Source organism: Sturnus vulgaris, chromosome 6 (genome assembly GCF_052056855.1).
Source record: "Sturnus vulgaris isolate bStuVul1 chromosome 6, bStuVul1.hap1, whole genome shotgun sequence".
NCBI classification, from domain to species: Eukaryota; Metazoa; Chordata; class Aves; order Passeriformes; family Sturnidae; genus Sturnus; species Sturnus vulgaris.
In genome coordinates this window covers 41596668-41885025 of record NC_142248.1, presented here as the reverse complement: position 1 = coordinate 41885025, position 288358 = coordinate 41596668, and the positions used below count along the sequence as shown (strand labels likewise).

General features: G+C 41.7%; 4 protein-coding genes and 2 long non-coding RNA genes across 10 annotated transcripts in view; 2 read left to right on the top strand and 4 right to left on the bottom strand.

The window, feature by feature from the left end:
- Window positions 1-7989, bottom strand: part of WDR89 (WD repeat domain 89) — a 16570-nt gene extending 8581 nt beyond the window's left edge. Inside the window, exons 1-2 of one of the 2 annotated variants that reach the window (XM_088166325.1) lie at window positions 7918-7989; window positions 6020-6264 (exon numbers count right to left, since the gene is read on the bottom strand). In XM_088166325.1, the coding sequence (XP_088022451.1) occupies window positions 6020-6142 (123 nt within the window). In that variant the 5' untranslated portion in view covers window positions 6143-6264; window positions 7918-7989. Of the gene's footprint in view, window positions 1-6019; window positions 6910-7917 lie in introns of those variants that run through there. The other variant, XM_088166324.1, reaches the window with a different exon arrangement.
- Window positions 7990-12775: 4786 nt separating this feature from the next.
- SGPP1 (sphingosine-1-phosphate phosphatase 1) lies at window positions 12776-32270 on the bottom strand. Its single transcript, XM_014871476.2, has 3 exons — window positions 31495-32270; window positions 21168-21257; window positions 12776-18930 (listed from the first exon to the last, which is right to left on the bottom strand). Exons 1-3 carry the CDS (start codon window positions 32086-32088, stop codon window positions 18379-18381), a joined length of 1236 nt encoding a protein of 411 aa, XP_014726962.2. The 5' UTR covers window positions 32089-32270; the 3' UTR covers window positions 12776-18378.
- A 261-nt stretch (window positions 32271-32531) lies between these two features.
- LOC148223451 (uncharacterized) lies at window positions 32532-37047 on the top strand. Its single transcript, XR_015804347.1, has 2 exons — window positions 32532-35408; window positions 35638-37047. It is a non-coding gene; the product is annotated as an uncharacterized LOC148223451 (long non-coding RNA).
- A 27036-nt stretch (window positions 37048-64083) lies between these two features.
- On the bottom strand, window positions 64084-65920 carry LOC148223450 (uncharacterized). The gene is made up of 2 exons (XR_015804346.1): window positions 65842-65920; window positions 64084-64577 (listed from the first exon to the last, which is right to left on the bottom strand). It is a non-coding gene; the product is annotated as an uncharacterized LOC148223450 (long non-coding RNA).
- Window positions 65921-83659: 17739 nt separating this feature from the next.
- SYNE2 (spectrin repeat containing nuclear envelope protein 2) lies at window positions 83660-236318 on the top strand. The gene is made up of 116 exons (XM_088166323.1): window positions 83660-83772; window positions 93252-93313; window positions 94267-94362; window positions 94652-94729; window positions 94823-94915; window positions 96040-96221; window positions 97830-98026; window positions 98472-98572; window positions 99304-99405; window positions 100147-100284; window positions 101106-101270; window positions 103181-103293; window positions 103983-104139; window positions 105769-105859; window positions 106018-106205; window positions 106379-106543; window positions 107796-107969; window positions 109704-109862; window positions 110115-110288; window positions 111206-111331; window positions 111487-111642; window positions 112292-112503; window positions 112758-112833; window positions 113436-113554; window positions 114149-114272; window positions 115109-115269; window positions 115715-115865; window positions 117018-117619; window positions 118244-118423; window positions 119359-119509; window positions 121357-121515; window positions 122196-122357; window positions 124673-124774; window positions 125998-126198; window positions 127137-127302; window positions 128052-128164; window positions 128945-129147; window positions 129508-129627; window positions 129739-130027; window positions 130381-130550; window positions 131887-132196; window positions 133878-134231; window positions 134717-134851; window positions 135782-135943; window positions 136976-137128; window positions 139886-140041; window positions 140410-140675; window positions 141748-143848; window positions 144504-144817; window positions 145474-145618; window positions 146016-146231; window positions 146598-146863; window positions 147581-147737; window positions 150401-150556; window positions 153194-153334; window positions 153667-153849; window positions 154383-154520; window positions 155570-155755; window positions 156703-156825; window positions 157030-157212; window positions 160936-161061; window positions 163431-163625; window positions 164169-164243; window positions 165243-165362; window positions 166107-166214; window positions 167795-167989; window positions 169452-169619; window positions 170573-170692; window positions 171637-171749; window positions 172381-172522; window positions 173430-173561; window positions 174125-174277; window positions 174523-174732; window positions 175818-175919; window positions 176959-177078; window positions 177184-177384; window positions 177738-177911; window positions 178501-178632; window positions 178984-179180; window positions 179389-179521; window positions 180140-180322; window positions 180757-180903; window positions 182428-182604; window positions 183869-184024; window positions 185353-185502; window positions 187792-187968; window positions 189150-189283; window positions 189739-189943; window positions 191836-192015; window positions 193406-193531; window positions 194035-194189; window positions 194533-194680; window positions 195409-195503; window positions 196733-196967; window positions 198317-198511; window positions 199234-199359; window positions 201252-201407; window positions 204745-204903; window positions 205855-206021; window positions 217782-217944; window positions 221371-221558; window positions 221706-221856; window positions 222294-222476; window positions 223755-223892; window positions 224784-224978; window positions 225826-226108; window positions 226452-226520; window positions 227327-227463; window positions 228251-228377; window positions 229978-230189; window positions 232313-232513; window positions 232858-232986; window positions 233471-233659; window positions 234297-234386; window positions 234600-234646; window positions 235223-236318. Exons 1-116 carry the CDS (start codon window positions 83694-83696, stop codon window positions 235446-235448), a joined length of 20817 nt encoding a protein of 6938 aa, XP_088022449.1. The 5' UTR covers window positions 83660-83693; the 3' UTR covers window positions 235449-236318.
- A 4336-nt stretch (window positions 236319-240654) lies between these two features.
- ESR2 (estrogen receptor 2) lies at window positions 240655-281953 on the bottom strand. 4 transcript variants are annotated; one of them, XM_088166154.1, is made up of 11 exons: window positions 281674-281953; window positions 274708-274835; window positions 272238-272350; window positions 271193-271665; window positions 266909-267084; window positions 263946-264062; window positions 255151-255450; window positions 250187-250325; window positions 247458-247591; window positions 245047-245221; window positions 240655-243080 (listed from the first exon to the last, which is right to left on the bottom strand). In XM_088166154.1, exons 4-11 carry the CDS (start codon window positions 271624-271626, stop codon window positions 242891-242893), a joined length of 1665 nt encoding a protein of 554 aa, XP_088022280.1. In that variant the 5' UTR covers window positions 271627-271665; window positions 272238-272350; window positions 274708-274835; window positions 281674-281953; the 3' UTR covers window positions 240655-242890.
- Window positions 281954-288358: the final 6405 nt, after the last annotated feature.

The window sequence follows — 288358 nt, the reverse complement described above, 5'->3', positions numbered from 1 at the left end:
CCCAGCGAGCGCATCATACCGAGATGACTTCTTGTAACCACAAACATAGGAAAGAAGATACAGAACTGATCAGCCTCTCAAATAACAGACAGCCAACAGCTGCTGGAAATCAAACACCGAGGGTACAATGGTCACCTGCATGTACCATTAAGTTTTGATCCATTCACGTTTCCACACAGCAGCCACGAGCAGCTCAGAGGAGGTTCATGCTCACTAACAGCATTCTCTTTTGTGAAGAGTCCAACAGCTTTGCTGTCTGACTTGGCACCAGAGCTAGGCACTGACATGGTCATCTCAAATAAGACAGAAATAAAGTATTTATCTAAGTGGATTTGAACAAGAGCCTGGCCTACTAACACTTCCCAGTCCTGACTGTGGCAGAACAGCTTGCTGAGCAATTCCCAGGAAGAGCCAACATTCACTCCTCACTTCCCCAGTCAGTGAAACGAGGACAGTATTTGCCCAACTCACAATCCTTGTGCACACATACATTAAGTACAGTCAGCAGCACACTTTCACACAAAAAGCTTTGTTCTGAATGTCTACACTGCAAGATACAATGCAAAAGTCACTGTGACACCGTGGTCCACCTGCAAATTCCACAATCAGAATGCGCTCTGATGCCCTTTCAAGTTTGGGATTACGAGGACGGACTCCAAGAGCAACGATTTTCAGGGCCATTTTACACTGAACAAAACACCACATGAACAGGCAACACCAATGATCCACCCTACAGAGAAAGGTGAAAGGAAAAAATTACTTACACAGCTGCATGAATAATTTAGTGACTCTGAAACAACGTCATTTATTTCCTTCCATTTAGACACTGCCACTTACTACCAGCATCCTCATATAGAAGAAACCTGGAAATAAGTAATAAGTCTTCCCAAAGATTAATAAAATTTTCTGAAATTCTTCCAAAGAATTTATTTCTATACCACAGGAAGCTTGGGAAATTTCAGCCTGAATTTAGCAGCAACTATAATAAAAATATATAAAGAAACTTTGCTGTAATTGGAAAAAGAGCTTATATTACCACATACTGGTGCCAAAATACCTACAATGATAGAAAGTCGATGTTTTATTTACTGGAATATTTCAGAAATTCTTTCACAACAGTAATTTACCTTAAGTACACTTCATTATCAGAGCTCATTTTTCAAAACACAAAACTATTATGTTTTCAAGACTCTTTTCTTAACAACCCAAGCATAAATCAGTTGCTGGTGAACAGGTAAGAAGATAATTCCCTGCATGTGCAGATGTAGGGGAATACCAGATAAACAACATTTGTGTGGTTGGTAATTCTTAGCCCTGCTCTAACATCACTGCCCAAGCAATTCTCTGCAGTTCCAGATGCATTGCACAGGCACAAACATCTGCCAATCCCAAGCAGGGAAAACAACTTCTCATTTTCCTCATCTGCTTCCCCAGAATTTGCAGATCACTAAGGTGTCTCCGCCAGTCAGAATCCCACAATATCCTTTTTTTTTTTAATATATTTAGCTACTCCAGAACATCCCCACGTCAAGGTAAATTGTCAGACTCTCTCCAGTTTCAAAGCAACAAGAGAAAGTTGAGATCCCTGTGTGCCCGTGACAGTTCACAGACTATCAGTTTCCAAAACATGCTCTTTGTGCACAGTCTGACAGCTGGAAGCTCTGCTGAATCTTTATCATGCCCTAACCTCAATTTTCAATGCTCTGTAGCAGACAAAAGGAAAATATGTCATCTAAGTGACAACAGGAGGATGGAAAAGCTGAAATAAAGTGTCTCAAAGCTATGTTGCCTTTATCCTGATCAGGAGAATTTACTTTTGAGTCTCCATAAAAGATGCTAAGGCATCAAGGATGTGGACGTTGAACCCATGCAAGGCACCCCGTTCAGCTCTTTGTTTTCAGGAGCCTTTAGACAGTGCTTACTCTTCAACCATACATGGAACTTTGGCAGCAGCTTCACCAATGCCATAAAAGATTTTTTTAAAAAAATCAGCTTTTACTTTTCATGACACTCAAATGCCCAGTGATTTTCCATACTCCACTCGAACTTCACATTCAACCGTTTTTTCACTCTTTAAATGATTTAGGACTCAGTCACAAGAAAATAAAATCATGAAAGGGAAGGACAAAGGAAAAAGTGTGCAGGTATTGATACTCCAGCCATTCTGATCAAGAGATCTGCTGTGTGCAGCAACACAGACAATTCCTGCTGGCAAAAACAGAACTCCATGTTCTTGTTAGGATCCACAAACCCCGAGGACCTAGGTGGGGAACTTACGTTTCTGAGACCCACAAACACCTTTCCAACACTTCAGCAGCCTGTTGCCCCAAAATAAGACAGGGATAAAAAGCAAAGTCAAGAGTGTTTTGCATTTTAATAACCCTGCTCTCAAGCTATGTTTGTTCTCAATGCTTAAGTAAACTCATATTTCACAGGGTCACAGCAGGCTCCCAGCTGAGCCCTTTGCTGGGACAAATGTCTTGATAACTAAGCCATTATCAAGTGCAGAGAAGGAAGGGTTAGATGATGCAGGTAATGAACTGTTTATTTCACAAGAAGTAGCTGGATGTTTTGCCTTGTGTAGCTTGGCAAAGACAGAGACTGAGCAGGGATATGATCACTATCTACAAATACATCAAAGGAATAAATGCTGGGGTGGGAGGGGAGCTACCCAACAACAATACTGGCACAAGAGTTTAAGAGTATAAACTGACCACAAATAAAATATGAAGCAGAAATCATAAAGTTTATCTTACAAAATACTTCCCAGTTGTAACAGCGGGGGTAAAAACTTTAACTGTCTTTATCTGCTTTTATAACCCCGCCAGCCTGGCACCCACCACTGTCCTTGCACAGCAAAGAACCCAAATAGGAAGGCAGACCGAGAAACAGCAACTCTGAGATAAGCTGGCTCATGATTCCTTTCTGGAAGATACCATGCTGCCAGACAGACAAGAGCAAGACACAACATTAGCTCAGCCCGTATTTTCAAAAGCAGCATTAAGACCTTAGTAAGAGGACATGTATGTGCACAGAGAGCACGCAGCTTTCAGCTTAAGGTGGTCTCCTCTCCATGCTCTTGGAACTGTCGGGACAGCAGCCTGAGGAGTCGAGCGTGCCCCTCCACAAAGCCACGTCTAATAAAGGATTTTTGGGGGAAAAGCCCAAGTTTGGGACTCAGGCGGCCAGGGGCTGTCATTCCACTCTCGGCCACTGGGTGTCGCCAGTGACCAACCCAGAGCAGCTCAGAGAGGGCGTCGCGATTTACCCGACCCAATAATAATTAACCCGAGAGTTAATTAATGTTTTCTTCTTCCTTTTAAAAGCCCCCGTTCCTCAAATCAGACCGTTAATCAAAAATCACAGCCTGCGCTTAGAACTGCCTATCAAGAAAAAGGGATAAAAATAAATCCCAACCAAATTCAACTACACCACAACTTTTCTTTCTGAACCAGCAGAGGTTAAAAATAGACACGTTCTTTATTAAAGTCTCATTTGGTGACTTTAATCCACAGAGTCTGATCATTCAGACTTAATAATAACGCGAGATGCAGCTCATATGTCCATGCAAGGCACACATAAACACACAGGGAATGACCAACTTGTGTGCATTTGTATTTGCTCTTTTAGCATCCTCAGCAAGTGCTGAGTCCAGAAACACCCATCATTCAAATTTCCTAGGGAAGAGGGATGAACAAACCAAACCTAACAACTACAAAACCCTTCCTCTCTCAGCCTCTTACACTCATATCTATCTCCCACAAACATTCCTAAAGCAGGAGTGTTCAATGCACATGCAAGGTAATAGTTGCCCAAGACATTAAACCACTAGAATTAACTTCTCTTTAAATCTTTTTCTCTCTTTCAAAACTGAGTCATGTATTTCCTTAGATATCCTGACAGATATTGAATAAACTAAAATAAAATCCTCTTACCTCAAAAAGCTCCTTCATAAATTGCATAAAATCTCAAGTAAGTTAGAATTGCTATTAAGAGCTGGATGTTTCTAAACAATAAATTTTTCTTTCACAGCTGCTTGTCCCTTCTGATTGCACAAAGGTGTAATAACACTTAATTCCAGCTCTCCCACTCATTCCCATAGCAACAAAGATACACAAATTATTATTATTATTATGAAAAGAGCCTCAAATTATTGAAAAGTGAACAATATCTGAAGCTTCCTATTCCAGATACTGCCAGCATACAACTCCAGTTTGCCAATTTTATTTAAATGCTGGGCTGTCTTTTCACCAATTTAACTGCTCACCAATTGCACAGCACTTTTGTATCTTATTGTTAAGATTGGCTCTGCCTTGAAAGAACAGGCAGGAGAAAAAAGATCTCAGTAGTTACAGTGAGATGCAGAGAGAGGTGCAAGTGAAAAGTTGTTAAACAGTTAAAAATACAAAAATAATTAAGTTTCTGCTGAAGAAAAAGCGATTGCAAGAAAGGTTATAAACAATACAGCAAAACAATAATTTTAATTTTGGATTTGCATAATTTATTTTAAGTCAGCGTAAGAACCAGGAGAGTTTGTTTTAATGCACCCACATTTCACAGGTAAGAGTCAGCTGCCATATCAAACAAAGGAACACATTTCATTTATTTTGATTTTTTTATTAGGTTTTCATTTATCTGGAAAACTACAGAATTAAAAAAAAAATAGCAAGTGTCCTTTCAAGGCCACAGTGCATTTTTATATAAAACAAACCTCAAAAAGGAAAACAATAGGAACTAATAAGTTTTGAAATACTTGCATTCCTCTATCTGCTGCAAATTTAGTCTCAAAGTAAACATTAAGGTCACCTCAAAACATTTTCAGCAATACAAACAGTGCAATAAAAAATAATACAAAACCTTGATAATATTAACAATCTGGAAGAAGTGCTTTCAGATTAATGTGAAAAAGGGGTGATAAATTAATGTCAAGTCTCTAAAGGTATAAACAACAATATAGATGGTTTATGTTCCAAAGAAGATCAGATTGGATAATGTAATAGTCCTTCTGGACTTTAATACCTGACATAGACAGAATCAAAATGTATCAGATTGAAGAGTTTAAGAGCATAATATAGCATAGTAATATATATTATAATATAATATTTGTTAAAATGGACAGCTGCAAATATTTGCTTCCTGCCAATACTTCTAAATTACTTTGACAGTTGCAAAGACTCATCCTGTAAGACCTAGAAACAGGACAGAAAACACATTCTCTGCTGTGACCTTCAGAACAGCCTCATGGAATTACCCAGTGTTTGTGCTGCAATTTGAGTGGGATTTTTACAGTCCTGTACACTGGCTTAGCTTCTTCTTTCCCACTCCTACTTCCTGCTTTGTTCTCACTGAAATATTTTCTTAAAACTTGCATCGAAGTATCAACTAAGGCAAAAAATACATTGCAGAAACAATTCAACCAAGGCAATATTTTGGTATCAGACATCCTTCACTCCCAGTCTAAAGCTTTATTTACCAAAGCACCCATCTCTATCCCATTTCCCAATACCTCCACCTTCCATTCACTGAAGAAGCTAAAAAAGCACTGTCTCAGTCATGTGCAGAAGTTACCTCCACATATATTTAACTCACCAATCCCAAATTAAATGCAGGAGGAAATAAGAGAGGAAAATGCACATGCAAGAATTTATGTAACTCTTTTGTGTTTAACTCCTCTATTAAAGGAAAGGGGACAGTTGTAGGGACATGAGAAGGGGAAGATCTAAGGGAGGAGTGGGTGATGGGTCAGGCTGGAGGTCCCTGAGGAGGGCAAAGGTGTGTTTCAGGTTGAATTTCCTAGCCCCACATGGGACTGGGCAATATGCTCGTTTTCTGCCTTTCTCCTCCATTGCCCATCTTGCACCTGAACTGCTCTCAAGTGCAAAAGCACACTCCAAAACCTTGCCAAGTCCCTGATTCACAATTCTCAACACTTCTTTTTAATGTCTGGTGTGAAAGCCACTAATGGGCTTGTCCTCACGCAGAAAAAGCTGAGCCCCATAAAAACCATCTTTTCACTCACCAAATAAACTGTCTGCAGAGGCAGCTTGGTATCAACACATCTGAGCAGCATGGTAGTGCTGATTTCCTTCTGGTTTGCCCATTTTTCTTTTTTTTTTTCCCCAGAAAAGCCTGGAAGTACCATGATTTGTATACTTCCAGTAAAAAGCACAACAAAGCTGGAAAATGCTGCCAGCAGGTAACAACCATCTGGTCTCTCAGGAGACCACCCACGCAGCCAGGTACAGACCAGACCCCAGGGCTGCCCTGCAAAAATGATGCAGTGAAAGAAAAAAACACATTTTTAAAAAATCATCTTGAGAGGTTGAGAGAATTGAGATTGTTCAGCCTGGAAAAGAGAAGGCTTTGAGGTGACACAATTACAGCTTCCAGTTCCTGAAGGGAGCCTGCAAGAAAGATGGAGAGAGACTATTTACCGGAGCCTGGAGTGACAGGACAAGGGAAAGTGGATGCAAACTGACAGAGGGCAGCAAGGAATTCTTTGCTGTGAGGGTGGTGAGGCCCTGGCACAGCTTGTTCAGAGAAGCTGTGGCTGCTCCATCCCTGGGAATGTTCAAGGCCTGGTAGAAGGTGCCCCTGCCCATGGCTGGGGGTTGGAATGAGATTTTAAGGTCCCTTTCAACCCAAACCATTCTATGCTCTTTTTCAAAAAACATTTTAAAAGCTACCTGAACATCATCAATCATCCCATGCACATAAGAACTCTCGTGGAAAAAAATTAATATATTTATTTCCAGAAGGTCTGCAGAAGAAACAGGCAGGCCCCAGGTCACATCTGCAGAAGCTGCCCAGGAATTCCGGGCCCACCTTTCCCTACAAGGCTGTTCCCTGACCCCATAAAAAGATATCTGGAGGAAAACACAAGCAGCTACACCAGTCTCTAACTCTAAATAAACAGAAACCAAAATGCAAACTTTAAACATGTAAAATTAGCCCCCAGAAACCATGGGATTCACATGAGCACAAACCTGTTCAGTTACTCTGCTGACAGGGACAATTATCTTCAAGGAGCTGCTCTGCACACACACTTCACTAAATCTGATTATTCTCTCAAACAAGAAACACACTGAAAATATTAGGAAATAGAAGGCATTAACGTGACTTAGTTCTGAGAACAAAGTTTTTACAGACCTAAAAATCAGCATACTAAGAAAAGAGCTTGTGTTTCTGAAGTCTTTGAAATACGTAGCATGTGTCTAGGAAAAGTTAATTTAGAATTATAGGATTGTAACCAATACGAGCCAGCAACATCACAGAGAATCGACAATACCACTCCATGAACCTTGTAGGAAAAGTTAATTCTGCAACGCAGCATACTTTGAGATATCTGATGAGTAAATAAAATATAATTTAAGGATATGCATATCACAGCTTTGGCAGTAGTTTCTGTAACTACTTTTTTATTCAAAGCCATAGAAAAGTTTATTTTCCTTTTTTCCCCAAGGGAGTAAAACTACCAAACAAAAAACCCCAAAACGCAACTTTTATTTCTTCTTCTGACCTCTTCCAGATTTGTTTGGGTGTGGGGCTTTTTTTGTTCTTGTCGTTTTAGACTGTTATTAATAAAGATTCCCATCTGCACCAAACGTGGGTGAGGTCAGCTGGTGCTTCCCAGCATGACTCCCTAGTACATATCTTTTATTGAATCACAGAACCATTGAGGCTGAAAAAGACATTTATGATCGAGTCCAAACATTAACCCAGCACTGCCAAGGCCACCACTAAACCGTGTCCCTAAGCACCACATCCACAGGATTTTGAAAACTTCCGCAACAGTGATTTCATCACTGCCCTGGACAGCCTGTTCCCTGCTGGTGTTCTTTACCCGGATCCTTATCCCGTTCCCTGCCGGTGTTCTTTACCCGGATCCTTATCCCGTTCCCTGCCGGTGTTCCTCACCCGATCCTTATCCCGGCCGTGTCACCGCTCCCGCTCCCTCAGAGCCGCCCCGGCCGCCGCCGCGTGCGCCCCGCGCGGCCCCCGCCAGCCTCGCCCCCACCTCCCCATTGGCTGCAGCGGCCGCCATCTTCCGGCCATGGAGGCGGGGAAGGAAGCGACGCACGGGAAGAGGATTGGTCAATGGCGGAGGGGCGGGGCCCGCCGGCAGTCGGCGCGCTGTGATTGGCTGGCGCAGGGAAGCTCCGCCCCGGGCCCGTGGGCGCGGCTGCGCTCGGTCATGGCGCGGGGTCGAGGCCGGGGCGTGAACGGCGCCGAGGGAACGGGGAACGGGGAACGGGGAACGGGAACCGGGAACGGGAACCGGGAACGGGAACAGGGCACGGGGAACGGAAACCGGGAACGGGAACCCGGAGCGGGGCACAGGGAAACGGGAGCGTGTCCGGGCTGCGGGGTACACACTGCGCTGGGCAGGGCTGGCACACGGAGATACATCCTCCAGGAGAGCCCGGGAACACAGAGGATTATTCCCTAGGAAATAATCTTGCTGTCAGATCTTCCCAGATCCCTTTTTTTTTCTTCCCAAGTTAACTTCCGAATAGTATTTTTCTCCTTTTTTTATTTACCAGTTACTAGGCTGACACATCCATATGAAAAAGAAGATGGCATAACCAACATTCCCTTCGTTTAATGTTTTATTTAATACTGCCCGAAGTTTTGTAACTCAAAATTCCTTGTTCTACTCTGAATTTACTGTCCAGCACTGATAAGTAGCATTAATCCATAACCTTGGATGGATGTTATTCAGTTGAGGAAAATAATTTGTAGCTTTCTTTTCATAGCAGATAAAAATCACATATATGGTCTTTTCTGATAAATGATGTGAATAATATTACCAATAGAATGGACAAATAAATAATTTCAAGACTTTTTTTTAAGCACAGAAATATTTTCATTAGCTTAGTTTGCATTTCCATTTTTTAAAATTGAAATCTAAGCATTTGAGCTGACTATGTACTGTTCTAGCAAGATAAAAAAAGTTTTAGCTAAATCAAATGACATGTTCAAGTTACACGGACAATGACCAGAGAGCAGTATAAAAAACACACCTTGTAGTTCAGTTTTATGTCACCTTAAAGCAGAAAGTCAGTCAAGAGACTTGAAAATGCTGACAATTTCATTTGTTTGTCACTAGCCATGTGCAAAATTTTAATTCTACATGCTCCAGTACAACTGTTATTTTTACTATTTCTGCTTAGGTAGGTGCATAAATAATGCATGTATTTATATTCTACCAGTGCAATTATCTTTCTGTGAGCAGAGATTTCCCTTTTCTGGTGATCACTGCAACATTTTGAGTAGTTTATTAGAACCAGGTACTTGTCCTCCTGAGGAGTCACAGATGCACAGCTCACCAAACTCCCAACTGCCATGAAAAAGTGCCCCTTTTTTGTTTATTTTTTGCTCCTTAACAGTTATTTGGTTGACATTTTTACAGTGCACTGAACATAGAAAAATATCTAAATACATCAAAGCACAAAGACCAGAATTACACATTCATGTTTTCACAGTAAATACCTTTCCCTCATTGTGAAGCCTCGTCCTGCCAGAGCTGTCACCCAGAACTAAAGTCTGCTCACACTGGTGAGATCAGTTCTGAAGATTTCCAAACAGGAGGCAGATGATTTCACTGAAGACAATATGCATTATAAGACTGTATTGCAAATGTCAGTATTACAATAATATTTTCAGCTGGTAGTTTTTCATCTGAGTTTCCCAGGGCAGTTGCCACAAATTCATCAAATACCTTCTGTTCATTGTTTATGTGGTAGAAATAGCTGCAAGATCAACGGGAATGCCACGGTTTACAGCCACGGATTTGGTGACCAATACTCCCAGACAAGTGCAGATGAATTAACAGAAAATACCATTTTTTGGATAGCACACCAATGCTGCTGGGGCACAGTGTACCACGGGTAGAAATGCAGCTGTGAAGTTTACCTCGGGAATTGCAGGGCAGATGCTCCAGAGATCACTTGTAACTCTTGACAGTTACTTTAGAGACATAAAAGATACTTTGAGAAAGAAGTCTTTAAGATCCCCACCTTAAAAAAAAACGAAGTCTAAACAAATCTGAGTTTCAGTGTCATGTGTTCTAGGCCAGAGGGTCAAGAACTCAAACAGAAAATTGTCTAGAATGAGAATTTATTTTCTTGCTGTGTGTTTGCATCTACCTAAAATGCCAAGGTTATTTTTTGTGGCAGTGTAGTTTGGCTACCTTTACCACTTTTTCAGTATAACGATTTGTAATTTGTAATATGTGCATAGAGACAAAGTGTTACATACCAGGGGTCAATGAACATAACACCATCAGCAGATTCCTGCAGCTGAAGTAATAGAAGTTAATGTGGTTTGCTGGAGAAAGGGGTTTATTTTTAAAATCTTTAAAAGGTACAGCTCATTGGTTTTACTTTTCAGTTCTCTGTTTGTCGGGGATAAGGGGGAGCAGGGAGCTCTCAAACCTTCCTCCAGCATTTTTTGGCAGTTCTATCTGCAGAACTTGACAAAATGTACAAGTGAGGCAAATTTATTATGACTGATGATAATCAAGTTTTGGGATTTACTGAAGGCACTTCAATGCTTAATTGCCACTTAGTGCTGAATAAGCATTTAATAAATCAAAATCAAAGGCTGATTAAATTATATGCTCTAATTACAAGTACAATAAAAAGAAGTTTTGATTGCAAAGTCAAGTTGTTGGGTTAGGACACCATTTTTAGAGGTCAGCTCAGAGCTAGCAGTGCCTGACTTCACATAACCCAAGCTAACTTCCTTCATCCTGCAGTAACAGAGCTGTGTCTTTCATCTCTGCTACAGCAATTTTTAATTTTAATAACGCTGCTGTTGGTAACAGTGCTCACAATTTCTTCTACCTGCCCAGGGTGCCAGGTTAAGATTTTATATTGAATCCTGTTGAAAGCAAAAACCTGGGCCTTGCACTGCGGGCTCCTCCTCTGCCTCCCCAGGTGTTTTCTGTCACTGTCCTTCAGAGGCTGAGTGGATGTTCCAGGCACATTCAGGTAGGAAAACAGACTGCAGACACATATTTCTGTTTTCCTGGTCATCCTCACTACCTGAGCAGCCCTGCTAGGGGCATACATATTGAAATTCGATTTTTTGATTGGCAATTTTGTTAGTGGCAAGAATTCCAGATTCCTCCCTGCAGCAGAAAGATCCAGCTGGGCACTAAAGCAGGAGCCTTCCTTCCGGCTGAGGGGTAGCAGAGGGCACCTGAAGTGCACAGTTCACCTAATGCATCCTCAGGTTTTTCTGTGCTTGTACAGAGGCAAAACAGTGGAACCAAGCTTGAGCCATTCCCCTCGTTGCTGGCTTTTCCCAAGAACCTCAGTCAAGCCACCCACGTGTGAGATTCCTGAATGCAAAAGGCATGCATTATAAAGCAGCTCAGATCTGCTGCTTACTGCCTTTGGGAGGGGCAATTTCTTGAGAAGGAAGATTGTCATAGTCCACAGGCTGTACAGGTTTGTGTTGGGAGGGTACCGTCTTTATTTTTGCTTCAGCATCTGATCTCTTTACCCTAACAGAGACAGCTGACACTGAGATCACTTACACAGGAGTGGTCCCCAAAAGCCCAAATTCAGCACTAGGCCACTGCATCAGACACTTAGTTCAGAATTCTTGATCCTAGAACACAGTGCTTGCATAACTACTGAAGTGTCTTGTATAAAAATTCTGAAATTGTCATTTATTTGCATTGACAAGAAAGAAAACTCGGGAACTAGAGGTTTAAAAAAGGTGCCCAAACAGGCCATGAAGTGTAAAGAGCCAACCTGACCCGAAGCATTTGTTATTTTTCTCTTAACTATACATTAGTGAGGTTAGTCAGCCTGAAGTCTAGACAGAATACCAGCACTGACACATGGCCAGTGCATCAGGATAAAACTGAACTGCTGCTGCAAGGCAAGCACAGTGCAGTGCTAATTACCATCGCTATGAAATCACTCTGGATGCCAGACCTGTTGACTCTGTGCTTCTACCACTGTCTTAAAGAGACCAGCAACTTTTACACTTTCAAACCTTATTAAAAAATTATCAGAGAAAGCATTATGTCCCAAAAACATCACCTCAGAGAAAATATTCTCACTCTTAAAGCTGAAAGTGTCAATTTGAGTAAAAGCTTTATTTAATTTAGAGTTTCAGCATCTGCAGCTGATGTACTGCAGTCCACAGCAATGACCATTAAGCAAGCAGGAGTCATTACAGCATGAATAATTCTGCAAGCAGTAAATCACCAAAACCAAATTATTAAAGTAGCTGCTGCATACAATGAAGCATGGGAAACAGCATCCCTAAATTTCCAGTTCAAAAATCTTTGCAAGTTAGTAGAAATCTGGGTCATAATGTTCTGAAATGTAATCATTCTATACGAGGCAAACATGATTACATCCCTTTGCCTAACAGCATGAGGTAAGCAATTGCAAAGGAATTCTTCATTACAGGCATTATTTTGGCAATCTTCCCAAGGCAGCACTGGATGTGATTAGCCACCAGGACTGAACTCTACAGCAGGAATTGCCACCCACGTATGGCTACTGGCATACCAGGAGAGATGAAAAAACATGCTGGGTTAAATAATTCAAGGTAGTTTTTCAACGGATATGGAAGCAGAATATACTTTCTGCTTATGCTTGCTAAGCTACTGCATCAAATCAGCTTTACACATTTAAGGGGAAAAGAATTTTCAGAAAACAAACTTGGAGGTTTGTTGTGGGGTTTGAATCCATCCACAAACTCAAATCTTGTCCCTGAGCACAGGAAGGAATAAAGACAATAACACAACTGAATCCAACAGGAGTTTATTACCCACACATTGCAGATGAAGTTAGACACTTCAGTTACCAGTCAATATAAGCTTAAGTATTAATTGACAACTCAGAAAGTGTACAATGAGTACAAAATCATTAACAAGAATATACAAAGTTCTGATGTACTAATTTTTAAAACATCAGTTGTACACTATTATACAGCAACCATTATGTGATCCTCAACTAATTCGGGTCTTGCATCTCAATTGTTTTGGTTTTTTTTAAATCAAGTTCTCCAAGAGGTTGAGAGAATGGGTTACAACTGCATTATTTCCCAAAAGGCTTCTAACATACAGCCTTACCTTATACAGGCAAAGCTGGTTTGGATTTTATCACCACTTCCTTTTATCAGGGATTTCAGTCACCAGAAAAAATATCTATACATAAAAAATTAAACTCCAATACACAATATTATATGTGTATATATGTATCTATATTGTACTATAGATTTCATATAAATCGAGTATAGGCCAAATTTTGGCATAATTTTTAAGTGCATTAAGTTTAATACAAAATCCCCCTCAGACTCTTATTCTTACTGTTCCCATTACTTGCTCCTGAACTGATCTTTTTCAGTTCTGATACTTCAGACATCTAGAATTCTCTTAAGAGCTAATTTCCATTTCAGTAATATCACTCTTTCATTACACTTTGTAACAAAAATAAACTTGTGGGAAAACTTAGTGACTAATTTAGTCAAAGTTCAGTGACTAATAAAATTCTCCAACTTGATGGGAATCATTTACATTTACTAGTCAGTATCTTTAAGGTACTATTATCCCACATACCCTCTCTTCTCCTTTGATCCTACAGGAACAGTTACTGATCATACACTGCAAGCACTCCCTGCTTTCCTTCCTGTTCTTACAAGGCCTCTCACCAACCTGCAAATAATTTCTGGTGCAGAATGGAGTGCAAAGAAATTTTCCTAATGCATGGCTAAATTTGCTTCAAAAGCAGCATGTGTAGATACTTGCTTTTTAGAGAACACCTAAAGTGCTATAATATCCTCTCTGCCACACAATAGCACGTTTTGTTTCCAAATTCTACTTTCATTGCCTTTTTTCTGTATTGCAAGAAGAACAACGATGTTAGTGACCCAATTAATCTACCAATTTGACAAATATATCATTTGCAGTAAATTTTAAAACAGGCTTACATTTTTTTCTGAAACAAAAAGGCCACTTAAGCTTTCCTGTAGAATAAAGTCTGGCAAGAAGTCATTCAACTTTCTCCCACAGAAAAGTTGTTTGTAAAATACAGAAATAAATTATATAACCAACAAACATTCTACATTAGACCAAAGAGCCACTCAAGAATCAATTACAGTAAGTTGAGTCACAATACCCCAAGAAATCAATTCTCTCATTTTGTCTACTGACTTTACTCTGCGGTCTCTTCATTCACACAATTATGGTACAGAGGGGGAGTGTTAGAAATGTGCAGCCAGTTCCACCTACAGAGAACGAGCTTCCAAGTTAAGCCCTTTAGCAATCTTGTAAAACAGGGCTAAGTGATTTTAACAAGGAGAATCACCCAAAAGCAAGGCTATCACATCTAGAAGCTAATGTCACTTCACACACACTGAGCCTGCTCACAGGTCAGCACAGGCCGGCCCTTCAGGCTTCATTTTCAGGGTCGTGTGGATGGAGCCAAGTGCAAAACTCCCAGTAAAGTTAGCAAGAGTTTGACAGCAATGCCCTTCATACCATCGAATTATTAAATATCTTCTGTGTTGTGTGTGAAAACTGGAATTTTTTATTGAGAAAGCAAATACTGAAACAGAAACAACTTTTAGCACAACAGATGTATTTACTTACAGCATGCAAGGATTTGTTTTCATATATTTTTGCAGCCAACAACCCTTAATTATTTACAAGTTCAAAATTACAATCTTCACATATGTAGCAATTGCTTACAGAAGTTCTGGACACTCTCAGAAATAAGCAAAAAATGGAGTAAAAAATACTGAGAGCAGTAAAGGAAAGCATATTAGCTTCTAATATCCAGACAATTTAACACTGTTCTGGTAAGAAAAAAAGTAACACAAAAGCCACATCACATTTGGAGATGCCATTTTAAAAGAAATGCATCTTTCTGTTTGGTTTTTCTTTCCAGGAGAAATGCTGTACATAACGTTAAAAAAAAAACTCCAAATCAATAAACAAAACCCAACTCCCTTTGGTTTGCCAATTTACCTTCAAGTCACTCCTCCACCTCCTGATCAGAGACCCAAGAGCTTCACAGGTGATCACACAGGAGAAAGTAAAAGCAATGCTTTTTTATAAACATGAAACTTTCCCAAAATAACAGATTCTAAACTCACCCAAGATGCAATGCACATGTCTGTTCTCAGAGTCACATCAGAAAAAATCCTGCTCCTATGCTTAAGGCCGTTTTAGACTAATTCACTTCTCTTCAAACTCCTGGAAAACAGAATTTTGTGTCAAACTGCTCTCTACCTGCCTGTTGGTATTAAGGTTTATTTCATACAATAATTTAAAAAGGCAAATTTAGCCTGCAGCTGTTTGTAATAAATGTGCATTGATACCTGGTTCTATAAAGTAGTATTTCTCTCTGGGACTGAGGGAGTTCACTAGCAGGATGTTTGTGCACCACATCATAAAGGGTTTCAAGCATAGTGTCCTTCTGGGAAGACATTTGGCTACCTCTTAAAGCTATGTTCACTTTATTTATAAAAAATTTGGTACCAGCTGGTGCTCACGCTAGAAACATTTTTCATGTTCAACTCTAAGAATAGATAAGGGCAAAGAAACTCCTCCAGTTTTACCTGCTGCTTTGTTATGCCAAATTCCAAGAAATCTTAGCTTATTAGTAAACAAAATTATACTACAGTACAAATATTTTACTTGGATTTTTAAGCATTTGTATGTCTGTGAATCTCTATTCTCTAAAGGTATTCATATTGCATGACATTTTGTGCTAACTGCCCTCTCGAGCCTAACCCCTTATAAAACATGAAAAGAGAACAGTAGAACTTTTTCTCATGTAAACTTCAGTGAAGTAATTGCTGAAGGTGCTATATAAACATTCTGGTGGACATTTCCTGGGTAGTGGTACATGGAACATGACACTTTGAACTTACTCAATGTAATGTATAAAAATATAAAAAATACATTTATGACAGTAGAATAAGCTACAGTGCAATTTTCCTTAGCCTGTTGAAAGCTCTGTGTGATCTTTTTCACCCCTTCCAGATCCTCCACAGTGTAACTCATGTTCCATTAATACTACAAGAGAGCAAGCACAGCTAGAAAATGCAGCTTTAATTATGCTTTTTAGCATGTAAACTTGAAGTCTCTAGAAGTCCATTATGTACCTTAAAAAATTAGTTTTGCTCACTCACCTTTTCTGTGCTAGAATTTAAACATTTTTGCTATAAACTATAAAGTTAGGATATTTAAGGAGAATATGCCCTAAATTTCAGAGAAAGTTATCCTATTATTTTAAACTACTTTAACGATTATTAGTCCTCAGACTAATTGAATATAATGGAAACTACACCACTTGCTTAGGGCAAGTGCATAAGCATAAGGCATTTTGTGTACATTCCCCCAGCTATTCATTTAATAGCTATCTTGGTGTGCAAAGCCAAATCAGTGGAAATCCCACTCTCAAAAGCCCAGAAACCAATTTACCCTTTACTGCACATTCAGCATTGAACTGCAAAAGAGGAACAAACACAAAAATCAAATCCAGAAATACACACTGAAACAAGCTTACCATTTTCTACTTGGTAAGGTCTTTTCAGCTCTGGAAGTTGTTAAACACACTCTCTCTGAGTTCTGAATACCTCAGTTTGAATACATTCATAGCAGTGCATTCAGGATGCACTGGAGAAATGCACCAGAAAAGTTCAGTTTTTCACACCATCCAGTGCCAGCGTACCATAAACCTCATCTGCTTCAAAGAAAGTGAAGTTAATTGTGTCAATCTACATATTAACAGGTTGGAGATATCATCTCCAACATAAAAAAAAAACAAACAAAAACTTCTAAAACCAAATATTGTTTACAAAAAAAAAATTTGTAGGCTTCGTATTCTATCTAATCACCATATTTCCCAGCCAAATGATGCTTTTCCTGAAAAACATGTACAATACAAAATGAAGTAACTGGTGTCTGGTCAGACACTAAGACAGCACTTCCTGCAGTAACCATTCCTGACACAGAAAGAACAGATCAGGCAACACATGAACAAGACAAAACAGAAAAAAAGGCACATGAAATTACACTTGAAGGGAAAAGGATCATGAAAAGCCTAAAAAGCACATAATAAAATCCTGCCAAATTTAGATATCACAAACTGTTCATGCATTGACCTTACTGTCCTGACCGCTCACAATCTGTCAATCAGAATCATTACAAGGTTACTTTAATTGTTACATTGTCTTATAACTATCTAAGTCGGGTAAAAGTTATTATCACCTTTAAATATAGTATGTTTATGCATAAAAATACAGATTTTTCTAGAATAAGTATTATATTTTCTAACCAAATACCGAAAGGCAGCGGTCCTTCTAGATTAATTTGGAATAATAAGTGAAGCCCATTTCTTTGCAGAATGGGGTGGTTTTATTGTTTGTATGTTTAAATAATTAATTTTGAATATCCATCCACTGTATAAACAATCTCCAGAAAAATATATCCTCTTGCAGTAACTTACAATACACATTAAAAATACTTACAAAAAGGGACTACTGTTCATTTACAATATCTTGAGCTCAAGGACACAATTCCTGGGTCATTTCGTTTATGCAATTTTGATCAGGAAAAACTGAACATTCTGGTTAACTTGGACCATGTCAGCAACATGGACAATCTAAAATTTTTAAATATCTGCCCAATTACATGGAATTTTCAATAAAATTAGGCATTTTTGCATCATAGTATATATGGCATTTCTTAATTTAGCAACAGAAAGGCACAGATATTAAACCATAAAATACAGTACCTGAATTATGTATACTCTAGTGATATCTACCAATGCTAATCCAGAAATTTTTCTCTGCAAAGGGGGCTAAAGTAAAAGGCTTGTTTATTTAGAAAAAATCAACCTCGTTACAAGTTTGGTCCATTAGAAATACCTATTAGCTGAAATATTTTGAAGCAAGACTTCAGGAAAGAATAGAAGAAAGCAAATTTAACAGTCTATGGTCCAACAACTTGAATTATTACTGTGAAATGGCAAACAAATCATGAATGGAGCCTTCTGATTAGCTGTCAGACATACCTGCTAAAGGGTCAGTGTACACAGGTACAGCCTGGCAGCCATCCCAGATACAGTCACTGCATCACACACACAGACTTGGTTACAGCAATGAGTCCAAAAACAGCATTTACAGAGGTCAGCACTTCTCCTGGACTGACGCTTGACTGCTGGCCCTAAACCATCCTCAGAGATGTGCAAAGCCCTTTAAATGCTTTGCCTGCTTTGTATTGCTGTTAATAGGAAGACCCTGCTAAAGCCAAGCTGGCCGGCCTTCCCTTTGCAAACTAGTGCACCTCTTCAAAAAGCAACTAGCTCAGTTGTCCCTACTCCAAGTGATCCAGCTGCATCAGGAAAGACCAATGAAATGGAAGAGGCAAGGAACAATAGACATGAGGGAGAACCCAACCATGCCATAGGTAATGTAGCGATAGGGCAGCTCGACCTCCATGCGCTGCCGGGCTCTGCGCACGTCGTCGTGCGGGATGCGGAATATTTGACACGCCAGAGGAATCGTGGCTTTCTTCATGGCCACTTTCGTTAACAGCAGAATGATGACTCCAATCAACAAGCGCAGGATGGCTTTTCCAAACACAGTCACGGTGAGGGAGGACAGAGACAAGGGCAAGCTGTGGGGAGGAGGATCCAGCTGCAGACCCAGGATGTAGTTGACGTGAGAGCCACAGGCCACGCCGGCACCGCAGCCCAGGATCTGAGCTGTGTCTCCTCTCGATGTGCTCCACGTGTCCAGGGTGAAAGAGAAGATGCCCAGGGCCAAATGGAGACTGATGATAATTAAGGGTGCATATTTGTAAGTTAAGTTGAAGTTGTCAATCAGGTCCACAACTGGATGGAAGACAACCAGGATAAGAATAGCATACAGAAATCCAGCAATAACATCCTGTTGAAGAGAAAGATATGGTTTCATAATAACTATTTTTAAAAAACCCTGAAGTTACATTAGCAAGAATACAAGCCTAGCTGCTGTAGCGTCAAAAGCAACTTGTGGATTCTCATCTTTACCCTTTTACAGCATTAAATCTTTCTCATATTAAACAAAAGGTAAGGAATTGCATCAACAAATCACCTGTATCCTGACCAGATCATGAATGAAGTCATGATCAAAGGATCCTTCATGAAAGTTGCAGGTCTAGACTTTTTAGTAAGGCCTGTTGAGACAGGGCAATGGGTGATGTTTTAAACTAAAAAAGAGGAGATTCAGACTGGATATAAGGAAGAGAGTTTTTTCCAATAAGCGTGATGAGGCACTGCTACAGGGTGTCCAGAGAGGTGGTGGGTGCCCTGTCTCTGGAAACATTCAAGGTCAGGTCAGATGAGGCTCTGAGCAACCTGTTCTGGTTGAAGATGTCCCTGCTTGTTGCAGTGGGCTAGGACTAGATGATCTTTAAAGGTCTCTTCTAACCCAAAACTATTCTGTGATTCTTCTATGATTTTTTTCTGCTGGCAACATTGGTCCCTATCCAGGGCCAGGGCATTCCGATCTACAGTCAGCACAAATCCAGCCCAGCTAAATAAGTTCTGCCAACTTAAGTTTGCTGAAACAGCTCAACAGTGGCTCTGAGAGCCTGGGTGCCAACACACCCAACACTGGCAGCAGCAGCAGCAGCTGGTGCAGCAGCCAAGGACCACTGCAGCCAGGCACTAGAGCAGCTTCAACTTTCCACTCCAGCTTCAGAATTAACAATGCTGGAAGAATGAGAACTGCTTCCAAATATTAAAGGAGAGGAAGAGATAACCTCTGTGGCTTCCTAACTGATTTTCAGTTTTACTGTTGTTTTTAAATGTCTTTTCTTAATGAAAAGGTTGCTCAATTATTTTTTACTTCAGCATTAAATTTCAGTTGACTGTTGACTGATCACTCAGTAGCATGGAATTCTCTGCTACTTTAGTCACCTTTGATTGTTAAAGAATTTGTGCAATCCAAGCACTACAAAGTGGCCCACCTTCATTTTCATGCTTATCAGCTCTTCCACATAAGCCAGGAGGTGGGACTTCAATCAGCAGAGTTTGCATTGCTCCAGCTTCAATGAATCATTTTTATTTGCTTCCACTAATTGAAAGCTTGATAAAAGCTCTAGTAAAACTGACTGATATAAACATCAGACTTGTTCACCTCAGAAGCAACAAAAACTTTCTGCTCTATTTGCCACCTTCTTCCCTCAAACTCAGGCACTGTGGTTGATGTGTATTGCAGGGACCACCTGGTGAACTGCATTCCCTCAAACTCTGCAGAGGATTTAGATGTGAAAACTGCAGAATAGCCCTGTCTGCTTGTTCACTATTTGGGCACGACTTTGTTGTATGACATTTTGTGTCAGCTGAACTATCACTCCATCACATCATCCTTGACAGAGTGGTTTTAGATTGGGAAGCCTCCTAACTACTGATTTATTTTTTCTGAGATGCTTTATTTTCCCATGCTCCTTTTACACTGTGCTCATCTACCATCTTTTCTACTCCCTACCAGGCTTACCCTTTTCTGTCTGTTAGCTTTTCTTCTCAAAAACATCTTTAGCCACCCTCACTAGCAGTCTTGCATTGTGATTACCACTTTGTAGTGTTCTTATTTTCTCATTTTCACATTGCATTCACTTGTGTTTCAGTTTGGGGAGTTTTAATCGTGTTTAATAAATAAGTTTGTTTTTCAAAGATGACAACTTTGTTACCTGGTTTTAGAAACTCTGGCAAATGAAACTCTAGCATGTAGAGTGGCACTCTGAAATACACATGCTTTGAGCAGCTGATAGGGAGTGAACTTTAACCATTACTTTCTCATTCTGCAAAATTATTATTTCTACTCTGTAGAGGAAAATTTAGTCTACAGTATAGAGCAGTCATCAATTTCTGCAATAAAAAATGACATTAAACACCTGTTAAGTTTCAACCGTGGACTGAGTTTACAAAAGACAAATATAAGTTTAGTGTGAGAGCCACTTTCAGCTATTTTATCAATTTCTATGCTGAAGAAATATATGTCTTCTGTTTCTGTATTGTACGACATTCCAAAAAATACATTTGTATATAATTGTTGCATTGTAAAACCGTCAATGTGATGGAAGCTTATAAAAGCAGAACAGGATTAAAACAGAACTTCAGTAGATTAGATTATTTTCTTACCAAAATTGAATGCATTCCCATATAAATTCGACTACAGCAAACCAAAGAACACCAGCAGAATGCCAGGATCAGTCCAAACATAAGGGGATACTGGAAGGGAAGAAAAATGCAGAAACCATATTAGAATTCGGAAAAAATAAATTTAAAAAATAATCACTCTATGAACATTCTATAATTAATTCCAATTAATGCCACTGATGCTTACCCTTTTCCTTGCCCTAGCCTCCACAGGCCTGGCAGAGCACCTTTCAATAAAGTCATTGTTAAGTCAAACTTTCAACCTTTCCCTGTCCTCTTTGCATTCAGGATATATGAATTTCAGTGCTTTGATCAGACATTTTCAAAGCAGTAAGGAATGTATCAATCTCTGCAGCAGCTGTCTTGCCATGCCCTGATATCCCAAATTGACCACATGGGCAGAGACAAATGTGTTAAACTGTGCAACAGTGTTACACTGGGTGAAGCAGCTCCATCACATGCAGGTATTGTTAGCAATTACCCAGGCAGAACTAAGTGGCTTCACTCTTTCCCTGAAAAGGAGGAACTCATAACAAAATTGCAAAGAAATTCAATTCCTTCCTCAATTCTTTGTTTTAAAGCTTCTGCAATCATTGACTGAAACTCTGAGCATCAGCATGAAACTCCTAAAACAGTAATCTTTCTTATTCTTTCCAAACCCACATAAATTTCCTCCAACAAGCCACAATCGTTAAACAAAAATCATTAAATAATTCCTTTCAATTATTTTATCTTCTCACTTTTTTTTTTAATTAATAAAGACTGTTTACCAGGAAGAAATAAAAACTTTGCTTTAATAAGCACATATCATGTAAAGAAACAGTTTGTTAACTTTCTCAGGTTTTGGATAAAACGATGCTAATTTACATATTACAGCACAGTAAGAAATACTTTCCCCAATATTGCAAAATGTTGTACAGGACAGGATACAGCTTCCTTTTTTGTCACTATTCTATAAAAGACGCAGTCACAAGATAAAATGGCAAGTTCCCAAAGTTGCTTTGCTTCCTACAATAAACATTTTCAATATAAACAGGCAGTCTCCATGTACTCAAACCTAGAAACAAAATCTACGAATTACAGGCAGGTTTCTTGCCCTTTCCCTGGTTCCTTTTATAGGTAACCTGAAGAGTAGAATATCCAGCAAATTAGAGAAAATATCTTTAAAGTTACTGGAGGAAGTTCTGTGTCCTCTGTGAAGGCCACTTAACAGATTGTAAAGTTCCAAAATCAGTCTTTCTGTAGAAGGTTTGAGATACGATTATCACTCCTCTGCATTCTTCCTACCTTCCCTGGATTCTCAACTGCATGACCATGTTTGTATGACAAACCTAAAATAACTGTTCTCAAACTAAGGGAAAAATTAGGAAGCTTATGTTTTATATAAGAAGCAGATTTCACATTAAAATAAATTCTAAACACCCAGCTCATAGCTGTGTTCCATCTAGACTAAACTCTACTTCCTGTAGCAACATTTGTCTTTGCTTCCATCACATTCATCTACAAACTTGATCTAAACAGAACTGTGTACTTGTGACTCATTTGTAACTGGAACAAACTGAGCTTCCTGCCTTTCAGAACCCTGCTAATCCCAGGCCATGCACCAGTAACTGTGTCACACTCACACAGGATTGCAGAGTTATCAGATACCAACATTGCAACAGCAGCCACAAAAGCAGCCTCGGTAACTTGCAAGTGCAGCCACATCCCTGTACCCAGTTGCGCTTCTCCCTTTGGTCTCGGGATAGCAGGAGCGCTGCCTGCTCCAGCCACACACCCTCCCTGCACGCTGCTGCTCCACTCCCCTCCCGCAGGACTCCCAAGCAGAAGGGCTGTGTGTGCAGGGACAGCCGTACCCCGCGGCCTCTGAAGCAAAGAGCAGCTTCGAGTTTCAAACTGCTCGGCCATCACTTGATCCCCTATGTCCATCCTTGTCTCCTGACACACAGCTTTTGTGCCTTCACAGCCCAAGTGGGGTAAGGCTTTTCTTTAATAAATAAAGACTTGTCCTGTTTCTGCAGTGCCTGGAGCTTTAGCAGGAAGATGAATGAAGTGCCAGGCTCAGCATCCATTCATGATACCATGGGTAAGAGGCTGGGACTGGGGGACGAAAGAGGTTAGAGGAGCTAAACAGCAAAATCCTAAGAACAAGGAGTGTGAAGGAAATAGTTAGGTGAGAAGTATTGTTGTAAGAGTCCTGAGCAGGTGACTGTAAACAGGAGGGAGACTAAAATAATTCTGAAAATGAAAAGAAATGCTTGCTGTCAGGGAACTCACAGGGGACGGGTGTTTGAGGAAGAAAGAAACAGAAACTCCAGCTCTGAAGAACGTTTTGGAAAGATTATTTGGCTCTGTCATATCTCACTCCAATTCTGAATAAATACCCCTTAAACCATCTGAGAACATGGGCTAGTTTAATTTCTCCATAGCAAACCACAGTAAGAATAGTTTGGGTTGAAAGATAGTTCAAGGTAATCTAGTCCAAGTTCCCTGCTAGAAGCAGGGACATCTTCAACTAAAGCAGGTTGCTCAGAGTCTCATCCAACCAACCCCTGAGTGCTTCCAGATATGGGGGCATCCACCTCCTCTCTGGGCAACCTGTGCCAGTTTCACCACCAGAAGTAAAAAAATTCTTCCCTGCATCTGATCTAAATTAACCCTTGTTCAATTCAGAACCTTCACCCCTTCTCTTACCACAAAAGGCCCAAAGGAGTTGGCTCCCATCTTTCTTACAGGCACCTTTTAAGAAATGGTCACAAATTAAGCACAACACCCTGCATCCTCCTCAGCCTGTTTTCACTCCTACCTTTTAAAGCAGCCACTGGGTTCAAGAATTCCCAGAACACCAAACTGGTAGCACCTGCTTAAAATCTGCCCTGAGGTGGTAAGACAAGGGTGTATTTGGTCCTCACACGAAGGGATAAGTGCACAAGGTGATTCAAGGAGAATATCAGCACTCCCACACACCTCTGAGCTCAGCAGCATGCCAAGTCATACCACCAACAGGGGACATCACCTGCATCCTTGTAAAAAAACCTGATGCCAGAAACTTACTTCCAAATTGTTTCCTGCAAGGCTGAGGTACCAGCAAGCCTTATAATAATACTGTTTTATAATAATGGATTTCAAAAATCTCCTCTCCCAATCATTAATGAATATTCAAAGACAGGAAAAAGAACAGCTTTTACTAGGTTTTCTACTTAAAACTGGCACATTTTATGGAAGAGTAATGTGAAAATCTGAATACGAACTTATATCAAGTGTTCAGGGAAGAAATCATATGCACTTTTTATTATGTTGACTTGGGTCTCTATTTAAATGTGAGATATTAAAGCAAGACAGCTGAATTCCAGCAGTTTAGTGCCATGGTTCCTGACATGCCAGATCTGACCTAAAGAGGCACAAAGGACAAGAGATGACCAGTTTTCTTCTACCTTCTTCCCCAGTTCACTGTTGGTTTTACTCCTTTAGGCATCAGAAGGCAGACTGGCATCACATGTGCTTCCAGCTGAGGCTGTGGAAGGTTGGCAGAGATCACAGCTGGGAGAGGCAGACACAGAAACCAGGTTTCATTCTCTCTGCTTGTTCTTTTTGATAAAAGAATTGATGTATTATCATTCTTGACCACACTTGGTGTCACTTTCAGTCAGATATTCAGGAGCACCCCATTTTGGACACAAATACCTTAAACCTTGTCTCCATGCCCTCAATCTTATGTAAATCCTCAAAATCCCCTTATGCCTCCATAGCAAACATGCCACCTCAACAATTATGAGTGTGGGGTTTTCTTTTAACTGCATACTGCTTTCTTTTTTATAAATTAAAAAAAACTCAAACCAACAAACATGTTATTTAAAAAATAATTTTTAAAAAGTTAATTGATTTCTTAACTTTACATATTAGGAGAAAGCTAGGGATAAAGCTGGCTGAATAAACTGCTCATCATGTTTCAGACCTCAATTTTTTCCCCATATTCAGAATCTTGTTCTAATCGAAGAAATTTGATTCAATTCATGTTTGTAAAACAGCAGTGAAACTACTCTCAGTAAATCTGAGACCCTTATGCCCTATGTTTTTAAAAGAAAACTCCCATCCTACAGAAAATTCCACTGCATCCTCCAAAACAGGCTTGCAGACTTCTGACTGGACTACACACAAAACCCTTCCCCATCCTCCTCCCTCTCCTTGATCTTTTTGCCAAGAGTCTTAATAACATAACCATTGTTTAAAAATGCTCATAAGGAAACAATCTGTCCTAAAAGCTTTGACCTAGGTCAGAAAATTTCTTCTTTCATAAGGGAACATTATTAAAAGACACTAAATGCTCACTTCTTTACCTTTTAAAACCATATTCTGCACCGGAGAAGTTTCCAGCACCCACAAAGGATTCCAAAGTAACTTTCCAATATTTTCAGTGTTCTGCAGTATTCAATGATCTTTTTTTAATCATATCATAACTCAGAAGTTCAACTTAAGTTTGAGACAATTATTTTGGGATAAAGTTCACTGAAAGAATCCAAGCAGCACTTGCAGCACCGGGCTTTTAATAAGGTATTTGGGCCATGTATTGGCAATAGTCATAGGAAAAATTATAATCAATATTTATGGGAATGACTCCAGCACCCTGGATGGACAAATGCGTTCAAAAAGCACAGCATAAAAATGATACTGTGAAGGAAGCAGAAGAAAAGGGAGAAGATAATTGTTAGAAAACAGATCACCAATCAATCATTTTAGGAAAAATAAACTTTTTCTATAAAAATGGGCCAGGTGGTAAATACCACTGGTTAAGCTACATTTATCAATTATTTTCTCCTTTCTTGCACTGAACATTAATATCAAGAGACATAAAAACCTCAGTGTTACATGTCACTACAAGAACCTCTTTCTAAAATTCCAAGATAAACTTTTCAATGCCAGTCCTGAAGGAAGTTAAAATATTTAATTTACTGCTACACCTAATCTGAAAAGAAATTAAGGAGTAACAATACGAATTAGGTTGTTTTTTCATTGCAGTCATTAAAAAAAATAATCCTTCTCTGAACACAGCTAGCAAGAATCACTTATGGCTTGCTCTGTTTATGCCCCAATACCTGAAACTACATTTTTTCTGAAAAATAGTGTTGTCTCAGTTTAATCACCTATTTGAAAGAACAAGGAGTGCTTTACATGTGTACAATGCACCAAGAAAAAAGAAACTGCTTGAGAAGTATTTCCTTTGAATACCTTTTCATCAAAAACTCTGTATCCAACCTTAGAGCATTTGTTTTTACATGTTTTCCACCAAGACCCTTTACATTAATTAAAGATTTGCTTAGGCAAAACTGAAAAATATATTTAATGAAAATCAACACAGTCTAATAATACAGGCTGTTGTATTCCTCTGGCAGAGATTCCCTAGTAACATTTGTCACAACTGGCTGTGCTCTTTTCAAACCTTTAAGAACACCTGCATCAAACAAGTTTTTTCAACTTCCTTTACAAAGTACAGGCATTAATATGGCACACAGAAGACCTTAGATCTCAAACACACAAGACAAGGCCAGGGCTGACCCTCCAAATTCCCATCTCTCTCTCTCTCTCTATCAAATCATCATGTGGGTAATTCTGTGTTTTCAGATCATCCCTTCAGCTGTGCTTCCCATGTCAGGAGTTTTTGTTTGACTGTTTAAGAAACAGGTACAAGAAGACCAATTAGACAAGCATGCACACATCTCTTTGCCAACAGTTCTTCTCAACATTTTAGTATTTTAGCCAAAGGCCCATTTGGGCTTCTCTGAGAGGTGATGTGTCCTGAAGGGACTGCACTTGCTCCTGCACACAGATCCTGCATGTAAGAGATGGTTTTCTATGCGTAGCTTCCAGTTTATCACTACACCAATCTTACTGAAAATGCAAGCCTTTCACCAAGGACAGACATTTAGAACTAGGATGTGCCCCTTTCTGCAAAATTCTCACTACAGCACTGTTGTGATTAGGCTGTTTATTCACCCCCAACAACCAATTATTCCCTGTTTCCAGTGCCAATCAGAGTTTGGCCTTTTGAAATGAAAGAGCAGGCAGACAGTTCTAGAGGTAATCTTCAGTAGTGGTCAGTCAGAACCACAGAGTGGTGCAGATCTCCCTGAAATCCCAATACAAAACTGTCAAACCCATCTCATTTAATTACATTCACCAGCCTTGGCTGATAAAAGTCAGAGTGTGCAGATGAAAGATTTCTGGAAGGGAGTTTCACGTGGTACCACATAAGAGTCTTACACAACCGGTACCACAGAGAGTCAAAAGAGCACTGAGTAAGTGAAAACTGTAAATGAAAAATACATCAGAGAGGCCACTGGAGAATAGATGCACCTACTGTGGGTTTAGCAGAGGTGTTATCCAGGTCACCATTAGCAGCAGAGGGGTGGAAAGGCAGTCACTGATGACAGGCTTTGCATATCAAACATTGCCAGACAGTACCCAGGGAGACAATGCTGTCATATTCAGCACCACAAGCTGCTTCAGAAGGGAAATCAGTGCTGGTTAATACAGTTAAAGGCCTGCTACTCATCAACCCAGGCTCTGGGCTCCTGCTGAATGTCAACCAAAGTTTGCTCAGTGGCTACAGTGAGAGTCAGAAGCTCCTCACAGAGCTCATTAATGCAGAGCTCAGGAAGGAGTGCAAACCCATCATTTCCTAAATGCAGACAGCTACTGCTAGAGCCAGGCTGCATCCTGGAGGAACTGGGAGAGAAGAGAATTCTCTGTATCCCCTGGCTGATATTTTTTTCCTCATCAAAATAAGCCAGCAGAGTTATGACACATTCAGGTACCATCTCAACTCAAGGAAAACTTCTAATAAAATACATCTTGATATCTATTTGAAATCAGCAGTTCAACACAATCAAACAAAATATTAAAAACACTTTTTCCAGTAGTCTCAGCCTGAGCCTTTGGAGATTTTGTGGGTAATTAGCAGTTCACACGATCTCTTCCTCCCCTCATCTGGGACATAATATAAGCCAGCCTGGCTCAAACTGTCACTATTTCAAAGAAAGCAAGTTTTCCCCAATTTTATAAAGGTTACTTTTTCCTACATCATATCAAGATCGATAACCTCACTGTCTTTTAAGTGTTTGCCCTCCTCTTTCAGCGTACCAGCACTTCAAAAACAGAGGGGGGAAAAAACCATTTGTAACATTCCCAAATTCTCTTGAGTCTTTGACATGAGCTTTATATTTCAAGGTTACTGAGGCGTCTTTGAAATAAATGGGCCTCCCTGCAGAAATTTAACATATTAAATAAATAAATATGGATTATGCAAGTAGAATCAAGAGTTTCAGGCAAGCTCTCATAATACAAGAAGAAACCTGGAAAAATACGGGCACAATGGACAGAACAGTTAGCTATTATGAAAGTTATCTTAATATGTAACTTGCTTATGTCTGAAAGACAGTTTAATTGAATATTCCCTATGCCTGAAGTCTCTAAATGTGATAATTTGCCAAAATCATCTTTAAAATACATTATCTCTGAAAATATTTTACTTGAACAATTGCACTTATGGAGAGAATTTTAGTTTTATAGTCAAAAATCCTTTTGAATACTATGTGAAAATAAAACACAAGAGAATTGCTTAGAGGCATTGAAAAATTGAAAAGCATAAACTCAACAGGTTAAAAAAAAACCCTACTGCAATCCAAACATATTTTTAAATACATAATCTGGGCCACAGCTAGAAAAACAGGAGCATATTTTCTCTGTTCTCAATGTTCTTCAATAAAAAGACACTGACTGTCCGATAGAAAAGAGCTATCACACAATAGCAGGAAGTCATAGATCACTGGAAGCAAACTGCAAATAAGCTACACAAGAGATTCCCTCCTCACTGGTGTAAGACAGTTTAGAGGAGGAGCAGCTTTCTTTGGTTTAGTATAAACTTCAAAGTGACAAACTCAAAGTTGCCTGTATTCCAGAGTAAAAGTCCCTGCAGGGAGTTACATCTGTATCTGCTTAAATTCATCCTCAGCCTCGTTCCACTATGATTTGCTGAACCAACAGTCCCAAGATATTGTCTCATCACAATCGGGCTCTGTGTAAGGCTTCTTTAAAATAAATATATACAGAAACAGTTTGCCAACAGGTTTATATCTAGCCATCTGCACCTACTGGTAAATTTGTAGAATTTAGTACAAATCATATTAAAAACTCGTTTATGTTTAATAGCTCTCCTAGAACTTCTGAAGTAAGTCAGTCTTTTTTAACACCGATTCCAGAAAAATACCATTTTCCATGACAAAAAGATGTCACATAGGTTCTACTCCCTTTCATCAGAAGTAAAACAGAGAGAATAGAAGAAGTGTCAGATGAAAGGTTAACTCTAGAGATTAATCAAAAGACTCTTGACATGCAATTGGTTAATTAGTGATTAGTTTTTGGAAATAATTTAAAAATCGAGGAATTTTTTTTTTGTCTACCTGAGTATTTGGAAATGGCAGAAGTTGGTTTCAGAGAGATCTTTTATTCATACTTGTTTTCTAAGAAAAAGGAATTAAAATCAAGACTCATACGCCGCTTCTTCATTTCTTAAGCACAGTCCGACAGGAATAACAAGGCCGAACATTTATGATTTCTTACCATGTATTCATGATAAATATGTTTAGTCAATTAGCAGAGTGTTTCACAGACTGCAGTGCCAGCAGGGCTGGCAAACCACAGATCGAACGTGGTTCATTGGCAAAAACACCATTTCACACCCTGTTTGCTGGGTCTGTAAAGGCAATCGAGACAGGTTCCCTCTGCACACATGACATCAGTCTGCGCAAAGCTGATCGACTGGTACTGCTAAATGAGCTTTCCCACACGCAAAGAAACACAAATCCAGTTTGTTCTTCCAACTGACACCAGCCCTACACATCTAACAAGCAATAATCAAATATACAGATTTTGGTCATTTAATAAAAGCAACTTTGAGATTAAGCATCTCAGTGGCAAAACTTCAAATACTTATTTCAAACACTCAGAAAATATGACATTATTTTGTATATATATGTAATTATTATGTCTGTGTAACTCCAGCAGATAATACTTCAGCTTTTCCTAGCAAATATGAATGCCTAAGAGCTTCCTTTTAGGCACATGCATACATCTTGCAGAAACAGATACATAATATTTGATTAGAGAGGCCAAATAAAATCTCTAACCCTTAATCATCTCATTTCTTTCAGTCACCCATTCTAGATGCTGAGATAGAGCCACAAAGTGTCAGGCAGCGACAGCTGACAACTGGTGATTGTTACTGGTTTTGGGAAAAACAAGAGTTAAGCCTCTGCACGAAGCCTAGAATCAGAGTTAGTTCTCTGCACCGACATAATTTATATCCAACTTAAACCAGGTTTTACAGTAATGGTAAGTAAACATTAACAACTTAAGAGTCAGATTACTGCCTAACTTCTTAAACATTACACAGCAAAACGCTGCACTGATTTATCGGGGAAAGCCTTCTCCCTCAGTTACTGCTGAAAGTGGTGCAGTGATTTAGAGCTGGATGTGCTTTCTCTGGAGTTGCTGCTGTTGCCATACTTCCAGCAGCCAGCGCCAAAGCACATGCCACTGCTTGCGTAAACCAGACGATCAACAGTGTTATTTTAACTTATCTATTGACCCCAAGTGCAATAGCCAGATTTCAGAGATTCTGCTGAATGAAGGTGTTGAAAATAACACAGACTATCAGTTCCTGCTAATTATGAACACACTGATAGATTACAGAACCTCCTGAAAGTACAAATACCAGAATCATTTCCAGCTTGTGGTTAATGAAAATAAAATCGTTAAAGAAAAGGCTAAAGCTACAACTCAGTGACGCTACAAAATGACTCGAAGCAAAGAAGGATCAACAAGAAACCCTTTAGTTACTGGCTCTCCACCAAATTCTCACTCTGTAAAACCAAATGCCTGTAAAAACACTGGATGCTCATCCAAACTTTGTGCAAATAGACAAGCTGAAAAAAAAACCCTCACAGGAACAAAATGCAGTTTGTTACCACGAACTTTTCATGCATGCTGAGCTAATCCTCAAAGCTAGCACAACTTCCATTCACAAGACAGAATTACTCGAACACCTCTCGTAACCTGAGCACTCGCTTAAGGCTCAGAAAAAAAAAAAAAAAAAAAAAAAAAAAAGAGTGAGGCAAGGGAAAAAGCTACGAATCTCACATTTTCCCAACCAAACTCAGCCACCTCCTCTCCTGAAGAGAAATCAGCTGTGCCACATCCTTACAGCCCGCGGCCGGAGAGCTCATGGACGAGGACGCGGAGGTGTGAGCATTACCTGCCAGCGGCCGTAGCTGAGCAGCAGGAGCGCCAGGGGGATGGCGGTGCCCGACATGGCGTGGGTGGAGGGCATGCTGTACTCGGAGTTGTAGAAGACCTCCAGCTTCACCACGGGCGGCGAGGCAGGACGCGGCCAGCGGATCACATCCTTGGTGCACTGCCCCAGGTACATCACCCACACCCAGATGATGATGAGCCTCCGGCCCAGCCAGGCGTCCACATTCCAGATGCAGAAGGGGAAAAAGAGGATGTAGAAGAGCTCGTTGCCCAGCTCCGTGCCCAGGCTGAACAGATAGTAGAGGAAGCGGCTGCGAGTGGCGAACTCCTGGCTGCCGTCCTCCTCCTCCGTCAGCGAGTTTCGGCGCGGCCTCCTTCTCCAGCGCCGCGGGGTTCCCGCCGCGCCGGGCACGGCCCCGTTCCCAGTGGGATGCGCCTGCCCGCCCGCGGGGCCACCGTTCGCCACCGGCCCCCGTTGCTCCGCGCCAGCCCAGCCCGAGGGCCCCTCCACCCCGCAGAGTCGCTGGAACGCGGCCACTTTCCGCGGGTCCTGCAGGTGGGCGGCCAGCCGGGCCAGGCGCTGGCCGAGGGACATAGCGGCGGGACCGGGGGCGAGCTGAGGGCGGCGGGGGACTTCGTTTGAGGGGCGGAGATGGGAACGGGGGCTCTGCGGAAAGGAAAGCCGCTCCCTGAAGAGAAACCCGCGGGAAGGCGAGACGCCGCGGATACCGCGGGACTACCCTCGCCTCAGCCGGTCCCTCACGCCCGCCCCGTTCGCTCCCTCCCTCACGCCCGCGCCGGCCCGGCCCAGCCCCGCCCCGCCCCGCCGCGCCTGCGCGCAGCCCCCACCCCGCGGGAAACGCTCATCGCCGAGCGGATTGGCCGCGACTCTCTCTTGGTCCCGCCCCCACGGGCGGTGCAGCCAATGGGAGCTCGGCATTGCGCCAGTGGGTGCGCGGCCTGAGGCGGCGTCGAGCGTGAGGGGCAGAGGCGGTGAAGGGTGGCCTGTGGGGTGGGCTGGGGTAGCGTGGCGTTTTGGAGCCTGAGCCTCCTCCTCCTCCGTCTTCTTCTTCTTCTTCGTTATAGAAACACAGAATCAGCTGCGGTGAAAGAGACCTCTGAGATCATCGAGTCAAGCCTGTGACTGATCACCACCTTGTCCACCAGACCATAGCACTAATTGATCCACTCTTTCCTTAAATACCTCAAGGGACGGTGACTCCACCAACTCCCTGAGCAGCCCATTCCGATAGCTAATCACCCTTTCAGTGAGGAAATTCTTCCTAATGTCCAACCTAAACCTTCCGTGGTGGTGTTTAAGATTTCTCGGAGCCTAAATCTGGTGGTGTGAACATGAGACGAAAAGCGGAGGCTGCGAGTGGTCACAGCCCCGGCGGTCAGGCCGGTTCAGCCATGGAGGCAGGCCGTGACCACAGGGCTGCCGAGCCGCTCAGGGAGGTTCTGCAGTGCCTGGGGCAAGGAGTCGTGTCTTATCCCGTCTCCATAGTCGGGAGGAGACTCCACATCTCCTTGAGTGTGTGTGCGCAGGGCTGGGAGCCCAGCAGGACAGGGATATTTGTGAGCAGGTACTTCGCGAGTCCGCAGTTCCTGCGGTTTCAATCCTGGAAATGCTGTGAGAAATGCGATCTCTGGTCACCTCTGCTCTCTGTTGCTTCTGTCTGTACTACAGATGCTGCTCCTGGGTATTTGTATCTTGCCTTAAAATCGGGAGGTTAAACAAGTGATAAACTGTTGCCTTTTGCCATCTTTAAAAGGGCGAGCAATATGACCCAAGTGACTGGTTAGCTTCATAGTTATCCTAACCAAATTAGAAAATCTGGAATTCAAACAATAAAAAGTTGAAACAAAGGAATATGATGCAGATCTACAGTGTTTTAGTTAAAATAGCTATCAATACTGTTTTGAGGAGGTGATTTGGTGCTCTGTGATATTCTCATTATACAGTGCTAACAAACCATACAAATGGAATTTGCTGCCATATCTCAAGAAAAAATCTGTATGCCAACTTAGTTGAAAGAGATGGTGTCTAAAAAGGTCCTAGTAGCAGGTTCCATGCTACATGGAACTGTCCTACTACGTTTTTAGCAATGATCTGGAAGCAGATCCAAACCTGCTGCTGAAAAAAATCAGCTCCAGGATTAATGGAATTGTAAATAACTATGAGGATGGGGCACTTATCAATACAGTTTGTACAAACAGCTTGTTCAAACCTAGTGAATTTTCATTCATCAAACCAAATAGCTGTCTATCTTAAAACACAACTGTGGAGACCATAACTGGAAAACAGAAGATTCTGAAGGTAATGACTTTGAGAAGGATTTAAAGGTCAGATAAGTAAGCAATCAGATAAGGGCTGTCCTGTATGCTGCTGTGGCAGAAAAGGATTAATCAATGTATAAACAAAGGAATTAAAAAGTGTTTATTTTACCTCTCATGTTTGACCTCAATAATATCATTACAGGGTAGTGCATACAGTGCTGGTTTTCAGATTTTAAGAAGCACATCGGAAAATAACAGAGAGCAGAAGAATGAAGCAAAATGTTCTGGTGGCTGGAGAAAATGCCTTACACTGGGATATTTTAAGAGCTCAGGCTGTTAAAGTTATCTGGAAGAGAATTGGGAGGTGACTTGATTGTAGTGTATAGGAACATTCCTGAGGGGAAATACAGGATATTAAAGGGTTCTTTAATCTATTGAAGAAAGGCAGAATAAGAAGTAATGGCCAGAGGCAAAAGCCAGACACATTCAAATAGGAAATAAGACACACATTTTTCCATGGTTAACCACCAGAACACATTCCCAAGAGAAGCTGAGGATTTGCCATCATTTCATGTCTTCTGTTGAAGATTAGATGTATTTCTGGAAATTAGTTTTTTGCCGAGCAGAAGTTATGTTTTATTTTATTGGATGAATGCAGGTTGAAATCTGATGGCCCGTGATGAGCACAGCATCAAGTTGATCTACTGGGACCATTGTGTTTCGAATTCTAAGTGCCAGAAGCAGACATTTAGTTTATTACCATGAGCATTAGAATCAATTCTTTTTTGCCTTGAAATATCTGCACACCATAAAAAAGAAGATCTGAATTAAGCTTTTGGCTGCAGAACAAATTTACTGAAAAAATAGCTAAAGGTTTTGGCCTTTTCCTTCCTAGATTTACACTCTTGGGATTACTTGGGAAAATTTCTTTGCATTTTAATTTAAATCTCTGAAGGAGCAGATCCTTACAAGAAAATTCATTTGGTGCATTCTGGTTCCCCTGGTCTTGAGGCAATTTTACATATTTGATGTTCACATTGTGAAATACTTTTTGTGAGATTATTATGCAGAGTGCTCAGGTAACTGCACCAAATGAATCCAGATAGATTTCCTATATTGTACATTATGTATATTTGTATGTAACATGTTTTCATCACACAGCCTTAACCTCACTTGAGGCATCATAATATAAACAATCATATTACCAACAGAGGAGCTGCTGTTACTGAAAGAAGGATAAATGAAATAAAAATAAGATTTCAGATCAATAGCTTGGCGGAGAAACATGAAAAAATCCACCCCCGAAAATGGTACACGATCAATTTTTCTGTCTTGACACTGGAAGGTGTGCTGTTATTTCTCTGCCTTCTGAGAAATGCTAATCCTGCAAGATGCATGTGCTTCCTAATTTACATGCTTCCCTGGCTCTTGGGCAGAAAATGCAAAGACAGGAGCTGAAAAACAAGCTGCTGCCTCGTTTGTGCATTTTCCCAGAGTCAAGCCACAAACAATCTCCCCTTAAACACAGAACAAACTGAAATCTGTTAATTAACCAGATGACGAATTCTGGAATGAGATCTGAATAACTGTACAGGGGAAAAAATCAGCGATTACAAAGCAAGACTTGTCTTTATGGTATGTGCTTGGTAACTTAAAAAAGCAGAAAGTGTTTGTGTGTGTGGCTGAAACTTGTTTACTTTAACTTTGAACTGTTAGTGTGAAAATGGCATGATATTAACACAGAGGGAGCTTTTTAATTGTCTCTGTGCATTTTAAGGCAAGTAAGGATTGCAGTGGGCACTGCAAGAGGGGGATGGGGTGCGCCCTAACACTGAACTTGGGCAGAAATTGTGTTTCTTTGTAGTATCTGCAGAAGATGGCCCCAAGGCTCTTCTGGATTCGTTTCAGCTCAGCACACAAGGGCTGCCTGAGCTGACACCCGTAACAGGCATTTGCAGGGATGCCTGGCAAAGCAGTGCACTCGCAGCCGTGTTCTGCAGACCGGCAGGATTTGACAAGACAGCTGTGGGAATCGATGGCAAATGAGGTGCAGAACACATCACGCTTACAGCTGCTGCTGTCACAGCCCTGCCCCGGTGACAGCAACAGCACTACGAGCTCCTTCTTGAAGCAGAACATCTTGCTTGGCACCCACTCAGATGAGCGCTGGTATTTAACACACCAGTTCTGCCTTGTAAAGCTTTTAACAATTGCAGGCCAGTTTATCCCAGGCAGCAGAAGCCAGTTGTTTTCCTGTTCTAATAAAACTGAAGGAGTGGGTGTCAGCATGTTCTCCAGGAATGGGAGATTGTTTTCTGTCATCACCTGAAATAGCTTGAATCCAGTAATTTTTTTTGTGCCAAAGGTATGTAGGTTAACATTTTGTCAAGAGAATTAGGATAATTTCCTAGCATGAGGAAGGATGGAAGGGAGTACCCATAGTGGTCTGAAGGACTGCTTTCCCGTTGAAATAATTACTCTAATGCTGCTAGGGTTATGTTATATTATTAATGATGTTAAAGTGCCTAGAGTCAGAGGAAAGCTTCGTCTTATATGATTTTTGAATGTCAATGAATAAAATGTGCTAACCATATCAGGTTCATTATTAATTTTTAAAGAAATTGGTGAGTTGAGTGCCCAGATTGGAGAAGGCAAGAATGTATTTATTATAAGGTTTATTATAAGCCTTGAAAAATACATGAGAGAATAAGGGAAATATGGGAAAATTGATTTTTTTTTTCTAATAAATGCTTATTACTATAAGAAAAAAAAAAAAAAAGGCCTAGGAGTGTTTTCATTTGTTCTTGAGTATGAGCTATTGCAAGTATGAGCTGGACAAGTGCTGATGTACCATTACAGCAGTGGGAGAAAGAGCAGACTGAAGGGTTTTCAGCTCACTTAGGCTGTACTTGGTAGTTGCTGAGTCCTGTGCAGTACTTTCCTTAGTAAGCAATTTAAGGTATTAAAGTAATGGTTGTCTCTATAAAAGTTACTGCTCATGAATCTCAGTGATGGCTTTTTCAATGGAATTTTTAGGAATTTAGCTATCTTTAGTAAAAATGTATTTAATCAGCCAATGTAGCACTTCTCTTAGATAAGGTGTAACAACTATGTCATTCTGCATGGGCAAAAAAACCCAAAAATCCTCAGTAGTTTTGAAAAAGGTTTGGGTCTTGTGGGTTTTGGGGGTTTTTGGGTTTGTTTTGTTTTGTTTTTTTGGTGGTTCTAATTGCTATGCTAAAAATTTAACATTGCAATAAAAAAATTAATTTAATTACTTGTTACAATCTCCTGATTTCAATTTAGCCTGGTTATACATTTATTTCTTCAGGATAATGCTCTAAGTTCTGTATGCAAGAAAACCTTTTTTGTTGGTGATGGTGTTTTATAACACTTTGCCTGTATTATTTACTTTGTTAATCTGTTAAATTGTGCACATGCAGTGCTTTGGCATTTGGGTACGATAGGGAAAGGTCACTGGGTACCTCAGAAAACTGATCCCTTGGCAGACTGCATAAACTGAAAGATGAAGGCCCAAATAACATTACCTTAGCAATAGGACCATGAGCAGCAAAAGCTGAAAGCACGGGCTTTGTTTGAATGGTGGGTGTTTTGCTCCAGAGTTACAAACTTGGATTTTGCAGGGACTGGAATCAGCTGGCTTTGATGTGTTGCTATTTTAGCCCAGGATGGCACAGCAGCACATGTCCTCATGTCACAAGATGTATTTCTCATTATACTGCTGCCTCATTTAGATGAGAGCCAAGTGTGCCCATCACTCCAGAGTCTGCCCAGCTGCTTGGGTTGGCTTTTTTTTCCTCTGCATGTCTGTATTGGCACATAATCTGGGAAAGGCACAGAATTTCAGTGATAGCATGGTTATATGCAGATGCCAGGTATGCAATGCTGTGATTCGTTACAGCAAAGAATAAAAAAGTTTAAGCTAAGTAATAAAAGGGACTGCAGTGGTGGAGTCTCCTCTCTAAAGTTGTTCTAGGAATGCAGTTGTTACAGTCCTTTCATTCTTCTGTGAACTTAAATCCATGTATTTAACCCTGTCACATGCCATCTCAAACACAATTCAGATAAGGTGTCATTATTTAAGGAGTGTTTCTGTTGTGTTAAAAACGAGATTATTCCTTTTTCAACATTATCTTAAAATGCACTTATCTCAGTGTCTTACAGTTCTTAATTGGCAACACATTGGAACAACTCTGTGAGGGAGTGGAACTTGTGATTACCACCCCCTTAATTTTACTACTGGGAAAAAGATACTGATTTGGTAACAGTTTCATTATACTCCCATTTCTTCAATTTTCCCATGTTCCTGTAGTTTTAAATCTTTAATTCAGTGATGTGCTGACAATGTGGAGAGAAAATGGAGATTGTTTTTTTTTCTCTTGTGGTTTCTCAAAGTGACTAACAAATCCTAAAGCAACAATAAACCCTTGGTCTTTTTGCCTCCTCATCCCAAGATTTGGAATTGAAAACAATTAAATTTGGGGAGGTGAGGGAGACATTGTTTTCTTTTTAGGTTGGCAGAGTATGTTTGCTCAGTATGTTTGCTCTTTTTCAGAAACACACAAAAAAAAAATATTAGAAAAAGAGGAGGAGGTTAAGATTCCTGCTTTTTCTAAAGTTTGAGCTAATAATGCCTAATCGTGGGTGTGAAACTCTCATTTCTGGAAGTTGTTTCTTCATTCTGGCTACCAGGGGTGGAATTGCAGAATTGCTTGTTTTCACTCAGAATATCTGACTGTGCTTTCATTCCTAGGCTTTCCTTTATTATCCACAACATTTTTCTATGGAAGGGGCATATTGCTAACTTGTGCCTGCACATATTTGGGTGCCATCACTATGTTATTTTATAGCTGTGTTTTATTCCTGGCAAGACAGCAGAGAAGGGGTGGAATTAAAAAAAAAACCCAAACAACCAAAACTTGTGCACAGCCCTTCACCAATCTGGAGCCCACAATTAGAGGGTTCCCTCTTCCACACATCATTTGGACTCTGGTGGTTATACCATACTTTCAGCCTTTTTATCCCTGGAATTTCTGCAGATCCCTAAAAGACACTTGTCCTTTAAGAAAGGAGTACGTTCTTTCATGCTGACTTGCATCAGCTGCAATTTCTGCACATTGGGCCGAATTTTGTGTGCAGGAGTGGCAGTTATATCCGTGTCTGAAAGCCAACTGTGCTGCAGGGGCAAACAGCTGCTGGGAACTCCTGGGAGCAGGAAGATTCTTGTTGGAGCATGCTGAGAGCAGCAGGGATCCCTCTCCTGATTACCCAGGAGCAGAACCTCACTGATGGGACAGTTTAAAGGCCTTGTCCCCAGGCTAAGGGTGAAAACAATCCTCTTCTTAGGCCATCACAGAGTTGGTAGGGCACCTAGGTAGGTGATCACATCCTAGGGATTACAGCTTTGTAGAAAAAAACAGAAAAAAACCTCCTTTTCAAGAAACTAGAGCCATTCTAATTCCTCTGACTCATCAAAGGGATGCACACCACACCACAAGAATGGGAAGGAATTCATGGGAATCAGCCTGAAGAGCAGGAGCAGAAAGTTCACCACGTGGCATCCTATGACATGAAAGGGAGGAGCATGTTCAAATCTTCCCATCAGGCTCAAAAGTTCATGTGTAGGTAACTAGACAAGGCTTAGATGTGCCAAATAAATTCCTAGGGAAGAGGGATTTGATATGCTGAGAGAATCAGGATGCAAAGTATAAGATGTACAGCTGAGGGGAATTTGCCTTTGCATTCACAGATGTGTGTTTTAGTCAGTTCTGGTCTTTTTTTCTTGGAAGATCACAAATTGCCAAGATTATGAAATGGAGCAGATTCATGTTCAAGGGTGTGTCAAGTTACTCATCCCTCGAGTAGGAGGAGTGAAAGCTTCCCAAGTGTTCTTTCTGACAACATGTATTCATTTTCTATTCAGAGGGGGAAAAGAAGCCACAGTTTGGGAAATGTGTTTATCATTCATGGAATCATTCACTAGAAAAGACAGAAACCTTGGCAGACAGACAGATCAGGAGATCTATGGGCAGACGAGAGAGTTGTTTGGAATTGGCTGGTAACAAACCAAGTGTGGGGATGGCTCTGAAACTCCATCCCACACCTCAGGCAGGACTAAAAGGGAGATACCTTGAATTCAATGCAGTACAGGATCTACTGATGGTAGTCAGTTATGATTACTTTTATAAATAATTGGGTAGATGCCCCTTTTTTACAGGGTAGGATGCCCACTTTTGATATAAATGCCAAGTGGTCAGAGCTCTTGCCAGGGAAGGATATTTCTAAGCCCTTTTAACAATGTGATAGCCAATATTAATTCATTCTCATTGTGGTCCTGTTTGTTGCAAGTGAATTGAGAACATCCATGACATTGCCAAGAGCCATTTTTTTTCAATCTGCTGAAAATGCCAGCAATCCACCTCCATCAATCTCCCATCTTTGGAGTGTTATGTACTCCCAGTCTTGGGGAGGTTCTCAGGAAAAGGCCAGGTGTGATCAGCACACATAGTGATACTCAGAACAACTTACCTGCCTTACTGCTGCACCCTTTTTCAGGTAATGCAACCTGTGCATCCCAGGGCGATTCAGAACCTGTAGGACAAGTATTTGGGATGGAGCTGGTGGTTCTGCCGGCTCTCACTCTCAGGGTAACACTTGCTGCTCTTTTTAATTACACAGAAAGTGCTCAGAATTATGTGTGTGTCTGTGATATTTCACAGAATCACAGAATATCCTGAGTTGGAAGTGAACCCTTAAGGATCATCAGGGTTCAGCTCCTGGCCCTGCACAGGACACTCCACACTGTGTGCCCAAGGGTGTTGTCCAAACACTTCTTGAGCTCCAGCAAGTTTGGTGCTGTGACCATTTCCCTGGGGACCCTGAGCCATTTCCTCAAATGTAAATTAATCCTTAAAATATCATTACAAAGTAAGTAATTAGATGTTTGGGGTGGTGAGTTAAAATACAATAGGGTTATATGACTTGCTCTCAAACATCCAAGTCATTAAATAAATGCACTGTCATAATGGACAGGTTCTACAATGTTTACTTTGGGTACCAGAAATGAGACTCAGGTGGATTTATCTGGCCAAGTTCAAGAAAACTACCTATCTTCTAGATACCTATCAGGGAAAGTCTTTTCTGCTGTGGCAGCTCTTTGAGCCTAGAGGTATGTAAAAATTCCACTGTAATCCCTGGAGAAGCCCACTCTGCTGTGCACACTCGGAGCCTTGTAGCACTGAGCCAGTGCCATTCACAGAAGAAATACAGGCTTCTGTGAAAAGGACGAGGAGAGAGAAGCAGCAGAACTTCCTTCCCATCATTTCTTAATAAATGTAGTCAGCTAGGCAGTGGGAAATCTCAATTCAATTTCATCCTGGCCTGATGGGATGCAACCCACTCGTGACTCAGAAGGCTGCTGTAGCCACTAGGTTATGACATAATCCAGGACATTGTGTCTCCCACCCCTCCTCCTGATTTTAAACCTCTGTCAGAGGAATGGAAAGAGATCTGGCATTGCAAGTAGTTCTGTGACTGGGATGTTGGAGATCCACATTTGATGGAGCTTCACTGCTTCGGCTGAGGAGGGAGCAGAGGCTCTTGATCAGGTGTTACCTCCCACAGGTACTGGGAGTTGCATTTGGAGGCCCCCAAAGTCCTGCCCTTGGAGTTGAGGGAAATTAGTCATGCAAACAAGTCATGCAGCTGTAGGTTTGGAGTCAGGATATGTAAATGGTAGAAATTGGCCACGAACACAAGACTGCTGATTCACAGAGCTGTGGAGCAACCATGCTTGAAGCATAACTTGAGGATGTAGCAGCTCTGTGTTTGTTTGCCTGTTTGTCTTCTGATACCACCCTCGTGATCTGCTGTGGCTCCTGAAAAGAAACCAATAAAAGATGATGAATAGTAGGAGAAGCATTTTTAAAATAAGTTAATTTTGGAGGCAGTAGGAAATTGTGTAACTCCTTGATCACTGTATTTTAGGGAGAAAAAAATGTTTATAGCATGACTGGAGGAACTTGCAATGTAGGTTCATCAGTTAAGGACCTAAGCATTCTAAGGATTGTGTAGTTATGTACCTTTATTGTGTTAGAAATGACATACTGCTAATGAAGGGGCTTTTCAAACCAGCCTAGCTAGACAACAAAGGAAGACAAAACATTGTTCCTGAAGAGGCTGGAGTAGTCACACTCACTTTGTCTTAAAATTTGCAAGTTCTCTAGCTAGTCAAATGGCTTGATCCTGTTTCTTCTAGGCTGGAAGTGCTCATTTTCTGGAATCTGATTTTGCCTTATGACTTTGGTGCTGTCCCCCTCTGTATGATGTATATGTGTGCCCATACACCTTTTTTATTGTGCCTTGTTCTCATTAGCTCTGTCTGCCTTCTCCCTTGCATTTGTTTGGTTGATACTTCACCCACCTGTGCAGTCATGAGAGCTCTTAAAAGTCCCTTTGGTTTTGTGTACATAGGGTGTCTGGCAGAGTTTCTGCAGCCACAAGCTGTACAACCACTTCTGTCCTACTCTTTAATCCTACCAGCACCAGTGGAGTGCTCACACTTCTGCTCATATGATATTACCAGGGTCATGTTACTACATTTCATATTTTTTTCACCCTTTACGTGCCAGCTGCACAAAAGCATTGGCAGAGTCCTCCTGACAAGGACAATAACAAGAGCAAAACTGGATTTGTTATGAAAAAAATAAACACTAGACAGAATTGCTCCCTTAGTAGAGTAATTTTTTTCTTGGATATGGCTTGTAAGTCTGCATAGGACAGGACTCTTCCTCATTTTTCCTTATGAACTTGGACATCATTAAGAAACTGGAGACACAGGGTGACACAGTTGCTGGAGAACATATCATATGTCCTTGGCTGAGTAGACAATAATTATCCAATATCATTTACAAAACCAAATCATACACAAAGCATAAGCAAAGTTAAAGCTTCCTAGATACAATCACAGGCTTCTGCATATTATCCAGAGTGTAAATAGAGATTACCCTTCTGTCCTAGAGAAATTTCCAGCCTCTGAATCTGCAAGATTTGGCATTCATGCCAATAGCAACATATCTAAAGAATAATGTGGAGAACAAGGCAAACATGATACAGCAATGACTAACACACATATTTCAAGTGTAATAAGAACACCTCCTTTGCCTAACAAAATCACCACCCTCCTAGAAAACCCTCACTAAAATGGGACCAGGACTTCCCTGTCCTGAAGTAAATCACATCTAAATAGTGCAAGAAATTGGTCATCATCATCATGGTGCTGACACACATACCATGTCCAGTGAAATCCTGGCAAACAGGACTTCACTCAAGTCTCAGACCTTATTGTTTAACTATCAGACAACTTGCCTGCAAGACTTTTAATGAAGACATGGTAAGATTTTTTTTCTGTAATTTAACAAGCTGGTTTCATTTTTGAAACAAGTGCTTGGAAAAGCCACATGTTAGACTCTTATTATGAGCTCAGTGTGTGTTGGGGCAAAGTCTTGCAGCTCCCCAGCAAGGTGAGCAGAGCAGCCCTGGTGACACCACCTGGAATCAGCTGCAGCCCAAGGGTGGTTGTGCAAAGCCACAGCAGGGAGGAAGGGCAATGCTCAAGCCAGGAAGGCAAGTCAAGGAGGTCAGGGCAGGATCAGGCACAAGGCCAGGCAAATCCCAGCCTGTAGGAGACTTCTCACAGCTCTTTTCCCTTCAGTCTTGGCCCAGGTTACAGAGCTTGCCCTGAACATGGGCACCAAACCCCTTGGAGCAGGATTGAAGGGTGTGTTGGTGCTCAAACACCCCTGACACTGTAAAAACTAAAATGCAGTTGTATTTGTTAGGGCATGCAAAATACTTGCAAGAAAACCTCAAACCAGCATAAATTACAAATCTGAAATTCGGATCAGATTCTCTGTAAGCCTAAATTTTATGATCTGTCTCACTGAACCTGAGCCATGCCTTCAGCAAGTCTGGCTTGAGTTATATATTTTGGCTTAAATGGTTTAAAACCTGAAGTTTAAAAGGTTTGTGTAAATAGTCATTTATAGCCTTCTGGTTTCAGCAGCATTTTTGGCCACGTACAGTTACTAATATAACTGATCTTTTCACACAGAGGTGGGGGAGCCCTGCATGCAAGAACCTGGGTGGTACTTGAACAAAGCCCTTATAAAATGCCACCTTTTACTTTAAGAGGTATTTCTTACAAGGCAGTCTGTGTAGGTTTGCAGCTTGAAGTGATCTCCAAATTAAAGACAGTCACACTATTCTCCCAAGTGTGTAATTACAAAATAATACCTCTTTGTAATACCCCACCATGAAATGTTTAATTTCCAGTAAAGATACTGGCCAGTGCTGTGATTCTGCAAGGGATTATCTTTGTGCATCATGCTCACACATTCCTTTGAAGTCACAGGGAAGGCACTCAGTGCTGGAAGTTGAACATGTTTGAATCTTGACAACATATGATGTTTGGAATTAGTTTTGAGAAGCCTGTGGGCCTACTGCTAATAGAATTAAGGTGCAGCTTTCTTTCTTTCTTAGTGTTGAAATACTCTCTGTAAAGACAATAAGTAGATTGAAATATAAAGAAATTATTTAGGTGAAAGTTGTTTGTTTTTAATAGGCCCCCAAATCTCTCTTAATTCAAAATAAAGTAATAAGAGGACCCAGAAGTCTTCAACCCCTCTGCAAGCAATCGTGTTGTTAAGAAGAATAAACCTTATCAAGTCCTTTTTCTTCCCTGTGCTTCTGTACCAGTAACAGTGAAATAAGGACACTGATTTCCTTTGTAAATCAACTGGTGAAAAGTGCCAAAAATGTTGTTATCAATGCAATGAAAACCTGCTTTTGTGAATAATTTCCATGTACCATTTCAGATGCAGGATCTTTGGCACTCATGTAAAAAATATTATTACATTGAATCCACTGATGTTTCCTTGCCACAAGCAACTAAAAATGTAAGCTATAAACTGTCCATACTGTCCTTGAAAAAATAAAATGATCCTTTGAAGAAGCTGTTTTCACATTCTTTCCTGTGTGGTCTAACTACAGTCAAAATAATTGAGAATATTGGATTATAACAATATTTCTTTGTTGTGCTGGAAAATGGATGTCAAAGTATAGCAAAACAGTAAAAGCATCACAGCACAGCATGCATGTGTCCCGTGATGAGCACAGAACTAAGAAAGGCTTAAAAACGAAGAAGATGATGATCCTGATGATGACAAGAGAAAATCTTTGAGGAGGAAGACCCGACAGAAATACCAGCCCTGTGGAAAGCAGATCACATCCTCCCATGACCTCTGACTTCTGCAGTGGGTATTTCCAAGCAGGGGAAGAAGGGCAGGGCCCTTGTGGGCAGGAGGTGGCCCTGGATGCTGAGCACAGCTGGGAGAAGGCTCCAGCTGCCCGAGAGCAGCCCTGGGCTGTCACTTTGACATCCCCATCCTCTGCCAGGCTTGTGCTCACTGAGAGCCATCCTGCTGGAACCCCTGTGTGCATCCAGACCTGCAGCACATCAGGAAACACCTCTGGCATGGAGACTTCACCTCTCACTGCTCCTGCACCACAGGTGTCTGCTCCAGCTCGTGGGCACAGTGGGATAAGAGGTGGCAGACATTCATGGAGGGGAGAGTTTGACAACAACGCAGAGCTGGGATCAGAGCTTGGACTCTTCAAGCACAGGAATAATCTCCATGAGGTGAAGAGGAGGAAAGAGACCGTTTCACCTGAAAAACGTTCTGTATAAAGAGCAGAGTTGACAGAGGAGTAAAGATTTGATTAGAAAAAATAAAGTCACAGGACAAAATTTATGGACTGTTGGCACAAGGAGGGGAGGCTGCATAATGCTGAGCTGGAAGAAGCTGAGGAAAAGACATGGAACTGGTTTTTAATTACTCTGTCTGGGAGAAGATTATATAGCAATTAGGAGAAGTGCATGTTTGCAGAGATAATACAACTTGAGGGACAGCCAAGAGATCAGAGGTTGTTCAGAGGTTTACCACTTGCCCAGTGCCTTTCAGCAAGTGAAGCCACAAATTGAGGCATTCACTGTCCAGGAAGCACTGCCAGCACTCACAGGTTCAAACTGTGCCAGGCCAAAGCAAAAGCACAGATTATGATGCATCTGTCAGAGCGTGAAAAATCAAAACTTAATTTTGATTAGGATAATTGTAACCTAAAGATCAGCTTAGACATGCACCTACACTGAGATAACACAGACAGCTCTTGCCCATGCTCTGTGCCCACCAAAAGCTGTGTTCCTGCATCCATGTGGTGCCAAGCTCCAGCAAAAAAGGCCCTGGGAGCAGAGTATATTGACTTTGAATCAGCACCAGGCTACTGTGATAACACAGCTTTTAGCTGGATTACACCATGGACACTTATGCTGTATAAAAGTGGCTTGAAAAGAGTCTGTATAATGAAAAAAAATTCACATATTCCTAATTGCCTTATTTATTCAGTTATATTACTGCAGAATCACAGATTCATTTAGGGTATAAAAGATCTCTAAGATCATTGAGCCCAATCTTTGGCCAAACACCACATTATCAACTAAACCATGGCTCCAAGTGCCACGTCCAGCAATTTCTTGAACAGCTCCAGGGAAGGTAATTCCACCATTTCCTTGGGCCGTCTATTCCAATGCTTAACAACCCTTTCTGTGAAGAAATTCCTCCTGATTCCAACTCAAACCTCCCTTGGTGCAGCTTTTACCGAGCATCAGTTTTCTCCAATAAATTTAACCACAATCTTCCTCTTCCCTCAGAAATCCAGGGCCTCTGGGAAAGCTGTGTATTGAAAACCAGCTGGTGTAAAAAGCTGGTGCTACAATCAGTGCAGAGACCTGGATCCAAGCAGCACAAATCAGGACATGGCAACCAGGAGCACGCAGTGCTGCACTACTGCAGATCTGCTCCAGGTTTTTCTCAACCTCTTTCCCAGCTGTGTCCATCTTTGCTGAACATCTGGAGATAGGAATCAGCTTTACACAGATATTCCAAATGAGATTCTCTGCTGTTTTCTAAAGCAGGAGCCTTCTCCAGCTTTTTCATCAACAGTTGAATTTCCTCTTTCAGATCTTACCTCCTGTGTGTTAAATTAGTTGCAGGATTAGCTCCTGCCCTGAAATGTACATGTAAACTCCATGTGTTCTACCTGAAAGAGCTGTTGATGCAACTTCTCACAGCACTGAAGGGCACCCAGGAGACAGCTCCATGGTCTCTCTCCAGCAAATATATGACCACTTTTGTAACAGAAAACAGGAGTTATATATGTGAAAGGAAGGGAAGTCTGAAATTAATAAAAAAAGTGCAAATCTTGAGTTTATCTATGAAATTTCTAACATCTCTTAATTCTGTGCCCAACTCAGCTCTTTTATGCTTCAAATAAAATGCATTCTATCCCACATGACCAAACTTAAAAAAAACTCAGGGGAGAGGGATGTGTATTTATATTTTTTTAAACACTGCTGTGGATTTGTGACCCTCATTCTTCCTCCTGTACTGTTCTCTACACAGTCAATGAGCCCCTCAGGGCTTTTCGTTTGGGAGAAAACTTCAGACAGTGAGTGCTACTTGAAAAAGATACTATCCATAGCCGGATATTTGCAGTGTTTAGGTGTGAGCAAAGATTTGTAATTAAAATGTTTAAGTTAAAAAAAGGAGTAAGACATCTGAGAAGACAAAGCTGGATTTACTCTTCCTGAGAACATGGTGGGGCATCGCTTTACATTAACAATTACACATCCCGATTCTGTGTTACTAATTGGTTTATGCTAATGAATGACAGAAATTACTATTATAAAATTTGACACATGCACTATTTTGCAAAGTTCCATAGCTACACAGAAATGTATCTGAGCAGATATGATACCCAAAATCTGGGAATAAGCCAACTGTAATGAAGTCAAAACAAAGCATCAGAAGGATACATAAGGGATTGGTAAAGATTTCACTGTAAAACTATGGGAATTTAAGAGTTCATCTGCTGAAGGATGCCTTACCTTTGTTCTCTCTTTTCCACCAGTTTGATGGTTGCCCTTAGGAGCAGATTTCCCACACGTGTAGTGACTTTGGAGAGAGAGGTTCAAACTATGGGGTGGAAAAGCCACCTAGTGGTACAGGGACATGGTGCCAGGCAGGAGCAGGTACCTCTGAATTCCAAGAAAGGTTTGTTCTCATGCTGGGACAATGTGCCCTGGCATGTTATAAAGGGTATTTGTTATTATTCATGGAATTCTGGAATGTGTATTGTGGGTAAATGAAAACCCACATGCAAATTAAATAAATTTTCCAAAGGGCAGCGCCATGAAACTTTGTGTTGGATCATTGCCTGTTTTATATGTGCTGTGTGGACAATAACATCTCATTAACAGCTATTTCAGGGAATTAAAAGAGGATGAATGAGTTTGCCTTATTTTTCTTTCAACCCGTCCAAATAAATGTAGGAGTTATTATAAGCCCAGCTGCCCAGAGCCCAGAAAGAGAAGAAAGGCTATAAAGACAACACCCATCTGTACTTTTTATTTTAATTTTCATTGTGTCCTAGCTTTGAGGCATGACAAGTCCATGCATTTGCAGAGCTAAGGTTATCCATATCTCTGCTCTGGATCCACTGGTGATTTTCTGAGAATGATTTCTACATATGCTGAAAAGAGTTGGGAAAGCCATCCAATGTGGGGAAACGAAAATTCACCTTCTAGCAGAAGGCTGCTGGGTAGGGCTGGTCAGGGCACTGCATGACCAACATGTGAAAGCCTGTCTCCTCTGAAAGGCTGAGAGTGCTGGGGGATGATTACAACAGCTCCATTCCTTCAGGACCCTTCAGCTCAGCACACACAGCACAGAGTTATTGCAAGAATGAAGGCCGATCTCCCTTTGGCACAGCAGTGATTAAACCTGAGCCCGTGTAAAGAGTAATAGAACAGGCAGCATGCTCTCATCTGAACAGTCAAAATGCGAAGTCACAGCTTGTATGCTGAGGTTTGGGGCTTATAACACCAAGATCTTTGCAGCTTTGTGCTCAGAGTGTTCTCTCATTTGCAGACTCATCTGTGAACACAGAGCAGGGAGTTCTGCAGACACAAGGGCTCAGCTCCTGCATGGATGCAGACACACACATTGCACAGGAGCCAGCCTCACAGGGCTCTCCACCTGTGCTGCTCCTTGAGTGGAGAGAGAGGGGCATGACCATGCCAGGCTGGGTTAGATAACTGCTGGAAATTGTGAGACTGTGCAAGCAAACACACCAGACCACTCCTGACTGACACGTGCATCCAGCTGTGAGGATCAAGCAGCCCTCAGTCACTGCCCACCCCTAATGTAAGGGAAAGGGGATATGGCAAAGCCCTCAGCTGTATAAGGGACAGATAGGAATGAAGGGGACTGTGAAAATGAAGGCTTTTTAGGTAAATTAATTTCATCTTCAAAATGGGAGCCTTAACAAGTCAAGCTAGGTAATTAGAGTAATTACCCCTAAATGTTTAATTACATAAATGCATCTGCAAATACACGCCAGGCCTGAGGTTTCCTGCCTGTAGTAAATGCATGAATGAGCCGATCTGTGCATCAAATAAATCACAGCACTTATGAATGTGAACCGACAGAACTGCATCTGCTGAGCTAGAGGAGGGGTGAAGACATGTAGGAAAATACCTGCAAGCACCAGCATTGCCCCAGTGGACACAGAGCTTGGCAGCCAGGGAGGTCAGGATGTGGGAGTGGGGAGCAAGGACAGCCAACCCAACAACTGCCATGTGAGATCTGCTCCAAGCTCTGGGGTATTCTTCTGGCAACTCCAAATTCTTCTTTTTGCAGCACTTGGCCACCATAAGCCTTTTAGGATCCCTTGAGGCAGGCACAGTGTGGGTGAAGAGAAACCTACACTAGTGGGTTAGAAATCTGGGCAAAAGGTAAAAGGGATCTGGGAAGGAAATTTTGGAAATGTGCCCCATGTGTAGGGTTGTGAGGAGCAGCATTCCCAGACTGTGTGCACAAACATTACACATAGCTTGGGGTAAATTAGTCAGCTTTCCTGATGAAGGTAAAGAGAAACCCATATATGAGAAAGCACACTCATACTGGGCTCTCCATGCTCATTAAAGCTAACTTTAAGGAGGCTAATTTGGGTGATTGGGTGTGGGGGTTGTGCCAGAATGCACTGAAAGCACTGGAATTTATAGATGGATTTGAGCTGCCACATGTGCACTGCTCTTCTCTAGTTAAATTCTCTCCGTTTGGCAAAGATTTCCAGAGTGCAGCAGCCGAAATCTCGATGATCTCTCTCCATGAGCACTTCTCACAGGTCAGGACATCCTGCACAACTGTGGAACCTGCATGCTGTGCTGCACACAGGTGCAGCAGGTCCTCTGCTCTCCAGAAAGCCTCAGCCACCGGGGGCACATTCAGTCCAACTCATCGATACCTTTCCCAAAACTGTGGGGTTCGTGTTTCGCCCACACAGACACCACAGTCACACAGGGAGCCTCACCAGATGCTGAAAGCCTCAAGTAGGACTATTTCCAGGCAGGGCAGCCTCACCTGTCCCCCATTTCTAAGGTTTAATAAAGACTTTCGAAAGACTTTGGGAAATATCCCTGGTTTGCACTGCATTCACTTTGGTGACAGTAAAGAGAAATGTGGAAATCTCATGAGCAGATGCTCTCTGATGAAATTCCTGCAGTAGCTTTTCCTGGTATGCCCAGATTCCTGAATCTCCCCTAGCGTAGATCATTCCTTTAAATGCATTTTCTTCATGTATCACCAAAAAAATGCAATCAGTAGAAATCTAACAGCTTTCTACATAATTCAAGATGTGAGAGAAATGACCCAAAACTTCTTAGGCCAAGCTGTTACAATCCCACTGTCTAGTTTTTCTGGGAAGTTTCTTTGCTGCCCTTCCACAGTCCAAGTGTTCTGTTATTTAATGAATCAGGTAATTTCAATTTTTTTTCAAGTGTAAGTTCTGCCTATCTGCAAATTTCACCTGGTACTTCTGCATTGCATCCCTCAACTTTTAAAAGGTAATGTAGGAGCCTGTTCAAATTAATGGTATAATCAGTTGTAGAGTCACCATCCCTAGAAGTGTTCAAAAAGTGTGTGGATATGGCACTTGGTGTGTGCTGGGCTTATTGTTGGACTTGATAATCTTGGAGGTCTTTTTCAGTCTTAGATTCTGTGATTCTCATAGAAATCTGCCTAGCAAGGATAGCAAGAACACAGGCATAACCTGTATTTCCCTACTTGGACAGAGGCTGGACCAGCTGACCCAATATGGTCCCTTCCAGCCTTAACCATTCTGTGATTCTGTGAACCTGTAAGCTACAAATCCGTAATAAACTACTGCAAGCCTTGAGAAAGGACAGATTAAAGGGGTGTGTACCTCGGGAGCTGCACATCAGCTCTTCTCTGTACAGCCCTGACTGCACAGCTGGGAAATGAACCCTTCTGCTTCTGTGGCCTTCTGCTTCTTCTGCATTGACTTGTGTTTTATGGGCACATAGTGGGTATGAAAATAAGCCACCATTGATAAATAAGTAAATAAGGAGCACTGCTGCTTCATCACCTTGACTGGAGACTGGAGGAGGTTTCCTGAGTGTCAGCAGTGGAGCTCAGACATCTCTGTGGGTGTTAACAGGAAAGAGTTGTGGAACAGGGAGGTGCTGGATCAGTAACATTCAAGGTTTTTGGGAAGCTGTGAGATGAGCTGGCACATGTAAAGTGGCATCAGCTTTGCCACCTCTGTACTCACATTAGCCAGAACACAGTGTTGTTGTCCACAAGCCCTGGGCTGGTGCTGGGTGTCTTGTCTGGGTGTTTCAAAAGAAAAAGTAAATACATGAGCATGTGTGGTGGGTCTGTAATACTGATACTGCCTGGCCAAAGAGGCACTGCTGGGAATTGATTTTCAGTCGCCAGATCTGGCACTGGAGACTGGAAGAGAATCCTGCCAGGCAGCCAAGTGCAGACGTGATTGCCTGTTCAATACACATCGCTGTTTCCATGCAGTCCACTCCACTGAGCAAACACAGCTCGGTGCTGGCAGGGATTACTGTTTGCTCTCTCCAGCTGCAGCTTTGCTTTGTCTGGGAGTAGCTTTGCCGAGTTTCAATTTAGGGTCCAAATAAAGCTTTAACAAAGCTCCAAACTGCAAAGGCAAACAAAAGAGAGAGAAAAAAGGTAATGAAATGTAATGAGTAAAAATACTGTTGTATGACCACAATAACTTGGGATACTGGGAACTGCTCGAGAAGCCAGTTCTTCTCTCTTTGCTTTAACAGAAGCTGCCACAGTGGAAATCACTTCAGAAAAGCACTCCTGCTTTCTAGTGTTTCATCTGTGGTGTGTGGATGAGAGATTCAGCATCCCTCTGCATCCAAGTCCTGCTATTCCAGCCAAGTCAGGCAGGAAGCCTTGCAGGGTCTGCGAGATTTCTGTAGCAGCTGAAAGGGATACTGTGTGACACAAGACCCTTTATTTGGGGAGCAGCTCTATTGCCTATTTAATAAAAGCATGAGCCAAGTATTTACCCTGAGATTTAGGCTGAGCACTACAGTGATCCTGAACAATAGAGAGGTGTTCCCTATTAGTGTTAGGTTTTAATGAACAAGCCTAAACTGAGGAATGCTTTAGCTCTCTGTGTAACCAGCCTCAAGGTTTAAGGTCCTGATTACATTTTTGGCTTCATCAAAAACAGGTCATGTTTTGTAAATTTTCTTTGCAGCCATAAGAATCCCTTCTTTTTAAGGAACTTGATCGAGTCAATGAAGATTAGACATTCTCTTCTACATATTGCCTGAGAATATGCCCTGTTTGATTACAGGTCTTATAATTCAAAACTGGAAAAGCAAAGTTTTCACATGTTTCTCATTCATGCTCAAAACTGTGGTTTGTGGGTCTGTGCAACCCTGCCAATACTGCCTTGCTGCCCCTTTCCTGGGGAAGCCCCTGGAAGCTGCTTCTGTCTCCATGTTTCCTGTAGGAAAGTTAGTTCTTGGAGGAATTTAACCTTTATAGTCTAAAGGATTTGTCCTGACATGCAATAGCATTTTCCAAAGAGAATGTGTATGGGTAGACCTCATCCACTTTGAGTCTAAAAAGCAAAATAAACCTTAAAACACAGCTCTCCTGGTTGTTCAGCCTCTCCTTGCTGGCTCTTGCAGTAGCAGGTTTTTCTGGTAGCCCATCATTGTCTCTCCCACCTTAATCTCACAGTTGTTTCTAAGCCGTGGGAGGCTTATCATTCCCTTCAGTATCTTTGTTCTTATCAATCAGGGCTATGAAACTGGCTATTGCCTTTTCAGGTTTCTAGGGAAACACCTCCTCCTTTAACTTCTCTTCTAATCCAACTTGTTGGCAAATTGGCCTTTAGAAGCAGAGGGAGAGGCATGGACTACAGACATAAAAATTCTGATTTCTCTTGTTTTCACAGGTATTGTCAGATATGATTGTGGAGCAGCAATATCCAGTACACATGCTCAGTGTTTGTGTAAGCAGGTATATTGATCTCTATGCTGCAAAACAGGTTGTGATACAAAGCAGAGTTAAGCTCGACAGCAAGATCCCTTCTTTCTGCTCAATTTTAGAAATCAGTTTTAAGGCTGGTTTGAGAAGATTTGACTCCGTGATGGTTTAAAACAGACTGAAAAACAAAGGGGCAGGTCTCAGTGCCGAATATCAGCTCTGCCCCAGAAACTCGGGGGGGCACATAAGTCATTGATATTGACTTTCAAACTGTTCATTGTTGGTGCCATTCCAACCACGCTGGTGATCCCTGCTCCCAAAAAATCCCTCCCCAAACCCTCTGCCGGCTGCCCGAGTAGCGCGGACTCCCCGCTAGATGTCAGCGTCCCTCCTGCAAATCACCGGGGGTTAATTAAAGCCTCTAATGAGGCTCGCTCATTTAGCCAGGCTTCCAGCGGGCTGCCCCTGCCAGCCGGCCCCTGGACCACTCGCTGTCCGGAGGAGATTTGCACCAAAACGCTTTTGGCATCATCAGGAGGATGTGTGGTGATGATGGGAGCACATCTCAACACCTGACACTGCCCTCCAAACAGGCACTCCGCTCACTGGAGTTGTTTAATTGTATTTATTCTGCCGGAAATAGGGCTGTTTATAATTAAATGTGACCCACCGGTGCTCTGCCAGGGAGAGTTCTGGATTAGGCAAGTGCCTGATCTGCTGGGGAAGAAAAAGTTCTTCCATTTCCAATTTATTTGGTTACTTGGCTAAGGACAGCTCGAGAAACTCACTGACTACTGAAAAAAAGAAGAAAACTTGTTTTCTTCCTCTTGCCTAGAAAAGGAAGATAGCTGAGGATGAGCGCTAGAACTTCTTGATATCCAGAAAAAAACCTCCAAATCTAATTACAGGAAAAGCTTCTTTATTTAATGAATTAGTTAGCTTTATTTTTTTAAGTACATGTAAGTTATGTCTCATTTCCTGTATGCAGTTATTTTGCAGAGCAAAATCAAATTTTAAAGCATTTGTACATTCATTTTTAAATGCAACTCAACCTGACCTTAGAGATAAATAATCATGTTTTAAAAAGAAGCATTATTCACCATTTCTAATAGTTTTATTAAAATATAATTAGGAATCTGAATAAATTAAATGCATATAAGATACAGACTCACTTGAATAAGTAAAAGTCACAGGTGCCCTCCTGGTTAGTCACATCTAATTAATTCCAACAGCCTCTAAACTTAATCTTCCTTTAAAAATTGAAATGACTGCGGAGAACCATTGCAACAAGAAATTTTAAATAGCAGATAGATGTTTTAAATTAAGATTTCCTGACTGTTGAACTTTGTCAAATTCATCACTTCAATCCATCCCTGAAATGTACAGTTAGTCACCTCCTCTAAGCACAAAGCACAGGAGGTGATTACTCTTCTGCAGCTACATCTCTGGATTCAGCTTTTTCATTACATTGTAATTACAATGGATCTTCAGAGTTGTCATGAAAATAAAGGATTAGTAGAACCAAAAATGAAAGTTTAATGGCACAAACGAAATATCAGCTATGAGCAACTTCAGCTCTGGCCACTTACCCTGATTCCATTTCACTTTTGGATTTGTCTGAAGTGAATAAAGAGCACGGAGCAAAATTATGCAGTGAACTTTGTTATTGAAACAGCATGGAGTAATACTTTGAACTTGAGAGGGATTTACATTTTGGTTTAGCCCATGGTAGTATTGGAATAACAGCATTTTTGTCTCACATAGGGCTTTCTTGGGGGCCCATCAGGCACTTGGAGAGGAGTTGTTTCATTGCTCCAGCAAGCACACGCTCTCCCACACCCAGCTTTCCCCACCTTGCACTAGCAAGAGCTGAGTTCCATCCTAAAAGTCATGTTCTTTTCTAGAAATGCAGTCTACTCGTGCACATCTGCCTGCAGCTTGGTTTGTATCACCAGATACAAAGGACAGGTCAAGGACAGACCTTGAGCTGGCTTTTTGTTGGGGCTGGTGAAACATCTGATCTTGCTGCCAAGGCTGTACTGGGGCAGTTCCCTGCACATCTGCAGCTCTGCCTCCCGCTGGCCCCGCAGCTCCTGCTGCAAGGTCACACTGTGGGGGTGGCTTTGGGGAACAGCTCTGTGCCCCAAATGCCAGCACATCCAGTTCCCTGATCCCTCGCTTCGGTGCTCCCGGCACAGGCTGCCAGGGCACTCAACCAGCCCAGCCTGAAGCTATTTTTATGTCTTGAAATGAGCTGTTGGTTGGTTCAGGTCCCTGAAGGACAAAGTGGCTGCATGGTCAGTGGGTACCAGTGCCAGCACCACAGCCCTGCCCAGCCAGAGTGTGATGGGGAGGGGACCAGGGACAGAGCACACACCTCAGGGGCTGGGGACAGGTGAATGGGCTCAGCCACATCACAAAATCACACACTTAAAATTACTCCCTTTGCATTGGTGACATGTCCACGCGATGAATTTGTTCAGTAAGCTGATCTGATTGATCAGAAGCATCTCAGAACGTGCCTCCATGGAAGAGGAGAATGGAACACAATGTCTCAGTTGGGAGAGACCTACAATGAACATCTCATCCGACTGCCTGACCAAAAGTTACAGCAGGTTATGAAAGGCATTGTCCAAGTGCCTCTTAGACATTGACAGCCTCTCTAGGAAGCCTGTTCCACTGTTTGACCACCCTCACTATAAAGAAAGGATTCCTAGCAGCTTTCTGTTGGATCTGCTGGCTGAGCTGACTCCCTGCTGACCTCTCATCACTAAACCTGGAAGGAGAGGGCACAGCTGAGTCAGCTCAGGATGGGATCACCCTACTGTGACTGCTCCACTTAGACCAGCTCAAACAAAGTGCTGGCTCACACTCACCCATGTGGGCAGAGCTGCCAGAAGCTGCAGCTTGTGCTCTGCCTGCTCTCCCCTTCCCTGATCCATCAACGGTGGCTCCTTGTGCTGGCTCCAGCCAGCTCACTGAAAACCAGCTACACACCTTTTTCCAGACTGCTCTGCAGCTCCATCAGCAAATTTAAGCTGGGATTTATGCTTCCCACAAGTGCCAGTCTGATGCAGAGGAGATGTGAAGGCCACGTGGCTAGAAGTGGTGGGGAAAAGACAGAAATGCATCTTGGAGCAGCAGCGTGGCTCTGCATCAGCCACCCTCCACCTGAGCCCTGGCCCTGCCAGGACTTCTTTGCTCTTCACACCCACATTTCCCCCCTCTTTGCCCTTGTCCTCATCTGCATGAGCATCAGCTCTGTCAGGGACTCCTCAGCTCCAGTCTCCCCCCAGATGCTCACCCAGACCATTTTGCTCCCTGCCCACCAGACCCCGAGGAGGCTCAAGCATCAGTTTGACCAGCTTAGGTCTGAACAGGTCCAACCTCTGCCTGCCTCTGCCAGGAATGAGGTCCTGCACAACGACTCCATTACCTCACACACCTCCTTCTCACCCCTTTTCTCCCTTAGCCACAGGAGACTCCTAGATTTTAGACACTACAAACCCTAAAAATAACAACTCCTGGAAGAATTGCCATCATCACAAAATTTCTGCCGTGTCTTGCTGTTCTCCTTTGACCTTGCTTTTTCAAATGCAAGCAGTACATAATACATGATAATGTGTTACATTAGGCTGTGTATCAGTAGATATTCTCCAGAAATTTAAGTTTGGAAAAAGCTTTCAGTTTATTTCTGCAGAATACAGGCCAGGGATTCACTGTGTGGCAATGGGGAGATGTCCAGCAGCTTCCTCTGGTGCCCAAAGCTGGCAGGGGCAGCTCAGCTTCCTGCTGCACCCAAAGACCCTGTCTCTAGTGCACATCTCAGTGAGATCTGGGACTTGCACAGAACAAGCCCACATCAGGAGCAATTTAGGAGTGATAATGAAAGGAGAAGCCCTAATTGGCAGAGGGAACAAGGGGCTATTTCTGCCTTCTGAGGCTGAGCCCAAATCCAGCTGTAGAAAGTGTGACCAGCTGTCTGTGAGCCAGGCTCGTCTCCAGCCCTAATGCTGGGTGAGTTCACCCTAACATGGGGCACAACATCTCCAGGATGGGGACGGAGGATTGCAAGGCTGTGGGGAGGTGTGGGGAGACCAGGAGGTTGTGGGGTCCCACCTGGGGGCCCTGCAGAGTCTGGGGGGTGAAGTAAGAGCAATGCTGCACCAATCCTGGTGATTTAACCCCAGCTTTGTGCTGTCAGGGACTCTTCCTGTGGTCATTTCCTTCCCTTTCTTTCAGATGGAAGGGTGACTGCTGATATTTGGGCTATACACAAATTAGCATGAGGGTTTTTTTTCTCCTGCAAATTCAAGCAAGGTGTTGCTCTGTGGTCAGAGGATGAACAAGCAAACCTGTGACTGGGACTAATACTTGGCTGGTGGCTGCCTGCATGGAATGGGATTGTTGGAACCTGTGTTCCTGTGGAGCAGAAGATTCCCCCAGCGCCTGACACCAGGGCCTTCGTGGCCAAAAATAGCTGGGTCTGTCACAGGGAGGATAATACCCCTGGGAGGCTGAGGCCACACTTCAAGGGACAGTGTGTCACACAGTCAGAAACTCAAGTGGCTCATTTAGCATGCATTTCCCTGGGTTTCAGGAAAACTGCTTGTAAATAAATGTCAAATTGTTTGCTTAGGAGAAAAGGACTTGGCTAAAAATCTGCCATGTTGCTGCATGAGCATTTGGGAATTCAGGGTCCTCACGGTGGGATAAGGGAGAGGATGTATCCACTAACACTCTTTTAAAATAGATCAGTGTGTCAATGACAGAGCAATTTACGGACTCCAGGCAATGCAGGACAGCGAACGTCTCTCAAAATATGAGATCTGTCCCCACACGAATTATAGCAGATGACAGTTTACTAAATATATCTGCAATGCCAAAACAAACAGCACTACATTCCAAAGCACGAGGTCACTGCAGGCTGTCTTCACACGCCACTTTTCCTTCTGATCTGCAAGAGACTTCAACCAGGAGAACAGAAAGATGAAGCAGAAAGTTTGAGTGTGTGTATGTGAGGGTTTGCCAGGGAGATGGATTCCCATTTTGGCAAATGCCATCAGTTGTGCCTTCAAGGGTCAGTGCAGTATCTCATTATAGTCCCTACCTATCCCCTGTGACCAAAACAGTCACAGTCACCCACAAAATCACAACAGCAACTTGACACAGATAAGGACTGAATGAATGAGACTCTCCAGCTAGAGATAAATTGGATAAATGTTGAAGGTAATGAAAAATTAATTGTATCTCCTGCCCTGAAGAACAGTTTAAATATCATCTGCTTTTCAGGCTTGTGCATAAGTAGCTTAATTCTGCATCTTCAATTGAAATATGTATTCATCTCGGCTGTTTTTCTGCTAACAGCTCAATGGAGTTACTCTGTTAGTGATCATTACAATTATTTAGTGGTACTGAGATCTTGCTAAGAGGTCTGAGCCATCCTCTGAGACTTGAGAAACCTGAAACCAAAATATATGCCCAGCCCAAGAGCTGAAATTCAATAATAAATTTTATAGTAAAGAAAACCCTTTTGTATTAAAATACCAGCCTAAGGGAGTGAGGAACCCACAACAAACGGGATTTTTTTAGAAACCATAAATATTATTCTCTCAGTCCTCCTTGCAAATCTCAGCCAACTAAGTAATAGATGAAGAAATAATAATTTCAGTGGGATTCCTTCATGGTCCCCTATATAGGTCTCATCCCAGGTGGGAGCAGTACACGGAGCAGGGCAGTGTTCAGGCAGGCTGATGTTTGCCTGAGCTTTAATCCCCTTGCAAACAAAATCCTGAACTTGAATGCATGGAAAATTGCTGTTGATAATCTTATTTTGAGGAAAAAAATTAGCATCTGGCAAGGTACAGGCCTTTAGCTTCTGACTTAGAAATCTCTTATCTACATTTGCACTTTGCTGGCTGGTAAAGTTTCTGGAATTACATTTTTTCCTTTAAAATTCTGGAGACACAATAGCAGCCTGAACTCCCCTTTCCTGTGTTATGTATCACTGCACAGTGGCAGCAGGGCAGGAGACATTTCATAGGCCATAAAACCAGAATGGGCTTAATCCTCTTCTCACAGTAGATTTACATTTGTGTGACTGTTAGTAAAGTTGGCAGTAAAGATGTTGACAGAGCTGAGGGCTGGCTGGGGCCCAAGGGCACTGATTTTTAAAGGTGGTAACTGGGATTACTAAATCCTGCTTCCAAAGAAGCCTTAGCCCCACTTCCTACCCTTGAGAGCTTTTTTGTTCTGCACTGAATCATGGCTGAAAATGGGCTGTAGCCACCCAAGATATGTCAGGGTTGCAGGGGAAGCAGAGGCAAAGCAAACTGCTGCTGCCTGAGCTGCTCAAGGGAGCTTTGCCCTGACCATGGAGGGGTGAGAAGGGTGCCCTGTCCAGTATTTCCATGTCCTGATGTGGTTTGTGCAGTCCTCAGGTGTGTCCTAGAACTATCAATACCTGCAACTATAGAGGAAGTTTTTTTTCTTTGTTTCCTTTCCATTCTTGGAGGTGGCAAGGAAAGGAAAGGCTGTCAAGGGATTAACACACTGCTCAAAGTGAAACTACTGCAGGTCTCGTGTGAGCCCCAGTGAAAGTGCTTCGGGGTGAGAGGAGGCCAGCAAGAGGAAAATGCCCAAGCCCTTGCTTGCCTTCTGCTACTCAGTTTTGTTTTACAAGCACCTGAGCTTGCAGCTGCTGTTGGAGCTATTTTACAAAGAAGCTGCTTGTCCAGCTGCTGTTATTTCCTCATCCATCCAGAGAGTTCCTGAATCCAGAGCTGGCACTTGACCACTACACTGTGTTTCTCAAGCTTCTGCTGTGGTCAGCTGAGTAGTGTTTCTTGGCAGGTTTCTCCCACGTAACTTCTGAGAAATACAGCCAAAGCTGAGACGCCAAGCTGCTGGTAAGATACAGAGTGTGTGGGAGGCACCAGCCAGCCTTGGAGCACGAGGGCAAAGCTGACAAGACTGGCATGTTCTTGATTGCAGGCTCATTACAGTGCTCTTATAAACACAAGGGCTGCAGCTGTGAGACTCCAAGGATAGAAGGGGTATTATTTTTTGTTAGACTGACTAATGTAAATGAAAAAAAGTGGATAAACGTTTGGGTTTAAGATAAGGGGATTCTGAATCCAAAATCTTGCCAGAATTTACTGGTAAGGTTGGGTCAAGGTCTTATGGGCTCCTAAAGATCTGTAAGACCTTGACCTGATCTTATCAGGAGTCCAACAGGCTCCTAAAACACAGTCTGCTAAGCCCACTAAGCCAATCAGGAATGCAAGGTTTCAAGTGGGATCCACAAAGGCACTTCAGTACCTGAAGCAGGACTTAGGTCAGAGGTAAATACCCTCAGTAAATACCTGTGATCCAAAAAACCCCACTGAAATGGAATTGAGGTTTAGGGATGACCACCCTTGAATTTTAATTTTCAGAGTGAAACCTGAAGTTAGTTTCTTTGTGGAACAAACCTTCCTCACCTGTAACTGAGAAGCTGGTGCACTTTGGGAGGTGGGAAAGAGAGAGGAAACTTTTTTTCACACACGATGTCTGCGTTATGAATGGAGCAAAATGAGCCCTGCACAGTTCAGATGGCAGGTGCCTGTCCTCAGAAGACCAACCTGGGATGTGCCTCTGTATCAGCAGAATCCAGTGCCTTAGCTCTGAAAAATTTGGGAGTTGACACCAGCACTGTTTGCTTTAGGACAATAAACACCTCCCTAATGCAATCCTGTGTAGAAAGATGTGAGTGCATGGTTCTGGCTCCTGGATGCTGCTACAAGGTTCAGGTACTAATCCCTAAGTGTAGAAGTCTTCAGTTCATCCTGTTTTAGCCACAGGAACCACAATTCACAGGCAAAATCAAGGGGAAAAGGGAACTGAAGAAAAGATGAGGATTTCTTCTTTGAGAAGTGTAGATTTGCTAATTATGGACCTATTCCAGATTTCCTACAGATTTGCTGCGACTTTAGTGTTATTAACCTATTTTTATCTTTTGGAACCGTGCTCCTCTGTCCTAAAATTAGCTGGTGACCTAACAGAGCATTTAGGCATGGGCACCTTTAACCATCGAAGTGTTTCCACTGACTTCAGCACAAACAGCCGGGTGTTGGAGGCAGCCCCGGCGCCCTGGAGATCTGCTGGAGCCGCCTTACATGCCAGGGACAGTGTCAGACACAGAGCTTAGATTAAAGGGGAGGGGAACAGGGAGCATTTCTAACATGATTACTGTCAGATTTCCTTTTATGCTTTCCAGAGGAAAATAGTATGCAAATGTTGCACGTGCTTGCATGGATTCAACCTTCCTTTCCTCTTTTTGATCTCTCTAATTCTGACAAACAAGCTGGCCATGACTGCTGAAGGGAAACTCTCCCCAAGGTGTTGGGCCATGGGCGTTTTTTGAGGAGCACAATGGGTTTAGGCAGACCCCTGTTCACCTGCTTCTGGCTACACTTTTCCACTCCAGCACCCTTCCTCTAGTTGCACCTCAGTGGAGACAAGGTGAATTGTGTCTGGGAACAGAGCCAGGGTAAAAATAACTGAGGAGGGGAGGGTGCTGCTTTTTTAAAGCAGTTTCCTGGTCTGTTTGACAACACAACAGCACAAAGAGCTGCACCAGCGCAACAGAGGGAGCATAATCTGACTAGTCCATCAAATATTGCCACCAAAAATGATGCTTGCAAAACTGCTTCCATATTTCCTTGGTGTTGCTACACCAGCAGGGTGGAAGTTCCTTTGGAAGGTCCAAAGGTGAGTTTCTACTCTCACCTCTTCTTTCCCTTTCTCAATTCTCTCTCCTACAAGGGATGGGGTGAGCAGAAAGTAGCTGGGCACAGAGACTGATGTTTCTGGCACAGTGCTGATCCCTTGTTTTCTTTCTTAGTGTCCTGTTCCCAGCCTCAGCTTCTGCCGAGCATTCCTGTCCCTGTGCTAGATTCTGCTGCCCCCTCCGTTGTGCTGACATACCTCTTTGTGTGTCCACACCACAATCAAACCCTGGGAGCAATCCAGATCAAAACAAAGTATTCTTCTTCAGGGCTAACTTTCATCTGGTTCCCAGCTCCAGCAGGCACACTGTGCCAGCACAGCACAGGGGGTTCCACACTGGGGAAAGCTGAGGGTCACTAAGCCAAAGGTTTGTCCTGGCAGACTGCAGAGCAAACATAACTTAGAGTATCCAAACAAAATTAGTTTACACAGCCATGACAATCATTCAGAGTTAACACTTTATCCAGATTGGGGCTGGGACTTGGGGACATTTGATCTCCCTCCAGTGCTGGAATCCAGACATGCAAATTCTGTGTTATGGAAGCAATGTCCTACTGTGAAGCTCATGCTGTTGATCCCTGTGAGATCTATGGACCAATCTTCCAATTACGATTGGAAAAGGCTTCTGAGATCGTTGAGTCCGATTGTTAACACAGCACCAGGACATTCACCTCTAAACCATGTCTCCAGGTGCCACATCCACATGCCTTTTGAACACTTCCAGGGATGGAGATTCCACCGCTTCCCTGGGCATCCTGTTCCAATGCCTCACAACCCTTTCAGTACAGAATTTTTTCCTAATACCCAATGTAAACTTCCCGTGGTGCAACTCAAAGCTGTTTCCTCTCATCCTGTCACTCATTCCCTGGGAGCAGAGCCTGATCCCCACCTGGGTACACTCTCCAGTCAGGGAGTTGTAGAGACTGATAAGGTCTCCTGACTCTCCTTTTCTCCAGGCTGAACACTCCAGATCCCTCAGCTGCTCCTCATCAGACTTGTGCTCCAGACCCTTCCCCAGCTGTTGCCCTCCTCTGGACACACTCCAGCCCCTCGATGTCTTTCATGTAGTGAGGGGCCAAAACTGAACTCAGGATCTGAAGTGTGGCCTCACCAGCGCCCAGCACAGGGGGACAATCACTACCTGGATGCCTTGTACAAGAAACATTCAGCTCTGTGACTCTGCCATTCCTGGTGGTGTGGGAAGGTGGTGAGGCAAGAATCACTGCTGAACTGATCAGACCCTCTTTCAGGAGGGAATTTCATGGGAATTGTGAGGGCTCTTCATCCCCACTGCAGTTATATCCATCACTGCCTGACAGTGCTGCTCTGTAGGGCTTTTTCCCAGTGCTCTGTGCATCCATCCAGGCAGCTCATTTTGAACAGCCACAGACAGCAGGCAAGAGCCCTGCTCACACAGCTTCCAGATCTTCACCCTCCACAAAGCCTGATCTGTGTCAGCCACTTGCTATCCTTGCTGGCAGCACCCCTAGACCTGCCAAAGCAGTGATAGTCTGAGCACAGGGCCTTAGCAGTTCCTAGCTGGAAGGCTGCGTGGAAAAAGAGATGAAAGCTTATTTTCAGAGTGTCAGTTTAAGTAATCAACAGCCTGAAGATCTGGATACAAAGTAGGCACATATGACTTAATTCTACCTTTGTGTCTTGCACCTTTTTTATGGAATTACTATTTAATTGCTCATGTTAAGCCTGTCCAACAATACCATTTAGTGTTAGCATCACTTAGTGTCATATCTTCAAAGTGCTTTACAAGCGAGTTGTGAAATGTGTAATTTGAGTGAAAACAAGCACCTTGGGCTGGGACCTGTGCTGTGTTTGACATAGCCCAGCATTCCTGCAGTGCTGTGTATGCTGGGATGAGGAGCCCTGTGATTCATGGCAGGGCAAACTCAGTGAAAGGAATATGGAGAGATAATGTGGGATGGTGTTCTCCAAGGCATAAAAGATCAAGGTTCCATGAGACTACTTCTGGTAAATTTCACAGCATGTGCAAGAGCCTCAAGTGATCAACAGGGGACTTGAAATAACTCTTAAAGTAAGGGAGCTTGGTTTTGATATTGCATTTTCTCTCCTTTCTCTAGCACAAGACTGAAAACTGGCAGTCAAGTCATAAATCAGTCAGAGATGTTTGTTTCACTTCGAGGATATGCATTACAGTAGCTATAACACAGGAATTAGGAAACCACAGCATGGCCTGAAGGCCTTTGCCTTCAGCTGTGTCCATAGAGCACCAGACAGCTGTGTCACTATACAAACACTAATTAATCCTCAATAAAACAAGTAAAAAAGTACACAAAGAACCATCATGGGGTGGTTTGTTGCCAGGATGGCAACAAAGCATGAATTGAACCAGGTGTTTGCCAAGGCAGGGCAGTCAAGTTGTAGCCAGCTTTGATTGTTGCTTCTGCAAGTCACTGCGTTTTCAGACTCCAGCTGAAATTACACTGAAAAAGGCGCAGGATCCACTTTTGCCTGGAAAAGAAAAATTTCCTTGCAGAAGATCAAGGCTCCAAATCTTGCAGAATTTCTTTAGGCAGATCTGTGGGTATAAAGAGAAGTTTGAGTAAGCAGGTACATTTGGTTTTGTAGCCTTCAAATACACTCGGTTCTCTCTTTTAAGGTGGTTGATGTTTTACCAGCACAGATTGAGGAGAAGCCCAATGTATTGACACTGGCGGGAAGTGGCTTTTGGAAAGTTACATTTCCTTTGAATAGCTGGCTGACCTATGGGTGTGTAAAGCAAAGCTCAATCTCAATATTTGTATCTTCTCACTTTGTGAAGTCTACAGCCAAAAGACATCCAGTATCAAATGGGACAAATCTAAGGAATTCCTCCTTTGCCTCCATTAAAATCCCTCCTCTGAGTTCTAAGAAAAGACCCCCAACTTATGTTTACATAACTGACCCGCATCTGCCTTCCAGAGCTCTGGCTGGCACGGCCAGATGATGCTGACCCTAAACTTGAGAAAGTCTGAATCTGGAAGAGAGAGGAAGATGGGTCATACACATCTGGGGTCTGTGCCTGAGGTGAGGGGAGCTCAGCTTGGGGAGGCTGTGCAGAAAACTAGAGAGGTCCCCAATGATCTTCTAAATTTGATTTGGGGGTGCTGCACATCCGTGACTAAGTATTTCATTTTTGTCTATCTTGTAACCCCAAACGTTCGCAGACCAGAAAACGGTTCCTACAACACTCAGGTTTTCTTTACTTCCAGCACAAGTCCTTACTCCGAAGCACATGGACACAGAGCGCCTGTGGCCCTGCCCGGCTGTTCGCGAGGGGCGGGATGAACAGCGCCGGGAGGGAAAACACCGGGAAACCTCGCACGCCGAAGCCAAGGCTGGTGAGGACGGGCGGGAGGGAGCCGGGGCCGTCCCCTCCTGTGGCAGTGTCCCTCCGGGGTGTCCTGCGGGAGGGAGCGGCCCGGGAGAGGAGGGGAAGCCGGGCCGGGCCGTGGGGGCCGCGGCCGCGCCGCCCTCCGGCCCGCGGGCGGGGAGCGCGCTCGTTCGCTGGCAGCGGCCGGGGCGGGGAGCGGCCGGTCCGTCCTTCCTCCCTCCTCCTCCTCCTCCTCCTCCCTCCCGCCTTCGCCACCGCCACCCGCGCCCGCCGCCGATGCCGGGACTGCGCCCGCGGTGAGTCTGCCCCGCCGGGACCCGCCCGCGGGAAGTTGCGGCGCGGCCCGGCTGCGCCTTTGTGCGGGAGCGGCGGCGCTGCCCGCCCGGTCCGGCCCCAGCCCCGGCCCCTGCCCCGGCTCGCCGGTGCCACCGCCCCGCTCCGCTGCCCGCGCCCTCCGCCGCGCCGGTACCTGCCGCTCTTTGTTCCCCGCCGCCGCCGCCTTTGTTCCCTCGGTGCCGGCTGCACCTTCGGCACCGCCCGCGCCCCCCGCGGGACATCGCTGCACGGGGGGGCGCGGATGGAGAGACCGCGCTCCCGGAGCGCGTCCCCCCCTCTCCCAGCGCTGCGAAAGCCGGGGAAAGGGGGAAAGCACCGCGGCGGGGCAGCGGCGGGAGTTCGCCGGGCTGCGCGGGGGGAGCGCGGCGGGCTCGGCCGGCAGCGGGAGCGGGCTCGGAGCGAGCTTGGAACGAGCTTGGAGCGAGCTTGGAGCGAGCTCCCGCCCCCGCCGTCCTGCCCTGCCCGCTCCGAGCGGGGGCCGCAGCAGCTCCGGCCGGAGCCGGCTTGTCCCGGTGCCGGGGAGCGCAGGGGGTGCGGGCAGGTGACCGGCGCTTCCCCGGGGAGCCGTGGGTACCGCTGGGAACGTCGGTGTTTCTTGGGCTGTGTGTTTGGGAACTGATGGTGCAAACTTACTCAGGCAAAGTTCTCGGGGAAAAAAAAAGCGACTGCTTTTCTGGGAGGGCCGCAGGAGGCAGCGGCATCTTCTCTGCGCTGTTTTATTGCCGCTGCTGCTGCCCTGGGTGCAGCCCTGCCCGCTCAGGATTCGTGCGCTCTGTGCTTCCCGCTGCACATGGGCTCCTTTCTCTTTCCCGCCTCTCTGCCAGCCTTCCTCCTGCCTTCCCTCCCTCCCTCCCACCGTTCCAGGGCTCCTGGCAGCCGCCTGCTTCCTCTCCTAGCAGTTGTTAGGGATCTGTGTTATTCCAGCCCATGGGATGCTGCGTGTGGGGCTCCCTGTCTGTAACTTGGTGCTGACTTTGTGGTGGGTGCTCTATGTGTGTGTGTGTATTTAAGGGAAGGTTCCTTGTCCTCCTTTCACTTCCAGAACTAAACCTGGGCTCAAAAACTAAATCATTCTTCTTTCTTTCTCCTGAGAGCTGCTGGAGGCATCAGGAAGCAGAGCAGGTGCACCCTCCTCAAGTTACTCAGAATCTACAGAGAGAAAACTTTGAGCAAGTTTGAGTTTCTCGCAGTCTTTGTCATTTCTGTGACTGTGTGCTCTTCATGCCTCTGCTTTCCTCTTTCCCTATGTCCCGCCTGTCCTCTACCCCTCTTTTTGTGATTCCTGAGTTTTCCATCCTCTCAGCTCGCTGGGTGATCTGTCCTTGCAGGACAGACGGACAAAGACGTAAGTGCCACGTGCAGGTCCTGGCTCGTTATTGTCGCTGTTGGCCAAGTGAGCAGAGCCGTAGCTTGGCGGGCACGTCTGTTTACATCTCTGTGTGAAATGCAATTCCTGCAGAAGGATCATGCGTGGCTGCTGCTGCCTGGCTAGCTGTGTCATGGTCTTCAGCCACTTCTGGGGTGGCTTTATAGCTCTGAGAAGGAGCACGGTGGCAGCTGTTAACTCTGCTCACAGTAACAGCATCCACACACACAGCCACCTCACACTGAAATCAGGGCAGCCTAAATAATTGATTTCTGAGGCAGAAGGCAGCATGTCATACAGAGGGGATGAGGTGGTGTGGAGTAAGCAGGAGGTGGCAGTGAGGATGAGTTGAAGAGAGAGGGATGGGTGGTGACACTGGAATTTGGAGGTGAAACACCAGCAGTGACCACAATAACGTGTCACCCTGTACTGATGTGTGCAGTGGCAATGTTTGGGCCCCCCTCATGTGAAATGCTGTACAAATACCTATTCAGAAGTGTATAAATGAATGTTCTTTCTTTCCTTCTTCCTAATGAATGGTGATGAATGATATTTACCTTTTTACCTGAGTTTTCTGTAGAAACATGTGTTAAAGTTCCTTTATTTAAATGATTCCTTACAAATACCCTCAGGAAGCTATTTTAAGTGCTGCTGATGTCATACAGTGCTAAGATTTGAGCATGGTGGTTTAAGAGGGGCAAAGGAACTGTATTTTGATGCTCCTTGAGGGTTCCTTCCAGCTCAGGATGTTACATGATTCTGGACATTCTAAGAAAGGAGCTAATCTTTCTCCCATTACATCTAACTGAAAGTTCAGTAAAGTAACTGAAAATTGTGTTGATGTCAGTAGCATTTGACCAGTCCTGTAGTGTTCCAGCTATTTTTTATTTATTTGTCAGGCAAAGATTTTAAGCACAGACACAAGGAAGTAATTCAAGGAGCGGCATGCATTGCTGGCTAATGATCTAATAGTTTGAAAATGCTTTATCTCCCTAGCTGCTAATTTTAAGTTTTATTGTGAAAGAGAAACTAAGAAAAAACCCCCAACCAGTTACTGTTTGTTCCTTTGCAGTTTTTATCTGTGTATTTTATGTTACTCCTTGTGTTATGTTTTTGGGAAATGTTGCTGCATGCTTTGGGAGAAAATTGCATTTTTTCAGGGAAAAATGGGCCACAGTTTAGCCCATTTATTGAGTTCATTATGCACGCTGTAAAACCCCTTTACTGGTAATTATTCCATAAACAGTGAGTTCAGCTCTGCTCCGTTTCCTCAGCATCTGACTGTAGAAAGGAACTAAAGAAAAAGTCCCAAAGCGGGTATGAAGAAGCCCAGCTTGGGAGATCAGGTATAAAGAGCCTCATTCATTTTGGTTTATCTGTAGTACAGGGATATGCCCTTACCCCATGAATCATCTCCTGACATCTGTTTGCAGCGCTGTTTTCTTAGCAACTGCAGCTCTGTTTTAGATCTGGGCTCTCAATGGCCGGGTTTGTGCCGAAAGATGCGAAGAGACAATCCAGGCTCTTCCTAGTGAAGCTGTGCCTTTCAGCCCATTTAGCCAATTTATTTTCTTCCCTGAGGCACAATAAATACCGGTTTTAAAAGTCTACCAGCTGAGAGGCTTTTTCTGTGTCAGTGCAGAGATGCTTATCTATTGCTTACCACAACTGAAGTGTTTCCCCAACAGGATCTGGCGGCGTGGGAGAGGATGGCCATGGGCTGTGTGTGCACCACGCTCGCTCTACCTTTCCTGCAGGTTTTTTTTGAGCTGTTGTGGTACTTGTAGATGTGGGAGAGGACGTGGTCTTGAAGGAATGCTCCCAGTGATGGCAAGGACCCACTCCTAGCAACGTGCCTGTTTGGACAAGTAGTTGGATTAGGCAGTGGGATTATACGCAATGTGGAGTGTGGAGCACTGTATGAGTAACGCTTTGGGATGGATCCATAAGCTGTGATTAAAGAGAAGGTGACATTTCATACACCTCTCACCTAATCTTTCCTTGCTGGAATTTCATGCCTGGATCATTTGGGTGGGGGACTCCTGTAACTGAGGCAGAGAGCAGATTGTGATTTTGCTGTTTTTGCTGTCTAGAGGAGGGATCAAAACCTCACTTGGGTCAGAGGGAGTTTTTTACTTCAGCTGGTGTGGGTGAATTGGTCAGGAATGTAAATGTTTGGGAGTACAAGTGGTATATCCGTCTTAAGGGACAGACAGTGTTCAGTCTTTGTGCTGACATGCAGTTCCTGCAGGAGGAGCAGGAGTTTATACCTGCAGTAGAACCTATAGCTGCTGGACTGTGAATCATAAAATACAGTGCATGTTGTCCCATAGGACATGAATTTAATTGCCTTACCCTTCCTGGACTGACTTGCATCCGCAGAGCATGAAGGGTGCCAGTAGCAAGTAGTCCTGTGAAAGATGAATATAATTTGGCCTGGGATAATGCTGAGAGGGGAGAGACCCCTCATGCTTGGAGCACTTTCCTTGCAAAAGGATTGCAGAGTGGAGATGGAAAGACTAAATACTGTTGCTGAATACTGGCCAGCTTCCTGCCACCTTCATGGGTCACACACAGCTCCTGGTGTTGGTGAGGGTACAAACAAGACCACCTCTGTAGATCACCTAAACTACAGTACTCAGAGCAGGAGATGGAACAGTCTGCTTCTGTGGAGATGCAGAGGGACCAGGACAGGGACAGAAGAGAGATGAGGCTGGCTAAAACTTCTGTTTAGCCCAGCTTGTGTGCACAGCAGAAAGCTGTGTGAGGGAAAGGGCTGGTGTAGAACGGGCTGTTATCTCCCCACAGGCAGGGAAACTGGATGGAGCTTTGACTCCAGGCATAACTTTGGTAGGGAGGCATGTTTGCTTTCTAACCTTCCTGCAGCGTGCTGATAACTCCCTGTACAATGCAGCTGCACAGATTGGCTCAAGAGCTTTTCAAGGAACTGCTGACCCTGGTACAAGCAATACTGTTTGTGACCAGGGATGAGGAAGAAGAGAAAAGAAAGGCTTTAGTTATCTGAGCATTAAGAACTTAGGCTGCAAGTTCTATCAAAGGAAATGACAAGTAAGAGGGAAAACAAAGCCCTTGTAATAACTTTCGTGGAAGTGTAGGGAGGAGGCAGAAATGTGGGGTTTATAGGAAAAAGTTCTGCTTTTCGAATCTTCAGACCTGTTGGCTGCCAGGAGAAAAACCAGGAGTTGATGAATGGTGGAGCAAAAGGGTTAAGGAGAGAGAGGAAGGAATACACTGGACACCCTTTGGTCTGTGACACACGGCTTGTGTATATCCATCCATGAAGTGGTTGTAGAGACACTAGAGAAATGGATTCTCTTCAATTTCCATTAGAGACCTCTGTGTTATGTGGGTTTTGTTGTTAATAACCACTTACCTAAGTGATGCAGGGAAAGGAGTGAAAGCTGACTTACAAGAAGCATGTCCAGTTTCTTGGAGGCTCTTGAATTGTGAGCAATGTGCAGCTCCACTTGCAGGAATATTTGATGAAATATTCAAGTTCAATAACTGAATGAAATTCTCCTAACAAAGCCAAGCCCAAGGGTGAAAGTGATTGTTTATCATCTAGTTACAAGGTGTTTCTGGGGAAGGAAAGCACAGAACACTTGGAGGGTGTTCTCACTTCAGTGTAACCTGAGGGGTGCTGCTTTGTTTCCTTCCTTTCCCCCATCTTAAATATTTGGCAGTTCATCTTGCCAAACTGTATAACATAACTATCTGCACCAGAGGCAGTTCTCCAGACTCCTTTCATAGTCACTGGAGAGGAGCACATGCTTTTGAGCCATGATTCATCCACGCTTGAGTTGGACATCTAAAAATACATTGGACAAACTGCCCTAAAAGTGCCTGTTCCTCTCCATTGTTTCTGCTGAGCTCAAACAATGAGCACTTACAGAGGTAGGGCTGCTGTGGCTGTTCAGTGTCAGGAGAGCTGAATCTCGGCCAAAGTGCCTCCTGTCCCAGCAGAGCGTCTAGGAGGGCTCCGAGTGTCCTCATTTCCACCAGACTCAGCGCTGGTTGTGCAGTGTAAGGCATTTGGCTGTACCTGAGCCTGGCGAGCAGACAGCGACATCCAGTTTAAATCCACCCTTCGCCCCTGGTCAGTCGCTGGACTCAGACAAGCTTGGGGCTGGACCCGACAATCTGCTGTAAATAAGAGGCCGAAGGGGATTTGCAGAGTGGCGTTTTCAAGGTCGCACGTCAGGTTAGTGGCAGAGGTGGAAGCAATGAGGATGCTGTGGGCTCCCAGGGCTGTGCTCCTTCCCCTGCCTTGCAATCTGCTGCACTCCTGGGGCGAGGCTGGCACTGGCTCTCACTGGTGGACAGCACCCGGTAGGTACTTGCTTCATTTGGCTGGAAACCTTTTCCAAAATTACATAGGATCACCCTCCTTTCCCTGTCCTTTCTCTTGCAAAAATCCATAGTTCAGGCACGATGCTGAAGTGTTCTCTGTGCTGAAGTGTTGCTGCTGTGGGTGACTGTATGTGTGCTCTCAGTCAAAAGCACCTAAACCTTGGGTGTAAATGTGCAACAGTTCAGTCTTATTGTGGCCCAGGACAGCAGGTGTGGATGTTCCCTGGTGGTTGGGTGATGTGTAGAAACTCTTTAAACAGACACATCCACAGTGTGCAATAGATATATCTAAATGCAAACCTCAGGGAGCCATGCCCTGGTCACCTCTGAGGTGTTGCTGTCACCATTGTTATTTAGCAGTCTGGAAAATAAATCACCAGCTCTTGTAGCAAAAGCATATCTGTGCTGGTAAGCCAGGTAGGCTAAGGATAAAATTCCTCCTGTGTGGAGAACTAGTTCACAGTAGAAAGACTTCTTTTCTAAATGAGCTAAATGTCGAGGGAGAGACTTTGCTGAAGAAATTTGCTTGTGTGGCAGAGATATGAAGCACAGGCAGGTACTTAATGTTAAATAGATCCTGTGCATGTCTGATTCTAGACAAATACCAGACTATTCTGTCTTTCTTGATACATGAGAAAGAATATGATAGCCATGAAATAGAAAGAACTAGTTGTCTGAGCCAGAATTTGATTCCTGAAGTTCTTCTTAGGGGGTCTGTGGGTGAACTCCAGGAGGTGAAACAGATTGCAATTTGACCCCGGAGAGAACAACTGGGGAGAGGAGGGAAAGCAAATTATTAAATAAGAGCTGGGAGAAAAGCCAGCCACCAAAAATAAACTTTGAAGATCAATTCCAGGTATTTCCTGGCATTGTCATCCTGCTTCTTCAGCAGCTCAGACTGTAACAACCGGTTTCACAGTTAGCAGGGTGACAGGTTTAGGATTGTTTGGTGGGTTTTTTGTTGTTTTTTTTTTTTTAAAGGAAAAGACTGTGTGGTAAACTGTTTGCAGTGTTGTTTCTTATGCAAAACTGGGTGGAATGTTGGTGACGAAATACCCCTGGGATGGAGAAAGCAGAGCTTGTTATTGTAAGAGGGAAACAAGAGCAGGACCGGCTTCGTTTTGAAGAAGTGAAAAGTCTGGATTTTCTTCCTACATGTTCAGGTCTCAGGAGTTCCTGAGGGGGTGGAAGTGGATATCTGTGCAATTTGGTGTGAGCAAACAGTGTTCCTGCAGAGCAATTGTGCTTTCCTGGTGCTGTAGGTAGCCTTGGAATGGCTTTACGGATAATGCTGGTGAGTGAAGGCATCACCTTTGCAAAGCTCAGAGGTGACTCTGAACGTGTTTCTTCTTGCAAAAATTCTGCCAGAAGCCGGTCCAGGAGTTCACTATACTGAAAGCCAGTGTATAGATTGTGAGGAAATTGAAGCATATCCTGTTGCAAGGGCTTGTGCTGGTGATCACACGCCATCTCCCTGCTGGGGTTTTGTTCTGGGTGAGAGGTGTGTCCCTAAAAACTGTACAGAGACACAGCCTCGGTGGGCTGGAGTTGGCTCGGGCTGGGGTTGGCTCATGTCTTACCTCACCTGCTTGGCCCCAGCCGTGCTGCCTGGCCCGGGACAGGAGGGTGCAGCAGCTCTGCTTACGCAACACAGCCTCTGGTGCTTGACTGGACTTGTCTGTAATAACTTTTGTGTCAGTAATGCTGGTGCCTTTCAGCGAGGGAGATGCACGGGGCTCACGGGCATCTCTCCTGGTTTGTCTGCATTGTCAGAAATCCTGATTCTCAAAGAAAGCGGCCTGGACACCTCCTGATTCGGACTTGGATGGGAAAACTGTTGTCACCCTGAGTGTGCAGAAGTGGAATGCATGATATAAGTAAGGCATTCTTTAATCTGGGCTTTTGCTAATTTGGAAATTCTAATTGGCTTTGCAATTGCACCCGTATTTTATTTTTTAATTTTCTATAGCCAGAACACTTTATTCTAGCAGTTTACTGTGCAACACCAAGTTCTTTCTCTTGGGTTGTTCTATGAGCCCTTTGGCTGTTTGGTCTTCTCTGGCATCAGCACTGGCAGGTGTAACATTGTTTGGCCAGGTTTTCACCACACACAAAAAGTTACTCTACAAGCTTGAAGCAAAATGCTATAAATCAGAGATTTAAGCTTGTGGAGTTTTTTCTCTCACCTAAAGCAACTAATTCTTTAAAAGCAAAGACAAAGATACTTGATTTGTCTTAAGTAGCAAAGGAAAGTGCTTTTCTTAGTGGAGAAGGTCCTGCACTGTCAGTGTCGAGGGGCCCCTTTCGTATGTGCAGAACCAGCACAGGCATGTGAGCGTGCAGGCTGTGCTTGTAGAAAGGCTGCTCTGCCCACAGACCTTGAAGTACGTGGGACAGAAGGCATAGAACAAACAAACAAGACCCTGAACTGGCGCTTTGAAGGGAATTTTCAGCTGGAAGAATTATAGGGAAATGAAAAACTCATTGTTTGGAGAGGCAGACCCTCCAAGTCAGAGGAGAGGTGTGCTGGGGAAGCATAGTAGCCTTGATTGGACATGCTTGAGAAAGAAGCTGATGAATTCACAGCTGCCAGGCTAGGACCTATCATTTAAATTGTAATTTGCCCTTCAAATTTGGCAAGCTTCGTTTTCCATTTGCTTGACAAATCTCTCTTTTGTGTTTTCCGTCTGCCCGCGTAGAGCAGTGAGCACTGCTGGGGAGAGCTACTTGCAGTAGATTCCTTTTCTCTGCTATATTTAGTGGTCACAACAAGTTTGTGATCCTTGCAGGAATAGTGCCAAAGCAGATGGGTTTAGCTTGAGACATGCCCTTTCTCTTTTGGCTCCCAAATCCACGGTGCAGTTCACTTTCCTCCCCTTTCCCAGCACCGTCAATGGCTCTGTCTGCCAGGTCTGTTGTGCAAACAGTGCTCTGCTGCTTCCAGGGATTCTGCTCAGTCAGAACAAGTCTCTGCTTTAGTGGAAACTCCTGTGTTCGGCTTGCCACTATCTCTAGTGGCTTTCTCTTTTCCTAACTTCCTGTAAGAGCAGATTACTGTTCTTCACGAAGGTCATTCTGAACAGTGTTATGATTTAATTTAGAAACTCCAGGCCTTTTATTGCTTGGGAGAGCTTTGTTCAACAGAATAATGTGTTTCCTTTATTTGGGGAAAAAGGGAATTGAGAAGGCAATGGGAAGGAAACATTTGTATTCCTTCAAAGGCCGACTATTACTAGGAGTCTGTTTCTCATTAATACCATGCCATTGATGGCAAGCAGGTGTAGTTGTTATATATTGCTGTTTTAAATACCTTTACCATGTAAAGTGGTTCCAGTGTGCTTGCGAGTCTGTATTAAAACACTGACTTTCAGTGGCAATCCAAGGGAGGGAAAGAAACGCTTGTACAAGAACAGCTTGTTGCAGTGCTCTCGCTTGGTTGGCGTAGGCAGTATGGTCCAGTTTGTTCCGATCAGGGAGCTGGAACTCTCTCTGCTTGCCGGCCGTTCGTGTCCCTTGGCTGCTGTACAGTGTGGCAGTGTGACCTGGGGCCAGGCAGCCGAGGAGGGGCTGTGTGCAGTTCAGCACAGCCGAAGGTCAGAGGTCTGTCTGTGCCCTGCGGCGCCGGCACTGCTGGCCATGCTGTGCCCTTTCCCCTTCCACAGTGTTCCGGGCACAGCGTGGCTGCTCCGTGCTGTGCCTGGCTACAGCCTGAGCCTGAGCCCAGCTAGCCGGGGCAGGTGGCCAGGTAGGGCTGTGTGTCGTGGGAAAAGGGAGGAAGGCTCGTAGGAGTGAAATGACAGCGATTGTCTTGCTGCCTGCTTTCCTAGTTAACCCGGCGCGTAGGAGGAGGTCGTGTTTTTGTGCTGGATGCAATTCCCAGGTACAGCGTGGATCCGGAGCCAGCCCATGTTTCTCTTGTTGTTTTTGTGATAACCCTTCCCTGCTGCCCCGTTATCTGTGGGAAGCGGCCTTGGGGCTGCTCTGGCTGGCGGGGGAGTGCGAGAACAACCCCTGCTCTGGAAAGGCTTTTCCATTCTGGCCTCACAGCAGCAGATGACATGGCTTTTGGGACATCACTGGAGGCTTCTGGGCATTGCACAGGTGGTTTTGGGCAAGGATGTGCTCATGGGAATTTGTGCTTTGGCGATTGAATTGTCTCCCAAGCCCTTGATGTTGGTGGAGGCAAGAAGTCACCATGGTGTTTTTGGCATCCTGCACAGCAGTGAAGCCTGGGGTGATCGAGGTGCATGGCATCAGGCTCCCGAGCCTCCAGGCATTCAACACTCCTCTTTTTTACTGTGATTTTAAATCCTGAGCAGTTCTTGTGTTTATTAACAATATGGAAAATCTTGGAAACCAGTTGAAAGCTGATTTATTTCTGCAGTTTTAGTCAGTGTGCTTTGGCACTGCCTTCCCGCTTGGGAACAGATAAATGTGAGATAGGCTCTTATTCTGAGGGCAAGTAATTGTATCGTGCACCTCTATGGTCAACCTTTGTAAGTGTGTGAACAAGGCTTAGCTCTGTTAATAAAAGCGTTTCTCTGTGTGTGTGTTAACATCAGCATGGAGTTAGTGCAGTTTTCAAACTGTGTAATTGTACCAGGATGACTGATATATTACTACCCCCAAAAAGAGAAAAGGTCAAGAAAGACACTTAGCTAACAGTGTTTTAAAATTGATTAACACAATGAGAAGATCCATTGTACTTCTGTAACAGGAAGTTTTACTGATGTGTAAATCAAAGACAAACCAGCAACATTTGCTGGCCTTAAAAATGGTGTGGCTTTTGTATACTCATGTGCTTCTCCTGGCTGGTTTTCAAAAACTATAAATAGATCACTGGGAAGTCCCTGGATAACAAAAATGTACTGCTGCTGCTTGTCATAAATAAACTTTTAAAGTTGCCTTGGTCTTGCAGCTCTTCTTTGGAGGAGTCCTTACTTGTCATTCCAGAGCATCAGGTGACATGAGACAGGATCATTTCTGTGGCAGTGGGGTGCAGCTTCATGTCCAGCTCTGAATCTCCTGAAGATCTTATGTTCTCTGGGCTTGATGTCTTGCAGATCTCTCTAATGCTCTCTTGGCTTGGTTCTACCTGACCAGAGTTGTTCAGTCTTTTCCAAGCCTTTCTCTTTTCAATTCCTTCATCTCCAGCTGCTGATAGCATAGGAGTACCCAAATCCAGGCTTATTTAAACTTCATCTCAGGCAGTGCAGAGTCTCTCTGATGCCACATGCACTGATGCCACTTATTAAAAGACTGGCTCATACCCATCTGACTGCTGTTGGGTATTATGTAGGATCAGGAGGCTATAGCCTCTTTTCTGTATCACCTTCAAAGGAATGGAAACCTAATGGAAGTACTTTTCTTCCTCCAGGGAAGCATACTGGATGATGACAAATAATTTTTTTTCCTGCCAAACACAGAGAAGTTCTCAGTTCCTCAAGAGGGGAAGTCAAGGTAGATCTGTCAATGATGCTGTCTTGATTTTTGCCTCCTGAGGATCTGGCTTTGAAGGGAGGGGGATCAGCATGTTTTCTGTGTGATCACATTCCAGCTGGGAGCATGATGCAATCTGAGATGGCCCAGAGGAATGATGTTGGCAAGTGCTTTAAAGGTGGAAGGGATGAAATTCAGTTTGGAATAGGATCTTAAAAAATAAAAAAAAAGTGGTTAAATGCAAAGATGATAGAAAATGCATCCTTTAAACAGACCTTTCTCCCCACCACTGAGTGAAAACATGGTGAAACCATTGTAAGTGAAGCCTTGTGGAGAAAGTAGAACCATCAGACTGAAGTGCTGTGTGAACTTCTCAGGCTTAACAGAGGTGTGACTACATCAGAAGTAATGGGAAAAGAAAATACTAGGAAAGAATGAAAACCAAACCAACTTGGTGTGGGGTTTCCTGTGATAATTATTTAGGTCATGAGGTCATGATTTGGATGCCAACAATTTGCCTTTAGGGAGGCTCTGTCAAAATTACAGAAAGACAGCTTACCAAAAAAAAAGGTGGCTCAGTAGCACTTTGCAAGGCTCAGGACTCACACCTCCGAATGTTGCTTCTTTCTGAATCTAAAATAAACAGAGATCTTTGTTAATAGCCAAAAAGGAAAGGCTCTTCAGCTGGTCAGCATTGTGGAGCTCTACTTCCTTTGGATTGGTTCACCAAAGATAAAAATCTGCCGTTTCTGTTCATGATGTTGGCTTGGCTCAGTGCATGAGTAATAATAATCTGTTGCTAGGAACAGACTTCAGTTTACATGGAGAGGCCTCTATGGAGGGCAGGTCTTTGAGTCCCTGAGTGGGTCATAAATAATCAGTGGCACTTCAAAGGAGGAAAAGTAAAAACAAGCGGTTGGAGATGCCATGAAAAGATGTCTGCAGTTCCTATTGCAACACCAGTGGAAAGCATGTAGCCAACGTAATTGGGAAACTATGGGGCATGGATCTCCGAAGGCAAAACCAATGAAGCAGGGATTTACTAACAGGGGTTTATAATATTCAGCTACCTCTAGCTCGGCCTGTTTACAAAGTATCTGCTGCTTTCAGCTTTTAGGAGTGCAAAACTGAGTTAATTTCACGGCATGTGGTTTCTCAAGATTGGCTCCTGGGGAGGGTGGTGAGGGTACATCTGTGCAGGGACCTGCACAAGTTAGCTGTGAACTCGAGGGCTAAAAATGTTCTTAGCTGGGACAGTGTGGAAATCACAGCAACTAATTTGCCTTGCTTCCTAGACCCTCTGCACAGCTGCTTTGTAGAGGTGGCTTTAAATTAATTGATGGAATCCTGTTTTAGCTGTAGTTACAGGCATTGTTTTTTGAAGATGACAGTGGTTTAACTGTGCTGTGTAGCTGCTGGGTTTCCCATGTGATGGAATCTTACCATCTGCAGTACTTGGAACAGCTGAAAGCCAAGGTTTGCAAACCACCCTGATCTGAACTAATGTTAAGGCTGTGAAATCCTTTCTAATGAATCCTCTAAATCCATCTGAAACTTTTTTCACCCTTTCTTCTGAGCAAGAATGTCCTTATAAAGACCCTGCTTAAGAAGAGCATCTCTTAGTTCTCATTAGGACTTAAGCCTCACTGGAGACAAGGTATTTAAATCAGTGTTGTCTATTCTTATAATGGAATGCAAAGCCTGGGTATGATTATTTTCAGGTTAGTTCCTTGAAATTTGCAATCTGCTACTTGCTCTTAGGTTTCTCTCTTCTCAGTGTGCCTGTGTGTGTATATTAATGCATAGGATTTTCTGCAATCTGCTGGCTAATATCAACTGAATTTGGTAGAGGAAGGGAAATTACAGTAGAATTGATGTGATGCAGCTGTGCTGATACGATTTCCACCAACATTTTTAGGTCCCCTTTGTGGAAATAGCTGGAGAGGTATGGGAAGAAGGGTTTGAGTCTTAGGAGTGCCCTCATCACAGGGAAGGCTTTTGTTGGTGGTTTAACCATTTGAGGTGCAGCTTGAGCCCAGGTGGCCAAGAATCAGCCCCTTTGGAGAACACCATGGAAAGCTTGCTTCTCCAGGAGGACATTGCTAATGGCACTTTTCTTGTTTCACTTATCCTGTGTTGTAGAGAAGATGAGCTTGCACAACAGCTCTGGTGTAATTCATGTAAATTAATCCAAGGGGAATGAATCCATTGGTAGTAAGAACCCAGTTCCAGGTTCCCAAGAACTGGCAGTTCCCTGGAACTGTGATACTTCACAGGCTATCCCAAGGTGTAAGAAGTTAATGCTTTTCTACATTAATGCTACACTCTCCAGAGAGAGGGAAAGACAAGGTCATTCCCCTCACCTTTGTTTTTATCTCCACAGACAAAGTGTGGTTTGAAAGCATTTGATTTATTTTTCAGCACTGTGGGTATATATTTCCTAGTTGTCCAGCATTTCGTGGAGGGGAAGGGATTGGTTTAGCTCTGCAGTTCATTGAATTGTTATGAAACAAAATAACTGACTTAAATATGAGCTGGAAAAGATGATCCTTCCTACTGCCAATGAAAACCATTGGTGGATTTAGACTCTTCAGAGCCTGATTGTTTTATACTCCAGAGGCTGTAATGATATAGTTACAGTTGATAATGCTGTATTTGAATGAAATTTGGGGCAGGGAGGAGGACAAAGCGGGCATATTGTCCCTGTATAATCCCTTCTTAGACAATCTGTACCTTGTACCTTTTAAAGAAGACTAATCCTTGCAGGTGTGTCCTCCAAGACTGTGTTTGTGTCTCCCCTTCAAAGCAGCTGTGGAGTCTTCTGTTGGGGCAGGGCAAAATGCATCTCCTATGTTGGATGGTGAACTGAGGGTTTGAGGAACTTGAAAGCTTTAGCATAAATTTACCTGGTATTAGCTGTGTGTCTTCATAACCTGCACTGTGGATTCATTGAGTGGATGTCTGTGTTTAAAGAAAAAAGTTTAAAATTTCCCATCCTTTTGGGAAGGAAGGCATAAATTGACTTTAAAAGAATAAAACACCATATGCTTTTCTTTACTTATACATGTTCTATGATCATGTGCTGTAATTTAAGTTAATTAATAAATTAAGTAACAATTAAAGTTTATTCCTGCTTTAGATCTTAATATACTTTCTGCTTTGAAATCCTGGAAGTTTTCTTAGCTTTAACTACTTTACTGCTTAGAGATCTGAACTGAGATTGGGATCCCATCACATGAAGTGCAGTGCAAGCACATAAAAGGAGACACTGTGCTGTGTTGTTGCTGTAGCTGGCATGGGTTGGGGACAGAGGAGGAACAGTCACAGAAAGGTTAAAAATATATTCTGTGTTGTTTATGAAATGTCCATCACAGTTGTTCATGGCTCTTGCATACTTTCCTGTTATTATAATGGAATTTTATTGCCAAATCCTGCTCCCTTTCTCTGGACTGTGGTCCCAGTGACTCTGGCATCATAAAAGTTAGTTGAACATATATTGGCTTTGCCCATGTCATCATCTCAAATGTGGATGCTTTGAAGTTGAACAGATCTGTAAGTTTCCACTGTCTGGGAGTTTGCTTACATACATCCCACATGGGCCATCTGTCATCATCTTCAAGGTGGTGATCAAAAAACCAAATTCCAGACTTAGTCATACACAAGAAATATTAAGGCTACCTGACATTTTGCGTTTTCAGACTTTATGTTTGTATTGCTTAATCTTGAGAGAAAAAAGAAGGGAGTTTCCCAGGAAAGACTCCCTTGCCTTTGGCATAGGCAGCATTGCTGTGAGCACTGGATTCTTGCTCAGCCATTGCCCATCCTCAGCTCCTGTAAGAGCCCCGTATTTATTAAAGAATTCCAGGTTGGAAGGGACCTCAAGGACCATCTTGTCCAATATTTTTTGCTAAAAGCATGGTCTAAACAAGATGGCCCAGCCTCCTGCCCTGTCAAATCATAACAGTGCCAATGTTGTGGAATCCACCACTTCCCCGGGGAGATTAATTCAATGAGTGATTGTTCTCTGAAAAGTTTTCCTCTTGTTTTAATCAAAATCTCCCTAGCAGTAACTTGTACCCACTACCCCTTGTGTTTTCCACGTTACTCCCTGTAAAAAGGGAGTTTCCACCCTCTCTGTGGGCACCCTTCAAATACTGGAACATGGTAATAAAGTCTCCCCTTAGCCTTCTTTCCTCAAAGCTCAGCAAACTCAGATTTCTCAGCCATTTCCCCACACATGCCTCCCAGTCATCTTTGTGCTCTTTCCTCTCCAGCCTGTCCACATAATATTTTGTACAGCGTGGTCCCAAACTGCCCCCAGTGTTCCAGGTGTCGTGACAAGTGCTGAGCGCAGTGGGATAGTGACTCCTCCATCTCTGCTGTGATGCCCTTGTTTGTGCTGCCCAGTATTTTGTTGGCTTTCTTGGCTAATTTAGATACCTTATGATTTCCATCCTCACCTCAAGGCTTGGCTTGTTTATATCACCATGTTCGTGTGCCAGCCAAAGATCAAATTAATCCTTTTCCTCCTATTTTTGCTTGCTAAGCAAGCCAAACTCTTGTAAAAAATGTTTTTTTTTTATTATCCAGATGGGTCTGACCTTTACCTGCCCCAGCTGGAACTCTGCTTGCTCAGATCTGGTGCCTTGAGCTGCAGCTCTGAGTTGTTGGTGACTTGCAGAAGTGCTGCATGGTCACTGCAAGAGGTGGAATCAGTGCTTCAGCCTTATGAGCTAATAACTATTTCTCTGGAAATCCAGAGGCTTTTTTTCTTGCCTCGTTTCTCTCTGTCTGGCCTTTGCTTGCTGTAATAATGGTGGGAGTTTGTATTATTTAATTAATGGTTTGTTTTAGAATTTTTTTGGTTTGTTTTTATTTAGAGTTAGGATTAATAAATATATGAAGGAAATGGATTTTTTGTATTTAGATTTGGTTGTTTATTAAATTTCATTAAAAAGTGTAGAGCATTTAGCAGTATTTTTAGCTACTTGCTAAAAGCGAGGAAAAAGGAAGATTTAACTGTTATAAGGTTTTTTAAAGCTAAATAGTTTAGTAGAGAATTAAAACTTATTTTTAAAATTTAATAACTTACTTTTCATGATGGTGTGACACTGACTAATTAGAAACTATTACTTGAAATTTATGAAAAAGAAGAAAGAAGATGAACACTGAAAGAGACTACTTAAATTTTTAAATTTTGTTTTATACTTATAAAACTTCAAATTTAAAACCTCTTATCATGTGAAAGCACACACTTCTATTTAACAACACATCTGTGATTTTAATTTCATTACTCAAATTTAGAAGCCTTCTTTAAGGCTTCAGGTTAAAAGCAGTGTTCTTTAGGATGTCAGTGCTAGAAAGCAGAGAAAGCTCAAAAACCCCAGGTTTCTGGGATCCAACAGCTCTCCAGCAAGTGATGTCCCATGGCAGGGGGTTGGACTGATGGTCCCTTCCAGCCCAAAGCATGCTGTGATTGATTCTAAATGTGGGCAATAAGCCCTGGTCTCATTTAGGTGCTGTAAATGTGAGTTTATGGATGTTTGTGAAGTGTTCACATGCCAGGCTGGCGAGTGCCATAGGAAATCTTGTGAGGGACTCAATAATCCTGTCATCAGAGCAGCTCTTGGATAAAGCACAAGGACACACGTTGTTCAGGGTGAAGAAAATAAAATAATGAGGAGCTCCTTGTGGGATGCATGTTCTCCTTTCTGCTCAGTGAAGGAGACAGAGAGTGAGGAAAAGTAGTATAGAGTGGAGTAAACAAAGGCTGCCTCATGATTCATGGGCACAAGGGAATGGATGTAAGAATTTCTCTGGCATTCCTTAATGTTGTATTTCCTGACTCATCTATTCACGCCCTTTATTTTGACATATACTTGGTGGATGAGTTATTAATATATGGTGTGGAAATCCTTGTGCTTCTGGTGAAAAGGTTACAGTTGTGCAGGTAACAAAGCTTGTTTAAGAGTGAGTCCTTATTTAATTTTCAGCTTAATTTTTTTTGTGAATTTGTTTAACTTCTGGGTTCTTGATAAAAATAAGTCTCTATCTTAAGCATCTAGTTCTTCCTAAGGTGGCAAATTGAACAATAGTGCAGAATGAGGAACACTTACAGTTTTTTAAGGAAAATAGAGCATATATTTTTCTGAAGTTGCATTAGAGATAGGGGAGATATCCAGGGAGAGGAAAGTGGAGAAGTTGGAAAAACAAACTCCTTCATGGAGGTTGAGGAGTAACAAAAGTACCAGACAGAGACAACGGTTGTGTTGATTCTCACATTACTGCTGCTTTTTCATTTCATCTTAATCTTTGCAGATGCTGCCTGAATTGTTTCCATTCTGTAACAATTAGCCAGGCAGGAAGGGAGAACTGAAAGGTACAAGAATTAAAAAAATGAGGTTTGGCAGCTACCAGTCTGCAGAAGGCGCTGTGAGCTTTCCTCACCTTGGCTTTCTCAAAGAAAGCAACGGTGTTTGAATTTTCCTAATCCTGGAAAGGATTTTGTTTTCATGGCAAGACCCACTGGGATCCTGGTTTGTATTGTGGAGTGCTGCTGGCCACTGTTAGAAAAGAGTCAAAGGACCAAATCTTGGGTTCCTGCAATAGGAACAGTCGCTTTATTCTGTATAAACTGAGGGAACAGCTGACCAAGAGGAAAAAACCCAAAACAAAATGTGTATCTAGGTGCCACATCATCATTGAACATTATCAATTTTTATGTAAAACTGTACTGATTTCCCTTTTTTTTTTTTTTTTAATAGAATTTCAGTTTGGAAATTGATTAAAGAATCTCCATAGAATTCAATATGGCATCACAGCAGTCATCTGCATCAACAGAGGAGCAGGCTTCCTCTGAAATAGATGATCTCCATCTAACGCTGCAAGGTAAGTCACTGAAGTTTTCTGTGTCTTTTTAATTTAGATTTTTGTCAAAAAGCTGTGGCTGTGTGTACAAGTTGAAGGGAATTCTGAGAAACCTCTTTAAACTAGGGTTGTGGTGAGTGTCTGTGCTTTGCAGATGTTTCTGTTTCACGAGAGAGGCTTCAGCAGGGAAATGACAGATAAGCTCTTGTAGCACTTTCTCGTGATATTTTCAGATCAGTTGCCTTTTTTGGTACTGATGTGCTCACTGGTTCTTTTGCTTTGTTACTCAGAATACATGTTGCTGTAAACTGTTTGGGAAGGAACCACCAGCATGAAAACAAGCCAGTTCTTTAGTTTCCTTGTTTTCAGTTTGCTGACAATTAGGTGGTTGCATTGAGCTGTCTTAAGCTATTGACTACAGTGCTATTTTTATTTTATTTTATTTGTTTTTCTCTTTTTAACTACTATATCCTCTGCAAGTGGGGATAATTTTTGTGGCATCTAAACAAATGTTTTATGGGTCAAGTCCTTGGTTCTTACTTACGTGGTACAACTTGTTAAGAAAGTACTCAGTGGTGATTTTTAATTATTTCAGTTTAATGGCATCTACCTGGACAGTTAAACGATAATGAGTGCATCCAACCTCTCAGAATTTCTGGGTTTTCCTTACTTACATGTTGAATTTCTATTTCTATAAGAATTTTCTGTGAAGGTTGTCTTTGCTTTGAACATGTTCATGGAGGCTATCAAGGAGGCTAGTCCTGGCAGCAGGACTAGCCCTGCTGAAAAGCTTGGTTTTGGTGTGTTTAGAGCCTGGTTATCCTAGAGTGGATGGGCTAACTCCTGTTTCCACAGAGCTATTTCCTTTTAACTCCCTTACAATGAAATTTCTGTGGTGGGTGGTTGAGAGCAAATATGTTAAAAACAGATGGTTCAAAAGAATATTCTGCCAAGTCACTTCTGTGATCCATATTTGCACTAATACTGTCGTTGAAGCCATGTGTTTTGACGAGTGAGTGTTAATAGTGGTCTAAAGCCAAGTGCCTTTAATGGTGAATTTTCTTCCGTTTTGCTTCAGTATTGCATTTTCAGGAGAACAAGCAAAAACTTGTAGCAGACAGGAGCTAGTCTGACTTTTGCACCAAGCACAGCTTGTCAGACACACATTTGTTGTGCCAGTCAAACTCAGCCTTGGGTAGAAAGGCTGAGATGGCCGTTGTTGTGAAACAGATTTGGAAAACACTCTCCAGCTTGAAGGCAGATTTGAAGTTATACACCATTTTTAGGACAGGGTTATACTTTCAAATTCTTTCTTTTTTTCTGAAAAGTCAGGTTGGTGTTTGTGTTGATTAAGTTTTTTGTCAATATCTCATTGAAGGAGCCCGGCTTAATAAAATTGAAAAGACTGTATTTCTTTGCTGTAATAAATGGAACTCTTATATTATGCTGAAGTGAACACATTGCAAATCTTGTGCCTAAGCTATCTGTGCCTAGCTGTTGTAAAAGATGCAGAGACATCCCTTAGAAGTGACATGAGCCATTTTTTGTCATGATTGAAGACACAACAAATGGTACTGACACATTTTGTGTATGGAGATGTGGCACTGCAGCCTCTGCTCAGGGTCAAACAAGCAAATGGCAATACAGCTGTGAGGAAGCACCAAAGACACGCTCCCTGACATGACATATAGGGACCATTAGCAGCTCTGCTCACAGATCTGTGGTAGCAAAGGTCAAATAAGAAGAATAGGGTCACTCAGTGAAACAGGTTTTTCCATTAATAGGAATCTTGAGATGTGTGAAGCAGCCAGCAACATTGATTGCTTTAAATCTTCAGGTCCACCTGGAGAAGTGTTAGAGAAATTTCAGATTCAAAGAGCAGCTGCTTATAACTATCAGAAAAGCAGCTTACATTTTGTGTGACTGCAGATGGATGTAAAACTTGTTATGAGCTCCTTTTTAAAATTGTTGGGATATAGCTTCAAAGAATATGTCCAGCCTTGTATAATGCACAGCATAACAGGAGACGTGCATGAAGGAAAAAAGCAGCAGTGAGATCTAGTCTGGATGTAGTCTAGATATATTTTAATCTACTTTTAAGTTCTTTATGATCCAACCTTCCATTATTCCTGAAAGGCATCCCATGGGGATAGAGTACTTGTCTAGTCTGGTTAATTAGGGCAAGATCAACTTAATGTGTCAGTTGGTTTGGTCATATAACTTTGTGAAGTTTATGCCTAAAAAATGTAAGAAAATCATTAGCTTCATTTTTTCCCCCTTCCCTACCATGTGTAGGCATGTTATTTTAGGTATGTTTGACTTTTATTTAAGTTACTGTCTTCTGCAAGGACAGCACTTTCGGGAAGAAGGAAAAGAGAGTGAAAGAACAATCTCCTTTTAGTAATTAGTGGAGAGTTTACTACTTATTAGTCCTACTTATTATAGAATTACTTTTAATTTATAGCTAGTTGGTTAATAGTGTAAAAGCTTGTTAGTGGGTTTTTAGGTAGGAGAGTGTTCAAGGGTGAACTTTCCCTTTCCTTAATAGTGTTTGACCTAGAAGACGCCATAAAGAAATTCACTGGAAAATAGGTAATAATGTAACTTTGTTCTCAGTGCATCTTTCTTGTCAGCTGATTACTTTTAAGGAGATTGAAGCTTGAAAAACATGAAGAAAATTGGTGAAGAAATGATAGCCGAATGTTTTCTAATGCCCCCATCTCCTTGCATTTTCAAATGGTAAAGCTAGTCACAAAATCATGAGGCTGAAGTAAAGAGCTGCAAGAATATAAACCCTTATATATGGATCTTTTTAGATTTATGTATTGCTCTTTAACCTTTACCAGTTTTCAAGCTGATACCCAGATGAGAGTAATAGTTACCTCTTCCCTCCCTGCCAAGAAAATGGAAATTGCTATGAAAACGCATTATGTCAGGAGCTGGCAGGCTTCTTTTATTTTCTTTTTTCCCTTCCCTCTGTCCCAGATGTTATAATAAAATTTAATCAGATTAAGGTCAACATTATCTCGGCCCTTTCCTTCAGCATCTCTCTGCTTCTTTGCAGTTTTCTGATGCAGCATAACTTAGAGCAGCTGCAGGATTGCTTTGTTGCAGTCCTTGCTGCACAGCCATGTAAAAGTGCAGGTGCAAAGCCTGGAGCTGGACCTAGAGTGGCCATATCCAGTGGGGGAATACTTAAGGGAAGGGCTTCTCCTGCCAGGCAATCTGCAAACATTTTGGTGATGCTTGATAGGGAGATGCTTCATTGCACTGTGGGCCATGTTTGAAACCTGAAGTCACTTTTGTTGTAGGATAGGGCAGGCAGGAGCTCAGGGCTTGGCTGGCAATGAGCATGGGAGGAATAAAGCAGGATTCCTGTCCTGTGTCTCCTCCTCCTGTGCTTCCCTCCCATCACTGCATCGTGGGCTGGCCCCAGAGAGGGGTCCAGCCTGCTGCTCATCCTGCTGCGAATTGAACAGGCACGGTCAACATCCAAAACTGCCTTTGGCTACTTGAGATGAGGAGGCATGTCAGCTGCTTGGTAAGGGAAGGGCTTCCTGGCAGTGCTTTGGGAGCTGCTGGAGATGGAGCCACGCTCGGCTGCTGAGCAGGAGTGCGGGATGGCAGCGCGGGGAACGCGCGGCTGCCCGTGGATGGACGGGTGCAGGAGCAGCTCTGCAGGGTTCGTGGCACTCTGGAAAGGATTGTTTTTCGCTTGTGGAATGTAAATCTCTACCTTTGAATACTTTGAATCTCTACCTTTGATCCTGGGAGGATTCAACCTCTATTTTCTGTCCCATGCACACATCCTCCCTGTCTTCCCTAGGACAGCAAACAGACCCGTGTGTGGCACTTCCCACCAAGCCTGTACAGAACTCTGTTTTCCCTTTTCTTTTCATGCTTGCTGAGCTAATTAAAACACACGAGAGTGTGTTTTAGCTCTTGGAGTTTGGGGCATGTACTTACTCTTTCACTGTTTAATTAACGGCAGGGGTCCTGATTTTTGGCTCCACTTATTAATCTGTGTACGTGTTACTGTTCATTACTGTAACCCAAAGCATGAAAATATAGGAATGTGGTTGCTAAAGCTGATGAGAGTTTTTGAAGAGAACTGATTTTGAAGAGAGTTTAGTGGTAAAAAATGCATGATACTATTTTCATGAAGTTATGTCTAATCCTTTATGAATGATTTCAAGTGAAATTGAAAATATGGAGATATGGATATGGTATATGGATAGGTTTTGTTGTGCAGCTTGTAGTAGATTGTACTCATCTCTGAGTAAAGGGGTTTATTTTTGGGACCCTCTTAATTCATCCAGAGGTCAGGTAAATTAATAACTCTTACCCAGCTTTTTTTTGTTTCAACTGTTTATCTCATCTGATGGGGCCACTTGCTTATTGCAGCTACACTTTTTTTTCCTTTTCTATAATGATTTTTAAAAGTCCATTAAATGTTTGCTACAATTTTACCAGGGTGACTTTTACAAAAAGCTCCCATAGGAGCTGCAGAGAAGTTTATTCCTAGTTTATGCTGCCTGAATGAGGAGCTGCTCTGCAGTTCCCATAACTGCAAGGCTTCATTGGCATGGGACAGGGCTGATGGCACTGGAGAGGCAATTGAAACATGGCACTGCCTTGAAAAAAATTCAGTCGTGGGTATTTCTGTCTGCTTCACACTCCTAACATAAAAAATAGTTGCATAAAAGTGTTCCCTGCTAGGTAAATTTCAGTTTGTTAAAGGCATTATCTGGTGCGTAACTGGTTAAAAACAGGCATTAAAATAACAAATTCGTTTTCTTGAAAATGTTAGAAAAGCTACTTGAACATTTGTCTTTAAAAGTATGTTGGTATCTAAATCATGTGACTTGATACCTTTTAAGAATTTAACCTCAACCTGCCTATGTCCCTGAGTGCTAAACAGCACTTTGTGGTGGCAGTAAAGACAGTGAGGGCAGGGCTGCTCCAGCATCCTGACAAGAACAGCAAAATGGGTTTAAGAAAGCCAGGAGGGCAAAGCTTGGTGTGAACACACTTCCTGAGTTAGCAGCACTTTTGGTAAACTGGACAACTGGCTTTCAGAAGGAAAAGGAGGTTGAAAGGAGCAGTGCAGAAAGTTTCCACTTGTTTCACTGATGTGGTAGTAGTGACTTAGTTAATATTTATGTAATATTTAGATTTGAAAAGACCCATCCCTGCCTGTAGAGGTATTTTCCTTATCTTCACTGGCTTTTGGGTGAACTTCTCAATCTTGACAAAAAATTCTATGTTTGTTTTTGATTGCTTAACACCATGTTGCTGAACATAAATGCTGGAAATAACTCTTTTCCCTGCTTTCCTGTCTGCAGAACATGAAACTGTTGCTGGTTGGAAGGGAAGGGACTATACAAAGGGCTTGGGGGTTAATTGCTCACTCTCTCCCTGGATTAGCAAGTACTTAATTGTTCTTCTGCTGGTTCCAATCATTTAAAGAATGTACTTGCTTGGTTTATTAGTTCATACCAGCAGTGCTGCCTTGAAGGAGCTGTCCTGGTTATCCCTGCTTCCCATCCTTTGGTTCATCTTGCTGGGCTGTTGGGGAGGGTGGGAATGGTTATTTTGAATGAAACTGAAATAAGGAAGGTGCTGTGGCTGTCTGTGGGCATTGGGGCTGGAGTGAGCCCAGCACAACCTTTGTCCCTGCACACATGGTGGATGCACTGTGCTGTGAGCAGCAGCTCTCTTGATCTGTTCCTGATGAGCTCCCTGCACGCTGCTGTACACGTAGCCTCAGCTGACCTCAGTGGTGAAAGGAAGATATAAAAATATCATGCAAAATATCATACACAAGAGGTAATTCCTCCTGGTGAAACAGATGAGAAAATGACAGGCTTGTTCTCGTTAAAGTGATTGCTTAAATTTAATTTTTTTTTTAAAGAAGCCATATAGTTGTAAATTGTTCACTGGCAGTGATACACAAGTCGTGATAGAAGAAATCCTCTTTGCTGTTTGGTGACAGTGTTTGATGAGTGTGGATGGACAGGCTACATCTGTTCTGCCATGATTTGCTTCCCCCAGCTCCCTGCTGAAGGAGATGGTGCTTTTCTTAGAGCTGTCATTCCCCGCCTCAGGAAGGGAGGCATGAAAGGCAGAAGGGGAGAGTAGACTAATTTCCAGTCTTGTTTTTTTTTTTTCTGCATCACGGTTTAAGGAAGGCTGAGAGTAAAACCGGCTGGCAGTGCTGCTGCTCTCCTCTCCCTCCTGGGAGAGTTCAGCACTCACGTGTTCCCTGCCGTGTCCCTGTGCTCCTAATGATCAGCCTGGTTTGTAGCACTTGTTGGTAGCTCATTACTGAATAAAACAGTCATTGTCCAGCAGTGGGTATTGATTTTTCGCTGTCCTACGTGACACATTGCTTGTATGTGTTATTCCTCCCTAAAGAGATGTTAAGACAGGGTGAAATGTGATAGATTTTGGGTATTTTCAGATTACCAGGTTCTTATCTGTTCTCTCAGATCCAGTTTTTAGCTTAGTGAGTTTTGACCCAAAGTAAAGGGGGAATGATCAGGGTTTGGGTTTTTTTTTATAGCTTTTTTAATTCTAGGTCGGTGACATTTTGAAAACTAGGGCAAGAGAAAACCAAGGTCATTTAGAGTCCTACAAAATGCCTAACAAAGAATCCATTCACCCTCATAAAAATAAAAATCTGTATTAATTAACCACATGGTAGAGACAAGAATTGGAGAGCTTGATTAAATCATTAGTGCCTCTGAGCAGCAGCATTGGAAGGGGAGCTGAGAGGGAAAACACTCGGCCTGAAAATTGCAATACAGCTGCCATGGTGCCAGGAGCACATCTGTACTGAGTGTGTGTGGTGTGGAAACCCTGACTGCTGCACTGCAAGCTGGGGGAATACTGGCAAGCATGGAGTTCTGTTATCAATTCAGGAGGAGATTCTATTATTATTATTTGTTTGGGTAGGAAAAAAGGGCACATTGCAGCAGAGGCAGAGCAGCTGCTTGGAAGGGAGCCCAGTGGGTTGTGTTAGGTAGCTTGTGGAAGGTTTAAGGTGCTCTTATATGTATACACTGGAATAATCACTTTGTACTTTCACCAGGTGAGACATTTGCCTGAGAGCTGCCCATGTGAATCAACACTTGCAGTATCTGGCCCCTATTGCATAATGAAGCATTTTAATATGGATGTCAACCAAAACAAGGCCAAGTGTCTCATCCTAACCATCTGTAGCCAGCCCCAAGTGCGAGTTCTTCAAATCAGCAGCAGCAGTGTGTGTTTGGCAAGAGCTGCAGCTGCAGGAGTCCCTGGCGTCAGGCAGAGCAGTCAATATTTACTCTCTATCCCTTTTCAAATGCTAGCAATGCCAGCCTTGCCTGCCTGATAAAATAGAGCACAGCGACTCAATAATTGCTCGTTGGGTAATTGGAATGGCTCCCGCGTGGTGTTCAGCTCAAGGGTGTGGTTGGCTCCTGTGCTAACATGAAGCCACTATCTCCATGCTATTTTTGTCCTCCCTGTGAGCATTGCAGTGTTGTTTGGTCTGTGTGCCGTGTGTGCACTTAATTTTCTGTTTCCCGAACAAAACCCAATTTTGCCGTGTCATTTTTGTCCGTTGAGATTGCCCTTGTGTTACCCTTTGATGGCAATCTTTGTGATGCTTAGAAAGAATCCTAAAACAATCCTGAAAGCAGGGCAAACCTCCTGCTTCATGCCCCCGGGATGGTGGTGGTGCAGGTTAGTGGGGGGCTGTGGAAAGACACCTTCACTACAGGATGCAGAGCAGTGCTCCATGCAGGTAACACGAATGTTTTTGTTGCTGATCACCTGCCCAGTGAGGCAGAAGGCAGCCTGTGGGCTGAGGAGCAGGAGCCTGGCTTGTCCTCAAGTCTGTGTTTCATGAACTGATGAAGCTCTGCAGAAACTCCTTTGGTCTGTCTTGGATCATGAAAAGACCCCATGACTGGGGTTTGTGGCTGCCAATTCCCAGAGTGTAGTAAAATGTGGGACATTTTCCTCTGAGTGGTATTTTGACTTTCATGGGCAAACAGTCAACATTTTTTTTCCTTTCCCTGAGGACTTGATATTTTTGGTATCCTTCATCCTGCCCAGCCTACCAAAACATACATATCTGTTGCTGAGAAGTCTTGCACTTGCCTTACAATGTCAAGCTTGCCTTGAATTAATCTTTTGAGCAAGAGCATGCTTTCAGAGGTGGCAGAGATGGTCTGTTCTTACCCTGTCTTCCAGGTCTGTTTCTCCATGCAAGCCTTTAATGGGAAGCCAGCCCCAATGCTTGCAGTCAAGGCTGCTGTGGAAAAGGAGATGAAAAGGAGTTTGTGTTCAGGCTGTCTCTCATGAGCCTTTGGGATTACTGCAGGTGGCAGATGTCAGTCCATCATCTCAGGGGCCAGCACCTCTGTTTGTCACCTGTGTTCAGACTTCCAGCCCCTAGGGATGTGTGGGTTTTGTGGTATGTCTTGGAAATGAGGTGATTTTTTGGGAGGGAGCATGGGCTGGGAAGTCATGAACTCCAGTGCCCCTGACAGGGCTGGGTCTGGGGAGCCAGTCTGGTCTGACTGCTGCTCACCCTCTGCTTCACCTTCTGTGGGAACTGGATTTTTTCCCTTCTCTGTGCCCGGAGATGGACATTCATCTCTTTCTCACACAGGCAGGTGTGAGAAACCCTTCAAATGCTGTGTTTTCTGAAAGATGGTCTTAGCCATCTCCCTGTGTCCCTGCCCAGCTGCTCACTGTGTGGCCCCGTGAGTGCCCTGGGTGCAGAGCAGCATCCCTGTGTCACTGCTCATGCTCTGAGTCCCATGTCACTGCTCTCTGCTGCTGCACTAGTCCAAGCACTTCCTTCTTGCTCTGGCCTCTATTAACACCCTGTGTGCTCCTTTTTGGCTGGATTAATAATCTGTACACCCCAGGGAGGGCCCAGCAGTGGAATGGAAAGGATGCTATTAGAGGCTGTATTTCCCCATGACAGCCTCATAACTCTCTCCAGCCCTTCAGTTAGCAAAGATTTCTCATTGGCTTCACCTACAGAAGTGCATTTATCACCTAACTCCAGCCTGCATCCAACTCAATGCATGGCTTTTCCCAAATTCCAAGATCTTACATCTTGTCCTGATGATGGCTCTGAGTCCTTGAAGAAACATTTAGGAATGGACAGAACTATTGCAGACATATTTCTCTGTAGAGTTATGTGTTCACACTGCTCTTTGTATTTGCTGATCTTCTGAGAAAACCTTCATTAGTTATTCTCTGCATCCTGTAGGTTGTGCTTGATGGTTGTAGAGGTCTTTGCAGTACCAACTCAGCAAGCAAGAAAATACCAGCTATAAAACAAGAGTTGAGAAAAATTTATACTTAATACTAATTTAATATCTGGAAGAACAGACCTTAGGTTTGAGGTGAATACTATGTGTCTTTTTGAGAAAGAGGAATAAAACCTGATCATTTTTTCCATTAACTTTGTTTTCTTTTTTGTTTTTATTTCCCAGTCCAGCGAGAGTTTACACAGAAGAAAACCTTCACTAGTTGGATAAATTCAATATTGGCCAAGGTAAATGGGGGTTCTTTAGCAAAGACATGCCTTTTGCCTTTTTGATTCAGATGTGCTGGTCAAAGATGAAATCTTTTTAGGAACAAACAAAATTAGTGCAATTTTTTTTAGGCACTGGATGGGAAAAGTAGCCCCGAGAAGCATTTGTTTAGTTAGTGCAGCAGCACTGTATTGGGGCACGTCCAAGGACATTTGTATGAGGTGGTTTGTGTGTGGATGTCACTCTCCCTGACTCATGTGGTAAAACTTGTGGTGGATTGAGGCACATGTCTCAGGGTTTTACGAGTTTCTGAGTTTACAGCTGGTTTTACTGGGATTAGGTAAGTGTTATTCTATTATGCAATCCAAGAACATGAGTTTAATGAGACGACCTGAGTGACTGGTAAGTATTAAGACAAACCACATAGCAGTGGAGGTGCTCTTTAAGCTCGCAGAAAACAGCTCCTGCAGCATGTGCTGCTGGGGCTCTGACTTGCTCAGGTAAAAATGTTATAATCCTGTTTTGCTCCCTCCTTGAGCAGAAGCTGCTGAGCTCATGATAAGTTTGTGTTGAGTAGGTGAAAAGAGGTTTAGTTACACAGCTCTGTACTCAAATTTGTACTTAGGGTATATTGATTAAGATCTCAACATTTGAATTAACCGCCTTGTTTTGCTTTCCCTTTCTTAATTAGTTTTTTCCTTTTGCCAGAGACCTCCTTGAAAAATGTGAGTGCTTGAAAGTGAGGCCTAAAATTACCCTTAGAAGACACAGAGGCAGGACAAGGGGGAGGGAGTAAGACACACACATAATGATGGGTTAGGAGAAGCAAGATGTGGCTGTTTAGAGGCAGAATTTTTGTTGTAGCTTAATAAAAAAATAAAGGATGCTAAATAATATTTAACAGCAGACTCATGTGAGATGTTTTGTAGTGTGTTGAATTCAAAATGACAAAAGCTTGACATTTATCTTGCAGCATACCCCTCCTTATGTTGTCTCAGACCTGTATACAGACATACAGCAAGGACATTTGCTTCTGGATCTGTTGGAAGTGCTTTCAGGTCAACATCTGGTAAGACAGAGTAATAAAAATATTACCTCAATCCTTTGTCAAGTCCAGCAAAGATTTCTGGATATGCTTAAGTGCAACCATATGAATCATCCCTCTAGAGACATAGAGTTAGTTTCAAGTAACTTATTTTTATACCATTGACTCTGAAACACACTGAAGTAAGTCGATCCAAGGTAATTTATAAATATTTGCAGGACTTCCCTTATCAAAATATAGAATACAATTAATTTTTACAGTTGAAGATATAACCTGTTTTTTCGTTTTTTTTTTTTTTCTTTTTGCTTTGCAGCCACGGGAAAAAGGATTTAATACCTTCCAATGCAGAAGTAATATAGAAAATGCTTTGACATTTTTAAAGAGCAGATCAGTGAGTATTAACTTCAAAATGCACAACTAAAGCCAGTTTAGCTGGTGGAACATTTTCTTTGTTAACAATGATCCCTTTTTTTTCCCTCTTTAGCTGAAGCTCATAAATATTCATGTAGCTGACATTATTGAAGGAAAACCTTCCATTGTGCTTGGGCTAATCTGGACCATTATATTTCATTTTCATGTGAGTATTTCAGCAATGTAAGAGAGTTTTAGTAGAGGGGAAAAGCACAAAAATGTGTTGATTTACATGATTGCTAAATAAGATGAATTAGTACTAAACAAAAGATGATTTTCTGACTTGTGGAAGTGACAGCTCAAAGAGGAGATGCACCAGTGCAGGGGTGGCAGTGGTGAACAGTAACTAGCTGCAAATGGTAGGAAGGAAACATACTGAGATTTTTTTGGAAGTAACCGGTTAAAAAATAGGCTAAACTTTGCTTGTCTAAGCTCTGTAATGGTTAAGCTCCAAAAAGAGCAGTAGTGTGAAGTGGCTCATCCATCTCTCTCAGAGGCAGCCCCACTCCTCAGTGCTGACTGCTTACAATGTACAATTCTTGTATTATTCTTTTTCAGTACCATGAAGGCTGTCATAGTCATGTTTCTTACACAATAAGTGTGTGCATCTTGCATGGCATGAGGTTATGAGGAGGTGTGAAAGCACAGGGCCTTGATTTAATCATCCTGTAGGGCTGCAGAGGATGCTGGAGCTGAGCTGGCTCAGTGAAATGATGTGGTTGCACTAACTGGTGTCTGGGGCTCAGCACAGTGTTTTCTAGAAGCAATGTTTTCTATTTAGCCCATTTTCTCAGTATTTAGCTCATATGTTTCATAATAGAGGTACTTTGATGACAAGAGTCTTATGCTGCTCATGTACAATTACCTTTTTACCTAGAACTAAAGCTTCTCTAACCAAGTAGAGGTCTCTGAGGTCTATCAAGTAGGTTTTCCTGCATTCTGAGTTACCAGGCAAACTCTGACTATGCCTAGTAGATGTCACTCTTGACAGCAGAAAATACAATGTCATGGGCTGCTGTCACTGGTTAGAGTAGAAATTGAGTGAGATGTCATTGCTGATACCCCCAGCATAACACAGAAGTCTTGGGGTGAATATATCCTGCCAAAAAATTGCCTGAAAATGGGAGTTCAGCACGAAATAGTTCAGATAGTGCAGATTAAAAAGCCTGGTTTGGTTTCTGGGGGAAGGGAAGCTGCTGTTACAGCTGTGATTGAGTCCTGTCTAATTCTCTGTGGTGTTTCTGGGTAACTCTCTCTGCTGCCTCATTAATCTCCCCTCTTCTCTGACAGATTGAAGAGCTGGCCAGGACACTTGCCTGTACCTACAATCAGCCTTCACCTGATTGTTCAAGTATTGTTGACTCCTCTCCAAAGGCAAGCAGATCAGCTAAAAAAAGTGCTAAAATTAAGGAACGGTGGAAGATGTCTGCTACAAAGGCTCTTTTGTTGTGGGCAAAAGAGCAGTGTTCGCTGTAAGTTCCATCCAAGACTTAAAATTAGCATGCTCCACTTTGTATTAGTGCTTTCCTCTAAATGTGCTGATATTTCCCCCTGTTTTTTAAGGTTACTTACTGACAGCTTAGCAGAAAATCCTTTAACTTTCACTTGTGGTTACCAGTACTTTTAGCATCAATCAGGCCCCAAATGTTTTGACATAAGCCCTTTAAATATAATAAAGCAAAGCTCATTTCACTAATTAAACACAACAGTATAATCTGAGTTGTTTAGCTTTTCTTTTTTAGGGGCTTCTGTGTGATAAGTTTAGTGGAATGTTTACATGATTTACTTGTTTTAATCCTCATGGTTGGCACTGATTCACAAAGATTCAAGGGTTTTTTAATATTTTTAAATGGAAAATGTAGGATTTCTATGATTGCCGCAACTCATGCTTTTCTGTCAAAACGCTGCATGATCCCAAAGAAGGATGCTAATCCTGCTGGTCCTAGTCCCTAATTCTATCAAGATGTTTCCTTATGCCTGATGTGCAGAAAGCACTGCTGCTTTCAAGGGGGGTTGTGCTCACAGCACACAATCTAGAGCAGATACAGATATTTACATTTTCTTCAAGGGCTGCTGCTTCACTCCAGGATCTGTGTGTTACAGTAATGTCAGCTCTTTCTTCACAGCTCTTTGGGTTGTTTTATGTTCTAATAAAATCCTACTAATATTCCATGTTATTAGTGGGAGATAAAGGCCTCCATCAGCACATCAGACACTTTGTGCCAGTAGAATGGCACTGAGGTTTGCCTTCTAGCTGTCTTTTATCAGAAGATTAATTGGCACATCAAAACCAGCTCTTTGTCCATGTAATCTTCCTCTTTCTTTTGCCTGTTTTTCAGCAATATTGCTGTCTGGTTTGCAGTATCATTTCTGAAGTGTCATTATGTTGAAATATTTTGTTACCAGTGAATCCTGTAGTTTCTGGTAAAGAAACAAATCTTGTAAGACTTAGCCCTTTGTATTGTGACTAAATTTGATTGCCTGAAACCCCACATCTTTTCCATGCTGTAGCATGCTCATAACATACAGGCTGTTTTTGGAAAGTTGTCCCAGAATTCACTGTGGCAGGCATGGCTGGGCGCCTCACAGCACTGTTTAAGCTGTGAACATTAATAAAAGATGATTTAAAGACACTAAGCAAATTAAGAGAAAAATAAATACTTTTTCCTGCACTAATACATCGCTTTTAAGATTTGGATTTTTAAAATGCCAGGTCTTGGTGTCCTTACAGACAAATACGTGTTCTGCAGTGCTTTTCTTCTTGCTTTTCCACCCCATAGAATGCATAGTTGTTGAACACAAAGGTGATATTTAGAAAGGATTTGGATTGGCAAGGCTTTATCTTTTATGCAGTAGTAGACAAAAAGAAATGGTCATCTTGTAAAAATAAGTAATTGTTGTCATGGGTAGTGCTGGCTGTGTTCAGACAAGTCTGACTTGTTCAGAAGTTCAATGGCAAGGTGCTTTTGGATTTGGTTCGTATTCCATTTTACTGAATTTATATTCTATTTCTAAATTTGTATTTAAATCCTGTTTCTTCAAGTGTCCTCACATTTTGTTTCCACTTATTTCTGGGATAGGCATGGCTCTGTCAGTGTCACTGATTTCAAGTCCAGCTGGCGAAGTGGACTGGCTTTTTTAGCCATCATCCAAACCTTGAGGCCAGGTCTGGTTGATCTGGAGAAGGCAAAAGCCAGAAGCAACAAAGAAAACCTGAAAGAGGCTTTCAGAATTGCAGAACTGGAGCTGAACATCCCACGGCTTCTGGAGCCTGAAGGTAAATTATCAGCTTTTTAAAAATCTTTGTAATGAGGAGTGAGATTAATGGGTTCTATAAGACTGTGCTTAAGTTTGACATGGAACATTGGTATTTGCTGTAATGCTCAAACCTGAGCATTTATTTTATAATATCAGCTGTACTTAGGGACTGTAGGATTTTTGACTTGGCAACGATTGCAGGAGCAATGAGCAGAAGAAAGGGTATGAAACTTTCCTGTTCATGGGAGAAACTTTTTCATTACTTAATCATGTTCTATTAAAATATTCCCAAGGAAAAGGAATGTTCATTACATATTAATTTCTGTCAATGGCATGTTAAGTGAGCTGTTGCAAAATAAACATATTTATGGTAATGTGTTTTAATAACTGCAGCTCAGTGTGTAATTATGTGATCAGGCCTAGAAGGATGCATAATTATGTAAATGGTGTATTGGCTCTCGTAGATGTTGACATTGTGAATCCGGATGAAAAATCAATCATGACTTACGTGGCTCAGTTTTTGCAATACTCCAAGAATTTGCCTCAGTCTGAAGAAGACATGCAGGTATGTTGTGTGGGCTATCACTGAGGCATTTTCAAATGAATGTGCTGTCTTTGCCCAGTTTATATCTGAGTCAGTAACACATCGTGGATCCTCTGATTCTGCTACTGGCAGGACTGAATTGGCTTGAACCTTCTGATGCTCCTGTGTGGTAGAAGAAAACTCCATGTGACAGATTTTTGTTTGATCGTACAGGTGGAATTGCTGTGCAGGCGGTTTTGTTTTCATTTAACTATTACAGAGGACATTTTCAAGCTGGTTGTTTTCATGTGTGCTCTGAACTCTGTGTAAACATTGGAGGAGAGGGAGACAGATTTGCAGATGCACAAAACACCCAGCTTTAAATTTAGTATCTGACTTGTAAAGTGGACAGATTTTCCCTCTGACAGACAACACTGACCAGAAACCCACATTTTCTCTTCTCTGTATTCTCTTATGAGAGTTTAAAGTGTTATTCACATATCTCCATGTGGATAATCTCCTTCCAGTAGAACTGCACTCAGGTCTTTTTTTGATGTCTTCATATATCCAGGTGCCAAGTTTAAAACTTTGTCCCTGCAGTGTAATAGTGCCTGACTCAAAATTCATCAGGGTCCACGGGAATTATTACTTGTTTTTCAATAGCTTTGAATGGACTTTATCATAGGCTCAATGAGTGTTGTTTTATGGCACAATGTAAATTACAAACAATGCTTGCAAAATGGAAAAAGGAAATTTTCTGCTCTAATTACCAGGAGAAAATAAGAGAGGCCATGGGCTGGTTGTCTGCACAGGAGAAGAAGTTAGCAAAGCTTCTGGTAGAAACAGAGAATGAAACGTATTACCAGAAGTACAAAGTAAGTTGCATTTCATGTTTAGAAGCTTCTGTGAAAAGAATCTGTTTCTGTGAGTGTTTTTAATATTTTTCATCTTCATTGCCTAAACTGAAGTGTTAAATAAGCTTTTAAAGAAAACTTGAAAATCTGATGATGAAATTGTTAAATGCCCTCATACGATTGAGGGAAAGGTGGGCTAAAATTCTCTCTGTTATGAAAAAGAGAGATGCTATTTCATTTTTGAGCTGAGTTTTTGGAAAGAGTAGTGTCTTAATTAATTGATGTAGGTGGAGACTTGGATAGGGTTCAGACACGTAGGCCCTTCACAGAGTGACTTTTGCTATTTCTGTGCTAATTACAGCAGTAGCTTTTACCCAGCTCATGTTGTAGAGGAGTAGTTGAATTGCTGGCTGTAGGTTATGCTGAAGTAAAATTTCCTTTGGCTTTATATTGTAGCCAGAGTTTGTAATAAAGTGGCCCGTGGGGAACTGTGAGAGGAGGAATTTTCCCTTTCTCTTGCTGGGAGGGGAGAATTGTGTTCTGACTGCACCGACATTATGTTAAATACAGACTTAGGGAATGGCACCTATAATTTCAGACCCAAATACTGCCTGGAGACAAGAATGCCTCTTGCTATCTTGCCTTTGCATGCATCACACCCTTTGAAGTTAATGGAACTCATACCAGTGTGTTCAAAGGCAGGACTTGGCTCTGTGAGCTTCCATCTGACATCTGTGAATTGCTCTTCTATTTTATCCCTAGGAAATGATGTCATTTATGGAAACATTTAACCAAGAGAAAATCCCCTTTCTGCCTGTGTTGTCATCAAAAAGAGGTGAAGCTGAGCTGAGTGAAGGCCAGCAGCAGATGAGGGAAGAGTGGGATAAAGTGATCTCTCAGGTCAGAGGCATTTCTCACTCACCCCATTACCAGCATGAGCATGTGGGATGGATGAAGAAGCCTGTCTACCCCAGGAACTCACACTGTGAGGGAAAAGTGGGGAAATGATGCTTTGTTTGGAATGGTCAAAGAGGTTTGACCCTGAACCTGAAGTCCAGACAGTCTGAGTGGCATTCAGTGCCCAGGAGGAGGCAGAAGGTGACTGTGTGTTACCCTTCTGCCTCTTGAGCCTCAGGACTGAAACATCCCTGGAAAATGCTCTCCATCTGGTTACCTTGGAGCACTCTTCTGATCAAAAGTTTTTTGGGCTATTTATGCTTAAAATGTTATTTTGGGACATAGTTATGGCTCAGAGCACAGATACTGGTGTAGTGGGGTCTGTTTGGTCAGAGCTTTGCAGTGAGGTTGACTGTGTTGGCTCCAATTGGGATGTGTAGGGCTATGCTGGGAATTGCTGGTTTTGGAAGAGATGTTCCCCTGTCGGCCCCGTGACAGAAAGCTGTTCATCTCTGTTCCTCCCCCTGTTTTGTAACTATTTCACTAATTTTTCCTGTTACTGTGCCTTGGGGTGATCACCAGGAAAGGACAGGAATGCCAAATTCTCTGTGGTGTTGCAGAGGTTATGGGCTGGGAGCAAACCTGGATTTGAGGTGAACAAGGGTGATTTTACCTGACATCACTTTTTTTTGAGCAGTGGCAGGCATGAGGGAGTGGGTTCCTGGGATGTCTCGAGCACCAGCTTATGCAGCTTATATCAACATCTTAGAGATGGGGAAGAAAATAATAGTGAGAGATTTAATCCACTTGTTTTCCTTTTAAAGATTAACGAGTGGAAAGCCAAGCTGGACCAGATGTTGCCCTCCCCTCTGGATAGCATTGAGGCTTGGCTCCAGGAGGTGGAACGGCTGCAGGCAGAAGATTTGCCTGATTTGCAGGATCCGTTCAAAGCAATGTCTGTCTTCAGAGAAATAATTGTAATATTTAAGGTATGCTGATCACAAAGGAAGTTCTGCTTCAGTTTGACCCAGCAAAGCACTTGTTATGGAATTGCTGTTTGACATTTTGGGAAGTGGTGTGCATATGTTTGTCTTCTGAAGATGAAAAGCACTTCTGAACATACCTTTGAAGAATTATGAGCTTAATTAAATAACTGCATGGGTCTATGAGGCAGGTTTCAGACCACTGGGGTGAGATTAAATTTGAGTACTGCCTGAATGAGTAAATTATGCTATTTTTTTTATGTGGTTCCTGCAACTTGTTTGTTTGTTAAGTAATAGCACAGGATAATTGCATCTTTATCTTTAAATCTATGCTTAATGCATACCTGTTCAGAAAAGCACTTGAGCTTAAGGTTACATTCCAGGGAGTTCAAGAAGTTTGTGTGTTTAAAGTTAAATAGTTCATGAAGTTTGTGTGTTTAAAGTTAAATATTTGCTGAATCACTTTGTAGTTCCATTCAAGGCAAGGATATTTTGATACCTTCATACCATGCAAGTTATTTATTCTGATCTTCAAATATTTGCACAGATAATAGTTTAAACATCCTTTTTGAGTTTGAAATTTCTGAAAGAGTATATGTGTTGATGCCTGGCTGGTGATCATTATGCCATGCTTGGGTTTTTTATAAACAAGTTTGTTGGTTTTGTGACATTGACCTTGAGGAGAATTTGAAAGAATGGGCAGTGGAGGTTCTTGCAAGGGGCTTAATAACACCACTTTTTTGTTGTGTTTCTGGTCAGTTCCTGATATGAGAGATGACTTTTTACCTGGTCACAGCTTTGTCAGTCTTTAGCCATTTGATCTAAGATTTCTGTAGTGCAACCTAAGTACTTAAAGCATTTTTAAGAATAAGATAGAGAGACTGATGCCACTTCTTAAGGCATTTATTTTTTCCCATTAAACACATAGAATAAATCATTGCATTCCTTCAGAAGAAGAAACACAATAATACTTAATTTCTTCCAGATTAACTTTTCTTGCTGGGAAGACATCCTGCTGAGAATTTTTTCCTCTTTTAGCATGTAGTGTGTAGGGATCATATGTGGGCAAGGTGATACCTTATAATGCAAATTTTACTTAAGATCTGGGAAATTATCTACCAATGCACATAACTGTCTGGCTGAAACAGTGTTAAGATCACAAAATCCAGTGTTAGAAATCTGTGCACTATTTTTGTGGTTGAGGACTGTCCCAGGATTTAGTCATTTCCATTAATGTGCTTTGTGGCAGAGTTTACAATATAGAAGTGAACTTGTAGTGTTTTTTTTATATGTCACTAAGAAATAGGCTTGCCTTCTGTGCAGTACATTTTATGTTTTATTTTCAGGTAGGGAATTTTAAGTTTTATTTTCAGGAAGGTGCTGACCAGTTTTACATGCCTGTAAAATACTCCCCAATCATGGGACACAGGCTATTGAATGATTAATTTGATACCCTGTCAGCCTGGTGTTAGACACAAATTTATTGAGCAGCCAAATGAGCTATGGAGTAGGTGACATAAATAGATTTATTCAGCAGGTTTTGCTGTCAATCTTTGCTAAGGGATAGCAAAGAACAACTCAATACCCTGAAGCTGTTACAGTGATGCTTTTTTCTCCTAAAATGATAGTAAAGGTGCAGAAAAAGCTGATAGCAGGAGTAGTGTAAGGTCTGTGGTCCTTATCTTTAAGCAGATGCACAGTGAGAAGAGAAATCAGGTAGTATTGGACTAAATAAGCACTTTAGAAGGTGATTAGGTAAATAATTTTATTGCACTTTATTGAGTGAAGACACTGGGAGATTGTCTTGTGCTGACTAGTTCTTAATAGCTCTTTCCCTCATGGCAGGTGAGTTGGAGATTCCCAGATGAAATACTCTAAATCAAATTGGATGTCTTACTATGTCTTGTTCTCCCCAGGGCTTGATGGATTGTTTTGATTCTCACTTGGACACCCTTCAGTCGTTTAAGAATGAAGATGAGAAGAATATGCCACTAGTCTTGCCTGAAAAATTAGAGGAAATGAAAAGAAGGTTGTGATGCTCAAATTCCCTCTATTTAATGTTGTGTTCTAGCTCTGCTATTGACTTGCTCTGCTATTGTGAGCAAAGCTCACAATTTAACCATGCCTTGCAAATAAAAGAGCATTTTCGACCTGAACACAGGCTGACTGTCAAGTGGAGCAGGCAGGGATCTCTCATTGGTCCAATGAATGTTTCATTATGTGTGGAGCTCATTAACAGGACCTTTTCAGATGCCCATTGCTAGTGGGGATAGGAAGCACCCACTAGGGAAAGGAAACTTGAATATTTTCAATGTAGAGATTTCCCTGGTGGTGGGGATTCTCTAAACTTTTATTTCCACCATTAAAAATCACTGTGATCTATAGCTTCTATGACCCCAAATATCTGTTGGAGGATATTTTACAAAATGACCAGTGAATCTGTATCCATAACCTGAGGTGCTTTGACATACAAGTGGCAGATGCCCCTTTTTGGAGCATTTAAGGTTTTTCATACATTGAGCAGACAACATTGGCTGCTCAATTATTGCTGCTTAAAAAAATGCACTGTTGCTATATTAGCACTTAATTCCTATCATAACAAAAAAAAAGGTTTACATATGTGTAATTTTGATTTTTAAGAATAAAATCCTGATACATTAATGCCTTGTATAGCCAATGGTTTTGAATAAATTTCTGTTAATTCATTTGTGTTTGCAGATTTAGCAATATTCGTTCCACAAACCCCAGCACTTTTCTTGAATACCACTATGGACTGTGCTCAGCCATTGCCAATGAGGTGAAGTTAAAGTTAAATATCTGGGACATGAAATATGGGGCAAAAGAGTCTGTGGAATCACTGCTGGAAAATTGGAATGTAAGTTTCAGATATATGTATCACACCCTGATGGTAATTCTTTCCCAGCTCTCTTGGGTTCAGTCTTATGTCTTTGTCATCTGAAGATATTATAGCTTGTAGAAGCATGATGGACTGGTGAAATCTCAGATTTATTCAAAGAAGGGCAGGTAGACTTCTCTAGAAGCTTTTCTTGCCCCCAACATCTTCCATTTTGCTATGAATGAGAGTTCTTTCTTCAGTTTGGAGAAGTAACGCAAGCCATGACTGTGATTTTCTCTCTGCTCGTTTTTATTATTTGTTGTGAAGATTTCTTTCTTTCTAGACTATTTATAGAGCCAGCTCTTCCCTGGCTCCAATCCACAGAACCCTCTCTGGGGTAGTTCAATTGTTGCTTTCTTCAAAACCAACCATTATTCGCTGCTGCCTCTTCCTTCTCCCAGCTTCTTTAGCTCCTTATGCTTCATGGTGAATAGGAATTGTCTTGTTCTATTACATCTTATGCCTAGCTCAGTTTCTGGACTCAAGTTATGAAACTGATGCCACATGTAGGCTTTTAGGAGGGGATGGATTGCCCATCCCCAAACACTGACAAAGAATACTGCATCAGGCCTAGAGGCAGAGGTGAAAATGCTGATGCCTCCTGTTTTTTCCCCATCTCAAGTTAATGGGATTCCTTGTGAATTCCATCTTAGTGGACTTTCTCAGAGGATTCTCAGACTGGCAAATCCATAGTTAAATTAGTGGGAATTTCATCAGCCTCACAGTAGGGTGGAAGGAGGCAGCAATAGGTTGGATAAAATAGCAGTTTCCCTGAGCAGTGTCAACCTCACCCTGTAGTGAGATGGTCATGCAGAGTTAATCTGTGCTGAGTTTGTTGCCTCAGTTGGTTTAATAAATACTTATTATCATATTATTTCTGCAGTTGTGGTTCATGGCCTTGCTCAAGCTGATAGAATGCAGAGCTTTCCCAGGGAGTTTAGGGCTTTTTGCTGGCTTAATTTCTGGTCCTATGATGTGAAGTCCTGGCTGAGTGGTGATGTGGTGGCCCAGGTTTGTCACAGTCACAGGGAAGGTTTTGTAGCCTGCTGGGTAGGGCATTAGTAGGAGTAGGGAGTGCTGGAGTGAGATCAGCTCAGACAGAGGGGCTGAGGATCGACCCTCATTCCCTGTGCACACACAAGTCTCTTCCTCTTTCACCCTCTCCAGCCCCAGTTTGTCTTGATCTGTGTCAGAAATGAGGCACATCAATATTTCTGTGCATGCAGGGAAACCCACCTTCTGCTTTCATCACTTTTTGACTTGTGACTAAAATCTGCCTGACTTGTTCTAGATGCTGTTTCTCAGAATTGCCCTGGGGATGTAACTTTTTGAAACAAGCAGTCCTGACTCATGCAGGGCTGTGGCTCAGGCAGTGGCATTCAGGTACTCATGTTTCTATTTGCTTTACTCTCTGCACAAGCAGACTGAAAGAGCAGGTTTGTTTCAAACTAAAGGCTGCAGCTGAGTTGCTGGGTGGGCTTTGCTCAGTTTACATTTAATCTGTAGGCTCGTATTTAGAAAGAAAAAAAAAGTGTCCCAAGCTGTATTTCTTACCCAGTTTTATGTTGTTCAGTGTTACCCATATCAATTACTTTTCACTTTGGGCAGAATTTCATTGAAGAAAAGAAACTTGAAACACAACTAGACACTGCTACTCACATCTGTGAAGACTTGAAAAACATAAGTTGTCCTGACTTGGGTAAGCTCATGCACATAAGTTGATATGACGATCTCTATTTTGAACTGATGTGCTGCCACTAATTTTAATTCCCTCTACCGTTCCATGTAAACAGTGCTTCTTTTAATTAACCTCTCTGTTTCCAAATGTATAACAATAATCCCTATTCCATGTCCTAGCTGGAGAGCCCCAAGAAATCAGCAAACTTTTGAAGACAGTGGAGGCAAAGATTGCTATGTGCAAAGAGTATATTTCCAATGTAAACACCACCCTACAGAAAGTTCTGTCCTCCTGGAGTAATTACACAGAAAACATCCACTTACTAAAGACGTGGCTGGAAGAAAACAGAAATGAGGATCCAAAAGAGGTACTTGGCTGGATTTCTCTTTGTTTTACAGAGATACTTCAAAAACTCCTGAAAGAAAAACATTAAATCTCAGAGTGGCTGCTGCTGTTGCTTTTCTGCTTTTCATTTTGGAAATAAATGTTTGACAGGGTCATGTTGAATCATGTTTAAATGATTTCAATGCCTCTGTCTAGATCCCTGCTGAGATCCTGGCAAAGAGGAATTCGATTCATGGTTCCTTAAATGAAGCTGGAAACCATCTCATTGAAATCAGCAAAGAGCAAGTTGGATCAAATATTGCCAAAGAGCTGAAGAAACTGAACAGGAGATGGGCAAAGTTCATCAAGAAGACACACTTTGTGAGTCACAAGTTATTATTACTCTTTACCATGCAGCCTTCAAAGTCATCTTTTCTAGACTATCAGCTTGCTAATCAGAGATTGATCAATCTTTCAGTCAACTCAAGGTTGCAAATTTTAAAGCTTGAGGAACAGAGAGTACACAGCAGCATCCCATTCTTTAGTCCTTGTGACTCAGTTAAATTCTCATTATAACAGGATGGAAAATGTTCAATTTTTAAATTGAAATCTCAAAACCACTTATAAAAGGAAATCTTATTGCAGAAGGAAATCTTATTTCTCTTAATTCAGTGCTAGGAGTGGAAGTAATCAATTTAGCCTGTGCTAAATTTTACAATCTCTGTCTTAGCTAGTAGAAAGTCATTATTGCTGCACAGATATTCCTAAGGTTGTGCAACTTTTCACCTGCTCACTTGACAGGTTTTTATTATTCTGTAAATCCCTATACAACCTACCTAATGTTATACATCTTACATTTCCTAGAATGCTTTCACAAGAATGACATTTTCACTCTGCCTGGGAATATTAGAACTCTTAATTTTCTGAGTTGAGCCTTTCATTGACATTTATTAAAGGTACTGCTGTGACAGTAAATGGTGGCAAAAGATTACTACAACATTTTTGTAAGAGATGAGCTTAGTGAGAATGCAATAAAATCAAAGGAGGCAATTAAAGGGTGAGGGAAATCCAGAGTTTGCTAGAAAAACCCTTAATAAGAGATGCTTCAGAGAAATATATTGAGGACTCAGAGAAGGTGCAAGCAGCCTGTCTGAGGTCTTAAGGACTTCCTGAGTTATTTTTGTGGCATTGCTTTGGACATTATGACTATCACATATATTATATATTTTTTTAATATAAAATACAAGACCAAATGCTTGAGCTCTGGCCCGTGACTCCCAGTACCATTAAACTGTCAGTACATTTCCTGATGTTGATTTAACCAACACCAGCTGCTGTTCTCTTGGACAGTTCCCTGGTGCAGGCCAGGAGTTTTTCTCTGTACTAATGTGGCTGCTTATAGGGGAGGGGACAAGGGACAGGCCATATGGGCACAGGTTGTGCTGTCCCACCTGTCCTCAGGGCTGGGGAGCTGAGCCTCACATGTTTTATTTACCAATATGTTTGGCATTTATTTCTACTTTGATCCCTGTTGGGTGCTAAGGCTGGGAAGTGACCCAGGTGGTGACAGTGTTGGAGGAGGGCAGTGAGGAGATGATGGGAATGAACATCTTACCCTGCTCTTTGTTGATAGCTTGGAGAAGAGAGCACAAATGCTGCTGAAAAGCCCATGGAGCTTCCAGGGAGCCTGGAGAAAATTGAAGAGCTGCTTGGAGGGGTGGACAGCTGGGCAGCAGAGATGGGACATCTGCTTAGCAAGATCAGTCACGAGGAGCCTGTGCAACCTGAGATGGAGGAACATTTGCAGGTGAAAATGCTGCTTAAAATACTCAGATTCTCATCTTGCAGCATGGATTTGTAGCTGGGATAAGATGAGGCATTGTCAGTGAAGCAGAACTTAATGTGGATTTTGTGCTGTAATACTTGTAAAAAGTCAAGACAGTCCTTGTGCCTTCTTGTTATTTCTCAGGATCACTCCCAGATGCTCTGGGAGTGAATCTTCCACCATCAGTGTGTCCAGATGACAAAGAGGTGCCAATGAAATGCTGTTGGTGCCACTGATCAGCAGCTTCTTCTTGAGTGATATTAATTACTCCTGTCCAGCACAGCACTTGGAGCAGACTAGAACTCTGCAAGTTGTCAATTTGAGTAGTTCCCCTGGTCATACAGCACTTTTTGGGGGCACCTTGGCTGTATTCAAGGCTTACCCATCAAAAACTGGGAGACTCAAAGTATTTTCAGCAGCGTGTGGGGTAATTTGGGAATCTCATCTTATAGGCAGTTGTTCTAAGTATCCACATAGAGCACAAATTAATCTCTAACAAAAAATTCCATTAGTCACTACTGTTTCCCATGTCTCTCTGCCTGGGATTACCCCCAGCTCCCAGCAGATGGCAGGTGAAAATCTGTGTGTATAACTCAGCAGCTTCAATACTAAATCTGATTTGTTTTCTTCACCTGCCAGTGAAGGTGAGACAGAACAAAGATGCCAAGCTTTGCACTGAAAAAGTTGAAGCACTGTCTTATGTTACCTTTACCACTTCTGCAACAAGGCCAGTGTAACCTAATGTGTGTGAAGGAGACCACCAGAAGGAGGTTTCGTTGGAACTTCTTTGTGTAACTGCTGTAAATAAATAGAAATACTCTTTATTTCATTTAATCTACGTACAATAACTGTGCTCCAGAATCACTGTTCATTTCCTGTTGCTTTGTGCCTTCTTGCACAGTGTTAAGCTGACAGATTTGGGAGCATGAGAGACGAAAAGGATCTGTTCATCTTTTTGTAATCACAGGCATATGTTTATAAAACAAGCCTCATTTTGCAGTGTCACTCTAGTTTGTTAAAAAAACATGAATTAACAAAGGGCACCCTGACATACAGCCTCCAAACATGTGGCTGGCATGGTATCTCCATGTCTGGGGGCAGGAGAGATCAGGTCTCTCCTTACCTGCAGTACAATAGGTCAAGATCCACAATGAAACTGATTATCATTAGGAGAATGCTAATTGACAACTTCAAACGGGAGAAATGCGTTGAATATTCATAATCGAAAGAGCTCTGATAACAACTTTTCGTGATAAATATTCAAACATGGCACACTACTCCTGCATGCAAAACACCCAGCTGCTTCCTGCCTTGCAGCACTGAATACCACAAGAAAATCTGAGCCTTGGTGTGTGCTGGCTTTTGGATGACTTCATGATCAGGTGATGCACATCCAAATGTGTGGTTTCGTTTGGGAAGCTGTGTGGATGGCAGAGCACGTTTTAAAAACACATCTAATTGGCTCTGAGGCAAAGACATGGGAGGTGTTGCACTGACAGAAAGAAATGGCTTCAGCAAACAGAATCCCCTGTGGATGGCAGCAAATTTCTTTTTCTCCACACAGAGATTTTACAGTGCAGTACACTGACCATAACTGGAATATAAGGCTTTACCAAGTATCAACCATCCATGATCAAGGCTGGTTTTTTCACTCGGTTTGTTTAAACAAAAAGACAAACACTTTAAAAGGCTTCTCATGCTTTTTTGTTCAACCAGAGTTTGGCTGCAAGAGGATCCTCGTGCCAAGACCAAGTTGTGGCAGCAGAAGAGATATTGCAATCCCTGATGCAGAATATTTCAAGTCAGGGCTTTCAACAGCATTCTCACACCACTGGGCTGGAGGCACGAGTGAAAGAAGCCAGAGGCAAAGTAGAGGTACTCATTTATAAACACACAGATATCTCTGATTTCAGCATTATGGAATAAGGAAGACTTTTTGTCAATCATGTGAAATAGAAAAGATTCTGTACTATTGGAATCAGTCTCCCAGACTCTTGTCAGGGCAAAATGTAGAACATTTCCAAGATCAGTATTTCAACTTGGAAAAACTTGAGTGATGTTATGAAGCAATAACTTTATCTAATTACTGACACTCGGATGTGTTCTGAAAAGTCTCTTTCTTCCAAGGCTGTCATGGGTGACCTGAACAACATCTTGTCTAAATCTGAGAAAAGACCCTCAGAGAAGGAGGCTTTGCTCAATTTTGAAGAATCCCAGAAAGAACTTGAGGCCTCCATTTCGAAGGCTGTGCAACTTGTCAGTCAAAAATTAAGTCCTGAGGAATGTATTTCAAGATATGAGGTGGGTTTGTGTTCTGAACCAGCTGAATTTGAGTATTTCTGAGGGCAATGTGGTCTTTGAAAATCTGAAGTAAGAAAAATAGTGACTTTTTTTTAGGTAGCTATTAATGCTGTGCTCAGTTTTCTGATTTAGCAGTTTATTAACTTGGCAGACAACTTGAAATGAAGAAACATAAATCTACGTGGCAGTTTATTCAGTGCCCTGTCCTAAACTACTCCATCACTCCATCAGAACTCATAATTTTCAGAACTACAGCTTTTTTTTTTTTTTCTCCTTTTTTTTGGCCTGATCAATAATTAAACTTCCCATCAAGAATGACATGCCTGAATTCTTGGGCAGGTTATTACAAATACTGAATCTCCTCTTTTTCCCAGAGGGTAGTTGGTAAATTAAATGTCCTCTCTCAAAATGTGGATCTCTTAAAGGGATGTTGGAAATGGAAGTGCCCAAAATCCGTGCTGCCTGGTCTGGCAGAGAGAGGAGCTGGGTGGCCAAGTGCCAGGAGGAGCACAGAGCTCATTCCAGGCATCCTGGAGGATCCCATGGTGCTGCTGGAGACTTTTCACCCACCTGCTGACAGCCATGGGACATGGCCTCGTGTATCCCCTAGGGAAGGGGAAGAGTTCAGCAACCTTTATCTTTTGTCTTTGGAACCAAATTTCCCCCTAAAAGTTGCTACAAGAACAGCACCTGCTTTTCTCCATAAACCATTCACTGATACTGCAACCTTTTGCAGATAAACAGGGATGGAGAATGCTCTTGTACCCATCCACACCAGAACCACACACCCCATATGTGTAATGTATACATTGATTTATTCACTGGTTTTACATGCTACTGGTATCATTTTGTTAGTTAAATAAGTTACATTCAGTTCTGGTTTCTTTCTTTTTTTTTTCTTTTTTTTTTTTTTTTAGGAAGCTTTTAATGCTCTGGACAATAAAGTTCTTGACAAATTTTTGAAAGCAGCTGAGCAGCTGAAAAATATTTCATCTGATCATGAGAAGCTGGTGGTGGAAGATGATGTTCGTAGGAGATGGGAGGTGAGAATGCAGGAGTGAGAATCCACTGTCTGCTCTCATTAGGCCTGGCATCTTTGAAACCACTTTTTTCTTATCACAGTGTGTTCTGATGTTTTTACTTGCTGTGTAACAGTGTCTCACCATCTCATGGGAACAACACGTTTTGTATTTTGCAGGCAGTTCGTCAGGAAATTGTATCCTGTGTCCAGCTCATAGTAGAAAGGGAGAAAAAGAAATTTAATGCAACTTTAAAAAAAATCAATAAGCAGTTAGGCAAAGAGAAGAAACTCCTAAGTATGGATAAAACCAAAGGGCTCATCAAGGAACATGAGGTACCTGGCACATTCCTTTTCTGCCTCTCTGTGAATGCTTTGCTGTCTTTATTCCTCTTTCTTAGGTTCATTATTTGTGGAGCAGGGCCCTTGTGCTCTGTGTTATGTAAGCACAGAGCAAAGAGGCCACCAAAATTATTTCTTTACATTTTTTGACTGCAGATATTAGTGTTCTTGCAGACTTTTAGAATTAACCCCTTGTTAAGTAGGTGGTATCCTTTTTCCATTTTTTCCCCAGATTTTTAGTATATCTTGAATTCACCCTGGGAAGTATAATAATTGACAAGGAATATTTTTAAAATATTCTACTTTTTCTGTAGTCAGTAGGACATGTCTGTCTGATGTCAGGGTGAAGAATACTTGGGATGAAAATTAAAAATTATAGAACATAATGAATTTCCATATCGAGCAAGAATCAGTGTAGTGTTGTGAATATAGTTGGGAGCATATTTCCAAAAATCCGAATTTACTTTCTGGCTCTATTTTAGAAAGAACCAAGAGAAAATAAGCATGTGTTTCTTGGTTTGACAGCTTAGATTTTTAAGAGCACTCAACCAAGAAGATAATGGAAGTATATTAAAAAAAAGAGAATAATTGCTTTTCCTCATGTCTTAACATGGGCTTATTATATTGTTTTTTCTTTGTTTAGGCCTTTTTTTCACACGAAGGCAGCATGAAGGAGCTTAACAAGACTTTGGAAGACCTTAAAACATTAGCAAGACTCTCAGGAGAAGCTGTCCCAGGGATACAGGCACTCACTGCAGACTGTGAAAAAAGGCTAGAAAAGGTTCAACAAATGGTGGCAGACACTTACACAGCACTGCTGGCTTGTGTTGGAAAAGGACAGTCCCCTCTGAAAGGGTGGGTGGCTGAGTCGTGGTGTGTTGTAGCTTTATATAAATCATTTTTGCACATAAATTTTGGCATACTCCAATGTATTTTGGTAATACATAACTTGTACATTACTGTGGCCAGTTGTGCATTTAAACACTTAGGATTAAGTTTCATAAACTGGCAAGTACAATGTTTGGCTACCCTTCATCACAGCTGCACTATTTTAAACCTTGAGCTAGGATTTCTTCTATCCCTTTGTATTTCATATTTTGTTCTTGTAGGAACTCCATTATGGCTTCTGAGAATGGAGAAGAGTCTGGTTCTTCTCAACAAATTGACAGCCTTATGGTGCAGGAGGTAAGAAGTCCAGACTTACTGTTGAAAAACAGTGCTGTGTCAAAGGGAGGTCATTCCCAAGGAAAAGTGTTTTTTTCTCCTTCTGTTTTTATTGTGATAAGACCTTGGGCCTCTGGTCAGAAATCAAAACCCCATTGTGCTTGTGAATGTAGACTAAGTAAACATTAAAAATTAACACACAAGCAGCAGTGCTGGGCATCCTGAGAAGATGTGAACCTCCAGCCTGGAATTGTATTTTGCAAAAAAGTCATTTTCAGCGGGAAGAGTCATGTGGGCAGCTGTGTTCAAGTGAAAATCCCCCATAGTGTCCCAATAATATGAACAATTTTCAGAGGACAGAGAGAGCAACTCTAGTGAAGAGTTGGAGGCATTTATTTGTATCTGTGAAAAGAATGACTGAGCTGGCTGCAAGTATGCCAAAATTTGCTCTGGGCTCGTGATTGGGTTTAACCACATCTTGTGTTCATGAATGGCATCTCTCGTCTCCTTTGGGACACATCAAGCAATTCCTTCCTTCAGCAGCTCACAGACCACTGTCAGGCTTTGCTGTGTATTACACAGAATGAAGTGGAGGTCACTGTCACCTTTGTATTTTTACTCAGACCTCAAGACCTGCTGCAGATGCAGTTTTGGAACCAGATGTGAAACATCACAATGGGGAAAGCTGTGCAGACAAGTTTGAGGAAGATGGTGATTCATCCATACCAACTTTGTTAGAGAGGTAATTTTTAAAGGAAAAAAAATGCATGGTTGTTAAGGTATGATGTTATGCTAGACAAATTATCTCAAATCAATTGAATGTACCAAACAAAAGGTGCACTTTGGCTATGCAGAACCCTGTTCTTTTTTCTACCACAGTTTTCTGAATGTTGATCTGTAATTGATAAAGAAGCACAAGTAACTAAATGCTTCAAACATTAGGATTTTATAGCAAGAACATTTTTAGCTATGAATGTTTTACTTCTTTTCTTAGGTTGGAAAGTCTGCATCTGCCTTACTAATAACTTCAGATATTGCAAAATAAAGAAATGTGTCAAGTTTTTTAGAGAACTGATATTTTTACATTCATAAAATTTAAGCTGGAGAATGCAGGCTGACATTTAGACTTGAAAATTAGCTGTATGAGCAATCTCTTTAATATGTTGCTCATTTATGCATTACTCATTCATTTTGGACTTAAATAAAATATGTGTTTGCAATAGACTTTATGCTAATTTTTTTATGGTGCTCTGTTGGTCAGTGAATCCCATACCCCGAGATGTTCCATTTAATTAAAAGTAATACTCTCTCTGAAAGTATTTGCATCTTTCCTTAGCTTTAACACACAAAGAAGTAACCTGGAGGAACTTCTTCGACTCAGCAGAGGCAAAGTAGCATCTGGCTTTACTGATGAAATAAAAGGCACTTCATGCCTTTTGACTAAGCTGCTTGAACTAGAGGCAAGTATTCATCTTTTAAGAATATACCTGATGCCTAAATTGTTATTTTCTCACGTAGAGCGCTCACTTCTCTGTTACATATATTGCCAAGGGAAAGCAGCATCCTTGCAACCAGATGTATTAGAAGAAGGGAAATCGAGGATTTAGGATTCAGCAGAACTGCATTGCTGCCTAGCAGTGGAGTTTTGCAGGTGTTGCTGAAAGAAGAAATTCGTGGCTCTGGGTTTGTTGTCTGCAGGCTGAAATAGGTGTAATGGGAAAAAAGCTGCAGAAAAGAGCTTTTTTTGTCAGCAGAGATAGCCAGGGCTGCAGGAGTCATCAGAGCTGGACCACCAAGTGGTGTTTGTGCACAATGGAACTGTTCCAGGATGTATAACTTGGAAAAGTCTGTGAGATCCTTAAGGCAACAACAAAAGGCACAGAGTTGATGTTGAAAAGTTTATTACTGCAATTTTTCACGGCCTTTCTTGAAGGGACTGCAAAGCCTTATCAAGAATCTCAGAACTTGGTTCAGTTCTACATTTGTTTTTCTTCTGAACATAGCTAGGTGGAGATATTTTCATTCTTGTAGTAAGAATGCCTGGCCCGTTATTTATTGAGCCTTTTATAAATGTAGCCCAGGCGTGTATCTGACATGGAAATTGTCACCATAAAAAGTTGCTGGAGGTTTGCATGCAGCTAAAAATTGGGTCTTGAAGGGGAAAAGGAAATAGATACTCTTAGTTTCAGGTGATGTTTTCACTGTTTTTGTAGAGACTCTTGTGACTGTAGTTTTATGAACTGTCCACTGAGAAATGCAGGATCATATTAATGCATTAGAACTGCTTGTCTTCTAGGGAATAATAGACAATGAAATCAGTTCTAGTTGGACACAACTGGAAAACATCTCATCTGCCTTAGAAAATCTTGTGGCTGAAGTGCAGCAGGCTGCTCTTGCTGAGGCAAGAAACAAGCTACAAGGCGAGTGGAAAGAACTTCAGGATAATATAAATACCAGGTATAAAATTACACTTACTGGTATTAGCTAAGGAATTGTAACTAATTGTGTGTGTTGTGAAGAGGATGGTGTGTGTTGCAGAAAAGAGCTGCACATTTTTAACCTTTTCATCTCTGCAAAAAATTAAACTGTTCTTAGCTTTTCTTCATTCATATACACATGGAAGGTAGTGTGAGTCTCCCCAAGAAGAACAGAGACAGATCTTTGTTACATAACTGTGCATTATTCCCATGTATTGCTGTTATTTCCTTTCATCTTTTGGTTAAATTCACAGTGATTCACATTGCTTTTCCCCTTAATCAGAGGAAAGCTCATCTGACCTCAGGAGAAGGAGGATTAGATCTGTTTGACAGTTACATTATTTTTGTGGCTTTTTGTGCTTAAAAATATTGAGTGTCTTTTCTTGTTTGCTTTCCAAATTCATGTTTTGTTACCTTTCTTGCAGAGCAAACTCTTTAAGGACTGCTGTGGAAATTGTCCGGCCAATAGAAAATCAATGCACCTTTCTCTGTGAATCATTAAATCAGTGGCTGAAGAAAAAGTACATCCATCAGTTTAATCTGATGGACACTGACCTTGCTTATAGTGAACTGAAGGTAAGGGGAGATGCAGAGACCACACCCTAGCAAGGATAGATTATAATTTCTAGGAAGTAGAGAACTTCATGGAATTTTCACTCAGGAGGTTGGGGCTGCTGACAAGACTTCCCAAACCTTCTGAAATCTGCAACAGCATTTTAGTCTCTGTGTTTTAAACATTATTGGTCCTGTAGAACCAGCCAGGGACCCTCTGTAGGTTCTGCTGTAAAAGCCATTGTTGTGAACATTTCATTGTAGGTTAGGATCTCCTTTTAATGCAGATTTGTGGTGTTCCCACCTGGCCTTATATCACTTTATGGAGCCATGCACATAACATATTGTTAATTTATGAGCTCAGCCAAGCTGCCTTGTGTCACATCTGCTGCAGTGTCTGAGCACAGCTCAGGATGGGTTTGGAAGCTCAGTGTGGGTGCAGTAATTGTTCCCTGCCTCCAATACCTGATGCCCAGGCCCTGGTCCACTGGGCAGGGTGAATTCTGTTTTATTCTTGGCTTGCCCTCTGGGCTGAGCACACTGACAACTACAGAGAACTGAAAGTTTGCATTTGTCTGCCCTTGGCTCTCCAGTGAAGTAGGGTTTAGGTCTCTCAAGCTGTAGGGCAGGGAGCATGTGTGCTCTGTCTGACCAGTTTTGGCTGCAAGGACCCAGAATTTTTGCCCAGCTGGCTTTCACAACCTGACACGCTGCTCTTTGAGGGCTGTAAGCAGAGAGCCTGCAGGCTGCAGCAGGAGATTTTTAAATGCATGGAAGTCTGCTCCAAAAGTATAGCATAAAGAACTGAAAAGATGGCAGAGTAATAAATATATCTGTGGCTGCCTGTGCTCTGACTGATGTCCTGCTGTGAGAGCCTGCTGCTTTCAGTCCCAGAACTATCATCATCTCTCTCCTTGTTTGATTGCTGGAAGGAGCCTTGAGCTTTCTGTCGTGCTGATCAGATTTCCTGTGTGTGGAATATCATTTGATTTGGTTATTTTGTTCTCTTTCCTTCCCTCCACTGACATCCAGAATAGGTCTTCTATCTTAACCACCCTTTTAAGCATACTTTTTTACTGCTGTTACAAATTGTTTTTCAGTCATAGGTTCAGCTCTTGAATGCAGGATATGTTTTCTTTCACTTGCTGACACTTTTGGTCATTCTCTAAATTCCAGGTGCTGCAGAGATCCATATTAGATCAGATTGAAGTGTGCAAACAATTGGAACAAGATCTAGACAGTTCAGCAAGGGATAAATGTAATCCAATAGATCTGCAAGCTGCAAGCAAAATTATGATTTACTGTCAAAATCATCTTGAAGAAATGGGCCGTGAATTGCAGATCCGTGAGACAGTCCTTAAAGATGTGGAAGCTTTTATGGCCACCCTGAGGAAGATCCAGTCTTCCATCAAAAGTCTCCCAGATCCCCCAAATCAACCTGAAATACAGGGAAAAGCTTTGAGGGAGGCTGCACAAGAAGTTTCTCATCTGGCAGAAGAGGCTAAATGTTTGGATGAACGCCTGAAGACTGTTAATATCTGTTTGGAAGATGCTGAATGTGGGAGAAAGAGCTGCTGTAAAAACCTTGTTCTGACTTTATCTAAAGAGCTAAATGCAATTTATGATCCCTCAAGTGAGCAGGTGCTTACAGAAGAAAAAGACTTATACAAGACATTTTCCAGAAAAAAGAGTGAACTCCTTAAAAACATTCAGGATCTACGTGACAGAATTAACAAAATAGGCTTGAAGGATCCGACAATTCCAGCTATTCAAAAAAGGTGAATTATTTTTAAAGCTCTTTTGATTTCATAATTTCAGTGGAGTCCCTGGGTCCCCTCTGCAGGAGAGCACTGAAATTTGAATTACCTGTGGAACACTGACAGAAGCTGTGAGTTTATTTGTACCATCACAACCTAGCAAAGGAAGCCTTCTCCGTTTTTTTTTTCTTTCAAACTTCTGTATATATGTGTGTTTGAAGCAGCATTGAGGAAGAAAAAATAGGAGATTGATTGATTGTTTTGATCTTAGTTTTCAGTAAGACAACTGTCCAACAGGGAGCTGGGTCCCCTTGCTGGGCAGTGATGCACCTGATCTCAAACTCTGCAGTGTAAGATGGACAAACTGCACTTGCCTTTTAATACTAATTAATTTCACTGTGTTCATACAGACCCAACTGCCCTTCAGAATTTGGATTATTTTTCCAAGTGCTGAGGTCAGCATAACTCATCTGAGGGCCTGTGTCAGATTACATGAATTGAAGATCAAATTAGACTTTTTATGATATCATTTAATACAGTTTGTGGAGCTTGAGATGAATTTCTAGGGAACTTAATAATTACATTGTGAACCAGATCAAAGGCTTACTTTAATATAAAACTGTATTTCATTTTTCCCTAATAAAGGATAAAATCATTAACAGAATTGGAAAAGGAATTGGATCGTGCTGGTGCTGAAATGAAACCTATGCAAGAAATTGCTAATAAGCTCCTGCAGATCGATGAGGAGAAAGCAGAGGAAGTAAACGAGCAGTGCAGAGTTACAGAGAGGTTATGGGAGGATACAAAGCTCTTGCTGGCTGAATGGTAAGGAAGAAAATTGCATTTTTAAGTAGTATTGTTCAAGTAAGAAGTTTGCTTGTGAAATCAAACAGAAAAAAAACGCCCTAGACCATAACTTAAAGGTACAGTGGAGACATAAACTATCATTAAACCAAGAATTGCACATGGAAGCTTGCAGCCAAAGCTCACGAATTTTGCATATTTTTAAAACATCACGGTCCCATCATTTAGCAGGTATGCAGTATGTGTTGGACTTAATTGGCATCCAGAAGAAAACCTGGCTGCTGCTGGGAATGCTGCATCTTTTATTTTTGCTGTGAATTTCCTGCCAGCATACTGAAACAGAAAAGATAAACTGAAACAAATGGAAAAGGACAGCTGGGAAAACAGTCTCTTCTGCAGCAAAATAAAGGGAGCTTGGTTTGATAATTCTGTGAGAGTGGGACTGGGAAAGGCAATGGTTGATTGCTCAGGGCATCTGTGCTTCAAATGGAGTTTTTGAAGATGCCCTGAGGCTTTGCATGGACTGGCACAGTTCTGGTTAAATGTCATGGCTTGCACAGGTGGGAGTAACCTGTTTTCATACCCCACTGAAGGATGGGCTGATGTCCACTGTCCATGCTGCTGTGAGATCTGCTGCACATGCTATTTCATTTTACTGGTGACTGAGCTCACCTTTCTGGTGGAGAGGATCATATGAACACAACAGCTCATCACAGTTCAGTGTGGTTCAGAGACATATGATGGTGAAGGACATTTCTGATTACAAAAACTGTCTGGATCCCACACAGGTATCACACATTATTGCAGGATTTCAGGCTGGTTCATCACTCCTTTTCTCTCATCCAGACACAGTTGTTAAACTCCCCACGTGTGTGAATATAGGAGAAGGAAGCAGACAGGAGGCTGAGGCTGCAGGTTTATGCTTAGGCCATAAATAATACATCTCTTTTTAATAGCCAGGAGCAGTGTGCAAGGGTTCTGGAGCTCCTAAAGCAGTATCAAAGCTGCAAAACGAGTCTGACCAGCATCATCCAGAAACAGGAGATTGTGCTTTCCCAGCAAACGTCTTACATGGGGAAGGAGAATTTGAACAGACTAATAGCAAAGGTGAGTAACAAGAACTTAGTGGAAAGGAAAGAAAAGCCTTTCATGGGAGCATTCAGATGGCAGGGTTGGCCTTGTACTCTCAGCCTTCAGAGCAGATGCTAAGGCCTTGCTTCGGCTTCCAAAATACATTTAGGGACTCTGTATTTTTGTTGTAAGTAGATTTAAGTCGTTTTTTCGTAGTGAAACAGTCTTCTTATGGGGAGGGATTAAAATAACAAACCCAAACCCCATGGAAGAGCTAGGATCTAGTACGAAGATGACATTAAGTCCTGTCTTTTTGCTCCAAACTGTCTGTGACAGGAGTTAAACATTTGTAGTAGCTTTTACATTACTTGATGAGCTACTTATACTGAATGAGCAGATAGTGTTGGACACCCCTTAATTTAGTTTAAAGTTTTTCACCTTTTCTGTCAGAAATGTGATGGCCAGCTTCTTGGCTAAATGAATACAGCTACTGGGCATTGTTGTCCATGGTTAACAGATCAGTGAACAGCATCATGTCCATCATGACCATTTTACTGCACAGGTTTCCCATATCCTGGGTTATGTAACTGGTTGTTCAGATCCTATTTTTAGGCTTTCTGATGAGGCATCACCCATAGCATCCAGGAGTGTTTGCTCTCAGGCAGTGCCTGGGCTGGTTTAATTTAAGAAGGAATGTCAGTGGTGTCTTCCTCAGGCACTGGGATGGTGTCTGCTTGTGCCAACCCCTTTTAGCTGGGGCAAAGTCTCTTCTTGGTCCCACCAGTGAGACTTGGGGCATCTTGTATCACCTGGGCTCCTGCTGCAAGGGGGACATTGCCTGCATATCCCAGCTCCTGCTTGTATGGAGACTCCTCTGGGAACAGCCCTCCCTCCTCACCCTGAGCTGTGCAATTCCCACTCCCAGAGCTGTGGGCTGAAATTGCTGTGGCACAGTACAGGCATGTCCTTGAGTGCTGATGATTTGTAATATAGATTATATCAGTTTATATTATAGAATTATTTTAGAATTCTATATTTGTTTTGTAGAATTCTATATTTATTATATAGAATTCTATATTTGTTTTATAGAATTCTATATTTGTTTTATAGAATTCTATATTAGAATAATAGCAGAGAATTCTGGTTTGTGAGAGCAGCTCTGCCATCCCTCCCCCGAGCTCAGTGCTGGGCAGGGTCGGTGTGGGAAGATGAAATTTCCCAGGATGTCTGTGGGAAATAAGGAGAGAGCTGTTAACATCAAAGTGCCTAGCACTAGAGGTCAGTGTTTCTTTTCCAGGAAGCTTCCATGTTGTTTGTAAACACTGACATTCCAATTAAACACAAAGAAGCAACTTGGTGTTTAAATAGAAAGTAGGCGAAAGAGATGTTTCAGTTTCTGGCAGTGACATATCTGATATGTCTGTGTTTAAGTAGGATTTAAGCTTTTTTTTTTTGTAAATAGCTCAAAGCAGGTTATATTTTAGAGTTGTAATAGTATCTCAGATGATTAATCCACTGTGCATTGTTTATCTCTGTAATCAAGATTCTGTGTGTGGATGTACAGTCCCCTTAGATCTGGTACTTAGGACTTCAAAAGCAAACTGTGGTTTTGGCTCTCTTAGAAATAAATTATCCATATTCCCTCTCAGCTGTTCTGCAGCCAATAACAGAATGATATGGATTTCTAACAGGGAAATATTCCTGTCAGCATGGCAGGGATATAACAACACAGGATGCTTTCCTAGTCTCGTCAGATTGTATCAAATAGATTATTTTATGTTGCTCTAAGCAAAACAACCCAGCAAATCAGTTAAAAAATATTTTGCTGAATAAACAATCATAAGCAAATATGCTCACAAATATCTATGTGGTCTTTTTCACAGATTGAAGAGGCAAAAGAGGAATTTAATGAACACTCTGAAGATGTAGACAAAATAAATCAGATCTGCAAAAACCTGCAATTCCAGCTGAATAAAATGAGAAGCTTTGAGGAGCCTCCGTTTGAGAATGAGGCTAACATTATTGTGGACAGATGGCTGGATGTATGTAAAAAGTAAATTATCAGGGTGGTCTTATCTGTTATGCATTATAGTAATTGATTCTGACTCGGGTGTAATATTTTGAATAAATTAAGTGCAATATGGCAGAGATTCTTAAGAGATAAATCCAAGTGTTTACCAGAGCAAAGCTTGCAGAATATCTATGGATGTAATGTTTTTGATCTCTCAGGTAGTTTATATTGTCAGTACTCTTTGGCAGTAAATAATTCTGGAAAATGCAGAAAGGCAATATTTGTGCTTCCATAACAACTTCTATGGATTTAGACTTTGGAGACAGTCTGGAAAATGAGAGTGCTGGTGCTTTTGGTGAGAAATGTTCGCCACTGTCGATCTAAGCAGTGCATCAATACTGAGATTAAATGGTATTTACTGGGAGTAGATAAACATTAATGAGCAAGGCTCCTTCCTAAACCTGCCTTAAAACTGGCAAGCTGCTGCTGTGATTGGTATGTTTGGTGACATGTGTGGCAGGGATTTAAGTATCTTCTCCATGACCAGTTCACTGTGAAGACATGAGATTTTTTTTTTCCCTTTGCCGCTCTTGTTTTTGTGGGTGGTTTCGTCTCACTCCTATTTTATCATGCTGCTTTTGCTTTTAGAATATAACTCTTTTTTTTTTTTTTTAATCTGTATGTGTTCTCTGTCTGTCAATCTAATGGTAGATCAATGAAAAGACCGAAAACTACTGTGATAATTTGGGAAGAGCTCAGGCTTTGTGGGACAAACTCCTGAGCTTATCTGGCACAATCGATGCTTGGGCAAATGCAGAGCTCAAGAATGCAGAAGACCATTGCCTGACTGAGGAGGATCTCACTCAGCTGAAGGTAATTTTAATGGAAATATTTTACCTTTCCTTTATAGTATAGTGATATGGCTATAAAAATGTACCTTGCACTGAAATACCAGCGGAGGAAGTTGTAAATTTGCAGTTGTATCCACATGGGTGGTTTCTCTAAGGATGTTGCCTTTATTTGGGGATACAGATCTTGGAAACTAATGCACTGATAGTGTATATGTGTAGTAAATGGTTTTCAATCAATGCAACACTGCAAAGCTGTGTGGTGCTGTACAAACACGGAGCAATGAGAAGGCCTGTGAGGCTGTGGAATACAGCAGTGCACAGAGAAAAAAGGAGTGTGTATAGGCTAATGATTACTTTTCCAGCTAGAAGTGGCCTGTCAGTGAAGATGCTGGAGCCTCTGGGACAGCTGGGCAAGGCACAGCTCGAGGAGAGGTTTCAGAGGTGATTTGTTTTCCCTCTGTCCTGGTGTGTTTCTCAGTGTAATTCTTTGCAGCCTCAACAGAGAGTGGCTGCTGAGCATCTCCAGGGGCTGCACATGGGCAGGCAGCAGCAGAGCCTGGGCTGCCCATGCCCCTTTGGCACAGATTATAACATTAATTCTTGGTATCAGGGTACAGCTGGGTGTAAGAACACATGCACGAGGTCTGTGCTATTGAAAGCTTCATGTACGGGGGTGAATATTTTAATTTCTAACTTTAGGGCCACCATAGACCAGCTGTGCTGCTCCACTGTGGTCACAACCAGTGTCTACTAAGCAAAAATAATTTCCTGCTTGAGAGTGATTGAGACATAAATACATTGCATATCCTCTTGTTTGAAAATTTGCAGGCAGTTTTTCCTCCGTGTTTACAAGCTACAAATGGCCTGGTTTTTACTATGGTTGTTTGCAGCTTCCTCCTACTGTTAGCACTGCTCATTTGTTTTAATTTGCAGAGCAGTAAAAAGCCAAGGTGCTCTTTGTTTATGGATCTTCACTAGGAAACAGTGGCTTACCCACTGTGCAGCCGTGGATATTTTGTCACATCGTTGTTATCTCTACCATTGTACTGTCAGAATTTTCCTGGAGTAGTTTAGATCCCTGGAGGCTCCAGTAAAAATGCATCAGCTGGAAAATGAATCTTTTGGGCCATTTTGTTACCTGGAAACTGCTCAAGTCCAGCGTGATGTGTCCGTGCCCCTGGTGTGACTTTGCTCCTCCTTAGGAAGGGCTGTGCTGGAGGTGGCTACACCAAGGTGATTCTGCTGCTTTCTCCTGAGACATAAGTCTCAAAAGAGGAGGGAGAAGAGGGCAAGAGACACACAAACCATGTTCCCATGAGCAGCTATTATAAAGTGGAATAGAAAGAGAGAAAACTGAACCTACTGTGTTCGAATTTTTGTAAAAGGATTCCAAGTGCAGAGGGCATCAGGTTCATTTATCACCTGTTTATTTCTCTTTTTGTTGATCCTGGAACGCCTCTGCATTTATGTTAATTCCAAAAAAGACCCCCAACTGTTGCAATGTGTATCACATTACACAGGGTTGAAACCCAGAGTCCTTTGTGAGCACCCAGCAGAACAATATGTTGCATGTCAAAAAAGAACAGAGCAGTGAATTATTGGACTGTGTATTTAAGGATAATTTCAGTGTAAATAATGTGAGAGAAGTTCTGCTTTTCCCTGTAGCCTGTATGCAAATGCAAACTCTTTTAAAGGGCTGCAGCACGTGAATGGGTTTTGATGATTGCTTGTACAGAGACTACAAAAGGAAGGCTTTGTCCTCGGGGAGCTTGGAATATCGATTTGGGAATATGAGACAATGTCATTATCCTGTTCATAAGTTGAACCTGCATTTTACCTTCACATTACTGCCTTGTTCTAAAATACATTCAAATGAGTGGAGGTCTTTTCATATGCAAAAGATTTACATTTAAAAGGTGCTTACAGGAGTGTTTTGTATTTTATCACTTCCATACCAAAGCACGTGCCACCAGGATGCCAATTCCTGACTTAAAGTCTGTGACATCTGAAAATATCCTTTTTAGTAGAATCAGCAAGACATGAATGCAAAATTAAAATTATTTTCCTGCAAATTTACTTGAAGCAAAATAATTAGGTTTCTTAAGTATATGCTAGATTTGCATTATCAGCTGCTTTACCTGAGAAACAGGGTGTTTCTGACTTGAATACAAAAAATGCTTAATTGCTAAACTGAAAATCAGGAAATGAACAAATTGTGACACCTCTATGTGCCAAAATGCATAATCAGAATATTTTAATATAATTTTAATATAACATAAACATAGAGATCTAATTTGGAGGGAAGCACAGTTACCAATGTGTTTTTTCCACCTTTAGGCATGCTTACGAGTCCAAGAGCAGAAACTCCAAAAATTCGACAACACAGTGGCTGAGATAGAAGAACTTCTGAATAGTAATGAAACTCCATTGGAGCTGCAGGTACAGAGAAGCTTTTACAGCTGATACACCAGTACTCCTTACTATAACCCTGCTTCTAGTATTGCCTTTGCCACACCCAGGTACTGGTTTTATTTATATATACTCCAGGAGAGTTGGAGGCATTTTGTTGCCAGTGGCAGTGGTATTTCATTGTTTGTATCTCTCAGGCTGCTCGAGGTTGTTAGAACCAAACCTGTCATTTGGTCTTTCTCATTTCTGTGCCCAAAGAGGCTGATATCAGTGAGACCTGGTGTTTAGCTGTTGGTCAACAGCAATGGACCTCAACACCCCTTTGGGGATCCCAGGAGCTCAGCTTTACTGACTGTCAGTTTTAAACTCTACCTTTGCCTGGATGTGGCTTAATGTGGCTTGGTAATGTGGAGTTTCTTGCACAGAGTGATGTTTACTGTGGTGTTTTCCTTTGGGGTATCACAAGGAAATCTTCATCTTTCTGTGTTAGCTTCACACAACAAAGAATAAATTCCTTTTTAAAGCTGTATTAGCTTCCCTTGCTCCTGTAGCAGTTCTGTAATCACCTTCTCACAGTGTCTGTCAGGTGCACCTTGAGCTTGACCTTGTTCAGCTATTTCTGTGTTTATCCTCAGCAGGCAGTGAACTCAGAGGAGTTTCACTGGGTAGAGTGATCTAAGGAGCTTAGGGAAGGACTCAGCAACCTTGTGCTGTGCTGCTCCAGATCCCTGAGTCCCTGGGCTGGTGTTCCACCATGGGATCCCACCCAGCTGCTGCCTTGTGCAACTCAAGGATGAGGTTCAGGACCTGTTGTTCCTTGGTGAATAGTCTCAAGCCAGAGCTCCCAGCCTCTCTGCTGGCTTTTTTTGGGTCACTGTGGGGAATTTCCCCCTGTGGAATCATTGCAGGGGGGTGTGTTACAGAGAGAGCTGCCACCCTCTTTTGCATGGCAGCTGAACCTCCTGTAAGGCCTTTATCCAGCTCAGAGTAGGCACTGGAGAGATTGACAGATGAAATAAAACAGCACCAGTAAAAATGCTAATAAAGATGAACTCAGATCACTCCTCCTCAGAAAAGCAGAACTTAAATGTTTTTCAATTTCTGTAGTGGGAGGGAAACAAATCAAAACAAACTGTATTTGAAATGTCTGGGCTTCAGATCAATTAATTTATTTTTATGTCTATCATAGATTTTTGTAATGTTCTGGGAAATCACTCCAGTATAATTTATGTATGTTTATTTCCAATTTTAAGGTCATCAGATCATCTGTTGTGCAAAAAATGGAGCTAATAAAAGAGCTCTTGTCAGCCAAGCGAGGGAGCAGTGAACTCACCGTGAATACAGCAGAGCTGAAGGGAGACCTTGATCTGGCCAAGACACAGATTGGAATGACTGAATCACTTCTCAAAGCTTTATCTCCTTCAGACACCTTAGAGATCTTTACTAAACTAGAGGTAGCATGCCACAGATTGTGTATATTTTAAGCATTTGTTCATAATTTCTCTCTTGGTCAGGTGGTCGTAAGTGTTCATCCTGTGTGAATTGTGGACTGCTCGAATAATTCAAGTGAAGAGCCTGGCTTGAATATTTCCTTAAGCTGCCAGAAACATAGAAGAAAAGCCTTTTTTTACTGGAATGATCAGACATGTTTAACCCTTGCAGCTGTTGGAAGTGGTTAATCCTAGACACAGCAGCAATATTGCCCAGGATATGTTCCAGCAGTAGTGTGTGTTTTTCAATAGTCTATTTTCCATGGCTGGGTAATATACAGAGGCTGCTTTGTGCCACCAGAGCCTGACTGCAAGGGGAGCTCCTAGTAGACAATTTCAGCCAAATATTTGCTGAAATTCGAGCTTGGAGGCTTAGGCTGGCAAGATTTAAACCTCCTGTGAAGCAGTGAGTGAATTATGTGCATTGTGGGTGTCAGACCTCCAGTGTTTGGGGCAGTGAAATCACAGCCATTGGAGGGAAGATAGAGTTTTTAATTAATTCTGTAGCTCCCTCTAAGTTACCTTTCGGCCCACGGGGTCTTGACACACAGAATAAGGAATTCAGGGGGTGGAATAATGCCTGTGGCATCTCTGAGTCATTGTAGTTTGTGAGTATTCTATGCTGTGGTTCTATTCACATATCTGTTCTGTGGGGTTGTGTGTGCATACAGGTGTATACACACTGCTCAAGGAAAGTTTAGTGCTTATACCTACCTACTGATGGCCTTGTTAATGCCAACATAATTTAAGAAATTATTTTGACAGACAGGCAGGGCTAAACTCCTTTGCAAAACTCTGGTTTGTACTAAAGCAGCTCTGTACAGTGAACTTCTGCTTAGCTTTCAAAACTTACTTTTAAAACTTCTGCTTTGTTTTTTGTTTGTTTTTTTTTTTAACCTTAGGAGATACACCAGAAAATTCTGCAGCAAGAACACCTTGTGGCATTACTCCAGGAAGAGACAGATTGTCCTGATGTGGATGAATTAAATAAGCAGCTTAAATGTGTCACTGATTTATTTAATAGCAAGAAACATGTGCTTCAAGATCACTTTATGGGTGTTTTGGATCGTAAGTGAACACATTTCAATGATTTACCTTTACAGGTTTGCATTGACCACTACAATGACTTAAAGGTTATGCAGTTAATTGGTTAGGTGTCTGAAACTGCTTTGATGTCCCAAACTGCCTCAGGGTTCTGAACAAGATAAAGATTTGCAGAAAAATGGATTTTGATCGCAGCAAACCACTCAGTCTGAATCCAAGTACTTGGTTTCTTATTTTTGCATTTAAAACGTTAGATAAAAGAAATGTAAAGCATAATTCAGGAACAAATATCAGAGTACTTAATTTAAAAATACAGGAATCTAATGTTTTAATTTTTTCCAGTTATTTTTTATTTAAAATTAGTTACAAGAATAAATAGTGATATTACTCTTTGCTTTAAGCAGGCACAGGATTAAGCAGGTAGGACATTTGGCTCAAACATAGTCTCATGTCTTCAAATGTTTTTTAAATAGTATTAATCTGTGTGGAAATGAGAAAAGTTTGCACTATTCCAGGTCTTGTTTACTCAAACTGCTGTCTATAACAGACTTGTCTGTTCTAGGGAACAGGTGTGTTGATTGTCAACTAATGTTAGCTAAAAAAATTAAGAGCTGCAGCATTTTCAGTCACATGTTCTGTAGTAAAAAGCAACCTTTGACAGTAGCACTGATAAATGTAATTGTAAATTGTCTGAAGTCTTCATGTTAAACAGGATTTTCTTTTACAGCATGCAATTAATGAAAAAATTGGAATGTGCCTTTTTTTTTTTTCAGGTCACTGCAAGAATTTTAATGACTGGTTCAGCAGCACTCAGCTGTCTCTGAAGGAGTGCTTTGAGCCCTCAGAAACAAAACCCATACTGGAAGAAAGACTAGAGAGGCTAAAGGTAAAGTATTAAAATATTGTAATTTCTAAAGCTGATTGTTCTTTTTACACAGAAGTGTTGCTCTTTTTACCCACCAGACTATTCTTGGGACTGAATTTAACTATAGTGCTTTTATAACTGGAGGCTGAAAGAACATCCCATATAACTTAAAGCATTAGGAAAATATGGGCAATGAAAATAAAACTTAATTGAAATGAAGTGCCAGTGTTCAGGTTCATACAACTTGGGCAAGTGAGAGACAGGACAGGAGTTAATGAAAGTCAGTGGACCTTGATCAAATACTTCAGTGTGCAAGGCTGCAGAAAGTCAAATGTGGAGAGAGTAGCATGAAATTCTGACCCCAGTGGACTCAAATGTGAAAAAAAATTGCATTTAATTTGTTGTAGCAAGATTTTCTCTTCAAATCAGACAGAATGAACAGAAAACAGATGGAAAAGCCAAAACATCTGCAAGAAGCAATCACAGTTAAGCAGCAGAAGGAGATAGAGTGATGTCAGTGCTAGATTTGGATCCTGCTTGCCTGTTTCTGTGTGTACCAGTAGAGAAGAAAAAAGGAGTCATCAATTCCACTTTCTCCATATTTCACAAACAGCAGCTTTTCCATTTACATGTGCAATAGTCAGAAAACTGTGAATTAACATAAATTCTTTTTCAGGAACTGAAATTGCTGGAAGAAAATACTGGTGTAGATAACAGGAGCTGAAAAGTTCTTGTAACAGAAATATCTATCACACCACAGCAAATTTGACAAATGGATCTTGTGCTTGTCTTCTTTTTCAGCACTTCCTAACATCTGAAGGCAGAGATAGAGACATCCAAGAGGTTAAAGCTCTACTGAATAAAGTGAAGCCTTACTTGCCCAAAGCAAGCATTAACCACCTCAACAGTCGTGTGAGAGACCAAGAGGCAGAGCTGCAAAGGTTGATCTCCAAATGTCAGAGAAGGGAAAAGGAGCTTGGTGCCTCTCTGCAGCAGCTCAGTAGGTAGGGAGCTAATCTGGTGTCTGACATTTTAATTACAAGTGGTATCAAATGATTCATTACTAAGCAGCCATAGGGAATGGCAAGTAACCTTTCTTTTTACAAAAGATGGTATTTTAATCAAATGTTTTGTTGTTTGTTCAATGTGGGTTGTGTTTTCAATTTCATAGCAGACCTGTATGGAAACTACAGACAATTTCAGTGGCATGAACAGAGATAGTTAAAATTAGGCTTATGTTCAAAATTTTGCTTGATCAGACACTATATTTTTATTACTTTTTCAGCAAAACACTGCTGACCAGCAGGTTTTAGCCATGTGATGCCTCTTATTTTGACCTGAGTCTCCATTTATACCTCCTTTAGCCTTGAAGAAAGCAGCATGGCTTTGGAAGAATGGCTCTCTGCTCAGGAGGAAAAAGTAAAAGAGATCAATAAAGATGATACAGAACTCGAAAACGTCTATAAAACATTATTAATGAAGAGGTATTGGGCTTTTTGGTCTCTTTCTAAGAACTGCCTTCTAAACAAAATTGTTCCATGTTGTTGCAACAAATAGATGTTGGTTAACTTCTTTTTTTTTTTTTTTTTTTTCAGGAAACCATTTGACTCCCTGGCTCAGCTATCAAATTCCTTGAGGGAGTTTGGGCTGACAGAATATGAAACCCTTTCAGAAGCCAGTAATCTTCTTAGTAGGTACCATGCACTGATAACACGTGTCAGTGAAATGGCAGGGAACACTGAGAGACTTCCAGTGGAAGGACAGAATTTTGAAGACCTTGCCCAGGATGTTTCTTGCTGGATCAAAAAGCTTGAGGAGACTCTTAATAAAATGAGTTCACAAGGAAGTGAGTTGCCACCAGACGAAAGGATTAATCAGATAAAGGTATTGTGTTAAATATATTCCTTCTTAACATTCCACCTCAAGATAATGCTTGATTAGTCAGTACCTCCTGAAAGATCCTATTACTGCTCATGGCCTGTAGTTTTGTCATTTGAGCATTTTTGTAATTTGTCAGCATAATATGGGTCTTCTCTGTAGAGAATAATTAATAAATCAGCCTAATTGTCCCAGAGTTTGAAAATGAGATAATCTATCTGTTTGTGTCAGCTATATTAGGAAACTTCTCTTGTCCTGAAGAGCAGTGTGAAAAGCATGAAAAAAATAACGGTAATACTTTTTATTTTGTAATCAAAAATAATTGTATATGCACTGCTTCTGTTTCTTGTTTAATACAGGAAATCACAAGTCTCAGAGATGAAGGTGAGGCCAAAATACAGAGCATGGTGGCTCTAGGAGAAACTATATTGAGAAATGAGAAAAATAAGAAGCCAGAGGTTCAGCAGACTATTTCTGAGCTCCAGAAAAAGTGGGAAAACATCTGTGAGCTGGCTACTGAATATAGCAGGTAATGTGGAATTTGCCAAGAGGCAGTGGAGATCACTTACTAATATACTGACTTTTTTCTCTTCTTCCTGCATCCGTTCCATTAATTTTCTGTTCTTTCGGAGGAGAACGAGATACCCACAGAAAAAGCTGTATTTCTGCAGAGTTGTGGAGGGGCAGGTCACGGTTTGGCCTGAATGGTCAGGTGGGGAATAGCCAGAGATGTTTTCTGGTGTGGCCATGAATAGCCAGAGAATCTTCTGCTTCCTCCTGTTGTTACTGAGCTGTCAGTAAAAACAGCACAAGAGGTGCTCGGGAAGATGGAGAGTTGTTTGTGCTGGATCCAGCACAGCAGAATGCAGAGCATCCTCTGCACACTGTTGAAGACAGGAGTGCAGGTGCTCTGCATGTCTGAGGAGATGCTCAGGACCTTGCAGGATCAGGCTTGTAAGCAGCAGATGCACCACAGGAACAGCAGCAGTGAGAAGCTGGATCAGGGAACTTGATGCAAGAGCATTTCATGTATGTGAGGATGTGCTTTGTTTATTTGCCAAAAAATACGAATCTTGAGGGGCAGAACCCAAAACAATGAAGCTTTGCTTTTGTCCTTGATTATCCTGCTGTACTTTACAGAATTATATCCTGACTATTTATTTGGATTTGTTTGTGTGGGATCATATTTTCAAATGTTGGCATTTAAGTTCCATCTGGAAGATATTTGAGCTCCATCACTAAATGTGAACATACAAATGTTCTTTCTGTCTCATTGCATACTGCCTGTGGACAAAAGCAGCCTGTTCACCTGCAGCAGATCAGCATGCATGCATATAAAGCACACAAAGAGAAATCCAATGTAAAGGTCAGGATTGTACTAACATACCCCATATTGTAAATGCTGGTTTTGTTGTCTGTATCTCTGAAACACTCCCCCACCCAAGGAAATGTGATGTGTGTCTTCTACAGAGCATTCCCTTTCAGGAGGCTGTCATGGGAAGTCAAGGAAAGCAGATTCATAATAATATTGTAGAATTTTGTACCGAATTTCTGCTGCAGTGAAAAGCAAAAAAATACAGAGCATGAACATCACATCTCAGATGCTATAAACTGTGGGTTTATAGGTTAAGGTTTAATAGGGTTAGTCATTTGTCCTGCATTTAAGTCCTGTTCATCTTCAATGACTTCAGTGTTTTTCATCACTTCGAAAATTCCACTCTGATCAGTAATTTAAAATCTAGAGAAAAAAGTATTCAGTACACTCAAGTTTGTTCTAATGGTTGACTTGTTCACACTTTGACATTTTCTAGGTAATCAATACATTTGGTTTTTTAACACTATTAAGCACAGCATTTTTTTCTTAGCCCTCAAGACCAACTTCAGTACAACAGGGAGCAATATGAGCAAAGCAAAGAAGATCTGAAAAAAGCTCTCATGGAACTGGAGAAACAGCAACAAGAGATTTTTACCCTTCAGCCTGGTTTGGAGGAGAGGCAAGCTCAGCTGGCAAACTATGCTGACCTCCTGCAGAAAACAGAAGCCTTGACTTCCCAATTTAGCAAACTGAAAAGCCAGAAGGAGCATCTGCAGGGCCACACTGTCGATCCCTGCTTCACAGAGGCAGAATGGTCAGAATTAAAGCACCAGCATGAAAATCTGCTCAGCCAGCTCCAGGTTGGGACCTCACTCTCCTTTCCTGTTGGTTGCAGTTCCCACTGTTCAGCTGTGGTGTCATTCAGGTGGGAAGGTTATGGGTAAAGCTGGGAGTGGAGGAAGTTCCTCTGAAAATGAGGAGGGAATATCTCCCTCTCTGTCCCTGAGGGATAAATGCTGAAACAAATGAGACCAAAGTAAATGTGAAGAACATTTTGTTACCTGCATAAGCAGATTTGGATAGCTATAATATGAGGCATTTGCTCTTATGTTCTTCAAGCCATGGTAGGTTTTCTTCCTTTTGGAAGGATGAATTTGGAAAACATTTGAAAGATTCTTTTCCAGCATCTTGCTTGTTCTCAGTTTCACCCAATGGAGTGCAGATTGCTTTGTATCTTGTGTGGCATTCTGTCTCTAATGTCTCATCCATTTTAAGAGAAAATATCCTTTTTACAAGTACATTTCTATGAAATGCCAACCCTTCTGCTTCCTGCTATGAATATAAATTTTTTTCATGATGTGCTGGGAAGAGAGCGAGATGGTTTTGTGTTTAACCTGTGGTTAGCCAGATATTTTATGGGAAACAAGCAAGTTTGTTGTGCTGGTGAGGTCCTAGAAAAGCTGTAACAGTCTGTGGATGATTGTTTGAGATAATGGTGGGCTAATCCTAGAAACTCCTTGGTTTCTAGACCATCATGCAGACATTGGAAAGCCCTGTTCAAGAGCACCAGCAGGTTCAGGATATGGTAATAGGCCTGAGCACTGAGCTGAAAACTGTCTCTAAGAAGGTTGCTGAGTGTGATGGTCCAGCAATGGAACAACCATCAGCTGAGCAAAATCAGTTGAGATCACAGGTATGTTGCAGTTTCTGCATCATGGAGACCATCACATTTGAAAGAGAGAACTGCTTATGGAGTCAAACCGAAAAGCTGTGAAAACTTTCTAAAATAAAAGTACTTAATGTTCCTGTATCAAGATAACTGTAGGACTCAAACCACTCTTAATGAACTGGAGGGAACTTTACTATTGGCTGAACTGAAGGTTCAGGAGGAATTGTTCTGGCTCAAGCACGCAGGATTCTTCAGTTTGGTTGGTTAGGATTTTTGGTTTTTTCCTCTTGGGGCATAATAAGGAAAGAGATTATTAAGTTTGGTAATATAAAGTGTCTTTAATTTAGCCAGTGTGAAGAATATTTTTAAAAACTCAGTGAGCCAAGTTCATTTTTAAGAAGTGTCCTTCTTGCATAAGTAAACATTGTCTTGCTCTTTGGCAGAAATCAGTCTTGTAGCTGTGAGTGCAGAGAGCTGCTGTAAGCTGAAATCATAGCTCAGATATGGATCACTGCAATTCCCTGTCCTTCAGAACTTGCTATACCTCTAAGGAGGAAAAAGGAATAGGAGAGGAAGCAAGGGGGGGAATTACCTGTTCAGAACTTGGAAAGATCACCATGTACCACCCAGTGTGCTATGGGATTATTTTATCAAAATAATGCTTTTAGCTTCAGGTGTTCTCTGTGCATAAAAATGGCTGACGAAATTATTGGTTTAGTAATTGACTTTCTGCAGCAAATAGGTCTGCATGTACCTTTCAACACAGTTTGTTGTTCAAAACAAGTATTTATTTTAGAGGTTGACTTTAGATCTCAACGTTGTATATTGAATGAAGGTACTTTTCAAATAAAATGTTTTCTTCGTGTTTAAAGGAACAACAGGGACCTCTTAGCCGATGTGAAGACACCGTAAAGAAAAGTTTGGTTTTAGCAGAAACTGATAAACAAACTACCTCTTCACCAGAACAGTTTATTAAGGATGAGATTGAAACACTTCAGAGTGAACACAAAAGTCTGGAAGAAAGACTTGAAAATGTCAAGCAAAAGAAGGAAAGCATTTTCAGTGAAGCCCTTGAGTTAAAAGATGAGCTTGGTAATGAAATACAAAAGGAAGATAAGGCAGATACAATGCTGAAGAGAGAGACACAGATCACTTCTGATACTCCAGTCTCTGCAGAGGAGACCCCCAGAGCAGTGGAGCTGAAAGAGCCTTTGGAAATGAGTGAGGTGAGTTTATTTGTTGACAGTAACAACAATGGAAAGCTGGCTAAAGAGACATCTCAAATGTCTTCTGTGTATTGCATCCTTAATTTCACTGAAATTAAGCCTCCTGTGAATACAAGTGTATAAATCAAAGAAGTGGCAAGGACTCTCAAGTCTGTAACAAGCCAATAGCGTATTTAAAACAGCAGTTTTCCATTGAAATACAATTCCATTTAAATGCATGTAACTTTTCCTTGCCACTTACTAGAGCAAGTATCCTTGGTCAGGACATGGGGAGAAGTTGTGGAGATGGGAAAATTGCAGATGCACCTCTGCCTAAGAGCTTTGAGAGCTTCTCTTAAACCAGTTTAGAACCTAATTAGAACTGCAGCACAGTGTTTGAAGTGTTTGTTTTCAGAGAGAATAGTTTTTACCATTCAGAGATTAAATGTTAAAATAGAATGTTTATGGTAACACAAGCAGATTTTGTTTTCTATGATTTCTTTTAGGGTCAAGATGTAAATGGAAATGTGTCTGAGAAAGAGAGGCAGAATGCTCCAGTTTTGGAGGAAAGCAGTGTGCTGTCAGACAGCCCATTACAGGATAACCATCACAGCAAGGACAGATTGGGGCAGGCTGTTCAGGTACCTGACAAATGTGTTTTAATATAAGTTAGTGTATATGTGTGTGTGTGTCTGTGTTGATTAAAAATCCATATGTAATTCCTTAAAATGTGTTGTCATAGGGAGGCATGTTTTCCTTATCTGATGAAAGAAATGATAAATTATATTTTCTCCAAATCATCCCCTCAGCTCATGTGAAGAGTGCAAGAGATCAAAGTGATGGTTTCTGCAAATTCCCAGGGCTTGGACCCACTTTGTCCATGATGCAAAATCCACCAGCTACCTGTAATTTCTTAAAATCCATCACAAAATGGTTTGGGTTGGAAAGAATGTTAAAGTTCCTCCAGTTCCTACCCCCTGCCATGGGCAGGGACACCTTCCACTAGACTAGATTGTTCAAAATCCCTTCCAGCTTGGCTTTGAACACTCCCAGGGATGGGGAATTTAAGAGATTTCATCACTGCAGGTAATGAGAGGTCACTAACCTGGAACTCCTGATTTTTATGGGATCTCAGGACACTGACGCTGTAAATGACTTGTAAAAATGTAAATGTAATATGTGCAAGGCTGAGAGAATGATTTGGAGTACTCATTGAGTAATAAGAGTACCTGGGAGAGATGACCATCAAAATATCACAGTGGAAACTGTCCATACTGGGATTTCTGGAGGAGGTGCAAGGTCAATAGTTACCAAATGTGTCTAATCAGAAACTTCTATAACCGTACTAAAAGTCATGTGAGCACTTATTCCTGTTTTCCCTGTCCTGAAACTGTTTCAGAGTGGGTAAGCAGGGGCTTCCAGCTCTGTGGGTTGGAGTTATCTCAGCCTTTTCCTTCATTCATTAATCTAAACTGAAGGTAGAGTAGACAAATTGTGCAGGCGGAAGTTTCTTAGCAAATTTTGTACTGTGACTTTTACTGATCATAAACATTTTGCATTTTTCAAATCAGGAGGAGGCTGATAAGGAGAACCCAGATATGGACAGACCTGACAGGTTCCAGGAGGATGTTCTGGATAGTGCAGTTCTGGATGGTGAAGCAGAACTGGAGAGATATCAGGATGGTGTTGGTATTGAAGTTGGTGAATCTAGGGAAAAAGCCCATCCAGCACAGGTAACTGGACATGAGATTACACCAGAGGGGTTGAATTTGAGGCTGTATGTATCCAGTTTAGTTGCAGTGGGGATGATACTACTAAGAAATGAGAAAGAAAAACCTCAAGTTTACACTGAGCTACTTTTGTCTGATGTGATAATTAGTTTGTAGTAACATGCTTTATTCTTTCCCAGATGTTTAAAATCAGTATAGAGGCAGATTTTTTTCTTTAGTGGTTAGCTGAGGATCACTCCAAGGGATATTGCATTCCAAGTCACCTGGATGTGTTCTGAAGTCTCCTGACCATTTTTCCTGAATACTGTTGTTGTGCTCGACTGGCTTTCATTTATATAGATTTCTTATTTACATATGTGCTTTGCATGTGTGAGGCTGTGTTTGAGATGCTGTGCCCTGTGTGGTGCACTCTGGTCTGAGGGGAATTTTGACACCCAGAGCAGTGTTTAGGAGCTGGAGCCATAATGAGTGGGAAGAGGCCAAGTTCCTGTTGGAGATGAAAAGGCTGACAGGGGTCTTGTTGCTGCCATCCCCTCCCTGAAGAGGAGAGGTGTTATAGAGCCAGACTCTTCTCCAAATTCCAGTTTTAGCAAACTCTGTGAGATACTGAAACCTACATCCAGCAAATCTGCAGGTCACCCTCGGGACTGTCCTGCCTGGGTGTCTAACCAGACACTCTGTACAGTACAAGTGCAAGTCCTCAGGAAAAAGCTAAACCTTTAAAAAATGCATTTAAGACTTGTCCAGGAGCACACAATTCAAAGTCCCTGCTTAGAATAATGAAATATGAACAGCGTAGGTCAGAACACTCGCAATTTATTCTAAAAATTTATAACAAAATTACAGCACTGCTTCTTGGAAGTGGTTTTCTTTGCTATTACCTTGCTCGCAGTAAATTGTGAGGTGTAATTATGGTTTTCCTCATCTACCTATAATTATGGGCTTCATAGCTTTCTCATCTCAAGCACTGTAATTACTACCCAGCAGGTTTGATTAGAGTTTTTTGATTACTGGTTTCTTTTGTTTTTCTTACAGCAGAAGGAGGAACCTAGTGATGTCGAGAATCAGACACATAGAGAAGATGGGGAGCAGGTTCAACAGAAGCTGTGCCAGAAAGGTCAAGTCCTGGAATCTGTAGCAGCTGAAAAAGATGGTCTGGGATCAAATCCCCCAGTTCCTGCACATGAGGTAACCCACAGTCTGTTATTTCAAGTGAAATGTGCCAGCTGTTGAATTTTTGTTTCCACGTGGGCCTCAGCTGAAGTTGTTTTAAAAGAAGAGACAGTTACTCACATCAAAATCAAGATCATTGTGTATAGTTCTTATTTATGTCCATGATAGTTTTGAGCTTCATCCAAAGTCCTTGCCACATCATAATTTTCAGTGGATCTTTTCAAAGAAAGAGTTCACCCTGTTTTTAGAGCCATCATAATCAGTCTTTATGACATTTAGACTTCCTCTTTAAACTGTTAATCAATACAAACTTCTTTCCATGTTATTACAGTCAGTTATAATAATTTTGCCATAAAGAAGGCAGATCAGAAAACTGAAATCCAAGGGCCATCAAGCTTAAGAAAATAAATGAAATAAAGTAGAGAAAGGAGAAGAGATTCAAGCTGAATTAATGACAAGTTACATTACTAAATGACTTTACTAAGTCTACTCTTCTTTAAGAGTAAAGGATTTATGTCACAAGTGCCCTGTGACTGCTGATCTTGGAGCCCACATTCTCAAATTGAAGGCAGGACTATATCTGATCTTCATGGTGAGTCTGTAGGCAGGTCCACAGCTGGCCTGTCCATGGGCAGGTCTTACCTGGGCCTTCACTGGAAGCCCAACAAAGTCTCTCAAGGGTCTTGGGACTATGAAGAAGTCCTTGCTCACTGGAAGCTAGCAGTGTTATTTCGATTTATAAAAAGGGTGTGAGGGAAGATCCAGTAAACTCCAGACTTGTTAGACTAACCTCAATTATTGGAAACATTATGGAGGTTGTGGTGGGTACTATTGGAAAGCATTTAAGGAATTATGCAATCATCACAGAATCATTTAGGTAGAAAAAGATTTCTGAGACCATCAAGTCCAACCATTGATCCAGTACTACCAAGCTCACCACTAAACCATGTCACCAAGTGCCACAGGTACACGTCTTTTAAACTCCTCCAGGTGTGGTGACCCAGCACTGCCCTGGGCAGCCTGTTCCAGTGCCTTACCACCCTTTCAGTGAAGGAATCTTTCCTTAATTCCAATCCAAACCTCCACTGGCAGAGCTTGAGGCCATTTCCTCCTCTCCTGTAACTTGTTACCTGACAAAAAAGATTACACCCTCCTTTCAGGGAGTTGTAAAGAGTGATAAGGTCTCCTCTGAGCCTCCTTTTCTCCAGGCTAAACAACCCCAGACTTGTGCTCCAGACCCTTCCCCAGCTCCATTGCCCTTCTCTGGACACACTCCAGCACCTCAAGGTCTTTCATGTAGTGAGGGGTCTGAAAATGGACACAGGATCTGAGGTGCAGCCTCCCCTGTCTGTATCCATGGAGGCAGTGCCACAGTGTGCAATGAGAACATCACACAAACAAGCAAAACAAGTACACAGAAAGGTTTTTCTGAAAGTCAGGACACTTGTCTGTGTCTTTTGATGTGTTGATATTTCAATCTGGTAAAGTGGATTTCCTCCTTTCTGTGTGATAGCTTAGCTGAGTTTTAATGCTTACTTCAGTTCTATGGCACTCCAATGTCTTTTGAGATTAAATCTTGTGTCTGAATTGGTACAACTGTTATGGATATGTACACAGAGAAATTGAAAAGTTCTCCAACTGACTACTTTATGAGTGTCCTCTTCAGTTTTGACTGAAAATAACCTAGAGTTCAAATAAAGAGAACTATTCTTTGATGATGGGTGCTATGTGCTGTATGTCTCCCACACTTGAAAGCAGGTAGATTTTGTGTAGCTCATGATCCACTAAAGGACAGATGACAACAACAGCTTACAGTAATATCTGGCTGCTTCTAGTAAAACAGTGTCTAAAGTAGTAATACACGAAGTTTATCAGACAAAATTATTTTACTGTTGCTGATTTTTGATGTTAGTACCACGAAGAAGCTCACACTGCAGTAATGTCTGTGTGTTTGTATGCATTCACTCATAGGAATTTTATACATGGAACAGATCAGATAGGCAGTAGGAAAAGGGAAATGCAGGAAGATTTTTAAGCAATCATCAAATGATCCAACCAGCCTGTGACATTTCATTTATGATGCTGTCTGCAATGGCTGAAGGTGATGTTAAAGCTGGCCCCAGCCCAAGTGACTTGTCCTTCTGTCGTGGGAATCAGAGGCAGTGCCAGGGACTGGCTCTGGAACCTCCTAATCCCTCCCCACCCTGATTGAGACATGACTCCCTGCTGCTCTCATCTTACCCCAGATCTTGGATAGCACTTGTGACAGTGGCAGCCATGGCTTTGTGTCACAGCCCAGCTGCTTCATGCATGAGCTGCCCTGTGAAGAGCTGCAGAGGTGTCCTGGTGAAAGACACAGCAGTATTGTCAGGGCAGGTGCTGGGCAGAAGCAATGTGGGTGTGAGGAGAGGATAAAGTTCATGAATATGTAAGGAGAAGAGGGAGAAGACACAACAGACCTGTGAATTAATCGGCAGCAGAGGTGGGTGCAGGGAGGATGTTATTTCAAGGTGAGGATGTCAGAGTTTCACTTGAAATGATGGGCAGAGATTTCAAGGCTGTCTGAGCTGTGCTGACACGAAGGGGTGACTGCAGGGGTAGGGGACAGAGTTTCCAGTTTCTGGATCCTGGTTCCCCCACAGAGGCTGTGGGGGAAACCACAGCAGGTTTAACAACCCCAGCATGGCTTAAACACGTGAAGCAAAGTGCTGCAGTCAGAAAACTTACTGGTTTAGACCCTTCAGAAATAAGAATCTTGTTTTTTTGTTGTAGGACACATGCACTGAAGTGGTTGTCCAGAAGGAACTATTTCCCAGAGTGCAAATAAACAGTGAATATTTTGAAGAGGAACAAAAGGTCAATGAGCTGAAAAATGAAGTGGCTGAACTGGATATGGTGCTTATAAATGAACAACTAAAAGAGCTGGAGGTATGGAAACTGCAAAGCCATTCCTCACTTTTAATGCAGTGATACACTTGCAGAACTGCAATTCGCTTGGGCAAACCAAAACTGTCACCCATAGCCTTATCTGAGTTTTAACTGCACAATTAGTCAGTTTGTCTGCAAACACCATGCCTTGATACATGCCCATGTAAATCCCATAGTTTGTAGTGCTCTTCCAGAGTGCAGTGATAGTTACACCTGGAATTGCTTCCATGATGTGCTCCTTTGCTTGTGGATGAGCAGCAAAACGCTTGTAGGTGAATCCTTATTTATCTGTATTTTGTGTTGAAAGCTGAGAGTCTTCAAGATCATCCTTTAATCCTTCTCTCTCTCTGTGGTGGACTTGATTGTAGAGTTTAAAAACTGAGCTGGAAACGTGGAAAGCAAAATCTCTGTGCCATAGTGAAGAAGCAATTCCCAATGGAACAGGATCAAATGGAGCAGAGGTGCAAACCACAGATCCTGTGGTGCCCTGCTGGGACAGGCTGCTCCAGGAACTGGAAGCTGTTAAGGCAGTGAAGCAACAACAGTGCTGTTTAATTAATGAATACCAGAAAAGTCTTTCTGCTGCACAGTCCTCCATGAAAAATTTGTCAACAGAAAAAGATAACATAAAAATGTAAGTAGAGTGGAGGGGTTTGGTTAAGAGGTTGCAGAGCAAATATGGTTCAACACTGAATTTAGTGACATGCTTCAGTAATGCTCAGACAAGGATATGGAGTTACATCCACTTCAAGAGAAGTCTTAGAGGTTTGTAAGTCTGTGAACAGAGTTAAGCAGAAGAATTTCTGGTGACTCTCTGCTATCCTTAAACATCTACTTTCTTTGTTCTTTAGGCAAAACAAAGTAGTTGCTGGGCTAAAAACCTATAAAAAATCCATCTTAAAATAATTTTTAAAAAATGTGACACGTGAAAAGCTCATTTTTCTTTATGGACACGTTAATTATAGGTTTTTTTCTGAATGAAATACCTCTTTATTCTGAAAACTAACCATACTTGATAGAAAAAATTCTATGGCAATGAGGCTGCATTACCAAATCAGAGGTAACCAATGCACCAATATTTACTATGTTTTGTGAATTATTCTTCAAAGCACAGAACTAGTTTGTCATGGCAATGTACCAAAATAATATGAAAACATTTAAAACTTACGAAATTGTTAATTTACAGCAAAGAGATTTAAAAAATGTAATAAAAATCTACCTACTAAATTTATTTTAGATGGGAATTTAAAAAATCTCCTGGAAATAAAAGATGAGTAGATTAATTTGGAAGAGTTTACCTTATATGAATGGAAATTTCACTGTTTTTTTATAACCAAGTTTTATTCTCATTGTCAACCAGAAATTGCTATAAAACGTTGTTAATTCCCTTAGAGATGACATAACATTGTTGCAGGTTTTTAAAACAAGGGATACATTCTATATTAGTAGACACTGTAGTTTTAGAGAATATACAGTAGAACGTATATTTTTGCACAGATATCTTTGAATAGTGGATGCTTTACAGATGAGTAAGAAATAAAGATACTGCAAGGGTGGTTAGGGAATTCCTAAGAGAACATTGAGAGATGCATGTGATTAAGGGAATAAAGTTAGTGAATTATGCTGTAAACAGTGAAATTAGTTCTTAAAATGTCTATGTGTAAGGAGAATTCATTATTTTTAAACATTACTCATGTGTTTGGCAGGGGTCCTATGAACAACACAGTTCTTCTGGAGAAAATTAAGGCATGCATAGAGTCCTTACGAAAAGAAAGAGATGTCTTAAACCAGTTGCAAAGTCAGCAAGAAGTTTTATCTCAGCATTTGACATGCATGGATAAAGTGTTGACAGAGAGCCAAATGAGGCAGCTGGAGCACTGGTGGCAGCACATGGAACAAGCAGTACAAAAGAAACATGATCAGGTTGTGGCAGAAATCGATGAATTTAACCTGCTTATGAATAAAGCACGGGATATTCAGAGGCTGATACAAGAACAGTATTTGCAAGCAGAGTTACATTCCTCAGCTGCAGGAAAAGCCAAGGATCCTCTGATTTGGACCACAGAGCTACAGGACATTAAACATGGTCTTTCTCTACTAAAAAGAAAGATTGAGCTGCAGATGAAAAGAATTTGGAGTGATCAAGAGAAGGTCACTTTGGAGAACTCTATTCATGATTTGCAGAGCAAATTGGAAGCATTGTCAGCACAACAAACTCCTCAAGAGGATATTCAGACCACTGGTCCTGCTCTCATGAAACATGAAATGATGAAGAGGCTGAAAGAAAATATTTCCTGGGTGAAAGATTCACTGTCCCACCTTGATCAGAAAGCAGCACTTTTCCCCAGTGATGTCAAATCACAGATCAGAAATTGTCAGCTTATGAACACAGACATCCTAAACAGAGAGCCTGTGATTGTATCCCTGGATTATGGGCTCCAGCACATCCTTCCCAGCTTGGAGCCAGAGGAGGTCTCTGATATCACTTTCCTTTTACAAACACTGAAGAATTCATACAAGGCTCTTGTTTTAAAATCTGCTCAAAGACTGCAGCACTTGGAGCTCCAGCTGGAGGAGAGGCAAAGGCTCACGGCAGAAATAGACAAAGTTCACTCTCAGCTTTGCAAAGCCGAGCTGATGGCCAGGCCTGACCCAAACCAAACCAGCACGTGCTCAGAGCTGGTCAGCCAACAAGCCATTCTAAAGGAGATGCTAAAGGACATACAGGAAATAGAAGGGCTGATCTCATCCCACTGTAAAGAAAGTCAGGTCACAGCTGGGCAGCTGAGCCTGTCTGAACAACTGTTCTTGATTGATCAGTTAAGAAGTCTGAAGAATAGAGCAAGGAAGACACAGAGGCAAATTCAAAGTAAACTTCATGAAGTAGAACAAAAGACAGCTGTCTCCAGAGAGTTTGCTGAAGGAATAGCTTCATTGCAGCAGGATCTTGATGACCTGCAGGATGGTGAAATGAACCTGAAAGATGATGAATCAGTAGGTGCCAAGCAGGGATTGAAGGACAAATGCAAAGCACTGAAAGAAAAAGTGTTAGCTTTTCAGTCAAGTTTGTCACAAGTAATGAAGTACAAGGAAATATTTGAATGTGTAGGTCTGAAATGGGACTCACTGCAGCTGGATGAATTGCAAAGTAAATTTTCTAAAATTAAAAATAAAATTAAAGGGAAAATAATACACTTGGAAAATATTGCTAGGGAATGGGATAAGATTCAAAGATTGCTAAATGAAATCCAGACTCTGACATCCACTGTAAGAAAAGAAGCTAATATCCTAAATGATAGCTCCAGCTCTTCTCCTGCTGAGAATGTCATATCTGCACAGATTCTATTGCAGACAGTTCAACAAGTCTTGTACTTAACCCAGGAGGCAGCAAATCAAATAAACAAAAATGAAGTCTTTGATAAATCATTCAAAGAATCTAAGAGGAAAGAAATAAAGGGCCTGGAGAAAAATGTTGAGGAATTGAAGCAGTTTCTTCAAAACTTGGTCTCTGGGCTACAGAGTGTAAACAAGGAAGGTAGCCAGAATGAAGAAGAAAATATATTCCACATCATAAAGCATATTCAATTAGAACTCCAGCAGCCACTTGTGATAGACATAAATACAATGCAGGATGAAAAGCTGCGATGGGAGGCAATTCAGAATATGATGGAAGGAAAGTTTTCTGCTCTTAAATGTATAATGGAAAAAGAGAGGGAAAAACAAGAGAAATCTCCTGCTGCTGCTGTAGAAATAGAGACACTGCAAGGCCATGAAGCACAACTGAAGGCAGACATTGCTGCCCGTGTTGTAAGTATATTTAATGAAAGTGAAGTATTGACATATGTCTTTCCTCAATAATTAGATTAGGTGTCTGTGACTGTGGCATTTTTATTTTCATGACTCACATCCTCGTTTATTCTAACAGCTGAATTGGCCTGTGATCATCTCTGCATTGTTGGATAGGATGGTAATCATGACAGAAACTAAGGAAACAAAGAAAGTTGTGTTCAGTTTGATTATAATCAATCAGTGGGGATTAGCACAAGAAAAAATGGAAAAGAGACTGGGTGCAGTCATTTTGTGATTATAGGCAACATTTTCAATAGTGACAATGATAAAAAAATCCAAGCACCTGGTTTCTGCTATAAAGAGAAGCTTTACTGGTTGGGAATGATCAAGAAGATTAAAGCACAGGTCAAACCAATGTGACCAGGAGTGGTGAACATAATTCCTGTCCTCAGGGCAATAAATACATGGGCTTACAGCACTGCTCTGTGACTACATAAGTAGCAAATATGTTTGCCACATGTCCTCCCTCACCTCCTCAGGCCAGTTCTGGCAGCATTGGTCTCAAACACAGCCAGATGTGAAATTCTAAGACCATGTGGTGATCCAGAGGAGCACAGCAGCTCCTTATTTTATTGCTTATTTTATTGTTCCTTTCTCTTTTTAATGCTTTTAGAATGCCCTGGAGGAGGCATGTAAGGCTGGTGAGCTTTACACCAAGGCCCTTCAGAGGGCTTCCAGGTTCCTGGAGGAATGTGAAGCTCCAGCCCAGGCTACAGCAGAGCTCTGTGGCTCCGTGGAGATCTGTCAGACTCCACACTGGGAAGAGTTCAACTCTGCAAAGGCTGACTTAGAAAACCTGCACTCCAAGCTGAAAGACCTAGTGAAGCCAGAAGACAAAGTATGTCTGGAAAATGATTTAAGAGAACTGATGGAAAAGAGTTTGGCACTAAGGAAGAAGGCTCAAAGAAAGGAAGCTGATGAACAGAGGTGAGTTTAAGAGATCTTCATAGATCTTGTTCCTTATTGTGAGAAACTTGACTGAGAAGAAATCCAGTGCCACTTCTGCTCTGATAGAATTTCAGTTATTCAGAAATTCCAGCAAAAAGAAGGGTGTAAGTATTCTTGTTGTCCTCAGGTGTGATTATTAAGAATGGAAAATTGCCAGACAATAACCATATTGCTACTAATTTACAGTGCAGTCATTTCTTCAAAATGTGGAGCTTGAGTGAGGCTCATAGGGTGCCAGAATCTGGTGGAGGTTAGAATAGTTTTCAGAGTGTCCCTAATTCATGTCTTCATAGGCTGTTCTGATGGCTTGGGAAAGTAAAGCCCAAACAAGGCACAGGCTGTGGTTTCCTTCCTTCAGCTACAGAAGAAATCTGGAGGGCCTTCAGATACATGTATAGAAAATATTTGGGAGAGTGAGTATAGGATTTTTGAACTGCTTGATCATGATCCAGTGATCAACACCTCAGGTATCAAACTTGAAGTATTTATCAAATGCTAATTGGCAATAACTTGCAGAACACTCATGACTAGTAGTTCAAAAGGTTTTTATAAAACTTTTATTCTGTTGGGTGTTACGGTTGGAGAGAGGAACAACAACCACGAACTTTAATTGATCCATTCATTGTTTCATGCAGGTATTTTGAAAAACACAAAAGCTACACAGAAACCAAAGATAAAGTGTGTGATAATCTTAAGAAATTGGAAAAGATGCTTAGACAATCTTTGTCTAAGATTCCAATGTCTTATAAAGAAGCTTTGGAGCATTTGGAAGAAAGCAAGGTAAGAAAGACTGTGAAGAACTTGAAAAGCTCATTAAAAACTAATGCAGCTATGCATACCATGTGACATCATAGTAGAAAGAAGTGGGATTCTTTATCCTATATCTATCTATAAAACCACAGAATATATTAATATTTTTATGTACTTGTTGAAGACCAGGTGTAATTGACCATGTAAAATGAGTCTATCTTACTGCTGTAGAAATGAGACGTTTTATTTACTCCATCTTTCTCCACAGTCTTGGCCAACAGAACTCCCTCATTATGACCATATTTTACCAGCTCAGTGGAGTGATTGCCATTTTCCTAGAGAATCCTAATCACTGAATTACTGAATACTTCATTAATACTCCTGACTGTAGCATTTTATTTATTGATGTGTTTGTTTTTCCTGTAAGATTTTAGTCTCCAGCATCGACTCTGCTGAAGAGGATCTGGTGAAGCTGAGGCAGATCTCTGGAGAGATTATGAGATTATGCAGAGGAAGTGACAGGGCTCTGGGCAGGATTGTAACAGTGCTATGGGAAAACTGGCTGGGTTTACTTGAGGCTGCCAAAGGGCTGGAAATTACCTGTGAAGAATTAAAGCAGGAATGGAAATTCATCAATGAAGAGGTGAGTTGCCCAACATCTGTAAGTCTGGGGGTGGAGATGGGGCTGTGAGTAAAATGACCTGCAAAGGGCTGAGATCAGGGCAGAACATCATTTCCCACCTGCTGCTCAGCTACCCCCATCCATTCTAGAACCCAGAGTCAGAAATCATGAGGATATTTATTCAGTCCTATGAACCCAGAGCAGCTCTGCACAGGTTTATGTGCTTTGTTAAAGCAAACTCAGAGGTTTTGTCACACTTCAAAGGTTCAAGTTCTGACTGTGTAATTCCCAGTACTTAGTCACCCGTGTAAGTAAATGAATAATGTAACTTCAGATGGTGGAATAAAAAAGCACTTTATCTCATGCTTTGCCATGGTGTTTACTTAGCTGGAACGAGAAACAATAATTCTCGATAAGCTCCAGGAAGAGCAGCCAGAAAGCCTTAAAGAGAAGGAAAAGGCCACCAGAGAGGAGCTGGTGGAGTTACTTGATTTTGTGAACTCATTTGAAGAAAACATCAACCAGCAGCAGCTCCTCTTACTCTTGCTTCTTCATCGGATAAGAAACATCCTGAATACACCTGAAAATGCTGAGGGAGAAGCTGCCCTTCCTGCCTTGTGTGAGATAAAGGCAATGCAAGAGCGCTGTAAAAAGTAAGTGGTGTGAAATTTCTGTTGGAGATCTCAGATAGGACTATTCACAAGCACAGGATTTTATTGGATATCAAATAAGATATAAAAGCTGTAGTGGAGTGTAAAAGACAATAAATGCTCTCCTGGGTCAGACCAATGCTCCGTCTCACCCATCTGCTGTCTCCAGTATGGGCCTTGGGGAATATTATTAAGAAGACCTGAGCCTGGCCATATAATTTCTAAGCTGCAATTTGTGTTCAAATGCAGTAGGAATCAAGGAACAATAGTCAGTTTTAGAGGTTGTGCTTGTGAATTTAAAGATTTTCTGCTTTCAGGAAAATCAGACCTTGTGCTTTTTGCAACAATGCAACTTTCATCTTACTGAGTGCCACTGTCTAAAATTCTCTTCAAGTATTTTTTACAAATCTGATGATTGTATTCACCCTTCTCTGGGTTTGCTTTTGGACATGGTAGTCTTTGTGAACAATGCCTGCTCTGCCAGCATCTTCAGACTGATCTCTGCTTTGGTCTAGCAAATAGCACTATCTGAGGATCTGACTTTAAAGAAACTGAGATAATAAGTGACACTAAAACTCACAGATTTAATAACAGAAAAAACCCTAAATTACAGACAAACATGGTTCTGGATATATACCTACATAATATCTGTATTAAGCATTTTCTTTGCTTCTGCTTAGTGTAGAGTCTAAATATATTCTTTCTGGTAATCTTGCATAGGTTGTACAAAAAAGCTCAAGACCATAAAGATTCTGTGAAAGCTGAGATTCAAGAGAGGAACAAGGTCACTGAAGAAATAAGTGCTGTGACAAATGCATTACAGAATGCTGCATCTGTGTTATTGCAGGATGCTGATGGAAAGGCAGAACAGCTGGAGGTTGGTAACAGCTCTGTTATTGTTCATGTGTTCAGAATATGTCCTGGTTTATGCTGGTGCTGGAACTTGCTCCAGATACAATTAATGGCAAGGTCTATTCACATTGACTTAAAGATAATGACTCTGGCTCAGCAGAATACAACTGGCCCTGCCATGGCCTTGGTTTGTGTTCCTTTCCCTCTGTGGGCATCTATGCAGGCACAGGAGGATTTTCAGGTAGCAGAGAAATTCACAGCCAGCTCCATTCCTTTTAGAAAGGGCTGCTTAATGTACACCCTGCCTGCTTTCCCCTCTGCATACCTACCCAGGGCAGTTCCAGGTGCTCTGGACTTGCTGTTCCAAATTGGAAGTTAACTTGGTAAATAATTTTGAAAAATCAAATTGTGATCAGAACTTCAATGTCCACCAGCAGCCATCAGCAGTCTGTAGATTTCTGCATTTCTTGATTTTATGATATGTTATTCCTAACACTTTCTGAATGTGTTTATTTAGCTATCATTTGAATTATTTGTTTCAAATTACTCTTACTGCATTTATTTTGATATCATAACTTTAAAGTCTTGATCAAATATTATTTTAAATAATACTTACTGCAATTATTTCTTAACCATAAAACTTTATTTATTTTAGTCCACTAAAATGTAGTACAAATTTGGACTCTCTTTGCTGAGTCTTGTATAAAAACTGGTTGGGTATCCCCAGCCTAGCAAAGGTCTAGGAAAAATAGAGAAGCCAAAGACCATGGTGGCAGATGGGGGGTTAGCATGACAGAGAAATGTTTATTACATGTTTAGGAAGTTCTGAAAACCCATAAGCCAGCATTGCTGTGGTGAGACCTTGGATTTGTCTAAAAGGGCTGGTTTTATATTTAAAATTAATTAGAATTAGAATTTAGAGTTGTGTCTGGTTTTTTTACTGAGTTCTTTGTATCCAGAAGGAAATTTTACTACTGCTTTATGTCTGCTCTTTTCCCTCACATCCGAATTTTGATAATCCAAGCACCTAAAACTCACCCAAAAACGAGTTTAGACCTTGTTCCTGTTTCTGACAGCAATGGCACAAGCAGATGCTAGCATCAATCAAATCAAATGATCAAATCAAATGATCATCAAATGATCAAAATGATCATCCATGAAATGATCTCTTTTTAGCAGTATGTCACAGCAGGCCTATTCCTTTCGAGAAGATTGAGCTGAAAGGATTGAAGAACTCATTAATTTTACATAGTCCAAACACCAGTGAGCCAAAATCTGCAGGGTAATTTCATCCCTTACTTCCAAAGAAAATCTAATTCCTGTGAGATCTATAGCATTAGTCAGGACTCCACAGCACCTATTGAGTGGAAATACCTATTTCATTTTGAGATGACAAACCTGATTAAGCTAGGTGGCAAAAGTTTTAAATTCACCCACACAGATGAAAAGGGGAGGTGTTATTATCTCAAACCTTGGGAAAAAAATCGGGACAGTTTTGATAGGTACCTGCTTTCCAGCTAAATAATCTGTGAAATGTGAAACATGCAGTAATACACAAAAACCAGTTTGCAGAGACATGCTTTGTTTTGGAGATGAGAGCTGTAACTGATTCTTGGAATCTGTGAACTCTCATAAATGTTGGCACAATCTTAATTGGGCCATTTGACCACAGCAGCCTTTTCCCTGAGAGAATGGGGCACACAGCTGTTTTGTGGTTTTGAGAGTTTGAGGGTTTTTTAATACCAGATCCAGTTGTTGTGGGATGGCAGGAAATAAATCAGTCTCAGTGTTTTACATATATATTCTGTTGCATTTGTGTGAAGGAAAAGATTCCCAAGTGAAGACTTTGAACTAGTGGCTTACCATTACTCCTAATTGAAAAAGCAAAGGCAGTTAATTCTAGTGCCTTTCATTGCCTCGTAGGTGGTTTAGATAATTTTTCTCAATAACTTGAGTTAACATTTGAGTTTCTCAAACAGCTGAGCACTGGGGAAAGGAACCATAAAGCCAGCAAACAGAACCTTCCAACTTGAAACTGTAGAAAACCTTCCAAACAAATGAATTTCTTCATTCTTTCTGCAGAAGGACTTGACTCGGATTTTATTTCTAGGCCACAGGCTGTAGACAGTTGGTCAAGTTTCTTTTATCTCATAAAACCTGCATTCTTCGTGCAGAACTGGAAGCTACTGTTGTGAGAGGAGCCTGCTGTGCTGCTCTGCATAATTGCCTGAAAGCAGACACTTCAGCCTGAAACCTGTTGCTTTTTGTGGCCTTTGTGTTGTTTATAATAATGAAGGGATGGACGTTGGCTATTTAACTCTTTCAAAGGGAAGAATGCACTTTTGGCAAAAGGGAGAGCACCAAGGTTAACATTTAGTCAGAGGAGCTCTTCAGATGGTGGCTGCCGTGAACGTCATTTCCCCAACATGGAGCAGTATCAGGTTTAATTAATTCTTACAGATTGAAAAGCATCATTTCATTAAATGAGTCAGTATTGCTTCGAGTTTATCTGCTTGCAGAGGTAATCAAATCAAGTTTGATACCCCAAACCAAATTTTTCCAAACCATAATCATGGAGGAAATATACAATACATTATGTGTGTGTGTATATACACATATATTTACATTTACACACGTGCACTCAGTAAAAACTGGGTAAAACTGCTGAAGTTATTCTTAATTTTGTAGGAGCTTCAGAGTGTGATTGCCAGAGAGAGTCAAGCTCTGGAGGATATCATGGAGAAACTTCGGATCAAGTATTCTGAAATGTACACAATAGTCCCTGCAGAGATCGAAACACAGCTGGAGGACTGCAAGAAAGTATTGCAAGACCTAGAAGAGAAGGTAACTGCTGATGTGGTTTTCATATTGATCAATTTGAAATGTATAAATCATTGCTCATGCCTAGATCTCTTTTTAGAATAATTTTATGGTAAGCAGTGTGAATATAACATTTTTATTTTTTATTATAAATGGACATGGCAGAATCTTTAGCAATATTTTTTCATGTGATTTGGATGCTGTCTTTTATTCAATCTGATTCTTAAACTGGGAACGAGTAGTCAAAGTTGATTGCAAAGTTTGCACAGCTTAAATGAGAAACTATTTTCAGAACTAGGTTAAAAAAGGACTTTGAAATAGGATTTTTTTTTTTAAAGTGTAATTTGCACACGTGGTAGGGTATCGTGACATGGTTCTTTTTACCACCTCTGAGAACATGGTCGCCTTCCTTTAAAATCAGGGAAATTTAAATAACTGAGTCCCATTGCATCAGTTTTTTGCAATATATTCTATCTACAAGGGATATAAGCAGTTAGCTGAAAGCAAAATTAAGGGAAAATGGAGTAATACTCTGTTTGGGGTCAAATTTTTAGCCTGATACAAATACCATCATTGCTTACTCATTTGTGTTATTTTAAAAATGAGAAAAAAACCCCTTTCAGTTCTCATATTCAGAAATAATAATGTTCAATGCTAACTTTTAAGGTTAAATCTTGGTTAATTTGATCAAATTTGAAAGTTTAATAAAACAGTTTTGAAATCCAGTTACTTTTTAGTGTCTATCAAATTACTAATTTATCTTACATAAAATATTTGGCAGCATTATAACTAAAGCTTAAGAGTTTTAATTTGGTTAACTTTATAGTTTATGTTTCAAAATGAGACTAGTCCTTTCAGAATCACCAACTGGAAGGAGGGAAGAGAAGGAAAGCAAAACAGTATTTGTGCTTTGGGATTTTTTTGTTGTTTACTGTTTCATTTACCAAGATATAAAAGGTTATCCCAAAGCACACATTATTACCTATAGGAGTGAAAGAACTGGTCCTGGAAGCTAGATAACATTTGCTTTTCACATTTAGGTATTGGAAAGCCATATAAACTACCTTGGAATTTTTCAAAATGCATTTAGGAAACAAAATAAATGGTGGAACTGCAGGTCAGTTAAGTTACCTATTAGGAGATACCAGCATGTGTTAAATTGAGTTGTCATATTTTAATGTCATTCTGCTTTCTTCTAAATCTGCAGACCAAAAAATGAGAATAAATTGTACATTTGATGCCATAAATAATAAATTTTATCCCAGTAAGAAGTCTTGAAATTAAAATCCTGCTTTGGTAATGACCAGAGCATTGACAGATGCAGTGTTTTTGTGCTGATGAAACAGATGAAGTCAGAGCTCAGTCTGTTTACTCGTTTCCAGCTGTGTCACATCACTCATACATGATTCTCGTTTATTTTGGAAGCTGGCACTACAGTTATCAACAATTTCCCATGTTTGGTGAATTCCAGGACAGTAGTATGGTCAAGTGTTCAGTGATTGCAGCCTGAATTCCTTTTTCTAAGAAGTCTTAGGCACTAAGTACAGACTGACTTCACAAGTTTCGTGGTATAAGCAGGAGTATTTCAGAGGAGCCCTCTAGTTCTTTCTGAATATATTTATTTTGATTAATGAAATTTAATCAATACAACATTGGACTGCGGGTACTTTTTAGAGAGGTTGTGTTGGAATCTATAAATGATGTTAATAAAATTAAGAAACAAGTTGATAATTTATTAACTAAAAATAGTTTCAATTCCTCATCCCACAACAAGGATAAAGTGTTTTAGTACTAGGAGCTTCAAACTAAAATAACTATTAAATTAAAAATCTTTAGCATCAAGGCAGCATGAAACTGTTCAGTGTCCATTTGCCCCCTAAATCCTAGGGCTGCAGCACACAAAGAATTTACCACAATTTAATGATTTCCAGGTGCTTGGCTGACCCTGGCAGCCAGCAGGGTTTAGTAAGGAAAGATGTCACTTTTGGGCAAGATCAAGGACTTTTTCACTCCCTGCACGTTATCTAGTCTGTAGTTACCTGGTAGCTTATGCTGTGTTGCTCAGTCCTGTGCTCAGGCAATTACTCAGCTTCAGCTTTGATAGTTTTTCTCTTTACACAGAAAATCAGGCCCTCCAGTGCACCAATTTTTCATTTCTGTGGAGTCCTGCAGAGTGAAATTAAGTTCCTCAGAGCTTTTTTGTTTTAGTGATAAATCTCCAAGTTTATATTGAGAAATTCGCTGTGCATTGATGCACTTTGATATTCCTTTATTTGTTATGTGGAAGTCACAGCTGCCAGCTGAGACATAAAGGTGTCATTCTGGGTTTCTTACAGAATAAATCCAAATGTGACCCTTCCCACCAGGCAGCATGACAACTGAAGCAAAGCACACAGGGAGCTGCAGTGCCTCAGTGCTTGTTTCCTCAGGGATTGCTTTTCTGAGCCAGGCATTTTTTAACAAGAACAAATGAGTGAACAACGTTTAGATGTTGAACCTGCTCACGTTAATGCTTCTCCCTGCAAATGTAGCTCCATTCCAGTGGTTTTAACTGACTTGTCAAGAGAAACAAAAAGAATTTCAATATGTTTGGTGAGGTGGTGCACAACCACAAGCAGATCTTTTGTAATCTCCCCTATTGTTTTCTCTTTGCTTTGGCAGGTTAGCTCTGAAATCTTGCAGAACTCTCCTCAGTATGTGCTGAAAAGAAAAGCAGAAACTATTAACAATGGCCTTCATGCTATTGAAAAGATGTTACAACAGAAGAGTGAAAACATTGCAAAAGCCAAAGAAGTTCAGAAGGTAATCTTGCCGAAAATACAATCTGTGGGTGTTAAAAGATTTTTGGTTGTTTTTACAGAGCCTGGTTTAGCATAAAGTAGTCTTCCATTCATCTTATGTCTGTAAAAGAAGTACAAGCAAGCATTTAGCTGGTGCATATTTATCAATTCTTTCTCACAGGAAAATCCATGCTTTTTTTCAACTGTGAATCACACCAGCAGATGCAAAGTGTTCTGTTCTCATCAGACCAGTTCTGAAACCTTTGCAGTTCATGTCCCACACGAAGAACAAATAACACTGCTGTTATCTTTGAGCCTGACCTTCTGTTTCATTTCCCTTCTCTCCACATGCAGCAAATTTGGGATATGCTGGACCTTTGGCATTACAAACTCAACGAGCTGGATGCAGAGGTGCAGGATATAGTGGAGCAGAATTCCTGCCAGGCCCAGGAGCTGATGGATATCCTGGAGGCTCCCCTGAGGCAGTACCAGCAGGTCTCACAGCGTGCTGAGCGCAGAACTGCCATTCTCAACAAGGTGCCTGCAAATAGAACAGGTTTTTTTTAAATCCAAGCCTATTAAAAAAAAAAAAAAAAAAAAAAAAGCAGAGTGAAGGCTTTGCATGGAACATCATCAGAGGCTGTCAGATGGGTAGAGTCACTAGCCTGCTGTGGCAAGGCTTATGTAGCTGGGGTTTCTGGAGTGGCTGCCCCAATGGTTCAAGCCATGGTTAAAGGGTTGGTATGGGGAGTTCTTGCCCCTGGGTGAGTGTTGAGGTGGTTCTCTCAGACTCTGCCAAGGGGATGTCTATTCAAGTGCCATTGCCATGTAAATTGTGACAATGCCCCCATGAAATGTAAACATGCAAGCACCAAGAGTATTTTGGTGAGAGGGAATAGCCTGAAATAATAAAACTGTTTCAGAAAAATGGTTTTTATTTCACCATACTAATTTAACTGACCGTGATGCAAATGCACCCGATTTTCTTTTAATCTAGTTCATAGATGCATTTATCTTATACAATGAAACAATCAACTTGGGACTTTCTGTAAAATTCTGTAATTTCCTAGGCCACCAACAAGATGGAAGAATATGAGGAGCACCTGAAAAATGTGAAAGATTGGATAGAAAGCACCAACAGTTTGCTAAGAGCTGATGCTCAGCATGACTCTGCAAAAAGCTTACACAAGCACACTGATGAGCTCCAGGTAAGAGCTGATGCAGATAAATGCTCTATTAGCACTTGTTGCTCTGTACAAATGCAGTTTTCCATTCTTAATTGTTACTGACATAAGTAAAGTGACCAGTTTCAGTAAATCCTTTAAGGGAAAAGTAGCTATAGTTGACACTCAGGAAGTACAGATGTTTCTGGTGCTGAACATAACCTAGCTTGTGCAAGTGCTGAACTGTTGTACAACTTCCAGAAATGTGTGATTGTCTTTTGTAACCCTGCTGAGTGGCTATGGTTTGTTTTTACTGCCTGCATATGTAGGATTCTTTCTATATTGTTTGTGAGCCAAAAAGGCGAAGTTCTGTTTTTTGATGGCTGTGTGTTAGATGGAAACTTTGAAGTGAGTTGTGGTTTGGAAGGCTGTGCTCACTGTTTCTTGAAAGGAATTCTGATTGGTAATTTCAAAAATCTAATGTTTGTAATATTACAGGGAAGATCAGGGCCAGTGGCAAAAAAAAAAGATTCTGGCAATTTTGTACTTAAAATTCGAGTTTTCTGTGCATCCACTCCTTGGCTTAGACCAAATGAGAAAGTTGTTCTGAACATAGATTTTTGTAGTAAGACTAGAGTTCTTGACAGGAAGTAGCTGGCCATTCTGGGCTGATATGTTACAAAATCATGTAGCCACAATGGGGACAATGTGATTTCTAAAACCCATTAATGTTTTTTGTGGCAAAAGCTTGTGTTTGTGAAATGGAATGTTTTATTTGTTCTGGGCTGTGAAACTAGTGGATTTGGAAATGCAGTCTGGGCTTGCATTGGAGTGGAAACATGCATTCAGTCTTTCCTTCACACACCACCCAGACAATGGATCTTGTGCATTTCTTGCAGCCCTCGCTGTTCTTCATGACAGTGTCCACTGCACTTAATCCAAAAGCTCACCCAGTTCATTGCAGGGGAAGAGACTTCACATCACACACAACTGGCCTGATGTTTTTTGGAGCATTTTGTTCCTTCTAATCCTTACCTCCATGAATTTAATGTTCAGCAGTGATGTACCAAACTAAGCTCCTGTTTTGTCTCCAGATGGCTTTGGAAGACTCAGAGCAAAAGCAAAATCTTCTGCACGGGATCTCCATGGAGCTGGAGGAGCTGTCACCCATCTTTGAAACTGACAGTACAATGCAGCAGCTGAATGAAATAGATGTTCAAGTAACAACTTTACAGCATGAGATAGCAGAGATTCTTCCACAAATCCTGCATGTGGCTGATGTAAGTCTGGGTGACCCATAAGTGCCTTTTATCAGAGCTTCATCATATGTCAGGAAATGCAGATTATATTGCCTGCATGGAAAACAGGGTGTAGTGCTGGTTTTTGTAAGTGTGCCAAGTGAGGAAATTAATTGTTTGGAAACAAACCATCAGAAGGCATTTGGTAACTTATTAAGCTGTAAATTTCAGGATTAGCACAGGATGTAGGAGGAAAGGCTGGGAGCCTGGGTCGGTTCAGCCCAGAGAAGCTTGAGGGTGAGAAGCTGGGATTACAGACAGGATTGGGCCAGGTTTTTCTTGGGGTGACAGCAAAAAGATGAGCAGTAGCAGACCTCAAGTGTAGGAAGGAGTTTAATTTTTTTTTTGCAGTGAATTTGGTCAAACACTAGATCAGGAGCTCCAAGCAGGGGTAATATTCCCACCTCAAGAGATACCTAAATCTCAATAGGATCAGACCCCAAGTGCCCTGGTTTAATGGGTACCAGAGACCTTTCAGGATCCCTTCCAGCCTAATCTACTCTGTGACTGTCCCTGTGAGAGTTCAGAAACAGCTGTCTGCAGATTCCTTTTCCATCTGACAGAAGTCACTTCCTACTGGAAGCTGCAACAATGTAATGGCAGCATTTTCCTATTCTGATAACTATCACAGACTGGAAAACTCTCTTCTCACTACTGCTAATTTATAATGTGAATTTTTAAGGATATTTCAGTTCTATATTTGGGGTTTAAAACAGACCAGATGATCTTGAATACCTAATTCCTTTAGAAGTTATGACTAAAAGTAATTTATAAAAACCAGCCTTTTGATAGATAACATCTGTTAACATATCCTGCATATGCTGCAGTCATTTTTCAGTATTTCTTCTTAAATTTAAGTGAAAGACCAAAATGCAAGTTGGCTTTGGTGTTGGGATTACCTACAAATACTCTCTTTTCCCAAAATCTAGGAGTTGGATGCCATTGAATCTCATGTGAAAGTGTTTGAGAAGGATGTTGCAGAAATGAAGACAATCCTGTCATCAGAAGATCTGTTGGAATTTTCTCCTAAAGACCAACTTAAACATGGACAGGTCTGTGAAAACTCCTATATAGGCTTTTTTTCCTGATCACTGTAAACCCCGAGGTGAGATTGTTAAGAGACCTTTTCAAGAAGCACAGTCATGGTTTGAACACAAAACACTTGAAATTAAAGCACTGTTGAGAATATGCCCACAGAGAACTCAAGTGTTTTCTAACTCAGTATCACATGCATCATCTCTGTTCTATCCTGACAGGTTATACTTGAGCATGTTGCTCCCATGCAGAAAACTATTGTTCATATTCAGTCCTATGAAGATGCTCTTCAGCTGCCAGGGCTGAAAATGCAACCTTTCTCAGTCTTCCAAAGAGCAAGACAGCTCTTGAGAGAATTGAAGAAATTAGAAAAAATTACTAAGGAGCAAAATGAGCTACTTGAGGTAATTGATTATATATATGTATTTTTTTTTATTTTTTTTAAGTCACCTGAACCACTTTTTTTTTTTAAAGTGATTTTGATCTTTAAACAGTGTTGCTTTTGCAGCCATGTAGTTAAACCTACTGTGTCTTCTGTGTAATGTTTTGGGGATTTTTTTTTTTTCTGGTTTCTTTTTTTTTTTTCCTATTTAATTTGATCCTGCAACAAAGCACACTGAATAGTCTTGGCATACATTTCAGTTTTTCAATTCAGTCACAGCTGACAACATACTGTAGAAGAAATGAAGGCTCAGGTGTTTCATGCCCCAGGTTTGCACTGGTGATTGAAGTCCAGTGTTAGATGCAGATGCTCACATCTGCAACGTTCAACTCTTGAAACTCACCTTGACCATGGAAATTCTCGTTGACAGCCATTAGAGAGCAATTGCTAACAGCAGAAGGTCTTTTCTAATTCGAACCAGTGAGTCAGGAAAGTGGCCATTCCCTACAGGTTAATGGTTAATTCACTGTTTTGAGGCAGGCCAGCATGTGACAGGGGTCCTGGAGGTGCTGCTGGCCAGGCCAGGTTTGGACACAGAAGGGAAGCAACAACAGGAGAAGGCAAAGCTGGGGGTCAGCAAGTGTTAACTCAGGGACAATTATGGAACAGCTCCAGGCCTGAAGGAGTCTCTGTGCAGCACTTCACTGAGCAGTGTGGTTGTACCAGCTCAGGGAAATTTTAATTCAGGACCTGGTCATGCTCCATTGCCCAGGCTGGAGGAAATCTGGAGTTTGCTAACACAGGTTCCCACGGCAGCAGAGGAATTAAAGTTCTCGTGTGACTCATCCATTTCTTGGCAGGATGCTGACAGACCTAGAAAAATGTTACATTACCTTTGCTGATCTGCTTTTCCTAAGCTATTAGGGTGAAGCAGAATGCTTTAAAACATCTAAGTGGGCATTTCAGAGGCCAGGCAGACAGCTAAAATGGGAATGTCCATTTTTGATTTTCACTTTGGGAAATTAAGAACAGAACACAAAGAGAAACTGGATGTTTGGAGTCAGGAAAAAGCAGCGGCTATATTAGATCTATATAATCCTTACAGTCTCTTTTTTGTGTGTTTTTTTTTGGGGGGGGGTGGTTGGGTTCTTTTTTGTTTTTTGTTTAGTCCATACAATTTCTTACATCCAAAAAATGGATGTGATAAAATGTACCTTTTTCAGAGTTACCAGATCAATAATGGAGAATTTTCAAAGCACCTTAAAAGCATCAGAAACAGGGTGCTTTCCAATTATCAGTTGTTGTAATGGCACTTGTAACTGGTTTTTGTGCAGTATTAGGTCAGATTTTAGTCTTTTCTCCTTTTTGTAAAGCTATGACATTTCTTTGCTCAGCATTTGCCTTTATCTTGTAGACACCCAACAATCTGCAGCTGAATGAAATTTCTTTGTGAGAGAACAGATTGGAAAAATGGCAATTCTTGGCAGCTAGTGTATCAAACTGTGCAAAAGAGTTTTTCCAGTGCAGTTGAATGGGTGGAAAGCAGCAGTACCACAATACAAGTGTGGCACCAGCTAAGGTGTAACAAAGGAATAAAGCCATGGCATTTTGAGTGCTGCATTAAAAAGGTGGTAAGAATCCTGCTAGAGAGGAAAGCAAATGGGAGCCGAGCTTCCTGTACAAATATATCCATTTTTTTCTGCTGAGGATTAGTCTTTGAATGGGTTTGCCCCTATTTTGCTATGGATGAGGCAATGGAATATTGCACCAGTAGCTTTTGTATAATTAAGTTGCATTGTAACACCTGAAACAGTAAGTCAGAGACAAAGCCTGTAATAGGTATTGAAAATACTCTGGGGCAGGACTTTAAGTGACTTAATTCTCTGTTGGATGTTGTCCTCTTTTTTTTTTTTTTTATTATGGCCTGTTAAGTTCCACACCTAAATAACGTCATCAGGAAGAAAGTTTGGATGCCATATCTGCTTCTGCTGGTTTTCAGTGCAAGAGAGTGGTATTATTTGCATATCTGATTATTTACTGACCACATTTTCACTAAGCTTTTCCAAAACAAATACATTGTGGGTAGGTGGGCCTTTCCCATGGGTAGGTCTTCTAGAATTACCACAATATGAAAAATAAAGAGCAACTGTTAACCAGGAAATAACTCAGAAGAAAGGCAGCACTTGTAGGAAGAAATTCAGTCTCACATATATGGCATAATTTGTTATATTGGATAAACTATAGAATCGGATTTTCTTTTCCCTGAGTAGAAGGCAGAAACAAATTAATTATCTTCAGGTAAGTGACTATATTCACATATTGGTCCATGACAGAAGACATTGGAGTCTGTTTATGAAATATTCAAACTCTTTAGTTAGTTGAGGAAATTTGAGGTAGGACTCAATTTATTGCTAAACAGTCCAATTCATGTGGAATTGAAGGTGTGAGTATGAGAATTTTCCTTTTAGGAGATCTTCTTTTACTTTCTCATTGAAACTGAGTAGAAGACTGATTCCTTTTTCTTTCCTCTCTAATTCTTTGCCTGTGGCACTAAGATTATAGCCCACAAATATCTTCCCCTTCAAATTGGCTTTCTTTTTTTAACTGGGAAAATAGTTTCTTCTCACTTCTAAGACCTGTAAAATAATAATGGTTATGTAGAACCTTATTAGCCTGCATCTTCTTGAGTGGGAGTGCTGCTATGAAGAAGTGACTGAAGAAATGGCACTGTTGCTGTTCATAACAGGAGAGACTCTTTGCTCTGAAAGGCAGTCTGTGAACACTCTGCAGTGAAATCTTTGACCTGTTGGGGCATTCAGGTGCTGCTGTCAGCACAGGAGGATCGAGCCTCTTGACTTCATTGTTTCTTCATTACCTTTTGCAGGCACCTGAGGAACAGTCCTTTGATATTCTTTGGTTGTCAGCCTCTGGGTCCAGAAACACAGAGCCACCAAGTGCTGTGCACATTCAGTGTTTTGACAAGATATTCTGACTTGCAGATGTGACAATTTCTTAATGACCTGGGACATCATGACAGGCTGTGACTGGCAAATGAGTGTAGGGAGATTGCCCATTTCTGCATGAACAGCAAAGCCTGGGGGGGCAATGAGATTTTGCTGTCACTGTCAAATGAGTAAAAGAGAATTTGGCTGTTTATAACATCTGTTTCCCATAAGCCATGTTCACAGTTGTTCACATGTTAGTAATGCTTATCATTTTTATTGGAAGTATTCAAATAGTCAGACAGTGTGGTTGGGTTATCCTCTGAGCTGCAGTGTTTGCATGGTGTACAGCACAGTTCATCTGTGATCAGTGCAGAACTAGCTGGCAGTAAAGTCTTGAGAACCAGTAAAAGCCAGTTAGGCTTTCTACTTGATAAGAAACCCTTTAATTTCTCTCTTTTTAACAACCTTTTCTAAATTGCAATGAATGTGGTAAAATCTGCTCCATTTCCATTCGATAGCCAAATTCACAGTTCTGCTCTGGAGCTCCTGGACAGAATACCCCACCATACTTCATCTTGTTTGTCTTTAGTAAGTGAATAATAAACTTAGTGAAGGATGGGCTTGTGCAAAGTTAGCAGAACAAACACAGATTCTGCATAACTATATTCTGCAAACACATAACTTCAGGTACAAAAGAGGCTTCAGTACTCTTCAGTTCAAGTACTCTTTGTTTCTTTACTGACTTATTTGTTTATGTACTCCTTGTTTCAAAATTATTTATGGAGATTGCTATTTCACAGGAAACTGTAAAGAAAACAGAAGAATGTGAGCAAGAAATTGAGAAGTTGAAACAACTGCTGAAGAACAATTTGGTTGAAATATCACATGAAGATCAACCACAGGCTCAGAAGACTCCTAGTCCAGAGGTGGGTTTCATTCTATTCTCTCTCATGTGTCTTCCTTATCCTGACTAACACTAATCATGATGATGCAGAGCACTGAGAAATAGTGGTGTGCTTCCCTCCTACACCACAGTCAAGCAGGCAATTGAATGCCATAGTGTGACCATGCAATTAATTACAATTAATATTACTCTGCAAGCTGGTTATATCTTTCATAGCATACTCCTTACTGATTTTGATGTGTCATTTATGCCTATGTCAACTTGGAATAAAAATTGGGTGCTGTTTTCACGACAGCTGTTTTGGTGAAACAATATACAGCAGTGAGAGCTTACCTGTGTTCAGCATCCTGCTCATTTTCCTGAAGTGGCAGCTTGGGATAGTGCCTAAGGAGAGAACTGGGTCCCTTTCTGATAACTGGTCATGCAATGCTACTTTTGTGGATTCTAGTTAGGGTTAGATTCATTAGACTCCTTTATTTGTCCTCATTGCCACACTGTGTTTTCATCACTGGTAAACGTGTTGCTTTTCTCTTTACAGTCAGCTGCTTTCTGTAATGGATGAATTGATTTTTTAATGCAAAAATAAATGGTTTAAGCATAGCACTGCAGAAGTCAGGAAATTACTAATTAAATGTAATAACTATTTATAAAGTGCCTCTGAAATGCTCCGTTTTTTCTAGTCAGTCACAGTGAAGTTAATACACTTCTATTGTACTTCCCTAATAACTATAATCATTCAGGAGGCTCCTAAGTGCATAGTCGCCTTGCTGTCAGCTGGTTGGATGTTGGAGGCTTGATGTAGTGCTCAGCATGACTCATTTCCTGATTCTTCCTTGTTTTTGTCTCTGAGTGCAGGATTTTATGTTTAATAGTTCTTGTTTTAGCAGAAAACTTGGCAGATACAGCATTGCAGGAATAGAAGTGGGCAGTGGAATGGCCCGTTTTACTGGAGGATTTCAGAAAAAAAAGAGATTTTAAGAAAGATTTGGTTTCTGAGGATGTTATTGCTAATTAAGTTTACAAGAGTAGCTGGCAAATCTATGCTGGCAAGTCTCCTGCAGTGAAATAAATAGATATACTGTTCCCAGTGGACATCCATAAAAACATGCCAAATTGTCATGGATGTCTGTTTCTTCATGAAATGACGTTTTCTTTCCTTTACCTTTGGATGGTTTTATCTTCTGGTTTTGAGTGTACAAAAGGAAGAAAGCATTGTCAGAGCAGAGTTCCCATGTCCTTGCAAAATTTGCTGGAGTTCCTCCCTCCACCTTTCCTGTCATGCTGCCACCCTAGAGCTATTCACAGAAGCTGTAGTGGAGACAGGACCAGCAGCCTCACTGCTTTCATCTGCCACAGATTATTACTTGCATAACATCCCTAATGACAGAGCATGGTGTGGAGCCAGTGCTGTTCTCACTCCAAGCCTAGCATCAAAGCTTGCTGTGATCAGCTGACCCCAGTATGCAAAGGGATATTTAGCCAGGTTTCAGTCTTCTGAGCAAGTAACAATGCTTCAAAGAGCTTTAGCACTTTCAGTAATGAAGGCAGTAGGGCAATTCGTTCCATGCCCCTGTCATACTCTGTTATTTGCTGGGATTTCTTGGTTCACCTGGAGGCTGGGTGGTAAGGAAAGCCCGAGGAGAAAACTCTTAAGGGCAGAACACTGATTGGAGCAATAGTCATGGCCAGGAAGGAGACCAAGACAGATTTATTTCCTCCTCTGTTAGTGCAGTTACTTGGATTATTGCTTAGTCTCTTAGGAACTAACGTTCCTCTTAGTTTAGGAACGTTAAATATTTTCCTTAAGCTTTGTTGGGGTCCATTTATTTCTCCCAGTATCACATTCAAAGACATGGGATAATTTTGGCCCTAGCCACATCCCCAACACCACCAAGTGGTTTGTTTCCTTTGGGCCAGCTTCACCAAAGACTGAGCCCTGAGCTACCTTCATTTGCTGTCTTTGCCCTCCTCAGGGCTTTCCCAAGTGTTCAGTGTCAGGCTGTCAGGGAAGGTACTTGCAAGTAGCATCATCTGCTCTGACACACAGAGTAATGTAACCAGTCTGCATTCCCTTTGCTCTGGAGGAAGCTGGTATTCTCATGGATATGCAGCACCTAGTTAGAATTCGTTCCAGCCTGGCACATTTCCTTCCACACTACCAACTTCTGCATCACAAGTGGCCAGTGCTGTCCTGAGCTGAATCTGTTGCTGCTGGTTTGCATGTACCTGGACATCTCCTGCAGTGACAATGGGGAACTGTCCCAAAGCCCAGAAAAAGGAAAAGGGGGAAATAGCCCCAGTACCAGTAAGATACATCACTGGTGTCATCTGTTGCATTGCTGTTTGGTTGAAAAGGAAAAATGGATGCTTACAGATGTTGTTGCTCCTTAGGGAGAAATGGAAGCTGTAAAAGAAGAGATCATAAAGCTGTGCCAAAGAAAGGAAGATTTCCTTACCGGGATGAAGAATTCCATGTCTGAGCTTCACCAGCGCCTGAAGCAAGAAGTGCCTGAAGCAGCAGATGAACCTCCAAGCTCTGTATTAGCACAGAGTGACCTGATTGGGACTGATGTTTCTGGTCAGCAGGTAAGTGGTCACTCACCTGAGGGCCAAAGAGGGGAGGTAAATAACCCTTCCTGCTCCTGGAGGAGTGGCATGTGAGAGAGGAGCGCCCCTGTGAATCAATACTGCCTCTCCTCCCCTTTGTGTTCAGAAGGACAGAGTGTGAGCATGTCTAGGAGAAGGTAGGAAAGGTCTGCATCTGGTTATTTCTTAGCATTTTTCATTTGCAATGTGAAGTTTTCATCAATCAAGAGCAAAATGCTCCATGTGCAGTTTTGTTGATAATCAGTTGTTCTGGGATTTTCAATAAATTATTTTCATGAGGCAAAATGAAATTTCTCCCTTTTGTATCTGTGCTGTTGAAATCTAACACCAACAAATCCCAATTTTCAGAGGTACTTAGAACCTGCAGCTTTCAGTTATTTTAATGTAGGTTGCCAGGTGTTAAATGTTTCTCCAAAAGTGGATCTCAAGTGGTGATTTTGTTTTGGTTTACAGGCAGAAGTGAAGAGGCTTTTGCTGTTCTTGTCATGATTAATTGGGTTGTCTCTCTGTGTGTTTTTGTAGTTGAAAAAAAGAGGTGTGATATCTCTTCTACCTTCCTTAGATGAAGAATCAGAAGACTGTTCTTTACACAGCAAGGTGAGTCCAGTTTATTTTAGATATATACAGCTGTGTATGTAAGATAGAAGATTGTGGTAAAGGAGGAATTATGAAAAATGGGAAAATCTGAAATATTTCAGAACAACTTAAAATATCTGTTATCACTCCAGGATGCAAAGGAATTGCACTTAATCCAGTGTACCAATATTCCACTGCCAGTAGTACACAGCAGCTTGTTCTGGGAGGTGTGATCCTGCTTTTGGTGGGATTGCCTATTTAGTAGTTCCCCCTTTATGAAGTGTAAATGGCAAAATGTGGCCTTAAATACCAATGTTTCCATGAAAGAATTAGCCTCTGAAATGCCAAAACATAAACAATAAAATTTATTTGTATGTTTGAAGTTAAGTAAAAGAGTGTGTGATTAGACTGTTGGGAGTGAAGTTAAAATAGAAGAGATTTTTGAGAGATTGGGAGAAACTAGGGGACACTGCCCTATAGGTTGCTCTGAATCTGAGGGGTCTGAATGTCCAGGTGAACTGCAGAGGAGCAAAGATAATTTATTTTGGAAAAAAACTCCGTGGCAAGGCAGTGCAAAGAAGTCCAAACAGCTTGGAGAGCTTGTGCCTCACTATTGATCCAAGCAGTTTCAGGTTTCTCACTCTGCACCTTCACTGGCACAACTTTCTTTGCATGTAGGACTTTTTAGGGGACAGAATTGGAGAAGGATAGTGTCTTCTTGTTGTTTTGGTGGTTGTTGGTTTGTTTGGGGCTTTTTTCAGGTTTTTTTTTAATATTGTAAAAAATAAGAATATTCTGTGGTCTCTAGAGAATATTATCAATGTCATCCAGCTGCCATTCATCTTGTAGCAGAGCTATAGAGCAAGAAGAGAGGTTGGATTTGGGAAACAGATATAGATAGATAAACAAGGCAGAAATAGAGCAAAGTGTTATTAGGAGTTTGCAGTGCTTTACTTTGCCTGGAGGAATATCTGAGCTTCCTGCTCACAAGCTAAAGCTGAGCTATTACTGCTTTCAAAGGGAAGTGCAACCACAGAGAAAGATGCAAGCTTTTGGCCTTCAGAAAGAGATGATGAAAGGCTCAAGGAAGACAGTGCAACCTCCTGGTCTTCTGGTACATTGTCAGATGGCATTGTTCAGGTAATGCACTCAGGTTTATCTCTGTGGGGATGAGAACTCATCTTTGTGGTAAAGATCTAACTATTGCTGAAGCCTGCAATGCAAGAGAGCTGTAGGACAAGGTGGCTTTATTAATATCTTCTATCTCACAATAATATTGCCATTTAGAATCTCTTTTTCTGTTGTACATACTGGTTGGAGTCAGTGACCTTAAGGGTATTTTCCAATCTAAATGTTTCAATTATTCTAATTCTTTTCAGCTTCACAAAACCCCCAAAGGTAGAAATGCACATTTAGTAGCAGATTTCACTGATCCTGGAAAAGCTCTAAAAATGTGGGAGATGATTTGTGGGAGAGGTTCTCTCTCTTTTTACATGAGAAATGGAGTGTCTAGGACACTCAATCAGCTGCAGTTTTGGTGCCATTCTGTTCTTCATGATGCCTCAGCAATGTTGTGACAGCTGCAATTGTTTGTTTCTGTACATCTGTGCCACAGGCATAACTAAACTGCTCTCTGTGAATATTCTTGGGCCAGGACCACAATAGGTTGAGTGGTTGCTGCTCTTTCAGGTTTCTCTAGCACAACAAGGCAATGGAACATAGAATCAGAAAGTCATTTAGGTTGGAAAAGACCTTTAAGATCGAGTCCAGCCATAAACCAAACACTGCCAGGTCCATTAAACCATGTCCCAAAGTGCCACATCTCCACTACCGCACGTCTGAGTGGAAGATAAGAACTATTTCCACTGTTGCCTCTCTCTGCAGGATGAGGATGTCGTAACTGAATCACTCAGTAAATATGATGAAGAAACATCTCTGCAAACTTTGGAGGGCACTGAAGGTCCTGGCACAGGTGGTGACAGTCTGGCTATGGTGAGTTTGAAGGCCTGGACAAGGTGACCTCCTGAGTGAGTTGTGTGACCTACCCAGAGGGCAGAGGGCCTGGCCCATTGTGGTTTTGCTGCTGGAGTTTGCTGCAGTGTGATGTGGTAGGATACCTGCAAGCCTTTGTGGGCCTCTTCATATTGGTGCTCTGGGCTATAAATTTTCAATTGCTCCTTGAAAGTGCAATTTCCTAGGGAGCAAAATGGAGTATTTTCAGCAAGGAAGCTGCTGTCATTCATACAGGCATGAATGGAGCCATGGAATTTTAAAATGGCAATTACAGGAGGAATTAAGGAGCTTGACAGGTGTTGCTGCTTTTTGGAGGACATGCAAAGGCCAAGAGAAGAGTGGGCACCAGCCTCTAGGTTAAATACAAGAGTGTATGGGCATGAGTGCTCCAGGAAGATCAGAAGCAGCAGTCTGGTGGCAGAGCAGCTTCAGCTTTTAGGATCACAGAATCCTGGAATAGTTAAGGTTGGAAGAGACCTCCAGGATCAGAGAGTCCAACCATTAACCCAGCACCACCATGTTCAGCACTAAACCATATCTTTAAATCCCACATCTACACATTTTTTGTACACTTCCAGGGATGCTGATTCCACCACTTCCCTGGGCAGCCTGTTCCAATGCATGACAACCCTTTCAGTGAAGAATTTTTTTCCAGTATCCTGTAGCAGGGGAGTTTGAACTAGATGACCATTAAAGGCTCCTTCCTATCCAAACTATTCTGTCATTCTGTGATGACATTGATAGCTGGAACAATGCATTTTGGCTCCCTTTTTTTTCCTGCCAAATCTCATTTTAATATGAGGCTTGTGCACTGGCAGTGGCCATCTCAGTTGCCTGAATGTGTGCTCTGGAGCCATGGAAGCATTCACGAGAGCTGTTCTTGTGGTGTTGTGCTTCATTTATTTACTAAGTACCAGTGTGTTTGCCTGTGTGGAAGCACATACAGAGTTGTGCAGCCTTCTAAATCACTGCTCTTTATCTCCAAGTTCAAAGTACTTTGTTATGGACATGAGCAATGCAATATTGCTTCTTCAAGGAGTGTATTTAAGAAGAATTGCACAAGTTGTCCTTAAAAATACACAATTTTTAAATTGTGTGACCTAGAGCCCGAGTAAAGCATATTTAACTGTTGGAACTGAACACACACAAGTAGCTTGTCCAACAGTTTGTTTTGCAGCTTGCAACTGTATTGCTTGTGTGTAACTCCCAGAGAAAAACATCTCTCCTCAGGGGAGAGCAGGTTAATGGTGAGTCATCACTTCCTGTGTGCTCAGGTAGAGCTGCTGTGCTCAGGTAGATCCCTGCAGATGCAAATCGCTGCCTGGAAACCTGTTACACCAGATCTTGGATCTCCAGCCTGCTGAGTTTCCCTTTCCTTCCTTTTTTTCCTCCTTGTTTTGTGGGTTCCTTTCCCCCCCCATAAGTCTGGGAACGTGGCAGCAGAGTTGTTCCGGGGCTCTGTGAGTGTGGAAGTTAATCACCTGTCGCTGGTAAGGGGAGGGGAGGGACATGACAGAGCCAGGTGGCTCAGCAGGCTGCTTTGATGTGCTTTGCTCCAGAGCCACCGGCCGCCTCCAGTCCCCAGCGCCGCCCTGGATGGAGGGAAGCCTGAGCCAGAATCCATCCTCCTGCTGTGCCAGGCCCAGGTGGCTGAGCTGGAGCAATGGCTAGACAGGACTAAGATGTCGCTGAGGGCAGACCCTCAGACCCCCCAAAGGCAGCAGATGGTGGAGCCACAGCTCGCTGACTGCCAGGTAAGGTGTGGCATTGCTGCTGCCATCCCCCAGTCCCTTCCTGGGGTGTGTCTGCACAGCAGCTCTGCCTGCTGCCCCCTCCTGCTTCAGCATCTCCCTCACTCTGCACACAGCAGGTGACTGCTTGGCTTCAGCTTCAGCTTTGCCAGGGTTTGGTTAAAATTCCTGGTTTTAGAGTTGGGATCTGTGTGCATCCAGGGGATTTAGATAGAATTCTGGAGTGTATATAAAGCTTTGTTTTGATTTGGATTATTTTCAAAACTATGGCATAGATTTTATCCTCTATTAAAGGGCAATTTTTCATTGTTCCCGTTCATGATAAATCAGCTAGAAACAAATGAGTTGGGTTTTTTTTGACATTTTTCACTTCCTGCTTGTCAGAGCCCTGGCATGCAGCATGTGCAGATTAAAACAAAGCTGAGGCTCCCTGTGGTGCCAGTCTGGTGTACCAGTTTGCTTCAAGCACTACCTACCTAGAGCAACAAATTTCACTCACAATAAAGGAGCCAATACCAAAATGTCCCAGTTTTAAATTATTGTGAGACATTACCAGCTTTGGGTGATTGTTTTTAATTGGAGTGCCTCTGGGTTTAGGCTGTGATTCAGCCAAGTGCTCAGGTGCTGAACTTTGTGGGAATTAGGGTCCTGAATGCACCCAAGTAGCTGGCTGTGTCTGGATCCCGTTCAGGGTTCCTGTCGGCATAAACTTCACCAGGGTAGCTCCAGCTAGTAGGAACAAGCAGGCTGAATTCCTGTTGGCTTCAAACAATCTGGCTCAATGGTAAGACATTAACTTGGGTGGGGGAAGAGGGTTCTCTAACCTAGTCAGGATCTACACAGAAAAATACGGAATGAAAGAAAAACAGTCTCTAGATAAAGGCATATGATGTAAAGCAATTAATTTATTGCAGTTGAGTCATGGTACCTTTATCCATGCTCACCTTAAAAACATGGGTTTAAAGTATGCAGGGATGCACTTTGATTCACATCAGCTTGTATCAAAAATCAGATCCCAACAGTTTATAATGGCCTGGCTGACACATGGAAACATTCCTGATGTGTTTGTAGTTCAGCATCATTCCCCCCCAAAGAATGATGTGAGCTTTGTGTGCATTGCCTCTTTCTCCCCCACTGAGGGGTGTTGTCTTCTCGGTTGCATTCAAATGGAGTCTGTCATTTCTGCTCTCCTCTTTTATTACTTGATATCTGAGTTAAGATAACCTCCTGCACATGCTCTTGTTTGAAACAGTTTTAAAGACTAACTCTATATAAAATTCATTTAATTGTCCAGAATAAAGAGACTACATTGGGGAAAACCTAGGGGGATTGCAGCTATTTCTCTTTTTCCCTTCATGATTCTCTTCTTTTCAGAGAGGGGAGGTGTGAGCATTGACTTCAGAATGTTGTCAGAAAAGGAGTGTTGCACTTCTGACAATGTGTAATTATCTGCTGTCCCTTCTAGGTGAGGTTATCAGAGATTGAACAAAAGGTCCTTTCTTTACTGGAAGATTGTGGAGATAGTGCAGACTACCAACAAAAGACAGAGGCTCTTTCCTTGAAGCTGAAGGAGGTGAAGCGCAATTTGGAAAATGTCCAGATGATGCTCCAAGACAAGTGCAGTGAAGAGCAGGTAAAGCATATGAATGTTGTGCAGGGCAAGAGTTGAGAGTCCTGGTGCTTTAATGGTCTGTAGTTGCAGAGGAACAGTTGGAGCTCAGCGTGTGAAGCAAGGAAGGGAGAAATGTCAGAGTTGCCATTATTCTACTTTGTAATTACTTGTAGTTTGCAACAAGTAGTGGATTTTTAATGAGTCTCTGAACAGCATCTTATCTGCTCTAAGTGCTCAGTGACAGAGGTCAGCATTTTGCTAAGAGCACAGAAAAAGGACTTAGGGTTTGATTTGTTTTTAAATGCTCAAAAAGGCTGTGATGTTTATCTGTGACAGTATCACAGCACAGAGGCCTTTTAGTAATTTTCTCTTTGAAGAAATCTTAAATGCAGTGAGTTCTGTCAGCTCTCCTGCACCATAGTCTTTGCTGAGTTTCCCAGCAAAGAGATGGGTGAGGTGGTAACTCCTGCCTTCAGAGCTCATTCCCTCTCTGTTGTGAGAGGGATCAGAGAAGCCCACCTGGTGTGTTTGTTTGATAGCAGCCACAGTCCCTCTGGTGTGAATTAGCACTGGTAAAGGCTTGTGTTCAAAAACTTCTGTGAGCACAGACAGATTGAAAAGCATAAGCTTTTATAAGCATAGATTGCATATACCTGTATTTTGGTCAAACAAAAAGAAGGGAGGGTTAGTATCACCTAATCTGCTAGGAGGAAAAGAAAAGAAAGTGAAGTAACTATTGGGGGAGACGTGAGGACCTTGGCAGAAGGTTAGAATGGTTAGGATGTTAAAACTTTCAGTGAATTCAACTGGACGAGAATCTTGGCAAAAGTAGCAGTTTTGTTTCATGTGCTGCTGATTCTGTGTTTGGTCAGATCAAGGCAGCTCTGCTTTTGCCATTTCTCCAAGCTGCACTTGTGGGGTTCTGCTCTCTTGTCAAGTCCAGAAGCCTTCCCACAACGAGTCTCCCTTTACAGGTGCCCAGCAGGGAGAGGATTGACCCAGAGCCCCTGGAGATCCTGCACTCTGATGGTTTCAGCACATCCCAGCTGCCCCTTGCCCAACAGCCTTGGCACAATGGGCTCCAGCAGCCACAGGTAATGAATTAATTCTCCTCCCATCTGGGGCCAGGCTGTTCCACATCCCCTGTGGGCTGGGGAGCAGCTACACTTACAGCTTTTCCCTGTGGGATCAGCTCTGTCAAGGGTAGGTTTCAGCTGCCCATCTCCTCCAGGATTTGGGGAGTTTGTCAGGATGGAGAAAGTCCTCACCCCTAAAAACCCTTGTCCAAAAGTTTTAGTAATATCATAAAGCTAGGAGATTGGACAGGTGGGTGATGCCACTTGAATCATTGTGAAATAAGGCAAGAGTCCTAGCTTTAAAACACTGATGTATTATGAAATCTGAATCTATACACTGATACTGTTTTTGAAGGTAAGTTTGAGACTAAAGTTTTGTGAATATACTCCCGTGGGCTAACTCACTATGACTTTTAAGGTTGTTGTTAACACAATATAAAAATCCTGTAATGGTCTGCACTCTGCAAATTACTTCTGTTTTGCTAACTGTAAAATAACTTTTGCCTTTTTCACGCTATTGGAAAAGAGCTGGAGAAAATGGTCCAGCTTTAGCTGCTAGAATTGTTCATTTTTCACTCGACACTCTCCTTTTAACTAATGGAACCCAAACTCATATTTGAGCAAATCCCCATTTTCCCTGTCTATTTCTTTATCTAAGAATTGCAGTCAGTGGTGTTTAAATTTCTATATGTAATTTGTTCCTGGTTGGGCTTTGCTTTTAAAACTTCAGCTCACGTAGAAATATATTCCATAAAAATGCATGTTTGCAGAAATGGTTTGTTCTGTAAATTCATGTTCATACATAAACTGCATTTTATTCTTACAGGTGTGGTCTTATTTTCTTAGCTAAATGATTTTTTTCTATGCTAAATGATTTCACATAAAATGTGATTGGAAAAGCATAATCATCATCTCAGATTGTTACACTTCACATAACTGTTCATGCTATTTTCTGTGCACAGGACCTGAAATTAAAAGCAGCTGAGCAGAAAAGCCTCATTGACTTTATTGAGTCGTGTGTGGAAAAAATGCAGCCACAGCTTGAGGACAGCGTGACTCTGAAATCAGAATCCAGGTACGGAAAAACACCATCAGTTACCAGATTGAGTGATGTAAAACTGCCTAAACTTCTGAAGCCTTGCAGTGGCACCCCTGGTTCTGTTCTTTGGTTCTGTGTGCCTTTAGAAAAATGGCAGAAGCCTGGGGATTTCTCACATCAGCAATCCAGAGAAATGGAGGCTCGTTTATGTGACAGCCTCTTTGGCTGACCCCAGAGTTTAGGATCTCAGTACCAGGACTGACACCTGCCATGAGCTAAATCAGGCCTGTTGGGGGCAAGCTGGGTGCCTCTGTTCACAGCCATGGTTGTACAAATGTACAGATAACCCAGCAGTGTAAAGGCAGCAGCTTTGGAAAAGGGCACATTGGGATCAGGCACCTTCCAGCACAGAGCCAAGACTTCCTGCAGGACCGTGCTCCCCATGTTGTCACTTCAGAGGGGGAGGCTGCCAGCAGGCCCCTGGCATATTTCATGGGAAGGGGAAAGTCCAAACAAGTTTATCAAAGCTTGGATTAATAATCATACATGCACTTGGTTTCACTTTGCTTTTGAGGCAGGAGCAAGAGAAACTAATCTTATACAAGAAACCTTGTTTTACTTGCTCTGCTTCAGTAATTGTCATTCTAACAGTGTTTTCTCAATACAGCAATGGAGAATCTGACTCAAAGAGCAAGCAGGCTGATGCCACCTTAGCTCCAAAGGATCAAATGGGTAATAAATGGCAATATTTACAACAGGAGCTGTCATCAAAGATGAAATCTCCTCTCTGCCAGCTTGTGGAACCTCAGGTTTGTTTAAGTTCCATACAACACTCTGATAGTGTAGATAGCAATTGGTGTATCTTTCTCTGTCATAGTAGCATGGCTGTCCATCAGATAACTGAAACCTGTGCAAGGGTTCTCCAGAGGAGGCTGTCACTGCATAGTGTTTTCATAATTGTCTTTTAATTTTACTTGGAGGTAAATCATGTCTCTGAAGTAGTGACTGCTAAGCATGATGTGGGAGCACTTAGGTGAATCCCTGTGGTTAATGCTCAGAGTAGATGTTATCTGCTTACTTCTTTCAAGAGAACTAAGGGAGTTATCCAGGAAACTCACAGCTGATTCCCTTGGATGCAGGTGAAATCTCAGTTCCCACAAGTAAGAACATTTTGGTGAAAGCAAATCTCTGGCTTAAGTATTGTTCTGCCAGTCACCATTGTGTTCTCTCATTCTCACACATTAAAAGCAGAGTTTGACTTGGCTGTATGTTCTGAACAGACTGCAGACTTTTACTGCTTGGATAAAACTGTAATTCCTATATTAACAGTTTTGTTCATACTAAATTAGAATTATTAGATTTTTCTGTCCTCTGAAATTGCTACAATATGTGGAAGAACATCTGACATATAAAAGGATGAATGTCAACTCTTCTTCAGGCAAGACTTACCCTGCAGTGGGCAGTAGTGTTGCCTTAGCCCAAACTACACTGTAGCCCATAAATCTGAGAGTCAGAGGCTCCTTTTTTGGTCAAGCTCCCATCAGGGCATAGCGTGCCCGATTTCTGCCGGTGAAAAACGGAGCCCTGCTATCCAGGTGCTTTATATCAGTGCCTTAAATCTTTTAATGCTTTTTGATAGGGGTGTTATTTTGTTCCCATAGCCTGTCTTAATTTGAGCTGTTCTTCTAATTGCAATGTTCTTTTTCCAAATGTTAGATCACAACAAAGATGAACATGCTGCCTCGAGGCACATTCTCAGGTGCAGGAACCCCAACTGTGGAAGAGCTCAAAACTTACACTGTCCAGCTGGGAGACCTAAGCCAGGAAGCAAATGTGGTGCATGCACAGGTAAAGATGGCATGTCCTAAGTCTTGCAAATAACCCCAGGGATTCTAGACACAAGACACTCTTTGGACACTGGGAAACAACCAGTAATCATATTATTGCAAATGACATTCACTGTAGTGAGCTTTTGTGTTGGGTATGGACTGTAATGTTGAAATAGGCTGAGGATTTTGAGAAGAAACATTCCAAGTTTCCACTACAATACTTCTACCTGAGTCCAAAAGTTTGTTGGTATGGGTAAAAATCCTCAAACAGTGCAAAGCAAGGAGCCTGTGAATGATTTCAGTAAATCTGCAGGATTGGAGCTGACAAGACAAACTTCTTGTGCTCATGCCTGAGATTAGAGATGTGTAAGAGCACAGCCATTGTCCAGTACATAAAGGGTCATTGTGTCAGCTTCAGCCTCGACATCTCTGAATGTTACATGCGTATATCCAAGTCTGTCCCTCAGTATTTCAATAATTCCATTTTAGTATTAGCTGAGCAAACCTCTAACCTTATACAAGTGAATGAATATTAGCCATGCCTTGGGCGAAAGTACTGACAGCTGGCTTGCATTTACCCAGGATAACGTGGCAGAGGAAGTCTCTTCCAATTTGGACAGAAAATTGTTTGAGTTGCTTCTGGCAATCAGCCGGTGTTTGAATAACATGGAGGAGATGCTGAACACCTCGGTGCTCTCCACTGAAGAGGCAGCTGTGCAGCAGGCTCTCTATGAGGTAACTGCCCCCAGTCCTTCAGGGATTTCCAGTGGCTTTCTGTTACAGCAGAATATATACGGCCTGGTATTTCCTCTCTGTTCTGCTGGCATGATTCAGGGATAATGCCTCCAAACTATTTTGTATTGCACAGATTTGAGTCTGTTGCTTTTAACAATTATCAGCTCGAGTCCTGCTGCTTCTTGCGGGCAAGAGTCCTTGCATAGACCATTTTCACTCATGTTGTTTTTCTTTCAACCCTTTAGACTCTGTCTGTGGAGCTGCAAAAACTTCATGCTGATCTGAGTGATAAAAAGGATGATCTTCTGAAGTCCATCAGCTGTGCTGGTGGGAGCACAGATGTGTTCTGCGAGTGCTTTAACAACTTGCAGGCGCGGCTGGAACAAACTCAAGCTGCCACTGCTTCAAGGAGCAGCTCCATGAAAGCTGGGCTGGATCATAATAGCAATTACCTGGTACTCCTCTGCCAAATGCACATCTTGTTTCACAGCATCTGTTAGGCTTGTCAGTGTTAATGCATTTGAGTTACAGATGAGCTCTGATGGGCTTTTTTCTTTTTTTGCTACTTCAAAAACTTGTATTGGTCTCTCGAGAAGCAGATTAATTTTGCTGGTTACAGTGCTGTTTGCAATGCTGGCTGCCACAGAAACCTGGATCACAGCAGAAAATTTGCATGCAGAAAGTATGGAAGTAACCTGGGATCCCATGTAGGCTGAGCTGCAGGCTAAAGCAAGTTTCTGTGCCTAGGGACTGGGCCAAGGAGGGTGTCATATATTCCTTCAGCTGCTGTGTCCTCAGGAGAGGCAAGCTTCCTCCCTTATTTTTAGAAATGTATTTGGAGGTTGATTTGATCCCACTGCATATACTGTTCCTTTAGATTTTGTGCCACAGAAGCAGAAGCCATAGTTTCACAAATTTTCCTTCTTTTGTTCTTTGTTGGAAAAGCAAATCGTGAGAACCTTTTCTTTAGATTCTTGTGATGGGCTAAATCTACTATTGCTGGAAAATATTCAGATCAGGTCTTTAGTCTGAGCTAGGGAAGGAAGAGTCTGGTCTTTGAAATACAGTTTGCAATGTCCAGCAAAAACTCCAGTATGCTCATCATCTGCAAGTCATCCTGGCCTTTTACTGCTGAATAATAAAGCAGCTTCTTTGAAGAACACTGGGATGTTGTCTCCAAACAGCCACAGAACTAGTCTTGCAATGTTTACTTATACAGAATCCATAGAGCTCCATCAGTCCCTGGTAATGGGCTCATTTTCCCATTTTCAGAAGAGAATAATTTGATTCTCTTACCAGTTTCCCAGATTTTTAGGGTCATTTAGGATCATTGTGACAGAGTAATCTGCTTCTTACATACTACGTAATACATATGCTTTATTTTGGTGTTGGTTCTTTTTTTTTAATTTTCTTTCTTTGTTTAAGAGGGAAAAAATGCATTTACCTAAAGAGGTAATAATTTTGTTTGCTGTGTAATTTTGTCTGGTCATTACTATTCTCCTGTTACGTGATGTATTTGTGATGTTTGTTTCTTTTGCAGAATCAAGCCAGGCTACTGTATGATCAGTTAACTGAGAAAAAAGCTGCTCTGCAACAATGCTTGAATGAACTACATGGACATAATGTTTCTGAACAGCTTCAGGTAATTTTATTTGAAGGAAATGAGAGTTTCTGCAGAATTAGCTATTATTTCAATTTTTCTGCAATTTGTGAAGTTTCATATTTTCTAAAGTTTGAGTCTAAGTTAGATTTTTAAAGTGGGGAAAGGAGAGAGTTCAGTATTTGCTGTATTCACCACCACCCCTTTTCCTTTTTTTTTTTTTAACTACACCCCAATCCATAGTCAGACCTAATTCCAGAGATTTTAGTGGTTGAACCAGTCTCTCCACAACCTCCCAGAGCAAATACACCCCATACTATGGCAGGGAAGAAAAAGAGCTCTACATGTTATGCCTGTTCTTATGCCAAACTGCCTTTTCTTTGTGGGGATAGGACTCTGGTATTTCTACCTTCTCATGCAGCATTTATGAGCACTTTATCATATGGAATTTGACCAGTTAAGCTGTTTTCTTTGACCTTTATTGGGATTATCAGAAAATTAAAAATTAACAGACTGCAAATCCTCCCCAGAATGGTCATTGGCCATTTACGTATTTATTACCAAAGTGGGGAGGGTATTCTGAAGCTTTTTTGTTACAGGCTCATAACCTTGCTTAGAGGCATAATTTTCTGCCAGACCAAGAGCTGTGTTCCTTGCTGAATTCCCTAGCAAGGACTGGCTATATTCTGTTAGGTAACCACTCTTGGAAAAGGAATGCCAGAAGTACACAGGTTTCCTTTCTTCAGAGAGATCCTGTCTCAATCCCTGATTATTTCTGATTCATAAGAAAAAAACTGTTTTCTGAGTCCATGATTCCTTTTAATGGCTGCTCTTGTATTAGTAAATAGAAAGGCATGTTGAATGTTGTCCTGAGGCACAAGACCTGAATTCCCTTCTTGGTTGTGCTGTGTGAACACAGTAAGTTATGCCATGTTTTGCCCATTTAGTTTATAAGCTCGTTGGATTTTCTGAAGTGCTAGCACAGGAGAGATCCAGCCTGAATTCACTGCACTACCAGTGATAATAGAAAGTTTAATTGGAATGGAACTCTTCCTAATAGTTAATTTTGTCATTCGTCCAGAAAATTGGTGCCTGTTCTGTGGAGCTGCAAAACTTTGAAAGCCAAGTAGCAAAATTGAGAGGCCATGGAGAAAGATTGCAGTTACCTATCACTTTAATCCAGGAAGCTTATAAATTAGAGGTAAGAGCACAGTACAGTTTCCACTTACTCACCAAGGTTTGATTCTTTTAAGCAATGCATTTGCAGCATCAAAAGGCTGATGGCTACCCTGTGTTTGCATTGTAGGATGTTCTGGATGACATGTGGGGAATTCTGAAAGGAAAATACATGGAGCTGAACTCCCCTTCCATCAGTGAAAGCCAGTATGAGGACTTGCTTCGTGGGTTTGCAGAGCTGGTAGCTATTGGAAGAGAGAAGATGGCACAAGATCCAAAGCACCTAACAAAAAGCAGAGCAGCTCTGCAGTCTCACCTGAAAAATCACAAGGTATGAGTTGTTCATCACAGCACTGCCCAGGGCAGCATAGCAAGGAGCAGTGTATCTGTGACTGGTTTCTCTCCAGTGTAGTGGAGGACAGTGACTGGCTCATAGCAAAGGGGAGGGACTGGTGTTATGTGCAGAAAACAAAGACAAGTTTTTTCAGTAGACCAAAATAGTACCAATTTTGGTAATAAATTGCTATTCTGCTTACCTCATAACATATTACTGTGTAAGGAAAACACATTTCTTATAGTTATCCCAAAGGATTATTGTGTCCTGCCTACTAAAGCCTTAGAACTCCTGCTGTGGGAGTGTGATCTCTCTTTAAGAGCAAGCTTTAACTTGGTTTTTTTTCCCAGGATTTTTTCCGCAACCTCGTGACACGCATGGCTTACATGGAAGTGTTTTCCAAGAGAGTGAGTCCTTCTGTCCTGCAAAAGAGAGAGGAGTTCTGGAGAGAGCTGGTGAATGAAGTCAAATTGCTGGAGCAGAAGGCCTGCCAGTATGGAATACACTTAGAAAGCCTGTTAAAGGTAATAAATGAAAAGACACCTAAGAGTAAAACCTACAGGGAAGGAGAAAAGCAGCGTCTGGGGCAGCTCTTGTCCTGCCAGTGATCCTTTTGCTAGTACTTGTCCTTTCCTGTTTCCACTGGACAGCAGCAGTCTATTTATTACTTAATCTATGTGTATCAGTAAACCAACTTCCTTCTTGAAAATCTCTGGAAGTGGATATTTCAACAAATCACACTTCAGGGCTTCTTGCTGTAATTTCTGAGTGTCTGGACTGACAGAAGAGCCCTTTAAGGCAGAAAAATACCAGCACCACTGTAAAATAAAACTTAAAGAATTCAATGAATAATCTCAGAACATCTCTAGAGAATAAAAAATTGCATAAACCACTTTAAAATAAGAATCCTTAAAAATTTGGGAAAAGGCATAATTAATTCATCTGTGGTGAAATCGTGTCTCACTTTGATATTTACATATTATTCGCTTACTTTTGTGTTACGTTTCATTAAAGTACAAGCTGCTGGTGTTAGAGAAGGCATTAAGGCCTGAGTCTGGTGTATTAAAATGCAAGTGGATGTGTGCTGTGTTAAGAATTCAATGTATTTTTTAGGATTGGATGGTATTTGATGAGGAATGCCTAGTTTTCAATAAGGAGTTAGAAGCACTTGCCTCTACATTGCCTTCTGTCAGTTTGGTTGAAGAAACTGAAGAAAGATTAATGGAAAGGATTGCACTTCTAGAGGTATTTATATGTTTGTCACTGCTTTTCTTTATGCATCAGTAGAGCTGGCAAAAAAATAATAGTATATGACTAGATGATTTGCAGGGCACTGCTTCCTTTGTCTCCTCAGCTGTGTGTGGATGCAAGTTCAAAACTGACTTGTAAAAGTAGGAGAAGATGGGGCAAACAAACCTTCAAAAACCTGTGTCCCTTTTGCATTCAATGAATTGTAGATTCCTATCGTTTGGAAAATAAAATACATTACAGAGGAAAAGTAAGATTAAGAAGTTAGAACAAGTGACATGTGGTTTTTTAGTTGTGTTTTCTGTGTTTAAAATGTTACTGTTTTGCAAACTTCCCATATTCTGACAGAAAATCAAAAGCAGTGTTGATGAAAAGCATGCCAGGCTGTACCAGATGGTGAAAGAAGGGAAGAAATTGCTGACTGCTGTGAGCTGTCCTGAAATAAGAAGCCAGATTGGGAAGCTGGAAGAACAGTGGTTGTCTTTGACCAAAAAAGTTGGCCATGAGCTACACCGACTTCAAACATTACTGAAACTCCTGGTCAGGTGGGTCTAACACAGAAAAACAATTTGAGGTATCAGCTAGACATTAGTTTGTGATTATTTTACAGATGACAGCTGAAGCCATGCTTCTGCAGCAGAGGTGCCAGAATAGCACAGAGGGGCCTTCTCACAGGGAAGACAACTTGGAGGGTGAGAAATGTATCCCAGCCTCAGCTAGATATGTGTGTCTGTGCTTTGTTCCCTCCTGTAGCTACAACAAAGACTCGGAGGAATTGATGAAATGGTTGGATTCTGCTCAGCAGAGAATGAATTTTTGGAAGGAGCAATCTCTCAATGTGTCACAAGATCTCGCCACCATCAGGGACAACATCAGCAGCTTGTTTGTAAGTCACTGCTGCCAGGTTTAGATTAAGACATTGTGAATTCTGATCCTAGTTTTTTTTTGTTTGCCAGGACCTTGAGCCACCCACATAATAGAGCAGTGAATGGCTGTGTGCCCCAAAGCCACTGAACAACTGAACCTGGAGTGTGGGCTCAGGGTACAGGAGTGAAGGTGGTCAGCCAAAGTCAGGAAAGAGAAACAGGCTGATTGCATTTCATGTCTTTGCCTGCTCCCCTTGGATGGCTGGCCAGGAGGTTCAGCCCCAGTGTGAGGCCAGGCAGAAGGAATAGTGCCCAAAGGGAAAGCAAAGCATCATCATGAAGGTTTGGCTGCTAGATGTGAGGTCTGAGGACTGGGGTTGCTCCCTGGACCTCTCCATGTGAAGTGAGGATCAGGATATTCCCAGTCTCTGTGGGAGCAAAATGTGGCATTCAGCACTGTGTATCAAGGTGGGCAAAAAAAAGTGCTTTATCTGCCAGAACATGCTGAACTTAGGTTTTCTGAGCTTTGCCATCTTAAAATCTGTTTGTTGAGGCATTTCATCCTGTGAAAATACGGCTTGTCTTCATTTCAATAGATGCATAAATATTTACTCTTCCTTAAATCCCATGCACCTCAGACATTCTCTAAGGAAGTTGATGAAAAATCTTCCCTGAAGTCATCAGTGGTGAGCACTGCCAGCCAGCTCCTCCATGTGAAGCAAGCTGATATGGCAGCACTTAGGTCATCTTTGGCAAAGTTTGAGCAAAAATGGGGAGAACTGATTACACAGCTCCCAGCCATCCAAGAAAAGCTTCACCAGGTGAGTGAGAAGCTCTGCTGCCACCACTGTTCAAGCTAAATAATGATGTTAAAATGCTACTGCTGGGATTCAGTTGCCTTTTTCTGAATTAGCTGTGCTATGGTTTCAGAATAACCCCAATATTATACTGCAGTTTAAATATTGCTGTGTTCTTCCTGGGCTGCTTTGCATGCATTTGTTATCTTTACAGTTTTGCATGAAAGACTGTTACTTAAAATTGGAAAGAATTACTCAAAACTGGAAAGAATGTTATTTCAGATTAATGAATTCTGGAACTGAAGTCATTTGCCCCTCTGGAGCACAGGGCTCACTTTCAAGTTCATGCCCCAGTAATGCGATTATAGTGCCTGAGCCTTTCTAAAAATAGAAATGTCATTTTCCTTGGTATTTCTAACAAGTAGAGTGTAGAGGATTCATTATATGCTTTACCTCAGCTTCAGATGGAAAAGCTTTCATCACGGGAAGCTATTGCTGAACTAATGGCCTGGCTGGACCATGTGGAACAGCAGCAGGAACAGGAGGAGCCAATAAATTCACAACGTGGTGCTGCCCAAGTCAAGACCCTCCTTCAGAAGTACAAGGTAAATGGGAATCTGTAAGTCCAGGCTGCTGTAAAAAGGATGGAAGCAGCCTACAGGCACTGTCATATCCTTCTCCTTGCTCTCAAGGGCGTTCCTTAGTCTGAAACGTGTTGTAACATCCTTTGTAAAATGTATGCTTCCATGGCACACAAACCACTGCCTGTTCTGCAATACAGCTCCTGCCTGCTGGGCTGTAATCTCCTTTTCTCCTGCTGTCCCATCTGTCTCATTTGTTGTCTCTCTTGCATTTAGATTATAAAACGTGGCAAGCTTTCCTTCCATAGGAAGACAGACTCTGTTTGTGTCTTTTTAACAAGGAATACCTCCTAAGGGAGCTCTATAACCTGAATCCATTTAACTAGAGAACAGAGGTGTTGAATTTTATGTGTCATCAAAAGAAATAACCTGCTAGAAAAGAGGGACAAGATGAGCATCCTTGCAGAGAGAGAGGCTGCAGCAGACTTTGGTGCTGTTCAGATGTTGTAGCAGAGTGGCAGGGGCTGATTGCTCCAGCCACAGGAAGGATTCAAGCTGTGTACTCCAGAGATGCCAGGGAGCCCAGCTTCAGGGCATGCATCCCCACAGAGCCATATTTTGCTCTGCCTCTGGTCAGGGCTCAGAGAGGCTGACAGTTCTCAGTCTGCAGCTGCAGCTCACAGGCATTTTGGTGCTGCACGTAAGGCAAATGTCCATGCCAACATTTATTTCCAAGTGTTTTGGTACAGCACATACATAACATTTTGGTCTGTATGAGTTGGATTTGGCAGTTGGGACATGTAGGTGAGGTGCTGTTTTTAGCTTTGGATATTTAGAGGTGGGTTTGTAGGTGTGTCTTTTGCATTTGTCAGGAAGGTGGGGTTGTGTGTGCTGAGAAGAAAGCTGGGATGAGGGTCACAAATTCCTACAGGGAAGCAGCTGTGGCTTCAGTACCGCTGATGTGGTATTCCCTGCTGACTTTTCTGGGCACTACTAGATAAGTATGGAGCCCTTTCCTGCTCTTTTCTAATACCCTCTGAAATAAAAAGACTTTCTCTTATGTTTTCACTTCGCATGTAATTTCTCACTTAGCTCTCTGTGCAAGAGATGCTGGTGCTAGAGGACACTTTTTCCTCTTGTTGCATTGCCTGTGAGTTGCAGGAGTGTGGGAAAGCCTTGGTTTTAGCCTAATATGGGTTTGTGGCAGTGTGATGGTTTTGTCCAATTGATTAAGTACAGGGTCTGCCAGCCCTGGGTTTTATTCCCTGCTCTATCACTATTCTGTTCTTACCTTGAACTACCCACGTAATGATAGAGATTTTCTGCAGAAATTTCAGTGAATGGAAACAGCTACACAAATATAGAATGGTAAAATTTGAGAATTATTTCTACAGACAGATTTCTTTCAGAAAAATATTTTAAGTCATGATTCAAACAAAGTCATTTATGTCCCGTTGCCACGCCTTGAAGCATCATTGGAACCAATCAGATTAAAACTACAAAACCGAGTGGCTTTCGTTTATGTTCTTTCTCTTTTTTCCCCTGCAGGAATACATGATGGAAATGAACTTTAAGCAGTGGATGGTAGATTTTGTTAACCAGTCCCTGCTGCAGATGAGCACCTGTGACGTGGAGAGCAAGCGCTACGAAAGGACAGAGTTTGCTGAGTGCCTGGGCGAGATGAACCTGCGGTGGCACCGCCTGCAGGCATCCCTCAGCAGAAAGGTGGGATTGAGCTCCCATGGCCTTCTCTCTTACAGCTCTGATTTTACCCGTGCCACTGCTCTGTATTAGGGATATATCAAGCTACCAGCAGTTTTCCTGTTGTAGCAGTTGGATTTGTGAAAGCAGAGATTGTTACGTGAGTAGCGTTGACAGCCACGTTCAGATGGGGACATCTGAGCCTCCTGGACAAGGCACAGCAGGGATCAGTTCCCAGCCCTGCTCCAGCCCTCCTGGGGCACTGGAAATGGCTCACTCTGTGTCGTGTCCTCCTCCTGCAGTAGTTAAATATGCTTTGCAATGGAGTGCTCTGAAGGTCAGCAGCTGATAGTCAGTCTATGTGCAGACTTTTCCTATCAGCACATAATCTTGTTTCTCTGAAGAAAATCTGTTTCAGGCAACGCCTCAGAATTATTCTATTCTAATGAGGCTAGAAATAATCCATGCATCCAGAATTAGATGCTGCTGCTTATGTGCACCAATGCCCAGAAAAGCTGGTGTGACTCATGATATGGAAAAGACATGGGGGAGCTGAGAATCCCAAAATGCAACCATGAGGCTGCTGGAATGAATCCCTCTACCAACACATTTCTCTTTCTTTTTTCTTTTTCTTTCTTTTTTTCTTTTCTTTTTTTCTTTTCTTTTTTCTCTTTTCTTTTTTCTGCATCTCAATTTATACAGCTTTGGGAGAAGCTGCCCTTTCTGAATTCAGATACAAAGACTTCTGGTCGGATGGAAAATTGCCAATATTTTTTAGTTCAGAAAATCTTCTGGAAAATTTTTAAGTGGAAATTTCATTTTCCATACAATTGAAAATTTCCATAATGAAATTTCAGTTTTGTTGGGGAAAAGGTTATCTTCTGTAAATGGAATTTTCTTGAAATTCCATTCTAGGATTTAATGGATCCTCAGGGCCAAGATATGAATATAAGAAACTTTTGAGGTCCCTTTCTTATTAGTAGCCTTGTTGGTAGGTTTTAGTGATAATGAGATTTTCGGACTTCATATGAAAGTGTCCACATAACCCAGGGTCCCCCAACTTGTCAGGTCTCTCAGCTCCAGAACATACACTGCCTTGTTTCTTCCAAAGGAAAATGTTAGATCCTGAAGTGCCTGCAAAACTTTTTAGGTTTTCCTTTCAAAATATTTTCTCTAAAGAGTATTTTCAGTATAGATTTTGTAATCTCAAATTTTGTCATGGAAGACAGAGCCCTGTGTCTGCCCAGCTGTAGGTTCAAGTAAGTTAAAACAGTTCTGTAACTTTCAGATACAAGACCTGGAACACATTTTGGAGGATATTACTGAGAATGAGAACAAAGCCCAGACTCTGCACAACTGGCTGGAAGCTCAGAGTGATCGACTGAGATCCTTACGGACCCCAGCAAGTCTGATCTCTGCACAGAACACCTTAGATGATTGCAAGGTAAAGCATGACATGAGTGATGTTAGTGTTAAAGCCTTATTTAGCACTGCTGAATCCAGACTAAGGAACTGCACAGATTTTCCCAGAAAGAAATGTGAAGGAAATTGCCATTTCCCAGAAGGATTCTCCAGTATAATTTTAATTAAAGCATGTTGCATTCAGGTGATAAAGAGTCAGAGCCACTTTTAATGTGAGTGGCTATTCTGTGTTTTTTTCCACCAATTGAAGATGCATCTGCTGTTGCTTCATGATATTTGGAGTGTTGTGCAGCATTATTGTATTCTGAGATACTTCCAATAGAAGTAGTTCTCAGTTCAGCACAGCCATTGCAGAAGTTATCAATTCCATTAGTTTGAAGAACTCTGTGATGGAAGTGTCATGGAAACTACTCAGTTCCATTTGGAGAAATAGCAACCCTCTCTCCTTCTGCCCGAGATTGTAGTGTAGCCTCTCTGCCACAGCCTCAAGGATCTGGGTGTCATTTGTTATGTTTTTCTAGGCATCAGATCCCTCAAAATTAATCCAGGTGGCAGCCAGCTAATAATTGGTTCCTATTACTCTGACAGTCTTCTGTTTTCATTCAGTACAATGTTCCCTTTCAGGTTTTTAACATGGAATATTTGTTCTTTCATTGCCATGGTTACATCTCTCTTGTAGTAGACTGCTTTTATTGTCTGGAGTGCTCTGTTGCACACTGAGTTACTTGCATCTCTGAAACGGGTGGAGGGGCCAGAATGGAAGAAAGGCTCAAGGGTAGCTTGGATTAAACACTCACCTGCTCAGAGCATCATACAGTGCTAGGATACAGGTGGCTAAAATGTTTCATTGAAATTCATTTGGTCAATAAATATGAGGTCCAACTTTAAAAATGTTTTGGGAACTGTCAGTGAGAGGTGAAAAAAGGTCATGGCTTTAAGTGTAGCATTATAGGGAAATGTTATGGCCCATTGTGGGCATGGATAGTTCCTCACATTGTAAAAAACTCCCTGCTGAGCTTTCCCCAACATGTCAAGACTTATTTTGCTGATTGTGCTGGGGAAGGAGTTATTCTCCCAGGTATCTCCATTCATTGGAGATTGTTCTCACTTGATCTCACTGGAATTTTTACCATGGGAGTCCCTCTGAGTAAAGGGACAAACTGAAAATCACTTTCTAGAAGTTAGGATGTCAGGAACTTGCCCACTGCAAAACCAGTTCCTGTCTTACTTTTGCATGACTGGAGAATTGGACAAAATTGGTTTTAAAGAAGGAATGTTTATCTAAGCCCCTCACACAGAAGTTTTTTTCTATGCTCATTAAAAGATCTTTTTTTTTTTCCCGTTATTTAGGAGCTAGAAAATCAACTCACAGCTAAATCCGAAACTCTTGATGAGCTCCAACAGAGTTTGGCTTCGAATGGTAGTGCAGAACAAACCTCAGAAGCTCAGACTCTCAGGATAACTGAGCTGTGTGAAATGAAGGACAGCATTGTAAACCAGGTAAAAAAAGCCTTGCTTGTGTTCAGGTTTTTTCCACTGCATGTTCTGACCACCAGTGTTATTAATCCTCTTCATGGGATGGCAGGAGCTGGTACAAAAAGAGATGCAAAGTATTCCTTACTCTTTACCTTCCTAAGAATTTAGTTTTCAGTGTTTACTGTAAAGTAAATTAATGTATTTCCGAGTTGAGAGAGAAAAATTAGTCTGATCTTGAAGTGTTTGAGTACAAAGGGAGGAGGAACAGTGCAGTTTAAGAAAATTAAGAAAGGCTACTGCTTTTTTTCTGTCAAGCTGAAAATGAAAACCTTAAAGTCTCTTACTTGATCTCCTTCTCTTTCATACTCTGCTCTTTCTCCCCTGTAGTGCAACTCTGGCCCTGTTCTCATTGCAACTTTTCCACCTCCCAGTTACTCTTCCATCCACACATCAGGGTGGCTTTTGCCATCTTCAAATCCTGTGTAGTTTCCACTTGCTTCAAGGAGAGTCTGGCAGATTGGTTTCCCATGCAAACTGCCTCCCCAGCAGTTATAGTCATAATATCTTTGTAATTGGAGCTGATTTTTTTTTTTTATGTGGGTGTAATTGATAGGTGCAGGAGAGATAGTAATGAATACATTCATAGATTTGAATTTGTGATAATAAATAACCACGTGCTATAGAGAATTATACATGATGGAGTGGTTGTGTTTCAGTTAAGATTGCTTTATGCTCTTTATTACAGATTCCTTGCCTTTTTTCCTCTGATGTGAAACCTGAACCGTTTTTGCTCTTCCACAGGAGATGTCGATCCAGCATTGATCTGCTGCTTCTTGCTTTAGGTTTCAGCAGAAAACATGTGATTGTTTCTTACCGTGACAGCAGGGAAATCTATGTCTATGTACATGAGGGAAGTTTTTCCTTCTAATGTATAGCTGGGGATAGAAATCGGCAGGATTCACAGCCTGGTGCTTTTTTTCTTCTTACAGTCACCATGGGTCATGTCAATTTTAGGAATTTTATGACTAAACTACCAAACTTGCAAACTGCAGGATGTTCTTGGGGCTGAGCTGTCTGTGTGTGCAGTGAAACAGCAAGTGCAGGTTCCTTCCCACGGGTGACTGCTCACATCAGAGCCAGGCAGAGATTTCTAATACAGGGCTAAGGAGATGTAATACCTTGATTAAATTGTCTGTAGGTTGAGCCTGTGAGTCTGTGGCCCAGAGACATTTCCCGAGAACGATGTCTTTCCATCTTCCTTGTGTGGGCAGTAATTAGCTACAGGCTACAAAAAGCAATTAGAGATTCCTCCCACCTGTACCATGATTCAAAAGAGAATAGGGATGATTAATCCACCAGCCTGTGTGTGCCTGAAACTAGAACACTAGGATAAAATGATCTGTGCAGTCTATTTCGGGTGAACTGTGGTGTGGACCTTTTTTTCATCTTCCGTTGAGAGGCTGCATGGTCAGAACTGAAATCTGGTATCTGGCTTTTGTCAGGTCTTGTGGACACATGGTTTTTTGTCTGCCTGGTTTTCATGCTTTTCTCCAAGCATGACTGAGAATTGGTATTGAACTAGGTGAATGTTTTGCCTAACCCAGGACATGCCTTATGTACTTCCCTGAAACAGAAGGATAAAAATGGCTGAAGGAGGACTGTGGTTTTGTTTGCAGTATCTAGGAGCCTGTGGCAAATGGAAGCCATGCCTACCCCTTATAGATTAGACAGCTGTAATACTGAAAGAGACAGAAAATAAAGGGGCTATCCATCATTTAATTTTGTATGAAAATCCTGAACTTGCTAGCCTGGGATCCAGGTGAGCCTGAATTATTAGAACACAATGGTATAAGAGGGATGACAACTCTCAAGTATTGCAGTAGTGGCTTCTTCCATGCAAACCAATTTCTGTTCAAATTGTCCTTGAAAGGAAACTTGATCTCTGGATCAAACTATCTGTTTCCTAAGAAGATTAAGCCTTTCAGCTTCCTCCCACTTCAGGTTGATTTTGGCAGGAAGGAATAAGCAGTTCATTATTTCAGTTCTTCCTGGGGTGTTCTAGCAGAATAGTGTTGCCTTGAACTCCAGTGAAATTTTAATCTCCAGCAAATTCTTACACTTCACTCTAGATATGATTTACTGCTTTTTTTGAAGCCTGCACAATTCCTTACCAAGTAGTAAAATACTCCAATTTGGCAAATTCTTGTGGATTGTCATGGATTGAACATTGAGTTTAGATTTCTAAGTCAATTTAAAGGTGATTTATATGTCAGGACTATCCAAGAAATATTAACAAAAATAGTTTATCTGCAGGTTGCACAGCTGAAGGCCTCAATGGAATCAATACTGGAGCAGTGGAGAGCATATGATGAAATTTATGCAGAAGTCAGCTTGATGACAACAAGATATTTGTACTGCATAGATCAGTGCAAACCATCTGAGGAAGAAGCTTCATTGGAAGCTTTGAAAAAACAGGTCAAAACTCTCCAGGTAAAGTCTTATTTCTGTACTTTCTCCTGTGCCTTTAGGCAAACAAACTCCACTGAAAAAAAAAGACTGAACAAATTATTCTGAGCAAATTTTTCCTTATTATAATGACACTGAAGTTAGCGCAATATTACTATTTTTTTTATCTCCAGAGGCATTTCAACTTCTTATTTTATGTAGTGCATAAGTTCAACTTGAGTGCAATTTAGGTACCAAGGTTCATTAAAAAACCCCACAGAGTCCTCATGCCCCCTTGCACCTTGTATTGATGCTGAGCCTGACATTTCTGCTTGGTCCAGCACCAGCCCAACTATTCTGTCAACTTCCAGAGAGCTGGAGTCTCCCGCACAGCTTCTGAATGAGTCAAAATGCCAGACATAAATGCTCTGGGTCCTCCGGCTGCTCTGCTTGGCTGTTAGAGACTCCAAGTGGAGCATCTGGAGCTGGCAGTTAGGCTGGCCCTGGGTCTGGGCATTTCACAGCTCTGGCTAAAATCCACTTTCCTGATTTTAAATGAGTGTTGAAAGGCTGTGCAAGCACTCCCTGTGTTCCTGTAAATAAGGGCTGCTTTGGGGTTTTTTAAAGTTGAATCAGAAGTGCTGCAGGACAGACTGAGGCTGTGAATGCTGGGTATGGGACTCTTGGCAGTAAACTCTGCACAACCACCCTCACCTTGTCTCATGTTATAAATAAAAGGAACTGGGCACCTTCTCACCTCCTTCCTTCAATCACTAGTCTCCAGGTTTACTTTTAACGTGGAGCAGTTCACAGATATGTTGTAATTGCCTGTATCAGGAGGGGGAACTTACAGCTGAGGATGGGAGGTGTCAAGCCAACTTTACTGCCAATAGAAACAGTGGCTAAAAATAAAAGCATTTTTTATTTCTAGCAAATTCATTTTTCAGTTCAGAGGTGTGGGTTTGCTAAATGAGCTTTTACTTTAACAGCCAATAAATTATCTCAGTTTAGAATAGGTCTCCTGAATGATTTTTTTTTTTAACTTGGACCATTTCACCTCTCTTAACTTCCTAATTTTTAGGAACAGGTGTTACATTTTCTGCAAACATTTTAATCTGTGCTGCAAAAGTGTGGCATTACTGCTGCCCTATCCCTGCCAATCTATAGGGGAAGTTACACTTAGGTTGTTTATCCCCCACAATTAATTGCAATAATCCATTCTGCAGGCTCTTCAAGATGAATCAGAGAACAATGAAGAAAGCTGGGCCAAGCTCCAGGCTGCTGCCAGTAACCTGAAGAAGAGCTGCTCCCCCTCTTTTGCAGAGATTATTGACCAGAAGTGCACAGAGGCACACTCTAGGTAAACCTGCAAAATCAGACCCCAGTTATTAATATTTAAAAAACCCAGGTTGTTGAGGCAGGACTCTAACATCTGTCAGATTTGAAAATCTATACTAATGCATCTCACCCATCTAAGGGCATCTCTGTGAGCAGCAGAATCATAAAATCATGGAATGATTTGGGTTGGAAGGGACTTTAAAGATCACCCAGCTTCAAACCCCCTGCCATCAAAAGGGACACCTTCCACCAGAGCAGGTTTCTCCAAGCCCCATCCATCCTTGAATACTTCCTGGGATGGGGAACTTGTACATTTTACCTGCATGCTTTTCTTGTGATGGCTCCCACAGCACCAACTGTGGCTTTCAGGAACATGAGTGTGGATGCAAAGCAACTCCCACAGGAATCCTGTGCCAAATCATATTCTACAGGAGAACCTACTAGGAAAACACTCTTAATCTTTTGATATTTTGGCAGGTGGAACTCAGTAAATGAAGACATCACAGATCAGCTGCGGGCAGCACAGGCAGCTCTGCAGCTCTGGGAGCCCTTTGATGCTTTGTGCTCTGAGACAGCAGCCAAGTTACAGCAGTACAGCCAGCAGTGTGCTCAGCTCCTGGATGCTCACATGCCTGAGGAGAACACGATAGAAACCCTGGAGCAGAGGATACAGGAGATAAAGGTACGTGGATGAGTTTCTGCTGCCTGGTACAAACCAAGATTTATTTTTGAGAAACAAGGCAAAAGAATACCAACAGTCCAGTCAGTGGAAAAGATAAAATATTGGGTTTCTTCCCTGAACAGGCACTTGTGTATTTCCTTTAAGCACTTTGACCAGAGACCAAACCAGAGTTAGTGTATGGTGAGGAGAGAGCAGAAGGGAGTCATATTCCATCTCTGCCCCTTTCTGCTCTACACAAAAATCACACCTGTGTTGAAAGGAATCACTGAAAGAAAAATTATTTACCTTATGGGGCATTGCTTGGGAGGAGGGATAATATTTACTAGAACAATAGCAGAGAGAAAAAAGAGCATTGTACCCAAGCACAGGATCATCCTGAACTATTCCACAGCCTTCAAATTGTTTTTAATTGGATTTGGTACTGTGTTTTGGTCTGGTGTGATGAGTTCACAGACTTCTGAGCTTATTAGATTGTTCTAAATGCTTTTGTCTTTAGGCAAATGAGATCTCATGCTGAATCCACATGGTACATTGGAATCTCTCAGACAGCAAAGCTGTCATTGGGTTCTGACATTTTTGGTTTCTTCAGACGGCAATAAAGAAATACAATAATCCTTGTGTCAGGACAGAGCAGTGATTCATCATGTTTTATGAATCTCTAGTCACGAATTGGAAGAAGTCCAGAGTCTTCCATTTTGCATGTAACCTTAAATAAGAAACTTTACATTACAGGGAAGAGAAGTCATGTATGTCTTTCTTGTCAGGAAAAACTGACAGCAGCAAAGCCTAGACCAGAATGTTTTTAGTCTTTTCTGATCTACTAATGGCTGTGACAGAAATTCACCAATATGTCAGCAAAAAGGAATTGCCTTTCCTGGAAATTTTTGGGAAGAGTGTTACATCTACTAAGCAAGGCATGACCACCTGAATGCCTTTTGCACTGCAGATCCTATCCTGGTGTGTGGCTAGAACACATGGAATTTATTGACTGTTTTTAAAGTGGTGAGTTAAAAGAATAGGGATCAGTGAAGTAGCATATGAGTTGTGTATTTGAATATATACGTGTATAACAAAGTTGTATTTTAATCCTTCTAATCTTTTCCTCTCTATAGATTAGGGGAGATTATAGTTTTATGGATTTTTGTCACCACAAAAAATAAAAATAAATTCCTGTATAGAGGATATGATCCTTTTGAACAAAGGGGTCAGGAGGCAAGGACCACTTTGCTTTCTGGGGAAATGTGTGTATTCTTTGCTATTGATGAGAAAACTTTGCTCATAATTCTCAGAACAGACAGTACATAGTGGCAAATTTCAGAGCGTTTCATGATGAAGAGCAGATTTCACTTGTCAAAAAAAAGAAACTAATCAAGTGCATTGAATTAGTCTAAAATCACTCCCTTTGTTCTTGTACTGCCTTTAGAGTATAATTTTTAAAGCATCTTTCTTAGTAAAGGGGAACAAATAAAACCAAACCCAAGTCCTCAGTCACTGAGGGATCCAGAGTACTGGTATGGTTGTAACTAAAAAGCATTCCTCACCTGCAGCATGGGCCAGTTCTTCCATCTTCTAGTGTACCCATGTTGTAGAGAGGGATATTCTGATTTTCCTCCCTGATTTCCTCTGGAGCAGCAGTATCCTGCTGCCTGAAGTCACTGGTGTTCCATTGAACTTTGAACTGTGCCTTTCCCAGCTCTGCACTCAATGGATGCAGTTCCCATTATCCTTCATGTAAAAGACTGAAGCTTTCACCATAGCTGAGTTTGGCTCCCAGATGGGATCAACAAAAGGAGTTTAGTTACAGCAACAAAAGATACCAAATGGAAGTGGCACATGAATGATGATCTGATTCATTTACTGATTTTTTTTTCCCTTTCCTCTTCTCTCATCAGAATTTACAGCACGGCCTTCAGAACATTGCAGGATGCCGAACTCAGATTTATTTGCAGGCTGACAGGATAAAACAGCAGGCTGGGACAGCTGCTGAAGCCATTCTGATGGAGAAGCTGCAGCCTTTTCAGAGAGCAACCTATTTGGAAAAGATGTTGCAGAGGAAGTTGGATGAACTTCAGGTATTTTTTTTAAAATATTAAATTAGCTGTCAGTGTGGGGTAACTTCCTCACTAGAGTCCTATTTTAGCCACATTCCTCATTAGAGCACTATAGTTCTTGAATTGAAATTTCAATTTAATAAAACTCATCAGGATGATAAAGTATATAAAGAAATAATGCATGAAGCCAGAGGGACAGGTGAAGGATTTCACCCTTACCTACTTGTGTTTGACTCTAACAGCCTTTGTCAGTAGGCCTATTTTCCCCAGGATCCTCAGATGATTAAAGATTAGGAAATGCTTTTTTTTTTTTTTAGCATTGAAGTAAGTTATAAAGTTTCTCAGCTCTGCCTTGAAAAAAATCTATGGGCTTCAGTTTTCCTTGGGAAGAGTTCAGGTAGTGAACCTAAAACCAAAGAGAAAACTGTTGATGTAATTCTGAGGACCAGATTCACATTCCTGTTCAGGCCAGGTGGGGAGAGACCTGGATCCAGGAGCTCTGCTCAGAGTAGTGGAGGATTGAATTCTCCTCTGCTCAGGTATTCCTGAGAAAGCTTCCAAGCAAATGTACTGCTGGACATTTACTGATGCAGAATTAGTCTGTTCTTATGGAAAAAGTCTGGTTTCAATTAATTGTTCTGTTTTAAAGTAAACCCAAATTTCATCAAAACATTTGAAGGCAGCTCTGTTTATGATCCATCTACCAGCACAGTTCATGGCTGGAAGCCAGAAATCACTGTGAAGATAACAGGTTTCTCATATTCCCTGTGAAATTCTTGCTGCACAAAAAAATGCATTTCTGAGTAGTCATTTTCACTGATGTGACCCTGTAGTATTACCACAGCAATCTCTCTCCACACACCAGTATTTGCCATTCATCCCTTATGCTCTCAGGGATGTGAAGTTTAATTCTGGAAAGAAAGTAAAAGCTTTTCCAGTGATGTTCTGCTAAAGGAAAGTTGAATTTCAGCCCTGCTGATTTCTCCACAGAACTCGTGTAAGCTGCACAGCTTTGGTTGTGCAGGAACATGGGAGCAGGCTTTGTGTGTACCTTAAAGGAAGCTCATTTTCACAAGTTTCCCCCTTCTGATAAGCTGAGTTTTCACTTTCCAATTTCACAGTGAGTTAAATAGCACCAAGCTATGAAAAGTATCACAGAAACCTTTATTCCTTTCACATAGTTACAGCTGTCTCAGAATTTTGAGATTCTTTTACTTCCTCTCTGCTTTGGGTTAAATGTTCCCCTTGTCCAGTTGAAAAATGGAAAAAAATCAATAAAGAGTTATAAATACATCAGAATTTAGGTTTAATAACTGTTTGTTTTCCTGATAATATTGCTTATTGCTCCTTTTTGTACACTGAATAAGTATAATAAATGGTAACTAATGTCAATTTTCAATATTCACCCCAGTTCAATCTTTTACAACTGGAAGATTTCAACAACTGCCTGGAAACGCTGGAGGGTCGTGTCAAGAATTGCACAGACACCTTTGATAGCCTCTGTTTAGAGGAAGAAGAGAACTCAGAATTGCTCATGGTATGTTTGTATTCCCAAAGACAAAAAGATACTACTCAGCCCTTGCCCACATCAAGATGCTCTTTGTGTCCTAAATGTCACCGTTGCAGCATTTCCTTCAGAGTAACTATAATTCAACCAAAACACAAAAAGCAATGATTGAAGTTTAGAAACTCCAGATCTGCATTTCAGGCCAAATACCTGCATGGAAAGGAGGAAAATCACCCACATTTGGGGTTGATGGGAGATCTTTTTCCCCAGATTTGTCTGGAACTACCCTGCTTCCCTCAGTGTAGAGTATGAAGTAAATGTGGAGGTACCAAGTCTTGAGTATCTGTTCAGTACTGCTGGAAAAGTGAGCCCTATGTAAAAGAGTTACTACTTTTTTTTTTTTCTCTATATTTTTGAAGTTAACACAGAAATGTTGGATGTTTTTAAGTTGTGGAGAAGAAGCTTCTTTACTGCTTTGACATGAAAGAAAGGCAGAACTTTTTTGCAATAATTTATTTTTTCCTTACTTCCAGAATCAGACACTGGAGCTTGCTGCACTTTCTCCAAGCATAGAGAGTTTGAATGAAGCAAGCATAAAGCTGCCACTCAGTGACTTCACTCTGAAGAAAATGCAGAGCCTGACTCGGCAGTGGAGTCAGAAAACAGCAGCTGCTCTGGAATGTTGCAGGTCTGAAATGCAAACAAAAAAAATCACTAGTAACAATCCCTTTTCTGTGATTAAAATGAAATCCAAGTTAAAGTATGGAATGTCCTGCAATCTCTTCTCAGCTTTCTCAGGGGCTTGCCAGGTGGAATTCTGCCCTTTCAGTTTACTTGATTTTTCCATGGCTATTTGTATCCTAAGTCTCTTGAAACAAAAACCTGGATGTTCATTGGGGGAGAAGGGAGCAAAATGCCAAATGAAACCCCCACTATGTTAATTTTATTAATCACCACATTAGGGCACCTCTAAACATACCCAGAAAAACATCCACCAACAGAAGTTTCTGGTTATTCATTTCGTTTTGCAGTATGCTTGAGGGAACCCAAAATGATGAGAAGAAATTCTTTCAGAAATGTGAAAAGTGGATGAAATTCCTAGAAAAAATGAAAGAAGCCTTAAAAACAGATATTCCAGGACGGTTTGAAGAACTGCAAGAGCAGCAGAGAGTATATGAGGTAAAGCTAACTCTAAAAATGAAAGAAGCATCTTGAATGATGAAGGCAGGGGGAAATCACTAGAAAGTGCTGTGCCTTTTGAAATTAGATCTGGGCAGGATTCTACAGAGCATTTCACTCTTGAAATGATGCCTATTAAGGTAAAAACTCTGAAACATGAAAATCCTTTTCCAAAGGGACAGATCGCTTTTTGGAAGGATCAGACCTTTAGGAGTGCATCTTCAAGTGCTGTGTCATAGAAGTCCTAAATTTCTCCAGCCCTGAGGTGTACTTGTCTGCCTGTCCCAAAACTCTGGAGCCTGTGGCAACTAACTGGGTAGTTTGCTGGAGACCTGGCAGCAATCTTAACAGTTTCTGGAAGAAATGTATTTAAAATTGTATTCTTACAGCACATTTTTGGTTTGACCTGTTACTAGATTTTGGTGGAAATCTGTTTTCACTGGCGTTTTCCTGAGCAGTTGCTATTTTTTACAGAGAAACAATCAAAAAACTTTAGGTTTCAGATCTGTATTATCCAGCTCATAGTGGGGTCTGCTATCACATATCTGCAAATTCCTCCTGGTATCCAAAAACTGTGGACTCTTAGGGTGCTTTTGACACTAGCAATTGAAAATAATAGAGTTTTTAGCATTTACAATTAAATAAATGCTGTCACTCTAGAGGAGCAGAAGCAGCTTTCATGGCAAAGGTTGTTCACTGAATAGTTAAAACTTGTTCTCATCTTTCAGATGCTGCAGACTGAGATTTCCATAAATCAGCAGACATTTAATTCTATCATAGAAAAAGTTCTATTCTCCTTGGAATCTGGAGAAGCAGAGAAAAGGTACTTTATTTGTTTTTCTCCTTAAGATCTTGGTCATTTAGTGGATATGCTGTCTTCCTTGGAATTGGTGTTGAATCTTTGCTCCTATGAGGACATAAACACAAATTCTTACCTAGGTTCACTCTTTGAATGATGACAAAAACTTGAGGAGGCGCAGTGAGAAAAAAACACAGGTTCCCTGGCCAGACTGCATTTGGGATAGTAACAGGCTGGGCTGAAAACAAAAATAATTGCTCCTGAACAGGAGTCTTTTGTTATGTACCTGTGGTTGAGAAGCTGCCTGCCCACAGAGCATGATGAGTTTGCTGCATATGAAGGATCCTCTCCCTCTTCCTGGACCTCTCTGCTTCTCAGAGTGCAGAGGTGGGGACTATCCACATTGCTCCTGGCACACATGGCAGGGCATTGAGTCACTGGCCATGAAACCACAAACTTGTTTTTTATCAGTATGATCTTACATCTTTCTCTGAATCCATGTAGCGTGAGAATCAGCAGGTAATGTTTGTGAGCAGAGGTTCAGCTGCCTCAGGTGTTTGGGGTGAGCACATATCCCCCCCTGCCACTTCTTGCTGCTTCCAGATACTTGGCAGGACAGTGTGTGTGCTCCCCTACTGTATGAAATCCATAGCTTGGCTTGAAACTGCCAGGGAAGGTAGGGTTAAACTAAGGTGACCTGCTGGGCTTTTGTGTTTGGAACTACCTGCACAAAGGCAGGGGTTTGTATCAGAGCGATTCAGGAATGATGGCCTCCTGCAGAGAAGCAGAATTGATAGATGGGGCTGCCTTAATCAACCAGCCAAATCTGCTGGATCATCTGACCATGTTGAAGAAGAGGACAAAATAACTGCTTGCATGGGTTCAATAACTACACAATTTTCCATAGTGCAGATCAATTTTACAGCGTAATCAGCGACCTTGTGTCACTTGGATTGACCTTTTTGTTCTTCAGAGAAGTGTCTAGTGCATATTGTGTCTGATTGCTGTACTATGTATTTTGCTATACCATAGTTGCAAGATTGACTTGCCTTACCCTTTTTTCTATCATGTAAGTGTTGTTTGGATTGCTGGGATATAGAGAGCAGGGCTGAGCTTAGGGCTGCAAAGAGCTTTCTTGCATAGTTGTGTATTATAATTGGAAAACAACCTTGCCAATGGAGATCCATCACAATTACTATAATATGCAGCCTTGAGATCAAAATAAATTAACACTCAGCCCTTGTAATTTTCAGGACAGAGTTCATTTCCAAGCTCACATTGCTGAAGGAGCAGTGGCAGAATGTTATCCGAATGGTTCAGCAGAGGAAGAAAGATATTGATGGACTCGTGAGCCAGTGGCAGCTCTTCAGGAGTTCCCTGCAGAGCCTCAACAGATTCCTTGATGACACAAACAGCTTCCTTGCAGCTGTGAAGAGCCAGGACTGTTACAGCCTTTACCAGCTTAGAAATGTAATTCATGATTTCAAGGTACTGTGTTTATTTCTCATAAATCTAAAATATGTGGGCATTTCCCCTCAGACTGAAACAACTTCTGTCCAGTAGGATAAAATGCTTTAAAATTACACACTTTATTGGGGGAGAAATGATTGGTGATACTTTTTCCTGAGCACAGATAAGAAAGCAGTGACATTGCAAAAGGTTCATGAAACTTCTTGATCAGCATGACCATTTAGTAGCCTTGCATGCTTTAAAAATCTTATAGATGTGAAAATGGAAATTCAGGGTGCCAGAAGATGAGACAGACATGCTAGTCAGCAGGTAACCTCTAGGTCTGTGTGTATCTTACTGACATTACTTCTGAATTCAGGCCTTTTATTTTGCCTAGAGGAAGGTACTTATGTGGCAAGACAAGCCATATAGGTCCTGTGTGCAGGAATGGGCAAAAGAAAAGGCACTTGTAAGGGAGTCTGTTCATTCCAAGATACACAAACCTGGTGAGAAGTTCTTCAGCAGTGAATTCTGCATTTTTTATGCAGTGGAAAAAATATTTTCCTTTGTTAATTTCAGATATTTTGGTTTTCCATTTAACTATGCACCTCTTTGTTTTAGAGGAAGGTAGAAACAAGCAACTTGCTGGTTGCATAAGGCAATCTAAAACCTTTTTAAATCATAGTATTGAATGCTATTTGCACAGTCCAAGATTTTTATTGTGTGCCTACACACCTAGTGTTGATGGATTAACACATTACCAGAATTCCATTCGGTGCTTGCCCTGTTTATTTCATCTTTATTTCTACCTGCTGTGTAAAGGTGATTCTACAACTTAGTGCTCATACTTTTTTCTTAGTGAGAAAAGCCAGAAAGTCTTCCGCCTCCTACTCCAAATTGCCCTTTTCCTCCTGCTGCTCTTCCACAGAAAGAAATTCTGATTATATCTCCTTGTGTTAGAGATCAGTTTGTTGTGGGCAAATTACTATTGATGGCTTACTTCACTTGGAGTACATCGTGATTAACAGAGCTGTTATCTCAGAAAAAAGGAGCCTAAGATGTTGGTGTTAGAGGTGGTCGCAGTACTTGTATTTTTTGTTCTGAGTAACTAGTACAACTGAATTTCCACCTCTTTTTTGACTGCAGCACTTTCATCCTATAGATTCAGTCTGAGGAAAGCTATTGTAGAGTTTTATAAGTCAAAATATCACAGAAAACATAATTTTTCTGAAATTAAAGAAGCAGATAGGGGATCTATTGACTACTCTTTCATGACTATGAACAAAGTTACACCTTGTGAGTCATCTTCCCTAGTGAAATACCAGGAAAGCACTTCTGAGAAGCGCTAAGAACAGCTCAGAAAGTTATTTTTTCTTTTCCTTTTCAAGAGTAAGGCAGTGATCCTTCAGAGGTGGCAAGCCATGTACACCCTGGTGATCGATGTTGGGGAGAAGTTGCGCACTGTGTGCGATCCCGAGACCAGCTCTGCTCTGCAGGAGGAGCTCAGCCAGTTACAGCAGCGCTGGGGGCAAACCCAGGCCCTGCTGGAGAAGAAGAAGATGCAGTTCAGTGGCACCCTACAGGTAGATGATGCCCTTCCCACCTGCTGCTCTGGCACTGGGTGTCAAAAGATTCCCTGTCCCACCAGCTCCAGGGCTGAGCTGCTGCTTGCCTCGGGGGCACTCTGAGGGAAATGTCTGTAATGTGTCATCAGGTCTTGAGGGAAGCTAAAACTGTGGTCTCCTGATTCTCCAAATGAAATTAAATTGGATTCCATTTGTTGGAACAATGGATGTTCCTGCTCTGATTGTTCTCATTCTCCCCATGGTCTGGAGCTCATTCCTGCTTTGGGCTGTGAAGCTGAAATACAGCCTAGAGTTAACATGACGTGTTCCTCCTCATGTTGTTGAACATCTGAATAGAAGGGCTGGTCATATTTATTTTCTTAGAGCAATGAATTTGCTTTCATGGCTAAGTAGCACATTTAGGTGTGTCTTAAAATTTAATACTGTCACTGATACAATCCAAAATCCATGCTTAAAGCCTCTTGGGTTGAATAAAAAAAAAATTAGTAGAAATTATCTCTAAGGCAAGCCTTAAATAGGAGAGGCTTGAAATTCTGTAAATCCAAGCACTAAATCCTTGTGGATTGCACTGTGTATCAAAAAAGAAAATTCAAGAAGCCAGAGCACAGGATAGATTATTTCAGTGGGTTGAAGATGTTACTTTGTAACATATCCATATGGTTCAAATGTCTTGATAAAGTATCCTCACCTTTTATACATCCTTGGGTCTCCCTGAGCAGACTTGTGACCGCTTTGAAAAGCAAATCAAGGAACTGGAAAGCAGACTGCAAGAGCTAAAGGAGAAAGTAAAAGATCCACTCCCTGTTGAACACGAAGAGCTCCACAAAGCCAAGGAACTTGTTAAGGTATGAACACCCATGTTGCATTTGAATTTATGTGGTCTTTGCACAATACCTCATCCCTGTAAAATCAGTTTTCCCTCGTACCTGCTCTTCAGTGGCACTGAATTTCTCTCCTTTACACCATCCTGATTGCTGCCCATCTCCAAAGTGCAGCTGACCAAGAAGATTATGAGTAGTAGTAATGTTCGGATTTTTTTTCCTGCTTCTGCTCCCTTTGTAGTCTGCATTTATAAAATAAGTAGTTTCTCAAACAGAAGGGAAAAAGCTCCCTTCTCTCAGCTCATTTGGCTGCTATCCCCATGACTGAATCTCCCTTTTTGTTTCCCAATCCATTTTGCACATGGAGCTCCTCAGGCAAGAGACCTTGTAATTCTGCAAAGCACCATACATACCTGTAGGATCTGGGAATAATTAAAGAGAAGGAAAATTAAGAGTAAGGGAGTGGCAAAATTCCTTGCAGCCCATACTGCACCATGAAAATTAAATGGCAAGAAAAGCATTTCCAAGGGATAGGAGACATTTTGTCTGGAGTGGTCAGTCTTTCATCATCCTTTTATGAAACGAATTGTTGACCTATGTAGTGGGAACAAATAAGCTTATTAATAAGCCAAGGCTTTGAACTCATTATCAGCTGTCTGAAATCTTCTTTGTGAGTGCTGGCTGCCTTTCCCACGGCAGCAGCCTTGCTGTAGCCCTGAATTATCTGTGAGATGGAAGCACACAGCTTCTGCCTCTTATCCCAGCAAGAGAAATTCAGCTGCAGAGGCATCAGGGTCAGACAGTGCCAGTGCAAGTGCTGCTAATAGGTGTGATAGTACAATAAAGGACTAAAATGGCATGGTATGCTCTTCCTGCTTTTCACTTCTGTATGGAATAAAACTATTGTTCTTTCAGCCTTGACCTTGCATGAGGCTAGCAAAGTCCCATGAAATGCCATAATTAGCTCTGTAATTGCTCTGGATTTGCCCCTTGTTAGGAGACATAAATGCATGTGTGCACATCTATGGGAGTACTGTGATCTCAGGTAAATTTTGTTTAGTGTTTTCCTCTAGTATTGAAGCTGGGTCCAAGACCTGTGAATATCCTCATAGGGTTTAGACCCAGCAGGCTTCTGACACAAACACTCACAGGTTTTTTTTCCCCTTTAAAATGAGACAAACTGGATTCTCTCTAAGAGGTTCTTTTTTGTTAGGTGACCCTTCCCAGCAGCTTTTTTGCAAAATGAGACCTAGGACCTTGTGTGTAGAGTTTCATATTCCTTCCCCAGCTGCACACAGTGGTACCTCTGCCTTTTAGGTGATAATTTTAACAGGGTTAAGGAAAATGTGTAACTAATAATAAAGGGAAAGGGGAGTTAGAGGAGCAAAGCAGAAAAGAGAGCCTGTTTTCTGTGAATGAGCAGTTTAAAAGCTCCACATTCCTCATAAATCTGAGGAAATGCCTATGAAATCATTCATTAGAGAAGGCAACTGATTTAATTTTTGTGTTTAGAAAAATAACCTGAAACAGGAGCAAATGCAGGTGGAAAGCAACTTGTCCAAAATAATCATAATAGGAAGAAAGGAAACCCTGAAGAAGCAGGCATGTGCCGGCCTGGGTGCAAGAGCCCAAATGCTGCCCTGGAGCGTGGGGAGCTGCCGGGGCCGGGCTGTGCTCCAGCACTTTGGGATGCCGTGATGGTTCCAGTGGGGTCAGCTGGGAGCACTGCCGTGGGTTCCAGTGGGGTTCCAGTGATCTCCCGGGGATCCTGGATCTCTCTCCCCACTGGAGAGCATGCAGAGGCGGCTGCACGTTCCCTGCTCTCCTCCCCCACAGGCCAGGCAGGGGATTAGCCAGCAGGTTTGGAAAGCCGAGGAGCTTAGTGCCAAGGCTTGTGCGGGTGCTTTTCCATGCAGGAGCTGGAGCAGTCGCTGGCAGACTGGGCCCACGACATGAAGGAGCTGCAGGCCATGAAGGCGGAGCTGGCACACCTCATCCTCACCGAGGACATGATGGTGCTCAAGGAGCAAGTGGAGCATTTGCACAGGCAGTGGGAAGAGCTCTGCTTGCGGGTGAGTCTGCACCTCCTGGGGCTGTTTGCAGCGGGATGGTGTCGGTGGGGCCAGGCAGGGAAGGGGGAGCAGGGCAGCACTGGACTGTGTCCCCACGGGGCTGTGTGTCCCCAAAGGGCTGTGTCCCCCACGGGGCTGTGTGTCCCCACGGGGCTGTGTCCCCACAGAGCTGTGTCCCCACAGCTGCTCCTGGGCTTGGCTCCCTTGGGCAGCTCTGGGAACGCTGCTGCTCCTGGCCCGGGATGGAGTTTGCCCTTTGTGTCCTGGACAGGCTGCCGAGGGATTTGTGGCAAACCCTTTGTGAGAAGTGAGTGTGGAACTGCACAGAGCCCAGATGCAGCTGTTCATTGCAATAGGTGCCTTTGTTCCGGGATGCCAAAGGGAGGGAGGGATGAGCACAGGAATTACCAGAGGGCATGGAGCAGGGAAAGGAAGAGGAAAGTTGAAACAAAATACCAGCAGAAAGGAAACTTAAATGTGTTTAAATACTAACTCCTTGGGTTTGAACACACCTGAAACTGACTTGTCTTTTTTGTAGCAGGAAAATGCTGTGAAACATTTGCATTCTTTGTGGCTTGTTGCTATATTACACTGAATTTAATGTTGCGTTAAAATTGCTGGGGAACATTTACAGCAAAGTCACATGGACTTGATTCATTAGGTTATTATGCAGTCTGAATGTGTGTTTACTTTGCCCTGTTAATAGGATTGGAAGAGGTAAAATACTTTGGGGTCTTAAGTTACTTAAGAGCCCCTCAGCTCTACACACCAGTAAGCCAAACTCTTGCTTCTCTTTACTGACAAGGAAATAGCTTTTATTTTACAGTTTGTAAAGAAGTATTGAAGCCAGTTAGTATTTTGTTTCTAACCCTTACACAGGCAAAGGTAAAGCAGTCTTGGTGGGGATGTTGCCAGAGTAATGAACAGCTGTGCTTATTTCACAAACTGTGTTGTGATGAAATAGTTATTTGGTTTAATTGAAATAGGGTTGGGTTTTTTTTGCAATGCAATGAAAAAGAAGAATTTATTTTCTTTTCCTTAAACTGGACAGTTGTGCTATAACCCGTGTTTTCTCTGTTATTTTTTCTGAGCTCTGAAAGTAATTTCAGAGACAACTGCTCTCCTCCTGAGAAATACAAGCCATTATTTTTTAAATCAAAATGCCTGAACCATTTTCCTAATGGAAATCTGTAGTTAAGCCTATAAATGAATGAACTTTGTTGGTTTTCTTTTTTTTTTTTGTGAGCTACTGAAGCCTGCTGTCTCCACTGTGTTAAATAGCCCTGAAAATTAAAATTTTTGACATGTCCTCTACTACAATCTATGCAAGTAGTAATTTCCTGTAGTAATTTAAGTTCAGATTTTATTCAAAATTTCCATTTTAATTTCCTGAGGGAACAACGTTGAGTTCAGTCTGTCTTGGAGGGAGGAAGGAGGTGACAGTGATGTAACTGTATTAGGCAGACAAAATCTGTAGTGGGAGGAATCTGTTGAGTGCTGTAGTGAAGGGAAATTCTGAATGTTTGCACAGCCCTAATGAGCCTCAGGAGAGCCCACAGTGATGCTCAGTGCTGGTCACCAGGGTAGGAGAGCAGACTTCATTAGCTTTGCTGTTGGCATGACTGCTTTGTTTTGGATAACAAATTAGAGTCAAGATGTATTGTGTGGAGGAAGGTCTGCAGAATAACTGCAGGGAGGTGAAAGAGCTGCAGCTGTCACGGCCCTGGAGCAGCCAGATGCCTGTGCTCAACTGGGCAGGGGCAGGCAGGCTAAGGGAGCAGATGCACTCAAGGGATTAGCATTTACTGAGCTGCCCTTGCAAGGTGCATGTAGGTCACAGATTTAACCATTCATCCCAGCCAGCGTCCTGTAGGGATGTTATTCTAGCCTCCCTCTGGAATGCACACGATGCTCACACAGTGGGTGCAAAATGGGGGTGGCACCAGGGCACCTGCACAGAGGAGAAAGTGCTCAAAGCAATGAAGGACTCATGTTCCTAGAAGCTTGTCCAGAATATTTTGGGTTGTTCCTGTTTTTTACTCTCAGCCTGTATTGCTTAGCCAGCTAGCAGGCAAACATGCAGTCAGAATCACATCAGCATTTAGAGCTCACAAGCAGAGTTTGTTCTTCCACGGACCAGGTAAACTCATCTCATGGGAGATGCTGCAAGTGGTAAAGAAGGATGAAGGGTTCACCCTCCAAACCTCTGAGGTTGAGGGTACATGGGAGCATCCCAGAGCAGAGACGCTCTTAGAAACTTTGAGGTCCCTGGCATCTCCAGGCTTTTTCCTATGGAGAGCTTGGGAGACTGTTTCCCTATGTCCCAAGACAGTGCTTTCATCCTCATCTCTTTGCTTAGATCGTCATAAAGGATTCAGAAATCCCTTTCATTCCGCCATCCTCTCCTTGAAAACAAGTCAGAATTTAAGGGACAAAAGCAATGTGGTGGGAGATGGCTTGGTGCCTTCTGTTCTGATCCTGGTGTTACACGGAGCTGGCCTTGCTTCCACACTGCGCATTTCAGCTTCAGTCGGGGGTACAAAATAGTGTTAGAGATTAGCTTAGAAGAATCAGTAAGAGAATTCTGAGGAGTCATATGCTGTATAAAGTGCCTGTGAGATGTGAAAAGGGAATGTTTCCTGCCATGGGGAGATATTTAGAGTGGCCATTTACAGCCAAGACAAGCAAAACGTAATGTGCAGTAGGCAGTATCAGACCTTAATTTCTCTGTCTAGACAATTTATTTATCCATCCTGGAAAATGTATTTTTGAGGGAGAAAAAATCCATAGTTTTCAATGAAAAGGTTAGATTCTTGATGCTGATTTTTTGGAAGTTCTCCTGTTACTGGTGGGCAAATTGAAAGAAAAGAGGGAGGCTTTTATAGAGATGAAATAATTGCAGTCAGTAGTTGCAAAGTTTCTCTAAGAGTGGCAGAAAAACCTAGGTGTTATTTCCCTTGTGTTATATATAGGTCCATACTAAACACTATGTAGTAATTATGTATCTTTTATTCCTTCTGTGTTTGACATTTTCAGGTTTTCACTGAGTAACATTTAAATTGTTATATAAGCACATTATTTATAAAGCTGTCACTCAGTTTCATTCTTCTGAGGGAGAGAATCTGGTATTTGCTAGTCAACTTTTTGCCCTGCTATCCAAAATAAGATGTAATAACAATCTGCTTGCTGGCTTTGGAAAGGAAGGTAGAATACTTGATAACTACTGCTGCAAAATGGAATAAGATCAGATACAGACTAGAAATTAGAAGGCTCATAATTGCCGGTTTCCTTCCTGAAAAAACTGTTGCTAGAATTTATTGTGTGTGCTTTTCCATAGGTGTCCCTGCGGAAGCAGGAGATCGAGGATAGGCTCAATGCCTGGATCGTGTTCAATGAGAAGAACAAGGAGCTGTGCTCCTGGCTGGTACAAATGGAAAGCAAAGTTTTGCAGACTGCAGATGTTAGCATTGAAGACATGATAGACAAATTGCAGAAGGTAAGTAGTAATGCCACTTTTCTTCAATTGCAGTCAGATAACTCCTTGTAGAGACACCATTCCTTTTGTATTTCTTGCTTCTTGGAAGTGATACATGATGTAAAACCAATACATACAGGATTTTATGAGATGAGCTTTTCTGTCGTTAGCTCTTCTGGATGTTCAGACTTGGAGCTTAAAGCTGAACAGAAATTCCATGGGACTGCATTTAGTCATGGAGTGTGAGCTGTGTGAGCTGTGGTAGTGGGGTCTGGGTTGTTGTAGTTTTGGGGCACACGTGCACACCCAGCAGTGCTCAGAGTGATGTCCTGGGAGCAGCAGCTCACTGCTTTCACTGTCTCCATCATCCACACAATTGGTAGGCAGAGGGCAAAGAAAAGATTGAAGAATGGGGTAGGTCTTATGCCAGGCGAACAAGAAGTTACCACAAGCCAAAAATAAAACCTAATTCTTCCCCTTCCCTCATGGTAGTTGGTGCTTTCTAATACTTTTGTATTAGCTTGGTTTTTAAGAAGACCATTGTTGTTCTACTGTTCTTCTTTATGGCTAAATATCTCTATCTAATCCCAGATCTCCTCTGGATAAGAATGCCAGCAAAATAAAGCCATCGAAGACTTGAATTTGGGTTCTTTTGAGGTAGCTTCATTGAAAAATGATGTTAAATCAGGAAAACAGCCGATAAAATTAGAACATTCAATTGCTATTTCTAGGAATACTTACTCCTGGTACTTGCAAGTCTATAAACTACTTATTTTTTCATAAATTGTGAGAGGGCTTCTTCATTGAGGTTTTCTTTTTGTTTTCAGTGAGAATTCTACATGCTAATGTAGAAACCTCAGCCAAACCTGACTTCACATCACACACCTGGGAAAAAAACCCACATATTTTTGTTTTGGTATCATTGTTTTGTTTTACCCTGTAATTAAAGCAATGTTTATTTATGTTTATCAGGACTGCATGGAAGAAATAAACCTGTTCAGTGAAAATAAGCTTCACTTGAAACAAATGGGTGATCAGTTAATCAAGGCTAGCAACAAGAGCCGAGTTGCAGAAATAGATGATAAACTCAATAAAATCAATGATCGCTGGCAGCACCTCTTCGATGTCATTGGAGCACGGTAAGAAAATGATTTTCAATGTTTTATGTGAGAAGCAGAGCCTTGTGTCCTTGACCATCAGAAACAGAGCAACATGACTTTCCAGTTAAGTTGGAATTTATTAGTGAGTCAAGCTGAAGAGAATGATTTTTTTTTTGTGTAACTTATTGCTATATTATGATACCAAATGTCTTAATTTATCCAACGGTAGAAGACAGGGTGTAAGAATTCATATAAAATAAAATTTTCATGATGGGAGCTTTGTAAAAGGAAGAGTCAAAGTGGTATCTCCATTCCATTGTGTTGAATTCCAACCTAATTCTAAGGCAGCATGGTAGGAGTTGATTTGGGCTTTTTAGGAGACCCTCCTATTTTAACACAAGCCTCTCTTTCACTCTGTGTCTGAATGCACAGAATTTAGGAATACATTCTATTCTGTCTGTGTAGACAGTCTAGATTTATATGATAATGTTCCTTTTCTTCATTCGAAAGTGTTTGAAATTTCATTTAATACCAGTGCTATTTCTTTACTCAGTCTCCCTCCTAAAAACAACTGAAGGACCATATGAGTTTCTTTTAAATTCAGGATTTTCTGTGTGATGGTGGAGTGGAAAATACTATCAGGTAAAATTAAAACAAAAACCTGCACAGTCTAGACAACAACCACTTCTTAACAAATTAAGCATCTTTATTATACTTGACAGAGTTAAGAACATCATGATCATTTCAGTATTAGCCTTACTGAGACGATCTCATTTCATTATCATCTCTGAGTTTCTGCCACAGCTTGGGAGGAGGATGCTGGGCTGGTCTCACCTCCTGCTGAGTTTATTGGTAATCCAGAAATAATAAGGCTAACACCAAATTAGTATTGGTCTCAACTTCTCTCCCAAGGTTTTGTTCTGCCTGTGATCCCCCACTCTGGGCTCTCAGCAGCACTTTTTGTTCTGCTGTGTGTTGGTTTTGAATTGTAGCAATTTTTAAATGCAGATTAAAATGCACTGTTTTAAAAGTGATGTAAGCATGGCACATTTCTGGTAATCTTTAGGAAAACATGCTAAAGGACTGATGGGGCTTTTAGAAAGACATCTGGCAACTGTATTCCAGTACTCTGTAACAAGGGCTTGTCTACCTGATATGTCTTAAATATTTACCTTCAGGCAAGTGTGCAGTGGTGCTTTGAGGTACATTATTGTGGATTTGTCTAGAGCATCAACAAGGTTCCCAGTATTTGGTTTCTAAGTGGATATTGCAGCTGCTGGAGAATTGGTGTGATGCTTTATCATTGTTCCTGTGTTCTTAATTCCAAAGTGTCTGTAATATGCCAGCTTCTACTTGTGATTTCCACCAACTTGGTGCTCATGACCAGCATAATGAACTGGAAGGACTTGGCAAAATGTGATTTTAAGCAGCTCCCTTGGTGGCCCAAGATTATCAGGCAGCCCTGTGGGCTCTGCTGGTCCCCTTTGAGTTAATACTAGGAGAGGTTCAGCATATGGCATTGTTTTGCAGCACCTCTCCACCCTCACCTAATTCACCTTGCTGAGGCTTGGCTCTCAGCTGCTCAGTCATAAGTAACCACCAGGCCAGACACTCACAACAGACTCTGAGTACACTCCTATGAGTTTATTTTGCCTTGCAATAACCTTCCAACTTTCTGCTTTGAGTTTGCTGCTGTGCTGCTGGCTTGCCACTGAGATTTGATGTCTGAAGGAATTAAATCAGACATCAGTTGGCTGAAATGTCCACCTCACTCAGAGGTGTGCTTTGGGGCACTCGAGATTCCTCCTGTACTTTTGAGTAGCCTCTCTCAAGCTGAGGTGATGGTGGGGAAGCAGCAGCTCAACCCATCACCCATGTGACACAAATTGAGCATCTTTGAGGGAGAGCACAGAGGAGCAAAGAGCCTTGGGTTGGAGGCGAGGTGACCTGCAGGTGTGGGTTATGATGCCTCGTGCTGATAGATTGTCTCCTTCCTTCTCAGTTTGCTTTTCAGAAACTGTTAAAAAAATTGTATTGAAAGAACACGTGTAAAGGATGGTGGCAGAATTTTGTTGTCCCTGCTGGATTAAGCAGGCATAGTCCAGAGATCCTCTCACAGTGTGTGGAGGCTGGAGGGAATGGTACAGGAGCTGTGCAGCCACTGCAGCCCTGCAGAAGAGACTGGAGCACTGCACAAGTGCTGCCACATCTGCAGACCTGTGCAAAGTCATTTTTATTAGGCACTGCTTCAATGCTTGGAGAAAAAAAAGAGGACTGGAGGAGATGCCTCTGGGAACGAGTGCCAGAGGGCTTGGAGGGTTTGGGAATGCTCCTGGAGAGAAGTGACAAATTTTGACTATGATGCAGAGAAAACCTTTTCTTTCTCCTGAAAAAAAAGTTACTTGCAAGAACTTATTTTCACAGCACATCCATGAAATGAGGAGGTGGTTTTGCTCCTGTCTTTTCAGTTGAGTAGATGTGGCAAGTAAAATTGAAGTGAAAATTTTCTGAGGTTTCAGGTGCCAAATCTGTGACCACTTGGAGAATTTTTTTTTTTACAAATATTACAACTCCAATAATTTCTGTTGAACACACAATGAACTGCTGCCTTTATTTGTACTTGTACCTGACTCCCAGTGGCCCACCCATCATCACAGGGGCAAGGACCGAATTTCAGTATGTCTTCATGGCAGGCCATGATGAGGGAAGGAGGTGAACTACAGAGCCAGGCACTGAGTAGGAGAAAAAAATGTATATTGCATATCTGTGTGTTCAAAGCCAATTTTTCATTTTTGGGCACTGAATCTTTCTCGTACATGGGCAGTTTTTGATCCTGTGGTTCAAGAGTGAAAAATAACCTGTATGAACAAAGGAATCTGAGATATATTGCCAGCTTCAGTTCAGTGGTTGCTGATTTCCCCATGGCTGTCCCTGCAACCTGTATAAGATTTTATCTTCTCTGCAGTGCAGTGTGTGGCTGTGTGATACCAACATGAAACCAAACCAGCCTGGAAGCCAATGTATCAATGCAGAGCATTCCTCCTGATAGCTTATTCCACCTTTTTAAACCAATAAACGTCCTGGGACAGATGGGCAAATTAGGTGAGCTCCCCGTTTAGTCCTTGAAGTGATTCTCTTAGTTCGTGGTGACAAGCTCAGATTTGCCATATGGCTGCACTTGCAGGACTTAACACTTCCATTATCCGCCTGTGCTCAGCCTATGCGGTGACAAAAGCTTTGCTTCGTGTTTTGCACCAAGCCACCGTCTGGCTGCAAACTTGGAAGAGTCTCAAAATGTTAATTTTCATGGGATAAAGTAACCATCAAGGCATTAGCATGCTGGGAAAGGAGAACAAATGAATTTTGTTCAGCTCAGAAGATACTCTTACCTCGGGAGGTTTGTCTTTGTTGAGGGATGGGCAATACAAACATACTAACAGGCAGGAAGGGAGCGTTGTGCTGACTCTAAAGATGGACTCAGAAAATACCTTGCTTTTGTTACTGAAACAGGAGGAGGAGGAGTGCACAGGCTACATGAGGGTGGTAAAAACCCATGGAGTGGGATTTACATCCTCGGTATCCTCTGAGCTGGACTCCTGGGCCATGCATTAACAGGCAAGAACTAGCAGGGCCATCCACCACTGATTCTAACTCCACACTTTGCTTCCCAGCCCGGTGAAAAGGAAATGTTTTCCTTCTGCGTTGCTGCGTTGCTGTTAGTGCCTGCATTCAGGCTGGAGGAGCACTCCCGTGTCGCTGGAGGGTGTCTGCACTGCCTGGGGCTTTGCAAAGCCTTTGGATGCTGCTTGAACTTTCATTAAAGCCACCAGCTTCATCAGGGGCTGCCTCCAGCAGTTTTGGATCCGCAGACCAGTCTCTGCAGTAACTGACATTGCATTTCTGTACCTCTGGGCATCCTGCAGCTCTTGCCACTTGCCAAGATGTGGAAAGGGGATGCCATCTCTCAGCTCCTCTAGCTACCGGCACACTGATGTGTTTTCTTACTTGGTGGGTCTAGTTCATGTTTTCAGCCTTGTGGAGAAAGGAAAAGTTTTTCTGTATGTAAAAGGAATGGGTTCCAATGACTGCGACCTTTAAAGCAAGCATGAAAATTCAGGGAAGCTAGCAAGGTCAAATATGCCTTTTCATTCTTTTAAAAGTAACTATCCTTGGCAACTTGGTCTTTTCCCTGTGTTTGCAAGCTGCCAGCATCATTGCATCTTCCAGGAATTTTAAACTGCCACACTCGAGTCAGCCCTTTCCTTTCTTCATACAACTTGGGAGTTTCGAGGTGTTTTCAGCTCATTTCCTGCATACCCTGGGGGGGCTGAAATTCCCAAACAGCCTGAAACTTCTCAGGTTGCAAAAGAGATAGGAAAGAGTTGAAGCTCTCTGGTGACACCACCTTGTGCTGTGCTGGGGGTCCAAGGAGGCTCTGTGGGGAGTGCAGTGAGCTTTCCTCTCCTCCCTTGCAGCCTCAATGCGGCTGGATTGCCCCAAAAGTCACAGCAGGCCCCGGATTATGGGTTTGAGGAATGAGTGAATTCACAGCACACCTTTCAGCTGGTCTCTATTTATTTTCCACCACATTGGTTACCCTTTGGCAGGGCAGACAGTCAGGCACCACGTGTTGGTGTGCTGTCCTACCCTGTGGCAGCCCACAATCAGTGTGGGTGCACTCTGGGTTCAAAGGTCTTTTTTTAAATTGCTGCAGATCAATATTGCATGGCAAGGGATGGAAAATATGCTGCAGGGAGGCCTCCCCAGGTAAACAAGACAGCAATGTCCAGCAGAATTTTGCTGGTTTGTGGCAGTACCACTGTAAAATCTCATTCTTGGGTTTGTTTTTTTTTTGGTATACAGAATATGTGGATGGTTGAAATCTCACTCACAAAGTGCCTGCTTTCTTTCCGTGTTCTGTCTGTCCTTTGAGGATTATGTTTCTCTTCAGTGTAAAAGCTGTGACAAAATTCATTATTGTCTCAGGCATCATGGTTGGGCTTATTTTGGTTATGCAATGTGTGCAGGGAGCAGGGGGAGCTGGCAGTGCAAGGGGAGTCCTTGTCTTCTGCACACCATCTTCCTCTCAGTGTGTGCCTGCAAAGCTGGGGGTTATTTCCCTATTTACTCAGGTCAACCATTTCAAATGTAGTTTTAAACCACTCTGACAATAAACTGAGCATGATTTACCTGTGCAAATGTCCAAAGCCCTCTCAAAGTGTGCCATGTCCTCACAGGCACTGTGTGTTCTGCCATGTGAGCCATCAGCAAGTCAGTACAGGTCTGTGGAAAATTACTGAAAAACCTTTGATTTCAAAATCATTCTTTGCATTTTTGGTGGGATTATCACAACTTGTTTTATTTTTTTCCTGATATTGGCTGGGTGGGGAGTGACTTGTAACCCAAGGTTCTCCAGCTTCCGCCTTTTTTTTCCCACCCCGTGATCTCTGGCAGTCATAACACACAGAAGTCATGACAGTGTGTTTTTCCACAAACGAATGATATCATAAATGAAGATTAGGGGTTATTTTGTCCTCTGGCATAACAGGCTATTTGCAGTGGAGGCCTTCTGCCTGCTCTGGAAGGTTAAAGAGAGGACAGGTTAGTGTGTGGGAGATTTAATTCGTACTTAAATACCTGGGATATAATGGTAAAGGCGAGAAAGCAGAATGCAGGGGAAGTAAGGATACATCTTTGTGCGTGGTTCCTGTGCGTGGATGTACGTGTGGTCGTTTTTTTGGGTTCGCTTCAGACTGACTCTGCTGCAAATCATCCGGGTCTGAGGCTCCAATCCCTCTTTCTCCCAAGAAATGAGCACCGCATCCACCTTTCTCGGTGCCAGAGGCTCCAACCCGCAACCTTTTTGTCGCCAGCCGCGGGCAGGCGCCCGGCGTGCGCTTCCTCACGTGCTAATAATTCTCTTGTGTCAGAATAAAGCTCCCGTGGTTTTGTTCTGAGGAGGGATGCGGCCGTTCGCCAGGTAAAACTCCCAACTCAAAACGTAAGGGTTAAAACAGGGGGGAGAGAGCGAGCTCCGGTGTCTCCCCAGCTCGGGGTCGGGGAGGGGGAGGACGGGCGAGCCTCCCCCCCCCCCCTTACACCCGGGATGCTAAAGCGGCGAATAAATAGGGCATCTGTGGAGGAGGGGTTTCCTCTGCCATGCCTGCCTGGTCGCACAGGCGGTCCCCCCTTGCAGCTTGGGATCTGCAGGCTGAGGAATGGTTTTCTCGTGCGAACCGTAAGTGCCGTGTGGGTGCGCGGCCGGGGCGCGGTGCCGGGGGGTCCTGGCGGAGCCGCGGGGGGGGAGCGGAGCGATGGATGCGCTGCGCCAGCGCCTCGCTGCAGCTCGCCGTGGAGGAGCCCACGAGTGGGAAGTGCGGCACCTTAGCAGCAGGGAGAGCGCTCGGGGGCCTCCGGCTGGCGATCAGCTGTGTTTGGGGCTGGCACCCGAGGCGGTGGAGAGCCTTGACGACAACCTTGAGGCTCGCCTCCCCCAAAGCCCCGAGCACACAGCCCAGGGGCACGGGGAAGCTCGCACGGCACCGGCACGGACCGAGAAATGGCCTCGCCTTCCATGAGAAAGGCCTAAGATTTGCCTTCGGCATCACCTCTCCAAACCGCGTCTTTTGTCCCCCGCACGGTTAAGCTCCCCCTGCGACTCGCTGAACAAAGGTTTCCTGGGCTCTGCATCCCATTTGCTTTGCCGCTGGTAAACAATCCTGTCAGCTGGCAGGGCCATTTCAGCCCCTCCTCCTCCTCCAAAAGACGTGTACGGAACCCCTTTTTCTCATGACATTTGTGCTTGTGAAGGAGAGTTTGGAATAGATATCAGGATGTTTTTCGTTCTTTCAGACACTAAAATTTCAATGCTGCTATTTACCTTATTTGAGCTTCCCCTGTACCTTTTCCTGCAGCATTTTGCCAGCTAAAGCAATGCAGTAGGTCATGCATTTTGTAATTCTTTTTGTTTGTGTGAGTACATTTCAATCAACCTGGAAGCTCCTCCTACTGCTAGGTAATTCCTGAGTAGTCACTACAAATACACGGTGTATTTCTGGGGCCATGCAATGATTCAGCCTGAGACAGCTTAATGCTTTTCTCTTGTAACCCAATGCTGGCAACTTCATTGAGGGTATTAAGACCCAAATCCAATCTCGAGTCAGGTCAGTTAGTCCTTCTGCTCATTTTTTCAGTCAGCTTTTAGTTATAATCTCCTACTTTTTTCTTTTTCTGCCACTTCTATTATGGTGTAAAGATTAAAATATTTAAAAACTGGCTTTGTTTGGCTTTATTCCAGGCAACTTATGTCCAAGTGCTAATCAGGCTGGATTTTTTAGCTTGGCCCATTGCAAAGGACAAGACAAGTCTGAATTTGTCGGATTTTTTTTAGACTAGTGGTGATATTTTTATTGGGTTTTTTTAACATTATTACCTTTTTCTCTTTCTGGAGGCACGCTGAATTGGCAGGTGAGTTCTCAGTGGGAAGTGAACAATGGATAAGTAGGCCTTTTTTCTGTAAAAAGTAAGTTTTTCCTGTTTGACCAATCTGAATTAACTTGAGAATCGCACTTCATCGAGGAAGAATTTAATCAACAGTGGCGTCACCTCCCACCCTCTGGAAGAAGTTGGTTTTCTTTGCCACACTTGACTTCTAGTGCTGTTAATTCATTGTGTGTTGGGTGATTGATCACCTGGATCTGGCAGGAAGCTTTTGCCCCCAGGCTTGGAGGCTTGCACCCCCACCTAGCCTCCAGAAGGGCTGTATTTCCCCAGAAATGCTCAGGATGCATCTCAAAAGAGTCCATGAAGTTCCTTTCATGCAAAGATCAGGTGATTTGTAAGAATATTTTCAGGATGAAGATATACATCTGAGAATGGTAGTTGCAGACTAGGACTTCTGTGGATGTAATAAGTCTGTTTCACTCTTCTCTTTGAGCTGTAGCCAGGGAAATGGCAGTTACCTGTGCCTTCTGTGCAAGCTGAGGATGCTCATGTTTTTCAGCAGTTTACCTCTTGTTTCAGTGTAGAGCCTGAACCTTTTCCTTGGGATCTGTGTCTGCTGACAGGAGCAGATGAGCCAATGTAAATGTCTGGACTAGGCTGCTTTCCAATTTATTCACTGCACTAATGTGAACTTCTCTTAGGTTTTTGTTCTTCTTTGGCTGCTTAGCTCAAGTTTGAGATGAATGGCTTAGTGCATTAAAGGTGTCTAAATGACTGGCAAATGCCAAATTCTATCCAGAAGAAATAATAGATTAACGTACTTAATTACAATGGTGTTTCTAATGGCAATTGCTAGGAAGTAAATACAAGCTCTCAGTTCCACAATGATGCTGTCTTTGAGACTGTTGCTTCTGGTAACACTAGAAGATAAAGGTCCTTATGGTGACATTCTAAGCTAAAATAATATTGGAGTGGTGGTGCAAAAAGCCATGCTTGGATTTTAAAACTGTTGCTTTTTAAATTTATTTAATGTACTTTAAGTCATAAATACATTTTTTTATAGTCTAATATCCTTGAGTTTGCTTTTTCCTTGGCTGTGTTCATCTATCCACTATGCAGACTGGAGAAAGATATGTAGCAACCTGTGAATTTTTCTGTAATGCAGCTTAGGGTTGGGAAGCTGGTGGATAGAGGCAGAGAAGGGAGCACAGGGAGGCAGAGATGATCCTGAGCAGCACAGTAAGCCGTGGTCTCAGCAGGTCAGCTGTGCTATCAGATGGTCCCAACACGTGCCTGTCTCCAGAGCAGTTGTGGGAAGCATCACTGAATATGCAGGAGGTAAATTGCCACAGAACAGTCAGGGACAGGGCAGAGATCAAGCCTTGCTTTCCTCCTGACTGGCCTGAAGTCATGCAGAGTTAATAATGTAACAGTGTAGATGTTTAGCTCAGACTCTTGTATCCTGTGCTCAACACAGAGCCTGTACTGTCCATCTTTCCAGGGAAAAGGGTTCCTGAATCACCTGCCTTTGGAGGGCCACATGCCTTGGGAGTCACTGGCCATTGCTGAGCATTGTAACCAGCCAGTTCCAACTCTAATGGCGGAGATAGGGCAGAGGAAGAATTAATTCTCCTGGGTGAATAACTGCCAGCCCATGACAGCACAAGGAAATGATGCAGTGACATATTCATTGAGTACCACTTAACAGGAGCAAAACCAAGAGCAGCAAGACTTATACAGCAGCTGTCTGCATACAGGGTTGAACCTGGGACAACAGACCTGAAAAAAAGCTTGTAAAGAAAAGCAAGAGCAGCTAAACACTTTTGCCATCCACTGGTTTCCTCTCAGTCAGCTGCAGCAGTGGAAGACAGAGTCTGTGTAAAGGGGCAGAGGCAGGTGCTTTGCACCATGTCAGCAGCTTTGTGGGTGCAAGGCAGGAACAAGGTGGACCGTGGATTTGGGCCAAATCCTTCAGGCTAGCTTGCAGGCTTACATGAGTCAGACAATACTAATTTTACTTTTGGTGAGTACAGAGTTGCTAAATACCTGCCAGGAGCTTCAGTGTAGGACTGTGTTCTTCCCGCCCTCCTTGTAAAACAACTGAAAGTACTGCCTGGTGCTTTGGGAACAAGAGGTAGGGGAAGCTTTCCATGCTGCTAATCCATATGAGACCCTAAGTTTTCTGGCCCTACTCTGTACACAGTAGGACTGAACAAATCCAGCAGGATCATTGCCATATCTCCTCCATAAGTGCTTTACCTTAAATCAAGTGTCTAGCTGACGTGTGTATCCTCTTTGGTTACCTTAAGGTTGTTAATAAGATCAGCTGTTGCTTACAGGGTGGCTTATTCATTATGGATTAGGTGTCCTGCATATCTTCTGTTATAGTATCATCAGGCAGTTGCAAAAGCTATTCATTACAGACAGTTTGGACCACTCTCCTCTAAGACTTGCCAGGGCAGTTTGACAGCAGGCGGGACAGTGGGTCTGGAAGCTGTCCAGGTACCCTGTGTGGGCACTTCTGCCTTGGAGCAATCTGTCCCTGCCTGCATTACATGAGATTACATCTCTCACCCTTCCTCAGTCCCAGCTTGCACAAGACCTGTGTTGCCATGTACATCAGGGCTCAACTCGGACCCCTCAACAGTCCCTTGCATTTGGGGACATGCTGTGAACCCCTTTACAAGCTGTCCTTGCAGTCCCACTGCTGGTTTTGTTTATATGGGGACAGTTCCCAGCCATTGTGGCCAATGAATGGAAAAATGTTTCAGCCTTTTCACAATATAGACTTCAACTTTTTGTGCTGCACTTGACTTAAATAATTGAGGCTCATCTTGATAGTAGTTGGACCAGGCACTAGCTAAAGGTTTAATTTGTAAGTTTGCATTTTAGAAATCACGTACAAGGTTCAAAAATTCATCCTAAGGCACAAGAACATAACTAGAGATCAGGAGATCAGCACAGGGAAGCAATGCTGGCTTACAAGTGGGCTCTCCCTAGGACATGGATGGAATTATTTCATCTGACTTTAGAGTCTGCAGTGTTAATATTTGTAGTACTGCAGGGTAGATCATTGCAGTTCATGGGGAGAAATGCGTGCTTTTTGGTAAAGTTCATCTCATCTTGTGATCTTGATGTTTAAGACAGGTCTGATAAAAATCATGATTTCTTTTTTTTTTCTGCATCAACTACCACAGTCTAGATGACAAGCTCTGAAATAAGTCTGAAGAGATAAGTGTCACCCTGGTGTTGCCTTTTTAGTAATTTTTGTTGGGAATTGCAATAAATGAGAATTTCAAGAAAAATTGGAGACCAGTAAGGTAGTTCGCCAGATGTTCCTCTAACACATGGAGAGAAATTTGCCAAAATATAAAAGCATTCTACTTGGGTAATTTGAGAGACTAATAAGGGGTTTGACATGGGAATATGCTGTGAAGGCTGGAAGTAAAAAAAAGTTTGTCTGTAGTTTGAGAGCTACAAACAGCTTGTAAGAAAATGGTCTCAGTGGTCCATCTGCTTGTCGACAGCACAAGTCTCCCATGCCATTTGATATTCTCCCCCATCAGGATTGGGGTTTTTTTAATTTCTCACCTGTCAGGAGAGTCTGGCATATCTCTGCATGTTTTTGTGGTGTTTAGATGAGCTTTAATGTTGTGGTACTACAAGTTCTATAGTAGCCCTTGTTCAGGCCTTCTCCTCTCCTGTCAGCATCCAGAGGGTGGTGAGGCCCTGGCACAGGGTGCTCAGAGAAGCTGTGGATGCCCCATCCCTGGAAATGTTCAAGGCTGGGTTGGATGGGGCTTGGAACAACCTGGAATAGTGGAAGGTGTCCCTGCCTCATGGCAGGTTGGAGCAAGGTGATCTTTCAGGCCCTTCTAACCCAAACCATTCTGTCACTGTGATTTTCCCAGGATGTTGGACTGGTGGTTTGTGCAGGTTTTGTACCTCTTGGCAGTGGTACCTTGTTGATCAGTGTGAACCTTTTGGTTGCTAAAGAAGGCACTGAGCAAAATTCACAGAAGGAAAATCCGACCATAAATACCCATTTTAGTTTAACTGTGGTGAATTAGGGTACAAATTTCCACTTAGATGAATGTCCGGTGCTCCCTAGCAGAAGAAAATTCACTTTGTTTATACAGTTTCATTAAAGCCTTCACCCAAGACCTGCTTGCAGCTGTAGAGCAGGGGCCTGCTGAGCCAATTTAGGTAGGTTTTGACTAAAACACGGCTCTGATTTACAGGCAGCAGCTTGATGCAACATGGCTTCGTGAAGCCATGCCTGTCATCACCTCCTGCTAACATCCTTTCCACTGATTGACCATCTTTGTAACAAAATGTTCTTCCTGGTTTGCTTAGGGTGAAGAAACTGAAGGAAACATTTGCTTTTATACAACAATTGGACAAAAACATGAGTAACCTTCGCACCTGGTTGGCCCGGATTGAGTCTGAGCTTTCCAAGCCTGTTGTTTATGACATCTGTGATGACCAAGAAATCCAGAAGAGACTGGCAGAACAGCAGGTGGGAAATAGCAGCAGCCAGAGTAAATGAGCTAAAATGCTGCTGATTGGTATAAAATCACCTGTTTCTTTTCTTTAGCGAGCCCTTCTGACTGTTTGCTTTGCATGGCGTGTTCCTGCCAAGATGCATTACATGGGAAATCTTCATTTGCTTGCAGTAATTTCAGTATTGTGTTGAATTACCCCCACATCTCCCTGCCCCCCTTCATCCAAGGAAAACATGCAAAACACGAACAAAAGCAAATTTGCTCAGTTCAGTTCAGCAGACTTCCTGAGGACTAGGCAGGGCACAGACAGTGGGCAGAGTACATGAGGATGACTTAGACTGACAGGGCGTGAATGCTGCTCTCTGCAAAGTGGCCGTGACAGATCCAAGTGCTGGGATTTGATGCATTGCCCTGACTGGCTCCAGTTCTTGTCCCTTCCTTGCAGACAGCAGAGCAAGCTTGGCAGAGCAGGATGCTTGAGCTTTGGAAGGTGGATTCGTGCAGACACAACTTTGGCTGAGGTTTGATCCAGAGGCAGGCTCTGAAGGTCCCTCAGGGCTGGGAGAGCTGGCACGTGAATCCTGCTGAGACAAGTGTGAACCAACCTCACACTGCTGGGTGGTGGTGGGCATTTATCCAGGGCAGTGAGTTACCAGGGGCATCCTAGGAGAGGAGGTGGATGGTGTAAATTTCTCTAGCCAGCAGCCAGGCAAGGAAAAGGAACTTCTCCAAAGTACAGACTTGCTGGTGGAGCCATCCTTTGCTCAGGGCTGTGCTGTAAGTCTGACCAGGTTCTAAGGGTTGGCTGTCATCTAGCCTTTGTGCTAAACAGCAATACTTGCCCAAAAACTAAAGATCAAGTCTGTCAAGTTTGGAAGCTTGCAAGCTTTATGGCATCTGCCTTTAGGAACACTTATTGGTATCCTTCCCATCCTTTCCATCTTTTCTCTCTGGCTTCTGCTTTTCTGTCTAAGGATCCCTGAGTGACGCAGACGTGTGTTCTCTGTTCTCTGCTGGTTGGTGTGGCTGTCCATGTACTCATGTCTGAAATGTCACATGAAGGGCCAGCTCCTCTGTGGCAGGATTGGAAGTGGCTCCTACTGACTGCCCTGAAGGAGCTGGTCAAGCACCAGAAGCCTTGGCCCAGCACCTGTCATGGTTTCATCTGCATTGTGAATGGTCATATAAACAACAAAGAAATATTTTCTTTTCGTTCAAACCTTTTGCATTCTCAAAGACCGTGATAAATTGCCAGGCAGAGAAGAGCATGGAGCACAAAGGAATTGTGTCCAAATTAATTAATTTTTATTATGAGCTTTCAATCTTCAGCTGGCTATAAGAGCCATCATTTGCTGCTCAGAGCTACTTACTGCTTCATTTTTTGGATACTCTGGGCACCTCTAGATTCCTTCTACAGTAGCTTTTTAGCAGGCTGAGTATGAGAAGACTGTGCTGACTAAAAAGACCACAATAAAAAGAAAAGCTGCTTTTGCTCTGCATTAGTGAAACATTTATCTGAATGCATCAAATAAAATGATTTTTCCTGGTTTTATCTGAATAATTATTTCAGCAAGGGCAGAGCAATGGTGAGAAATATGCCCTACAGGCTTCTTTTATTTGACACCCATGACTGGAAAAGCTTTACCTGTACAGTCTTGAATAATGAAATTTAAAAGTCTTGTGTATCCACAGAGGTGCTTTATGGCATGTTTGTTCAATTAAGGGATGACAATTACAATTTGAATAATATTAAGATTGCAAAGGTGTTTCACTAATGCAAAAATTTAACAGTGTGTAGTCTGTTAAAGCTCTCTGGGCAATGCTATGCAGAGTTGAAGGAATGGTACCTTTTGAGGCTCCATGTATATTCCCCACCCTGTCTCTTCGTTTGTTGTGTTTGTCTCACTTATTGCAGTCAGGTAATTTGGAAAACAGCAAGGATTCTGTCTGGGCTATTCCCTGAACCCAGGCATGGCCTGAAGTAATGAGATCATGTCAGCAACATTACCATAGTGCAAGTTAGAATTTGTTTGTAATCTATGGTCAGAATTCTCATTTTCAGTAATACACCTGTAAATCCAGTAGAATTTAATGAATTCAGAAGAGACTCTCCAGGTGCCAGTAGTGAGGCAGAGCCTGCTCCCAGCTGTGGAGCCTGTGTTGAAAAGACACTGATGCATCTTGCTCAGTAAATAGCTGTGAGTGCTTAGTAACCTGTAAAAGTTTTTGTTGGGTTTCCTTCTGTCAGTCTCATCCATGTAAAGAATTTCACTTCTACAGTCTTTAAAGCTGTTCATTACTACAAATCCTACAAGCCATATTTTTGACCATTTATGGCTCAGCCCTTAATTCAGGTACTCACGTAACCACTGAGTACTGCCACCGAGTGATTCTCAACTCCTTGCAGCTTATTGACTTCTGCCAAAAATCTTCCTTTAACTCATTTTGTATTTACTAAAAGCTGTGTCTGTTTCAGAGGGATTTGTTTTATTTTGTTTGGGTTTTTTTTTTTAAGTCTAGAGCAAAAGCTGTCTAGAGCAAAATTCTGCTTCATCTGTTGACTGAAATCAGTAAATACCATTTAATGGGAACTCCAGTTCACTTTTGTCATGAAAATACTCGTTTGTTTTTGTTGCTCTAGTGTTACTCAAGCAAAAGTCTCTGTATCCTTCATTATAAAAGCCAGAAATGGGTTGAAAAATGGAAATGTGGTGGCTATTGTAATTTTATTAATATTTAGTTGGTAGCATAGTACAGATCTACCTTTCAATAAGAATTATTTAGATAAGGCTTTTTTTTCTTTCTTTCAGTTACACTGACTTTAAGAGTAGTGATGGGTACAGGATGAAAGGCTGGGCTATTGTGGATTTGCAGGCTCGGGAAAAGAAACATGAGTGTAGATTAGACAAAAGGTCTTTGCCAGACCCTTTGAAACAGTCTGTCAGAACAGGAGCCCAACAAGAGGGAATAAGAAAATTAGTGTAACACCGGGTACTTGTGTACTGTGCTTGTGTTTCGTGCTGCAGCCTGTGATCAGTCACTAAAATGCACAGTACTGCATGAGGAGTTCTCTGAAGACCCTTTCAGTGTAGTAACCTGAGATGAGACAGTCATCTTGTGCTGTCAAAATTAATAAGAATTTATTTATGATATAGGTAAGGTTTGGATTTTGAATGCACATTAAAATTGTCCAGACATTAATGAGAAGATTGAGTTTAGACTGAGACACCAAAGGTGGACAGTCCTTTTTTTGCATGGCAGTTCTCTCCTGACCTGTATCATCTGCACAGTTCATCCTGCAGGTCTTTCCTAAAGCTAAATAAGCTTTTCCTGACATGAGAGTTGCTCTTTCCCCATCCTCTGGTGCATTTTGAAGGGCATGGCTGAGATGTAGGCAGACACATTTCCTTCCACTGACACTGTTCTTTTGCTGATGGCAGGACCTGCAGAGAGACATAGAGCAGCACACGGCGGGCGTGGAGTCCGTGTTTAACATCTGTGAAGTCCTGCTACACGACTCAGATGCGTGTGCTAATGAGACAGAGTGTGACTCCATCCAGCAAACCACCAGGAGCTTGGACAGACGGTGGAGAAACATCTGTGCCATGTCCATGGAAAGGCGAATGAAGTACGTCTCCTATTCTTACCCTACAGAAGCCTGTGGCAGAATTTTGAGGAAACGCTGTGGCATTTGCCACAAGCTGAATTTTGAGAAGTAAAAAAGAATCCAGAGTTGATAGCTTGTGATAAAACCCTTCTGTTTTTGCTCTCACAGAATCGAGGAAACTTGGCGTCTATGGCAGAGGTTTTTGGATGACTATTCCCGCTTTGAAGATTGGCTAAAAGCATCTGAAAATATAGCAGCTAGGCCTAATTCTTCAGAGGTCTTGTACACACATGCAAAAGAGGAGCTGAAGAAATTTGAGGTGAATTTTTTAACTGCATTTTCTGTGCTTAGCATCAGGCTGCTGAATACTTATTGTCTGTGCAAAATGCCTGAGTCTCTGGAAAACACTGGTTTGGCCCTGATACTATAGAGAACATAAATAATTTGGTGAGTGTGCAGCTGCTAGGTGTCTGTCTCCATAATTCTTTTTAATGTGGAGAATACAATGCTCTGAACAGATACAAGTTTAAAGCCTTGCTTTTTATAGGCAAGAGACTTTTGTAGTTTGATATTTATTCTTTTCTTGTTTTTCCTAGCGAGCTAAGTTTGAGCAGATGGTTTAAAATACGGGTCTCAAAATCTGGATTTAGTTTTGCAGTTGGAAGGTCTGTTTTTAAGGGGGAGGGCATCATCTCTCGATGGTTAATATCCACATCCTGAGTGTTAGCAGGGAATGAGCTCTGCCTTGCCTTGCAGGCGTTCCAGCGGCAGATCCACGAGCGCCTCACGCAGCTGGAGCTGATCAATAAGCAGTACCGGCGCCTGGCCCGCGAGAACCGCACCGACTCGGCCAGCAAGCTCAAACAGATGGTGCATGAGGGCAACCAGCGCTGGGATAACCTCCAGAAACGAGTCGCTTCCATCCTCAGGAGGCTCAAGGTAGTGGCACAGTGGGGTGAGGGAGTGAGGAGAACTCGCAGGGTTCTGCAGGAATTACCCACAAAAGCCTCCATCAGGGCAACTCTCTCTGTCATGAGCTACCAGCCTAGCAGAGGAGCTCTGGAAAGGTCACTGAGTACATGGTGTAAACCTGACCTTGGTAGATTGGTTCTTGGTAGCTGAAGAAAAGCTTAAAGGAAGGAGGAGTGCAAATTTTGGGAGGTCAACTGCAATACTCACTGCTCCTGTCACACTTTCCTCTTACTCACTTGTAATGGGTGGATGTGTTGATGCACTTGCACCTTTCCATAGATAAGAGGCAGAGAGACAAAAGGCCCCCAAGTGCAGATATGGTTTGGAGTTTCCAACTCAGCTCTACTTGGTGCCAAGTCGTGATTCACCAGCAAGGCATTAAAGATGGAGATGTGATAGAAAGCAGCTCCTGCTGTGCTGCCTGCCTGATGAGGAATCTTGTTAAAGAGTGTATCTGTGACACTTCAAAGAAGTATCCTGCTCATCAATTAAACTGATCTCTGGGCAGATACTCTGTGCTGTGCCCTGGGGGAAACTTGTCACTGCCAGATTTTTCAATGTAGCAGTTCTGCAAGCAACTGACAGGGAAAACTGTTAGCTCCCAAAAGTCTGTGGATGAGGCAGTGAGAGCAGTGATGAAGTTTGATCTGTGCAGCTATGAATTGTTATATTTGGGGTGTTATATGATCCGTTCCTGAGAAGTAAATTCACCCACAGAACAGGCAAGCTGCATGTCTGTTAGCAGCTTCTGTGGGACATGCCATGCCAAACAGTGCATTAATTACACTGCCGTGGTCATCCATGATCCAGCCTCTCCACTGTGAAATCAGTGAAATCTGATTTTAATCTCATAGTTTTAATTACTTTAATAAGAGATGGGGGTTACTTCCTTTGTTTATCTCTGTTTTAAGTTTAGAACAAATTAGATGTTAAGCCTCAGTCCAAATAACTGTTGCTGGGAGAAGGAATGTGTGGGATCAAGAATGTAATTTTATAGAAGCATCTTGAACTGCTAAAATTTTACTCCCTCTTTTGTACGAATAGTGTACAGGGCTAGCACAGGGCACTGTTCTGGCATGCCTACAGGAAGAGGACAAGTTTTATACATGGCATGCTGCTTTTTGTTTCCTGATGGCCTTTAAGATGAACAGGAGTTTTGAAATAAAACACTGACTTCAGAGAGCCCCTATGACCTGTCTCATTTAATAGCTGAAGTCATTACATTGGCTCCTTTTTTCCATCCAGCACTTCACCAATCGGAGAGATGAGTTTGAGGGGACGAGGGAAAGCATCCTGGTCTGGCTCACAGAAATGGACCTACAGCTGACAAATGTGGAGCACTTCTCAAAAAGTAACTTTGATGACAAAATGCGCCAGTTAAATGTACGTATCCTTATGAAGCAGCTGTTTACTATAGCCCAGTAATCCTGTTGGGTTGCCCTTGCCTGACAGAATCATCCGTCTTCTGTAACTTCACAACAGCCACCAGATCTCTGTAGGACTATGCTTGTTTGAAGACAGCAGTAAATTGTTAAGACATATCTGAATCAAGATTAAGCTGTGCATTATTTAATTCGGATTCAGTGTTCAGGCTCAGTTCTGTCCTGCCATTTTCTCCTGGCAATTTGTGTCAGTGACAGTAGTATCTGGCCTGGAAAGCAGCAGATGCTGCTTAACAGTAAGAGCTACATTCCTAAATTGAGGCATTATTTTCTGGTGCAAATCTTTTTTGAATTGGCATTATAGTACAATCTCTCTTTGGAGGTCATGTTTGTAGCTGGGAATTTCAACAGAAATTAGACATCAGGAACGTGCAGTGATTCTAAGGAATATACTAGTTCTTTCCTACATTATATGCTGGTTTCTCTTCTCTCCCTGCGCTGTTATTGTTTTGGGATGTAGATTTACTGTTGTGTAGGCTGGAGGCCTGAGCAACCGAGCAAACTTCTTGGCTACTGAGAAAAAGATTGTGTGTACCCAGCAGAAAAATAAACTCTGATTAGCTGAACTCTTGTATCATAATCCCCTGCAGGCTCAGGACACTGCAGCCATACTGGTGTACACGTGGGTGGAAAATGCCACTTCATTTAGAGCTATAATTCTGCTCGTAAAACAAACCTTTGGACGTCTTGAACAAAAAGATATTTGCCAAATTAAATTAGACAACAATGTCAATTGCTGCTTGTCTTTCACTGCAGCGACCTGGAAAACAGAGACAAACTTTAGGCTAGAAAGAGCCAATGGAGAAGTAATTATTTTCCTTGTTCCAAATAGGGTTTCCAACAGGAAATAACGTTAAACACCAATAAGATTGATCAGCTAATCGTTTTTGGGGAGCAGTTGATTCAGAAGAGTGAGCCTTTGGATGCCATCCTGATTGAAGATGAATTGGAAGAACTCCATCGATACTGTCAGGAGGTGTTTGGGCGAGTTGCCCGCTTCCATCAAAGACTGACTTCAAGGGATCCTGTAAGAAGCAACAGTTGTTTGAATGCTTTGACAAGATTTTGGTGTTTGAATTGCAATGCTTATTTTGGTTTTTGATTGTGATTGCTTATTCCTAGCAGCTTGACTGAGTTGTTTGAGCTCCTGGGGCTCAGGAGCTCTGCAGTAGATGTGCCAGCCTTGCTAAATCTTTGTTGCCAATCCTTTCATGCCTCTCCATCTCTGCAGAATCTGGATAATAGCATTGAGGTTGATCATAAGGTTCAGAATTATATAGCTGTGGCTTGAAGGCTTCAAAACTTTTTTCGGTGTTTTTAATATCACTTTGTTTTCCATACCATCAATAATGTGCTTAGAATATCTCTTTATGTATTTGTCCACTCCATCTGTCCACTTTGTTGTGAGAACCCTGAATGGGGAACAGCATGCACTTTGCTTTTCCCTGGGAATTTCAGATTATTCTGTTTGCTTGGCCTCAGTAAGAAAGAACATCTGTTAGAAAGCCAGGTAAAGGAACTAACATGAACAAGTAGTTCACTCCTGCCTGAGCATAATTTCCTTACTGAGCTGTTAAGTCCATTTGGAGCTGGGTACTCTTCCTGCAAACAGGAGAGATGTTATGGTGGTGGTTGAGTGCCTTGAATGAGGAGAGGTAGCTGCTGATCTGAAGATTAGTTTTGACAAAAGAGGAAGAAGGCAGAAATTATGTCTCCCTTTAATTTTACTCATATGATTGCTGCAGCTGACCACAACACTGTCTTCAGTAGTACTGAAGAAGTACTTCAGAAGTACCACTTCAGTGTGGTACAATCATTAGCTCATTAAGATGATCTGTAAATCTTACTAATATGCAATAATTACTTATTTGTAGGGATTGGACGATGAAAAAGATAACTCTGAAAATGAGACAGATCAAGAAGACTCCAGAGAAATCCAGAATGATCCCTGGCATAAGAAGGCCATCACAGAGGGGCCCTCATCACCACAGTCCCTTTGCCACCTTATGCCCCCAGCTCAGGGCCATGAGAGATCAGGCTGTGAGACCCCTGTCAGCGTTGACTCCATCCCACTTGAGTGGGATCACACAGGTGACGTGGGAGGTTCTTCCTCTCATGAAGATGATGAAGAAGCACAATACTACAGTGCTCTGTCAGGTGAGAACCAATATCCAGCAGTTTGGTTTGACATGGACAGCTGGAAGATGTCCCTGTGTGGGAAGGGAGGGGGATTGAAGTCTTGCTCCCACATTGATGGCTGGTTTTCAAGTACCATTAGTAGATGTGAGCAGACTCATCTCTTAGATGAAGGAAATGGTACTGTCTAAACTAAGCTTTCTTTTATTTTTAGAAACATAAGAAGGTTTTAGAAGCCTTACTGTTTAAGAATGTTTGAAAATGGTACCAACCACTTTGTCTTTGCTGTCCTTCATTGTTTCAGTTGTGTTTAATAGTTGGAAGATACTGAATAGTGAGGAAAATGACATTATTCTTTTTTCAGATGTAGAAATCACTGAAAACCCTGAGGCATATCTTAAAATGACCACAAAAACTTTGAAAGCATCTTCTGGTAGGCACCTGCTAATGCATGTGTCTGAACATGGCAATCTCCCTGTGCTGCACGCTATATTCCTCAACCTCTCTCATACGTAATGTCTGACTTCCTGCCTTGTGTGGACACCATGTCTCATCCTGTCATGGTGTTCTTACGCTGCAGTATCCACATGGACATTAAAAGCAGTCAAGAACACACCATTTAGATTTTGCCTGGTAAATGCCAAGGTGGTTAACGTGCATTTCATTGTACTGATCCAAAGTCTTTTGGTTCTTTCTCGGTGGTTTGCTCTGGGTCATATCAATTTTTTGGTTGTTTCTAATTTTGGTTGCATAACTACTGAAGGCAGTAGCTCCAACTCTACAAGTATTTTTTTGTGGTTTGTGCATGACAGAACTATGTGTGTCCTGTCTGTTAAATCCAGAACAAGCATTCTCCAAACCAGGACATGTCTAACTTGTTCCCTCTGACATGTTGCAGATGTGTGATAGTTATTGTTGGGATGCAAACTTTACAAAACCATGGTGCAGCTTTGTCTTTTGGGTTTTTTTTTTGAATACTCTAACCTGTATTCAAGCATTTTCCAGAAGAAAACAGAATGTCCCATAACTGCATGGCTCTCATCTCATTACCTTTGAAACACTGTTGATGTTTTGCAAATGTGCATGCTTTGCAAGGAAAGCTGCAAAACTGTCATTTTTATGCCATAACTTGATGCCATTTTATTCAAAGCGCTTTCTAACTTAATACAAAGCAACAGCTTTCTTGTGGAGGTGGGATCTTGCACTCATGGTGTGTGGTTTTGGTTTTATTTGTTTCAGGAAAGTCTGTTTCAGAAGCTCATCCTTGGCATTCTTCGGGTAGCCCAGTCTGCAGGAAACACAGATACAACCAGGCAGAGATGGTTGGAAATGTGTTATCTGGACCAGAGACAAGTACTCCCTATAAACCAGACTATGTGAGTTGGAGGCTTTGTGGGCACTGAACCTGTACTACACAGTCTGTTTGTTCTGTGTAACTCCACCCTCTTCCCTTCTCCAGCATCAAGGAAAAGAATAGTTGAGGTGGGGAATTTTCACTTCACGCAAACTTAGGCATTATTTCTGGTGGCTCAGGTTGGACTCCTGGTCAGTCTGGAGGAACTTCCTTCCTCTATTGTCATAGAAGTCTAGGAGAATTTAACCCCCCCCAAAGACATGTGTGAATCTCTTGATACTGACATATTTCCCTTTCCTAAGCAAATTTGAAGGGTCTTAATATGCAACACGCCATTTAATCTGCTTCTAGGCACTGAAAAATGTGCCAAAATGGCTCATTGTCCATTGGTGCCTCAGCCTTGGTGGCCGTTTGCCAGCCATGGCTTCACCCTTGTCAGCACTCTTCCAGACAGGGTGGTACTGGTATCTGGCTGCTTTTGTCATCCAGAGCCCTAGAGTTAATATTTCCAAGACCCACGATCCAACAAAGAGCATCAGCAATTGTGCATTGTCTGGTACAGGTAGTGCAAAAGCAGTTAATTTGCCGTGTCCACTCTGGTGGTAATTGGCATCACCATGGTGTGTGTTTGTTTACTGGAAAGGCACAGAGAGCCAAGTGTAAACTGTTAGCAAAGCTGCAGGAGCCCAGTGCTAAATCTGATATGCAAGAGCTCAGCAGCAGCCCAGCTACCCAGAGGAACACAGATTAGGTTGGACCTTTGACATCCTTTTAACCTGCAGAGTTTACCCACCAAAATGTCATTCCAGGTGAAGCAGCTCAGCTCTGCAAGCAGTAGCAGCAGCAAGGAGAAAATTCCATCTGCCAGCATGAGCGATGAGGAGCCCCAAGATGACCAAGAACTTGTGAATCTAACACCAGCAGAGAAGCAGTCAGGTACAGAGCATTAGGAATGGCTTTGGGGCTGTGGTGTTTTTCCTGTGACTCTGGGGGGACAAAGCAGGCATGGCATATTTGGGATCAAAAGAAAAAATTAATGTATTTTGCCAAATTTCCAAGTTTCACTGAACTCCCTTCTCATCTGGTTCTGTCCAACCCATTTGTGCTGTTCAAAGCTTTCACATTTTCTGCCAGAATTGCGATTTTTCTTTCATAAAATACTTCTGTCTCTTTGCTGCTTGTAGTAAATGGAAACAATTTCACTTTTGTCTGATACTGAACACTTCAGGGACTTCTAATCAGATTTCAAACCAAAGGTTCTGTCTAAAATAAGATTGCTATGTAGAGTTATTGGTATTCCATATAACAAGATGCTACAGCTCCCACTTGGAGAAATGTTTTTTTCAAAACTGGTGATGCATTCTGTTCTTCAGTATCTTTACAGTGGTCCTTCCATGCAAACAGACCAGCAAACTGGTTCTCTTGACCTTTTAGGACCTCATTCCTGGTTTCAGGTGCTTGAGATTGTAACAACACATTGTACTGCAGTCACAAAAGTAAATCGTGTGATAAAAAGAAGGCTGCAGCTACATGCACCAGCTTGCTTAGTCTGTTTCTCTGGTCTCACAAATGGTCCAGGGCTGTGTCCCATATATGGGATGAATAGGAATAGCCTGAGAATGGTTTAGATGTGCTTTCAGAAAGTGTCAGTGATCGCACAGGTGGCATCGCCATATCCTTTAGCACTGAATTGATGAAACATAGAGTCATCAGAATGGTTTGGGTTGGAAGAGACCTTAAAGTTTTCTAGATCCAATCCCCCTGCCATGGGCAGGGACACCTTCCACCAGACCAGCTTGCTCAGAGCCCCATCCAGCCTGGCCTTGAACGTTTCCAGAGATGGGACAGCCACAGCTTTTCTGGGCAACCTGGGCCAGTGCCTCATCACCCTCACAATAAGGAATTTCTTCATAATATCTAATCTAAACCTGCCCTCCATCAGTTTAAAGCTATTCCCCCTTGTCCTACCCCTCTGCCCTTGTCAAAAGTCCCTCTCCAGCTCTCTTGGAGCCCCTATAGGCACTGGAAGGGGCTCTAAGGTCTCCCTGGAGCCTTCTCTTCTCCTTCAGGCTGAGCAGCCCCAACTGTCTCAGCCTGTCTTTACAGGAGAGGTGCTCTACCCGTTTCATCATCTTTGGGGTTTCCTCTGGGCCCTCTCCAGCAGCTCCACATGGACAAAAAACACAAACTCCAGTCCTAACTGCTGAAATTTTGGTGTTCATTAAGTCACAGCTGGGCTCATTGAATTCTGTCTCCTTAGATTTGGTCTGTTCTTCCAAGTGAATTAAAACAATCTCCAATTAATATCATTAAGATTCTGTGTAGCGCTGCTATGTGGATAACTTGATCAACAATATGAAATTAAGACACTGCAGAATCTCAAGAAAATATGTGGCTGAATGATAGTAATACATTACAGCAGTTACTTGGTCTCAAGTAGAATGGAGAATAATTCTTTGGCAAAACTTCTTGCATATTTTTTATACACTCCTTCCTTTAGTGAAGATTTAAATGGATTTTTTTCCATGATTTGCAGGCATTATTGATAGGTGGGAGCTCATCCAAGCTCAAGACCTCAGAAATAAACTTAGAATGAAACAGAAATTGCAACAGTGGCAGCAGCTGGATTCAGACCTCAGTGACATCTCTGCTTGGCTTGATAAAACTGAGCAAGAGCTGGAAGAGCTGCAAAAGGTGAAGCTTCCAACCAGCATGCAGGCATTGGAACAAAAGGTCAAGAAGTTGAAAGTAAGTTATGGCCTACTGAGAAGAGGGATTTCAAGATGCTGATGTTTTTTAATGACTGTTCTCCTGGGATCAGTTGGCAGCATGGATGCCAATAGCAATGTTCCTGTGCCACAGAGGAGCTGAGCTGCTCTCAGCTAAGAGGACTAAAAGAGGGTCTTAGGCAAGGTGCTTCTGTCTTCATATAGAGATTGGCAGGCAGAAATAAAAACCTTTCCACTTCTCCCTTTCTGTTTTCTTGCACAGTGATATCAGCAGCATCTTTTCCTTGTGCCATTCCCCTCTATGCAAACCAGAAACAGATTGAAAATTAGCCAGGTCAACAGGATGCAAAGTCTAGGCCGTTTTTTTTTTTTAATTGAATTGAGGCCAAGGTGTAATTCCAGCAGGAGACTGAGAAAGATCTGCTCTGAAGCTGTTGCTTCTGCAAGCTGAGCCAGCAGGTTACCAGGGCACATATAAGTGCTGGGGCCCTGGGACTCAGGCAGTGAAATGCCTCAAGTTGAACTCTGAGAGAGCAAGTGTTCCTAAAATCTGTGAAAATGCAAAATCCCTGCGTGCTCAACCCTCATAAGCTGCCCCCTGTGGAGTCACCCTGAAGCTACTGGTCAGTCTGGTGTCACCCTTGGGGTGATGCTCACAGACAGGACTCTGCAGGACAAAGGAGGAATTTCTTAGGCATGCTGAGAGTATGTTTAAGCCCACATGTCCTGGAGTAGTTATTAGGCCAGGGACAATGACTCTGCACTCCAGTAAGATCAGCTCTGACTCCTTCAGTCAATCTGGGTTAGGCACCAAGCCCTGGGAATGGTTTGATGGTGCCTCCTGAGTGGAGGGAGGTGGGGAGGTGTTTCCCTTCAGCCTGCAGTTGGGTATCTGACCTCCTCAACGAGCAGAGCTTCACTTCTCTCTTTTTCAGCTGCTTAAGAGGAGTCCAGCTGGCTGTAAATCCCATTTTCAGACAGTTTGGCTTTAGAAGGATGTTAAAAGAGCCAGTGTGCTTTAAGAAATGAATTTCATGAGGTGTCAGGACATCCCAATTGCCTGGGATAAGGATAAAGCCAGTCTGCCTACAGTCTTCTTACTTCAGAAGTCTGTTTGCTTTGTTTGATATTAAAAGAAACTTTATTGCCTGTAGGAGAGGGGGACAGGATCCTTTGATGGGTGAAAAGTAATTTAGACCAGGAGTTTTCTACAAGTGGAACCAGATCTTGAGAATATAAAGATTGACACTCTTGGATAGAAAGGCTGCTGAGAAAACCAATCTGAGCTTTGTGGCTAGTGGGATTCATCCTGCAGTTCTTACTTCCCTACTGTAAGAGCAGCTTGGAAAAGATTGAGTACCCTTGATTCAAACTGTAAACTGGAGGGTACAAGGAAGGTATTGTTTGGCATTCTTTTTTTTTTTTAACCTTCAGAAATACAGGCTCAGCCTTAACATAAAAGTGGTTAGCTGATATGACCCTGACTGCAAATTCCATATTATTGCCCCTGCAATTCTAAGGGAGAGGAGGAAAGCAGGCAGGACTGCCTTCTGGGGGGACCTCGAGAAGTCAGAGAAATGGGCTGACAGAAACTCAGACCAGAGAGAAAAAAAATAATTTCTCACAATGAGGTCGTCTGGTGTGGAACCAGGAGCCCAGAGGGGGTGGGGAATGTCCATTCTGCAAGATACTGAAAATTTAAATGGATGAGGCCCTGAGCATTCTCCTTGAAGTTGGTCCTATGTGAAACAGGAGAACAGAATACAGATCTCCAGATGTCCCTGTCAGCATTATTCTAGGATTCTGGAGTGGAAAAGCCTTTATCAATTAGGAGAAAATAACATGTGATGATCTATGGGAGTTTTTGTCCAAATGTCAGGGAGGGAGGCAGCTCAGAGGAATTGAAAGGCAGATGTGGGTTAAGCCATAGTGCCTGTGACTTAAGGAGAAGCATAAGCCCAGTCATATTTATTTTCTTCCGAGTGAAGATTTTGGCTCAGTATGTTTCTTAGCAGTATTGAAAATCCACCAGATTCAAACATCCTTCCCCAATACCTGTGATGCTTTTGAATGTGTGGTTTTGTTGTAAATAAACATGTTTTTCAACATTCATAAAAGCTCCTAATCCTCTTTTTCTACCAGGACATGCTTAAAGCATTTGACAACTACAAAGCAGTGTTGCTTTCTGCTAACCTGAGCAGCAAGGAATTCCAGAAAGCAGACAGCACGGAGTTCAAGGAGCTGCAGAACAGGCTTCGGAAGGTCAACTTGCACTGGGAGAAGGCAACTCGTGCACTGGACAGCTGGAGGAAGGGTTTACAGCAAGCCTTACTGCACTGCCAGGTGCATACCACATGCCAGCTTGTGAGGAAAACCCTTTGGGATTCTGTTGAGGAGAGGGCAGAGTGGTAATTCCTGCACATCAGTGCAGTGGTCACTCACAATCCAAGACACTTTTTTTCCTGATAAAGTTGCCTCTGATGGATTGAAATGGTGTGATAAAAATACCTTTCAAGTGGATAATGCCCTTTTACTACATAGGTGGAATACTTTAACAAGGTTTCTGTACCCTCACTAATTGTGAATTTGTAGTGGCTCTGTCTAATCTGGGTTGGGTGTTTTGTTTGTAGGTGAAGGCACTGCAAAGGTGTTTTTCCTCTTATGTGCCAATCTTCTTGTTTCTCTAGGATTTCCATGACCAGAGCCAAAAGCTAATCCTGTGGTTAGAAAGTGCTGAAGGTCGGAGGAATGAGGCACAGATCACAGATCCCAATGCTGATCTCAACACAATACTGGAATGCCAGAAGGAGCTAATGGTAAGTGTAGTCTTAACTGCAGCACCTCAGCTCTCACCACACAGTGAAGAGCAGGATGTTTATGTCTCACAGTGTCTGCAGCCTGTCCTCAGATCTGCTGTGCTCAGGCATGTGGGTGGTTTTTGAAATGGACCAAGATATTGCCTCTATGAGACACTTTTCCATAATTACACATCATAATAAAGTTGCTTATGAGAGTTCTTTATGCTGGAGTAAGATTTTCAATTTCCAGAATTTAATGTCTTCTCTATATGAATTACCTGCTGCTAGAACTATTTTTAAATGTTAGTTCAAGCAGGTACAACCAGTCTCTTCAAGAGAACTTAATTTCCTATGTAGCTGTAATAACCATTCCTGTGCCTTGTGGATTCCCAGGCAGGTTGTGTTGTTCTTTAAAGCCTTCCAGAGTTCCTCCTTTTGGGAGAACATCCATGAAGTTGAGGGTAACAGTCTGTTGTGCTGTTTTTTGTTTGTTTATTCTCAGCAACTGGAGAAAGAGCTGCTGGAGCAACAGCTTAATGTAAACTCCCTCCAAGAGCTCACTGCTTACCTGCTGCTGAAACCAGATGGTGATTATGTTGAAGAGGAAGAGAAGGTCCATGTAATTGGAACAAAACTGAAACAGCTGATTGAACAAGTCTCTCATGACTTAAAAACAATACAAGGGAATCTGGTGAGTTGGAATTTAAATACTCGCTTGTGGATCTTCCTTACTGAAAAGAAATAGCTTGTTAAGAGTGAAGGTATTTATTAAAAACTGACTTAAAGCTTAAGTACTTCCACCTTGATAAGCTGAAAAAAGAGCAGTATTCTGGCTGTAGGAGCAACTTCAGCACCCCAAGGCTAGTAAAGTATTGTAACAGAGGGGTTGTGCTGCCTCTGTCCTTGAGGGGTTTGAAGAGCAGAGGATAAAGCTTTGAGTAAGGCTTTTTGTCAGGTCTTTGGGCAGGAGGTTGGACTAGATGAACTTCCTGAAGTCTCTTCCAACCTGAATTTGTGTGATCCAAACCAGGTTTCAGGCTAGGAGTGTGTAATGAACACATAGAAGTTGAAGTTCGTAGCAATGGGTTGCTTATCCTGAGGCCTGTCAGGGATATTTTCAAGTTAATACCTGTATGTACCCATGCCATTGTAATTCCTTCAGGCTGGGAACTGTAAAGCATTTCTTTATTCTGGGCAACTGGTAATGCTCATGTGAAGGGGCAGTGGGCTGTGCACCTACAGATGCAGTGAAAGGTGGTTCTTTGCACTTCATTTATTGTCAGTTTTGAAATGTGCATTTTAAAGAGGAAGGTGGTGTTATCTTTTAGGATACCAAAACATTCCTGCTAGTTCCAGATGACTTGGACTCAGGAGTCTATAATCCAGAAGAAGAGAAATCCAGCCCTGCTGTGAAGAAGGCAAGTATTGTTTTTCTAATACTTTGCTATCAGCATATAGTGTATTTTGACATATTTAGTGAGGAAGTTCCTCAAGTATAATCATTTTACCTTTTAGGTCCATGTACCTTATTACAGCATTTACAATCAGACCTTAAAGTCTTCAGCTGTCTTTTCAGAGAAATTCCTTGTAGTTTCTGAAACCTGGATACTAAAAGCTATTTCTCTCAACAGATGGCCCTCAGGAGAACTGCAGATGGCAGAAATGGCAGCAGCACAAGGTAATATTTTATATATATGCCTGATTTCTTAAAAAATAGTGAATATGGCAGAGATGAGCTGTGTGCCAGCAGAAGCCTGGGCAGTTGTTCCTTGTAAGTTGACACATGGGTGGAGGTAATTTCTGCCCACCTGTAGAGTCCCCTCTCCCTACCAGCTCTGGGCTGCTCCTTAGGGAATGGTTTCCTTTAGCACTCCTGCTCCAGGACCTCTGCAGTGATGTGCAGCCCTGGCTCGAGAAAATATTTTTTGTGCCAAATGGGGGATATTTTAGGTTTAAATCCTCCTTCAATTCCACCAGCATGCCTGTAAAAAGAAACTTGCCCCTGAGAGCCACTTGGTACAAACAGACCATGAAGGACAAAGGGAGAACTTAACCCCAGTCCATTGGGGTCTGTTCAAAGGGTTGATCTCAGTAATGCCAGGGCAGAGAAGATCCTCATCTGTGTGAATGATGTCTTTCCTTTTTGCTTCAACACCTGTTTGGAATGGTCTGTTTGCCATCTGAAAATAGGGTAAAAACAGTTTGTGTAACTCAAACTCTGAAGTGCCTGTTGTTCTTTGTTTCTCCTTTCCAGGAGTGAAAGCCATCCACAGCCCGTGCAGGCAAACTCTCAGTCTCCCTCTTTCTTCTACCGAGTGTTACGAGCAGCTTTACCTCTCCAGTTGTTCTTCCTGCTGCTTTTGCTCCTGGCTTGCATGATCCCGTCCTCGGAGGAAGACTACAGCTGCACCCAGGCCAACAACTTCGCCCGCTCCTTCTACCCCATGCTGCGCTACACCAACGGGCCCCCCCCGACCTAGGACACCCTGCAGTCACACAAAACCCTCTTGGGTGGTGCTTTCCTTTTCTCCCATGCTGCTCTAGCATCAATCAGGCAGCGAGTTTCACATCTCAAAATGTATATCTTGACAAAATTTCAGCGTTTTTGTACGGAAAACAGAACTTTTTCTATAGATTTTTTTTTTAAACTGTAAACAACACACTTTATACTTTGATGCAATAGATACACTATTTTATAGGGGCAGTGCTCTTAAGCTTGCAAGGTGTTTGGATACTGAGTTCTTAGATGCAGAAATGACATCACAGTAATCTTAAACATAGCAGTCTGTCTTGGGTTAGCACGACACAAACAGGTGAAGAGGGACTTCATTTAACATGATTTCTGCACACACTTCACGTTACTTGTATCTTTTGGTACTGTAGTCACTTGGTGGAAACAAAAATGCATCTTTTTGAATCTTTGTTACTGTATTTTATTCATCTAACACGTTCACTATCATGATGCACATTTGTTTTGTTTGACATAAAGTGTTCTAGTGGTTAGGACTGCTGTGTTGTCTTTTTATACCACCTTTGAAATAAGGAATTGCTGCATTTGCATGGAAATGGTTTATAATGCACATATTTTCTAGATGAACATGATTATGTAGACTATCCTTGATGTATACAAATAGTGCAATGACTTTTTTAACGAAAGTTTTTTTTTTCAGTTTTTAACCTGCTGAATAGTGTACAGTACCTTGGGAGAGAATTGTGCATTTTTCTAAGCTCTGTTTTTAAAATGAAACTGGCGTGTGGGCAGTGGCTGGAGAAACACTGTGTACAGTCAGCATTGCCACTGCCCCTCGGTTGTACAGTTTGAGTACTGTCATTAAAATTTTGCCAATGTCTGCAGGACTGTGGGTGTGTCTAGTGGGGGGCTCATGCTCCAGCACTGCTGCCCCTTCCACTCCTGGAAGAGGCAAATTCTTTGCCTGCTAACAGAGTGGTGCTGGAAGTAACACAACCACTCCCTTGCTTGTCAGAGCAAGAGGCCACAAATCCAGCAGTGGGACCAGTGTTCTGTGGCACAGATCCTTTCCTTTGCAGCTGATTTCCTGGAGGAAGAATACAAAGTTGAACCAAGTAATGCTTATTGACTAGTTTGAAATGCTGAACTATTTCCCACTCTGGAACTGACTTTCTATAGTGGGAGTGCTGGAGTGGGGAAATGCATGTGGAGGAGAGTTCAGTGCAGTAGTAAGGGCTTTGGTCAAAAGTTTTTTGTGTTACAGTGAAAATGACCCAGGAATTAGCCACTTTGTGCAGTGCTTACCCATAGAAAATAAGGTCTGTGATTAGCCTGTGAGTGCTCTCCCACCTTTGCTACACTTGTCACCACTGGTGGTTGCTGATTCCCCATCTTCTGGCAGGAGGGGTTTACAAAGCAAACTACTTTGTCCTGATGTTCAGAGGATGGCCAAACCAACAGCTTTTTCCCAGCTATGGTGGCAAACCCACTGTGGTTTATTTCCAGGACATGAAACTAAACACATAAACTGTGTTGAGGTGCCAAACTTGTGCTCCAGCACCCACAGCTCTCACACTGGGGCTGTATCCAGGGATGGATCCCCCTTACCCCTCACTGCCCACAGCCACACACACTCTTCTCTCTCCCTCTGCAGTCATTATTTGATATTTTCAAAGCAATTACTTCAAGAGCTCATTTAAGTTTCTTCCTCTGTAGAACTGAGCCAACTCTAACCATTATTTCATTGCCAGGTTGTCACAAATGCCCATGTAGACCTTTCTGCCAAGAAGTAATAGGCAGTTGCTGATGTGATATTCAGTTCTTCCATTAAAGAACCTGTGCAGGGGGAAAAATTGAACAATGTTAAAAGGTCTAGGAAAAATTTCATAGCCTACAATTTCCTTTCATTATGAACAGTTATATCAAATTGTTGAGCTGATGTAATATATGAAAAGCAGAGCTTTCAAGAAATAATCTCAAAATGTCACCAAAAAAAGATGTCTGGGAAGTAGCTTAAATCTTTTTTCTTCCACACCTATTTTAAATAGTTTTATTTGCAATTGATTATAATCACTGCACTGTAGGCTGACACTGAAGTCTGCTTTAAACAAGTAATTTTATATCCCCAACAATTTCTTTGTGTCATCATCTCTCTCAGGACTGGGGTGTTAGTGGCCAGGGAAGGAAAAATAAAGTATTTTAAAGAGAGGGCAGATGCAGTAGTGAGAGCAAGCACAGCCCCATTGTGGTTGTGCAGATGCATTGAGAAATCAAACCAAGCCAAAACTAGTTTTGAATTGAAGTCTTAGTTTTTGTCAGTGAGATGAGGCCTCGGTGTGTTTTCAGCTGTACCTACCCCTCTCCAGCATAGTCAGCAGCACTGAGAAGGCTCCAGGGACACTTCAGAGCAACTCCTGGTACCTAAAGGGGACCTGCTAGAGAGCTGGAGATGGGCTTTTTACAAGGGGATGGAGTGGTAGGACAAAGGGTGAGGGCTCTAAACTAACACGGGGCACCTTTAGATAAAGGTGTTGGGAGGAAGTTCATTGCTGGGTGGTGAGGTGCTGGAATAAGCTGTGGCTGTCCCATCCCTGGGAGTGTTCAAGGCCAGGTTGGATGGGGCTTGGAGGAGCCTGGTGTGGTGGAAGGTGTCCGTCAGTCACTGAGCACACACATTCCGAGCTCATGAGACCAGGCGGAGCTCAGCTGCAGGAGAGAAATGAACAAAAAGCCATATATTTACATTTCATGGTGCCTGTTTAGTCAGCTGCAGCAATCCATAACTGAATGAAACACAGCAGTTCCAGAATACCATCAGTTCACAGAACTAAAGACAGCTGGGGGAAAGGGAGGGGCTGGGCTGTTGTGGGGTTGTTTTCACATTACCATTACATACATAAAGTGCTTTAAAAAGCACCACTTTCAGTCAGGAACCCGTTTCCATTACAAACTCACAGAGAGTGAAATGTTGAAACTAAAATGACAGGACTCAGAACAAAATATTTCTGGGAAACAAATGGAGATGTGCAGTAAGCACAGGTAATGGCTATGCCAGCTCCTATGTGACACTGTGATGAGTGAAGAAGGTTTTGTCTGTTAAGGCAGTAGCAGCAGATGCCAGCATTTTCATAGCAAAGCAGGCTCATTTTCTTCATGCACTTAAATCAAAATGCATGAGGAGTGTAGGTGACTCTTAAATTCAAGGATGGAGTTAAATTATACACAGACCATAAATAAAATAAAGTCTTGGCTATGAAAGTGCCATTTAACACACCACTACTACCACTACTTCACTTTAGTAGTAGTAAACTGTGAAAAATTAATGTGAATAATACTTACATTCCATATTGAAGCAATCCACTTGTTTTTCATGCTCCCATTTGCAGCATCTCTTTAGAATTGGTTTGGGCACTGGGTCAGCACAACAGATGATCACAACTGCTTTGCTGACCCATTATCTCACAGGACCTAAGTAATGCCAAACCACTTTTTCTGACATGGATGGTGATAATAGCAAAGATGTTTCCATGGCTTCTAGGCCTGAAATGGAAGTGTGAAAAGATGGCCTGGGGTAAATTTTGAGTAAACTGAGAAGTTATGTTCGCATCCCAACAGTACAGAAATTAGAGGGTGAAATGCAGTTGCTACTCCCTGGCTGGAGCATGGTTGGCATGTTCAAAACTATTGCAGAGTTAGTCCCCACACCCACAATCTGCAGCCAGAACCTCCTAAGGGGGATGGAATGGAGGGTGGGGTGGGTTTGGAGACACCTGGCCAGGCTCTGCAAAATCCTTGCAGGGAGAGGAGCTCTCCAGGGAGACTTGGAGCAGCTCCCAGTACCTGAAGGGGCTAAACAGAGCTGGAGAGGGACTTCTGACAAGGGCATGGCAGGACTGGACACTGAGGGTGGTGAGACAGTGAAACAGGTCACCCGAAGAAGTTGTGGGTGCTCCTTTCCTGGAAATGTTCCAGGCCAGGTTGGATGGAGCTCTGAGCAAACGGGTCTGGTGGAAGGTGTCCCTGCCATGGCTGGGGAGATTGTCCCTTCCAACCCAAACCATTCCATGGTTCTATGGTAAAAGTCCAAACGACAAAAATTCTTACCTCAGAAGAGGATGATTGCTGGTGACAGCTCAAATAGGATCAACAGGCAACTTTCTGGGCCTCACTGTATTTTTAGGCTCTCCTAAACCACTGTAATGGTGCAAATACAACAAATATCTTTCATACTCCTCAGCTCATCAAGAGTAAAATCAAAAATTCCAGCACTTAAAAGACTTAAAAGGACACTCTCCTTTCATCATAATGATCCCTGTATAGATCTATCATTCAGTCAGTAAGGAATTAACATAATATGACTATGGAAATGTGCATATTTATTTTTTAAAAAAATATTCTAGTGCTTAGTTTGCTGACCTGTCTTAGTTTGCTATTTTATAGGAGCATTTACCCTGTTGAGCACTGTCTCAAGGGAGAATGTTTCAACACATTTACATATCTTTCCCCCACACTCTTCTCTCTGACTGGAAAAATGAGATCACTAAAAATGGATAATTTGAAGGAAGACAGAGGTGTGGAAAAGGTCTCACCTTCCTGGAGACAAAGCATTTCACCTGTCTGAAACCACATTTCTTCAAAAAAAGAGAAAAAAAAACCCAGCCAAGGTTGTTTTACCATCTTGTTCCAGTTCCAGGCTTGAGAGAGGAAACTCAGCATGTTTTCCTTATGTGTGCTGTTAAAGTTTGGCCTTCCCTTCCTTATTTCTTTCATTTTATTTTTTTTAAACTCGTGACAGTTGTCCCTCTTGCCTGAGCCAGGCTTGCTCACGTCTGTGAACATGCCAGAACTGCAGCACGATTTCTCCAAGCAGCAGCAGCAGAAGCTGAGTTCCAGCCAAGCAGGGAAGGAAAGCAATAAACCAGCCCCTCCTCAGAGCCCCTGCAGGTCCTGGGGGCTCCTCTCATCCACACGGAGACTGGAAAAGCCCCAGTATCCAAATGGGAGCACAGTGTGACAGCTCTGCTCACGGCTGGCAGGGACAGGGATGTCCACACCAGGACTGCAGGATCTGAGACAGTCTGGGGGATCCAGAGCCAGAGCAAACCCAACATCTCTGTCAAGGCACCCTCGTTCAGTCACTGCCACACACCTCCCTGTGCTGCTCATCTCCTCATCCCAATAGGAACACAGCCACATCAATGCAGACTCCACAGCTGTTGACTTTCACCCATTTTAAAACACCGTTAGTCACTTTTAATAAAATTATGTTCAACAAGACAAAAAGTAGGTTAAAATCACATCATTTTCCTATTTGCACTGTACTAATAGCAACATATATGAACACCACCACATAGCACAAAACTGCAGCATATCCCTTTTACAGAGTCAATCCACAGCAAATTTCCATTTAGAAGGTAATTTCATGATTTATACCCAGTCTTTCCCATTTTCTCTTCAAAAGGTTTGTTCCAAGATTGTACACAAATTCAACACTTTCAAAGCAAAACAAACAAACAATTCACTTAAACATTTCTTTGAAAAACTGTATTAAACTAAAAGATTACACAGGATAAAGAAAATCAGAGAAAGAGCAACACAACAGGCAGTGAGGCCAGAACACAATCAAGCCTAAGAAATACTGAGACAGGTTTGTTTCACAGCAAAACATCTCTCAAAATGAAAGTACCAATAAATTCCAGACTGTACTCACATTTTTTTCCTTTTTTTCATTGCAAATATTACACATCTTTAGAAGGACATGGCTATATTACAGTTTCTTAAAAACAATAAAAAGGCAGAGAGTAAAAATTTAGATCAGCAGCAGCATCTGGTATAGTACAAGATCAAAACAGACAATAGATGTGTAACTCACTGAAAACCTCCTATAAAAATACTGTCCTTGGCTTTAAAAAACCACCAAGATTAATGGTTTGACTAATATTCAAAATATGCAAATGGTATACTAATCAAAGTCCTTAATGCAAAAGACTTATTGGCTCAAAATAGACTTTTGGTGTGATCCCAATTCATTTCACCATAATGCCCAGAACATGCATGTGCTATATTGAAATGGTTCCATGTAGAGAGACAGTTACCAGAATGAATGATGCCACCCTGCTGATCTCATCATCATCAGCTGAGGTCATCAGCCAGGCCATTTAATCAGTTTTTTTTTTACTCAGTGCAGCTTAACACATGCAGAAATCAGCACAAAAAGAAGGTTTAAACCACTACATCTCCTGTGTAATTCAAACAAGTCATCACACTTGCAAAGCACAGTAGTGCTTTACGTTATCCCCATCTTTACATTATCTTCACATTTACCATTATCCCCATCCTCGCTCTTTGAGGGCTCCTATTAAAGATATGAAGACCACAGCACAAGGTGCCATGCATGCTGAGAACAAGCAAGCAGCAAACCTCAGGGCAGCAGACAAAAACAGATCCCCATCCATGTTCCCATCCAGTGCCTCACCCCCTGCAAGAGGTTTTGGGTGGGCAGGACGTAATTCCACACACCAGTCAAAGGGGTGGGAAGATTTTTTTCTAGCTGGTTTCACAAGGCCTGATCAGCAGATCATATACAAATACAAACAGTTAATATTCACAGAGCAACTTCGTGTACCTAATTATTAGAATAAATTTAACATCATTAATAAATATATAAAACAACATGATAATCTCACAGACAAAACACATTTCAAAGGTCAGTATTGACTGAAATATTCAGACGATTTGGTCGTTGCTTAAAGCACTGAAGAATTATAAGCAGACGATAATGTGAGTGTTAAGAACAGGCTCACAAAATGCAAACTTAAGATCAATTTAAACTTTCTTCAGAGGCCCTGAACTGACCCTAGAAGCTATTCCAAATGACCTTCAAATGAAGGCCACTGCATATTTGAGAATAAGCTCCTTCACACTGTCTGTATCTCGGCACTTTATCTAGATCAGCTGCAGAGCAGGCATTCCCCAGGGACCAGCATACACAGGTAAACATCTGTCCCAAATGACGCTGTTCTACATTTCACACCATCCCGTGATGAAAGAGGACTTTGTTCAGTCAGTGCTTAAAAGTCTTGCTCTGGGAGACAGAGATCAACCTCTCTCCAAGCTTCTCCTGCCATCTCAAACCTGTCCCTTCACCTCTCCCTCTCAGTTCTGCCTCTGAGAAGGAGAGGCAGCAATCCCCTGTCCCACAGTGCTGTTCTGAGGCTTGATTTCATAAGGTGCTTTTGCAGAGTCTCAGAAAAGGCACTACAGCAGTGCAGCTGTTGCAATGTCAGAATCACAGACAGAGGTGAGCTCCCCATGGCCTCTCCCGAGACACTGATGTGCAATTCCAGAAGGGATGAGAACTCACACTAGGTCACACTTCTGCAGCCCCTTCCCAGCAGTTCTGTTTGCTCCCATAGCTCTGAAAAAGCCTCACATTTCCAGGTCTTGACACAATTACTGGGGTTCCCCCTTCCTCAGGCTTTCTCCAGGCTCCATTTGCTCCAGTGGGCCAAACTCAGGGTGTGTGGCCAGGGGCTTCCTTTGCCCCCGGAGGGTGTGAGCATTCAACATCTCCAGCAGCAAGTCATACACTGGCACCACGTTTTTACACTTCATGCTCAGGAGATGCTCCATTCCCTTGTTACTGTGCAGGAGAACAGAAAATAACTCAGCACTCTGGTTCCAAAAATGCAGAGAAGAAAAACACGATCACGGTTTCAAGAGAGCCCCTTTCATTAATTTGGATTTAACAGGATTTAGCTGCTGTAGTCCCTGAGATCACTTACCACTACCAACAGTAACAACATCTCAATATTTTAAGGCTGAATGTTCTACTATTTAGAGAGGCAAGCTTTGTTTTGCACCATACAAATTCTTTCAGGAAATAATTCAGATGTACCAACCTTACTGAAATGAAAGGAAAAACCTCTTGGATGCTGTAAAGGTGGGAGGCCCCAAACTGCAGCTTTATGCAAAAGGGGGATTTACTACATGCAGTTTACTAATGACTACCTACCTCTCCTAGCTGGCTGAGTAGGAAGACCTAATTACCCAGCTAATTTCAAGCACTGTGTTTACTCTCTGCATGTCCAGTGAGAAGATCTTGCAGGTGGTTACAGACAGAAAAGCAATATTTCTGCTATGCAGTAAGACACAATGGCACTGGGTTAGCTTGAGCACTCAGTGCTGTAACCATGGTTTGGACTAAAAATGGCTATTGCCATTGCAGTCACACATATTTACACTCCAGATGCACTCAGGAGTTTGGGGTTGAGATCTAAGGGTGCTTGCTCAACACCAGATCGATCCCAGTGGAACGAGCAGCAGCCAGCCAGCACACAGCTGAGCTGGTGGGTTGGGCTGGGAGGGGGCAATACTTCCAGATAAATGAGGTTCTGCTGCAATTCAAGAGTTATGAATATGTTAATGGGCAAGAAGAAATTGCAGCCCCTCTCCCACACCCAGCTCTCAATTATTTCCAGAACAAAGTCTGACTGACCAGCAGCAAGCAACCTAAAGGCGACAGGACACAAGCAGCCTCCAGACTTTGGCTGAGGGAGACACAGCATAGAAAATCTTGGCTTAAAGAGAAAATATAAAAATTTCACAAAGATTCATGATGTTTGTTCACAGAATGCTAGAATAGCTTCTGCAAAGCTGTGATGTGGAGTCACATCACAGAGCATAATCCAGGTGATGGCAGAGATCAGAGCCACGAGACAGGTTCAGCTCTGGCTGGTGCTGGAGATTTTTCAAGGCCAGCTCTCAAACTCACCCCCAGCCCACTAACTGGCTGTAAAAAGCTGTCTTTCAGCACCATCAGGTCCCTGCTGCTGCCCTTTGCTCTCCCAAGAAGCTTGTTGCAAAGGTGGCCATCCACTTTCCAGTGTCCCTATAGATGTGCCCAGCTCTCCTCTCTGTGCTCCAGCCCATTTCCAGGACATCTTCCCTGGACACACAGTCCAAAGTCAAGCCATGAGACAGCTTAGTCAATAGCTGACCTCTGAGTAATGATTTAAAATGACAAACAGACTGAAAATTAAAACCTCTCTTTATAGGATCCTGCTGGACCATAAGCATAGCTGGACCTCTCAAGGAAGTCCAGGAACTGGAGCCACTTCCCATGGAACAAACAGGAGCCTGACATGCTGTAGTATGAGTCATTTCCCAAAAGCTCTGTGGCTCCACATAAAAGACAACAAATTTTGTCTGGGAAAAACGTGGCCCCCAAATCCACTTTGCTCTACCAAAGCCCACACTGTAGATCCGTTTTGGAGCAGATTTTCATTTTGAATGCACGGGTTTTGATGGCTGGGTGGGATGTTTTTTTGAAAGGCTCAATTTGTGTTATTGTTAAACATTCCAGGCAGACACATAATGAATTATTTAATCTAATAAGGTTAAGATAGCATTTTAATATCATCACATCATTGAGTGCCAGCAAGCAATTGAGTTTACTGCCTGTTTTGTTGTGCTGGGAAGGAAAGCCTCACAGTGAGAGAGGTGAAGAGCAGCACCAGGATTCCCCTGGAGTTCCAGCCACCTCTTTTTTGCTGTAATAAACAAACACTAACACAACACAAGTGCTGCACACACTCTGTAAACTGTACCTGGCGTGTCTAACATGAGAGAGGAGCATCAGCAAATTGGCCAGGCGAGTTGTCTGCTGCTGTGAGGGGATGCCACTCTTGGCAATAACCCACACCAAAGCCTCTGTGACCACGTTGAGCAGGTGGTGCAGTTTCCTGTTGCTTTCAGGTTCCTCTGCTGACAAGGGGAACATGCCTAAACAGAGAAGAGAAAGAAATAGTTGCTGCTTCTTGAGGAAGAACAAAGTGCTACAACTGTAGATTTTTTTTAATATGTAATATTTCAACACAATTAGAGAAGGTAAATTCCCTGACACTCGCCTCAAGACTGTACAAATGATGCTCCATGTGCCACATCAAGCTTGAATTTGATGACCCCATCATTTGCAAAGTGAGCAATTCTCCCAAATCCCCCCAAGACACTCTGCACATAGACCCTTCACTCAGGTCGTGATGTGCTCTCCATTCTCCAGGGTTTTTTCCTCTGTACCTTGTTTTTTCAACTGTTATGAACTATAACATTATGCTTGTTGTAATCCCTTCTTGTTGAAAAAAAACCCTTTTCCCTGAGTATGTAGTAGGGAGGGAGGAGAACATGTCAGTGACACTGCTCAGAGTGACCCAGCTGGTCATGGTCTCCCTGCAGGTCACTGAGGCTGTCACAATACAGCACATGTCTGCAGTGAGAAACCTTGAAAGTCAATAAAAACAAAAAAAGAAAAACACAAAACAAACAAAAAAACCCAACAAACAAACAAAAACCAAAACCTCAAAACTAAAACAAACAAAAACCCCACCAACCCCCCCCCCAAAAAAAAACCCCCACCAAACAAACAAAAAACCAGCTAGAGACTTGGGGGTATGGACAAAGGAAAAAAAAAGTTGTGACTAGGAATTTCTGGAAGCACACAGTAACATTATTGATAAAGCAGAAGAGATGTGAGACCAGGCAAAGAAAAAAATCTCAACAGTCTCTCCAGACATAACTATGAAAGGACAGAGATCCAGAATACCTTGAAAAATAGGGGAAAATTATTAATTTTGTCAAGAAAGGAGAGTAGAAGAAAAGAAAGGACAAATCTTTTGAGACATAAACTTTGAAAAACATGGCTGATGAATGTGGAGTTTGGTTGGGGTTTTTCGGCTGTTTTTTCTGTTGTGGTTATTTCAGGAAAAAAAAAACATTTTTGTTGTCTGTTGAAATAGTGATATCCACAGAATCATAGAATCATCTAGGTTGGAAAAACCTTTAAGATTATCAAGTTCAACCTTTGACCCAGCCATCACTAAACCACATCCCCAAGTGCCACATCTCCACATCTTTTAAATCCCTCCAGGGATGGTGACTCCACCACTTGCCTGGGCAACTTCTTCCAATGCCTGACCACCCTTTTGGTGAAGAAATTGTTCCTAATGTCAAATCTAAACCACTCCTGGTGCAGCTTGAGGCCATTTCCTCTCATCATCATCATGAAATCTCATTTCTTATCATCCTCATCATGGCTTTCCAACCCCTGATCCCCCAGGCTGTGTCACTGCAGGAGGTTTTTGTGGCCAAAGTTGGTCCTGTTGAACCTCATGCTGTTGGTGTTGACCCATCAATCCAGCCTATCCAGATCCTTCTGCAGATCCTTCCTACCCTCCAGCAGATCAACACTCCAACCCAAACAAGTGGGCAGACAAGTGGGATTGCAGCTGGACTGTTCCCATTCAGTCCTGGACTAAGAATTATGCAGCAGCTTCATGCTGAAAGCAGTAGATGTAAATAGTTTAGCTGCTATTTTGTCGTGGGATTTTTTTTTGTCAATATTGACTACAAAATGTTCTGGGGAAAAATACGATTTTTACTGCAGGCTGCCCTAAACTAGCAAACACTTGCCTTGTGAGAGGCTGCAAAGCAAAGCTCCTGTCCTGAAACTCATCTTGCAGAGCTGTTGAGTTCTTCCAGTCATTTCTAACCAACTCATTACCATTAAATAGGAACACTGAATGCCCATTAACCATCACTCAGTTGAGTAACTAGTATTACTAGAATTACTAGAATTACTGGAATTAAGAATTAAGGACAGGTTTGTAGGCCTGTACAGCAACTTACACATGACTGGGATCCAGAGATAGGAGCAAAATTTCCCATTCAAAAGGGCAGATCCACAGCCTGAGCCATGAGCCCCACCTTGTGAGAGTCTATCAGATTTTGGGGTCTTTTATGCAGTTCTTAGAATAGGACATAGCCCCTAAATACAACAAATGATACAGCTTAGAAGTTTCCTGAGCAAAAATCTTTACAATCTATCAGAGACAAGTCCTTTCTTATTATTCTCACCCAATAATTTTTTATCATTTGATATTTGGGCTTTTTGAGGCTGATTTCCCAACCACCCTCAAAATAAAAGGTAGAGTTTGGTGAGTATTAGAGCCAAGCACATACTCACTGGAATTGAGGAGGATCATTGCCTTGACACACAGATACTCCTTGTGCTGCAGCTTCAGCTCTCGGAACCTCGAGGTCATGGCCAGGAGCATATCAAAGATCTCCAAAATTCCCTCTACACATTTCCCCTCATCCCTATGGAAACACATTCAACATGTCACCAAAAAAGTGGAATTAAGGAACTGACTCAGACAGATAAAAGTCAAAGCATGAAGGAAGCTGCTTCTTAGGCCTATCTTATCTCATCTTTGGGAGAATTTAAAAGGCTCTATCATGAAATCTAAATTGAAAATTACACTAGTATGAAAGGTCGGTATTTGTAAGAAAATTATTTTCTCGTTAAAGTGCAAGCAGGATTGACCATAAGTGTGATCACATTTCTGTATCCTCTCAGCCTGTATAATTCTGGATAATCAGTTTGAAATCCTGGAGTGCAGGGCACAGTACCACCTTGAATAATTTTCCAGATTTGTTTCACAAGGAGTTACTCAGAACCAGTAACATAATGTTTCTACCTAATGAAGGCTTCAGAACTTGGTAGAAAAGAAAGACTTCCTAAAATAAGTTGCTTGGAATAACAAGACATTTTTAAAGAATAAAACAACTCCTGTCCCTATCTCCTGGCACTCTTTTCTGTGTAGGTATTGAAAGGTATTTGGGGTTTTGGTGGTTTTGTGGCTTGGTTATTTTTATATTTGCAAGTGTTTACAGAATGCAACTTTCTTCATCTTGGATATGAGAAGTGCTCCTATTTTCAGACCTTAAAAATACCCCAAACAAGTAATTCCTACTTGTTTAAAATTCAGCAGTGGCAAATTTCAAAATACTGAAATTGCGTTCAAGTTTTTTTGTTAGTTTTATTTGTACGTACTGGACTGAAAAAGTGATTAGGCTCTACAAGAGCAGCATTCAAAGGAAGGCTTCTAATTCTCTCTGTAACAGGGATTTTTTCCCCCTGTAATGTTTTTAAGATGAGATAGATTTAAGCACAGCAGTGCAGGAGAATAAAAAATTTACTGGATCCCAAGAGAAAGGTGCTGAGCCTTCAGGCTGGAGGCAGGAACATGCAGGTAACTCCACCTAGGGGCAGCAGGTTCTGCCTGCAAAAAGTATTTTTGATTGGACAGTTTCCTGTGCTCCTCACAGCAAAGAAGAATATTAAGCTTTAGAGAAGGACAGGCAGCTGCCAGATTCAAAACAAGGACAGGGGTTCCAGAGAAATATTGTCTGCAAAGATTATGAATGAAATGAAGGCTCCAGGGAGACCTTGGGGTCTCTTCCAGTGCCTAAAATGTCTCCAAGAGAGCTGGAGAGGGGCTTTGGGCAAGGGCCTGGAGGGACAGGACAAGAGGGAATGGATTCAAATGGAAAGAGAGTAGGTTTAGATTAAAGATTAGGAAGAAACTCTTCCCTGTGAGGGTGCTGAGGCCCTGGCACAGCAGCTGTGGCTGCCCCATCCCTGGGAGTGTTCCAGGCCAGGTTGGATGGGGCTTGGAGCAAGCTGGAACAGTGAAAGGTGTCCCTGCCCATGGCAAGGGGCTGGAATGAGACGATTATTAAGGTCCCTTCCAACCCAAACCATTCCAGGATTCTAAGTTCAACTAAGATAAAGACAATCATGTTACAGACCAGGTTCATATAAGAATATCCTGAATGGAATTACAGCATGCCCAGACACTTGTAAGCTCCCACTCTGCCATGTCTTGAGGAAATGAAGAAATGCATCAAATATTCCTACTCTATTCAGCACATATTAACTCTTGAGCAATTAAATGTATTGTACATTTTCATCAATTTCTGATCATTGCACTGAACAGTGCAGCATGTCCTTGTATTGAATTTTATATGAGCAAATAATATTTATTTCCTCTGTTCTATAAATTTTTTTAAAGAGGTTTTTTTCTTATTAGCCAATTTTGCCTATCTGTATCTACAACAATAATTATTGATTGCAAATCACAGAACTGGTGCAAATCTGAATTTTCCCAGGTTGAAAAGACTAAAAGACATTTTAAGACTACCCAAGAGAGTAGACTGCTTCCCTGACTTTTTACCAATGTGAAGCTCAGGTCAAATCCTTCAAGGGTCTGTAGAAAAACATCCTTAGTAATCCATATTTTCCTTCCTGGTACATGATGCTATGGAAAAATAATCTTTAAACTTGAAAACACCCTGCTGTTGAAAAAATATTCTTAGTATCCAATAGCAAGCTAGAGGTCTTTAAATCCCTCTCAGCTAGTGCTCTAATATTCACTATTATAGCTAACTATGAAGTCTGCTGTAGTGGCAGGAACAAAAACAGGCAGGTAACCTATTTAAAATAATTAAAATATTGCCTGACACTGTATGTTCTTTTTAATGAGGAATGTAGGGACAAATGGACAATGTGGTGCCTTGTGTTCCTGTGTATTGACAGTTTCAGCATCTAGAGACCTGGAAAAAAGGGAGCAAAACCACCAAAAAGATGTGAAAAAATGCAGAGAAACTTCACACTCGGTGCTACAGGAGTTCAGGAATTTGCAAGTTCAACAATGCTTTTAAAGCTTAGCATTCCTTAAATCCCTGAAAGGATGTGGAACCTTAGGACATTATTGTTACAAGCACAAGTAAATGATATTGTTAGATGAAATATTAATCACATCTGCCATGTTTAATTCTCTTCCTCTTACAGTTCACCCCACCTTCAGACATGTTAATATGAAATGTTCTCAAGAAATTCATTCCTCTTACCTGTCTAATACAAGGTCTGGGGCAAAAATCAGTTTCCCAGGATGGTCAATTGATCTCCACATCAAACCAATCATTAGAACTTCCATCCAGCAGCTCTCCAAGAGCCTTACTTGGTCATAGAGGCTGAGATCAATGAAGCCTAAAGTGATGCAAATAGCATAAAACACAACTTGTTTAATGCTCTGTTTTAATAAAGAAAATTAGTATATGAGAAACAAGCAAACAAAAAAAAACCAGAAAGAACTATGGGTTGTAAAGATAAGGGACATCCAAAAGGCCAGGCTGCCATTTCAAATTGGAACAAAAATATTTGCTATTTTCATCTTCCACAAGATGTTTGGAATAAAGCAGAGTGGTGTTTTAGTGCAATTAGTCCCTTACACCTGGTGAAACTCAGGTGACTGCAGAGTCACCTCCTTTATGTTCTTGTTCTAAAAGAAGAGAGATGTTAGAATAAATATTGTGAGGGTGAGGCCCTGGCACAGGGTGCCCAGAGTTGTGGCTGCTCCATCCCTGGGAGTGTTCAAGGCCAGGTTGGATGGAGCTTGGAGCAACCTGGTCTAGGGGAAAGTGCCCCTACCCATGGCACGGGGTTGGAACAAGGGGATCTTTAAGGTCCCTTCCAACCCAACTCATTCCATGATTCTATCATTCTGATTCCCAGAACTTTAAAAAAAAAAAAAAAAAAAAAAAAAAAAAAAAAAAAAAAAAAAGAGATATAAAATTTACACACTCCAAACCGAAAGACCAGAAGTGTAAATTATCAAAACATGAGTGGGAAAACAGACTGCTCAGTCAAGGAGGAAAACACAGATATGATGAAGAGCTGCTCAGTGATCCAAAACAAGATCAGGCCACAGTTTTCAAAGCTGAGCTTCTTTAGCTCAGGCCTTTGCCAAAGGTGCTCCATTTTTAGATCAGCTGGCATCTCTGACACTGCATGGTGACAAATCCTGGCCAGGGCAGACAGGTTTCCTGAAGTTTTTCCCAGTTCTCTGAGGTCTTAAAATGCACACAAGGCATTTGGGTTGCTTTAGCTGACAAAGAATCTCTCTGTCAGTAATTTATACAAATGCTTCTTGTATTTTTAATCTTATTACACTACTCAGCTGGAAGATAGTCAGTGACAATGAACTGGGCAATGCTCACTTTTATCATCACTGAATGTGCTGCTTTTCAAAGCTGGTACAGCCTTACCTCTGATTTTATAAGGGTAAAGAGGAGCCTGGGAGTGGCACCTTCCCTCCTGGATTCCACTGTCACAGAATTTACTACAGAATGCACAGCCAATAATAGATTATCTGCCACACACACTCGTAATTTAAAACTGCTTTTGGGAAAATATTCGGGGAAGTGTGAAATAGTACAAAACCTGACAGTGTCAGTTTCCTGGGAAACAACAGCCCAAAGACATTTCAGAGTATATTTAAATAAACATTTACACCTGCATGTACTGATTTCTCTAGCATAAACAAGGAATTATCAGGTTTTAAAACTCTCTCGGTTGAGTGAGATGTCAGACCAAGTCCAAGGGTTAAATCTAGAGGTTCTTGAAATCCAGATTTATCACGGATGTCATCTGCTAAATTCGCATTACCAGCAGCAGCAGTAGGAGCTGTGGCCATTGAGCAGAGCTGTCAGAAGGACTCCACTTCTCTTTTTCATAACAATCCCATGTTCCAAAGGTCCAGGACAGCAAACCACCACCAAGCTTTCACTGCAGTGTCAGGAGCCCCATTTAATTTCCTCCAGACTACATTAAACTAATAATTTTTCTCTGACTGTATTACACATCCTTTGGATTGTTGGGCTCTATTCCTTATAATTTAATTATAATTGCTAAGACAGACAAGAAAAAAAGCTTGTGCTGGATGTGTGGAAACTAGAAAAAGACACACTGCTCTGGTCAACATTACACTAGGCTGCATAAGGACTCCAAATTTCAATATTGTGACAGCACCCTATCGATTTGCAATACAGGTTCAGCAATGAACCATGTCAAACTCTTTTAGACTAGGTCAACAAAGCAAGAGGCAATTATAGAAGCTGTGTTCTGCTGCCTGACAAGTGAGAATTAAAATACTTGGAATTCAGAAGGGAAAAATATCCAGATGTCAGCTTCTATTTTACTGAGCAACAAAAAAAATATACTTCATTAGGCTGAAAGTCCAGAACAAAAATACAGCCACTGAGTAAAATTCATAACTGTCATTAAATATTAAATATGAAAAACCCACAAAATACAAACATGCTTTTTTCCTATTTATAGAAAAAGTTACTGTGAATGAAATAAGGAAAAATATTTTTTTTCACCTCCAGTGAGTGTCAAAATATCCAATAATAACTTAGAGATGAAAATGGGCTTCTAGCCTAGGTAAACAAAAGCAAATATTCAGCTTTTCAGAAAGTAAAATTACTGCTCACTGGGCCATTAGTCAAAAACTCTCTATTTTTTCCTAAGACATTACCTCCAGGAACCAGGCAGAGATGGACATGATTACTTTCAAGCAAGACTTTTTGAAAAATAAAATTCCATGTCCTGAGCTTTAGTCATCACAGCTTTTTAATGGAAAACAAAAAATCCAACAAAAATATCCACATTGAAGTTACTGCCATGTAAAATGTCAGTGTCATTTATAATTGAGTGCATATTAAACATCACATCTATTAATGGCATTGCTCTAAAATGCTGTATATTTCTGTTCTCTGTAGTAGGAGTGATCAGAAAAAAAACCCAGAGACAACAAAGTGTCAGCATTCCCAGGAATTGTTTTGAAGGGGTTTGACTGCTTCAATGGCTTTTCTTCATACAGTTATCTTACTGCCAATAAAATGTTTTTATTTCTGGCAAACTAAAAATGACTGATGCCAAAATGGAAGCTGGTTTAGAAACTCATCTTGTGAAAAATAAAAATAATTAATCTTAACTGGCTGAGGACTTGGGTTTGTGCATTTGTTTTTTTAAAAAAATTCTCAGAGTTAAAAATAGAAATTAATAATAATCAGAAAATTGAAAAAGGTTGGGGGTGTTTCCCACTGAAATATTGGTTCAAATGAGGTCATTTTCTACGACTGATTTTCCTTTACATTTCACTTCCTACCATATAAACACAACTAAATGGAGTCCTCTGAAATGACACCTTTTAATCACATTTTTATTATTAGACAAGAAAGTATAGCAATAGATATAATTTAACCCCTTATGGTTACTTACTTCACAGTTATTTTCAGAGTTTTTTCAGCCACAAAAATAAGTCTAAAGGGTTTGGTCTCTCAGCTTTAAAACATCCCACATTAAGAGCAAAACCATCACCACATTGCAGATGTGCAGCGTGCTTTGAGGTGCTCTGGGATGCAAACATCTCCTCCCCAGCAGCTGAGCAGCTGGCCTGGAATCTGCACACCCCAAAACCATCACACCTGGACCCTCCAACACAGAGTCTGAGACTGCTGTGCCCTGGGAGCTGCTCAGCAGCTGGAGCTGGAAGCACATCAGCCACTCCACCTAGACATGAAATAGGATGCGCTTCCCTGGCCGCTGAATTCCTAATTTAAGGATTAAGTGAAATGTTCTCCTGCAGGTTTGCTCCCTGCACTGTGCACACGCTGTGTTTCTGGAGGGAAGGGTTCCTGCCATGTTTCCCATGTGTGTTCTCAGCAGCAGCAGCTCTTTACAGAGCACACCAGCACGCTCTGAACCCTTCAGCACTAAATCCAGGAGAGGATCCATGGAGTGCTGGCTCCCAGCAGAACACTCTGTCTGAAGCTCAGGATCAAACCCCATACTGCTATGAGTCCACCAATTATTCCCTGCTTTTAGCTCACTTTTAGTTTTTATTCTGCCTGTTTTAGTCAGGGTACTTCATGTAGAAGGAACTGCAAATGCTCACCGTTTCTGGTTTGTGAGAAGTGAAATGGTTCATTGCCATGATGCCATGGACATATTTGAGACATTCCAGGCAGTTGTACTGCAGTGCATGCTCTGGGTGCTGCCAATAACTGAAAGAACACTTACTGATTTTTGTTTTGAAGGAGTGCACATGATAAATCTGAAATCAATCCTGAGCACCACTGATGTTTTTCTGTTGCAGCTCTGTCAAATGAAATGATTGCAGACACCCAGGACTTGGACACCCTTCAGTTATCACCAGCTGGGAAAAATGGATTTGTAAAGGATTCTCAAAGCCTGACTAAAAGCTCCCACAGTCTTGTACATCTGTATGCAAACTCTGAGATAAGGCATGCTGACTTTAAAAGGCCATGGAATACAGAAGACATTGTTGAGAGAGAGATTGAACAAGAAACAAGTTTCAAACTATGGCCTTGCAAAAAGACCAGATATTTTGGAGAATTAGAACTGTGAAAAATGCATTGTAGCAAGACCACTTGGGGTAAAATAATAGGTGATTAGTGTTAGAAGTATTAGTATTGTGTGACAAAAGCTTATAGGCTGAAAAATATTTATAAGGTATTGTAACCAGGAAATAATGTGGTTTCTGATTGGATGGCATAGAGTTTTACATCTCTTATGTTTCACCCTTCAATGAGATTGATAATGGAATAAAATACATTAAAACACATCTCAGTTGTCCCATCTCTGTAGAGCTGGGATTTTCCAACAACCAACTACTAGAAACCTTCTATCAGGACTCAAGGAAAAGCTTGGTGGTAAATGAACCTTCTAAATCAGCTTAATCAGGTATTTACAGCTGAGGTAGAAATTACATGCAACACCACCTCTGCTTTGTAACAAAATGAACGAGTATTTGAGTAAGAACAGACAGCAAGCTAAGGGTTATATTGTGTCTAAATCAAAAAACAATAAGCAATGAGCAATAAACTCTCCATCACTTGGGATAGAATGCGCAACTTTCACACCACGCGCTTACTGCGCTGCAGAGGGGAACTCATTGACGGTAAAACCATTGATGGAAATAAATCAAAACCAAGCCTGAATGTCTCACCAGGAATCTTCTTGGCCCAGCCGATCATGTGCACCAGCTCCTTGTCCGCCAGCTTGGTCAGGGACATCATCATGGAGGCCTCGGTGAAGGGTTTGCTGGGCCGGCTCACCAGCACGTGGGGCGGCTCGGCCTCCAGCAGCGTCAGCACGAACTGCTCGGGGCTGACGGTGCTCAGCAGGATCTCCTTCACCCGCGTGGCTGCCTCACTGTATCTCCTGGCTCTGCCCAGGCAGTGCACCCGCTCCTCGGCGCCGCGGTGGCTCCGCAGGATCCGGTACCCGCAGCGCTCCCTTCTCGAGCCTGGCGATGAATCGTGGTTTTAAAGAGTTAGGATTTCGGCTGAGGGTAGAAGCGATTTCCGTGACCAAGATGTAAGTTAGGTCGGCAAATGGCAGGTTAATGAGCGTTAGATGCTTAGGCTAGAGCTAAGTGTTACATTGTTTACTGCTATGAGCTTGCGTATAGAAGAAAGTAAAGTGAACCATTCTAAGAACAAGACCAAAACCAGTAAGAACAATGGCCAGCACCTGGACTGTGTACAAAGTACAGGGCCTTGGATTATGCCAGAGGGACACCAAGACCTGATGAAGACTCTCCTGACTTCATCCTTTGAGACCACTGACCCATTTCGAGACCACCAACCCAATTCAAGAGAAGAATTGCACACTCGTGAAGGACTAATAGCCTCATGTGGATGCTGGTGAGAGCCAGGGAAAACAGTTTGTGTTTTCCCAAGCTACTCAAAGGAAAACAGAAGGGAAAAAGTTAATAACAAAATTTAGCACCTGGAGTTGTGGACAGGAGGAGTGCGTGAGGAACGCGGCGTTTTGGTAAGAGCATGTTTACAAGAGGTGTTGCCTTCCTTGGACCAATGAGCTTATTCTATCCTTGGTTCAGGGAACCAGTCTATAAAAACGTGCCTGAAAAATTGCCAAAAACTTCTGCAATAAATCACTTCTTCTGCTTTCTGGATGAAGTCTGTGTTGCTGTATTTTTTTAGCCACTCCCTAGCCTTACAGAAACAGCTTTATTTTAATATCAAATGGGGATGGGAGGTGCTGGGGTTATGCATGTGTATTGTATGTAAGATCTTGGGGAATAAATAGATGGCAAAGAACCTTGTTTGGGGTGGTCACACCTTTGGGAGGTGACTCCTTTGCCGCTTGCCAGTAAATAAACATACCACTTTGTAACTTGAATTAGTTAGAGGGTCTTTGTCCATGATCATATTGGTTTTTAATGATTCAGTGACAGGCATGTGGTTGCATTGGAGGGGTTTGCCCACAGGATTTTCCTCCCTTAAACCCAAATATTCGGGGAGAACATTCTTTAATTTTGGATGTTCTAATATGTAACATTACGTTTCTAGGACATTCATCACAGACTTAACTTTGTCCCCACTGACTTCAGCTGAAGGGTTTTGTTTATTATACTAAACAAAAATAAAAATGTTTGGATCTGAACTTCGGTTTAAAAGTCTAGTCCAACGGAAAACTCCCATTGACATCAAAAAGATAAAAATCAGATCTTTAAAGGCAAATAAAGATAGCTGATTGTAAATTTTGTTTTATATGCAAACTGGGAAATAGAAGACTTGAAAGTCTGGACCACGTTACAGATTAAATGCCTCAGGGACAAGCACAGCTGGGCCTCAGAGTTAGCTGGGTGTTCAGCCAGGGTTTCACAAGATTCAACCCATTTTCTCCCCATGCCCCAGAAAGTCAGAAGGAGTCTCTCCAAAGGGAATTCAGATATCTACAACTAAGAGCAAACACCCTATGGAGTGGAGTTCTGTCTGCAGAGGGCTATTTCTGTTGCAAAGAGCAGTCCTTTACATTCCCAGATTTAAATAGTTGTTCATTCTGACAAATGTAAACATTGTCCAATTCTTGGTCAGTGTTATTGGTAGTATCACTGTTACCTGTTTTTTGCATAGCTTCCAAGGTAAGAGTCTAGAAGCTTCTCCAAAACCATAATATTAATGAAAACCATAATATTCATAAAAATACTCAGTTATAATTCTACTTCATCTAGCAAAGAGGTCCAATCATTAACCAAATTAAAAACAATGGCTGTGGGGACACAAAAAGTTAATTTCCAATACTGTTGACAAGGCTTTGTCTTGCTGAATAAGATGCTGGGTGAATGCACACTCAGTATCATGTGGCAGAGGAACCTCAGGGGGAGGTGGCTGCTCAGGTCACAGTCCTGTCACATCTTCAGCAGCTGTCAAACAGCATTTGGGTCAGTCTGTGGGAGGGCTGAATGCAAAGGCCAGTCAGGAACAACCTGACTGAATAAGGACCAGCAGAGTCTTCCAGGACTTTTAGGATGTGGACATTTCAGTTGCCCATGGCTCTCAGTCTCTGACTTGCTGCCTGTTCAGTAAACCATGTTGGATGCAGGAGAAAGTTAAAGAAGTTCTCATTAAACAAGTTCTCAAGATTGGAGAACACACTTTCCCTGGAAACCCAAGAGATTGGAGAAGACCAACAGGCAAAGCTGGTTCAATGAACAGACTTCAGGCACAGAGCTATCCAAGTGGGACAAGACATTTGGTACTGGAAGCATTTTTCAGCTGCAAGTCCAGCTTAAGGCCTGCACAATTTGGAGAAAATATGGTTTTGCAACTTTGAAAAACATGTGGGTATGATGAAATGGGCTGAATGAAAACAGGATATTTGCACCAAAAAATGAGGGAAATAAATAATTTGTAGAATCAAATGTTTAGCTAAATGACAACTAGCTAGAAGTTGCCATAAGAGATGAACAGCAACTAAGGGAAGACAACATACCAGCAGAGACAGTCAGAATGTGAGACAGTATCTTATGTAGATTCATGGAATGAAACTTGATGAAAATACCCAAAAAAGGTTCTCTGAAAAACTACAGAAGTAACAAATCAATTTCTTCCACCATCAGTCTGAGCAAATCCTTCCTGAAGAGAGTCAAAGGCCACCAAGGCATAGACTATTTTCTACAAAGACACCTGGATAATGTAGTGAACTCTGTGCTAAGCCTCATTTCTTGACTAATGCACAAAGGTCAAGAGGAAAATCTTGAAGTGGTTTGTGAGCTTCCAAAAAGCAGAATGGCACAGTGGGCTGCAGACTGCTCTGAAATCATGTAATGCACAGAAAATACGTGCTTTCCATCAGGGAAGACAAAAAGTAAAGGCTGAGAGTGAAGTAGGCAATGGGAATGAGAGTAGAGCTGGAGACAGATGAGGAGATGCCCAGGTACCAGGGTGCTCTGCCTGCAGAGATGCACGGCTCTGATCTCCACAGCATGGGAGAGACCACAACCACAAAGAAAGAAAGCACATTGTTTTCACTATTTAGAAAGCTGAAGCACATTTCACAGGGGCACCTTGATATACAGAACAAGAAAAACAGCAGAGGGAATAAAAGTCAAGTCTGTGCAATGAGTTATCTGAGTTATCCTTTCCAATTCCCTGTTGTAAAGATCTTTAAATAACATTTTGTAGCCTATAAATATAAATTTGAGCTTATATAATTGTACAGAAAATATAAACACGCAGGTAGTTGAGCAAATACTTTAATGAATATCAAAGAAATCAAATTTAAAAGCAATTTTAAAAGTACTGCAGCATTCTGTTCTAATTGACAAAATCTTGAACAATTTCCATCTGCACAGCTGCACTCAGTGCTCCATCTAAAGATAATTCAGTCTGGTTATGATTTTGAGAGTATTAAAGGTCTCAAGACTTCTGGAGGGTTCTTACTGGGAACTAGCAAACCCCCTTAAATGACTTTTGGTTATTTAACTGAATCAAGTTTCTTATATAACCAGCTCTTATTATATAAAATATGCTCCATTTAAAACATAAACCAAATTTCTATAATTACATTACCAGTGCAGAAGGCCAAACTAGGAATATTAAAAAAACCCAAAACCTTGCTGTATAAAAACTGCATAAAAAACTTGCTACTAAAGAAAATATAACTGATGACAAAAACAAGGTGGGAAAAAACCCAACCAAAGCAGATTCTGAGTTATTTGTGGTATTTTTTAGTCACCATATATTGCCAAGGCAGAAGCATAACTGTTAGTAAAAGTATATATTATAACTTATAACTAATTATAATGTTTTAAGCCTAGCATTTTGCTTAAATAGATATAGAGATGTGGATCAATGTGTGTACAGGCAGAAGAATAAAATACAGCTTCCCAGATTAGGGGCTATCTTTGACTTTACCACAAACGCCCTAACTGTACTTCATATCTAATATTCATTTCTATAAAGGTAATTCAGGCAATTGCAGAAGTGCAAAATGATCAAATTCCTCATTCTTCCTACCACACTTTCCTTATTTAGAGCAATTTTGTGCAAGAAAATTGCTGTATTCAGTAGAGAATGCTGGACCAAGGGCAAGACCTTGAGCTACATCACCACAGACCACAAGTAAATGACCCCAAGATATAAGAAATAAGGCATTGAAAAAAGGTCATTAAAATGAGCCTGTTGTTCACTTAGCCATGGACAAGCCACAGCAGGTATTACTGGCAATGAAATACACTACTTTTCAAGCTTTGCAAATTCTCTGAAAATCACAAATACTGTCTGATATGATGGGCAGTTACATGGTATTTTGCCCTTCATATTGATTTTGGTCCTGGCAATGGCTCATATAACCAACCAGTTCTGTAGCAACTGAAGATTCTACCACTGAACATTTTATAATCAGTTTTTGAAAGTGTGTGAGCTTAAAACTGGCTCCAGTACACATTGATAAATCATTATCACTCCAGTCACCTTTGAAAGCAAATGTAAGTGTTCTGGTGAGTACATATTCCAGAGCAGACTCTCAAATTGAATTCTCAAGAGCAGAGCCACTGACAAAGGAGCTGCCATCTGCCTGTGTGCACACGAGAACATGAGGCGAAATTATAGTGACTGTTATAAAAGCTGAAATGTAATTAATACATCTGATGTCCAGAGAATGTCTTGAAACATTTTGTCCCCACTTATTTTCTGTGTGAAAACTGCACACAGCAGCAACACACAGGAGAAAGAGCCAAAGCCTGAACCAGCCCACAGAGAAATCTGTTTTCCTTCCTGCAAACTTGTCAAATGATGCCAGCATTCAAGAGCAGCATCCCTCCATCACTTTTGAGTGTGGCCTCTCAGCCTCCCCACTCAGGGCTGAAAGGAGCTTTATCTTTGGAACAATTTCAACATGTTGAGAACTGACACATGGGAGCAGGGCAGAGGAGGGAAACAGGAGTCAGGGAAATGAAAAGTCCCTGTGAAAGGTCTATTTGAGCCTCGGGAAGAAAACCAAAAGCAAAAGAAGGCATAGCTGCTCCAAGAGTGAAGTGATGAAGCAACTCCCCTCTTCCCCACTGCCTTTGACAAACAGCAGAAGTCCATTTCAGCACCACAGGTAAACACCAGAAAGTTCCAAGGGAAGATTAGTTTTATCCTGATCTGTTTTATTCAAGTTTCCTGGGCGGAGTTTCTTGCAGTCTTTCTGTTTTCTTAGTTCCTGATGACAGTGTAATTTTTTTGGTAATTATTTTTTTACCACTGTTAGGAGTCTTTCTGCCAAACTTTAGCAGTAGCTTCCTTGTTTGGAACAGCAGGGAACATGGATTTCCTGCAGAGGAATTGCCAGATGCAATGTCTACAACCCTTGTGCTTTGCTTTGGCACTGATGGTATATTTCATAAGAAAATCCAATATTACCTTAATACAAGGCACCCCCAAGCTAGCCTTCACCAAAATACTTGTGGCTTGTTGGGCTGACTTCTTAACATTTCTGAAGGCAATGACATCCAAGAGAATTCCTGACCAAGAAGATGTGGAGCAACATTTCTCTGCCATCTCCTACTGTATGGAAGATGGTCTGTACTGCTTAAACACATTTAGGCACAGAAATGTATGTTTTAAACACACAAGTACCTGTGGGTAGGTTTTCCCTCGAGTTGTCTATTGATAATATGCAAAGTGAGGATTTAAAGATATGGGAATGGTGCTGAGATTTTATGAACAGGTGTCGTAAACTACAAAGTGGTAATTGAACTTCTTTTATCACTTCTGCTTGACACAAGTCTCCACTGAGCAAAAATGCACTCACAAACCATTCTGTCCATCCAGGGCTTTGGCAGATGTGAACCAATCCTTTCTCTAAGTGACCTCAGAAAGGAGCAGAGATGCAGAAAAGCCTTCATTAAAAACAAAGTGTTCTCTTTTATGGCTTTCTACATAAAAAGTTTTTATTAAATCACAGTTCTTGGGAGAAAACGTCTGAGAGATAATCACTCTGGTCTGCAGGAAATGGCATTTACATTTCATGCAAGAAATACTGTCTTAAAATCTCTCTGGTTTACAATGTCTGTCATCATGTGTCCATACATTAGCATTATTCACAGGTGCCACTTAAATCATCAGGTGACTCAGACAGTTCTGAGTAATTTTTATGTTCTTTTTTCTGAAAATAAATTGTTCAGACTCTCAAATTCTCGACAATTTCAAGGTAGTGCTACTATTTTTAAAAACTAATTATTTAAAAATACAGGGGTTTATTCAGTTATAGTTTATATCTGTCTGGGTTTTTTTGTCTGGCATAGTCATCAATGTCCTGCAGACAATCATTATTGTAGAAAAAACTCATTTATGAATATGTGACAAGATTCAAGGGAAGACAGACTAGGACATAAGTGCATACTATAACTTATTACTTATAATACCACAGTGCCTATGAGGTCTAATCACACACCAGAACTTTCTGGACAGGTAGAATAAAAGGATTAATTTAAGGCAAACATTCTGGAATCAACATTTATCAAACCTTTCCAATTCCAGAACTGGGGCCTTATAGAAACCTCCCTTGGAAAAAATTTGAGCAAAATTCTGAGTCACAAAAATGACCAAAATACAGTGGCACCATTTAGAAGTAAGATTTTGGAAGAAGTCTTATTTGCAGGTGTAAGACTTTCCTTCCTGGTGATAAGAACAAACACCAATAAAATTGAGATGCATCATCACCACAGGAAAAGACAGGAGCTTCCTATAGAGCAGAAGAAACTAAATGTACTTCAGGAGAATTAAAATAATACAAGGAACAGTTGAAATTTCAGTTCTACTCTGGGAGTAATCAGCTAGGAACGAACAGGGAGGCTGCAGTCATAACAGATCATGGTGTGATTATGAACTGCCAGCATGATGAGGCCTTGAAAAAGGCAAATAGGATCCTGGGTTGTGTGCAGAGGAAAGCTCCTGCAGCAAAAAAGTATCAGTGGTACTGCAGTGAGGAGAGTCACCAGAATGCTGTCCATGATTCTCAGCATCCAGGTGCAAATTGGGTTATCTCTGCCCAGTGCAGGGACAAGTTACCCTGGTGACTATTTTGCAAGAGGAGAAGTTTTCTTGGCTTATTTAGACAACTAAAACAAAGGTTGTGAGGGGATATGATGCAGTCCTTAAACAAAACCATGCCGTTAACAAAGAGAAGAGGAGCCTCTATGCTAAAAGACAATGTTGCTGCAAGAAAAAATGGACATTAATTGTTCAGCAATAAATACAGGCTGAAATTCTAAACAATGTTCCTAATGAAAGAAGTTGTATTTTACAAACAGTCTTCAGATCAAAGCCGTGGGAGGATGAAAATAGTCTCTAGTTTTGAAACAGAAATAGGTATCTACATTAAATTGGATGAAACAAGATGCATGCCTGCAAATCATAGCCAAGCAGAGGGACCTTCTGTCCATTCCAGTGATCTTATGGGTTATTTTCCCAGCCTGTTTTATTACATACATTGAGGAATCTATAACAAACAGCAAACCTTGACTGTAAACATACGTTAGACTGAAACATTTCTCAAATAATTTATTTTCTTAAAAGTAACCTTTGAAATATCATCTATAGATGATCAACTGTATTGAAGTCACATTGCTGTAAGTAGGAGATAGGGATAAAAGAAAAGGTTGGATAATTCTGAGTGGTGCAGTGACAAACAGTGGTTGTTCACTGTTTCTTCTGGTGAAAGAGCTGTGGGGTATCATCTGAAGACAGCTGGTTCATAAAAAGGAACTGCCCTCCCACTGCCTTCCCCTCACTGCCCCACCAAAGCCCCCCAAAAAAGCCTGGCAACCAGAGAGCTGCCTCTTCCCAGGATGGGTGGCCAAGCTGCTGGGGAATGTTATAGACACTAAGTCTTTATAGGATTAGAAAGAGAGACAATGGAAAACCTGTCATTCTATTAATGTCCCCAACCATTAATTTTTGGAAGCTGAGAGCTGACAGCAGTAGCTCCACGTAGGTGCTGGACTCATTCCTACACTCCTCCTGAGGCACCACTCTTGCCACTGTCAGAGATGGAATGCTGGGTTGGTCAGTGACTGCTGTGATGTGACACTGCTGCTCCTGCAGTGCATCCAGCCAGCAGAGCACAGCACAGGCTCCTTCACCTCACATGGGCAGAGACTGGCTCTGCAAGGTTCTGGAAGCAGCAGCTCCTGATTTCCCATTCTGCATGCCATGGAAGTCACTTCCCTCCCCAAAGCTCTGCAGAATTTATATGGTTTTCACAGGCTTAACCTGCATCTTGCCCCTTCCCACGGGTTTTCTTCTGAAAATGACAAGTCTTCAGCTTTAAGAATCAGTTAACCCCTTAACAAAACCTGCTTAAACCTTGCTTTAGTTGTTGTGTCTTCTTAGGATCCCAAGAGAAAAAAAGATACAGAATTGGCTGAAGGGAAGAAAAAACCCCAAACCAGCAAAACCCAAGCTAAGAACACAGACATTTCATAATTTCCCAACCCAAACTCACCACATTTCATCATGCCCACTTCGTAGCACTTCCTGAGCCGGCACGCCTGGCAGCTCTTGCGCCGGTTTTTATCGATTGTGCACTGATTGGTGGCTGGGCAGATGTAATCATTGTGTCCTGCAGTGGGGACAGAAGGGAAAATTTAACATTTCCAACCATCCTGGTCATGTCTCAAATCAGGAATGTTCTTGACTTTGAATGGTTCAACGTTTTTGTGTGTGTATATCGAATCTCCCTTAATTTAACTGATGCAAAAATGCATACTTATCCTATATTTTATACAACAGCCTGATGTATAAAATATACAAATTATCAAAAATTAAAATTTATCAAATTATAATTTTATAAATTATAAATCTCAAAATTATCCAGACAACATTGCTCATCTTCATAATGGTGACTGTCAAAAAAACCAAGCACCCAAAACCAGCTAATTTTTTGAAAATGGAACATATGGTCTTGTGGAAATTTGCTCCCAACCTCCAATTTCTTACTGTACATTGGTAGTGTATATATTAAAAGCTGGCAGACACCAGATTTTTTTTTTTTTCCCTCAGTAGAATTAGAAAAAGCAGCTTCAATCCTGCGAAGATTTAAGTAAACTACAGCTCTGTTTACTGAACTCTGACGTGGTGAGTTCCTGGAATGAAGAAGCCTTTGGAAGATGGACCCTGGACCAAAGTTAACAAAAAAAAAAAGAGACCAAAATAGAAAGCAGATTGGTATGAAATAATGCACCTTGCAACTACAAAGAAAAGCACAAGTAGAGGGTGTAAGTTTCAGATATTCTGGACAAATGTTTATCTTATTTCTTCAGTTTTCACTGCAGCCTCTTTTGCTCTCTTCTTATTCTTTCCCATATCACCTCATTCCCACCCAGACCCCTTTATGTTACTGTATTTCATTAATCAATAATCTGGTCCAAAGGTTTATTACTGTAAATTGGACTTAGATACACTCCTGGTGTAAATACAGTTGAATCATCTCCTGCCAAATAGTGGAACTGTCTCTCACAGCAATTACCAGAGGATGCAGAAAATATTCACTCATTTACTTTTCTTAATATATTTTCTCCCAGGCTGCTTTTTAAGTTGGTTTGGGGTTTCTTTTCCCCAACCAAGAATAAGATCAGGCAAAAATACAGTTACTAGAGTGATTTTTTTTCACTTGGTGTAAATCCAAGAGTTCAAGTCCCCAAGAGTAATTATTTAACTGAACCATTGTGACTATTGCCATACAAAATTAGAATTATTTTAACCTTGAATTTTTGAACTGACAATATTTAAAAGAAGAGATAATGTTACAGTTTATCCCATTTCCTACTGGCAGATAGGACTGAAAAACAAATTACTGTTTATCACTCTTCACACAGCATGGAGGGAGAGGAGGAGGAAGCTCCCTGTTGCACACAGGAGTATAAAGTGATTTAAAACTCTTGTGACCTTGGGACAATTTAACTTGCAGGCAGATGTTCAGCAATGTGGGACAAACAGACTACACTACAAACTCAGACAAGCCAAGGAGACCACACACAGTTGCTCAGTCATACTTCTAATTTTAATTTCATTAACAAGCCTGACATTTTGGTCTACAGCAGGCCCAAAGTCTTTCATTTTAATACACAATATCCTGCATAACAACCATTGCAACTGAGTGCTTGATAGTGTTTTATGCTAAGAACTGGCTTTCTTCTGTTTGCCTTTTTTTATTCTTTCATTTGAATTACAAACACCATTACCTGACAGGGTACACTGAGGTGTACAAAAGACCACAGTGGGTAACTTGCTGGTGGCCCCAAGTGCATGTGAGCAACACAGAGCAGGCAAAACATTTACTTGACAGAAAACTCCTTGAGATCAAATTCAGTTTCCATTTGTAACAAGCTGGACACAAAGCTCTCTTCAATTATTTTAGAAATCAAAAGTACTTGCACGAGCTTGTAGAAATTGCTATTCACCTGTGCAGAATTTGCACAATGAATTGAAAAGGCAAAACAAGTTCTGAATTAAATTTGATTCTCTTAGCGGCACCATCTTTGACTATTGAGTAAAAACAAAATATCTGAAGATTGCTAAAGGCTCTGTAGGCAGAAGAGGAACATTAAAGATCAAACAGCAACAGGATTTTCTGCATTGGTATCCATGTGTAGCAGCCAATGTCAATAGAAATGATTTTCCACCAAAAGATCCCAGAGGAGGCCAAAGATCAGGATAATTAGGCCAAGGTTAAAGAATCAAAGTGTCCCAAAGCTGCAGCACAGTGCCTAAGTGACTTCCACGGGCTGGGACAGCAAACGTGGAGCCCCACATTCCCTTCACACTGCAGCCACACAGCAAACCTGAGCTAAATACCAAATATTTAAGAATTTAAACATGGAAGTGGAAGTCTTAGAGAGATGTGGCAGAGTCAGAGGTACTGCAGTGCAGTCTCTGAGGGGTGGAGGGCTGAGCATTAACAATAATCAGCTCAGTACCTGATAAATGTTGCACATATTTTTCCATCCTCCATAGTGTGTAGATATTATGCATTATGACTCAACTGCTCCAGGCAATAGACTCTTGTCAAGAAGAGCTCCAAGCAAGCAAAGTCCCCAGATAATTGCCTGCTCTTACTGAGTCTGTGGCAGCTAATTCTCAATTACTGCAACTAAGCTGGGCCATGAACTCCCATCAGGTTCACAGGTCTGCAGTGCCATCCCACCCAGCCCTGTGCTGCAGGGCCTCCCTGTGCTGTGCATTCCACCTCTTCTCTAAAGAAATCAATTGCTCACTCTGTAATGTTTCCAGATCTTGATAACATCAGAGCCAAGAGATAAAACAGTCAAATCATGTGTTGCTCTATTTTCAGCACGAAGCACCAGACACCAGGATTTCAGACTAGCTCATTAATAGGTCAACTGCTGCAGCCCCTGGTCACATGAAACAATTTACTTTAGCAAAATAATCAAAACCTGTTTGTCCTACCTTGAATGCTTCTTTTAAAAAAAGCTTTGCAGCCTTCACAGGACCAGACCCCATAGTGGTATCCTGAAGCATAGTCACTGCAGACTGCACAGAAGTGGGCATCCTTTTTTGAGCCAGGATTATTTGCAATTGGGCTTGTACAGTCATTGCCATTCGTTTTTCTTTTTAATGTTTCTCTGATAGAAAATAAAAACATACGCTATAAAAGAGGAAAAATTTAAACTGCACTGCAAACGGTTTCATAATTTTCCATTGTCTTCTATTCTCTCTCTCTATAGAGTCCTCATGTTCCTGAACAAGGATAGTGTGAGACACTGCTAAGTCTTTTCTGACAAGATAATTTAAAGCATGTAGTCAAATCCCAGTGATGACATGCTAGAAAGATTTAGGCATAAAACTGGACTGCTGCTGTATCAATCACATGAACCCTGGGAAAATCACATGGAATGCTGATGGGTCTTGAAGATTTACTGGAAATGTGCAAATCTAGGAATTTGTGAACCAAGTGGATTTTGCCTTTTGGAAGTTTCACATGGAAAAGAAGAGCTCAGAGAGCTCAGACTGACATAATAAATGCTACAATGAACAGAGCTGCAGTTGCTTTGTCCTGTTAACAAGGCAAAATTACAACATACATCCATTGTCAAGTATTTCATCCTTTACTTTTCTCATTCAATGACATTCTGGAGACAAATAACTGAGGTGTGAATCTCAGCCTACAAGATCAGCTCATGATGTCAGACAAAGTTTTCTGTTCAAGGTGACAGCCCATGCTAATCACCCTAATGCTGAACAAAAAGAAGCAGCACAATTAATAAAATACTTCCATATGTTAAAAAAATTGTTGCTCTATATAAATTAGTAAGATATAGATATGCGTGAAGTGTTGCAAATAACTCCAACATACAGGAACTATTCTTCATGACTGGATTAAAATTAAAACAGGAAAAACCATGAAAAAAACAGTCAATTCCTGACACCAAGATACTGTAAACAAACACAAGAGGAAAAGAACTTAGATTATCTGTAATGCTGGGTTTAGGTGTAGCAAATACATCCATTGTATCCTTTTTATCTGGACCTCATTTTCTTGGTGGGTTTTGCACATTTTGCTTTCAGGGTCAATACAATTTCTAGACAGAGAGAAAATAGTGCCATGTGCAAACTCTGAGCAGCTCAGAGTTTGAGAAGAGGAATGGTGTATAGTCAATTTATAGGTATAAACTTAAGCATAGAGGCACAACTTAGGAACTCTAGAATTTTCCTCGTCCCACCTTCCAGAAGGATTAGAGAGGAGAAGAAAAATCAGTTGGGATAAGACAGCAGGTGGCATGGTTTATGACTCCTACAGAACAAGGGCAAGTTTAAACAGAATGTGGAAACATGCTTAAAAGTGCTGTCAAAGGGGCTTTAACTGATATATTAAAAGTAGATTTTGTGCTGGTTTCATGACAGGAGGAAAAGACAAACATACCCACATGCCAACTGAAAATCATCAAGTTCATAAGTTTTTGAGGAGAACGTGCTCCAATTTCGTGGTAAAAAATTGGAAAGGGGGAAAAGGTGCTTCTTGGAGCAAATTTCAAAACAGAAAAATTAAGGTATTTGTTGTACAATTAAGTTACTGAGAGACTTTTTAAAAATGTTAATTCATTCATATACAGCAGGGCAGAGGAGTGTTTAAGTATTTAACAAGCTCAGTCTTTGATTACACACACACACCTTGTTAATGGGTTGGTGAATCACTGAGTTATTTCCCTCTCTGCTATGCTGGGAAGACTAGTGGGGAAGAACTCTCCCCAAGAGTAAAGGGGCTGTATCACACATGCCTAAAATGCTGCTAATGCAAGGAGGGGAAAACATTCCTATTCCTTCCTATTCCCCTGTATTTGGAAGCTAAAGTAATTTGGTGTAATTTCACAATAGTAAAAGTATATTTTTAAGCTTTACTTGGGAATCATTATCCAATTGTGAGGGTCAGAAGAGGTTCAAAATCAGCTGGAGAGCCTCTCTGTGACTGATTGATATGCTATGGAGAGCAATATTTCTTGCCCTTGATAAAGCACTGTGGTTATGGATGAAAATAAAGAAAAAACACACACTGTAACATCTCAGTGATGTAACATCTCAGTCGGTTTATACCTCCCAGTCATGACAAGTGTTTTTAAAAAGCACTTTTTTCTTTCCTTGCTTAAAAGTTTAACAACAGCCACCCTGTACACATGCAAGCTGCAATGCATCCTCAGACTTGTGGCAAACAGCAGAACCATCTGGAACAAATTCCTCCTGCAGGCCAAGCAACATCAGAGCTGACAGCTGCAGCCTCACACCTGGAGGCTCAAACCTCACCAGTTTGTCACCAATGTCTGTGAGGACAACAGACACTGCAAACAGTCAGGGCTTCCAGGTGAACATCCCATACCCCAGGACTCTGCTGCTCCAGCAGCGTTTCCACACACAGGGCAATGCAGAGAGGGCAGCCCCACATCCCAGCTGCTGGAGGACTGGGGCACCCCGGGATGCTCAGCAGAGGAATGAGCTGCCAGGTCCTGCAGGTGAGCTGGAAGTGCCTGGATGGATGCCCACAATGCTCCTGCACCAAAGGATGCAGGAAAATAGGGGATGTACCCTGTCAGCTACTGAGGAACCAAGCACTCCTCTCTATTTTATGATCATGGTTTCCATATAGAGATACTACCTTTCCAAAAAAGAATTAAGACTTCTCTTAAAATAATAAGTCACTGATTTTTCTCGTGGTCCTCCTCCTACTCTGAGCAACTAGTCTAGGGGAAGGTGTCCCAGTCCATGGCAGAAGGGTTGGAGCTAGATGGTCTTTTAGAACACCTGTCAGTTCAAACCATTCTGTGAAAAAGAGGCTATACTCCAGATTTTCTTGATTTCTGTTTAAGTTAGGTCATCATCAGCTGCATGAGTAATAGTCCTTATATATATACATACAAATAGCTTTGATGGCTTATTTATTTAAACTCCAGTGGGACAGGTTCAGCTTCCCTTCTGTCTGCTGTAGAGAGGGCACTGCAGAGCATCAGACAGGGTGCTCTTGCTCCTGGGTTATTCCACCTGCTGTCCCAACATATGGACAGCTTCAAATACTAACCTTCCCAGGGCTGTCAAACTTTTGGAACCCTAACCAAAGTGGAAAGAGTTTGGGTGTTACCCCTGTTCACATCAAAGCTGCTTGGGGAATTCTCTATGTAAGTGCTACCCAAAGTGTCTTTCCCAATCCACACACCTACACTGAAAGCATATTTGCACTCCAGAACTGTATAAAGCCTGCCCATTGCAGAAGGAGTGTGGGTAGTCTCAAAAATAGCACAAATCCTTTATTAACCATTGAACTAAAACTGTTGCCAGGCCACACTATTTTTCATACTCCAAATGACTGCTGAAGTTAAATAGCGAGGCCTATGAATAAACATACAGCTGCTGAAGCAGGAGCAGCACCTGCACACCCTGAGCATCCAACAAGTTGTGCCCATGAACAGAGCAATTTCATCAGCTGATGATCCAGACACTGATTAGGGTTTGCAATATGAGTAAATGTGCAGAACAAGAACCTGTTTTTGCAAACAGTTTCATGTCAGCTGAAAATTTAGCCTGTGACTCTGCTCTTCACAACAACTTTACAAAGTCAGTTGTGAACGGCAGCAAGAAACAAAGTCAGGCTTTTTTAGCATCAGCTTCCTTTTAACGTGATGCATGCTGCTGTGTGACTGCTTATACTAAAACCAAAAAGCAAAAAACACATTTCCCTTGAATTTCAAGTTAACAAAAAGCCTTCACATCTATTAGAAGCAGTAAAAAATATAATCTCGGTTAAAATGAGTTCAAACAATATTGTATGAAAAGGTAAAAACAATGAATCTTTACTTCTTTCACTCAAAGGACTTAATCTGCCAAAGCATAATTAATTTTATTACACAAAATAATACCTAGCAGTCTTGAACTTTGTTTATGCAATGTAAATTGTTCACAGGCTGCAGGTGTTTGTAATGCTCTGTGTTGGTGTATAGCACTCTAAGGAGGCGTTAAAAAAACCCTCATTTCAGAAGTTACATGAAAAACAAATAAATAAATAAACAAGCAACACACACACACACAGAGAGACTGATCTGGTGTCTAGTGGAGTTTTTTTGGCATAGTTTTGTTTTTCAGAGGGAACAACGCATAGAATTCAAATGCACAAGAAAAGACCTGAGCAAAGGGAGCTGTAACTAATATGCAGCCAAGTTTTAAAGCAGCAGCAGCAGCAGCAGCACTGACCTGCTCCCGGGCAGCACTGGCTCCATGGGTCGTGCCTCACACCACAGGCTCTTGGGCTGCTCTGCATACAGCAGGGAGGACTGGCAGTGCAGGGACAGAGGGGACAGGTGGCCAGGAGCCGACCACAGAGCACCGGGGCTGGAGGTTTGCCTTGCAGCCACCGCCTCTGGGTCCCCAAAATTGCTGGCAATGTTGTAGTTCACCATAGCAGGGCTGCAGAATGCCATCGTGGAATACTCGTGCCTGCTCTCCATGTAAGATGAGGGGATGTAGACTGGGCTGTGCTCTGCTGTCAGCGTGGACTGATTGCAGCTGTAAGGAGCTGGAGAGATGACACCAGCAGGTGAATTTTTAATTTCTGTTTTATTGCATCCAATATCCTGAAGTGGCAGCAACTGAGAAAAGTCCTTGTGAGAAGATGTGCACAGGGACATTTTGAAGCAGGATTGAAGAGTGCTGTTTAAATAATCATCCTAAAATGATAAAGAATAAAAAAAAATTAAAAAGTAAGAAAGCTCTGCATTAAGTCTTCTCTATAAAAGAAAAAAGGAACCAGTAAACCAGAAAACATAAAAAGTCTCATTAAAACAGATTACATACCAAATGCACTTAAATAGTCAATGTACAGATTTACTACCTTTAAAAAAAAAGAAAGCTGTCTAGAATATCCTTAAAAATAAAGGCCAAAACATGCATTGAGTTCAGACTTCCTTAAAAAATAATAATAATTTTAAGAAGAAAAACTATTGGAGGCCTGCCTGAAACAAAGATGAAGGTGACAACTTGGATCTAAACAGGAGTTTAGAGTTGGTTACCAGGGTAAATCTGCTCTCTATCAGAGATAAAATTATCCCAAGGCCCACACCTATGGAGGAGAAATCAATTCTCTTTATAGCAGCTCACCACCTCCTGCTGTTAACTGCACTACAGTCTTCAGCCTTGTACTCCAGGGTGCTTCCCTTTTCCGTCACAAACATGTAACAGCAGGGATTTTGAAAACAAACACACAAACACATAAACACACTCACATGCATATTCCCTATACCTTCCAAATCCAGAACTCCACTGCACATCCCTCTACAAAGGGGAGGAAGACAGGTAGTGGATGTCAGCAAGCACAGCAACTTCATCACTGAGAGGTCCCTGGATACGGCACCTCTGAACAGAGCCATTAGAAAAGCAGAAGTCATAAAATGCAGATATTTCCAAAGCTGACAACAAAACTCCAGTGATTTCATAAGGTACAGAAATTTTATAATTCCCTGCAACTCTCCATCCCCATCTCAACTGCCCACTGTCCTTTCTCCCATCTGACTCAGCTGTCAAAACAAAGACCTTAAATTTCCCACAGTGAATACTCTTTGCCAGGTTTAAGCATATACAAATTATTTAAGAGAGAAAAGAATTTTGAAAAGAAAAAAAAAGCCCACCAAAATTATCCTCCTGAGACAGATGCCTGTCCTAGAAGCATTATTTTACTGTAGCATTTAAAAACATTGTTTTTTTATTCTTCACTAAGAGTTTCATCTGCAATTCATTCCGGCTCTGAAGACAGACCTAGTTTGAAATTCAAAACAATTCTGTATCCAAAAAAGCAAGTTTCAGCCCCCTGAACTGATATTTTTATGATGTACTTTTACATATGGTATTAAGATCCTAACATGAGAAACCACAGGTTAACGAAACATTCACCCACAGCTTTGCTATTCCACTAGTGGTCAAGGTATGGATGCTAAATGTTCTTACCTTTTTCTGCCTCACATGACCATAAAGCAAGATGAGGAAGATTCAAGCATGGGTTTGTTGAAGTATCAGCAACCTCCCTGTCCCCAAAGTTCTCAGCCCAATGGCATTTCTAGTATGCCACCATGGGACATTGATATGTTTTTCTCCTCTAGGGTGAGGACTGAGAGTAGAAGCATTAACAAAAAATGTAAGAAAAAGTCCTTTTGACTAAAATGGATAGCTGAGAATCCTTCCTTCCTCCTCACTCTGGCAATGAAACTGAAGATACGTGTAGAAATAACCAGAAACTCATTTAAATCAGCTCAAGCTCTTTAGACCCAGCTGCTGTTTTTTCCTTTGTGGGAAACAGGAAAATGAGATATCTCAGCAGCTGTTTGTGTCCAGCAGTTCTTGGACTGGAACTCCAGGGCAGTCAAAGCAGGGGTTTCTGACCTCACTCCTCACACAACCTACACACTTCATCTGCCCCCAGCAGATGCTTCACAGCCTCCTCCAGGAAAAACCAGGCATTGTGCAAATTTTACTGAAAAAAAAAAACACTGGTAAACCCAAAGGTGCTTTCACTCCCAGGTTGTGGGGTGGGTAATTTTTTAGAAGCAAATGATGAAGCAAAAAAAAAAAAATAGGATTACTTTCAAGGGTTACTACAAGTGGGCAAAGATCGTGTAGTTTCCCTCAGCATTTAGCAAATAAATGCACACTGTGGAAGCAGAGAGAACGAAATTTTATGAACAGAAAGCAGCTGAGATTTGAGTTTTTCTGGAGAGGAAATCCACTAATCTGTGTGTGCAGGATACCTGCCTGCTCAGCAGAAGGAGATACTGTCTCCAAAGGGCAACACACAATATTTAGAAACATACACAGAAGTTACCAGAAGCAAGAGTGAAGTTTTTTTGGGGTAGGAGTTCACAGAAGCATAAGAAGTCAGTACAGCCTTCCTGAAAAACATACTGCTCATAACTTATTTACAAGAGAAGGAGACTCTGGGGTCCTGCAGGTTAAAGAAAACTGCACTCATGGTCTTCAGCAGCCTATAATGTAGTGAAAAAATAACAGTATTGACCTGAGATTATTAACTTGGGTAGCAGAACCAGTCCAGACACAGTAGACTATGGATCTACATGAGATCACATTGGTCACATTTCTTTACACCCAGAGGATTTAAAATGGGAAGCCCAGAGCCTCACAAATAAAGTGAAACTGCTGAAATTATGTATTATTGCTCAGAAGGTCCTAAAAATTGGCTGCTGGACTGTGAAGTTGTGTGTCTTAAAGAAGAACTCAAGACTTAGGGAAACAGATCTCAAGATCTGAGACTCGAGAAAACAAACTCCACTAACACCTCAGAAGGAAGCACAACCTCACAATACAAGGATTACAATAAGTAGTGCAATAGGCTAATAAATTTGTTCCATCCTGGTATAATGTCCTCATATCTTAAACACTACTCATTAAACAGAAATTAACTACTTCCTAAAGTGAACTCCTGTTCCAACACAGGGACAACCCTCTTCCTCCAAAAAAAGACTTTGAAAATTCAAGATTCAACAATAAAATATATTATTTAGGTGCAGTCTATCAACTCCACAGTAGATCTGTACCAGACACAGATAAAACAGGTGTCTATTATTTTTATACTCCAGTCTCCTGGGAGCCTGCAAATGTTTCAATCCACTGAAGTCAGTTTAGCTTAACAAGATATCCAACAATTGAAATGCCATTATAAGTAAACAATAGCCATTCTGGCCGGTTCCTTGAGTAACACTTACCATTCACAGATCTAAGACACTACAGGCAGGATTCACTTCTGACATAAAGCAGCTTCATTAGCTCCAGTCCCAGAGGATGACAGCACTATCCATGAGGATGTAGGGAAAGACTGAATGTAATTAATGTTCTCCACCACAAAAAAAGAAAAAGAAAAATTAGGTTTCTTGTCTTTGAATAACTCTACAACAGCTGAATTTATCTTGAAAGTCACCATGCAAGACACACCAGATGAGGCACAAGATGGTTTAGATGTCACAGTCAAACATGGGTAAATAATTAAGCCATCTGACGTATTTCAACCAACTCAAAAGCCACTTATTGCACAGTATCTATACCAAGTATCTCTTTAAAAGCCTTGTGGGAAAAAAAACTAATTAATTTTTTTTTCAGTTTTATACTTCTTTGGTTGTTTGGGTTTTTTTTTAGTTTTAGAAAGGGGAAAAATAGGTAGAGAGGGCAGGGTGCCTGCTTGGGAACATAATAAATAGCTTTTCCTGGAAAAATACAACACTCCAAAAAGCAAGGGAGTGACAGATGTTCTCAGGCACCTTTCCATCAACACACACTGCAACATGCTTAGCATTTTATATATTTTTTCAGTAAAGATTTTTTGCAATAGAGAATCAAGATGACCTTTTTCTCTGCTAGGTTTAAACTAAAGTGCAACCATTCTGCTTTTGGGCTTAATAGAGGTGATTCAGCAATGTGCATTCCACCACCCCAGAGATCCTCAGTCATCCTGCAGAGCATTCTATTAATATTCTGTTAAGTTACATTTTACACAACTCACTGCAACAATAAACTGAATCATCTTCTGGAAAAGTGATTATCAAAGGAAAGTCATTGCTGATGCGTAAGATGATACTTGTGTTCAGGATTTGTGACAAATTTATTACTCATTAAACACAGCAGTGCCAGATATTGCCAACAGAAGGAAGGCAAGTAAACAAGTTTGTTATTACCTGAGAAGGACTGGATGCAACAAGTAGGGGAGAGATAGGGAAGCAAAATGCTAACACAGCTATCTGCCCAAATTTCAGATACTGCACCCATTCCTCCAAAATTAATAACCTGTCCTCAATGGCATCAAGACCTACTCTAAATAAAATGCTGCAGCTCAAAATCACACAGGAAAGAATACTTTGAAACAAGCAATATGAGAGCTCTTTAGCTTATGGTAGCCTTTGAGTTACTCAGGACACTGACAACTCCTAGATTATTCTAAACATTCATAAATACATTTCAGAGTTCAATGGATATCACACAGGGGCACCAAAGGAACTGGATTTGTTCCAGTTTGTTGTTTTGTAACTGGAGTTACAAAGACAAGAAATCCAGACTCTTTTTACAGAAAAGTGCACAAGTCAGGAAATCACAGTCACATGCCAGGGGCAAGGGAAATTCCAGCAGGACATGGGAAAAATTCTCCACAGTGAGAAGTAAGTGCAGGAACAGGATACCCAGAAAGGCTGTGAAATCCCTGTCTTTGGAGAGATTGAAAAAATACCCACTTTGAGCAGGATGCTGGGTTAGTTGCTCTCTTGACCTCCCTTCTCACCTTCCCATTACTGAAAAATATTTTCGGATCTCAGTTCAAACTAGAGTTAAGATTGACTTTACTAGTTTTTAACCTTTGAATTTGTAGACCATTAAAATGTTACCAAATATGAGAATGGATTTAAGCTTCCTATGTTTTGCACCTCTTAAATATGTTTCATAGACTTAGGGTTTCAGACACCAGAAATGAAAAGCCTCTGCTCTGCTCAAGAATACAAATGCAAACTGAGACATTTCAGCGCCTTTACTCTCCATGTAATTATTTCCAAGTACAGTGTGGACTTCTTGATCAAAAAGAATATTTGCATTTCAGCATGAAAATTATAGTGTGTTCCATTAGAAAAGAAACATCTATTAAAACTATTATACCATTACATCTATTGAAACTATTTTACTAGTCATAATTACAAGGATCTATCTGAGGATTTTGTAATCATGCTTCAATCGGCAGCACTATCATGGCAGAAGTCAGTACAAAGATTAGGACCCTTGTCCAATAAGAACTTCATTATCAAAACCAAAAAGTATCTCCTCTGATGCAAGAAAGGGCAGGGAAGAACAGCACAGGGATTTAGATTTCCATAGAGCTGGGGTGTCCATCTGTAACCAGCACCTCTGAAGCACACTTGGGTCTCTCAGCATATACCAATTAAGGAAGCTAATTTTTAAAAATTATTCTTGTTTTGATTGCCACACCATAGCTCTGTCCCAATAGCATGGAATACACTCATTCCTTGGATCCAGAAGGAATTAATTCCTTCAATCAACATTTCTCTCTTAATGACAGTGTCCTAGAACAGATGTACACATGCCTTTGTCCACTCAATTTCTTTCTTGTCATTTGCAAAATGTGCATTCATAGAATTGTAACTGAATCTATGAATGGTTTGAGTTGGAAGGAACCTTAAACATCACTTAGCTCCAACCCCCCTAGCCATGGGCATGGACACATTCCATGAGATCAGGCTGCTCCTGATCTCATAGAACTTGACTTTGAACACTCCCAGGGATGACTCACAGCTTCTCTGTGCCAGTGGCTCACCACTATCACAATAAAGAATTTCTTCCTAATAACCTGCTCTCTTTCAATTTGAAGCCATTCTGTCTTGTTCTATCACTACACATCCTTGTAAAAAGTCCCTCTCCAACTCTCTTGGAACCCCCTTTAGGCACTGGAAATACCAGAGCTTTCTCCATGCTGAACAACTCCAGCTCTCTCAGCCCGTGCTCATATGAGATGTGCTCCAGCCCTCTGATGAATTTCATGGCCTCCTCTGGATTCACTGAATCTTATGTTCTTCATCCTGATGTTGAGGGTCCCAGAGATGGATGCAGCCTCCAGGAGGGCTTTCACAAGGGCAGAGCAGGGACTGCACCACAGAGCTTGGTGTCATCAGCAAACGTGCTGAAGGGGCCCTGATCCCACTGCCCATGTCACCATCAAAGATGTCACATCATTCTAGTCTGCTGAGAAGGAGAGTGCCATGCTCAATCCTCTGCCCTCAACAAGGGAAAAAGCATATGGATAAAATACCTCATTTTGCCCAGTACACAGCTTGTAGGGTTTCTGAAGAACTATGTCTGTTATTGGCAGGGTATAGACATTCGCTGGCACAGGTTGAGATTTTTCGACTCAAATCAAGTTCTTTCTATTTACTCTTACAATAAATCAACAGCTCTTGTATTGTAAATAAATTGGAGACTGAAAATTCCATCTCATTTATTCTCTTTTCCCACAGCATTTTCCCCACTCAGGTCTGTGAGGATATACAGCAGCATGAAGAGAGTGGAGCCTGCAGCAATGCACTTATACCAGGCAGAAATTTGAGAGGAAAGAGATGGTGGCTAAAAAGTCAATATGTGAAGAAAAACAAGTAAATCAGGCAATAGGGATAGAGCAGGAATTGAAAATTCCTACATTCTCAGGGGAGATACTATCTTGTTTTCTGATGAAAGCAAAGATCAGACTTTCCCTGGTAGCATCTGTCCTCCACCAGACATAAAGACCTGGGATAAGATTAAAAGTCCTTTTGCCAATGGACAAAAGAGAAGAGTCATTACTGCCCCTTAAAACCTGCCCCCTGGCAATCTATAGGCAACAAGTCTGATGTTGGGCAGAAACATGGGACACATCCCCAAATTATGTGAACTCATTTATTTATTTCTGCAGTTCATGCTCTACCACCCTGGCAGGTCTGACCTGCCATAGCTCCGAAAGACAGGGTGGGAGCTCCTGTTTGGCACATGCCAGGAAATGCAGGATTCATTGCTCCTAAGCAGACATTGGCTTTCCCTTGAGCATGCCATGCCTCAGGCTCCTCAAATAACCTCTTGTTTTGCAAGGCTGAGAAGCAATGGTGATAACCAGAGCTGTTTTCAGCAAAAGAAAACCTTCCTTGCAGAAATGTTGTCAGGGAATAATTTTTTTTCAGATCTCAGTGACCTAAAGAGTGAAGAAAAAGCAGTGGACTTTTTCCTTCAGAGTAATTTGCAATATGACTTATTCTACTTTCTCCTCCCCCAAATAAAATGGTGTTAGTTATGGTGGCTTTTTTTCAGACAGCCTCTTTGCCATGCAAATGATTCATACTATAGGATTAATTTAGGTGGCCAAAGAGTAAATAGAAGGTATAAAACTTCTGCCTTTTTAGTCATAAAACTTGAATAAGCAATCTTTTCTACAATGGTATAGAAATGAAATCTATGTATGAATATGTACGAAATGCAGAACTCCTTTGGCTGCTTATCTGGTTTTAGCTATAGCAAATTGATTTCCTTACTGGAATTTCTGTAAAAGACTATTCCAATTGTATTAATATTCTGTGCATCTTCACATTTACAGCAAATTCAAGACTAAATATCTTCATCTCTGCAATTTTATTCAGATTTCTTTAAAATAAAGTTTTTTCAGTGCAGTTTTTTTAATAATTGATTTTTGATGACTTAAAAGACTTACACCTAATAAATGAGTGGTTATGCCTTTACTTTTTCTCCACTATCACTAATTCACTGAAATAGCATAGAAACCAAGGCATTGCTTATTCCTGACTTTCAAACTGTGAAACACTCTTACAATGCTGCATGAAATCCCAGGTCTGATATGTTTAACAGCATCTGCAGATAAAAAAAGTTTGTGTATATCTTTTAGTCCCTTAAAGAAAGCTGTTCTGGATTTGTCTCATCATTAACCTAGGCATGAAAACCTGCCTTTTATTGTAAGTAAAATCCTGTTTCAGCTAAGTCAATCAGAATTTTGTTGATGATTCACAGATGGACATTTGTCTAATATACTAATATACTAATTAAGACAAAATTGTAATGCCCTCCTAGTCTTATTAAAATGAAATCTGAGAAATTATTCTGGGATTTCTGCCTGCTGAGCTTCTTATGTCCTGTCTCTCAAGGAATAGACCAGCAAACTCTTCTATGTGAAAATTTCTTGCTGCTAGCAAAAACATGCTGCAGATAGCTGAAGAAGAGCACAGTAAAATAGTGGATATAAAATCTGAATCATCGTCCCCTGTCACTGTAACTCTTTACTACTTTTACCTTTAAATAAATATTCAAGAACCAGGACTAAAACTAAGAGTATTTAAAGAGATCATATAGTAATTGGATTTATAGTTGCTTTAATTAATATATTTTAATCCATTCTTGATCAGAACATCATTATAGACACTCACACTGCATGACTTCTTGAAGACAATTCTGCAGTTGCAACATTTTAAGGACACCTCTAAAACTATGAGCATTTTCTTCCTGTGATATTTAAAGTTTTTCAGGTTATCAGACAAAAAATTCTCAAGGATATAAAATAATATGTGTATTTTCACTTTCTCCAGCAATACCTGAAGCTCCATTTACTGGTTCTCATTTACAGCACTGAAGAGTTAAAGTGCAAAGAAGAATCAGATTTGCTCCATCCCTTCAGGTCCAAAATTTTTATTATTTCTCCTTTGAAAGCCTGAGGGAGCTGAGCTGTTCACTTACACACAGAGGTACCAGCCTGACAAGGAAGACACTACAGCTGTCTTCCACTAACCCTGTGTTGCAGTCACTGTGTCTGCAAAATACAAGTTACATCTTGTTTTAAAAGGTACAGGGAAGTTCAGAAAGGAAAGCAAAAAGGAAGACAGCCACAGAGGGGTGCTTGAACTTTGTTCACAAGCTGAAAGAAGAATCTTAATGAAGTTCTCAAATACCAAGTAAAAGTTCTAAAGCTTTAAATCAAAAATACAACATGTATTTGTTGCTTCAGTAAAAGCACAAGTCTTAGAATTCCCCCCCTCTTGTGGGGACAACAGATGAGCAAGGAATTGCAAGGATATGGATGAAGAAACATTGCTGGTAACACTGAGCACATCAGAAGCAAATGGTAAATGACTTTATATTTAAAGCAGTTTCTCATGCCACCCATAATCATATCAAAACTTTCTCTACACATAAATGGTAATTGTGCATCATTCTCTGTATGACAAGGCTGAACCCTTTCCCAGAAAGAAATAGCACATTTACCAATCATTCCAGGGTATAAACAGCACAATTTGAAGTTTATCCCATCCTCTCTCCAGGCTGAAATTTATTTTCTCTAATAAAACCTTGATTATAAAGCATCCAGGATTAAAGAACAGATCATTCTTGCCATTGCTAGCCAAAAGTCTTTTACGAGCATTCAGGCAAAGGTTCTGATGGGTTTGATGAAGATTTACACATGTGGTGTCCAATCTTTAGTTTAGTTAAATAAACCTTTTAGCAGTGCCAAAAGAAAACTTAAAAAACAGGCTTGGATCTCATTGTCTAATTAGGAGGATTCTTCTAAAAGCTGAAGATCTTATTAAAGGAGTGTAAATCTATATCACCAACTTCAATGGGAAACTACTTCAGAACTGTAAAAACAAAACCTGAGACATTTATCAGTGAGAGATTTGGAATTTCAAAAGTCAAGTCAGGAGACCTTCAGTAACCCAAATTTGGTTTGGATCAGGTTATACCAATTGCTATGATGCTTAGAAGAGGCATTTACCTTTTATTAGTATATTTATCTGTGGAATTTCCCAAAAACCTTTAAACACCAATTTCCTAATGTATGTTCCAAAACACTCCTTCTGCTCTCAGTGCAACAATCCTATTCTAATAAGATTCTTAAGCCAAAGACCTAAAATATAGCAAACTTCCATCATTTTCTCTGTATCCACAAATATTTAAAAACCCCAAGCCTACTGGAAGATCACTTAATCTGCATAAACTGAGAGACTTTAAGAACAAATTTACACTGGAACCAAAATTAATACTCTCGATAATTATCTAATTTCTCTCACAGAGACTATTTTTAATAAATCAGAGAATATCAATTGCAGACCATTGGCAACATTTACAATAATAAAGATTTCATTCAATATAGCACGTACCTGATTGACACTGAATAGGGTTTCTGCTCTTTATAAATGCTCTGACAGCATTACATGTCAGCAAGATTTTCTCATAGCAATTCTGGATTTGTTTTCCTTCTTTCCTTTATCTCTGATTTTAAAGCAGCTGTGCCCACCACCACTTAGTCATCAGATCTCAAATATGAATCTTTCCAAAGCAATGTGGTGCCTGCTCATCAGTGCAAGGTTACAGGGATACTATCAGTGTTTCCTTTCCCTCTGAAGGCAAGACCTAAACAGAAGTTCCTCCTCCTCCTTTCTGACATAACAAGCCTCTGAATTTGTTGTTCACTGCAGTTAAGGCTCTTACATGATGGAATCATTTTACAAGCCAAGCATTCTCATATGTAGCACAGAAATCTGAAGTTTAATTAACCAGCAATTTCTGGCACGAAACGCTGAGGTTTTTAAAAGGCTAAATCAAACTTTTTATATCTTTGTCACAGGAAAACGTGAAATATAATTAACATTTGCTCTGAAGCAGAAATGTACTCTTCTTAGACATTTTGGGCAGCACAATAAATAAACTCCTTTGGCATTGTTTTTTAAATACCAGATACACAAACACAGACAAGGGGGGGTTATTTTTCTTTAATGTAACTACGTTCATTTTCAAGAAAAGCAAATTAATTGGAACCCATTTGGGATAATATCTTTATTTTACTGCATGTTATGGTTTAACCCCAGCCTGCAACTAAGCACCACACAGCCACTCACACACTTCCCCTCAGTGAGACGGGGGAGAGAATTGGAAAAGTGAGAAAACTTGTGGGTTGAAATAAAAACAGTTGAATAGGTAAGGCAAAAGTCTCCCACACGAGCCAAGCAAAACAAGGAATTCATTCATCACTTCCCATGGGCAGGCAGGAAAGGAGGACTACATCACATCTAACAGTGACTGGAGAAGACAGATGCCACCATTCCAAACGTCCCCATGCTTCCTTCTTCCCCCAGTTTTATATGCTGAGCATGACACCCTGTGGTCTGGAATATAACTTTGGCCAGCTGAGATCAGCTGTACTGGCTGTGTCCCTCCCCAGCTTCCTGTGCAGCCCCAGTTTCCTCACCGGTGGGGTGTTGAGAAGCTTGGACTGTGTAAGCACTGTCCAGTGGTAATAAAACCACCCCTCTGTTATCAGCACTGTTTCCAGCACAAATCCAAAACACAGCCCCATACTGGCTACTATGAAGAAAATTAACTCCAGCCCAAACCAGCACAATCTCCACTTCTGATGGCATATCATTTACATCATGCTCAGGTCCTACACATCATCATTACCAACCATCCTCACTCACACTCTTTGATATATTCCATAGATAACATTCCTTTAGTCTATGGACCACCCTTGTGAAATGTCTGTAAAATGTCCATAAAAGACCACAAGCATCCACAAAATGCCCAGTAGGCTCCTTCAGCCCATGATTTTGTGCTCCATCTGGTGTGGTGCTCACTCAGGACATGAGAGGTGCTGTGCTGTGGGCATTATCAGACACCAAAGGCAGCTCAGGCTGGATGTCTGCTGCAGTTGTAAGGATTGTCCTACCCTGCTTCTGATGGCTCCTGCTGTAGCAACTCCCATAACATGCAACTCAAGTCATGGATTACAACAATTTAAAGGTGTTTCCACTAGCATCTGCAGTCCTGATCCCTCTGAGTGAGGTTTTGTGATTTAACATTGTGACAGACTCCTCCCTTTGTTCCTGCTCCAGCTTGCACTCATCCACAAACTGCAATCACTTAGGGCTGGACCTGCTCCAAGTGGAAGTGCTCCAGCATGGTCTCATGCACTGATGCTTCAAAATGTACCTTCTCCAGCACAAATTCAAAACATAGCCCATGGTAGCTGCTACCAAAAAAAACAGCTCTACCCTAGCCAAAACCAGCATATTGAGTTAGCAATTACCAAAAAACCACACAAAAAACCAAACCAAACATAAAACCAAAACAACAGAAAAACTCATAAGATTTGAACACAGTCAGCAAGGTCAATCTCTCAGCTATACATTGCAATGTCTTTCAAAATCCTTGATTAGTTGCTAAGCATTAATTTAATTTACTCAAGAGAAATTTATATGCTTATAAATTTGCTTGGATAAAGCCTCATTATTCATTATTGCATTTTGGACATCAAAACACCTTCAAGTCCACACAACTTTTCAAAACCACTTGTCAGAATTAGGAGCTGAAACAGCTCTGCCCCCTTTGCTATCAATATCTTCTCTGCAAGCACAGCCGGAGCCAGACTAAGGTAATATCATTGTCACTCAGTCAGCCCTTGCTATAATTACTTTTTGCTAATGCAATTTTTCTCAGTATCAAATTTGTCTCTACCTTGTTTCTCTGTCTTTTCCTTGAGCCTCCTTTTCTCCTCACATTACTATTTTGCAGGTCCAAACACTGCTGCTCTGAATTTGAATTTCCTTTTGTTTTAATAAAGACATTTGCAAGCTAGAAGGGATTTAAATGTCAGTGCTTTTGGATGATTAGTTCCTATATGGAGTGTGACCTGTGTCTATGTAATCCTATTTATGTCTGTTTAAGGACAGGGTCGTGTTCCCTGCCACCCTTAGGGCTAATGGGACAGATAGCAAAGGTTTTCTGCTAAATACTATAGAAGTGCACCTTAGTTTTTTGCATATAAAAGGGCCGGATTCCCCTGCTCACATCCTGATGTAGCCCTCAACAATCTGTCCCAGACCCTGGTCCTGTAAGTCTTTTACCTGAGACACCTGGGAACCAAATAAGCTTTGGGGACAGCATGAAGGGGTTACCTGTGGATTGTACCTTTCCAGATCTTCACTCACTTAGGAGCCACAGCTATTTTGGGTAATATAAACAAAACTCTTCAATCGAGGAAAATTTAGATTGTTTTCAAGATTTTATAGGGTTAGATAACCAAATGAAATGAGTATCTAGGTAAATGATCAGCAACAGGTTGGCAGCAGATAAAGAAAAATAAGTCATGCTATCTTCTCTCTTTTATGTATATATGATGTAAATTATTATTTCCTAAAAGAATATAAAATGAAGGCCTTTAATTAATGTATTTTTCACCCAGGGTTTTTGAGGGGGGAGTTGTCAAGATGGGAGTGTCAAGGTAGAAGTTTCCACACATAGAAAGGGATGATTAAACTGAGCAGTTTGTAAGTGAAACAGCACCTGCCTAGCACACATGGGGAGCAGCTACAAAGAGCCTTGAGGCAATACACAAGAAATAAAACATCCAAATCAGATGTAGTTCAGGATGTTACACTCTCCTGTGTGTCCAAGTACACGAAGGAAAATACATTAGTGCCAAGAGATTCAAAAAAAGCAGATCCTTTAGACAAAGGTGGTGTAGGGAATAAAATGGGTAAATTTACCTACTTCACAATGCAGGCCCATCCCTGCTGACTGTGTTGTCCCAGACAGAAAAATTTACTTACATCATTATCACCTAAAATCACCAAAGGCTGAGCAGCTCCTGGGACCACAGGGCACACTGTGCCCATTCCATGGTGTGTGCTGTCCATGTAATCCCCAGAAAAGCACCAAGTTTTCCCCTCAGCACTCCCACTATATTTAGCACCAGGTCCCACAGTCACGACTTGGCTGTCCAGCAAATTCACGCTTTATAAGCAATTTGAAGAGTGGCTTTAGTTGAGGACTCACTTAACAAAGAACATTTTTACCGCCTCTCACAAGTTTTAGAGGTGTTATAGTAAAAGGATCACTCTGAAGGAGGAGTGAAGAAGCAGGGCCAGAGCAGAACTGCAGGAAGAATCTTCCTGGATGCTGTTCATCAGTGGTTACAGGTTCTTAATTATCTCATTAAATTGCTGTGGCATTCTCCTTAAGGACGCCTGCTGATAGGTGTAAAATGGCTCCACATTTTCTCACATATCCATCAAATGATGTAGATTTTAAGGGAAAGAAGGATGCAATATTACATTTGCAGAAATAAATAACACAATTTTGCCTAAAAGAATTTGAAGGAAACTATCTATGCCTGTGTTGTTTTGTGCAAAGGTATATTCTCCTCATTCCCTGTGAGTAACCAGTAGGTGAGTACCTTGCTTTGTTACCATAGCTTCTACCGCGTATCACACAGAAGAAAACAACTAAAGTTTTAAATTCTTTAATATTAAATTATCGCAATATTCATTAGTATTGAAGATTGCTGCAGTATTTTATTCTCTTCCCAATTAGCTGCAGTCTTGGCAAGAAACAAGTTAAGAGCTGAAAGTCACTGGCTGATAATGTGGAACTTGTGTTTCTCGATTCTGTGTGACTTTCTCTTCCTCCAATTTACCTCAAATACACATTCAACATAGTTCATTTTGAATTCAAGCTGGTTTTTAAATGTAGAAAACCTGGGTTTCCAGAGACTCAGCATGGATTCAAAACATCTGTATAAATCATACCTGAAAAACCCAGCAGTCTCCATATCACACAGAGAGTATAGGATATAATGGGAACCTTAGTTTCCTGGGACCAAAGGATTTCCCCTCCCACCACTGCTCAAACTCCCTTCTGCCCTCTTTTAAATCTTTCCAGATGCAGCTCCCAGCCATGGCTCATGGCTTTACAGCAGATTCCTCTATCTTCCCTTGGTCTCCTTGGCCTTGAATATCCTGCTGGAGCAGAACCTGTATGCAGACACATTAGTCATGAATTAGCAATTAAATTAATACGTTATAATAAACTATTACAAACAAATATTGCTTTTCTTCTGAGATCTTAGCTTACTGGCAGGTATTATGAAGGAGGCAACTCTGCTTCCCCAAAATCAAAAGCAAACCTTGTTTCTCCAGCCTTTCTGCTCCCAGAGGAATTGAGGCATAGAGATGACAGAAACTAAGTCCTTTAATACAAACATTTCAAACATAAGCTATTAATTGCCAATACATAACTATGGTCAGGTCATGGGGAAAGATTTTTTTTCTTGCTGTCCAGGAAATTAATATTCATTTCCTTCTCCTCCTTTTCACCTACCTCATATGCCCTCCTCCTGCTACTTTATCCCTAAAGAAATTCCTCCCCATACACTGCAGGGCTAATGACAATGGATTCATTTCCTATCTACCCTACAGTTATACTAGTCAAAAGTATTTTTTGAGGAGGCTTTTAGTCATTGCTCTTCATTTAATCCAGTTACATTTAGTCTACTAGACAAGTTTAGGAAACAAACTCCAAAAATACATATTATAGTGTAGGAGTCCTTGGAGAAGGCTGCTCTCTCCATAAAGCCCCAAAGAATCAGCATAGAAAATTAACAGCCTTACAGGCAGCTGACAGGTGATACAGAATGTGAGCCATGCAATTCCAGAAGATAACAGCTAATGTTACTTGCAAATGATTTCTGCCTCCTCTTTGCAATGAATTTACCAGAAAGTAGGCATTGAGAGGGGAGAGAAGAGTTGGGCAAGACAGATAAGGGGTGGTGGCTTAAAGCAAGGACTATTGAAGTGGCTTTGGTGTGGGGGTGAAATGTAACTATTCACACACACTGCTCTTCAATAGTTCTTCAACATTCATCCAGAATAGCTGTTCTGAATTCAGCCTCTCTTACAAGTCAACAAATATACTCAAGTAAGCTGAAATACATTTTCTGTCCACAGCAGATAACCCAAATCTAACTAGCAAAGCAAAGTTCAAACACAGAAGATTATGCCCGAGAAAAAGAGAAGAGAGTTACAAAGGTATCTGAAGTGGCTGAGAGGTTCCCGAAGTTTTTACAGCAATTGAAGCAACTGAACTTCATTTTTTGATCTTTTCAGGTACTTAAGAACAGCTTGCCAACTCAAAGATCACAGTGGTGAACTGATGTTTCTCTTTTCAATGTCACCACAAAGAGGTAGATAAAGAACCTGGTAGCTCTAACTACTTTTTAATGTACAATTTCCTAAATCAGATCTGATTTAGATCTCTGTCTCTCCCTTGCCTTCTCAGGACCACACCATCCTTCCCTGTCCCTCATGCTGGCCTGGAGCTCCCCTGATCCAGGAGAAGCCATCCCAGCAAAAGGAGAAGGAGGGAGAGAGGGATGAATCACTAGGAATTTAGGCAAAGTCTTCAATGCAAATAGGCTTTAGATGTAATAGAACATTAGAGAAAACATGCTGCCAATGGATTAGCAGAGAACATGTCACCTATTACTTTGCTAAAGGAAACAGAAGATACATAGCACATAAATGAAGACTGTCCTGGATGAGCTCAGCTCCAATCTACCATGATTTTAATTCAAATGTTCATGAAACCATTTTTTGGTGAGTGTTTATAGTCTAGCTCTGTTCTAAGCCCATGCTTCTTATACTATGTGGGGTCTGCAGTCATCTCTCTCTGGCTATTTATTTGCAGAATGCATAAAAAACACTTGTTCTCTGATGAAGAAAATAATAATTTGGAAGTTCATTTTATTATTCCAGAAATATTTTTTACAAAAAGCTCCAAGCAATTTTTGTTCTTCTCTCAAGTTCATACTAGAAGCACTCCTCTTTTTAGTTGACTCTTTCCTTGCTTATTTTGATCACACACCCACCCACAAGGAGATCAACAGTTCCAGGTTTTACTGGAATTCAGAGTGGTCTCTGAAGTAGCTTCCCATGTTCCAATTATTGTTAAACAAAAGGGCTCACCATTGTTCCCACTTTCTGCCAGAATTGAAAGCAACCAGCACACCCA

Coding starts and splice junctions, on each gene's coding strand:
- SYNE2 (XM_088166323.1), top strand. CDS start 83,694: ATGGCATCACAGCAGTCATCTGCATCAACAGAGGAGCAGGCTTCCTCT. Junction 112,504..112,757: donor GGACAGTCCCCTCTGAAAGG/GTGGGTGGCTGA, acceptor TTGTTCTTGTAG/GAACTCCATTATGGCTTCTG. Junction 178,633..178,983: donor AAAGGATTGCACTTCTAGAG/GTATTTATATGT, acceptor ATATTCTGACAG/AAAATCAAAAGCAGTGTTGA.
- SGPP1 (XM_014871476.2), bottom strand. CDS start 32,088: ATGTCCCTCGGCCAGCGCCTGGCCCGGCTGGCCGCCCACCTGCAGGAC. Junction 21,258..31,494: donor TCAGCTACGGCCGCTGGCAG/GTAATGCTCACA, acceptor CTTCCCTTCCAG/TATCCCCTTATGTTTGGACT. Junction 18,931..21,167: donor TGGGAATGCATTCAATTTTG/GTAAGAAAATAA, acceptor TCTCTTCAACAG/GATGTTATTGCTGGATTTCT.
- ESR2 (XM_088166154.1), bottom strand. CDS start 271,626: ATGTCCCTGTGCACATCTTCTCACAAGGACTTTTCTCAGTTGCTGCCA. Junction 264,063..266,908: donor TTTTAAAAGAAGCATTCAAG/GTAGGACAAACA, acceptor TCCCCACTGCAG/GACACAATGATTACATCTGC. Junction 247,592..250,186: donor CCAGACCTTGTATTAGACAG/GTAAGAGGAATG, acceptor GTGTTTCCATAG/GGATGAGGGGAAATGTGTAG.